At 41.7% G+C, this 254,149-nt stretch overlaps 8 protein-coding genes across 11 annotated transcripts; 5 read left to right on the top strand and 3 right to left on the bottom strand.

The window, feature by feature from the left end:
* The first annotated feature begins 8,505 nt into the window (after positions 1–8,505).
* il17ra1a (interleukin 17 receptor A1a) lies at positions 8,506–18,240 on the top strand. The gene is made up of 11 exons (XM_041964154.1): positions 8,506–8,737; positions 9,598–9,622; positions 10,015–10,161; positions 10,352–10,473; positions 11,159–11,285; positions 11,472–11,519; positions 11,606–11,760; positions 12,871–12,945; positions 13,025–13,094; positions 15,501–15,611; positions 15,703–18,240. The coding sequence occupies exons 1-11, from the start codon at positions 8,642–8,644 to the stop codon at positions 17,160–17,162; spliced, it is 2,436 nt and encodes an 811-aa protein (XP_041820088.1). The 5' UTR covers positions 8,506–8,641; the 3' UTR covers positions 17,163–18,240.
* A 6,369-nt stretch (positions 18,241–24,609) lies between these two features.
* Positions 24,610–25,788, bottom strand: tmem121b (transmembrane protein 121B). Its single transcript, XM_041964416.1, has one exon. The coding sequence runs from the start codon at positions 25,786–25,788 to the stop codon at positions 24,610–24,612; it is 1,179 nt and encodes a 392-aa protein (XP_041820350.1).
* A 794-nt stretch (positions 25,789–26,582) lies between these two features.
* Positions 26,583–43,293, bottom strand: mkrn1 (makorin, ring finger protein, 1). Its single transcript, XM_041964239.1, has 8 exons — positions 43,163–43,293; positions 42,326–42,457; positions 33,586–33,767; positions 33,013–33,236; positions 31,533–31,747; positions 30,122–30,232; positions 29,284–29,428; positions 26,583–28,492 (listed from the first exon to the last, which is right to left on the bottom strand). The coding sequence occupies exons 1-8, from the start codon at positions 43,234–43,236 to the stop codon at positions 28,280–28,282; spliced, it is 1,296 nt and encodes a 431-aa protein (XP_041820173.1). The 5' UTR covers positions 43,237–43,293; the 3' UTR covers positions 26,583–28,279.
* Positions 43,294–56,208: 12,915 nt separating this feature from the next.
* On the top strand, positions 56,209–60,972 carry LOC121625620 (toll-like receptor 1). Of its 2 annotated transcripts, none has more exons than XM_041963777.1 (2): positions 56,209–56,323; positions 56,416–60,972. In XM_041963777.1, the coding sequence occupies exons 1-2, from the start codon at positions 56,310–56,312 to the stop codon at positions 58,883–58,885; spliced, it is 2,484 nt and encodes an 827-aa protein (XP_041819711.1). In that variant the 5' UTR covers positions 56,209–56,309; the 3' UTR covers positions 58,886–60,972. The 2 variants fall into 2 exon arrangements, with proteins under 2 accessions (XP_041819711.1, XP_041819712.1); XM_041963778.1 differs by having other exon boundaries at positions 56,240–56,323; positions 56,471–60,972.
* Positions 60,973–61,442: 470 nt separating this feature from the next.
* cnot4b (CCR4-NOT transcription complex, subunit 4b) lies at positions 61,443–99,368 on the top strand. Of its 2 annotated transcripts, XM_041964256.1 has the most exons (13): positions 61,443–61,618; positions 73,059–73,283; positions 74,436–74,633; positions 75,887–75,973; positions 76,108–76,209; positions 77,262–77,387; positions 78,236–78,360; positions 78,730–78,933; positions 79,610–79,667; positions 79,955–80,210; positions 81,538–82,086; positions 89,953–90,189; positions 96,752–99,368. In XM_041964256.1, exons 2-13 carry the CDS (start codon positions 73,110–73,112, stop codon positions 97,036–97,038), a joined length of 2,403 nt encoding a protein of 800 aa, XP_041820190.1. In that variant the 5' UTR covers positions 61,443–61,618; positions 73,059–73,109; the 3' UTR covers positions 97,039–99,368. The 2 variants fall into 2 exon arrangements, with proteins under 2 accessions (XP_041820190.1, XP_041820191.1); XM_041964257.1 differs by lacking the exon at positions 89,953–90,189.
* Positions 99,369–105,773: 6,405 nt separating this feature from the next.
* tmem178b (transmembrane protein 178B) lies at positions 105,774–209,636 on the bottom strand. Its single transcript, XM_041964295.1, has 4 exons — positions 209,255–209,636; positions 155,288–155,401; positions 109,791–109,928; positions 105,774–106,024 (listed from the first exon to the last, which is right to left on the bottom strand). Exons 1-4 carry the CDS (start codon positions 209,634–209,636, stop codon positions 105,774–105,776), a joined length of 885 nt encoding a protein of 294 aa, XP_041820229.1.
* A 7,672-nt stretch (positions 209,637–217,308) lies between these two features.
* mrps33 (mitochondrial ribosomal protein S33) lies at positions 217,309–220,641 on the top strand. The gene is made up of 3 exons (XM_041964149.1): positions 217,309–217,465; positions 218,922–219,138; positions 219,528–220,641. The coding sequence occupies exons 2-3, from the start codon at positions 218,924–218,926 to the stop codon at positions 219,631–219,633; spliced, it is 321 nt and encodes a 106-aa protein (XP_041820083.1). The 5' UTR covers positions 217,309–217,465; positions 218,922–218,923; the 3' UTR covers positions 219,634–220,641.
* Positions 220,642–221,915: 1,274 nt separating this feature from the next.
* braf (B-Raf proto-oncogene, serine/threonine kinase) lies at positions 221,916–253,480 on the top strand. Of its 2 annotated transcripts, XM_041963531.1 has the most exons (20): positions 221,916–222,071; positions 228,017–228,118; positions 228,220–228,507; positions 230,282–230,385; positions 233,353–233,455; positions 233,565–233,713; positions 234,217–234,336; positions 234,534–234,693; positions 238,020–238,059; positions 238,914–239,033; positions 241,096–241,232; positions 241,315–241,432; positions 243,331–243,415; positions 243,584–243,760; positions 243,841–243,887; positions 244,058–244,176; positions 244,357–244,488; positions 246,421–246,555; positions 247,487–247,640; positions 248,223–253,480. In XM_041963531.1, exons 1-20 carry the CDS (start codon positions 221,916–221,918, stop codon positions 248,243–248,245), a joined length of 2,469 nt encoding a protein of 822 aa, XP_041819465.1. In that variant the 3' UTR covers positions 248,246–253,480. The 2 variants fall into 2 exon arrangements, with proteins under 2 accessions (XP_041819465.1, XP_041819464.1); XM_041963530.1 differs by lacking the exon at positions 238,914–239,033.
* Positions 253,481–254,149: the final 669 nt, after the last annotated feature.

The raw sequence follows: 254,149 nt of genomic DNA, 5'->3' as shown, positions 1-254,149 counted from the left end.
GCTCCTCCACATGTAACTCGGAAAAAAAAAGAACGGCTCCCAGCTGCGACTCGGTTCCCATCGTTCATGTTAACGAGCCGTTCAAAAGAACCAGTTCGTTCGTGAACGTCACAACACTAGTCTGCTTCATTATGTGAAGGAGCTGTGATGGGGATAAGTGTGCCATCTATGCAGCCAATCACACTGGGAAATCCTCAAAGAAATTAAAATTACTAATCCCAGTCTGAGGTTGCAGCACGTCATTAACCAAATATAATTTAAAATTCATTTAATAGATCTCTACATCATTCACCTGCAATTCTGTGGAACTCCTCCTTGATGACTCTGACGGGTTTATGTCCAGGGAAAACAACAAAGATTGGTAAAAGCCGTTTCAGGGCGAGGCACACTTTTCTCACCGCCCTGCATACAGTCCTACTGTGCCTAATGGACTTCCACTGACTGATATTTTTAATGATTTTTTTTTAAATAACAGACGGCAGAACTGCCAAAACTCGTCTGCTGACTGACTGAATGAATGAGGAAATGAAATACGGTGTGTGGTTGAGAGAGGGCGGAGACACAGAGAAACTCGAGTTTCCTTGAGTAAAACCTGGTCCCGACCAGGTTAGGTTCATAGAGTCTGTTACTAAGGTAACTGACCCAGAGTTTAACTTACCCCTGTCTGTGAAACAGGCTTGAGTTACCCCTCTTTCTCTGGTTTGACTTACCTTCCTATGTGAAACAGAAAACTCAGAGTTTCCCTCATTTCAGGGTTAACGTACTCGGAGTTTTCAGTAAACCTGCTTTGTGAAACGGACGTCTGAACCCAGGTTGATACACATCGTACAGATTATGGAATTTTAGGTAACTATGCAGCTGTTTGTAGAAAACATTTTCAAGTATTTTACGGAGAAAAGGGATATCAGAGATTGGTCTGTAGTTGTTTGTAAAAATGGGTCTAAATTGCTCTTCTTCAATATTAGTGGAATAACTGCATGAGCGCTTGAGGCAAGAGGGGAAGAGCCCTGATTGAACTGAAGGATTATTGACAGAACTGTGCAAGGCCAGCCAGATCAAACGCACAGGATATTGCTGCTTATTGTACATACTAACATCTGAAAATCTGGAATTGCTTTTTTCAGCCCCATCACTAGACAAGAACAGTGATATCAGATAATTGTCCAATTTTGGAGCCTCCTGCAATTTCCTACATGACTTTCATGCAGTCTCCTACATGAAAGTCAGACATGCTATCCTGCTACTTTACACCTCACTGCATGAAGGACACACTGCTTCCTACTCTGGCACTGAATGTCGGCATTGGACATAAACCATAATTCCTCGGAATTGTTTGCTGGTTGTTGTTTTTAATAGTGCATATGGGTGTGTTTCATACAAGCACAAAGTCTGTACATGCCCATCCCCATGTGCTTTATCACATGTATCACACTATTATGCCTAATTCACAAGTTACTCTATGTGTGGAGTGAGATGTTGTTTGAAAATGAGGCAAACTGGTGAAACAATGGTATAAAATGTAGCAAAAGTGATATGAAGAAAAACACTCACACAGCAAGATTTCACAGCTCGAGCCACTTCTCCACTCTGAGCTGGGCTATTAAAAGCGAGTGTGATTATGACTTAGACTCTGATGTGGGACTGATATGGAGGATGAATGATTATATTATCCCTGCCATGTATACTGACCATTATACATCTTATCAGGGAATATAAATCAGCAGCATTCTGACATAAATAAGATGAGTTTAAATAGGCTAAAAAAGATATGAAATGTACTTTGGAAGGTCATCCTCTGTCAAAGTAATGTGTTCTGGTCAATGTATGAGATATGCTCATTGCTCCAAAAGACCATTTAAGGGGCAAGATCCCTCTCAAGACTTATGTATAGTGCACTTAGTCATTTTTTCCTTCAGAATACAACCATTCTCTCCTCTCCGTTTCCATGACACTGTTAGATTATATATTATCACAGCAAACATTGTTTCACATGGAGGCGGCAGCTGATGGATTATTTTAACGCTGCCCTCCTCCACCGTGTCCTGGAGCTGAAATAGTAAAACAAACATGCAGTATTTACTGGCATTTAGTGATCTTGCATTCAAGGGAGAGCTGAGATATTTTCCTCAGTGGGTGTATGAGAAAAACAGTAATTATGTAATGGGGACATAAATACCAAAATCAGCTCTCTTCCTCCCAACACTTAAGTTAAGAATGATAAAAACCAGAGTGTGACACACAAGCTAAAGCCCATGTACTTTCTGCTAGCCCCTTCATGACTGTTTAACAACTGCTTAGTTATAAACAACCTGTTCTCATGCTGCATTCAAATGCTCCTTGGATGGTCCCATTTCCCAAGTTTAGAAGCTGTTCTTCTGTGTGTTCCTGAGCTTTTAAGTCGTAACGTGGAAACAAGATGGGCACTATTATGAAGACGTGTTGTAAATAATTTTTCAAACTAATCTAGGTCACTCTATATAGACACAAACTAATAGTTACAACTAATGCAATCTATCTGCTAGCACTGACTTTTTAAAAAATCTTGAGACATTATCATGCTGTTTTGTAACACTTATGGAGGATCCACGGGCATCCATCGTGGTTTTACTGCAGACACAGTCACAGCCTCAGTGTTGGAGCCAGGTGACAGGTTTCTGTGGAATAAAATATGAACAACAACAAAAGAAACAAATAAGTGGTGCTGATGAGCGTGCTCTGCACATGGGTGTCTTTCACTTGCAGCCCCCTCTTTGCACTGAGGACCACTTGAAAATGCATGGATCCATTAGGGGAAAATGCTCGACCACTATTTTCATCCACACTCTAAATCCACTCTTTTCATGTCTGAAAAGAGGGAGCTGTTTTACCCGAAGGAGGACGTCTGTTATAGATGGATCACAATTATCTTCCTTTAGTTCATAGACAAAGGAAAATAAATAGGTCAACAAGCATAGAGAGAGACAGATGAGTCCAAAATAGACGGAAGCAGCGGTTGTAACTGCATCACGGAGTGCACTCCTGTGTGTTTTCTCCTTCACAAGGCTTCAGTTTCATGGAGTGTCAACTTAATACCAAGGAGGACATCAACAACATAAACTGTGAATGCAAATGCCATACATTAAGACTTCATGATTAAAAAAAAAACAGACAAATCAATCAAAACTGTCAACAGAACAAGACAGTTCAGTCATTTATGCAACAGAAGTAGCAGGAAACAGCTTGACCGGGGCTTCAGTTAGAGAGGTTATGTCAGGATCAGACTACACGATTTTCTTGACTTCAACGATGGTCAGCTCTAATCACGGTACCATTAACTTTCGCTGTGTCTTGGTCAGGTGAGTGGCAAGACAACGTGTATGACCACGACTAATCACAGCACGTCTCATTTCACGATCAAGCCCAAGTTCGGATGACATCTGGGAGAAGGGGGAAGCAGCTGTCAATCAAACTGACAGCAGCGTGAGTGACGCTGGCGGTCTTGTGTACGGAAAAAACAAGAAACAAGTCTTCCATCAAGTTTGCAGGAATGTCAGACATGATTTGTGTTGAGAGGCACCAGGCGTCTTACTTGACACCTGGGTTGATAGTGTTTTCGAGGCAGAAAAGGAAATCACAGGGTGCAGGATCTGGGCCAGCAGCTTTACACCTGGTTTGTGGACACACAAGCTCCACACATTGTCTTCACTGGTGTCCCTGCAGTGCCTGTCTTAAATCAAACAAAGAATCTGGGTCAGTGGTTGCAGTCTGGTATGAGCTGGATGCTCTGACATTAGTTTGTTTCCTGCCTGTCGGATCAGCTGACTGCCTGAGTGTCCTGACCTGTACAATGTGACTGACATCATTGTGATCCCAGATCTCAGTAGTTACTTTTAATGAGTACAGTGTAATCAAAACTGATGTTGGCCAAAACTAATCAAATTAAGACTTACTATAAACCAGAACTATCCTTCAACTGTTATTTCTCAGCATTGAATCCTGAGCTTCTGTTTAAAAACCTGTCACATTGCATTGATTTAGAGCAGGCATCTCAAACCGGTTCCATAAAGGGCCGCGTGGCTGCAATTTTTCATTCCAACCAAGGAGGAACACATCAGGCTGGAATCAATTAATCAGCTGATCTCAGTCTTCAGCTGACAACTAAGTGATCCCTTGATGTTGATTGGTTGGCCTGATGTGCTCCTCCTGGGTTGGAATGAAAACCTGCAGCCACGCGGCCCTTTATGGAACCGGTTTGAGATGCCAGATTTAGAGCCACTGAAGCACACACAAGAGCCAAAAATACATTACATGCATTAGCTAGCAACCAGCCCATTCATTCTGAGTATATTCCACTGGCCAGCTTTGTGTACAGTTACGATCTGTTAATGTTCCCATCAGTTGTTGATGGGAACTTATTACATATTAACACCATGGACTGCATCAACAACCACAAAAAAACCCTTAATTTGAAAAAACAACATTGAGACAGTAAACAGTAAAGCGGAGACTGCATTAGCAGCCCATCCCTCTCCATTAGCTGACTGTGGAGGACACATCGTAGGGAGGACAGATGAAGGCAAAGAGCTGCAGATATGGGTCGAGTCTGATGGATGGCAGGCGGACTTCGCTGCTATTAATGGAACGGACTGGATGCCCTACATTTGTCCTGAAAACAATAGTCACCGATTTGAGTGAGAATGAACAGTGATGGAAAGCTCCTGCTTATGCAGCGAGTCCCTGAATAACTTCACATATCAAGCATCAGAATGAACATCTACTGTGAATACAACAGAGGTAAATAAAATTTACCCAATTTCCTTTAATGTAAATGTTGGAAATAAGGAGAAAGAGAGGGTAAATGACCTGCAACAAAGGTCCTTGGTGAAATCAAACCGGAGGTGTTAGGGTTACAGCACACTGTAGGTTTATCTATGTTTGTATGTGTATATATAGAATTGACGACTTCCTCTCTATAAAGCCCTCCTGGCTTTGCTCCATAGCATAACTCTGGCCTGCTTATGCAGAATGAACCTATCAGAGCTCTTGCATTATCTGGCTCTGGACCTTTGTTTGTTTTAAGGGTTAAATCTAAACTTGTGAACAGGATTTTGGTCTTCATGGTCATTGATGGTGAATACTTTACCGGACGTGCTCCAGTGTTCACACTGTGTCAACAGACCAGACAGACGGGATTCATCATGTCTTGTGCATTTGATTATTTTTGCTGTGTTTTTTGTGCTTTGATCTGCATATTATTGTTCTTTTTTAGTGCATTATGTATAGCACAAATGTATACACTGTGTATAACTCTGTAAACCCCATCCGTGATACAGTATATATTCATTTTCCAAAATAAAATCCTCATTGAGACGTCACTTCTAACCACATCAAAGCACAGAAACAAAGACACAAATATGCGTACAGTCTTTTTTGAATGTTTTGATCCCATGTGGACACAGAGGGCTGGTGGCAGTGTGTTGCATTAACAGTCTACAGTTACCTGGTGACCTGTGCTGAAGGATCCTGACAGACAGCTCAGTATGCATCAGCGCTCTCATGTCTTATATGTCTGTCCACATTCTCACCTCTCCTGAAAAGAAGCTTTATCTTACCTTTGGTAGTTCTAATCCCTGCCTGAACAGCTGAAACATCAAAACACACACCTGCGTTCACTGAGGGTAGCCCTCACCAAACACAGCAGGCACGCTAGACCCATTTGATATCAACCATCAGCTTTAGGCAGTCCGGACCCCCATGCAAAGGCCCTTCTCTGCTGCAGCAGCACACTGATCCACGATTTTCATGACTTTCACTCATTGTCTTTGTTTCTGACCGCAGCTGCCAGCGTACAGCGCCGTCTCTGCAGGCGGGGGTGCTTTCATTCAGGTGTGGCAGATTATGCCGTCAGGCCAGGTGTCAGGAAAATGCAGGATGAGATATGAGGGACTGGTTAATGAGGCTGACAGAAGATTTCAAAGAGGATTCTGAAGGATAATTCCAGTTCCTTACACCTTGTCTTATTTACATAGTTGTGTCTATACTTTAATGTGATACACCTGGTTATGGTCCAACAATTGATGATCCTGTAAGTGTATCAAAGACATAAGAACTGATCATAGACTTCACAGCCATTGATGCTGTAGAACAGAAAGAAAACAATTTGTGAATAATCAAATCAATGTCCCAACTTTCTGTCCACTGTTGAGAGAACACTCTTTTGGGAAAAAAGCTCACCTTGTCTCTGACATTTTGAGTCTATCTTAGCTTCTTGTGGTTGGGATCCTAGGAGCAGTAAAGACCCGAAGTTGTTTTTTGGTCAACAACCACTGGATGCTGTGACTGTGTGCAGCACCACAGGTGTCTAAACATTAGGATGGCTTTACGTCTGTCAAATGACATATAATTAGACCGGTTTAGATGTTATTAATTAATAATAATTATCATTATTTGTCTTATCATGTGATTGGTTTGTTCAGCTTGATTAAGTACTCAGACATATCTCACTTTATGTCACAATGACTGCTCATTGGATGTTGACACAAATAAGAAATGATCAGTAGGATCACTCTGTTTAAATGATTTATTCATGCATAGATGATTCAGGCAAATGCAAAAGTCACCACTGAAGAAGTATTCAGACCTTTTATTTAAGTAAGTAAGTATTTAAGTACAAATACAGCTGTGTATGGTCTGTAAAAGTAGAAGTCCTGCATTTACTATTCACATCAGTAATAGTACAGAAGTGTGGATCAGCTTTAAGTATAGAAAGTTAAAAGTGCTCTTGTTCTTCAGAAAAAAAGTGCAGTAATATCAAATATGACATTATTGTTAATGCTTTTGTATCGATGCATAAGCAGAATCTTACTTTTGTTTCTACTCAAGGTGAAGCTAGTTTTAACTTCTTTATATACAGTTAGTTCATTTAGTCCAGTGGTTTCCAATCAAGGGGTCATGGCCCCTCCAACGGTACACAAGATAAATCTCAGATAAATATGTTTGTGTTTTGGGGCTTTTTTTTGTATGTGTGAATTATTGGATTATTTAACAGTTATTGAAATGAAACCAGGTGAGAAGTTTAAAGAAGAAATGACTCTTACTCTCTTACAAACATCACACAAAAATATGTGATATTATATATGAAAATGTTAGGATGACCCGACACAAGTCCAAGACTTACTTCCACTGTGGTTCATAATGTAAACAAAGCAAAGATGCAGGAAACCAGGTGAAAGGGTGACATCATACTACCACACACCTGTATTAGCATCAATAAAATCAACACTAATAATACAATCACAATGATAATCTTACACCAAGTTTCCTGTTAGCCATAATTTGACCTTTTTTTAAAATATAGAAATAGATTTTGCTTATTATTTGAATGTATACTCCAATTCCTGACACCACAGAACACAAAGGAACATAGCTCATGTACTAGCTCTAGTCTGGTGGGACTCAGATTCCCCTGATTCCCCCCAACCAGCTGTCACCAGAAAAAGAAGGTAATGCATCTTTAGCTATGGGTGTAGCAGCACAACAGATCCAGCTGCTGAAGTTCAGTCTTCCTGTGCCATCTAGTGGTGAGTATAACAGAATACACCTGTGCGGCACTAATGACTGAATGCCCCCCTCCCCTGCTGAGACAGTGTTCCTGTCGGAGGCCTCCTAACATGTTTGTTTTAGCTCAGCTGTCTCTGGGTTTCAGCCTGACTAAGTGTGGTCAGTGTGGTCAACACCTGTCTGGGGACAAACCATCAGTCAGAAATGTGTCACTTTGAAGCCGTGTGAAGGGACAGTAAAAGTTCCCCGCAGCCCCCGCAGCCCCCGCAACAAGGAAGAGACCTGAGCTGTTATTCATGCTGCGTTCATGTCTGCAGGAAAAATGGCGTGCCAAAAACTTTCTGGTACAAGCTTCAGCTTTGAGCAGGTGTTCACTTACAGAACATACAGAGAATCTGGTCCTCCTTCTTCATGCTACATACATACAGATTTCTTTTTTTTTTCTTTTCTTGATTGTTTGTATGTGCAATATTAACATGCAAATATTCTACAATGGAGGAAACTGTAGACACTGTGTTTCTAATTCTTTGTTATGTATTGAAAAGGGTTCACACATGTCAGGGGTTTGTTACTCTGTTCTTCCTGACAAACGCACTGTGTGTGTCTTTGTCTGGACAGGCCCGGACAGACAGGAAAGTTGACCTCAGCTCGAAGTGGAGAACAGCGCTTCATAAAGAAATCTGACTTCCGGATATGTAAAGTAGAATACCTGTCATCACCGGCTGCACCTGTTCGCATGGAATTCACAATTCAGTCGAAAACATGAACGAGTGAATTATTTCAATAATGTGTCTTGTAAGAAAAGCTCTGACATTTAAATAGTACGACAGTACAGGATATTTATTCTGATGTAACAGGAGCGGCGAAAGTCACCTGACAGGTGCTGTGTATTCCCAGGCGGCATGAAGGCAGCATGAGGTCACTTACTGTAAACACATGAGAATATTTCCATAGAGAGCAGGAAGCTGATTAATAAGCGGCAGCGTCGCTTTGTCTCTGGCTCTCTTCACGCTGACGCAGGAGTCTCGACATGTTCTCTGACGACAGAACACACACTCTGTCTGGACCGGGACTGCTGCTGTGACCGTGTACCGCCTTCAGGATGACCCCCCATCGCTCTCTGCTGCTGGTACTGTGCGTGTCGCTGTCGTCCGCGGTCAGGATCCTAACAGGGCCTCCTCTCAGCTGCTCCCAGCAGGTAAGCCAGAGTCAGAGCAGGGCTGGAGGACGCTGATGTCGTGTTAGTGTAAAGGCCAAACGCATTTCTGTGCCTGGATAGACAGACTTAACTCACTGTAACAAACTTTATTCAGTATGTGGTGGAGTAGAGACATGACAGTATATTGATGCCAGAATGAATAAATCACTAAAACATACAGTATACCTGCTGGTTTTGAGACTTCACACACAAACCTCCTTCATCTGTGCTTGTAAAAGTCAGTGAGGACAGTGCTGTTAGATTAAAGATTGACACATGTTCAGTTCACCTCTTTCACCCCATCAGCAAACCATTAACAAACTGAGGGAAAAGGATTCAGTTAACTCCCAACCACCAGGAACAAAAATACCCTCAGCTGCTTGTTCTGAGCAGGAAATCTTCTCCAGATCTTTTAGTCATTCTAAGAAGATTTCAAAGAAGTTTTTCTTTTCGTACTGACTCAGCCAGAGGTCAGATTGAAGCTGTTCTGTATTTATTTGTCTACACATATCATACACATCACAATAAACATTACAGCCCCTTTCATACATAACAACAACAACAACAACAACAATAATAATAATAATAATAATAATAATAATAATTGCTATTATTGTTATTATTAATATTATTATTGTTATTATAGTTGTGTTGGCTTCACTGTCAGCTTCTTCTTGCATGTTGCTCATCACAGTGACTCAGTGGTGGCGTTTGGCCTCTAAAGGGCCTCACACAGTTGTTGATGCTTCTGTTTATTGTCTAATGATGAATTTGCTGTCTGTTTGTTTCACTGGTGAAAAGTTGCCACATCAGTAAAGCTGCTCTCACTTCTAATTTTCTCTTGTTTTTTTCTGCCGCAGGGTTTGCGGTGTACAGTCACCAAAAGTGAGTGAATTTTACTCTTCCCGATTCCTGTTATTAGCATTTACTTATTGTCAAATTTTTTGAGAAGCTGAAAAAAAGCAGAGTCTCAGACGCACAGATTTAGAATTGTAATAATCATTAACACATTTAGTCTCCAGCATTAGGTACATGCAGTCTAATATAAGAATGTGTTTCAATAAAATGCCAAAAATTCAGTGTTCCACCCCAGACTGACTCAGTGTTGTGGAACTGTGGAATACTTTCTTGTATTTAAATGAAGAAATAAATGAATAAACAGACAAAGACATCCTGGAAATATGTGAGTGATAAAATGTGGGTGGAAAAGTCAGATGTGATGTCAGGTTTCCCAGCTGTTAACCATTCAGTGTGTGTGTGTTTGTGTGTGTGTGCAGGTAACTGTATGGACAGTAAATGGCTGAATGTTAATGCGTACACTCCCAGCAGTCCAGAAGACCTGCAGGTGTCTGTGGATACCAGGCAAGATGAGACAGGACAGCTGCAGCCTGTGCTCATTGCTAACTGGAAGATACAGGATGACGGTGAGTCAGTCTGCGAGGAAGTGCCGTCCTAGGTGTCACTTAGAAAATATGCAAGACATGAAAGGAGGAGTGGCAGACGAGGATAACTGACATTTAATCGTTTGAAAATTTCACTCGGTGACTTCAGTTTAGCTCCACTTGATGTGATGTGGTGAGGACAGAAAGTGACCTCTGCCGTGTTCCTCCTCAGGCAGTGTTGGGTTTCTGAAAGCCACCGAGATCCATGTTCTGGTGCAGTCCACCAACCAGAACATGTGTGTTCGATATTCTTTTAAAGACCAAGTCCCAATGAGAAGTCCGTCAGGGGAAAAGGTGGGTGGCTCACAACAACTTCCAGATATACATAACATCTGTCATGTCATGGCCATTTTCATGTTTTCCAAATTATACTACTCATATATCATATTACCTTCCTTGTTTTTATCAATATGTCCTTCTGGTGTTTAACGGTTTATATAACGGTTTTACCATAGTTGGATTATTTGGAACTTGTTGTATTGCAGATGTGTTTGCAGCACATTTCTTTATTCAAAGCAATCAGGATATATTCTTCAGTTGCCTGTGTTTTCTTCTGCTCTGTATCCTGATCAAATTCACTGTTTTTCCATTGGGCAGTATTAGCTAGCCTATGCCCTTTGTATGGCAACAGCTACAAACATGATGCTGGTGAGAAATGGATGTCATTTACAGAATGAAACAGTTTGAATGACACTCTGTGAGAACCCAGTGAACACGGCTTAATGCAGACATGTTCAGTTCTCAAGCATACTTCAGCTAAACTGGATGGATCTTGTTGATTTTAATGTGGATGAAATGTGCAGCTGTATTTTAACAGAAAATATAAATGACAGACTTTGAAGCAGATACTCAATATTAAATGCCAAGGTCGGGATTAGAGAGAAACACCTGATTTGGACTGCTGTAGCGTAGCAGCAGTTGGTCAAACTAGTCATCGAAGTTAAAATCCCTGAGAGACGATATTCTTTTGTGTTTTCAGTGGTCGTTCTCTGCTAACATGCTGGTAGTGGACCCTGGTGAGAGATACTGGGTCTCTGTCTTCAACATCCCCAAACCAGAGTTGAACCACAGCAACTACGACGTCAGCACTTATGTCATTGTTCCCGGTGAGTTGTAGTCAACACCAGCGTTTTTGTGGCCGTTTGGTTTTGGAACAAAACTGTACCAGGAAGAGTGTTTCTCTTTCTTCTTTTCTTGTTCCAATCACTGTTTGGTTGCAGTTATGAGTGAATGCATCATTTGTGGAGCTTTGACTTGTCTTTGATGAACTTCTCTGATTCTGGTTTACCCAGATTGTCAAGATGCCACAATGCAGAGGACCCAGTTCTGCGTGGAGAGAGGTGTGTCTTCGACATTGTAAAGTCTAGTAAGAGTGAGAGGATCGTATAAACCATTTCTAACATTTGGTCTTGTTGCTGTGCCGTAGGAAGTCTGTGGCAGCCTAACATTAGTCTGGCTCAGGTCACTGCACTCAGTGGAAGATCTGCACTGACTGTAAGCTTCAGTCCTGACCCACTCTGTGAGGAGTACATAGTCCTTGTTAGGTGCTCCACTACTCAACTTGTAGACCATGCATACAAGGTAAGGTCATCATGCTGGGGATTCAAATGCTTCTGTATTTGAAGAATACTTTTGCAATAGGCTGTCTCACTCAGAAGATGAACGCTTTTTCCTTTCCAGTGATTTGACCCAGAACATTACTGTTTGTGCTCATTACAACATCCTGTGTTTTGTACCTTAGCCTACTTTTTACCCCAGTTTCTTTTTTCAGTGCAGGAAAGTGTTGGCCCTGCCGCTCAGTGCAGTCTTTCTTCTGCTTCTCATTATATCCGCAAACCACTTGAATGTTTGTAACTCCCCCTCGAGTTTGGTTTAAAGTGACACCTGAAAATGCAGCACTCAGTCTCCTCACAGAGAGCTAAGCTGCAGTTCAGAATGAGAGGTCTCCTCTTGCACTACTGCCTGCCTACTGCAGTGACTCACATGCCATTTAAAATATTATAATAATAATAAAATTAGTAGAAGACCAAACACATGAGCATAGAGGAAGCTAAGACAATGAAATGAAGTGAATTAGATCAAATAAATAAGAATAAAAACATTACAAATAAAGCATATACCAAACATTTCCAAAAGCTTTCATAAAAAAAACAACTGTAGCTCCAACTAAATTATTATTTATATTATTATATAAAATCAGAATAAGGGACAGAGTTAATACCCATTAGGGACTGGGTATTGGCTCACTTGCCACACTCTCAGACGCAGTTCTCATGGAAATCTGTGTGCGGCTGTGAGACACCAAGGAGTGCTGGACCTGTGTGCCCTGTGCCAGAGAATCAGGGATGTTCCTTCTGAAGGTTGCAGTTTGTGCTTTATGCTAAACTGAGAGGTGTTTCTGATATATCGTCAAACCCTCCATGAAGCACATGGGGAGGTAGTATCTACAGATGCTACAGATGTGCACACACCAGGTGCAAGAACAGGAAAAAATGTATCTTGAAGAAGAAATTTTGACAACATGCCTTTACATGATCACTTCATCATCTTCTGATTTTCTTAAACAGAAAGGCGTTCATGTTTAAATGTACCAGAATTATAAAAGAAAAAATGAATACGCATTTGAAATTATAATAGCTCTTGCACTGCCTCGATGCTATACCTGTGCAATAAAAAAACTCTCTTCTCCAGGCTAATCACACGACCCTGAATGTAACATTCAGGCTTGATGAATGGCCGAGATCCTGCTGCCTGTTTGATGCTGAGGTAAATCTCCTCAGATCTATTCTGCTCAGTAACCGTTTTTCAGATGGAAACATCTAACATGACTTTACTTTCCCTGCAGATCAAACCTCTTTTCCCACAATGTGGCCAGGACTGTGTCCGCCGAAGGAGAACTCTGGATATTTGTCCTGGTATGTTGGCAGTAACATATCAATATTATGGCTAAGCAGGAGAGGGACCCTGTATACCAGCTAAAGCAGGGAATGATAGTAAGGCGTCTTAATTTATAGAAACACAGGAAGCCACTAAGTGGATGAAAACTTCATTCACTCTCATTTACCAGTGAAATGAACTCAGCACTGAGCACTGTTGAGCAGTTGAGAGCTTTTTAGGAAGCACAAGGAAAAATACCTGAAATAATCAATATTATTACATTCAAAAAAATCAACCTTAGAGTGTTATTGGAGGCCATAGAAAGAGTTTATTTTAGTTGTAACATTTTCAAAAATTTGCAGATACGGACACCTTTCAAAATAAACAGTATAACATTATATGCTGTATAAAACACACAGTATAGCATACACAGTACAGCTTTATGTACTGTGCAACTGTATAACACTGTATCACTTTAGACACCATTCATGTGATCGGTGATGTAGGGTGATCTCTTCTGATTGGCTGAGTGAGGACCACATGGTTTTTGACCTCACTGAGGTACAGGAGGGTGGCCATTTGTAAAGGGTGCGTAATTGCCAAAAATAGTCACTTGGCCTATAAAGGGTTAATTTTTCTTAGCTATCTACAGCATCAACTGCAATATGAGGAGAAAAGTAAAGTTTTCCCGGGCAGAGGTTGGTCTGGAGGATGGAGGAGAAGCAGTGCTGCTTCTTGTGTGGGCCGCTCTCGGCCATTTTTATATGTGCTCAGTCCCACGTAGTGACTCGGCATGAGTCAGCCTGTCTCTCTGTCCAGCAGGCGGGAGCGGGATGGTAACATCTCGGCCTGTTCCCACACTGGGTGCGACGGAGCAGCGGTGGTGTTCGGAGTTTGCCGAACTCACAGTTCATTCCAGCTGTAACAATTGTTGTGTTAAAGCACAGATTCTTTCTGTCAGGGTTGGCACAATGCCTTCAGAGTGGTCTGTAGGCCGGCAGATGAGGCACAAGGCCAAAAGGAAGGGAAGAGTCAGGTAACAAGAGCCAAGAAGTCATGAGAGTGATCTTTGAGCTTCTTCTTGTTTTATGCTGTTGAATGTTGAAGCAAAACATCACATTCAACGTATCAATTAATGTGCAATGGCAAAGTTAATTTCTTTGTTCTCTGTTTCCTGTGTGGATTATTGATCAGAGATCATGGGATATTGGCCCTAATAAGAGTTGGAGTTAGGTTGTTGTTATGCATTAGCTGTGGAAGAAGGTCATACATTAATAAACCGGCTCAGGTTTGTCACCAGTTGGCGCTCATCATTCTGTTGTTCATCTTCGGTAAGTCCTTGCAGGGCCGTTTCTTGACTCCAGGGGTGTTGTAAAGGAGAAGATAATGTAGATTTAAAGGTGAAATCACCACATTTACTGCATAAAGCACAGGTAAATACACAAAACAAAGCAAAAGAAAACATCCTCACCAATCCCACAACACATGCACAATTTCTGGAACTAACAGCAAAGTGAGAAAACACACGTGAATACAGAAAACCAACCTGGTTTTGAATTCAGCATATACTACTGCTTTTTTGTAGCCAGTTAATTGATTTACTAGTACCAAACACTATTTCTGCTTTGCACTGCCACCAGTTTGACAGTAACGTACTGCAGCACAGTTTCAAGCCCACTGACATATGATCCATCAGTCACTTCCATGGTCAGAACGTCCTCAGAACATTAGAATGTCTCCTTTCTAAAAATATGCATTTCCTGAACACCTTCTTCCCTGCACCTCTTTCTTGTATCTTGAATGTGAGGGATGATAGAAGTAAAAGAAATGAGGAAATAATTCGGGGAACTGGGTCAACCAGACAAACTGACAGTGTCTTCCCTCAGCTGGCAGCAGTGCTTTGAGCTAAATGCTACCATGCTTACAATGATGAAGCTAGCATGCTGACGTTTAGCAGGTGATCACGTATGTCACTAACTCATCTGCTAAAGAATTGTGTGATTTTATGAATTATGAATGAATAGGAATAATACTGCATAATATAATAATACTGCAAATAGCACATACTGTAATTATATAGCATCAAGGTCAGGTATTTTTGTAGTTTTGGCACTGTGTACACACAACACCAACTTCAGATAGAACTCATAATTTTATGTTGTTTATTTATATAATAGGCCACATTTTCCATCATGGGCTAAAGTTACAACAAATCAGACAGGCTAAATGTAGCCATGTTGTCAGCATCTGGCCGACAAAAAAGAAAAGAAAAAAAAATATGTGGACTTTGGATGCTAAGTGAAAACTTTGATCACCTGATCAGGGTATGAACAAGTCATTTGGATTCAGCCATGGGGACTTATTCTTTTTTTTTACTCATTATTTCGTATTTTTGTTAAAACAGCAGCACTGCTAATCAATTAACTGTGTTCTGTTCTCCAAAGAAAAGCTAACGGATGTCCGCGATGCCCCTATCGCCACATTCGTCGTCCTAGGAGTGGTGGTCATGTGTGTGGCGATGGCAGTTATTATGTATGTCATCTGCAGGAAGAAAGGTCAGTGACATAAACAAAACATTTTCAGTTATCAGTTGTCTTTTAAGTGGTGGAATGGTGGAATCTTATTTGTGCTCCTGTGCACTTTCAGGCAAACCTGGTGTTGCTGTAGAACCTGTTGGGGGTGAGAAAACACAGCAGCTTAAGCAACCTCCCAAAGTGCTGGTCATCTACTCCCAGGATCACCCCCTCTACAGGGACATAGTGCTAAAGCTCTGCGCCTTCCTCCAGGCCAAGTGTGGCATCAAAGTGCTGATGGACCTGCTGGATTCCACCTCAGTCGGCATGGTGGGTCGCCTACGATGGCTTGAGTGGCAACGGCAACAGCTTAAACATCCCTGTGACAAAATCCTGGTTCTGTGCTCACAAGGCGTCCAGGCAAAGTGGAGGGCCATGTGTGGGCAAGGTCGGGTGACACTGAGGGAAGACGTTCTCTCCCCTACTGATGACATGCTCACGCCCTTTCTCAACCTCTTCCTACCAGATATGCACCAGGCAGGAATGCTGGGCAAGTACATGGTGGCGTACTTCGATGACATCAGTAGTGAAAAAGACGTGCCATCAGTTTTTGACATTGCAGTCAAATACAAGTTGATGAAGCATTTTGAAGAGCTGTACTTCCGCATCGCAGATGTTGAGAAGTATCAGCCACATCAGGTCAACCACATTGAGGGCATCGGTGGGGATGAATATTTCAACTGTGACTCAGGTAGAGCCCTGAAGAATGCCATTGAAACCTTCCAGGCCTACCAGTTGGAAAATCCTGATTGGTTTGAGAAAGAGTGTGTGGATGGTGAGGAGGAGGTCATGGTGGAGGTCAACATGCTCATTGACCAGCTGCAGATCCCTCCAGTCCTAGAGTGTGTTCCTCTAATCAGAGAGGGGCTACCTGTCTACATTCAGGACGTACAAATCAATGACAGTGGCCACAGTGTTAATGTCCTTACACCTGAACTGAACACAGAGCGCGAGCTGTCGTCAGTGGCAGAACTCATACCACTGGTGAACCCTGAGTGTAAACATCAGCATCCTTCAAACCTGGCTGAAGTGTCGGCAGATCATGTGTATCCTCACAGCCCCAGTCCAGAATGTGTCTACATAGTTGAGCCTGCTTTGAAAAAGCCGCCACCACCAAGACAGAACTGGCTCTCTCTTCAAGAACCCCTGGGTCAAACTCCCACTGAGGACGAGTATGAGGATTCCCTACTACCTGTGAGCCGACTCTCCGCTCATTCTTACCAGAGAAGCTCAGCCCTACAGAACTCCCTGGATTTAAACCCTCCAAGTTCCTCATGTGCCAACATGCAGACTGAGTATGTCCCTCCATCCCAAATCAGCCATTGTCAGCCCGTGGAGATGGGTGAGTATGAGGTTCTGGAGCCCAGTGGAAAGGGTGAGAGCAGTGGATCTGATCAAGGCTATAACTCTGAAATGTCCTCCCAGCAAGAACCCCCTTTCAAAGAGGATCCACTTGAGGCTCTGAGAAGGCTGCAGGAGGAGCTTTTTCAGAAGAATCTCATTTATTGTGACCAAAGCCCTGAAGGAAACTGATCACAGTCCGAAGTCCACCCCCAGCAATAAGTACTGAACCTTCCCTGACGTTAACCAGCATCACCTGCAGTGAGGGTGTGAATGTAGGAGGGTGAAGAAATGCAAACCCTCTGTGAGGACAGCCCTCTTGTGAAATCACGTTAGCTGGACAGAGGCATGGCCAGTGGAGTGTGGAGCTTATGTGGTACATATCCAATATTTGCTGATGACTTTCTGAATGTAATAATCCATATTAATAACCCATATATATATGTTGTTTCGTCAAAATCATCATGATCCTACCTTCATAGAACAAAGTGTTGTGAAGTTGTTATGTTTGGTCAAAATACTGTTGGAATGGAACTTGCATGTGGATTTGGAGAGAGAGACTTTGGACTTGACTTGATGGACTCATTTGCTCTCAGTTCATGGAGACAGCTTCTAGTAATAGGATCTGCACAAATGAACTTTTGCTGTTGGTTCACACTCAAACAGGATATCGCAATGCTGGATTACAGACCAGGAAGCAGCAACTGCTCGGGGGCTCCAGATCCTCAGCGGGCCCAAAAGGTTGCAATGAAGTTCATGTATATTGTATTTACATACTGAATACCTTTCTTCTTAATCAAGTAATGATAAACTAATACATACGCAATACACAGGGAATCAGAGAAACAGAGGAGTTGTCATTTTTATCTCAGGACCACGGGCTTATCTGGTTTTGGGCAGTTGTAGCTTAGTATGTAAAAAAATGAAGTTGCCAACCAACCTGTATGATTGTTGAACATTGTTCCATGATATTAAATCTAAAAAGAAGTCCATGTTCTTTGGTTCTGAGGGACTGATAAAATATGAATCTTTACCGTTGAGGTTTTACATTGCTTTTAAATGGAATTGCAGGAAATATTTTGAGATGATGTGTTGTCTTCTACAGGACACCCAGGAATGAGGGTGAATTGCAAATCACGTTCTTATCAGTGTGTTTGTTTAAAGATAAACAATGAAGGTCATTGTAAATAATGGATCTTACAGCTCATGTCTTTGTTTCAGGAGCAGCATTTTCCTCTGAACGCATAATAAAGAATCACTTTGTACAGTACTTTCCTCAGATTTATTTCAGGTTTCAACCACTTAATATTCTGTCTTACATCTACAGTACATATATTGGATTATATCAGTACAGATATACACCACATAACTTAACAGTACAGGTAGAATCCTATCTGTAAACAACAGCAATGTTCTTCCCCTGTGAACATGTTTGAAGGAAAGGAAAGCCCATATAAGACAGGAGAGTGGTCAAATTGCACACATTGTGTTTTTCATTGCATGTAGACCGAAGAAGAAAGAACATTTGAATCTGTGTGGCATGATTAGCTCGTTTTCAATACCCATGTTGATGAAAGCCTTTGGTAGTTTCAGTGTAGTTCAGCACTGTGTTTGTTCATGCACATTAAAGGCCCACTGTACTCCAGTTTAACGATCAATGTAAACAAATGGTCCTGCCTGCCTGTGGTTAAACTGTGTGGTAAGCTTCATGTGCAAATCCAAATAAAGATTGTTAGAGAGCCTTTTCAACAGCCTACAATACATCCTGTATACAAAGGTTTAGTAGATTACTGGCACAAGGAAATAATACAAAATAGTATAAAATATAACATTTTAAATACTTTGGCAAGATATGATAAGCAATAAACAAACAGAAGCCGTTCTCAGTGCAACATGAGAAACAAAGCCGAGAGAACCACTGAAGTAGTCAACATGTCATTTTGTGTGAATAGCAGCACCTCTGTGATCTCTCCTCCAGAGAGATCAAACATCAGGGTCAACTTCTCAACAGCATCCTGATCTGTAGAGTGAATGAACAATTCAAGCAAGATTTTCAATTTGAAAGATGGATTGACTCAAGATTGCATTTCATTTTTGAGAGTGAAAGTTCATTGTGGACCTTGTCAATAGTGCAGAACAGAAATCATTTCAAGGTCCACTTAACAGAGTTTTCAACCACATCTCAAGGTCTACATCAGCAGATAGGGTCTTTGGGTCATCATGTGACATGAGTATGGAACTTCTGTCATGTAGAAACAAGCAGTTTGGATATAGCTGGAAAACTGAGGAGGGCTCGCATCACATGTGAAAGCTGTGGGGACACAACATCAGTGAACCAGCACGGGTACGAGACAAGAGAGTGAATTAACACCAGAAACAGACATCCGCTGTGTGTGAACACCAGACCAAAACCACTCACGGCATCCACTGGAGAGAGGTCAAAGGTCATTGAGCAGGAGCCAGTGGACGACTGGAGAAAGGTCGAGGAAAATATTCACATCTCACACCAGAGAGCATCTCCCCACACAAGTCCCACACTTAGGTCTCATTATGACACATGAGCAAAGTCTGTCCATTGAGGAGGAACATGAAATGTGGTTGAAAGCTTTTATTTATCACTATAATAATATAATAATTATTATTACCATTATTATTATATTACCATTATAATTTGCATTGCCTCCAGCTGAATTGACTGAACTTGAGTCCCACCCCTTTTCCCACAATGCTCTAATCAAAGCTGCCCTACAGATGGCAGCCCGCATGACCTCAGACAGCCTTCTGCAGCGTGCAGACCCAGCCAGATCTATGCTAGCAACATGATCAGCAGTTCATTGAAAGATGTGTCAGCTGGACATAATAAGACCCAACACTGACACCCTGACCAAAAGCAGCAAGACTTGGGATCATTTGTTGGGTGGAGAGCTCTGTAGATCCCATTTAAAATGCTAATTAAACCTAGGTTTAATCCAGTGCCACAGTTTGGCTAACCACCATCTGTGGTACTTTGTGTGGTGTGACTCTAGCCAGCCCTTATAAATGGCAGTTCAGCTGATTCAGCATGAGGCAACACAGCCATTATTTTCTGACAGCACCAATTCATTTTGGTGTGTCAGGACCCTTGAAGGAAAATCAGCAATTCCCTGTTTTTGGCAAGATGTGCAAAAATGGACACAAATCTCCAAATAACAAGTCACTTGTTTGGCAAGTCACACTTTTTTTTGCAGGTTTGACCATTTTTACCCACAAATCTCACATACTTTGCATCAATGCTGGAAATTTTCTAAGCAAACTGTGTGCTTTGAGATTGAGTTCTCCAGTCATTCACCAGAATCAGTTCATTTCAACACAGCATGAAAAAACCTTAAACTTGCATCACATAGGTTGCAGCTCCACACAGGTCACATAAGGCATTGATCCCCAACCCGTGGGCCGCGGCCCACTAGTGGGCTGTGGGTCATTTGGTACTGGGCTGCACAGAAAGAAAAAATAATTTCCATTATTTTGTTTTTTCACATAATTTGAAAAACAGGTGGTGCCTGACCGTGCCAGTCTGCAGCCAGGTCCTCTTGACATGATTAAAAAGTAGATTTACGTTCATTATTATTGTTATTATTATAATAAAAGAGAAAATACCACAGTTTTTAATGCTTAATCTTATCATTTTATTTTGTTTTTATCTGCTACACTTTTAGACTGGGCCGTGAAAATATTGTCAGACATTAAACTGGGCCGTGGTACAGAAAAGGTTGGGGACCACTGACATAAGGTACCTTGAATGTTGCATCTTGTCACAGTTACAGCCTTCTTTCTTGTTTTGTGATTCACTTTTTTTCAGTTCAGTTGGCATTACCACATACAACTAAGTGTGTAGACATACAACCATTTCTGCCAATAACGCTGGTTCATAAGACCTGGCTCATGTCAGATGAGGCTAAGGTCCTGGTTCCGTGTAGGCTAGTCAGGGTCCTCCACACCACACATGGGAAAACCATTCCTTTATGAAGCTCGCTTTGTGCACAGGGCCAATGTGCACAAAGCAGTGCAGCATAGTAACCTTGACCAAATCAGGAAAAACAGAGCCAGAACAACAGTACACAGAAGCGTGTGGATAGTACACATACTACTGGTCATATGAGCTTCAGAGCAGACTTTTCTAATCACAAGCTTAACTCAACTTTGACAAAAATAAGACATGATGTTCACTGCGATGGTTCAGCTGGTGGCAAGTCTGCAAGTTCAGTTTCAATGCTGTATTGAAATGATGAGAAACTACTGGCTGTTCTGAAGGTAGGCAAAAATAAAAACATTACAGCACACTGTGAGAATCTCAGCAATACTGGAAAGTGTTTGTGATTTGTAGTAACAGGGGTCAAACTTGACAAAACAAGGGTATGGATCTTCTTCCTCATCAGTCTTGACCCCTCAGTAGTCCTCCTACACCGCTCACAAGGCACAACCTCTAACCTGCACACACTGATCACTCACAGAGAAGCAAAAAAAGCTGGCAAACTGCACAAATACCCTCACTACGATCAAATTCACCAAATGAACTATGAGTTCATTCAGCCCCAAAATAACAGGCACTAAAATCATTGCAGGCCCCTCTGATCCATATTGCACAATGTCTTCACTATACATCATCCTCAGTCACATATAATTATCTAATATACTTTGATCAGCTCTGGTTGTTAGATACGACATTACTATGGAAGAGCTAATGGTGGAGGACAATGATCGTGCCATGACATACTACACCTACTGTTATTCAAACAAAGCTGTACTGTAGTAAATGTACTGCTGTAAATAATGAGACTGAGCTTGGATCACGTGTGTTGTCCCTAACAGCACCTGGACACAGATTGTCTCAGCTCAGCAGTATGTAAACTTCTACATACGCACACTCTGCAAAAGGTGTATTTTCAACACAACCTTCAATAATGCATTACACATTCCAAAAAGTGGCATCACTGATTCTGTCCCGCCACCTCTCAAAGCACAACACTGACATTTTAGTGCTAGATACAGTTGTTATTGTGACTGTGGTTCCACATTCAGCAGCACTATCATTCAGTTGAAGGAAAATCTTGGTCGAGCTGAGAGGAGCTGCAGAGCTTGGAGTGATTCTTTGTGGGTTCCTCACTATGAGCAGCATTACATTACACACGCCATCCGTTGATCCGTTTTAATATAAAAATACTGGTTAGTGCAGCTTTATGTGACAGTGATGACTTATAGGTCAAGATTGTGACTAACTTCTTTTCACATTTTAATTGACTCTTCCTCTGGAGAGAAATGGGATACCATATATCATAAAGTATTAAGAAAGTAATGCAAATATCAACAGTCCCAGGTTTGACTCACAAGTGTGTTGAAAATGTTGAAAATAAACTTTTTTCTGCAAGTCTGCTGAGTATTTTGTATGCTTGGTATGACCTCATTTAATGAATAAATGGGTGTTTTCTGGAGAAATTAAGAGCTGGGCCCTGAGGTGACCCAGAGAAGTACAGCGCTTAAAATGACAGACGTCGGCGTGAACAGTACCCTTTAAGTGACCTTTTAGAACTCCTGTTCCAAAAAGTGACAGAATTAGTAAAACAGTAGCACAGCCAGCGACACCAACAGAAACTGTTGTTGGGCAGGGGTCCATTTGAAAAGGGCTGTAGAAAACCTGTTTGTCACGGCACTGTTGGATCCTAAGTCATGGCATTAACTTACACACGTGTCTACTCTACTCTCTGTACCAGACACAGCATTTAGAACAGCACAGACCTGCAGACAACACCGTCATCAATAGAAAACACTAATGTACACAGATGGAGCAGAGCCCTGGTGAGTCTAATCAGAGTATTCTTCAAATTGCACTTTATGTCCCAACACTGCTGTCTCTCCGTCATCCGTTCAAGTGCAGCGACGAAACTCACAGAATGAACACGCACAACTCAACAAGGTCCAATGCACGACAGGTCATTCTCCATTTGTTGCAGGCTATTGCAGGTGTTGTGTTTGACTGTAGCACCTGTAGACTGGTCTGAAAAGGGAGCATTGTAAGGCTGGTACAGATGACGTGTTCCAGACATGTCCAAAAATTGGAAAATCCGGTCTCCTGTTGTGTAAAATGCCATCCTTCAAAAGAATTCAAAATAGAAAGCTCAGAAAGATTAGTCAGCTCCAAGGTGTGAGAGATGCAGTTATCTGACGTTATGCCAATGTGGCAGCATACTCCGTTAACACCTACACAGAATCCAACTGCTTTGAAAGAGTTTTTCGCCTATAATAATGAATCTGCAGATTATTTTCTTTTCTTTTTTCCTTTCTTTTCTTTTTGCATCAAATGGTGCTATATTCAACCTTATCCCAATGTGTTTCCTAGTTAAACACATCACGGCTGGATTGCTGAGCAAACAACTGCCCAGGGCCCCAGACACCCAGGGGCCTCAAAGGCCTCACGTTGTATATGTCACAATTATTTTGTGGTTGTGTGACTTATTACAACGCTGTTTGGTAAAATGCACCACTAAATTCAAAGAGCCTTGAGATGGCTCCTGTTTTTTTATCCAGTTGTGGGGCCTTATTTTATAGATTAGACATGTGTCAAAATGTAATATAGGGTTGCAACTACTCGCTCAATAGGGGCCCACATCTAGTTTTTACCTCCTGCCCCATACCCTGTAACTGGTACTTGGCAGCATTTCAAGTACTTGATAATCTGAGCCCATGCATAAAGTTCATGTGTGTAGGATACTGGCATAGAAAGACATATTTGCTCATTTGCACACATTTAAAACAGAGCTGAAAGGCTGTTTAGCTAACGGTGTCATTTTATACCAAAGAGGGAAAGACAAAAAGGCGAGATGCTTTTTGAGGCTTTCGGCCAAGCAACCTGTTTCTTTTTTTAGGCAGGGGATATCTTTGCAAGTTGGCAATGAATCATAGCCAGCCCTTAAAATAACCAAACTACTAAGCAGCTGCCGTGGGGCCCACAGACACCAAGCCACCGATTAGCTAATTACAACTGTGAAGTCTCTTTGAGTTCCTCTCTATTTGTGGTCACTACATAAGTAGACTATCTAATAGTGTGGTTTTGGTGTATTGTTTTATATTTACACTTGACATGAAAGACACATATATTGTTTAAAGGGTCAGTTCAGCAAAACTCAAAAGATTCTCAGTTGCTTTTTTGTCAAATAATTTGTCTAGTTTCTTATATTTCTATCTAGAAGATTTCTGGCTTCATCCCATGGTGGGGTGGACAGGGGTCTATGGACAGTATGCCCATGGGGCCCTGACACTGTGTTGAGGTGGAGGCTGGAGGCCTAATCTTAACTCACCAGGAGATGAATGTTTTTTCAATTTGGGTTTATGTTTAGCCTTTTTTTTTCCAGTTTCCATTTTTCCTTCCAATGTTTATTTACTTTGCAATATAACTGTACAAAGTGAATTAACTTCCCCTGCACTGTTCTGTGGGAGGAACATATAAGCTGATAATACATTGTTGCCTCAGTACCTGACATTTAGGTTTGTTGCGTTGCTTTTCAGAGGCCCGACAAATGGGATTTTCCAATTTCCAGCTGCGTCGGGAACACAGCACGACTTCTCCACTTTCCCGCCATCAGAGGGCAGAGGGCTCTCGCGGGCTCTAGGATTGGGTGACGGCCAGTGTGTTGACGTACCCGTGCGGACACATGTCGTTCTCGGACACGCAGTGAGAGAACTGGGCCGGGTTGCTGCCGCTGGTCAGCCTCCGGACCCCCTGCACCGCCACGCACTGCTCCACCAGCTCTAGAAACTTACACACCAAGAAGAAGATGTTTTTGAACATGAACACCGACACCGGCATCTTGTAGACGTACACCTGGAAACACCTGACCACCAGCAGGGGTGCGTTGACCACCAGGCCCGTGGAGAAGCGGGCCCACAGCCACCGGCAGCGCAGCTCCGACGCCGTCAGCTCGTAGAGCCAGATCACCGGCACCGCCAGGGCTACGAAATACACCGAGATGACGGTGTACTTCAGGTAGACGGTGGGGATCTCGTTCCGTAGCAGCATCTCCACCAGTGTGAAGCTGTCCAGCAGGTCCAGGCAGGTGCTCATGAAGCAGCTCTGGGAGTGGTGCCGTGTGGCCCCGTTTAAATCCTCGATGATGGAGTTGATGAGGCAGAAGAGCAGCGGCGCGGACAGCAGCATGATGATCTTGAAGCCGGTCACTCCGCACGGGACCTTGAGCGCGATCAGGTCCAGGATGGAGGTCTCCAGGATGAGCACCACCTTCGGAGTGCAGGCGATGACATAGATGAGCCAGGCCAGGTAGGCGTAGGTGAACTCCCCGAGGTTGCAGCCGAAGATGGAGCTCTTCTGGTGGAAGCCGCAGGCCCGCTCCCTCTTGCTCCGAGCGTTCTTCATGAAGAAAATCCCCCAGCCCGAGATCACGACAAGGTCGGTGGCTATCCATGAGCACCAGTACAGGTCGGTGAAGATGATGAGGTAGAAGTCCAGTATGCCGCCCTGGAAGATAAGGAGGAGGAAGCAGAGCGCCTTGTACAGCAGGCTCCTCTTGGATTTGTGCGCCAGCAGGGGAGCGGTCTGGATGAACTCCCCCGATGTCATGATGCAGGCGGCGGCCGCGGCTGAGGAGACCAAGGGCTGGATGCTGCCGCTCTCCTCCGGGATGATGCTGCCGCTGGTGGTCTGGGTGTCCCGCCTCCTGCTCAGATGCCCAGATTCCGGAGAAGAGGAGACGGGCGAGTCTGGGCAGTAGTTCACTTCGGATCGGAGATAGTCGGCCTTCGGATTGTCGTTCTCAGTTTCTGAGATCATTGTATTTGTGCGGTCGCCTCTCTCCCTCTGTCGCCTCCCTTTCTTCCCTTTTCCTCCTTCCTGGTGCTTTTAAAGGTGGAGAGGAAGAGACATGCGCAAAGAAAGGCGTGGACTCTGATGGAACGGAGCGGCTCCGAAAACACTCATTTTTTACCTTTTTATTAATTCCATCGTTTTTTGATAAATTACTTAGTCTAAAATAATCAGACAATTCCACTAGCAGCTCCAGGTGATGCCTTCACGCTCGTTATGAATCCCAGTTTCCCCTCAAAGTGATTACATTCTTGCTGTTCTCAGTATCTTAAACAGTATTTAAAATATTCAGACAGTGATGCTTGTTTAGATGAGGCATAATTATGCATGATACAGTATCATCAAAATGACACCTAACAACAAACTGCATGTCAAACTGAGCATGTTGGAACTGTCCCAGTCTCTGGGCAGTACTTTAAGACACCTTAAAGTCCCATCATGTCAGCTGGTGTCACACTTTGACTGTGCATGTCCCTTAATGTTCACTTCAGTTAGTGCAAAGCAGCTGACAGATGATGGGCTGAAAGGCTAAAATGCTCCATAAAGCTGAGGGGAACTGCAGAGTTGGTGATCATTCATTACAGCAACTCTTTTCATATTACACATTTTACTAGTATACTATTATTGACTGATTCAAACTACTGAACAAACCCGAAATAAAGTTTTCAGTATTCACTCAGTTTTCAAGTTGAAATGGTGTCATGTTTTAACTAATTCAAGCCGACAAGACAAGCAAAAAGATTTTGACTCCACACAGTACAGAGATTGGTAATAAACTTTAATTTCAAGTTAAGATGGATGGCTGTGGAACATAGAAAACACACATTTCAGTATAAACATATGCATTCCAATGGAGTTCAACAGGTTGAGACCAGCTATCAGGAGTCTGTGGATGAGCATCTCAGCAGCAAAGCTTAATATGCATCAGTGAAGCCAACACAGAACAGTGAATCTACACCTCACACGGGTTTGGTGGGACATGAAAAGGCTGTACTGCAAGTCTGCTGAAGAGTTTCTGATCACAAGGTTTGACTCTTTAAAGGATAAGTGTGCAGGATTTAGTGGCATCGGGCTGCGAGGTTGCAGATAGCAACCAGCTGAATAACCCTCCCCTGAGCCAGTGTTTGGTTTGTCCCTTATGGCCTACTGTAGAAACATGGCAGGCTCCATGGAAGAGGACCGGGCTCCCTGCGTAGATATGAAGGGCTCAATCTAAGCTAATAACAACACAACGATTGTTAGTTTCAGGTGACTACACACTAATGAAGTATTATAGTATTAGATCCAATTTCTTCCATCAGATCCCCCTAAACCGTACACACTGCTCCTTTAACCTGACTCTGGGGGCCTTGCCATTACCACAGGTGTTTCTGGATGCTGAGATTCAGGATTGGTGGAAGGGTAAAGGTTTAAAATGAAGTTGTCCATCTTTCTTTTTATACATTTGATTGATGTAGCATTTAATCTGAAGCCAGTTAGATTTTGATGCAAAACTAGGTAGTTAGATCACTGACAGACAGAAGAATCTGGAAAACCTCACATCACATTTCACAGCACAGTAAATTCATTCTTCATTCAGAGGCATCGGTTTCCCAGACTACTTCAACGGGTGCACAGGTGTGTGCGTGTATGTGAGAGAGGGGGGTTGAAGAGGAAGGTGGGTGGGTCACTTATCCCATTGCCACTTGGCAGGTTTACCCCTCGCCCCGATCCAGGACCTGTTATACAGTGTAACGCGGGTCTAGATGAAGAATGAGGGCTAGCGGTCACGCTGCTTTAAAAAGCCACAAACGCTACAAGAGTTTCTTTGTTTTGACAGTTTGTGTTTGATTATGATCCAAGTGCCTCATGAAAGGCCTTTTAACCCTGAAGATACCTTTCAGTACAACATGAAAATGATTATGGTAAATGTTTAAACATCAGCACATTATATTGGCTATCAGCAGCTTTAATAAAGAAAACACGAAGTTCCGGCCTTCAAAAACCGTGAGTAAAATCTTACAACATGCCCATCACGATTACAGTAAATGGTGCTGAGTAAGTTGGAGTGCATCCTTAGAGAAGTATGTATTAACACCTGGGTAGATGATAAACAAGTCAAACCCATACCCACAAATAAACTTGACAATGTTTATTAGCAATATTTGAAGAAAGTTATAATTTTTGTTAAATCTTATATTGAGTTCTTTTTGTCATTTTATTATTTTACCTCTTAACATGAACCGCACAAGATAGACCCACGAGGATAGATGTCTAGAAAATGTTTAGCACGAGTGCACTGACTTGTTTGATTTTTTTTTCTTTTTTTAAATCTTTTATAAGTTCATTTATTAATGGCCTGCTTAAAGGCACTGCCACAATACAGGGGGTGGGGGAAAAGCTACTGTCCATCACTCGCACAAGACAGTCCATTCTAGTGTGTAGTATACAGGTTGGGGGGTGTTAGTGGGTGGGGCTGCTATAGGTAAATCTCATAGAAATCGTCCAGCTCCTCATGAAACAAGTCCCATTCATCCTCTGAATCTGTCACCTCGTCGTCGGTTCCTGCGGCGAGCAGCATGAGGAGCATCTCGCTCAGCTCAAACGTCACCATCTCCTCGTCCTCGTTGTCAAAGGAGTCGGTGCTTTCCCGTTCGTCGAAGATGTCCCACAGCGGTGTTCGCCTTGAGTTCTGCAGGGAAAAGAGTGAAGAGTTTTATTTTCAAACCAGAATGTATTCTAGGGAAAATAACCTCATGCATCATACAGCAGCCAGGCTCACAGAGCCTTTATAATGTCTGGTGTAAGATCCATTGGTACAGATAACTGATCCGGCCATTGGTTTCACTATCGGACAGATATCCGATATCAGTGCTGAATCATTCCTAACAGAGAACAGTGCAGTCTGTGGGCTGCTCCGACGCACTCTGCTCTGGTGATGCATGTCAGTGAACCAGATGGTGGTACGACCTCCTCTATGCTGCCCACTGTGATCGACTCTTCAGCTGTCAGCAGCATGACAAGACAGACGCTCTCTTCTAGTGCTTCAGCCTACAGATGTCCTTAAAGCCATTTCACTCATCTGCATGATTAAGGTCCTCCTTAAACCTCAACACAAGCAATTCACTCAGCACACTCTACAAATCCAGAATCTTCTTAACAAGGCAGTGTGTGTATAGTATGAAGATGTCTCTATTTTACTGGCCACCCTACACTTTAAATGTATCTTTCAGCCTCCAGCAGAGGGTGCTACAGTTGAGGTGGTGTTACTGTTGTTAATAGCAGAGTAAAAGCAGATTAGTGGCTTTTAAGAGTGTTCCCCTTTTTTCAGAAAACTGCTGACACTGCTGATATGTCCTGGCACCAACAAAACTTTAACGGCAATACAATCTGCGATACTGTTTGCAGCACTAATGTTCAGTATTCTTAGGAGTACTTTCTGGTGAAATGGCAGTAGTTTGGGAGCATTTACTCTCTGCTTACCCGGTTCCTGCTGTTGGATCCAGCCTGTCTTCGCTGGGGTTGAGCCTCCTCAAGCCGTCCATCAGGAAAGGCGTGTTTGTAGAAGCAATTTGAGCCGAAAGGGCACGTTCCACGACCCTCGTCAAAATACCGACACGGTTTACTCCTGAAGAAGACAAAAGGGTAAGCAGAGAGTACACGCAGCAAGTTAGATTGTCCCAGTGATTCAGAGGACAAAAACACACCAGAGGCATCAGGCAGCATGAATCGATCTAATGTGACTGAGGTTTTCTCAGTGGAGCTGTCCATTAATTATATGAAGAGCACATTGTGGGCTGAAATAAGTGTTTCCAAGTTAAGGTCTGCACTGGACTGTTTTTCAGTCTTGCATCCGCCCGCTCCCTGCAGAGTTTCCCACCATTACCACCTACTCATGCAGATTCACAATTCCACTATTGTGATGATTCTGATCACATCCACCCACAACAGCTTTCTATTCAAAATCTGTCTTCATCCTGCAGGGAAAATAATGGATTTGTAATTGCTGATACTCATCTGTTCATTAAGCCAGCTTTAGAGGACCACATTTTAATAAAGTGGACTGAAAAGAAGCCTCATTAAATGCATTTAAAAAAGAAAGTAAAAATCAGCCTCAGTAAAAAAAGGTGCAGAAAAATCTTACGGACTGTGTCCCTGTTTGTCTGATTTGTTGTTTCCCACAGCAGATACTAACCGTGTGGTAGAAATCTGACCTCAGTGCAGCAGTTATGCTGTTGTTCTGTATTGTTTTAGGGTTGTGTAGTGAGTGTTTTGATGTGTATCCTCTGTGGTGTGTCAGTACAGGAAATGGTCTGTGTACCCCATGCCGTCCTTGTATTTCTGGATGAGTTTCTGCTTGTCGTCCTTATCTTCCACCCAGTACTCGCTTGGGATGACAAAGTTGGATGTGATTCGACACTCTGGGCAAGACCTGCAAGAAAAAAAACAAGTGGTGGAAAGAGTCCTAGAACACTGTAGGCGGTGAAAGTACTGTTAAAGATTAGTGTGTGTCGCTGGGTTTGGGCCAGCGTGGCATCCTGACCATACCATTTCAATAAGAACACAAACCCATCCCCTACACACTGCTGCTTTGCAAAGCACTGCCCATATTTTCTTCAGTACTTGGACACAAAAGCAGCTGTGTTTCTTCCTCTTTGTCTTTGTCTTTGGTTAACCTGTCAGTATCATTTCTGCAGGAGTTTTATTTACACATTCTCAATTTTTCCTTCAGTTACAAACATTTCCAAATTGTGAGTTTTCCAGTTTTACAAAGGCTGGTATACAATGAAGGATTTGAAATTATACCTGAACATCATTTCTCAAACTCAAAGCCTTGTGATCCTTGTTTGAGCCCATGAAAAAGAGCTTAAGTGCAATTTGAAACTGAAAATCCTTGCTAAGAACTAGGCTGCTTTGGAAATGAAAGTATTTAAAGCAGACTGAAAATCAACTCAGCTATTCAGCCATGAAGTGATTTGGAAGAGAAAAGAAGTTTCCCTGAATATGCAGACATAAGTCAAGCTGACCTGAGCGGGACTCACTGAACCTGCCTATCTTTTATAACTGCCATTACTGATTTGCTTATCTTGCATGCAGCACTGTCTGTCACCTCATTTCTGTCACAATGGGACGCCTGGACGTATTTCACTTGTCTTCATTTTGAAACCAGGGTAGACAAGCAGCTTCAGTCTGTCCTCCAGCACACATGAGAAATGACGAAGTCCAGCTCTGTAATTTCCTGCACAGAGGTCTTAGATGACTGGCTTTATAAATAGGAATAAAATAGAAACTAATTCAGAAGACCATAATGGTTTTCATTGTAAGGCTTGCAGATTTAAAAACTAAAATACTATCAGCTCAGTACAAGTGACAAGCTTTACTTTTGGAGCATCTACAGACAACAATATTAAAATGACTTTATGCATCTTGATTCGGTTAATCACAGAGGATTATGAGATTGTTGATTTCTGTTCAAAACATTTATGGAGAACACATATCAGACAGTTGCTGGTTAACTTCACATTAACTGTATATTAAATACCTGTTTTTTTTTCGTCATTAGTTTTAAAGCTCTACATGTTAGACAATCTCATGAGAAACCAGCGATAAAGACAGAAGATAAAGAAGAAAATAATAGCCTTAAAGCCAACAATCAACTGGGAACACAAGGACATTATAACAAACAAGATATACTAGAAAAAAAAATCGTTTTCCAAGTCTCAGTGACTCACTTGATGATTTTACTCTCAAACTGCTTGGCACTCCTCCATTTGCGGATGCACTTTAGACAGTAGCAGTGGCTGCAGTTGGACAGGATGCCAAAACGGCGCTCACTTGGGTTGGCCTTCTCAAACACCACTTCCATACACACACCACACATCATGTCCTTGCTGCGTTGGATGGCAAACGAAATCTCCATGTCTTTCTCATGGGCCTCGATGCATGCCTAAGAGAGGGAACAGTTAAACCAACACACCAAACCTTTTCTCCATTTAACCAGGGTTCCATTCAACTGTATCGCTCACACAAAATATCAGAAGAAATGGAACATCTACCACAAGCTGAGAGAATACAAAGGTTTTCACTTCATGTCCAGTGTTAAATTTGTGTTTCTTTTCATACATTTCTTACAGATGGGTGTTGTTTTTCTTGGGCTGTGTTCAGAAAACAGCAGTCTGCTCATTCATTTCAAATGAGACCACTGCACTGAAGTAGCTCTGGTCAAAAAAGCTACTTTAGCGCAGCGGTCGCAAAAAAATTAAACCTGGCTCATGTTTTGCCCCAACACAATGAAACGTCCTCCAGCCACCCACTGCACTGGCCAATCAAATATGTGTAAGTCCATATTCTGAGTAGATGACTATGTGAACGATATTACTCTAATGCTTACCCATGACTGGAGGATATAATAATAATTCTTGTAAATATATTATAAACTGCTGTGCAGTGTTTTGGCGTTAACACTTTATTTTGTATTTACATTTGAAAGTGCAACAGGGCCTTGTACTCTGGCAGGGGACGTTCCTAAAATGCACTTTGGTCACATACACACTCTGATCAATGGCATTCTCTGTTAGCCCACCAGTAAACTAGGTTACTGACTGGAAACTTGAAGTCACCCGTTAACTGAGAGGCAGCAGGGGCAACATGTCTTGTGTTTAGGCTACATTAGGCAACTCATGTAGAGTTGCGTTAAATTTATTCTGCCTAACACTGGTTGATTTGTTTTGAATTTTGAAAACGTGACAGCTCTAGTAACTGAGAAAGGTAACTCCTAAAAAGCTCCAGCCTGCTCCCTTCAGTGCAATTTAATGGCACATCCACTGATGAGGATGCAAACTCATGCTAATGAAGAGCATCTTCTTCTGTCTGAAGGCAATCATTCGCTCAAAACATCACTAGTGGATGTGCCGTTAAATTGCACTTCAGGAAGCTTCAGTGTGTGGACCCATTCTTCATTTTCTCCCATGTTTTCATTACAGTATTTGGAGTGTGTGGCTATTGTGCATCATTTGCTCTAAGAAATGAAGCAACACCCCACCACCATTGCAGGCCCTCATGTTTTTTTTATTTTTTGAAATGCAACAAATCTGAATTAAGGAGGAAACAGTAGCTATGACATCTAGATATTCTACAGATACCCAAAACCAGAGATGAATACATTAAAAACATCCAACAGGTTCACCAGCAGGTTACTTCTCTAACTGTTACCTTCGTGTGTTCAGAGCGCTGGGCGTTGTCAGTGGGGTGGAGCACCTGGAGGCCGCACATGTCGCACACGTCGCCGTGGAGGTAGGCACAATTGATTCCATAGCGGCACTCTCCAACAGCAGCGTACGGACAGAGCTGCTTCCTCAGTTCTTTGTTGTCTGGTGCTGCATCGCTGTCAAACTCCTCAATGAGAGGGACAGAGCTCTCCACCTTCACCGGCTCAGCTGCACACACACAATTCACCGCAACAGAGAGATTTTTACATTATGTATGTTTATTTTGTGCATTGTTAATAAGAAAACAGTTCTCACATGATGTGAGCTGGTTTTGATAACACACCTCTATTGCATCTCTGTTGTTCTCATATGGAACCATAAAGCTTTTAACGATTAAGAAGCAAAGTTAGTTTTACTGTTATGAGTCTTTTGTTTTTAAACTTAAGGCATTGTCTCATGTGAGGCAGCTGTTTTTGTTTGTATGGAAGTTCTGAACAAAAGAAGAAAATTACCAAAAAATACTCAATATACGGTATAAGTCTTCTACCATATTGCCCACCACCTACTGGTCACTCACCCCGTCCACAGTATGGCTGTCCTGGAACAAACTCAGCTGCATTGACCCAGTCTTGTGCCCCTGGGACAGGCGTTGACCCACTGGGTTCTGGGTCTGACGGGTCGTCCAGCGAGGCGGAGGGCAGCGGCAGCGTCTGGGGGGTCGGCAGCTCCTCATTCTTTGCTGGTTTACAGTGTTCAAACCTGAGCACACAGGAAACACAAATGATCTTCTGTCCTACAGCACTAATGCAAGAAAAATAAACCCAGAGCAATGGCCCCGACAACGTACAGCTGAAAGGAAGGAGCTGAGTCACAAACCAGAGTTGATAACTAAGAATCCAAGAACTCAGCGTTAAGGTGATAAATATGTACAAACCGAAACTGTAAGAAAAGTGACACAACTCCTGAAGTCCTGATTACAAGAGTACCGCACACAAACTACCAGTCCAGCAGTACATCAACTGAGCTCCGGTAGTTGAAGTCACTGAATTCCATCAATCAGCAGTTGGAAATCAAAATGCTGCCATGTCATCAGGAATGCGGAAGCATTGCTGGGCAAATGGCTGCTAGCAGCTAGTCTCTTCACCTGCTGTATTTACTGAACACAGTGGATAGTTGTTGTGTGCTGGGATACCAGACCAATCGGGAACAAGGGAGAGCTTTTTATTAGATTCCAAAACATCGTGAAAGACCACATAAATGGATTACTGTCATAAAATGTGCTGGAAGCAAACAGAAGGAAACTGAGCAATGGGACCACACAAGAAATGGATCCCGCTTGTGTAGTTAACAAAGAATATGTTTCCTAACATTAATATCATTAATATTTCAAATTACTGTAGTTAATTTATCCTATACCATGTGCAATTTTTCAAAATTTTCCAATATACCTTTTAAAGTCCTTCTGTATAAAATGTACATATATATAGTTGACTTTTACGTTGTATTTTTTTATTCTATTATTCCTGCTACTATTGCTTGCCGCTTGTAACACGCTAATTTAACACTCTAATGTCACGCCCTAATTTATTAAGTTATATCTTATCTCTTATTTACCAGACTAACCAACTACCAACTATCAAAGATTTTCAAACACTGTTTTTGTGCAACGTATTATAACCTAGTGCCAAGAATAGTCATGTGGCCTAGTCCATCCATTCTTACCAAGCTGAATTCGAGTCTCGAGTATCACCACAGCTCAAAACATACTAAACCAGATGAGCTACAAGGTCAAATGTATTTGGAAAGAGGAAATGCTCTCCAGTGGAGTTTGGGTGCCCAACAAGCAGTTTTCACAAGACCACATTCTGGCAGAGATAGTGTTCCCTCTCTTTTCAAATATTCCTCATCTGGTTGAACCACTTGCACTTTTTTCATACTACAGCTATCTCTTTCTCTCTTCCATTCTTATGCTGCCATTCCCTGAACAACATGTTTATTTTCAAGGTCAGTGCTGATATCTACTGCCATGTCACTGGCTGACAAAGTCAAACAGTCTGCCAGAGACTCAAGAAAGAATTAGTACTATTGTAACAATTTACTGAGGGACAATATTTCATGATACCTGACAATATGCATTGTGGTGTGGACCATGAGTCCCAAGTTTGTTGCTTTGGGTTTTTTTTGTGTTGTCAGTTTCAACATCTGGCTTGTATTGTCACACACTCATAATGCTTCATTACATGAGAAAAGTCTGGTATGATACCGTGAAGTTAATGTCAGGCGCTGTGGAGAAAAGTGGCATCACAGTGAGCTGTGTGTTTGGGCTCATGCGGTGTGTATTCTAAGGTGTCCCTGTGTATGTGTTCATAAGAAGAGTCGCTGTACCCGTGCTATCAGTGTTGACTGACCTCTCAATCCAAATCCAGGTCAGTTTGAACTCAGAACTTGAATGATTTACAAATTAATTTGATTCCTGTATAACCTACTGACACTGCAGCAACATGACATGAAAAATGTAATAAACACGACTTCTTGATTGTTATAGCTGAATGGACGATTGAAGCTCATTCATATCTGTCCATTTCAAAATGTTCAGCCTCTCTGAACTGTTAATGTATTTTAGTAAAAATGGGTTCAAATTGTAAGTCCTCAGTGTAAAACCATTAAACACGTAAACAGACAAACACCAGTCACTGCTCCTGCATGATGTTTGTCCCAATGACCATGTCCTTTTGTAGTGCAGTGAGACTGACGTCTACGGACACAGAGGACAAAGACAACTCTAAGATACTGAGTTTGACCTTCAGTGTGTTCAATTTGTGCAGACCAGTACAATGTTTTTAGTTTGATAAAGCCTCTGTCAATGCCAACTGTTCATTCTGGTGCCTCCACTTGAAAAGAATATTTTGGTTCTCCTTCTTCCCCTGTAAACAACAAGCATGTAACTGGAATGTAAACTGGCATTTCCCCGGCGGAGCTGTGCAGAGGCATGACAGTTTTACTAGCTGAGAAAAAACCTGAGAGACAGATACAGTATCCTTCAATTGCCATGGCCAAAACATTAAGAATACAGAGTGTGATGTTTCAACAGAAATAAACGGATTCCTGCAAACTGCTGTGATCACATGCTTTATTTTGAATGGCCTTGGCCTGAAAGATAAAGGGTTATGCTATGGGTTATGATGTTCCACGTTGACGATAAGACATTACCAAACAAAAATGTCAAAGTAACATTAATGCTATTAGTGGAAAACATTAATGTTATATGTAAGCATTATAGATCTGTATATTCATTTCTCATATCAAAAGTACATTTTCAATAAGTAACTGTATGGATGATAAACAGACTATTCAAGCAAATTAAACACCTGGCAAATGAGGAAGTGGTGGTGGCCTTAAGGTCACAAAACCAAGTTTGTGACCAGAAGGTCCAGAGTTCAATCCTCCGGACAGCAGGATAAATTTGGGTGGGAAAGTGAGAGAGCAGCCTCCATCATTACGACCACTGAGGTGCCCTTGAGCTAGTGTGACATGGCAGTTATCTCTTGTTGTAACCCCTCTCCCGTTACACTGTTGAATGGTTGCTATTTATACAATTATAAATATTATTGTACTGTATATCTGCATTCTGTGGTATTTATATATACAGTGGCATGTGAATGTTTGGGCACCCCTGCTCAAAATTTGTGTTATTGTGAACAGCTGGGCGTGTAAAAGATGGAAACTGATTTTTCAAAAGGTATCACATTAAAGATAGCACATTTCTGTAATTTTTTTTTTTTTTTTTACCAAGATTACTTTTTTATTTCCATATCTTACAATTTTCAAAATAACAAAAAAAAAAAAGAAAAGGCCTGAAGCAAAAGTTCAGGCACCCTGCATGGCCAACACTTAATAACACCCCCTTTGGCAAGTGTCACAGTTTGAAAATGTTTTTGTAGCCAGCCAAGAGTCTTTCAATTGGGGGATTTTGGTCAATTCTTCCCTGCAAACTTCTACTTCTGAAATATTCTTGAGCCATCTTACACACTTTTGAGGTCTATCCACAGATTTTCGATGATGTTTAGGTCTGGGGACTGAGGACCATGGCAAAACACTCAGCTTGTGCCTCTTGAGAGAGTCCATCATGGATTTTAAGGTGTGTCTACACCGTTATCCTATTGTAGAAGCCATCTTCTTTTCATCTTCAGCTTTTTCTAGAATTTGCTGGTATTTTATTGAATCCATTCTTCACTCGACCAGTAAAATGTTCCCTGTGCCACTGGCTGCAACACAAGCCCAAGGCATTTTGATCCAACTGTGCTAAACAGTTGAAGGTGTCCTTTTCATGAAATCTTGTATATTTTCTTTCTCCAAACATATATTTGCTCATTACAGCTATTGCTTTGCTGCTGCTGAATTCTGTGTGGATGCAGCAAAGGTTTTCTTCCTCAGCTGTACAGTGCGGCTGCACAGATATGTCACACATGCTACATAAAAAAAAAAGAGAGTGATGAATGAGTTTACCACACTAGCACCTGTGCCATAGAGCTTTGTACTGCCTGTGTGCTGAAAGGCTCATCTGGACGGAGATCGTTTTTGTTTTAAAACACCATTTTAAGATGAAGATGTAGCCAGAGCCGCTTGTTTGTGTGGTGAAGGTCTGTGTCTGTGTGTGAGGCGAATCAATGGCGCACTGCAACCCCCCAAAAAGTTGGGAGAATGTGAAAAATCTAAATATAATAGAATGTTTTACCTCATGAACTTCTTTATTTTTTGTAAATATGTAAATATTGCGTATTGTGAATTTGAACCTTTGAAACAACTTGGGACAGGAGCAACAAAAGACTGGGAAAGTTGTGGAACGCTCCAAAAGCACCTGTTTGGAACATTCCACAGGTAAACAGGTTGGTTGGTAACAGGTGATAGTATCATGATTGGGTATGAAAGGAGCATCCTGGAAAGGGTAATTTTTGTCAGTCAATGAAAACTTCAATAAAATAGAAATAATTATGATAAACACTTAAGTTCAAAGATAGCAGAAGTAACTTTCTGTCAGGCTTCACAATGTTCACATTTTGACAATTTCCATTTTAAGTCAGTAAAAACTATATATCCAGTGTGTCAGCAGGGTCGTGCAGATTTGCAGTTTAACAGCTACACCCCTCATCTCACCCTCGCCTACAATGGTTGTGAAAAAGACAAAAGGCTCTCTAGAGCCAGTGCATGGAGGCAGTTTAGTACCTGAAGGTCTTCTGCAGTCAAAACAGAAGTTTTGATTTGCCTTTCTAGTAATCCTACAGGCAGTTCTCTTGGACAGTTTTCCTGGTCTTACTGACCTCAAGGTGACCGCCAATGTTCCAGTCAACTACCATTTCTTAATTACATTTAGAACTGAGGAAACAGCTACCTGAAAATGCTTTACTATCTTCCAACAGACTTCTCCTGCTTTGTAGCCATCAGGTTTTTTAAGTTTCAGAGTACTAGGCAGCTGCTTAGAGGAGCCCACGATGGCTGATTGGGACAACGTTTGCTCATTGTCTACTGCATTTTTACTTCAGACTCCTTTCAGGGCCAATGCAAAACAGGACTCACTTCAAAACTGAAGCCTAAGGATGCATCGATACTTTTATGTTGTCTTACAGATTATTTTGCTGGTTAACCTTTTAGCATTAGCACATTTCATGGCTAATGCGACTAGTGGCATCTATTGTAGACCCATGCACTGGAGCAATGTTGGCATATTTAATATTGAGGGACAGTCAGGAGAAACTGTGTGAGCATTAAGCCTCATTTGAAGCCATTTAAATAATCAGAGTAACAGGCTGATTTTTCATGTTGCTTTTTTGTGTAGTTTCACATAGCCAGGCCTAAAGTTATCTCCACGGCAACACACCCTCAGCTAGTTTTGTTGTTCCATGAAAAGTCCCCTCTTCTACGTGCCATGTGAGTATGTTTGTCTGTTGCTGTCCTGTAAATACACTTGATAGACATTTCCTGTTATACACTGACTGACACTACTTTTAATACACTGATTATTTATAGTGCATAGACACATAGGCTGTTAAGATAAGATGCCTTAACCTGTCTAACTCTGAGGATGAAACACATCACATGTAGTGATTAACCTAGACCATGGGACAGGATACTCCTCCCAAATCACATGTAAGCCTCTACCTCATTTTCAATCCTATTTTGAACCAATAAAACATCGACTTTTTCATCATTTATTCTTCCTTTTTTTAAGATATGTCCTCTTACATTGCCAAATGAGTGAAAAGAGATAGAATGTTTTGAGTGGAGTATCCCTTTTATTGTTGTAATACCATGGGCCGTGATATAAATTTTAGATCATATTACCTGCAGGACAGGGACAAAAACACTCCAAAGTGTGGACTCACTCACAAAATGCAGCTAAATGCAAAATGTAGTAGTAGTAAATGGGATAACACCAGCAACGTCATGAAACAATTACAACTATCGCATTCCATTAATCTGAAGAAGTGAAGCATGCATCTACATCTTCAGCCGGCTCCAATGCTGATGGGATTTGCAAAACTAAAAATGTGACTGTCTCAACCCCGTCAAGTCAAGGTAACACTTGTTATAGTAAGGTCGTGTTTATACAGCCATACAAAAGGAAGCCCTCCTCCAGCCTCCTCCATGATGACGAGCTCCGACCACGCTCTTAACCAGTCTGTTCCCAGACAGCCACTGGAGCACTGGATGAGCGGGGAGGGGAGGGGGGTGGCTGGAGCTATGCATAAATAAAATGAGAGGAGGGTGCTGTAGCAGAGGGAACCTGGAGAACACAGCAACAGCCTAGGAGGAGGGGGGGCAGCTCAGAGAAAGAGAGCAGGATGGGAACAGAGAGTGTTATGCAATTGCCATGCAGGCTGCAGTGCACTCTGTCTGGCCCTGGGGGCTGCAGAGGAGAAAGAGAAAGGCAGCAAGACACAGAGAAAGAGTGAGAGAGCGAGACAGAGCTCATCACAATAGACAGAGCCCAGGGAATTCAACCATAATAAACCCCCCCAGTGAGAGCCTTTCTCTGGACTCTTAATGCAGGGTGCACAGCCCTGCGGGGTCACAGAAATAATGAGGACACCCTCCTTACTGCAGCTCCATCACAAGGATGGAGGAATGTGACTTCACACCACAACAACAACAACAACAACAACAGCTCAGTGCTATATACACTCAAGGCGTCCTACAGGCAAAAGGCTGACTATTCAAGAATAATGATGAAGTACGTGTGTAACTACTAATGTGCTCTGCTGCTGTTGGGGTGGTCCTCCGAGTGCCTCGGTAACTATGGGGATGTTCCTGAAGCCAGACATGGAAGCAGACACCGTCTGTACAGGCTGACTGCTGCTGTCTGAGTACACTCGAGCTTGACAACAGACTGGCAGCCTAATCTGCTTCTCAAAAGGACCATATCATTGCACATTTGAGCCCATTTACTCTGAATTAATACTGCTGACCACATTCAAAGCATTCTGCAGTGTTTGAGATTTTTCTTTCAGTCCAATATGAAAATCAGCTTGCACAGATAAAGTTACTTCTGTTTGGCAATCCATTAATGTGTCTGCTTTGACTTTACTACATGACAATGCAGCTGAGGCGTTTCAAATCAGTATGTAATGATAAAATAACTGATAAAATGAAAATAAAAAGCTTGCTTAAAGATAATTAGACACAGAAATGTTCTAAAACAGGGTGAAATAATGTCAATGCCATATGTGGTGGACAAGATTAATTAAGCTGGAAAAGATGTGCTGAGGAACAAAATGTATTGTGGACCATTTTTGACCTTTGATAGGTTGATGAAATGGACATTCTGTCATTTGAAAACATATGGCAAAGTCAATGCAAAGATGCAAATTCAGACAACGCAAATGATGCAACGTGATTACACAAAATTCACATCATTCACATATTGAAGTAAATTGGAAATATTCAAATTATTTAATTTGTATTATTGAAAAGATTAATATCAGACTAAATGCAGATAGACAGCTGCTGTGCCGGGGGAATCTGGAGGGGGAAGGCGAGGGCAGAGCTGGAGCTTCTGGAACCACACTGGATTCTACTCTGATCTGAAGCCATTTACCAGCAGGAGAAGAGCTCAGAGTTTATAAACTTTTGGGATTAAAAAGTGGATTTATATTCACCCTCGCTTCTCAACCTCTCTGCAGCAGTGAGCCGCCTAGGCGCCGACCTCCACAGTCGGGTGTTTGTAATTACTCTCTCTGTCCATGTTAACTGCTGACGGGAGGAGGAATGTACTTTTTTTTCATGAAGGTACAGACAGAAGAGGAGAAAAGAAGAGGGACCACAGAGAAACTGTGTCTCTGGTAAGCACTGAGTTCAGTCAGAGACTGTACTGAACACAAATACACACACAGTCAGACACAGTCCATGCCTGCCGACGTGTGCTAGCTTACGGCTAATGTACAGGTATTGTGACTATTTGGGGCAAATAAAAAACAAATGCCGAAAATTGGCTTTCTGTTTCGTCTAAACACATCAGAAATAACAAGACGTTAAAATGTTTTACTTGGTATGTTATAATGTGTTATAATAATTGCCATGGTATAATTGTAATAGGCATTATTCTGACACTTAAAATATTTCAATGCAATGAATGAGGACAACATTTGGAGATTAATCAATAATGAAAATAATTTTTGCTGGCAAGCATTTCCATTGATCATATTCAGACACAGATTAGATTCATATATACGTTACTGGCAGAATTTTGAGAAAACACAACAGCAACTTGGCCCATAAGAATACTCATGTTCAACCAGCAGTGCCCATACCTGTCCTAGAATTTTTGTCATTCTCATGTAAACAAAGACCTGTGGTGAGACAGCCTGTTGACCATACACTAATCCCACAAACACTAAAGCCAAAACTTCAAAAATATAGTTTCGAACATACAATTTCATCCAGCAGAGCAATGCTCTAATGCCACAAACAAGGGCCACTAGTTCACTGGACCTAAATGCAGCTGCCACAGACACAGAACAACATGTTGACATTGGAAAGCAGCAGTCTCAGGTGTCAGATCCACTTGAGGAGCAGGCTGTAACACTCCTGAGAAGCCCTACCCACAAAGCTGCTGTGCTGTCACTTGGATAAGAGCATGGTCAGTTTTAGAAAGGAAGTTGTAATGCATCTCAACTGACAACCAGAGCCACATGTCCAGGCTGTGGCAGCTTACTCTGAACATGTCAGTTAAGATCAAACATTCAAACCTTTATAATTACATCTACATTTGACTAATTTTTGTATTTGTATTGAAAATAAGTTTGACTTTAGCAGTGTCTTACCTGCAACGGTCTCCAAACACACAGTTTCCCTTCTGAAAGAACTTGCAAATCATGGCTGCAGGTTTGCTGTTGGTCAGATCATGGGAATATCGACAGTTGTCTCCTTCTTTGCAAAGACCATGCATGAAATATCTGAAAATAGAAAACAAAGATTTCTCTTCAAACAAGTATTGGTTCATTTTCAAATCTGTAAAACTTAAAGCTTAAAGTTTAAGTTTAAAAACGCAATAACCCACTACGTCCAAGTTAGACAACTACGTATGAATGTCATATTCAATTTAAGGTTGGTAACGCCATCAATCTAATGTTAGCACGGTCACAACAAGCAAATTCCCTCATAACGATAGCTAATGTTGTCTGTTTGAGCTATCAAACAAGGGCTATGACTAAACTCACCAACGAGCAACACTCGCTGTTTAAACGCTGGTTAACGTTAGTTAAAAGGTGAAAGTGAAATGAGTGCCTTTGAACAGCCAGTTAACATTAGCTTTTCAGGGTTTTCTCACTTTGTTGTGTAACAGTTATTTTGCGTAGTCTAACATTACCCGTTAAAGCCTGGCATTAATGCAAACCGAGTTACTCGTGGAAACGTAGCTAGCAATCTGGCCGCTAACCCACCACACAGTGCTCAGTGACCGTAACACAGTGAACACAACAACAGAGTAGTCTAACGTTAGTAACGTCCCTGCTAGCTGTTAGCTAGCTAACAGCTGAGGCAAGCCTCAGAAGACGCTGTTGTCAGTCGCTCACCAACCATCGTATCACCGCTATTCTAACGTCAGACGATGTAGGATAAAATCATTTTCAATATTCCAGTCCTCGTTAGTCTTGTCTTACCTGCAGGTTACGTGTTTAGTCCAACCTCCTGTTACTGGTGAAGTCGCCGTAGACGCTACTGCTGCCTCCGCCATTGCTGTTTATGTTGAGAAGCTACAGCCGGATGTTCCGGACAGCTCCGCTTCATTTCGGCTTCTGTCGCATATGTACGGGTCAAGACGGAGTTTGCCGAAGACCTTTCGCCTGGTACTGTCCACACCGGGGCGCCATTGTTATTCTCATGAAATGTCAAGTTGAATTATGCAGAACGGCTCTTTAAAATCAACGTTGTGTCGGGTTGTTTCAGTAACATAAAACACTAAAACATTTGCATTGTGTATCTATACATCCCTCTGCAGTACTGCTGTGGTTAAAACACAAAACAAAACAAGCTTTTTTTTTTCCATCTTGTCTGTTTGAAACATTTAAGCAAGTAGAAAACAGGAACTTGGCTCTGTGCATTATCTGAAAGCTTTAGACACTCAATGAGTCACAGGTAAACAGGCCGAATGAAGTTCCTCAGATTCTCCTCATCTGGAAACTGTCACTCTGAGAATGCTGGCTGAAGCTGCCAGAGGCTTCACTGTGTACCATATTAACAACTCAGTTGGCCTTAACTCAGATAATATGCATAGTGAAAGCAGAATAACTGAAGTATACTGCCCTTCACCCATATCCACAAAGAGCTGCCATTGCCACATAGCAGGTTAACAAGGCTAAATGCATTGTTGAATACACCCTGCAATGGTTAAGTGTTCTATGGAAGAATCAACTGTAGTGGTTGATTCCAGTCTATTTGGCTTGTGAATGCCTTCAAAATGAGGCAATGTCAGAATTACAGAACAAACGTTTGGAATCACCTGCTACAAAAGCTTGATTCAGTAAAGTCAGATAGGATTACTCTACAATTTTTTTAGGTTGTAGAAAATCCTCTCAACAAACACATGTTTTTGTTGCATGAAGGGTTTGCAAAAAAGCAATGTTTCATCCACAACAAAAAAACTGTACAGTGGTTCAACCAGACTGACAATTGACAGAAAGAGATAAAGACCTCTGAGCAGCAGAGTATAAGAAAACACCAGTCATTAATGAAAAAAATAATGATAATAATAAAAACAATTGCCAAAACAAAACAAAACAAAACAAAACAAAAAAATTGGAAGCTTAGTTCAAAATCTGTGCAGCCCTAAAGAGGAACTGGTTCTTGTTTTGGTGTCAGTGCACAATAATGCCTCGAACAGGCTAAAACATGTTGCTTTAGCAAAGCTACTCTTTAAACTTCAAGATAAGATAAGATAAGATAAGATAAGATAAGATAAGATAAGATAAGATAAGATAAGATAAGCTTTATTAGGGGATTAATAAAGTCGGAGAAATTCTGGTATTACAATCAGCAGGTAATGGCAGAAATGTCTCAGAAATAGAGAAATACAAAATAAAAGCTGAGTATTTGTACATTTTATACAAAGGGCTATATAAGAGAATATATATATGTATATATACTTATATATATTGGTTATATTTACTGAATATCAGCTATACACAATGGACGAATAAATCATATTTTAAACCTATTTAATCCAACCACTGAGTAGAGAACCAGGGGCCCAAAGAAAAACAACTTTCCAAAATATTCAGCGCCCAGCTGCCCCCAGAGTCTCCATTGTCATCAGGATGATAACCAAACGATTTCAAGATTGTCACACAGAAGATGTGGGACAGATCAGAGCGTTTAAAACTGACCATCTTACTGGCCAATTTGAATATATGCAGCAACCTGTTCTGGTTACCTTTTGAAAGGCTACAAACCAATAATAATAGAGAGGGCAATGAGTGAGTTTAAAACATGGTTTGGTGTGAGTTTGGTACACACATCAAGCCAGTTGAGCTTCTGGAGGATGTGGGGTTTTTTGTGTTTGTTTGTTTTTGTTCTTAGAGGGTCCCTGAAAAACAGTTTCCTCCTAAAACGTCACAAAACATATGCTTCATCATAGATAAATTGTTTCTGGGAGACAATCCTAACCCCTTGTGAAGGTCTAATTCCTGCAAGTGTATTGCTCCACAAGAGAGAAGATACAGTAACTGTAACTGCATTATGATTATGAGTCATTTAGTGTGATATGACGTAACAGCTTCATCATTAGCCATTGCTCTGCCTTCTTCTTGCCTACTTTACCACCTAACACCACTCTGTTCATGTGCCTGTCACTTCCTCTTTCCTTACTTCCCTCTTTATACATTCGGTTCTGTCAAATGTGTTGTAAATGTCTAGCGGTCAGCTGTGTTGTATTGTTCTACGTAAAGATTTCTGGGTAAATTTGCCAAGGTGCAATCAGAAGATAAACAAAGCCACAAGGTGAGGTTTGAACCACTCTAGTAGAATATGAGGACATTTATTGTTAGTGTGTGGTCACACAGCCTTAATGCAGTTGACGGTTGGTATAGTGATTGTCTTACACTGCATGTTGCCATTAGCCTGTTCAATTCTCTGACCCAGGGCTAACATGAATTCATTCATTAAATTCCAAGCAAACAGATGGACTTTGTATCCCTCCACCACAGTAAGATTCGTGGCAGTGTAGTGAAGGCTCCCTGAAAGGCCTAACAGGGAAATCCTTTTATTGATATTTATTGAAAACTCAGTGTCTCAACTGAATACGTGCAAATCAGTGAAATAAATAACTGGCGGTTTTGCCCTTCCCTTTCAAACCCCACTTCCTCGGTTTGTAAGGGAATCCTTGATCTAGTGCTCCAGTGGAGCTGCTCAGTGTTCATCAGATCAGGGCACTGCTCTATTAAAATTTCCCTGAACAAGAAAATTCCTGGTTGGAAAAACACTCTGAAAGAGTTGACCTTGTGTCCTCGCTGCTAATTTAGTCACAACGTCCAATCGACACATCTCTAAAACGGTTTCTTTTTTGGGGGGTAGTTGCAGTTGTGCAAAGCAAAAAGAATTCCAGCATGCAGGGGTGCTGCACGATGACATATTTTCAAATGAATAAACGGGTGATTTTTCAAGGACTCTTCAACATGGACCTATACCATATCCCAGTATATCCTACCACTCTTCCCATAAGGATCATGTCCTTCTCCCAATCTTTCTTGCCATATATAGAAACCTTTGGGTGATGTAGGATACAATTCAGCTAGGTGCACTCAAAACCAAATCTAAAATCTACAATCAGGTAAACTTTAGATTCAGAACCCTGTGGGATTCAGTAAGCTTTAAAGTGTTGGCAAATATTACAAATTGTATTGTTTTCCGAGCCACTATATATATATATATATATATATATATATATATATATATATATATATATATATGTATATGTATGTATATATATATATATATATATATATATATATATATATATATATATATATATATATATATATATATATATATATATATATATAAGGTGTTGAAAGCTACATAGAGAGTTGTCTCTATTTAATCTTGTAGGACCTGTAGGCCTTTTTGAGGTCTTGCAATCTTATTAATTAAGAGTTCGCTGGGTGCTTTCTGTGCTTCTCCTTTAATTGTTGAATATCGTCTGATACTAAATGTTCCTTCCTGAATCCTGCTTGGTCTGGAATTATCAGACCCCCTACTAATTTGATAACACTGTAATAAGTGAGGCCCATGAAGAAATTATCTCTTTTTTTTTGGAGACGTTGCATTTTCAGAGGGATATATTTCAAAAACATTTTTTTGCATTTTCTTTTTCACTTTACAGTCCCCTAGAATAATGATTTAAATATCTAAAATTCAGAAAATAGGCGCATCATGGACAGATCAGAATACTCTTCCTCATTATGGTTTGAGAAGTCAAAGTACTCTACAGACTCCTGAAGACAAGGAGGAAAACATGGCGACTGCCCAAACCTCGGGCTCAAGACAGATACTGCTGCAGAATTAGCTAACATTGAAAACTGCTTCAAAGCATTCCATCTGATATGAGTGGACTGGAATCTGACGTGGATGCAGTCCAAATTACAAAAGAGAAGCTAGGGACTCAAATTACTGAAGCTGAAACCTTGAAGATTATTCAATTGTTTGTAGGTACAATGATAAAATTACACTAGCTGAGATATCAGTCAATCAACTGTTTATTTGTTCCCCCGGTGCAACACAATACCAACAGGTTAGTTCCTATGTCAGGTATTGGGACCTATCACTATATCCCCCCTTCTAAATAAGATACATTTCTTACTAAGATGTATCAATAACCATACGGAAACAGAAATGAAAAGTTATTCCCTTTTCCTGAACACACAGTAAGAGAGAACTTGTTTTGAAGGGTCAAGTATAATCGAAACAATGACTCTGACTGTAGCAGGATGGCGTCTCTTCACACACTGGAGTCTGTTGACTGGAGTCACACTGGACTTCAGGTGTGACAGGTGTACGGCCTGTATCTGGAGTAGAGTTTTCCAGTGATGTCTCAGGAATATTGGTAGAGACGCAAGAAGTTCGATGAAATTAAACAGCATTGTCTCTGTCAGAATGCGGCCTTGTCAAAGCTGATTGTTGGGCATCCAAGTTCAGCATGAGAGTGTTAAGTTTAGCATGAATGAAACTGTAATGACACTGACTGACACTGATATAAAAACTATATATTGACGTAAAGAAGTCTAAAAGAAATATTGGCATAAAAATATACTGCGAAAAATTGTAGAGAATTTCACAGTTTTAACAGAAATTGCAAATGAATTGAAATTGCACATGGTGGGTATGGATAAAAAAGTACAGCATTTACACTATTGCACAGTAATAAATATATATGTGTCACAGTAGAATACCAATATATATGCATAGGTTGAGTACTTAAGGAGAGTGAAAAAGTAATATTGCACAAGGTACTTTGTGTATGATAAATCACACATCAGTGCAAATACAGTCTGAATATGGGCCCAGTGCTATATTAAACAATGCTGGAGTTGAACACTCTGACAGCTGTTGGTACGAGGGACCTGTGGTAGCATTTCTTGTTACAGAGTGGATCCAGCAGTCTTTTGCTGAAGGAGCTGCTGAGGGCCCCCACTGTGTCATGCAGGGGGTGGAGGGTGTCAATGATAGATGTCATCTTGGCTAACATCCTCCTCTCGTCTATGTGCTCAATGGCGTCCAGAGGACAGTCCAGGACAGAACCAGCTCTCAGGACCAGTTTATTGAGTCTCTTTCTGTCCCTCTCAGAGCTTCCACAGCCCCAGCAGACCACTGCGTAAAAGATGCAGATGCAACCACAGAGTCATAAAAAGTTTTAACATACTCCAAAGGACCTCTCCGGACTCCTTAGCCTTGCTGAAGTTTATGTGCAGGGGGTTTAGTCCACGCCAGTTGACAAAGTTAGTGATGACTTCCCCGTATTCCAGCTTGCTCCCCTGTGATACACATCCAACGATGGCTGTATCATCTGAGAACTTCTGGAAATGGCAGCTGTCAGTGTTGTGTCTGAAGTCTGATGTATATAGTGTGAAGGGAAAAGGAGAGAGCACAGTAAACTGCAAACTGCCACATCCGACACACAGTCTACTCCAGCTCCTTCCAGCTTCCTCCTCAGCAGTGATGGCTGGATCGTGTTGAAAGCACTGGAGAAGTCAAAAAACATGACCCTCACACTGCTCCCAGTGCTCTCCAGGAGGGAAAGAGAGCAACGGAGCAGGGAGATGACTGCATCACCAATGCCAGGTCGATATGCAAACTGTAGGGGGTCCAGCTCACTACTCACCTGGTAGTATAGTATATAGTATAAGTATAATCCTCTCCAGAATCATCATCAGGTAGGAAGTATAATCCTCTCCAGAATCATCATCAGGTAGGAAGTTAATGCTACCGGCTTGAAGTGGTTGGGCTCTCTGGGATGCACAGTCTTTGGCACTGGAACCACAAAGGATGTTTTCCACAGGGCAGGAACTCCCTCCTGTTCCTGCCCTGTGGAAAACAGGGTCATGTTGAAGACGTGCAGAACGACCTTGCAGAATTGATCTGCACAGTCCCTGAGCAGTGTGGAGCTGATGCCATCAGGGCCAGTAGCCCTCCTTGCCTTTATCTTTCTGAGCTCCTTCCTCACCTGATCTGCTGTTACGGAAGGCTGGGTGGGGTGGCTCCTGTTCACTGATGTGGAAGGTGGGGTCAGTGGTCTGTGCTGTGGATTGGAGGGGTGAAAAGTGGTGTGGTGATGAACCAGGTTGTGATCAGATCGGCCCAGTGGGGGTAGGGGTGGAGAGCTGTAAGCATCCTTGGTGTTTGCATACAGTAAGCCCAGTGTTTTAGTGTCTCTGGTGTGGCATTTGACATACAGGGTTGAGAGTTGAGGGCAGTGACACGAAATTGAAATCTCCAGAGATGAGGAGGAGATAGATAATTTTCTGTCCCAGTTGCATCTGCCATCCCTGTCAGAGGAAAAACAAAAAGAGATTGGGTTGATTAAGAGATTTGTTCCCTCTATAGGCATAAAACATTTCCTAGAAAACTCCAGTTAAACACTGCTGCCAGTTCCAGTGGGAATGTGCACTTTCTCAGTCACACACTGACAGTGTGATAATATGTTGCTTGGATCCCAGGAGTCAATATACTGTAAACACAGATTAGCCCATACAGCACAGGACTAATAGGCTAAAGCAGAGCAAACAGAGCAGGCAGCAGGTGTTCTTTTCTCCATCGCTGTCTTTGTCTTTGCCTTCTCTCTGATTTCAATAGTGCTGTTTGAAAGTGTAAGACCATTCATTTTATCACATAGTGTGTTTTGGTGCACAGCACCACAACACTGTCCCTGATATTGTTCAGATTCTCATCACCTGAGTAGACATCCTGTGCTCTAGGTTGGTCTCCATGGGGACAACACATCAGTTACGTCATAGCACAATACGATCTCATGGGAAACACTTAGTACCTCTTTAATCATGCGCCCACAGTGGAGAATATCAGTGATATGTGTGATCACACAATGAAGCTACAACAAAGTTCTCTGTCACTTTATTAATTTGTTTGAGTGCTACCTCCCTGAAAATATGTGCAAGCTCGGGAGTGGTTATTTACAGAGAATACACAAAGAGAATGGAGCAAGACAGAAGCATTTTCCAAGGATACAAAGGAAAACACAAGAGATTTGTTTTAAAGGGAGGATTGAGTTGTATTTATTTAGAGTATATAGGTTAATGACTATGGATGCTACTGATCAAAGGTCTCTGAGGAGCTAGCCTATTTGGACACAAATGCAAGGCAGCTTTATTTGTACAGCCCATTTCATGAGAGTCAATGTATGTGCTAGCACCAACCACCCAGAGACAGCTGTATGTCATCACTTATGAATCATAGTTTCCTTATATTGTTGTCATGCAGGAGCAGGTATAAATCAAAAAGCTGTAGTCCAAGGACTGAGCCAAGGCAGGTCAATGAAACAAGTTTAAAACAGCACATAGCTGAGAAAGAAGAAGAATCAAGACATAAATGGACTACTCCATTTATAGTACAATATGTGCTGTTTTAATATTTTGATCAAACAAGCCAAATCACAAAATAAAGCAGAATTACTATTACTACAACCACATTGTATTTATTTACAGCACTACATTTCAGATGGAATTCCCTTCAGACGTCTGTTGATCTTTCTGCTTACATTGTTGTCATGACGTTTTACTTTCACTTTACTAAGTTCTACATGCAAAATGCTATGCTCATTTTGGGCTCAAAGTCACTTGTGGGATGTAAATAAAGCAATACAGTACAGTACATCAACATCTACTCACAAATACCGATAATATTAATAGAGAACATAACAGAGGAAACTTCAAAATGAAAAGAGTTCATCCTCCGAGGAGCTTGAATGCGCTCATAACGGTCTTTGCAATCTTCTATTAAATATTGCTGCTGGTACAAAGACCACAGTATCGTTACCGAAAGAAAAGAGTCTGGCCACTTGTTATTGAGACATCTTGTCCTGACAAAAACGCTGCCCTTCTCCACTGCAGGAACTAAACAAATGTTTCTTAACCTGCAACCATTGTCACAGGTTCTGGTTAATGTTTCATGTTCCAGGTACATTCAGGACTACTGCAAACATAATAGTGATCACCATTTTATAACTGCATCTTTACTTTAATGTAAAAAAAAATTGAAGGATCACAATTGCAGTGCAGGGACACAGAAGAGCTTGTACCATGGCTTTGTGTCAAAGTCAGCTCTTTTTTTGAATTGTGTTTTCCCAGCACAGCTGAGGTTATCAATCAATAGGTCAACAGACACAACACAACACCAAACCAGTGGTGCCCTGATTCTCCATCTGTGTTTAAAAATGCATCTTATGTTCACATAAATGTGAAAAAAAATTACAATATCAGAACCACTGCTTCTTTTTGCCATCACAAACACGTGTAAACAAGGCTGATCCCCCTGCTGCCCTGTACATGGTGTAATCCATTTATCTGAGATGTGCTGATATGTATAATACAGCAGAAACACTAGAAGGAACCTCATACAAAACATTGTCACATTGTTTTCACAATGTCGTTTGATCCATTGTTATTACGAAATATGGATTAGAAAATGGTTAACTGATGGCTGTAATGCATCATTAACACCATCTCAGGTCTGTCACAAGAGAGTGTCCAAAGTTTTGTAATTTGTGTGAGACCACCAAATGGCAGCACAGGATGTAGTTCTAGTTCCTTCTTGCTTGTTTCGTATCCTGCAGGGATTACCCAACCACAGCAAAAAACTTACTCATGAAAGCAGGAAGCAAGATGGAAAATCATTTGACTGGGCAGAGTGGGAACCAGGCTTTTCTTGGATTCTTTGAAAGAGTTCCCAGGAATTTCCAGAAGGCCTTGAGGAAGGTAACTGAAGGGAACTCAAGGGTGTTTATAAGGGTTCCAATGGAGCTTCTTGGGGCCCCATGGGGTTCCATGAGGGCCTATTCTTAACACTGACCCCTTTAGTTTTACATTAATTAACCACAAATGATAGTAGGTGTAATACAACTTTTAGAAGGATTACCAATTATATTGGATGATTCTGCACCTCACATGTGTCATATATTATCAGATACAACAATGTGTAAGCAGCATTTAATTAGTTTGAAGTACTTTACAGTTTGGTTTTGTCCAGTTGGGGCCCTCCAACAAGCAAGATAGAGAGATGAATGGGAGATGATTAGTGGGAGAAGATAGAGGAAAATGTTCTGATAGACACATCTGTTTTAATTGTTTTGGACATTTCTCTCACCTGGATAATTTAAAGACCTCCTGAAATAAAACCAGCTTTTTTTGTAATTGGTCACAAGGCAAAAAGGTTGAGATTTACTAGTTTAATCACTGATAATGGGTTGTATTTTCTAAGATTAAGATTTGACAAATGTCAATCTCACGAGTAAACTCGAGGGACCTTCGGGGAGCGTAGTCCTCTGCCAAGGCCAAAAGTCCACTCTTCTGTGATATGCAAATCTGCAAGCACAACCACCATATATGCATGTCTGGATTTATTTCCCAAACTATTGGAATTATGTCAAAATATGGGTGTGCCTACCCGAAGCCTTATCATCTCAGCAAAGCTAATTGTGGACGATTGATTGTGGACTCCCCTGGCACAAATGGGATTATCTCCAAATCTCCTCTTCATTTGTTAGGGGAGGAGTAGGGGGACACGATCATCATCACTGGATCGAGCAAGCAATACAGAATGACGTTCTTTTATGCTGGCAGGGCTGACTTGATGATGGATTATACTGCACATGCAGAATTTAGATTCGCTTGAAACATGCTGGTCTGCATATCAAGGTGTGACACACCCTGAGTCACCACAGGACACTTTGGAGCAGGGTGTGGCAGAGGCAGAGTGCTGGAAGGGATATATATGTGATCTCAATGCTGGAGGCTTTGTCTTGGAAACAGCTACTTGTTGAGAATCCAATGGATGTATATTTCCTGCTGATGAAATGCTTGTTTACCATCCACATAGCTTTCCTGCAAATTCCATTTGCAGAGTCAGGTGTGACACTGAGAACAGGATGGCGAAGAGAGGGTTGGACCAGCATCCCTCACCCTCCTCCTCTGACTGCAGACACTGGGAGACAGACGTCCACCCAGCCCGAAGGCAGACGGGAATGCACTTTTGATGATGGAGTAATACAGGGAACAGATATGGGCCCTGTGGCTGGAGATTTTGGAGGATTCAGACGGAGAAAGGGGCATCAAAACATCAAAAGGGGCCGCATGAGGCATTTTGGACAGTTTAACTCAGACACGGTGAGTGCTCATGAATGTTGTATACCAATTTATTAAAAAAAAAACCTCTGTCAATATAGATATTAAAGGTGTCACCCACATGACAAAAAATAGTATGCCAGGGTGCAAGCGGCTGACTCCAATTATTATGATTTCAAAGATTCAGTCACTGACTGTGTAGGTCGTTAAGATAAGTGGTGAAATCACTGCTCAGATACAGATACAGTACAGGTACGTCAGTAACAGTGACTGGATGTTTCACTTTCCAAATGCATTTCAGTACATCAGTAAGTGAATGTAACACCATTCAAATGCCTCTCAGTACCTACATCAGTGAGTGAATAATGTTCAGCATGGATTCAGGCTGTCTTCAGTTCAGCACTGTACATAAGGTTAACAGCCCAGCAGCCTATTATTTGTGACAGAAAACCAGATTCTGATGCTTCTGTGGCTTTCACAGTCTGTCCTGACAGTGATGCTGTGACTGAGCATAGTCAGATTGCTTTGAAGATTTGTCAAGAAAGACTAGTTTTTAGTAGTTAGTGACATTCAAAGAATCTAGATTTGAGATTTCTGCCGTCAACCCAATACAATCAAGATGAATGGAATTCATTTCATTCTACCCTCTGAGCAGTCATTGGTTTTTATTTGGTGCAACATGTAGAGATGTTTATTTAAATCTTTTTTAAGATAAATCCTCTTTCTTCTGGTGAGTCAGTTTGCAGCCATTTCCCTAAAATTCAGTCTGACATACTTGGTATTCTTGGGAACTCCACCAGACTTTAGTATAACATTCTGTGAGTTTAAACAAAGGTTGACAGCAAGGCATAATGCTGTCAAGCTTTATGTCAAGCCTGCTGCTATTATTTGGGAACTGTATGCCTCTGTAAAATTTCATTTCAGCATTTCTAAACACAGAAGAGCCTTTACATTAGGTTACTGCTCTTCCTCTTTCTCGGACTGTTTTACATGACCATATCATAGCAATACTTCTTCTTCAGCATGGCTGCAGTGGAATCCAAACAAGGAGCTGCAGCTCTTCTCCACAGTGCACAGGATGCTTCGGACTGTACACCTGTAACATGACCCTGGGAAAGTGCCAACTGAAGGGCCTGTCGCTGCAAACAGGTACATGTCTCTATGGCCCCTGGATCACTTCACCTAATATACTGTAATGATGATGAACCTGTCTTATTACTATTGCCAACCTATGACCAGGGTTTCCTGAACTGATCTATTGCAGCCAATGTGAAACAAACACATCTGTTATTTATTTATTTATTTATTTTATTTAAAATACATTTGGAATTTTATGTAAAAGTTTTTAAAGTAAAAATATTGTGAAATATTTGTACTTATTTCTACAAAAAATATATATATGCCATCATTTTATTTTTATAAATACAAAAACTTTGGTTAGTGAAACCTAACCGAAAATATTTAGGCAAATGATTGTCTATTAACTACTGAAAAATTGACTGTATACAGTAAATATACATATGGACATGCTTTATATTTCAAGGCTCAAAGGGAGTTGATGAAAGACAGGGAAAGGAGAGAAGTCAGTAAAGTCCTACACTGAAGCCTCTGCAGCCACAACCCAGGAAAGTGAAATGAAAAAGTCGACTCGGTGTTGTTGTTGTGAAGGTTTTTCCTTTGCCTTTGCAGGTAAATTCCTCCAGAGCCTGAAGGATTTCTAATCGCCACCCTGCACTTCAATGTACAGTTTACACAGTCAGTTATATTGGATGTTATAGTGAAGTTAGTATTATTGAAACAGATGCAGTTAGTATAGTCGGTTTACCCGTATTGTATCAAACTCATCTTCATATTGTTATTATCATTGGTTTAAATTCTATTAACTAATTCTTGTTTGTTGTTAATATGTCCTCTCAGTAGTATTTTGCAGTGTCTATCTGAGAGTTTGATTTAGTTTGACATCTATGAGTGTTAGTTTTACATTATATATGCCTATCATTTTATCATTTATGGACACACAAAGAACACCCAAGAACAACTTAGCAGAACAACCGCTGATGAGTGATTATGAACTCTTATGAGGTTTGACCTCGTCAAGTATTATCATGTACTTAGAATACAATATGGCTGCTGTAAGACAGTGTAATGCATTATGCAGGCTTGTTGCAACAAATGCATCATGCATGTGTCAGATTGTATTATGTAGGTATTAGTAATAAACCTAAAGGATAGGTGGACATTTTTCTCAAGGCCCTTGAATTGTCTTACTCAGACTGCTGAATGCTCATATTAGCTTCAGCTAACCTTTGGAATATATTTTTACACACAGCAAGGACTGAGCAATTTGTCCCCCATCACTTATACTGACCAATAACTCTTTCAATGAACATATTGAACACGTATTGCTTTAAGATAGACTTGAAAAATGCAAACCTATCCTTTAGTACAAAAAGGTGACCTAATCTGCTTGTATTACATTTTCACAACAGAACATCAAAGTAAATACTTAAAGTGAGGTATGAAAAAATGTATGTATGATGCTATCGTTGAATTTTGAATCCTCATCATTTTTCTCATTTTTGTCTCGGGTGAATAAAAATGGAGCTGAACAAATAAATACAGGATTGTTCTGCTTTTAAGTGTGTAACTGTCATATACGTCTCCGCTGAACAAAATGGACAGAGGTGTTTCAGGTATTCAGATCCATCCAAATGCTTACACCTTATGCACAAAATGATATGTGGTCCTAAACCTCAATCACAACTTACCCTTTCAGAATGTCCAGTCATGTGAAAGCAAAGAAAAAAAGAGAAAAAGAGGAATGTACAGGAGCAAAAAGAGGAAGACAGCTTTAGTCCGTAATAGATTACTCTTCTGAACACAGAGAATAAAAGTCAGAGCTGAAAGCAGCAAGTGCACAAGTGAGCTCCAGACACCCCGACTGCTGGAAACGACTGCTGAAGCCATGGCCACACACAGGTAATTCCCTCGGAACTTTTCTCCATTTTGCAGGTCTACAAGCATCTGTTTCACTAATTTTGGCTCTTATTTTGTTGATCTTGGTGTTTCAGCACAAACAGAGCATTTCTGATTGGGACCATTGCCATCATGTCTCTCCTGAAACAGAACTGCATGGCTGGAAAGGAAGATGAAAAGGGATTTAAAATGTGTGTCACGTCCAGCCGAGGAATGAAAGACCTCTCCCATCACAATCTAACAAAGATTCCTTCAAATCTTCCCAACACCACGCAGTATTTGGATGTTTCTCACAACTCCATCCGAAGACTGGACGGAGCTCAGATTTCCGGACTGTCCCAGCTCTGCTGCCTGAAGGTAACTCACTGTGGCCTGCAGGAGATTTCTCCCAGTGTGTTCAGTCACACACCAGCACTCAAAGTTCTCAACATATCGTACAATGACTTAGCTTTCATCCCTGACATTTCAGCGAAACAGCTGAAAATCCTTGATCTGGCTAACAATCTGTACAACAGCTATCGAATTCCAGCAGGATTTCAAAACCTGACGAATCTGGAGGTGCTGTCAGTAGGTAGTACAGCAGCTCTGTCAGTCAACTACGATGACTTTGACCCGCTGATGAATGTTTCTCTGCATCATCTGGTTTTGGGAGCAGGAATTCCCTGGCAAAAGTATGACTCTGGTGCTCTTGCAAAAATTAAATTGGTCCAAAAACTTTCCCTTTTTGCATCTTTCTGTGAGGCTTTCGACATGTTTGAGAACCTCCTCGTGGACTTGAATGTGACAGGAACAACATCACTGAGATTCATCAATATATTCCCAGACAACTGCGCAGTGAGTGGCAACATTTTTAAGAACCTGAGAACAATGCCATTTATAAAGAATCTCACTGTAGAAAACATCTGGACAAACAGCTCATTCATGGAGGGGTTTCTGAAGAATGTGTGGCTCTCCTCCCTTTATGACCTCTCATTCATCAACATCACTTATAATGAAGATACATCAGACGGGTTTCAGTTTCGCACCATTAATCACACAATCAATCTTTGCTCAATTACATTCAACGGTGTGAATCATTATCAATACAGATACCCCATAATAAACATGAGCTTTGAGGCCATCTCAAATCTGACCTATTTAAAGTTCTCTGGGACGGGAATGAACATTTTACCCTGCAAACTTCTGTCTGCCCTGCCGGCACTGGAGACTCTAGATCTGTCAGATAACCTCTTAACAGATTCTGGCTTCTGGTGGTTTCAGTGTTCGTACACCTCTGTCTTCCCCAAACTCAGGAAACTGTCTTTAAGTAAGAACCGCTTCATCAGTCTTTCCTTTATCTCTAAGAAGACGCATCAGATGAAGACATTAGAGTCTCTGGACCTCAGCTTCAACTCCATCAAGTTGGACGGGGACTGCTTTTGGCCTGCTCATCTGACTGAGCTCAACTTGGGAAATAACAACCTGGGAAACAGCGTCTTCAAGTTCCTGTCATCAAACTTTGAAAGGATTGACTTGTCAAAGACAGGAATAACAGCCATAACACATGAGGATCTCTCTCAGTTTCCAAAACTGACACACCTCCAACTCAGTTCCAACAGCATCCAGTTCATCCCTGCAGATCTCATGGCCCCAGCTCTGCTCAGTCTCTACGTAGATCACAACACCTTCTCATCTATATCCCAGGAGGTCTTGGCAGGACTTCCCAGTCTTCAGACCCTTAAAGCTGGAAGCAATCCATTTGCCTGCTCATGTGACTCCTATTGGTTCATCACTGTGCTCAACAAGTCTTTGCTCCAGGACTGGCCCTTAGATTATACCTGCAGCACCCCGCCATTGTCGTCAGGCTTGTCACTCTCTGAGTACAAAACCAGTGAGCTGTCATGTGAGACGTGGCTTCAAGTTGCAGTTTCTTTGCCTGTAATAGTAGCTGTATCTGCAGCTATAGCTCTGGTTTTCTATAAATGTGATGGAGTGTGGTATACTAAGATGCTATGGGTGTGGATCAGGGTGAAGAGGAGAGGCAATAAACGCTCAAACATGCTGAAGAATGCATCATTTAATTATCACGCGTTCATCTCCTACAGTCATCAGGACTGTGACTGGGTGGATGACCAGCTGGTGCCCTCTCTGGAAGGCTCCGGGATCTCACTCTGCGTTCACGAGCGCGACTTCGTCCCTGGTGACTGGATAATAGATAACATTATCAACTGTGTGGAGTCCAGCTACAAGACGCTGTTTGTCCTCTCCAAACATTTCGTCCAGAGTGAATGGTGCAACTACGAGCTTTTCTTCGCCCAGCAAAGAGCCATCAGCGTCCAGCAGGACTCTTTAGTCTTCATATTACTAGAGCCCATTCCGGCTGACTCTCTGCCCAAGAGGTTCTTGAGACTTAGAAGTTTACTGAGGCAGCAGACGTACCTTGAGTGGCCGAAGGATGAGCGGAAGCAGCAGGTTTTCTGGGCGAGTCTTAAATCCATGCTGCATTTGGCAGACAAATCTATGGTTCTTAAGGATGTGGCTGAGGCCATTTCAGATACAGTGCCTCTGCTTATAGACGAAGTGTAAGAGCTGAAAGGACAGGGTCACATTTTTTCAAATCTGAAAGCAATGCACACATCATTTTTGGTCGATGTGCTTGTTTTTCCCACAGTTCACAGTAGCCCTGAAGAGTTCTCTTCCTAAGTGAGGGGGGACAAAGACCAGAGTGCTTGTACTGTGCAAAAATGCATTCCCAAATTGAGCTGAAGATAAACTGAAGCCAGTTAGATAATCATTTTGGATTTTTTACTGTCTTTTAGTATGAAAATGCCTTTTTTGTGAGTGCTTCTTTGCTGAGCCGTGCCAGAGAACTAAAATTAGGTACTAAATTACTGCAACTTTGGAAGATATCTACTTGACTTGTCTAATTCAGACTACTAAAGCCTCACAATAACTTCAGATGAACTTTGAAAGGAATTTGAATGGATTTTGCATTCAAATTATTGTAAGAGGGACAATCAGACAATCAGTTATGTTTTCAATGTACAATGTACAACCTAACACGTGTGATGAACATTGTAACAATAAAGACTTAAAAAGCGAACCAATCCTTTAACCGCAAAATGAGGAGAACACAATGGGTTCTGCTATCTATTACTGTACACACTGCACATCCACAGAGTTGTAATGACAATCCTCAATAAAAAAAACAATAGAGCCAGTACCAATGATGACTTAACTTAAAACAACAAGTTCCAGTTGTGTAAACACAAGTAGCTGTTCCTGAACCATGCTTCAATAAAAAAGTCAGAAATTGGCAACACACTTCAACTAGTCAGATGCATTTACCGAAGATTGACCACAAAACAAGATCTGTCTGGACAAAGTCCCGTGAGGATACCAACAACTTCTCTATAGATGTTTCAAAAAGGAAATAGAATGTATTTGGTAAGCTGTAACTCACATTCAAGATATCTCTACAGTAACTCTGCCAAGTCATAACTCGATGACTCATAACTTGAAGATGGCAAAAGAGGAACTGTGAGATAAAAAACATCTAATCCTTTACTTATTCCCGGGAGGCAATTATATAATTTACCATTAATTTAATAGTATTCAACTGATAATTTTAATTGAGATATATGAAATTAATATTTTAACATTTTTAAAACTGAATTGTAGGTATGTTCAATTAGAGGTTACATATCAGCAAAAGTAACAAGTTAAAGATGTACAAATGATTTTCATAGTCATAAATTGATTACAGGTGTCTGTCATGTACTCTCATCAAGCTAATCAGAGTTCAAATATTTTGGTATTGAGCTTATACGAGAAAAAATCAGTCTGTGAAGACAATACTTTTATGACTGCCACAAATATAAGAAATAAATTAAAGTAGAAATATGCAGATTTCCGTGTCAAATATTTCAAAACTCAATGTCTTTTCCCAGCAGAGAGATGCATATGTAATGAGTTCTGTGTAATGGCTGTGTGTTTGTGTTCTCTGTTTAGAGCCTCTTTTCATTTTAGCAAATGTCTCCATCTACTGTTTGCAATGACACACACCACACACCAGTTTGAAGGAATGGATTAGAATGATGCTGTACAACACAGAGAGCAAATTTGTCTTTTTTTTTTTTTTTTTTACATTTTTTTTACCCAGTATTACTTCATAAAATCAGTGATAGATGTACCTGTACTACTCTACTCTAATAAAAACAATATTCATTTGTACTTATATAGGTATTCTAATTTAATTGTTTTCCCCTTGCACATGGCTGCTAATGTAAATTGTATGGCAACTTTTATCCTTATGTATTATATAAATCTGTGAAATGTTATTGCTGTCAGCTCTATATCACAGTCAGCCAGTGTCACGGCTCTCTAAATTTTTAATATTAATATACAAGGGTGTAGCACAAGATTCTATATGTGGGCATTCTCTGTGGGCCCCTCTGCACACCCATGGCTATTCATTCTAGTAACCTCCTATAATGGGGACCCTTTATAATCACCCCCCCTAGTCCTAATATGTGGTCTTATATGGTACCACTTTGTATAAAGCACTCTTTGAGGGATTTATAAACTGTAACTAAAGTCTATATAATTGTTAACAACCTATTTATTGATACTTTATTGATGTGTTTTAAACCATTTTAACATCTGCATTGCGAAAATCCCTTTTGCTGATTTTTGTCCCTAAATAAATTAATAAATTATCAAATTTCCCCACAACCGCAAAACACAAAATCTCTCATTTTTTTTTAAATAAAGCAGTGATAAATAATCACTCATAAAGACATTATTTACAACTAACTCACGAATGGCACTAGATGTTTTTTTTAAATCAGAAACCAGTACAAATATATTATAATTTCAAATTGTTGTTTTTTTTAAGTTATTTTATTATTATAGTAACATTTTTTTTTTTTTGCACAATTCAAAGCAACTCTACTTGCAAAAATTTCGACAGATTTTAGCCAAACTAATCAACAATGTTTGTACATATTCGGTGTGTGTTCGTTCGTAGAGACTACACTACCCACAATCCCATGCGCGCAGCATCAGGATGATTTGCGCCGACTCACTGAGTTGTGTAGTTGCCCCTGTTCTCTCCTCCTTTCAATGTAAGATGGTGGTTTGTGGTGTATGTAGGTAGCCAGTACCTTTATAAGCTGAGAGAAAAGGCCGGTTGTTTCCAGAAGACAACTGCTACCGTGTCCCAAGGACGGCAGCTCTCTGGAGCGGAGTTCCTGTCCCGAACAGGCAGACTTCTCCTTCAACATCCTGGAGAGGAGTCTCCAATAACACATAGGCAGGGTGAGTATCCACACTCACAGTTATCCCACTTATACCAACACCAGAAACTAGGCTCTCCACTGAATCATCATTTCCAGTGGAAGACATGAGTGACACAGTTAAGCCGAAGCCTGACCTGGTTGTCAGATGACTGTTGGTGTGTGAGAGGCGCCGCTGCGTGAGGGGAGCCGAGGCAGCTTCACTCACGTTGGGTTGGAAACGTTATTTCGGATACGTCGGGCTCTGCCGGCGGAGGGAGGCCGCGTAAACTCCTCTTCCTGACAGACATTCGTGAGGAACACAACTTATAAACAACACGGTGCTGTGCGAGGAAGTGCCAGTGTATTTTCCAAACTTTGGCGGGGGGGGGGGTTATCACACAGTGAGCGTTGTATTCCACGCTACAGCACAGCATAGAAAAGGCTGTCTGCCCTTAGCCTACGTCATACGCGACAGACAGTAGCTAGCAGCATTCCAGGCAGGCAGCCAAGCCGGTTAGCATAGCTGCTAGCTTAGCTTAGCTTAGCCTGGCAGCGCCCCGTTTAAGTGTCACTTCAGCCGGCACATGACTGGCAACAAAACTGGCTCTAACCCTCTAACCAATGCTGCGTGTCATTTCACGCTTTATTATAAGTGTGCGACAAGCAGATAAGTACATTACTTGTCTATTTATATATTAGCTAATCGGGCACGAAACACATCTTACAAACTTTGCATACTACGCGTTAAGGTTACCCACAGCTTGTCTGGCGCATTCAGTCCGGTTACGCCGTTTCACATCTTCTCTGATCATGTGATGAAGCACACTTAGCTTTGCACCAAAGAAAAGAAGACCAATCGAAAAGCTGTGACATGGTATGATGTGGTCAAAATCGGTTCACAAACCGCTTCTGAATGAGTGAACAAATGAAGTGGCAAAGGTCAGCCAGATTTATCAGGTGGGAAGAGTGTTTGTCTGCAGCAGCTCAGTGTTGACACCTGACACTCTCCTCATTGGACTCACTCTCCTCCTAAACACTCATGTTAGTTTTCCACAAGCCTCAGAGACACACTGATGTGGCTTTACACCTCTTCATATGCTCTCCTCATTGGTAGTTATACATTTTCTGCTGCACTGGAAAACACTTTTATATTATCAATGGATCAAATGATGATGATGTGAGGTGTAGTGGTGAACCCACAGACAATTATCACCAACTCTGCTGTTTCTCTAGATTCCATGACGCTTTTAACCTCATTTAAGCTCATTTTTTTGGTTTTACCTGTCCGCACATTGCACTCTTGCACTCTCCTGAAGTCGTTTCCAGCAGCAGGAGGCAGCTGTGTGAGGTGAAAAGGCTCTGATAAAGCCTCTGTGCACTGCCATCGCAGCAGACAGACTGAGTTAGAGACTTGCTGGTGAACATGGACAGCTGGAGATTTTTCTAAAGAATTGGTGACAACCAAATTCCCATGAAAGTGAGCATGAAGTTATTGGTGTGGTACCTGTCCGTAGCACAGCTGGGACTTAGTGTCTCGTTTTTGTGTTCAGGCAAAGTTCTTGTACTGCTGCTTTTGTTAAGCCAACATGTAAGATTCGACTTCGAAGATAAGTAAATATTGTTTCAGTATTGTCACTGAAAGTCCCATATTGTATACTACTATTGAGAATTTTCAAACAATATTCAGGCCTTGATTGCAGGTGTGCTTATTATGTACCTATGATAGTGTTATTCATTTAACTTTTCCTAACACACTTCCTGCTCTTGACTAGTGTGGTCATGTTTTTAAATAAATGAGTGCTCATGGGATAGTCCGGTTTGAAGTCACAAACAGCTCCATATGTTGGAGGTTTCCCACTTTTATTGCTGTCTCAGTGTCTGAAAAGTCCTCTTCTATGGAGCTGTGTGTCTATGTTTCTTTATGAGCATGCAGTCAATACAATTCAGTTAATCTTTAATCAGCATCAGTCATAACTGCATTATGAGCAAAAGTCAGTGTGACCTTCCTTGTTTGTGCTTTACTGTATCCGTGTATTTTTGCATGTGTTGCCACGTTGTCTCTGGTCAGTGATGGCTCCAGCCTGGTTTATTCTCAGTCAACAGAACCTGTGTGGGGAACGTCTGGTCATGTTGTTGAAGGTAATAGACATGGTCAGTAGATATAGGGAGCAGGAACAGCTCTTCTATCACAGACTGGAGGAAAATTCAGTTTACTACTTCAGAATCATGAAGGAAAGCAGAGTAAATGAAGAACTGTCACAACAATACAGTTTCCCCTTCTGCTAAAACCGTATTTGCACAGGACTGATATTACTGGTATTTGGAGACCTTCTGTCCTTTGGAGTAATTGCAGAGGTTGTCGGTGTTAATCCTTTGAACCCAACTGATACCATTTGAATCACAACTTCTTGGAAGAGTCATAACTTAATCAAAGTGTACGGCATCAAACACATGCTGTTGGAATCAGCAGGACGTGCTCTCTCCAGTGGTGGAGGTATCAGTGATTAGAGGTTTTCCTTGATATCAAAGTAATCCAGGTGCTTACTCTCTCTACATCTATGGTAACAGTGCAAACAGGACAGTTTAATGCAGCATGGTTCTTCAGTGTGCAAATTCAGCAACATGTAAAGAAATAAAGGCTAAAAATAAACACCAACCCACAGTTAACCCACTGTCTCCATGGCAACATCACAGTTACTGTTTACATCACCCAAAGCGAACCATCCGTCATTCACATAATTGACAGCACTTTTAATATTAAGATCACCTGACCTCCCCCTGAGATTAAAAACAAATGATGAGGCAGAGATAAGGGTCTAATCTGATATTTGTATTCCCATCAGCCTCAGCTGCATTTTGTGTTCAATGCTAATTAGCAAATGTTAGCGTGCTAACATGCTAAACTATGATGGTGGACATTATACCTGTTAATAGAAGGTACAAGGCAGCTGCTCTTTTCACTGTCAGAGTCAGAGATGTCCAGTTCTTTGGTTGACCCTCACTGTCCATTGTCACCACAGTTATCTAGCAGCTGGCTCAGTGTTTACTGGTAACATTTATCTGTGGTAAGCAGTGTTTCACACAGCTCTGCTGTCTGCTGTGCCTGAACATGGACTTTTTATTTCTCTTCTGTGACAGCAAACACAGTAACACAGCCTTTCCGTTACTGTTATGCTTCTCTAGCCATGTTATATCTGACTAAAGTAACTTAGGTACGCCTTAAAGCATCCACTTCACTGTGACTGCAGCAATTTGCTGCCACCAGGAGAGACTTACTTCCAACAACAAACCCATTAGTCTAGATCGCAGATACGGGTTGATATTAGAGATTTATATATACAAGATTCTCAGTGCATGGATATTTGTCAGTGCACACAAAATGAGTATCCTTGTATATAAGTGAAAACAAATCCACATATTAAAAAAATGTAGGTTCACAGATATACTCAGAGGCACACGGAAATATTGCTTGTTTTAAGTAAATGTAATGGAAGTCAAAGTATTTGTAGTTTTCATCAAAAACACATTTGGATGTTGTTCCATATATGTGCAGACTGTTGAACCTGCATTTACAAACTGCTTGTCATGTGCTCTTCAGTGATCTTAACCTTGAAGCAGTGGAATTTGTAGCTTCTGTGCCGCAACATCCATATTAGAAGCATTGTAGTCCACCACAAGCTCGCTGGTTTAGCTGATATTGAACTTCAGGTGATTGTTGGTGCACCATGTGATGAAGCTCTATCAGTCCTCTGTGCTACTCAGTAAAAATAGTCTCTAAGTAAAGACAAGGTTCCCACTATGAAGCATGGAGGAGGAGGTGTGATGGTGTGGGGGTGCTTGGCTGGTGACACTGCTGGTGATTTATTCAAAATTCAAACACTTAGCCAGCATGGCGACCACAGCACTCTGCAGACATGCCTTCCCGTCTGGTTTGTTCTTTGTGCGACCATCGTTTGATTTTCAACAGGGCAAACTGCACCTCCAGGATGAGGGAGGGCTATTTGATGGAGACTGGTGGAGTGCTGCATCAGATGACCTGGTCTCCACAGTTCCCCAACCCAAACCCAACTCAGATGGTTTTGGATGAGTTGTGCCGCTGAGTGAAGGGATAACAGCACAAATGCTCAGAATTTGGAAATCCTTTCAGGCTGTTTGACGACCTCATGAAGCTGGTTGAGAGAAGGCCGACAGGGATCAGTGATTGATTTTTGTCAGATTCACTTGTATTTTTTCCCAAATTCAGTTTTGTTCTTTTTCTTGTTTTAATGTTTTTGAATTCTGTATTTTACAATTTCAGCACATTTTGTTATCAAAACGAACGTCGAATCACGTGGTGGATGAATTAAAATTTCAGCAATTTAATAGACAATATTTTTGAATTTAATGAATATCAATTCAATATTAATCTGTTCATGTTTTCCTACATAGTCTACAATAGTGTGCAAAGCTGACATCAAATTAAAAGGTGGCTACTTTGGACAATCAAAATACACTTACACTTTTTTTGCTCAATATTAGTATACCATATAGAAAATATTAAAAATAAAGAAAAATCATCGACAGGTTTGAAGGTTTGTCCACTCTTTTGACTGGGACTTTTATTTCAGTAAACATCCTTGAATTCTACTTCTCTAACACAGTTAAAGTTGTTAAGTTTTACCCATCAAACTTTAGCTGCAGCTAAAACATCAGAGTTCCTTCTCTTAGCATATCAATAAATATTATAATAATTAGATATGTATTTAAGCAACCCAGGGCCCTGGGTTACAACTGTGTTTTCATAGTATTTAAAAGACTCTTCTCTGACTAGTTGTTTTATTTTTAAATACTCATTAAAATACCTGATTATCAAACTAATGTATAGTCAGAGCCACAGATGAGAAATGACAAATGTTGTCCTGCTGCTGTTGCTCTTGATTTTTTGTATTGATTGAGGTCGTTGTTGTCATCACGTTGTCTAACTGATAGCAGATTTATTCAGAAAGGGTCGAGTTTTGCCAAATATGTTTCATAATGTTTCTGATGAATTGTCACCATCTTGTCTTGCCTTGTTATAATAGGTAGTCCTGTGGCATTACAGACTAACACAGGCAATGTTGGCTGTCCTGTCAGGCTGCTGGTGCCAGGTGACAGGATTTCAGCAGATGGTGATGTAGGGATGATGTGTACTGAGCTAAAGGTCCCTGCATTAACAGGTGGATGCAAACGATGTGGAGGAAACAGGAGTGAGAGAGTGCAGGATCCCCTCAGGAAAGTGCTTAGCAGAGGTGCTTATCATCTGCTCTTTAATGTGAACGCCTCTTAAGGTTTCATTTTGTAACCAAACTGAACCCTTAGAAAAATATCTGAATTTCTGGGCTTTCAGGGCTGTACGTTCACTTTGTTGCACATAGCACTGGTGCAGCAGAGGTCGAACATTTTGGAGCACAGGCAACAAAATTATAGGATGAGCATAAAGCATTTGTTAATCTCTAAAAACCACCACTTGCAGTGCAGTCCATCACTTAAACAGACATGTGGCTGCAGAGGATATGAATATTGCATATCATCATCACAACCACCATCCAAACCTTAACAAGACATGTTTCCAGACATGCATTTTCTTTGTTTGCCCATTAATTGCAGGGATGTAACACCTCTCGCTATGCAAAACAACTATATATATTACATTTCAAGTGAGCAATACAAATCTCAGTTAATTTATATGATCATATGAACGTTAGCGTTGATATTACATTCAAAATGATCATACAGTAGAAATCTGTAAAGTATTTTAATTTTCTTTTTAGTGATTGATACACGTCCCAACTTTTTTTTTATAATCAGGGTTGCAATGCGCCATCGATCTGCCTCACACACTGGCTACGTCAACATTAAAAAAAAAAAAAACACTATTTTTAAGACAAAAACAATCTCCGTCCACAGCGTTTAAGCATCCTTCGAGACTGTCTCACGCAAACGCATTTCAAAGCTGTATCGCATTACCACCACCATACCCACAAAAACGTTCAAAAAATATCCAAACTCTAGACCCTGGATCACCTCCCACATCAAGTGCAGCCTCAGAGAAAACCCGAACAGACTGGACTGTCCTTAAAGCTCACCGATAAAGAATCATCATTAAGGCCAAACTGGAGCAGGAGCTCAGAAACATGAACGTAAAACAAGCCTTTCATAAAGTAAAAGCCTTAAAGGGTTTTGAATCAATTAGATTTTCCTTTTGTAATAATCATGACCCATAGCCTATTTAATAGCATTTACTTTCCCCCCAGTTTCTTTACCATGTTAAATATCTCTAACTAAAACCAACTTACTGGCATCACACAAATTGCCTCCAGAATCATCTGCCTTACCACACCCAGTCCTTCAGCCATGAATCACAGAGTGATCCCATGCCTAGCACTCACTGTAGCAACTCATCACCCCCCGATTTACATTGCCTCCATTTGGTTGAAGATGGAATACTTTAACGTGGAGAAGAGCTCGCTTCAGCCAACGCTTGTCCTTTCTGCCAGAGCAGCCATGAACGAACTGCCTCGCTGACGCTGCAGTGAGCTGGGAATATGACGAGTTTACGTGTTGTCTGTCTGTATGTTCCTTTGTGTGTGTTTCTGTGTTCTACTGGTTGTGAAAACAAACCTCTGGAACAATACACCTGAATCTTATATGAAGTCTTTAGTGTCTCCAGAGGGGAGCTGAGAGAAGTCTGAGAAATGTCCTCAAGTGATGTCACTAGAGTCAGCGTCAGTTGGATCTGAAGAGTACAAGTTTGAAAATGAAAAAAGTTGAAGTTAGAAAGAAGTGATCTTCATTAGACCCCACTGCTCATCTCTGTTTGAGACTAGAGGCTCCAGGCTGCACTAACATAACACACCAGGATCTCAGCAGTCGAGCTGCAAATAGGGATTCTCATATTTTAGTTGAACATTAATTGTCATACACATAATTGCTTTTAACAATTTAACTTTATTTTTCTGTTCATTTTGTACCGCTGTTTTTTGTAGTCAGGGGTAAACATAACTGGGGGCTGCTCTTTGATGGATCGGAGGACATCAAAGAGCAGGACATCTTACAACCTGACGAGACTCCACACTGAGAGAATGGATGCACTTTAAGCAAGCAGGAAACCGCTCGGCAGCGTCCTCTGTGTGTGACGTGGTCCAGGTAGTAAATACAAGCTTTCCAGATTGTCAACAAGTGGTGGTTCATTTGTCTCTGATGCTGCCTTTTAGCAGTGCAGCGTGTGTGTGTGGGGGATTCTCATATATGGATGTAATAAAAAACAGGTACAGATGTCGTCTCTAAGCCCTGATGTCAAAGTTGTGAAGATGATCTTCCATGCAGGAAGCTGAAGCAGAGGACAGTGAGGGAGATTGTGTTTCTCATGAGCAGACTGAGGGTGAGCATCCAACACCACCTCCTGAGTACCTAGCTAAAAAGTAACGTGCGCCCCTGATTATAGTATAAACCTAATAATAGTTTAATACATATGCACCTTATGAAGAATAATAGCCCTTTATTGGCATTGAACAGTTGAACACATTAATAAAATTACATTTCTGTTTGCCTTTTAGGCTTCAAACAGTTTATTTGCTTCAACCAGCTGATGGCAACACACCTAATTCAATTAGTGTTTGTTGCAGCATGTAACCAGGTTTCCATCCATATGTAGCGAAAAATTTAAACCAAATTTACAGAAAATTGGTAAAAGAAAAATCCCAAAACAATTATGGGAAATGATCATGGTCAACTCAAATAATTGCGATCAGATGCTCATGTAATAATTTGAACTGGTCTGGTTGCATTGTGGGTAATGTAGGAGCCAGGAAGAAAGAACGTGTGGAATTTAAAAAAAAAAGACGATATCTGGCTCCATTTTAATTCTCTTTTTGAACTGCCCATCTGGAGTCTGACAGTGATATTGAAGTGCAATGCTAAGTCAGTGGAGTATTCCTCAAGCCTGTCATGCACGTGGGAATGTGTTTTCAGTGGAGGGGGGTACATCCTTGTGCGCAACTGCATATGTGCACATGTGTCTCACTGTAATACACAACAATACATGACAAGTGCAGTATATTTCCTACAGATAAATCTGAAACTTGATTGAAAATAACATTACAGCAGGATAAACCATGTGATCTGTATGACTGAAGCGATTTTGGCAAAGTTAATTACTTTTGTTCTAATAATTTAAATTATGTTGTATAATGCATCTTGAGGGTGGTGATGTGGTGAAATATGTTTGCTGTATTCCTGCTGTTGGCTGTTACAGTCTTCTTTCCCTTCTGACACATGACCGTGGTTTGTTGCACAGCTGATCTTTTTGTAACCAAAGCACTTCCACGCTGCTGTAGTTTTATAACTATTTTTAGGTTTTTAGTTTTGCGCTCGTAAATGAAGGGGCACCACCCTGGTGTGATGGAAAGAACATTGACAAATGAGTTCAATTCTCTCCATCTTCTGCTACAGAAACACACAGACAACTTTTTACTGATAAATGGAGATATTTATTTTTAGATAAATACCTAATAAAGATTAACAAGAGATATATGATAAAGAAAATACCAAACAGATGATTAGAAGACAGTGAAACTTTGACTCTTTGGACACACACTGAGGCTAAAGTGTGTGACTTGCGGTGTTGGCATTTATGGCTATCCTGTGAAAAGAGACTCAGGCGAGCAGATGAGGCTTGTTGGTCAGATGTATGCAGAGGTGTCGCAGCCTCACTTCAAGGGCTGAAGGACAAGGTTTCTTGGATGAAGCTTTAGTGGTTCAGTTCTCAGAAGAAACCAGCATTGACTGGCAAAACGGCTCCAGTTGAATCTTTGTGATATTGTGGTTGAATGTTGGATAAAATTAATCTGGCTGCTCTACCTATTTTGCTTAATTCCCTTGGCTCGAGTAAAATTTCAGAAAGAAAACAGTGTGATTTGAAAAGGCTTTGTGGTATGAAAATATAAAAGTAAAAAAGAAACAATTCCTCAGTTGTTACTGAGGTATGTACGTGTGTAGTTTTTGGCAAATCACAGAGCCACCTGAACACCTCTCATGATCTGAATGTTGACTGGCTGACTGGGAGTTTTGGTAGATGTTGAAGTGAACATTTCTCTCTCTTGTCAGCTGAGATGAGGATCTCGTGGGTATGGATATATGAGCTTAGCACCTGTGGCAATGCTGACCTTACTAAAAATGCTGCTACTAATTTCATGCAGTGCGCTATCCAGACTCATTTCGTGTAGCAGCAGCAGCCAGCCTGCAGAGCCGCTCCCTGTGCTGAGCTGCTGGAGGAATCACTGATGACCATACATGTCCAGCAGGGAGAAGAGGGGAGGCTGGAGGAGCATCGCTGCTGCCCATCTAGACTTCCCCTTAAAAGAGAGAAGACTCGGCTGACTCCGCCCCCCCGCGCTCAGGACAGGCAGGGTATTTTTAGCCGTCGTCCACTCACTCCCTGCCCTGCTGCCTGGGCAGACCCACATGGAAATCCTAGGTACTTCATCAGTGAGAGAGCAGAGATACAGAGAGCACTGACATGTTTTCCTGCTGGTATCGTTCAGGATCTTGTGGGTTTTATGGACAAGTCTAGCTGTCTGTCTTAAATCACAGTCAGGCTTCAGTTGTCCACTGCCTCAGCAAGTAGCCGGTCTGTCACTTCTCAAGCTGCCAGGTTGCCTGTTTTGTCTGAGTGTTGGGATTTGGCTGTCCATCACACAAGGACATAGCATCTGGGACGTGAAGAAGCTTGGATTTGGGAATACCACTCGTGATCTCGAATAATTTGAGTAATAAACAACCTGATCGAGGTGATCATCAAATTAATATTAGCCTTAGCTTTTGGCCATGGTGGTGGTTGCTTGGACTCACCAAGGGCTCACCAAGTATGAGATTTTGTTGTGAATCTATTGTTGGGGAAACCCACACACACACACAGTGTGCACTGTAGATGTCTCTAACACAGCATATAATAATGTTGTGGTACCAACAGACTAGCTGGAGATGTCTGTTTCTGCCACTTAGGATTTTTGTAGAGCACTGAGGTCTAACTTGAACTCTATCAAAATCTGCAGCTTTAAACTACTACAGTAGATTAAGTAGTTGTAATGAGTTACTCTCCTCTGCCACACAGGATTTTGAAGGCCTTTGGGGAAAAAACCCTCAGATTTATATGTGTCCTGCTTGTTTGCAGTCCATCTGTTCAACTACACTTTATTTCAGGTTGTGCGTTCATATTAGAAATAAACTGAGTAATCAAACTTCACAATGACACAATGTTTTACACAATAGACTTCACATACAGACATTGTCACAAAAAGGTCCAGTTGTGCATATTGATTCATGTACAGACTCTATGCACTTCAGTTGACTCTGTGGAAAGCAGACTGCCTCCCTGACTATAGATATGAAGGGCTCATTCCAAGGTGAAGAAAACACAACAATTCTATTTTCCAGGTGATTATACACGAATGAAAACATGATTTTGAATATATTATCCCTTTCTGCCAACAGATCCCCTAAATCCTCACACTGGGCCTTTACGTAGGATGGACAGTGCCATTACTGTAAATAGTATTAAATCAGTTTCAGAAGCTTGCAGAAAGCCTTTCTAAACTCCAATCTAAAATCCTGCCAACATATAAAGAAAGACAAAGTGCTTCTTACAGCAAGTGTTAAATGTCACATGTTTTGGTTGCCGTTTTGTTCATTGCCTGTCCATTAGCTTAATGCCCACCCATGCATGAAAGTAAATCATGTGTTGTGAAATGACCCAATTTCTTGCCAATTAACCAGCAGCGTCTGCCTGCAGAGGTTTTTAGAACAATTTAATTGGCCACTTAGGCTGACCTAAACAAAGTTTAACATCTTCTCTCCAGCCGTCTGTGACACAGCTACATAATGACAGCTTCATTAACTCTCATGGTTGTGACTCACACTGAATGCACACATCATTGGTTGGAAAGCAGCACGTTCAGCACCCTTTCAAGTCACTGTTTAACCTTTTTAACCGCTTTAGATGACTTTGTGTGATGGGCCCTAACAAGCATATTCCATAACAAATGTACTAGTCTTATATCTCACCATATGAAGCCACATTTATTTATTTGACACTTATCAACTGTGTCTCAGTTCAGGATCTGGAGTGCAACCTCATTCAACTTTCACTCAAAGTCTGAGTTTGTTGGCTGTGAGTTTAGTGTTGGGCAGCTGCTCTGTGGAGTGATTTGGTAGTGGCCATGAATAATATAGTATTTCTCAGAATTATAGGTCATGTGTTAATGAAGATGTTTCAGTTGTTAAGTATTTAAGAACAAGCAGGCACCACATGTTACTTAAGCCCTAATGAAAAGTACAGAAATATCATCAGAAATGCAAAAGAGTAATAGCAATTCAGCTGTCAGACGTACACTGTGTAAAAGAAATGATAAATCTGGTTGATTTCTCTGCAGAATCAGCTAAACTTCAGTTTATCTCTGTTGCAGTGTCTGCAGCTCCTCCTGTCCCCGTCCTGTCCAGTAGTGTGAAATCGCAGGATGTCCCGGAACCCCGAGGTGAAGGATAGCCCGATGGAGTGCCCGCTGTGTATGGAACCACTGGAGATCGATGACGTCAACTTCTTCCCCTGCACCTGTGGGTACCAGATCTGCCGCTTCTGCTGGCATCGAATCAGGACAGATGAGAACGGTCTCTGTCCCGCCTGCAGAAAGGTAGACCTCCGTCTTCTCTGAAGACCATTCAGCCTGGCACAGTGGGGGATTTCCTTACAATAACTGACACTAGTACAGCTGAAAAGATTAATTCATCTCATTCATGCAAGCTATAATGCTCACTTATGATTTACTGCTCATTTAAATCATCTACTGCAGTCAGGGTACTTTCAGGATAAGACTGCTGTTTACATTAATGGCAAACAAAAAAGCAGTAAAGCTGTGTTGTTTGTTTTTACTAGATCACATACTTTAATGATTAATTAAGAATTGAATTAAATCAAAACTGATAATTATTTTAACATTTTTATTTGACGTAACAGCTGCAGCAGCTCATAGCTGCGCTCATCGTGTCCTGTAGTGTGGCCTGCCTCCTTTGACTTGTTATCTAGTCTGCTTTTTGCTTTAAGTAGTTTCCTGATTCATAGAACTTGGCTCTTATTGCCATCACTTTGTCCATCTTTTGTAGCACTGCTGATTTTTCTCACCAAATTGATAGCCGAGATCTGGAAACACAGTGACATCACCAAAAAGAAGTCTGACAGATCAAGAAGCATGAGCAGTCTATCAATCAGGCACCTCCAAATCAACTTATTTTGAAGAGAAAAGTAAGCTAAACAGTAAAATAAATAAAACAGTTACGACAAACATTTCTGGTGCACTCACTTTGACTCCATACCTTTACCTCCATATAAATGGATAATTGTTTCCAAACTGTCTGACCGCTGACTGCTCATTTTTATTGATGTCACAGTCTTCCCAGAGCTCAGAAATAAACTTGAATGAATACAGTATTATTGGGAATAATGGTCCAAACTACAAAAACTTCAGCCATTGCTCTCTTACTCTTTCCCTCCAGCTGTTTTTATGTCATTTCAAACACACACTATTTCAGGTTTCATGCTGTATGCTGAATCACATGTGGCAGGAAATCACATATTGGACACATTCACCTGCAGCCTGAATGTGGCCTCTGACACATCTGGGCTAGGATCAACAGCAGACTTCAGAAGTCTAAAATCACAATGAAACTTCTCATTCTGCCTTCAGTTGTCACTTCATGCTCATCAAACAGATGACTTGCACACGTGTTATGAACTGAACAGAACAGTGGCAGTGCGTCTGATTGGGGATGTTTTCTTTGTTCTGCAGCCGTACCCAGAAGACCCGGCAGTGTACAAGCCGCTGTCACAGGAGGAGCTGCAGAGGATAAAGAACGAGAAGAAGCAGAAGCAGAACGAGAAGAAGCAGAAGATCACAGAGAACAGAAAACATCTGGCCAGCGTCCGAGTGGTCCAGAGAAACCTGGTGTTTGTAGTGGGGCTGTCTCAAAGGCTGGCTGACCCTGAGGTGCGACCACACACACACACGCAATAAAAGGACGTATAACACTAGTTTGATGTTGACTCTTGATTTTTGCTAAAACTGCAGTAAAGCTCTGTCATAGCTAGAATAAGCATTAAATGACTGATATGTAATTCTGCAGCAGCAGTTCAGACTGCCAACATCTCCCACACTCAGCAGTCCTTGAAAACAACAGCAGCAGCAGCATGGTGACAGTGTCTAATGGCGTCTGTAATGATGTTACATGCCATAAATATCCTTGATATTTAAATATCCATCTTCCTAGCAGCAGAGGACAGTGTCAGGCTCTCTGGAGGTACCATAAAAAATAAATACTAGTGACAACGACTTGTGTACTGGGTAAATGCTGGTCACACCAACAAGTTCAAATGACTTCACTCCTTAAATGATTTTTCCACTCTGGCAGAATGATTCACCGTAGGTATAAACACAAAATAGACCTTTATGGTTTGTAGTAGAAAAGCTGTTTTTCTACACTTATACTTAACATTGAGGTGACGATACTGATGGGATAATAATAATGTTGGTGACTTATTTCGATTAATTTCAGATTCCATACATGCTTTAATGTTCAAACAACAGTATTTTTTATCATATTGTATATTGCTGCGGCACCTTTATTCACCCTCTGTCTGAAACATTCCATTTTAGCTGCTGTCTCTTTAAGGGCCCCCGTCTGATAAGCCCTGTCTACTCTGATTGGTCAGCTCCTACAGGCCTGAGCAGGCACCACCCACCATGTTTCCACTTTTGTAACCAGGGAAGCACTATGCCTGAGTCTAGCTGCACTTCTATCTTGAATATCACCACATCAACCCCTTCTAAACCAAAAACGTCATTGCAGGAATAGAGTAGGGTCCAGCAGGAATCTTATCCGTACTACCACACACACCCACAACCACCACACCCAGAGTACTACCATTCAGCTTAGAGTACTGACATCAACAAAAACACTTCCTCTGTAGTTAAACTGTTTGTAGATGAGTCATTTTTAGAATAATGTAAACTCCAGTTTCTCAAATTTTGTAGCCTTGCTAGAAAATAAATGACCGTATTATATTGACATTTTTTTTTCTCTTACAGTAGATATTACATATTTGTGTGTGTGTGTATGTGTATATATGTACACACACACACACACACACACACACATACTCAGAGTAATGTATACATAATGACGATGATGGATCAAGATAAATTATTATTGTATTGGAAAATGTATCTTCTATGTGTAACAGGTTCTAAAGAGGCCAGAATATTTTGGGAAGTTTGGGAAGATACACAAAGTGGTGATCAACAACAGCACATCATACGCTGGTTCACAGGTGAGGCCCTCCACAGCAAACAGCAGGTCACAGTCAAGTCAGAAGGGGACCTCTGTCAGGCAGCCACATGATAAAACTAGTTTTTAATGTCAAGTGTTTAATGCTTTGTTTCTGTTGTCTGTCTTTTTTCCCAGGGGCCCAGTGCCAGTGCCTATGTCACATATATTCGGTCTGAAGACGCTCTCAGAGCAATCCAGTGTGTCAACAATGTAGTTGTTGATGGCAGAACACTTAAGGTAATTTTGAAGGATAAAAGTTGTACCTTTAGATCAGGGTTGTGGAACCTTTTTCCTGTTAAAGGCCATTTCAGTTTTCATAACATCCTTCAAGGGCCATGCTAAATAATACTGAACACATACTTTGCATCACAATAACCATTAATGCAATGGCTGGAGCTGCTTTTCTTTGGTGAGGCATCTGATTTCAGATGGTAGTGATGATGATGATGCTACTTGCAGCTGGTTTTGCAGGTTTGGATCAGTCAGACAGGGCCGAGTCTTTGCAAGAGTCAGTTTTGAAAAGAGCTGCTGAGCCGGTTCCACGTTGAGCTGTATAGCAAATATGTTCAGTTGCTTTCGTTTACTTTTTATGCCCTGAAACCTCTGACCAAATGCCTGAAGGAGTTTTCACTCAGCAGCATATTCAGATTTAACAACAGGCTTTTGTTCATACAGAGTGGGAAATGCACAGTGTTATCTATTTCCAGCTGCATTTGCCACAGCTTTAATTTCCCTTCAAATGATTTCACATTTCAAAGCAGAGAGCTGAGACGCTGCTGGAGCTTGAGGTCCAGCTCTGAGAGCTACTTGGTAATGTCCACCATGAAAGTAAAACCGCACAGAAACTTCATGTCACTCACGTCAGGTTTTCCTTCATCTCCATGAATTATTCCAGACAAACTGACACTTTACAACAAATTCACTTTATCCAGTGCTCGCAGCTCCGCAGCAGCAACAAGCCACTCCTTCCCAAATTCTACTTCTGAATGAGGTTTCAGATTCTTTGCTATTGGCTCACTTATCACAAAACTTGTGCACATAACACTGTCTCTATCAGAATGTTGTCTTGTGAAAGCTAATTGTTGGGCACCCAAACCCCACAGAAGAGTGCTAAGCGCATTTGTTCTTGCAGCTCATCCAGTTTAGGATGTTTAGAACGGTTAATGGTACTCGAGGTTGGCCTTCAGGCATTCCCCACCCCTGATTAAGATAAAGGAGAGAGCATTTGAATATATAGAAGTTTCAGCAGTTCAGTATAGAGTTATTGTTGAATATCTTGTGTGTTGCAGGCTTCTTTAGGAACCACAAAATACTGCAGCTACTTTTTAAAGAGCATGCAGTGTCCCAAACCAGACTGCATGTATCTACATGAGCTGGGGGATGAAGCAGCCAGTTTCACAAAAGAGGAGATGCAGGTAAGCTGAGGGTTGTTGTTTATGTCATACACTTCCTGCTGCAATCAGCAGTAACTCAAATGTCTGTTTTAGATGATTGCTCATAAAATAATATAATAGTAATGGGACACTCCTTAACAACTTAAGAACTTCTTATACTTCTCATAATCAACATTTCAGACATTTTCTTCAGTATCAAAGCAATGCATATGACAGTAACAATGCAAACAGGAACTGGGTTATAGTTAATTCACTGTTTCCATGGCAGTATACTTTTGGTTTACATCACTTAAAGAATGATGGAGACCCTGTTTGACCCTGTGTCAATCCACAGAACAGAAAACAACAACAGGAGTGACAACATGAGTATAAGTGCTGTTTTTGTTTGTTTTATTGTACATTTTTTGACAGAGGTAAAGCTCAGAATGTCCCATGAATATGGTTTTAATATCCCTGGAATGCCAACACTCTCTTCCAACCGGTCATATACAGATACAGTATGTAGTGGTTATTGAAATCCAAAACATTTCCAGTTGCAATTAACTATCCCAACCAATCACATTTCTAGGCAGCCTAACTTATTCCAGCAGTACTGTAATATATGACTATATGTCTAGCTACGGCATGTAGAGTAAACCATATGCCTGTAAATAAAGAGAGTGAAACCTGAACAAAAACAACCAAGGGTTCAAGCCAAGTAGCCATTTACAGTACAACTATATATCTCTTTAAGTTGTTTAAGTTTCCTCTTTCATTCCTCACAGTATACCATTACAGTGCTATCATAACAAAACCATGTGTGGAATTTAATATTTTTATGTTACGTTTACATTAAAGCATAGCTCTCTAATCTGTCCTTTTACTTCCAGGCAGGAAAACATCAAGAGTATGAGCAGAAACTACTACAAGACCTCTACAAATTGAACCCGACCTTCTTGCAGACCTCAGTTGTGTCAGGGGACAAACCAAAGAGCAAAGCCAGCTCTCTGCAGAGGTATTCTAACACCGCTGTGTCTCTGTGTTTTAATCTTTGTGTGTCCTAGTAGTCATTTGACATACCCTTCTTCATCCCCTCTTTGTACTTGGTAACATTACACATTATCTCATGAGAGTGTTTTTTGTTCTAGTTTTTATCATTAATTAAAAAAATAATCTGATTTGATGCCTTTTTAATGTTCATATAGATACATTTCTGGTTGTTTTGAAAGTAAAGCTAATGAGCTACAATCACTGCAAGGACTTTGTGCATCAATGCAACTTAAATTGTAAATAAAGACATGTACTGTATGCTCAGCTTTACCCATTCAGTTAGTTCTGACTTTGTGTGATTCCTCTTTGCTTTTCTGTGTGTGTGCTGTCACAGGTCTAACAGCTCCAGTAAAGATGGCTGGCTGTCATTACAGCCGTCAGAGAGGACAACCAATGGTCTGTCATCAGACCACAGAAAGAGTCCGCCATTAGATGGCTCTGACTCTGAACACTTGACCCCTGAGGGGCCCGAACCTGACCTCAGCCTTGGCCCTGTACCGGCCCTCTCCCCTTTCTCTTCAAACTGTGACCTTGCTAGGTAAACTGGAATGGTTCTAAAAATGTACAACTCCTCACAAGTTGTTTGCTTTTCTCTTGATACACAGGCTGCATTAACTAAGTATATACTGGATATTTTCCATTTTTTTAAAGGTTTTGAGGTCACTTGTAGCACTTTAAATTGACTTGTTGGCCCTCAGTAAAATAGCTTTCAGCCAGTCAGAATATAAGGAACTAAGTGGATTTAAATGACATATTATCGTAAATCCTCTACACTTACCCCAGTTGCAGCGAGAACTAGGTTTGCCTGTTGTCTTGTCAGTGTAGTGTGTTTCCACAGCACTAATTCCATCAGTACAACAACAGTCACATCATATTCTTCTGTGAAAAAGAGAAAGAGAGGGCAGCAGAGTGATTAGTGTGACATGACTAGTGCTGTGAAACTATGCATTTTGCTGAATTTACCATATAAAAACAGTTGTTAAAGGCTACAGGTGCTTTTACCCCAAACAATGTATTTTTTACCTCTTACCTTACCTTTAGCAACTGGCCTTTGTTTGTTTGTGCTGGCCATGCAAACAGCTTTTTCTTTAGACTTCACAACTGACTGTTATATAACAATTTACAGTCACTGTGTATTGACGTTGACTCTGTCAGATGTGGTTGGAACAGTCTAATGGTGGATGAATACAAATATTATATTTTTGTTCTTACAGCCCCAGCAACAAACTGCCAGAAATCATCAGTATAGGCAACGGTGAAACCTCACAACTGGTAAGAAGAGAACTCATTTGAATTGCAGAAACAGAAATTTCCAAGACTTTGTTGTTGTACATTCTGATTTTATATATGAAGCTGACTTAAAAACACTGAATGTTAGGATGTTTCGTCCCTGTCAATAATCTTAGAACGCTGATATCCCATCCTCTATGTCTGTGATAATTGTGTATTATACCTTGTATTTTTTATCTACTTTTTGTATGTTTTGTTCATATATATGTTAAATTAGAATCTCGAAAGGATTAAAGTAGCGTGACGCTCTCTTGTCTTGTGTCTTCTAGCTCCTGGGCAGTGACTCTCCATCGCCCCCCCCTGGCCTCAGTAAGCCCAGTCTGGTGGTTCCCATCAGTGTCACAGGCCACACAGTTCACTCCCCGTTTGAGGCAGCTGCAGCAGAGTCCCAGTCACTGTTCTCAGACAACAGTAACTTCAGGCATCCCAACCCGCTTCCCAGCGGACTGAGCGGCTTCCCCAGCTCCCCACACAACAATGCTGACTGGCCCACTGCACCAGAGCCACAGAGCCTCTTCAGCTCAGGTGGGCCTGATGGAGAAATAACCAACTTGTTGAGTGGAAAGAAGCAGTCTGCCATTGGGTCAAGCAATGGTTGCAGCCGTTTCATCTTTCTGTTCTGTTGTAGCAGGGGAACTTAGAAAGTCTCAGATTGTCTTTAAAAAGTGCACAATATAAAAACTGTTTAACAGTTCAAACAAATCTTCTAGGTATATGCTTTTATCATAATAAGTGTATCATACTAAAGGCAGCTCTCATTTATTATGACAGATGATTAACAGTTCAATACACTGAAGATATTTTGGACAAACTTGGAATGACGTGTTAATGTACAAAAACATTGATTCTCCTTAGATTTAAGATGTCCAAACTGTTTTCCAGTATAAAAAAATACAATCTCTCAAATGATAAAACAAGCAGTTTTTTACATGTAGATCTTTATTGAAATTAGACTAAAAACTGAATAAAATATCTAGATGTCCACAAAAGATGAAAAGTTAGTGTCCGCACTTAGGTGCAGTATTTTCTATTTGGCATTCAGATAGTAGAATGAAGTTATCTTAATGTTGTTAGCTTATCTTCCTCTGATAGTTTAATGACAGTTTTTCTTACACATAGAGTTGCGTGCTAGTGAGTTTTGGGGATTGCACTGAAGAGGCTGTATCAGCACTTTCCTATTTTAACTATACATGTCTCTTTCAGTGCTGATTAAACGAATGACAAACAACCAAATAATTAGTGAGCTTAAGATGTGTTGGTAGGAGTGCTTTTGAACTTTGGATAGAGGCAGGCTTCCTTTTTCACCCTGCTTCTAGATAGATAGATAGATAGATAGGTACTTTATTCATCTCCAAAGAGAAATTTGCAGTTTTGCATCAGTTTACCTGATTTTCAAAATGGAAATGCAGCTAGTTGTCTCCCTGTATGGACAGCAACTAACCAGTTTAGAAAGAAGTACTAATATTAGTTCAGTTATTCCTCCAGGGTGTTTGCATAGAAATTATAATTAAGGTGAGTTTTGGAATAAATTCAGTAAATCAGATTTAATTAGTTTCTCCAGTCATCCAAACTCACAGAAATAGTATTCACATGGACTAGAACAAAATATACAATATTTCTATGTGTTATATATCACAGTTGTAATATAATTTAGGTCTGCTGGACCTCTGTTTCCCACAGAATGTGACTTCTTTCTGTAGTTGGCCACAGAGATGCAAGTAATTAGCCATTTATCCAGCAGGCAGAGCCTGAGGAACCCTCTGAATTGGGGAGTTCAGTGTACCATTGATGAGTTTTATAGCTTGACTGTGTCTTTGTGCAGCCTGCTCACAGCTCATCTTTGTGTGTGCAGATACCATCCCGGTGTCATCGTCCACAGACTGGCAGGCAGCATTTGGCTTCGGCTCATCCAAACAGCAGCAGGAGGACGACCTGGGCTTTGACCCCTTTGATATCACTCGCAGGGCTCTGGCTGACCTCATAGAGAAGGAGCTCTCTGTTGAAGACAGCTTCAGCAACTCCCTGCCTCCCGGCTCCTTCCCCCACAGAACTCATGGACCCCTGCTAAACAAAGGCCTTGGGCCCCCAGGAGGGCTTCGACTCCCCAACCACCTCCCACCCTCTCATCACTTCTCCCAGCATCAGCACCCTCACAGGGGAGGGTACGGTTCCTACAGCTTCCCTACTCACCCTTCATCGTCATCTTCATCCTCCTGCTCCTCCACCTCCTCCTCCTCAGCATCTTGTGGTTCCTGGATGGGTCCCCCCTCCTCGCGCAATAACTTTTTGCATTTGAACCACAGAGTCAGTCCAACAGCCTCCACCTCACACAGCAGCTTCTTGGACTTGACAGTGCTGCCAAGACATCACAATACCGGGCTTGGAGGAATCCCCATCTCAGGTAAGACTGGATCAGAGGTGGTCTGGGAGATCTGGCCTGTGCAAATATAAGGGTAGTTCTTGCTTAGTGTCATTTGTGTGCTTCTAATCATTGTAGCGTGCATACATGCATTAGTATAGATGAGTAGTCATGTAAAATGGATATAAATAGATATAATATAACATAATAAGTTGGGGTTAAAATGTTAAAAGGGTTTTAAAAAAAAGGAGTATTTTTGACCTTTGCAGTGACTTTGGACTTCATCTTTTCAAGAATTTATTTTTGGTGGGGATATTTTTGGTGTGCAATGACAATATATATATCGTTATGACAGAAAAACATCTGTTTTTCCATATTATGCTCTTTAGTTTATTTCGTGTCACAAATCCTACTATTTACTGCGATATTTTTTGTCATTTGGGTGGCACTTTGGGTTGGATGCAGGCAGGAAATTTGCTTCAAGGCAACACAAACAAACATGGAGGAGACTAAACATGCCACAGACTTGGGTAACCCCAAACAGCAGAAGGACTCGGACCAGTCCTGACAAAACAAGGAGCTTGTACCTAAAAAAGGGGCTACCTCTGTCACATAGATGTGGTTTGAGTCTGAGGAGTCTGACACAGACCAGAAAACTCAGTACTCAGCAGTGTAGAACTCAAAATGTAACATGGTCATTTTATATAAACTGTTTATTTATTGAATTTACAGGAAATTAAGTATTTATCTTTATTTGGATACAAATTGACCTATATCAGGATATGAGATTTTGGTCATATACCACATCCGTAATTGTTGGACCTATAATACTGCTTTGACGATAGGGAGACCGTATTCTCAGCCTTGAGGAATATTCATTCATTAACACACCCACATCAGGATCGCCACACCCAGCCCAGTGATTGTGTCAGTGTTTCTGGCTCTCGGCTGCAGGACAGTTGGTTAATAAATATGTAGCCTCTGATTTTGTGAGTGCCACATCAGAGTGCAATCAGTAAGGTCTGTTATCAGACCTTACTGCATGTTTACCACAATGTAACTACAGATCTCAAGAATGTTTTGTCAATGCATCTCCAGAGTGCTGCTTTTGAAACTACTACTATATACTAGGTCGTATGCATCAACGTGGCACCAAACTTACACAGTTTGCATCTGTCTCGCCTGTCTGCCTTTATGGAGCATTTCCATAAGCACCTCATCAGAATTAGAAGATAAAAAAAACAAAAAACAAAATGCAATGTATTTTTTTGTAGGGTATTCAGGTCTCTAAAGTGACTCTCTGCAGAACAAGTAAAGAACTGGGAGCTTAAAGAAACAGCTAGTACATGACTAAGACATCATTATTGTGCATATTGCCATGTAGGTGAACATGCTCATTTATTGACCACTTGGTGGCAGCACATCATTTACTTTAGCATTATTCTAACAGTAAACAGGATTTGCTCAAGTAGATATTGAGAAAGCAGCCTCTCATCACAGCTATTATTCCAGTCTGTTTCTGAGCATCTTTTCATATCACCAAACAAGGGCCTCTACTGTTTTATGTTAACTGTCACTCAACACCTGCTCGAGGAGAAAAATACTCTCCAAAGAGCACTTCAAGTACTGAAATAATCTTGTTGTAAATGCCATCACAAGAAATGATTTTGCTTCAAGCCCACGTTTACAAGTTGGGAAGTGTTTGTGATTAGAAAAGAGTGCTGAGTGTTTAATGGAGGTATGCAGCGGCTGGGGAGTGTATATACAGTATATGTATAATGTAGTGTGTGTATATATATGTAGATATACGTGAGAGAGCTACCCATAAATCATTCCTCATAGCAGTCCAGACAGATCACCTGCTAACTCTTCTTTGAAATAAACCTGAAACTCCTCTCCTTCAAACCTTAGTCTTGCATATGGTTTTGCACAGGTGGGAGGAGAGGTGCAAACAGAGGGAAATTCATTTGGATTAGGCAAGACAAGAGTTGTTGGTATTGTGGTGGAGGCTGGGTCTTAGACTTTGCACTGAGAATAGATGTCTCAGAACCATGTCTGTTTCTGGCTCTCGGCTGCAGGACAGTTGGTTAATAAATATGTAGCCTCTGATTTTGTGAGCGCCACATCAGAGTGCAATCAGTGCCTTTATGCATGGCAGCAGCTCCTTTCTCCTCTAGTATCTTTTACATTTTTTTGTACTTCGCATGTGAAATGACTCCTTTTAACTTGTCTGTGCACTATGGACAGTAAAATTGTGCTTGAGTTTGCCCTGTTTTTTTTTACTGGTTTTTACATTTGGGGAGCCCAACTGCAGCCATGGGCCCATTGTCTACACCAGGGATCAGCTAATAGTGCTCCATAACATAGTGGTGCTTCCCAGGGAGAGATCCCCTGTGATCTGAGGAGGAAAAGACAGGGGATGAGCGCTGCGCTACATCTAGATGCAACAAACCAGTCCTCCCCTTGATCATCATGCAGAATGTGAGATATCTGATGCAGTGATGGACAAGCTAGAAGTATTGACTCGCTACCAGAGGGAATACTGGGAGTGTAGTATTATGCTCTTCCTGGAGACATGGCTAACCGTGCTAATTATCACTGATAGATGGTGTAACTCTGAGCACATCATAATTGAGCTGTTAGCCGTCAGCATTAGGTCATCCTACCTACTAAGGGAATTCTTATGTGTTATCGCGATAGTAGTGTATCCCCCCCCTTTGCAAATGCTGACATGGTCTGTGACATCCACAAGTAGGGTGTAGACTCAACACCTGCATGCCCTCCTTCTTACTTCTGGTGACTTTAATTAAGCCTCTCTGTTCTCCACTCTGCCCATATTCATTCTATTTGTTATGTGCAACACCAGAGACAATAAGATGCTTCTTCCACTTCTCCTTGCACTGGGAAGATCTGATCACCACCTGTGGTACCTCATACCTGTGTACAAACCTTGTATACAGGCAGTGGGCTTTCATTCTCTCATTGAAAAGCTTGTTCAATGAGGATTGACTGTTTTGATAGCAATGTGTGGAAAATACTTTGTGAAGCTCGTGGGGAGGACATTCAGAATCAGGAAGGGAAAAAACGCTACAGGAGGAAGATGGAAGATCATTTGGAGCAGAACAAATCAGTGGAGTCTGGAGGAGCCTCAAAATCTTCTCCGACAAAAAGGAACTTAACTCTCGACTGTGGCTCAGGAGGTAGAGCGGTCGTCCACTTATCAGAAGGAAGATGGTCGGTGGTTAGATCCCTGGCCTCTGCAGTCTACATGTTGAAGGAAGATACTGTGTTTATGCTTGTAAGAGCAGGCCTAGCTACCATATGTGAATTTCTTCAATAGGTTTGATCAGTCAACTTCCCCCTCACATTGTCCCATCCCCCCGTCGTCTGCATACTGCCCCGTCCCCACCTATACACAGCCCTTTCCATACATCCATTGCATTTCCTTTCCAATGCCCTACCCACAAGCACCCTGCACCCCCCTGCACCAATTTGTCTCTCACAACATACCAAGAACTCGGGCTGCAGGTCTGGAGCAAGGCTCACAAGTCCTGTGTGGGATAGTTGAGCACATCTTCAACCTGAGGCTGAGGAGAGGGCCACAGCAGTGCCAAAGACTCTGACATCACACCTGATGAAGACCCTGGAGAGTTCACCTATCAACCTGGCACTTTGAGAATCATGTTTTGTTTTTTTTCTCCAGTGCCCTCAATACCATATAGCCCTAATAGGCACTAATTCTAAGGGACAAGTAGGAGCACACAGGGGTGGACCACCACTTCACACCATGGATCATGGGACTGTCTCACCAACTTCCTCTTCACCCTCTACACTGCAGACTTCAGACTCAAATCCACTAACTGCCACCTGCAAAAGTTCTGTGACAACCTTGCAGTTGTCTGCCTCATCACAGATGGTGATGTGTGGCTGAACAGAGAACTGACCCAGGAATTTGTGTATTGATGCCAGCAGAACTGCCTCCAGATCAGTGAAGGAAAAAAACAAAGATGGTTGTGGACCACAGATGCAAACACCCACCACCTACACCAGTGAACATCTAGGAAATGGACATTGCATCGGTGGAATCCTGCAAGTATCTGATTGTTCACCTGAAAAATAAACAGCACTGCTCTCAGTAGACTGCGCACACCGAAACTGACAAATTAATTCACGTGCAATATCAGTGTATACTAAATTGGCCAATATTTTTGCAATAATGTGAATTCAGCCACTGTTTTACTTATTTGTCACGTCTTGTTTTTTTTACTGATGCTTCTTACTATTACACTATCCCCTTTACTGCTGCAACACTGCAAGGAAATAAATGGATTGATAAATTAATAAAATATCTTATCTGATTACAGCAGCTAATCAATCATGTGTGCCTCCTTCTCAACTTTGATTTAAGCAAAAGTGGCATGTCATGTTTTATTCTTGAAAAGGGTTATTGTGCAAATGCTTGGAGACACCCTTACAGTCCAGTCACCTGAGATTTACTGCTTGTGTTTGTTGTTGCCTTTGTGCGATTAAAGTTAAGCATGAAAGTTGAGCATGAGGGTTTGGTTAAAAACAACAAAACAATGTTAACTAAAGATACAGTGCGATGACTTTCTGGAGAGACAAGAAGGACCACTATGTGCTGTGTGCTATTATATAATTAGAATGTAATTGTAGCCCTTTGCTAAGCCCCGTCCCTCTTATGCCGCGTTCAGACTACTCAATATTTCTGTCTGTTATGATTTTTAGAATCAGAAATTCTTGCCTTGACTTGACTGAGACACATGAAAGACTGCATGTTGGTCCCCGACCGTTCTTAGCTTGCTGTCTTTCATGATGTGTGCGATGTCACAGGGGACCGACTGCTGGTGTGTTCGGAAAGGCCTATAAAAGAATGTTAATGTGAAGGTGACCTTTCCTCTGTTTCATAGTTACCCCTCGCAGCATCGACGCCATCATTTGTCTTTTGTTTCACCACATTTATGGAACTCTGCCAGTTGTCATCCATTACGATGCACTATACAAGATAGTACGATCAATTGTCTTACACAACACCTATTTTTGTTTCATACTATCAAAAGTCATAGTCGTCGTTGGTTTTGAGACGATGGATTTTTGATTTCAGACAGCTTCTCATTTTTAACCGCGAACTGAGGATTTTTCTTGCTAAAATAGCAGCTGTCACTAGCAGATTTTGTCTAGCTTGCTAATAAACAGTAACTTTGGGATTTTGTCAAAAACGTCTTACAGAAAACAAAAGCTCTCTATAGTGCTAGGAGTGAGGGTAAATGATCATTTTATATAATTTTATATTTCTATTGCTTTATGAGTCACAAGGAAATATGTAAGATCACCGCTATTTTGTTCTAACAAAACACTGTTTAGATGCTTACAACAGAAAAATACTGTATACTTGTACAAGCAACATAGATGTTTAGGTTCATGGTTCAATAATTCAAATTTTCAAATAGTATGTGACACTTTGAGGATGAGGGCTAACTAATCAAACATAAACATAATGCTACATCTGTAACAAGTTAAGATGTGGTGTCTTGGGTGTAAACTTTCCCAAGTCCAATAAAGAGCAGTGTAGAGCTACAAATGTTAGCCTGAATTCTGACATCGTAGCATCGAGTGCTAGCTGCTAAACATTTGGGGAATACCTACAAAGTGAATGTTGTGTGCCAGTCAGACCAGGCTTTTTAAAAAACTTACCCCACGAAATAATGTAATTAGTTAATGCTTCGCTCCTGAAGCAGCATTGTTTTACTACTTTAGGTCATAATCTACATAGCCAGGCATGCTAATAAAGACAGCCCCAGACCAAAAGTACAAAGTTGAGTGGACAAGGGTGTCTGCATCCTTTTGACCATGTAGTGTGCCTGCACAGAAATAGGCCACTCCAACCAAACAGTGTTTTTTCTCCTCGGTTTTAACTGTCCATTTCTGAGCTGCAATAATCTCATTAACAATTTATCACTAAGTTACCAATATCTAAATATACGATAATGGTTGTTAAATTAAACTAGTTGAAGAAGATGTTGCATTGGCTTTCAACCTTCCTGAGAGCAGTTATAAAAGACATCAGCTAATTCAGTGGTAAATAATTCCTCTCTGTTAAAGGAGTGGCATTGGATAACTTGGTTAAAATTGATTTTGAAGGCAGCGCTCAGCCTCATGAATTAAACATGGAGGCACTTATTTATCTGGGGATGCAAATGGCAACATAGGTGATGATGTTAATGCCAGCCATGCTTCCCTGCCTGACAGCCTGATTAAAATGAGAAAAGGGGCTTGGTGAGGGTGAAGCAAGGATCACAAGGGAATACTGAAGTTGTTTTGTTTCTTCTTAATCACTCATGTTTTGGGGGTTAGCGTTTGACAGTATTTAATCTAAAAGCTTCATATAATTGAAGGAATATTTCTTACACTTAATACTTTGAAATAATGCCTATGGTAACAACATCTCAAAACATGTTGTAATAAATATTAATTAATGGCAAATCCATAGTCTTCTCTATGCCTTGGCAATCTTGCAGGAAGTGAGACGTGGGGGTTAATGACTAAGTGGATAACAATCACCCTGTCGATTAGTATTTATTATTCATAGGCTATGGTAACTGGAAGGGCTGTTGTCCTCGTGAGGCCTGCTGTCTGCAGTGTCTCATTAGACAGAGCTCTAAATGATTCCAGCTCCCAACCACAGCACCACCATGTAGCTTCTGGTCTGTAGGACAAAACATAGCAGCTGAGGAGTGGTAGAAAGCATCCTGACTGGAGACATTGTGAATTGACATGGGATGTGCACAGCCCAGGACAGGAAGGCTCTGCAGTGGGTGAATTAATCCACCCAGAAAATCATTGATACCTGTGTGTTAACAGTAGTGATATCAGTGTGGTGAGGTTCCTGCACAGAGCCCAAAGGATACTTAAAGATGGTACCCACCACAGCCACAGCCTGTTCACTCTGCTGTCATCTGACAAGCATTACAGAAGTATTCACTGCAGTACCACCATGCTACAGAGCATCTTTCCTCACACTGTGAGACTCCTCAACTCATCTTCCACAGTCAAATAGTTTTTCATGTGTGGCACAAAGGGAGACTAAGATTGCTCAACAAGACATTTTGTCACTTATCTTGGTTGCATGATTGTAATATAGAGACACGACTGTTTAAACAAATCAGGGTCTGTATAAGTTGTTCTGAAGTCATCTACCAATGGTCATCTACAATGGTCAGTAAGTTCTGCCTGCCTACTGCAGATGGACCATTTACCGTCACAGCTCCCACTGCTCCCAGGTACATCATGCTCTCTGTCTGCATGTTGTACCTGGCTAACGCCTCCCATCCACCTGGGCTCCTTGCCCCTCTTTTCACCTTTCATTCTTAACTGAACCATCCCTGCAGCCCATCAAGTCATGGGTTTCAAAACACCGTGCCGAAGGACTGCAGCGGAAAACTAGCCGGCTGGCTAACACCGGCCAATTCATGTCCACTGTCCTTATAACAGATACATGAAATGAAAAGAAAAGAAACATAATCTCATAATTAAGCCCTACATCTGAATTATAGGAAGAGACATAATGGACTTTCAAACTATTCAGCTATTCATTCATTTATTAATCAGTTTCTCCCCCTACTGGTGTACTTTAAAACAAGGGAAATAATGCAGTTTTTCTTTTAATACTCAATCTCAACCCATATATTAAATTACAATATTTCAGCACATAGTTCATAATAAGCCCTTGGTTATTAACCGACCCTTGATTGAGGAGCCAAAAAGAAAATTTTACGGCAGTGCTTAATAGAGCCTTACAGAATTTTTTTCGTTTGTTTGTTTTTTTAAGGCTGATACTGTTATCCATGTGTTGCTGGTGGTAGAGCTTCCTTTCTCCCTGTTTCCATGCAGAAAACAGCAGTTGTGTAGAGAGTATAAGTGTGAAAGAGTGGCAGGACGGCCTCAGAGCGCTGTTACCCAACATCAACATCAACTTTGGAGGACTGCCCAACTCCTTGTCTTCCTCATCGTCATCCTCCTCCTCATCTAGCATCAACCACACGGGGGCACCAGGAGTTTCTGGGAGTGTTTCTCATAGCCTCTGCTGGGACGACACAGCCAGCTGGATGGACCCAGCCATCATTAGAGGTAGGAGTCAGATCCTGCTCAGGGGTAATATATTCATCTAAAAATATGATAATGAGGTTTTAAAAAGCTACTACTATGATTCCAGAGAGTATCTTAATCAAGATGGAGCTAGTAAGGTATTCAAAACACCTCGCCTTTAACACTAATATAGAAGATCAAAGTTAACACAACTCCACTCTAGCAGGATTATCCATCAAACCGTAAATACCACCTACAGAGCCTGCATTGTTTCATTGTTCCCATAGCCAAATACCTAAGACAGAGAGAGTGAAACTTAATTTTTTAGATCTTTTTTGCAAAAATCTTGATCTTTGGGAACTTTTGGACATGTTATGGGCCTAACTATGAAATTGACCAAATATTCTGCAATTTGAATAATAATCACAATTAATAGTTACTTGCAGCCCCTCTTACCATAGAATAAATGTTTGTCTAGTTAGCAAGGCCATAGAAAAGTAACTTATCGAAGTCATAGACTGGCTTTGTTTATCACAGGGCCATTGCAAAGGTCCCTCAAGGGTGTCCAGCACCACTTCTATCCATGAGAATGACCTTCTTGAGTTTTGTGATGGTGAGACTACTATCTACCACAGTCCTACAACAAAACACACTGTGCCACATGCAGATTTGCATGGACAGTAAACAGAGGATTTCTACAGCTCTGTTGCTGAGAGGCACCAGCCACTAGTGTCTGAAATTAGAACTGACCCAAAATCAGCAAGTACAAAAATATTTTTAGTTAGATAATTTCACAGTCAGATCTGTGACAAAACTTTCCCATGACCCCAGTCCTCATGTGGTTCTGTAGACAGAGTGCTGAAAAAGTGGAAAGGTTGCCTTAATTAGTCTACTTTATGAAGCTCTGGTTTTAGCAGTTACCATCCCTTGTGCTCTTGCATTAGACATCCAAACATTACTCATAGGCGTGGTTCTGTAGGCCAATAAAGCACAATAGACAATAAGCGGCAGACTCCTTCATTTCATGTCCAGAGAGTTGTGGGCCATTGTCATTTATTAGTGTCTTTGGGATGTTGTGCAAACATTGACTTCAAATGAATAATCACATCTGTGGACCTTGTTCGGCTGAGTTGTGCTATCTCTACATATCTAGAGAAACAATCACCACTAGCAAATAGGTACTGTCTCTTAAAATGAAGAGATGCACACCTATTTTATGCCAGGACCTGTCTGGAAGTCTGGTTGGCGTCAGAGGTCCTTTGCATTTACCCTTTCTTTGCGTTCTCTGCATTTAAGGACTATCTTCCTAATCTGGCTGCTTAGTCCAGGCCACCACAGTCTGACTAGCTGCATTTTACCATTCCCTTGTGAGCCTTGTGTGTTTCCTCAAGAACATAATTTGTCATGTTTGCAGAGTTAAGTAACATCCACACAGGAGAAGTCCATCATGCACACTTCTAACTGCTCTCCAGTGCCAGGAATGTTTGACTGGTCCGTGTAAGTGATTTCTGTCAGGCCAACCCTCCACACAGTTTTGTTCGCGAAGCTCTGTCAAGTATCTATCACTTGTCGGGAGATTGTCCAGCACAGACATACATAGGTATGTATAACATAGGTATTAGTGTCTTCCAGGTCACAGTCAGGTCACTGTCAGCTCGTGTAGTCCCATCTTTGAGCTAGGAGCGAGAGAGTGTGTCAGCTGCTGTGAGGCGCATCCTGAATCTCTGTATCTGTGGTGCCAGCAAGTCCAGAGCCTGCCTACCTAGTCGCTCACTAGAAGTTTGTGGTCATTTTTTTGCCCGAAATGTAGTCCAAGGATTTAATCACCTAACCTCTCATTAGCCCGAATCAGTGCAAGTATCTGTATTTCCTGTTTGACATATCGTTGCTTCGTGTCTGTCAGCAACCTGGAGGCATAAGTGACCGGTGACCAAATGACTCCATGCTTTTGTGGCATCAATGCCCCTAGTCCGTAGGATGAGGACTCAGCAGATATTTTCGGTTGCATATTTGGGTCATACAGGACAGGCTCACAGTGGAGACTGCAAAATGCCCTCTGTTGCTTGTGACCTCAGAACCACTTGTTATTTTTGGACAGCTCTTCATGGTTTGTCTTTTTCAACCACATTGGGTGTGAACTTTCCCTAACTGCTTCACCATACCAAGGAACCTGAGTTCACTTACATTCATTGCTTCTTTCATGCCCTGCATAGCTCTTGTTTTGTCTGGATCTGGACTCATGCCATCAACTGACATCAACATCATGTGACAGAGAAACGTTACCTCTCCTTTCCCAAACTCGCACTTTGACATATTGAATGTGACACCTGTTTTTCCTGCTTGCTCCAGGACTGCTCCTAGCATCATGCCGCTCCTTTGTAGTCCACCAGATGCCAATATTGTCCATGTGGTAGACACCTTCTAGCCCCACGGCAACCTCTGTCACTCCTGTTCTGGAAACGTTCTGGGGCAGAGGTGACACCAAGAGGCAGGCGGTTAAAGTGGTAATGCCAAAAACCATGAAGAAGGTGGTAAAGAGAGCTGAATCTTTGGGGGATTTGCTAGAAGCGCATGTTGGCATCCAGCTTGGTGAGACATTGTGCAACCTTGAGCGTGCCTAAAAATTGGTTTACAGAAAGGAAGATGAACTTTTCCTGGCTCACTAACTCATTTAAGGATGTCATGTCTACAAAAATGGGGACGTCTTCTGCGGCCGTTCTTTTTAGGGGCTACCACCATGCTACTACACCAGTCTGCTGGCTCTGCCACGTGGCTGATTTTCCATCCTCCTCAACTCCTTCTTCACTTTGCCCATGAGTGTAATGAGACATAATGAACTCAGCCCTGTCTCATAAGACCTTCTACACCGTGTACAGAAACAAGTTGCAATACTTAATCTACCCACAAGGAGGAGCAGTGATTATGGAAACTCCAACAATTTACTGCTATCAGACTGCTGTAGTTTGCCCATTTTACTTTAAGTTCTTCTTTAAATTGAGAGTGATGTGTACATTCATGCATGTGGCAGAACAGCCGTAATTTTGGCCAAGTATTGCATTATTCAACATAAATGCGTGAAAAATAAAAAGCGGGTGGGAAATGAATGATATTCAGTCAGAAATATCAGTGTGCACAGAAAATCAGCTGCAATCATCTGTGCAGTCATCAGTCAATTTAAACAGACAGTGTGTTCACAAATCGCCAGCTATTCTTTGCAGGTAAGACAGCCCAAACAAATCATTAGCGTGAAAATGCACCTTTTTGTTTGTACTTAATGGGTGAGTGTGCCACCCAACAGGTCTCTCAGCCCCCACATTGTCTACCATAACTTAGTTAGCACTACAGATTAGGTGTTATTTGTTGTTAACTATTTTGTTTTGTTTGTTAGGGTTAGGGGTTAACCATGCCAAATATGTTATAAGACCATGAGAAGCTAATGATAAACAAATTATTTCCCAAAATTACTGTATTTTTGTCCATGATAAATTGAGCAGTTATTGTTTGTGAACATCTGTTGTGTTATAGGTTCAGAATGGCACCATACTTTTCTATGAAAAAACAAGTTCATTTAATTCCCACAAAGTACACTTTATTTTGGTCAATCACACAACACGACTCAACATTATGAAAAAGTGTCATCTCACTGAACATACACTGACATGAAGACTCACTTCTATGCAGACACTGTCGTCTAGTTGCATTCATGTAAACTGGCGTTTTTTTTGTGTTGCAGACCACATTCTTTTGAATCTTGGGCCTAACCTTGCTGAATATAACATCTTCTTTCACAAAACATTGCAAAAACTGCATTGCAGTAAGAAAAAAATAATCTGAAAAACCCAAAAAAGTCTTTCAGAGGGATGCAGCACTCTTGAAATTGCTGAGATATTGGGGTGTGATCACAGAACCATGAAATGTTTTGTTGCAAATACTCAACATAGTTGCAAGAAAGATGAGAAGAAAGATGCAAATTAACTGCCAAGGATTTTGATAAGAATCAAACGTGAAGCTACCAGAAACCCATTTTCCTGCAGTGCTATCATATTCCTAAACTGCAACCTACCTGGAATGCCCAGAAGTACAAGGTGTTCAGTGCTCAGAGACATGGCCGAGGTAAGGAAGGCTGAAACCTGACCACCACTGAACAAGACACATTAGTTGAAACTTCAAGACTGGGCCAAGAAATATGTGAAGACAGATTTTCAAAGGTTTTATGGACTGATGAGATGTGAGTGACTCTTGACAGCCCAGATGGATGGGCCCGTGGCTGGATCAGTGACGGGCACAGAGCTCCACAGCGAGGTGGAGGTGGGGTACTGGTATGGGCTGATATTATTTAAGATGAGCTAGTAAGACCTTTTCAGATTGAAGATGGACTCCAAATCAACTCCCGAACCTGCTGCCAGTTTTTAGAAGACTCTTTCTTCAAGCAGTGGTACAGGAAAAGTCTGCATCTTTCTAGAAGACCATGATTTTTATGCAGGACAGTGCTCCATCGCATGCATCGAAGTACTTCACTGTGTGACTAGCCAGTAAAGGCCTTAAAGATGAAAGAATAATAAAATGGCCCCCTTCCTCACCCGAGTCCCTATTGAGAACTTGTGGGCAATTCTTAAATGTGAGATTTACGGTGAAGGAAAACATAACACGTCTCTGAACAGTGTCTGGGAGGCTGTGGTTGCTGCTACACAGAAAGTTGATCATCAACAGATCCAGAAACTGACAGACTCCATGAATTGAGGCTTATGACTGTTACTGAAAAGAAGGGTGGTCACTGATTCTCTCTTTTTTTTTCTTTTTTTTTTTTTTGAAATGTCAGAAATGTTTATTTGTAAATTTTGAGTTTTGATTATTCTCACTTTAGATGAAAAGTGAGATGGGAAAATTTTCATTTTTCATTTAGTTGCCCAAAAATTGTGCACACAAAGATATTCTCCCAAAACCTTACTTTTACTTTCTTAAATATTCAGGTTTGAGGTTTATTAACAGTTTGGATTGACTGAGAGCAATGTAGTATTATTTTATTACTTTATTGATTCCAAACTGGGAAATTGCTTCTCTGCATTTAACCCATCACTGTTGAAACACACACACATGCAACATGCAGTGAAACACACAGGAGCAGTGAGCTGCAATCAAGCGCCCGGGGAGCATATTGGGGGGGTTAAGTGCCTTCGCTTGCCACCCCAAGCAAAAGTGGAGGGACTCCCAGTGGCTGGGGGCTGCCAGCCGGCTGGGAACTGGCTCCCAACCGGCTCTTCTGGATCTCCAGAAGGGGGCAGCAATTCTGAGTGTCTGGTACTGTAATCTTTTTTGGTACCGTCATTAAACTACCACTGAATTATTCTGTGCCAACAGGTTGTGGCTTTGCTTCATGTGTGAGTGTGCAACTCCTTAACTGTATATGTAGATGGGATTGGTCTGATCTGGAATGGTGAACCTTTGTTTGTAGGGGGTGGCACCAGAATACACAAGTATTTGTTTTGGATGAGTAGTATTTGTCTTGCCGTTGAGTGAATGTACTGTATACTTTTACCCCTCCATTTCTGTAAGAGGCACATTGTATTCTGTAGATAGCAGCACAGTCTGTTATTCCCTCCAATCCCGACTGGCCTGAGGCACAGCAACTCCCACTGGGAAGGAATTATATCATTATCATACCACCTGCCCTCAGGCCAGTCAGGCTCAGGGTGACAATCTCATCCTACTCTGAAATGTATGTGTTTATAGTATAAATCTTGAAGTTGAAGGTGAGGTTATAGGGCCCATTTTGCATCCCAATTCTAGAAGATATTCAAATTTGTATGATTATTGATATTCCAAACCAGGCGCTACAACTTGCATTAGAGATTTAGGAGGTGTAAGACACATTGTTTGAATAAACCCATCGCCAAGCTCTGATAAACCCACTGTACACTACCTGCCCAGCCCCCAACAGCAGAGGCACAGTGAAAGATTAAGTGGTATTGTTGAAGTTGTTTGGCATCTCCAGAGGGAGATCCGTGAAGTCTGTGACATGTCCTATAGTGATGTTACTTGAGTGTTGAGGGGGGGGACTTGGACTATGAAGTTAGAAAGGGTGGCCGTGGCTCAGAAGGTAGAGTGGTTGGCCACCTATCAGAAGGTCAGGGGTTTGCACTTGAAGTGGTTGTCGGAGTAGAAAAGTGCTATATAAATACAGTCATTCACCATTTACCAGACCTCTGTAGCCCTCATCTGTGCTTGAGGATAGAGTCCAAGGCTACATTAGCCACAACTAACATAACACACCTGAATCTCTGACTGAACTCCCAGCAGTCGAGTTGCTTTGTGAGGGTTTGACAAGAAAGAAGAAAAGGTGGATTAAAAAGAACATCATCCCTGGTTCTGCTGCAGCCATGTGGATCTTCTTTTTTAATGCCAACTGTGAGTGAGGTACTCTTTCAGCATCAACATTGCTGACTTGTTTAATTTTTTTGTGAGGAATATCAGATTAGTGAATCCCAAAACAAATCATCAGATTTGAAGAGCTGGGTAAATAGAACATTTAGCCATGAAAACAGACTCTCATTTATTTATGAGTATTACTTGATTTATTTTAAAATGATCGTCTTGTTCTCTGCAGGTATCCCAGCGCCCAGTAGCAACAGTCTGGACTCTCTTCAAGATGACAATCCTCCGCACTGGCTGAAGTCCTTGCAGACGCTCACAGAAATGGACGCCCCACCCAGCTCCGCCTCACAAAACGGTCCCTTTGGGAGCCAGCCACCACCCCACAGAGCTGGTTGGGCACACTACCCGACTCCCACCAACCAGTTCCACTCCCCACCACCAGGCTTCCAGACAGCCTTTAGAACCACAACACAGACCAAGACAGAGCTGCTACAGAGCGCCACTGTCGACCGTCACTAGGGACTGTCAGTACGCACATACACACACACACCACCCCAGACCAAATCAGCAGATACACAGTGCAAAACTATTAACAACTAATAAGATAATATAATATTTTAATTTCTTCCTCCTGCAGATCTTCTGAGCTCTTGTGTTTCTTGTCGTGGTTTCTGATTGGTTGGTCTGGGCAAGCTATCCCAGACACAGCTCCCAGAGAGTGTATGTGAGAGTTGCTTTGGAAAAACAGTCAGTGGTTCATTACAGAAACTGTTTCCACGAACCTGTAAGGGAAGTAATTTAGAGACAACAAGCTGCATCTGAGAATCAGACCCTTGATTCTTTGATCGGGCAGAAATTGAAGGTTTAGGTATCGTAGGGTGTAAGGGGCTGCACAGCTATGGAAGTATATTGATGACAAAAGTTTTGAGAGAGCACAAAACTGTTTTGAGCGCTACTCAGTCCGCAAGTCAACCTGATCCCTTGATGGAAGATAAACCTAAGTCTGCAGGTGGGCGACACAGCCAGAGACTCATCAAAGTGTTGAGAATGGTTTGGAAACCCAGAAGCACAAATCAAAGACTTCATGCTGGGATGTTTTGATCCTGCAGCTCATGATCCTGTGTCATGCAAAGAAAATCAAGTGACACATTTTAGAACACACTGCGGTGAAATTGTGTCGCTCAAAGCCTTTGCTTGTGACATGTTTGAGCATGTTTGGGTCTTAATCAAACTAAAAAGTGGTACAGCAAAATTCATAAAACATGAGGGAACAACAACACAGAGTCTCATCTCTTTATTAACTGTATGTTTGTGGCACCCAGGATTTGGTTAGTGTGTGAATGGAGTTGTACACCTGTTGTGAGTTTTATGTTTGACCAATCGGCAAACTCTGCTCCAGTAGTTCCTGGGCCATTGACAGAGGAGTTAGTTCCCTGTGCCCACACGTTCCTACACCGGTGCCCGGGCCTTTGTAAAAGTTCCTGCGGTGGGTGAATGTTAATCGAAGTTAAACTCTGCAAAGATTCCATTGATATAATTAATTTTAATTAGAAATCTATTTTAAATTCTCTCTCCAGCTCCAGGCTACTTTAGCCGGCGACTAGCATGACACACCTGAATCTCTCTCTGAGTTTTGTTCCCTTTTTTTAAACTGTCCACCACGAGTCTGACAGTGTTATAGGAGGGCGATGCAAGATCAGTGGAATACTCTTTTAATTTACACAATTGTGTCGAGAAAAGACAAAGGGAAGAGATGCAATACTTGTATTGACAGGGAAGCAGTGTTCCCCTCTGGACAGGCGATGCTTGTTCTGTTTATTCCACGGTAGTGGTCTGCATACATGGATGTTTTCACATCTGTTGGCATGTATGGTCCACACATCTTCATGTTTTGGGCTTAACGTCCCTCAGCGACATACACTTGCAAACAGAACAATAATTTGTGCAAAGGAATGCAATGCTTTTCACTGATCAGTAAATGCATTTGGATCTGTGCCACAGGCTGAAAGCCTTCCAAGTTAAAAGTGTGTCTGCGTGGACCTCTTTTAAGCTGCTCAGTGAGTTTTCACCTTGTGCCCCTGGAGATCTGTTGGCCAAACCTCTGTATCAGAGGGTTGAAGGAAGACAAACAGCAGCAGGATGTGAAGGATCTCAGCTCAGATCAGGTGCAGTGCAGTCAGTGCCACTGTGTGGCGCTCACTGTCAGCCGTCTTCTGAGACCTCGCCCATTGTCCCAGATTTCTATGACAGCTTAAAACCTCAAATACATGAGTGATGATGACATGTGGGGTTGGCTCTGTTGTTCTGTGGTCATGTAATTTGTATTTACTCAGACAGGAAGTGTTTTGTTCAGTCAGTCATTTGTCATTTGTTGAATGTTTCGCATGTCAGCTTTTAGATATTTAAATCAAAGAGTTCTATTTAGAACATTTGAGAAGAGGATTTGTTTGTAAAAAGAGTGTTTTTAATGTAACCGGGCTGAAGCAGGACGCTCTTTTGAATGAAACACGTAACCTCACAGGAATTTTACTGTGTCTTTATCATATCAGAAGATGAGTTGACTCTCGAGGCGCTGTGTGCTGGGATAGAAGCTTCAGACCAACTCAAACCATCAGTAACATGAGGTGTACATCATGTACCCCTTCTCATCCTAAAGCTTCAGTTTTTCATTGTCCTACATTGTGTCTTTTTTCCATCAGGTCCTGACATCTTTCGTAATTCAACAGTATTCTTGAGGATTAGGACACTGATGCAATCTAACATGTCACAATGTTCAAACATGTGTGAAATGAAGAGCTGAGGGGGATCCCATCTCTCTGCGTCTGGAACATTAAACAAATAATCAAATAAAAGAGAAAATATGAAGTGTGTCGTGTTTCGTCCTTGTTTCTCCTCCTTTTCTACCCTCAAATGAAGCTTCAGGTTACACAGAGATTTCTATTTCCACCAGTCCGTGGAGGCGAGGCTTTCATATGAAATGCATGGAGTTCTCTTCATCCATGTGGGATCTGGTTTTGAGCTCATTTGTCTCATATTCTCTGTCAGAACCAACTAGTGAGACGCTCCCATGGTTTCCGCTGAGGCTTCACCAGCCACGTTTCCTGTCACAGCCGCTGAAAGGACAGACCTCAAATACTTTCAGCGTGTGCCAGTTACAATTATCTTGCTGAGGAGGCAGCAGCTTGCAAATAACGTCAAGGGCAAATTAAGCGCTTACAGTATGCCTGGCAATCCTTATATTTACTAGTGACACTGTCAAGCTTTCAACAACATTTGGCCGAGCAAGCTGACAGCATTAAGCAGAGTTTAGAGAGGACATTTCAATTCATTAGGCAGGCTCTGGTTCTGACACATTAATTGGCGTGTAGACATTTGTTTGTTTCGTTAGTTGATTGAAGATTTTATTCATATCACAGGCCATCTGAAGGCAAACATCCACATCTCTGCCTATGTTGATGGAGGGAAACTCATCTTGTTGCCATGTAAAATACATTTTTGAATGATTTTTGGTTTGCCTCGAAGAGTTTGTCCACTCACGGTGAAAAATTGTCACTTTACAGACCATTTGCCCAATCCTCTGTGTATCCCTTACACATCCTGTTCTCGTTCTCACTCCACAGTCTATTCACCAACATGCACAACAACCAACAGCATTAGTAAACACACCAACGAGATTTATTTTGTTGTGATTTTACATTCCACACTTGAACATTTCCTTTTTTTTCTCCTATGTTATGTTTACTCAATAGACACATTACTGATGTTAAAGGTTGAAAGATCAGTTCTGTTTTTAACATCTGTCCACAGTGGAAGTCGCAGTTTCTCCATCCTGTGTTTCTTCATCGGTTAGCTCAGAAATGATGAGGCCGTCACTTAGCTCTGACCGAGCTGTGGGCCTGATGAGTTGTTATGCAGCTGGAAGTGAGTCCTGCTCTTTGGGTGAGTCATGGTTCAATCTCATGGTTCAGTCAGTCTCAGCTATTTCTGAAATGTCCGTATTCTGACATACAGCCAGTCCATGCCCGCGTGCTTCCTCTGACTTTCAATTTGATTACATACGTAACAGAAAAATCTTCAAATTTGTCTGTGAACAAGGTAATGTTGCTGATATTTGCTCAAAAAGTTTTATTTATTTTTTTTAAACCTCTGACAGATTGCAGTATGGTGACGGGGGACTAAAGGAGTCAAAAACTGAGGAATATGGAATAGTTATGCTACCCTACCCAAGCCCAGTGCATCCCTGCAAAATATCCAGTACCCAGATTTCCAGTCAGCCGCATTGTTGCGTAAAGCTCCAGTCTTCAGCCAGGCTTGGTTATGTTCAAACATGATTTATGAGGACATGTCTGTCACTGTCACTGAGCCAATAGTCTGTGTCTCATGTGTCTCACGTGGTACAGATACATGCAATGCCCAATGAGAATAGCTGAATTGAGTGAGGCCAATCTGTTGCATAAGCCTGGAGAGCCAATTTATGGGGCCCAGTGTTAAGTTTTCAATGTTAAATAAATAAGTAATAATTAAATGTTCATATTAAACAAAACATAAAATATATTACTGCAGCAATAATTCAAGAAATGCTTAAACTGCATTCAAATTATCATTATTATTGTTATTATGTGCACACATACTTGGCCAGTAAATTCTGATAACTAATTATTATGAGTGTTGTGTCATTATTCATTTTCATACTAGTTAATAATCTAGTTTTATTGGACTTCATTTTCATAATAGACATTTCACCAATATTTCTAAATGCTCTTTCTCAAAAATCAGTTTTTATTTCATTATGGCATTTTTCCAATGACACTTTGATTTCATGTCACGTTTCATAACAGTGGTGTTATCACCCCTCTCACCTTTCGGCCAATCACATGTCCCCTGACTCTTTAGCAAGCAAGTTGCTACACAGCTGCTACAAAATGTAGCAAGTTCTGTCATCAGCAACATCAATGCCAAAGTAATTCTGAATCAACCGACTAGAGGCTGCTGTAAATAAACACAGACACACTGACTTTTGCTGGAGCAACACCTTCTTTTATTCACTTAGCTTAAAAAGCTGCACATGCTACCTAGATGGCTAATTAGCCATTAACACTGGCTCATCACTCCAATGCTGTGTAATGGACCAAGCTCACAACCATGCCTCTCTTGTTAGCCGGCTAGATACGTAGCATGTACAGCCTCAATAAGCTAAGGCTAAAAAGACAATCGACATTATGAAATAAAATTTGTAATGAACAAGTCTCACTTAGAAAAATGCCAAAATGAAATCCAAATCAACTTTTGAAATTTCTACAGCTGTGATGCATGTAAAGGACTAGAAATGGTCAGCACAGTTTAGTTCCTTTGCTCCTGTTATAAACGTCCACATTGGAATAAAAAAAATCAAAATCCACAAACATCCATAAATCATTTTCACTACTTCATGTGGATTAATTCCTTTTACTACACCTCAAACCAGACTCTTCCTATTAGTTTCCTGGTTGAACCTCCTCTTGGACCATGGACAATTTGACACTTTCCAGTCTGGAGGTCAGATACAATTTGGCAGCACCAGTCAGGCTGACCCCTGTCAAACTGTATGTTAAAGTATGATCAGAAACACCATCTTAGTCGATAATGCCTCTAGTGCTGCTCGTGCCCTGGACTCCTCATATTGTTATTCTGTGTCTTTGTGTGTGTGTGTGTGTCCAGTCCAGTAGAGTTTAAGTAATTTTATGCTCCATTCTAATATCAGTTTGTGTCTAAGGGAACATCTTTTACAGAGACTGTGATTGCAAAGAAAAACGGCCCTCCTTGAACTTGAATAGTTAAGATGACCCGTGGTTTGTATGGACTGCTTTAATAAATGCACTGTAACAGAATTGTATTTTGGAATTTGGAATTAACAACCAGCCATGGTTGCTGATCATTTTTGGCCCATTATGTAGAGGCAGCAATTTAATTATTTAATTTTCTTGAGATTCATCTTTGTTTTTCTAGACCATTATTGAGATAATGGTTTCAGATCTCATTATCTCAGGAAAGGCTTTTTAAACAGATATTTATGTTGAGGACTTCATTATGTCGTTACCGTATATACGATTATCTTATTATAAGATTATGTGTTGGCCTACCTACGCAGTTAATGATGTGTCACATGCTCTGGTCTCATCTGAGAAGCCTCTGAAGGCTCAGGGGAACGACCCCATGATGAAACAGCCTCAGATGAAACATGATTATCCCAAGATAGTGAAAAATTGAAGATCTGATCATCAGAAAACCATGTTTCATATCTACAGATAGCATTATAATTACATTATTATAAAAACACATCGTATCTCATTCCCCTGCTGCGAGGGCTTAGCGGGGTTCTGAAGGTTGAGTGGTTGTCACTGAATCCTTTGAAGGAATAATCATGAACTGAAGAAGCTGTGACAAGGATGTTAAGCCATGTGGCAACTTTTGCTGTGCTCTAATCTCCTTCCTTCTAGAGTTTTCTTTAGGCCGCACAAACACTGTTCACTTTGGAGACAAACCTTTTTTTTTTTTTTTGTCTATGACATTACTGATCAAATTTACAACCACAGGAGTCCTGCCTTTATCCTGCCGCTGAAATATCTGTGCATTATGTGCATACAGCCAATTCTACAGCGAGCCGCTATTACACATGGAGACGTTGGTTGATATGTATGACATGGAATGTAACTGCAACCCATGAAGGGCACTGAAATGTGTTGCATGAGAGCAGCTAATAGATCACAGAGTTTCTGTTTTTAAAGCTTAATTCCGGTTTATTACAACTTGGGTCTTATTTTTGTAGTTTTTGCCATCATGATGACTGATTTGATGATTAAAGAGGAAACAGAGGATGAACAGTCGGATCATCAGACAGGTTACAAAGAAGCCAATAGTTAATGTGGATGATCTCAACCAGTGTCAGTCCAAGCTGGGCTGCTGGGCCACAAGATGTTATCTGACAAGAACACACAAATCTGCAGTTGTACTGCAAAACATTAAGTGTTTACTTTTGAAGTATGTATTTTATTGGTTTTTGTTGGACAGATACAGAGCACATTAGAAACTAGCTGTTAATGTGGCAGAAGAAGAAAGTCCATATTTCATCTGTAGTCCCTGGAGTACATCATGTTTGACTTTATTTCTGTTTTGATTTGGTTTTCAGTTCAGATGAAGCATGCTGGCAGCTTAAGCCTTGTTCACTGGACTGAGGCTTGGCAGAATATCATTCATCTCTTTAGATTAAAGGCAGTGTCTGACAGTAGTTGCTTAACACATAAAACATAGGTAAAGCTAGGTTAATCACACCTCCCACCCCTGCACCCCACTCATCTGCAAGACTGATGCTGACTAGCTCGCCAGTCCCAGACCCAAAACTGTTGACGCTCCCTGATCTAACTGGGATAAGGGCTTATTAAACAAGACCCAAGTAGTAATTCACTGGAATTATTCTTGAACAGATCCTGGTTCAGGTTTTGTTTCTGGGCTTGCTAAACTGTGGTTTTCAATAGATGGTTCCCATCGAGGCTCATGTTGACTGTGGTCTCGCTGCCTTTCAATGTCTGCTTTTTGTATTGGATTACTGGAGTTCAAAGCTCAGCTCTGGATGACTGGATGTCCATGTCTGCGCCTTCTCTCGCGGCCTACACAACTAACTGCTGTATTTGGTCCTGCTGAGGGTTCAGATGGCCTATTTATTGCATTATGATCATCCTCCCTAAGGTGCATAGAAGTATTCGAGCCCATGAAGTGTGTACTTTGATTTCTGACTTGTGATTGGTGGCAGAGGCCTTGAGGAGCTTTTCTTCTTTAGTCTAGACATCTTTTGACTGAGTACGGAGACACCTTTTTAACGTTGTGCTTTGACACTACTGTTCACAAAGAACGCCCTGCCACATCTTGACTGTTGGTGAAAGAAAATAAGAACTGGATGAAAACCTGCGTGCTCTGAGAAACAGTAGATCTTCACAGATGGAAGAAAAGCCGGAGCACGTGCTCATCAAATGCAGTAATTTAAGCCTTCCATAGACGCTCAGGGCAGCAGAGCACAAAGTTGAACATGCCGACTCCTTTAAAACGACTCTTCTTTATCTGTCACGTCTGCTGGGAATCCCCAGAAAAGATGACAAGGTAGAAGTCAGTTGGGTTAAACAGGATACTACGTCTCTCCACTCTGTCTTTCTGTTCGTCAAAGCTCCTGCCTTTATACATCCCGAGGCAGGGCTCCGTTTTGTCATTATGATAACTTTGTACAACTTTTTTTCTGCAGACACTGCAGTGCCTCCCCACACATACACACTCTCTCTCACACACACACATCTACCTCTATGACTAGAATGGAAAAAAATCAAACAAGCACGACACATTTGCTCTGAAAGTACACTCAGTCAACAGTTCGTTCACAACATGATGGGTTCAGTAAAAAGGAAAATACACTTTGAATAAAAGAGGAATGCATGTATAAAATGCTAAATGGCATATGGGATCATCAGACAGAATGGAATGCACCTACACGACAATGAAAATGGTCCAACATGACAGCTCCTGGTTGTCTCTTCTCTGTAATATTCTGTACAACAATATACAACAGTGGAGGTCCTGGATCTCCTTGCTGCCCACACATCCCAAGTAACCGGAGGGACCTCAGAAACTGGAACGCTGAAAGTTAACTGGTGGCCGCTAAACATGATCCCAGCCCAGTCAAGTCACATGGTTTCATGTCTGGTCCATTTCCCTTGTGAATTATCCCACAGGAGACCCCAAGAGGCCAACTCCAGGAGAAACTTCCGTAAGACCTTTACTTGATCTTAATAATCTGACCGTTTCCCTCCATTCCTGCTGATTCAGTGAGTTCTCCACAATCACAGTAGACCAGTTAATAGAAGCAGTTCCCATGTTGAGTTCTCCCTCTTTAACTATAACCACTCACTATCCAAATTTAGTCTTTCAGTGTCTCCACGAATTTCCTTTTCAACCTTTCAAGGTCATAGTCCATTTCAGCGTCTGCCCCACAACAACAAAACAAGCACGACTTCAAATTTTTGATAATATTTCTTTAGTTCTTCAGGTTTTTTCTGTTATTTTCAAGATAGCAGATCATCAAGACACCCATTTTTAAATGCACACACACACAAAAAAAAAAATCTGTAACCAGGAGAGACTGGAGATGAGTGACAGATGAAGATATGGAACAGTTTTTCTGTGTGTTTGTTGTCAATCTGTGGGTTCAGTTGGTCTTCTCACGGCTGCCAGCTTTAGCAGACGGTGCCATTCTCCTGTCTGGACTTGGGGCAGGTGGATCGGGGTATCGGCTGAACGGAGGGAGCCAGGGTGCAGAAGAAGCCGGCGATAAGGGTGAGGCCGAGGCCTCCCCAGGCGCAGAACATGGACCAGCCGTAGCCGTGGCCGATGTCATCAGGCAGGCCATACAGGTACCGCGGGACACGGGAAAGCTCGAAGTTGATGCCGGCAACACAGGTGCAGAGAGAGATAATGCAGAAGGTTCCTGAAATGATAGAAGAAGATACTGAAGCATAAAAATACATCAGATCTTTGCCACAGTGAAAGCGACCAAACCCCAACTCCAAATCTGTGAAAACCCTGACATCTACTGGTGAAAAGCAGGTACTGAAATTACCATCTGCTTTTTAGCTGGTCAAATCTCATCAATATGTTATCTGTCTTCTACAAAATGTGTCTATGTCCTACTCATTTGAATTTCCACTTATTTTTTTGTACGTTGTTTGCAGCTGTTCCAAATGGCCACTCTTGAGGGCGAGGTGAAAAGCCTGCTGTCACAGAAACGTGACGAATCGTACAAACCGATCGTGCTTTCAGACAGCCTCTCCTTGAAGGTATTCATGATGTTGCACCAGGCTGTTCACATGAAGCAGTTGTGTGTAAAATTTCAAGACTTAACTTGAGGGGGAAGTTCAAACCCAGCCTATTGTCTCACCTCCACACACCTGACCAACCAGTGTGTAAAGTCAGCTGCAAGTTGGATTCTCAGATTTTGGAAGTTACAAAAAAGCAACCCTTTTTTGTTGGCAGTAACCAGTTTGCAGATGCGTTAAGTATAAACAGTTCCTCATTACATTGGTAAAAATATATACACTGCTCAAAAAAATAAAGGTAACACTAAAATACCACATCCTAGATCTGAATGAATGTAATATTCTTATTAAATACTTTGTTCTTTACGCCGTTGAATGTGCTGACAACAAAATCACACAAGAATTATCAATGGAAATCAAATTCATTAATCCTAGAGGTCTGGATTTGGAGTCACATTCAAAAATAAAGTGGAAAAACACACTACAGGCTGATCCAACTTTGATGTAATGTCCTTAAAACAGGTCAGAATGAGGCTCTGTAGAGTGTGTGGCCTCCACGTGCCTGTATGACCTCCCTACAACGCCTGGGCATGCTCCTGATGAGGTGGAGGTTGATCTCCTGAGGGATCTCCTCCCAGACCTGGACTAAAGCATCCACCAACTCCTGGACAGTCTGTGGTGCAACGTGGCGTTGGTGGATGGAGCGAGACATGATGTCCCAGACGTGCTCAGTTGGATTCAGGTCTGGGGAACGGGTGGGCCAGTCCATAGCATCAGTGCCTTCGTCTTGCAGGAACTGCTGACACACTCCAGCCACATGAGGTGTAGCATTGTCTTGCATTAGGAGGAACCCAGGGCCACCCGCACCAGCATATGGTCTCACAGGGGGTCTGAGGATCTCATCTCAGTACCTAATGGCAGTCAGGCTACCTCTGGCGAGCACATGGAGGGCTTTGCGGCCCCCCAAAGAAATGCCACCCCACACCATTACTGACCCACTGCCAAACCGGTCATGCTGGAGGATGTTGCAGGCAGCAACGTTCTCCACGGAGTCTCCAGACTCTTCACTTCTGTCACATGTGCTCAGTGTGAACCTGCTTTCATCTGTGAAGAGCACAGGGCGCCAGTGGAGAATTTGCCAATCTTGGTGTTCTCTGGCAAATGCCAAACGTCCTGCACAGTGTTGGGCTGTAAGCACAACCCCCACCTGTGGACGTCGGGCCCTCATACCACCCTCATGTTTCTGACCATTTGAGCAGACATATGCACATTTGTGGCCTGCTGGAGGTAATTTTGCAGGGTTCTGGCAGTGCTCCTCCTCTTCCTCCTTGCACAAAGGCAGAGGTAGTGGTCCCGCTGCTGGGTTGTTGCCCTCCTACAGCTTCCTCCACGTCTCTTGATGTACTGGCCTGTCTCCTGGTAGCCCCTCTATGCTCTGGACACTGCGCTGACAGACACAGCAAACCTTCTTGCCACAGCTCGCATTGATGTGCCATCCTGGATGAGCTGCACTACCTGAGCCACTCGTGTGGGTTGTGGACTCCGTCTCATGCTACCACTAGAGTGAAAGCAGCACCAGCATCCAAAAGTGACCATAACATCAGCCAGAAAGTATAGGAACTGATAAGTGGTCTGTGGTCACCACCTACAGAACCACTCCTTTATTGGGGGTTATTGCTAATTGCATATAATTTCTACCTGTTGTCTATTCCATTTGCACAACAGCATGTGAAATTTATTGTCAATCAGTGTTGCCTCCTAAGTGGACAGTTTGATTTCACAGAAGTATGATTGACTTGGAGCTACATTGTGTTGTTTAAGTGTTCCCTTTGTTTTTTGAGCAGTGTATAATTCTAGTGGCATTACATTCCATACAAAATGTGTGCTTGTATTGATGATTCAACCCTTTAAATCTCAAGGCCATCCAGTGTTGGAAATGCTTCAGTAGACTGTCACCGGTACCATCTCTGCAGTAAGTGAAGTGCCTGATGTAACTCCAGCCTCATTACTCTACTGCGTCTGCATTGCATTTGGTTCATTGTTAGTTTAGAAATTTCTCTCTTTCCTTCCTCTCTGCTAAATCTTTACCTGGACGAACCTTAAATGAAAGATATTTGTATCAACTATTGGCAAAAACCCACCAGATCACAAGGAGCACATATAATCTGTGTGCAGTATCTCATCTGAATGAAACCTTTATTTTAGACTAGGTTTAGTAGACGCAGTTGGAAATGCAGCCTCTAAATCTGGCCTCATTTCGGGAGCTCTTTGACCCTGTGGGCTGCTCTGCTGTGATTTGGCCACTGCAGACTGACCCAGCCTATTTCTTATGCCTTTATTGCCAAGCAACATAATTGACTTTTTAATTGCCTGTTCATTATACAACTGTAGGGCACAGCACTAATCCAAGACTCATCATAATTGAGTGTGCAGTTGCCTCCTGCCAAGCTAGAGCTGTGCAGCACACAGCATATCAGTGCGTGTGTGTGTGTGTGTGTCAGTTACTACTGACTGTTCACTGCCAGAAAGTGGGACACACAGAGTTGTGTGTGTGTGTGTGCTCGGGGGGTGCAGGGTCTGGATATGCACTCTCATGTTCAAATGGATTGCTTAGCAAAACAGCTGGCCTGGCTCTATCAGACATACAGCTAGCAGCACCGCAGAGGTGAAGCTTCTGACCATGAACTGCTTTCAATCCAGCCTTTGCTGCATCTCTGTCTCTCTCATTTCCTGTCCTCTCTCTACTGCCGCTACCTAATAAAATATTATTACAAAAATAATCATAAAAAAGAACAATTAGTATGTATTGTGGAAAGCTAAGGACTGAAGTCTTGTCACTCCATTGAGATGGTCAGATTTGGCAGATCATGACTGTGCTCACTGACTGGATCTGGCAGCCCATGCTAAAGCCAGAGTATTTGGTAAGTGGATAACTGCTTCTTTAGATTTCTGTTTGTGTGTGCATTAAATAAATCAGATACAACGTCTTCATCAGTGAGCTTCACAGCTGCTATGCGGTGTATTCTTTAACTATGGCGACAGCCAGACTGTTTCTCTCTGCTTCCACTCTTTTTGCTAAGCTAGGCTAACCGTGACTCCTGCTCTGCACTAAATGCACAGACATGAGATTAATATGAATCTACTCATCTCAATCTCAGAAAAAAAGCAGAAGATGCACTGAACGATTCCTTTTAAACAATTTCACTGAAAACTGTTGAAATTATTTCTACCATAGCTGAAATGTGTCCACGTGTAAAGAAGTGAAAGGCTGACTTACACTACATTGCCCATTACCACCAGGGGAATGACTGAATACATCCAAAGTAACGGCAGATGATAGAAACATAATTAAAATGCTTGTTCCTTCTGAATCTTCTCACTTTGTTACAGTGTTAGGATGACGGATACTAAAATCAGATTTCACTGAGTGAGACTTACCTCCCATGAGGAAGAGGAGGCCGGCCACATATTGCATGAGGCCTCTGTCCCAGCAGCAGCCGAGCACGCCAATGATCCAACCGAACAGGATGATGGCCACCGCCATGCCCATGAAACCTGCCGTCATTCGCCGCAAGTCTGGGAAAACACAAAGGGAGCGAGGTTAAACATCACTAGAACAAGTCGATGGTGTAGCTGTGAAGAGAGGAAACATGAACCACACATGTTCGTTCTGTCGGAAAAGCTCTGAAAAGTTCTCATTTCAAACATAATAGCTAGGTGCTGCTTCTGTTTTGGGTTGACAACCAGCCCTGCTGAACTACACATGATTGTACTTTCTGTCAGGGTAAGTACATTACAGCAGGGTAAGACCACCAGACACACTGGTCCAGTTCTAATGTACTGTACTGTACAGACGATGCATTTTGACACAGTGATCTGGCATGTTAAAAACTCCCACACCCTAAGTCCAACTGACACCAAACCAGCCACACAGATCCAGCTGTCCTTACGAGTGAGGAAGACTGTGAAAACTGGTGTTTCACTAAGTCCCAGTTCTTAAAGGACCAGTGTGTAGGTCGTACAGGCTGGCCTCCAAATCTAGCAGAGAGATTGCAGATTGCAGCCAACAGAATTTCTAGAGCCAGTGTTTGGTTTGTCCGCCTTCTGTAGGTGTAAAGAGCTCATTCTAAGGTAGCAGACCCATGATTCTTGTTTTCTGGTGATTCTACACTAATGAAAACATGCTTACGAATATTATATTCTATTTCTGCCATATTCTGCCAATATTCATGCCGTAATCTTACACACTGGTCCTTTAAATGGTACGTGTAGGCTACGTGTTCTGCTTTTTCTCAGTATGGACATTATGACTGAAGTCCACATTTTAAAGCTGTATTAATTGAACTGCTGTCCTTTGATAGACAGGCTCATTGGTGGCAGGTAACTCGTGGACCAAAATGCTTCTCTATGTTTGGTTCATATGACCTGCTGGTTGTGCAGTAGTAGTAATAGTAAACACTTTTGTCTTAAGAGCAAACTGCAGGGTTTTGGTTTTGGAGTCTAACTGTCGGTAATATGCTTACCTGAGTTTTGTAAGAAAAACTGCTCAATGATGGAGGGCAGCAGAAGGCAGATACTACTTAAATGTGTATTGAAGGGCAGTTTTATAAAGAGACAGAGTATGAATAAGGCCACAAGGACATCAGTGTGCTCTGCAGGAGGGTAATGACATTGACAGCGATGGGCTGCAGAGAGGGGCTGAAATATAAAGAGGACGATAAAGGAGAAAGGAAGAGCTCCAAGCAAAACCCCGACTCCCCTCTCCTAAGTATATTATAATGTCATGGATGAACTGCTCTGCTGGGGGGAGAATGGGGGAGGGGGAGAGGAGGCAGGGGGCTGGCACAGGGCTTGGGTAGCGGACACCATGTGGTGGGGCGAGAAAGGTCAAAACATTTGGCCCGAGAGCATAACTGTAGAGCAAGAAGACAAGCCTCCTCTCATGTTGTACATGCTGCACGTGTTCCACCAGCTTTACTACGAAGCTCTTAACTCGTTCACACCCAGCAGCCTCTGTAAATATTTACTGACCTCAGGCAGCGAAAATTCACTGTTTTAATATCCTCTAATGAACCAACGTATGTCATGACACCGGACCAGCACGCTGACAGACATAACAGAACAGGCGCAAGAAACCATTCAGCTTTTTAACATCAATTTAAAAAATTCAACATATTAACAGTTCATTTCAGATTTATAAAGTTTCAAGAATGAATTAGTTTTTCCTAATTAATGTCCACCCCAATAAACATCAAGTCTGGAGTAATATACATGCTGTGGATGTCTGATGATATTAATCTGATGTACGTCTTTTTAAATTATATAATGTTCAATATTAAAGTGAACAGCAACAGAGGTTATTGAGCATCTTCCTCTGCAGGTGGGGTGACAGTCCCAGCTCACGTTTCAGAATCCTGCTGTCCCCTTCACTGTTACAGTGTCAGAATGATTCATTTACTACACTAAACGGTGCTCTCTTACAGTCCAACCACAACAAACCCAAATGGGAGAAGCTCTGAGTTGATCAAAATGTAAAATGCTCATCTGAGAAGCCTTCAGTTATTACTGTGTGCTCACAGTGCTTACGCTTCACAAGCAGTAGCAAGTGATTGGAGAGCCCACCCCATCCCCCCACCCTCACCTCCAACCGACCCTTGATTTTGCCTCTTGGCAACACACAGTACCAGCTGGCCCTCCTTCTTGATGGAGGTGGTTGGGGCTGAGTGCAGCTTGTGAGGAAGCTTCCAGACACTACTCAGGTCCCCAAACTCAACTCAAACGCAATTTCAGGGGGAAAAAAAGAAAAAAAAAACTATTTAGCCGCTTTAATTTACAGACAATTCTCCAGGAAGGATGCAGAAAACTGATATAACATAATAACAATACCTGGTCTCTGTCTGCATTGAGGATATTACAGGTATTGTATCATCAAATGATTATTGTACATGATAATGTATGTCTTTTCTGGTATACTAACATTACAAAGGAAAGTGTGATAACCAGTTTCATCGTAATTTATTATTATTGCTAGATGATAGAAATTCACTGAAGAACTTCTGACTCCCCCAGCTAGTGACACTAAACTTGAACGCTTGTGTTAGGGAAACACATACTTTAGTACAATATGCTGCATTTAAAACTTCATTCATCTGTTTTTTGCCACTTGGGGGCAGTGCAACAAGCAATAATCATAATTCTGATATATTAAGGGTGTTCATCAGGTGACCTCTTTTATTTTGCACATAGTCATTTCATTGATTAAAAAACATTAAAACATTAATTAGAGCTGCTTTGATATCAAATGTACCGTAATAAAATATATCGCCATTTACAACCCTTTATACTACATCTGCCAAAACCCAGATTAGCGTCATGCTATGTGTCAGTGACCAACATTTGAGCCCCTTGTGTCAAAAAATGACCATTTAGAGCAAACGGTCAAACAGCTAGACCGTACTCTTTGAGGGAGCTCTCAAAGAATTAGAGAGCAAACAAGGGTCCTGCTGGGAGAACTAATCCCCTTAATAAGCACATACATGAACAGCCCCTCGTAGGTAAAAATCAGCCATAAAGCTTAACACATAAGGAGGAGGTTGGGGTGATGGAGGAGCTGCACGGCAGCAAGCAGAGTTGGCATGAGTGTGTGAGCTGAGTAATAGTGACAAGCAATGCAAGGGAGACTTCAGCGCTCTGTCTGAACTAACAATATGTTCCATATCTGAGCTGTGCTATGAGGCAGTCCGCTTGGACGCCATCAGACCTCTAAATGACTATAAAATCATATACAATTATAGAGATAACTTCTCTGATTTTCCTGTATTTTAAAAGAACAAAAGCAGAGTAAAGGAACACAATATAGGCCTACCTCACATGTTTAATATTAACCTTAATGTGAAAGACCGTTTCACACTGTCTTAGTCAAAATGTCCGTTATCGTGGACATGAATGAACTGCGATTAAGTAAATCTAATTTATTTTGATTTAGGATTAAAGTTTTGTTCATTCATATGTCTGAAAAATCAGCCTTTGTGTTTTACTAAAATCATTCAATTCAAAATGTAGATTTGTTTTACAGCACTGTGCTGATGTTCCTTAACAGCATCTGAACATTATATAAAACCCTTAAATTTACTTGAGAGTCAGTGCACGTCAGAATCTTTAGTTTACATTTGACTTTCTTTCTTTCTCTTTCTTTCTTTCTTTCTTTCTTTCTTTCTTTCTTTCTTTCTTTCTTTCTTTCTTTCTCTCTCTCTCTCTCTCTCTTTCTTTCTTTCTTTCTTTCTTTTCATTTTTTCATTTACTCAGTTTACTGTTCATAAGTACACTTGAGTGTAGTTGAGTATTTCCTTTTCTTCTTCTTCTTCTTTTTTTGCTACTTTATACTTCTACACCACACTTTTCTTGATGAGTAGCTTTACAATAAATCTATCTATTTGTGTTAGAGAAGGCACTTCTTGCCGTTTCTCCAAAGAAAAGAACAGTTAACAGTTAAGTTGTGATTTGAATTTGCAAACAACTGAAAAACTGAACTGAAATGCACATTTAGTGAGAAGATAGAGAGACGCTGGAGAAATGTACCTTTAGTTCTGCGAGGTGGGTGGGGGTGTCAGCGGAGGGGTGGGAGGCTTGGGTGCTCTGAATTAGAACACTTTTTTGCATGTGTTGGGGGGGTGTTCTGAAGTAAAGATAAAGTGTTATTTTGCTTTTTAAAGAACAATCTGAATGCAGGACTTTTGCATGTAAAGGAGTGTTGTGGTATTTACTAAAGATCAGAGCACTGTTTCCCCTGCTGGACCCGACAGAACACACCCGCTTTGAAATCTCTGCCTGTGTGGAACATACAGAACGTTTCAGCCAATCAAAGCTGCTGTAGCATGAGCTTTCTGCCTTCTGTGACTTAGAGCCAAAGTACCCTTTAACCAAAACTGATTTAGTTGCCCAAAATGAACCACGGCTGAAATATTTCACTTGACAAACAGGTGCTAGTGCTGCTTAATGCATTCTCACTCAATCCTATGACGCTGAAGAAATATGATATCTACATGATCCATGTGCACATACAACGTACAGGTAAACAGCTTTTCAGAGGCTGAAGCGTTTTTCAGGCTGACTGACAGAGTTATTTCGGTCACCTGCAGATGCTGACGTCTGTGCACGACTTCACGAGGAAGGAGCCCATGTGAAAGTCCCTGTCAGGAGGCCTGTCAGTCACACACTGTAACCGTGGTGACCCCTGACCTTTACAGTGAGGCATGAATATGAACTTGGTGGAGGCAGTGTGACATTCGGTGACACTGTGGAAATCATGATTCATCTTGCTGAGCATCCACGCTGTCACACTCTCTTTCACATGTCACAGGGTTTTGCTACAGATTCAGCTCTCCTCTCGCTGCCACCATTCTTCAGTTACATAGAAGAAGATATTCTGTGCTTCCTCAATAAATCAAGCTGTTTCAGACTTCATGTTCCTACATGTGTGATCCATACACTGGCCGGATTGATGAAATTCGTTGAGCACATTCATGCTCCCCTGAGGTTGAACCTTTTTATTTTTTCTTTCATTCATTCTACTTGTTTAATAAAAGCCTAACAGCTAGCTGGCGCTGATATAAGTCAGTATGAGTTGTTGCTCTCTCTTATAGCAATGCTTTCCCCTCACGCTGCAGTCTGAAAGTCCTCCTGTCACATCAGATTAACCCTTAGCATGTTCTCTGTCAAGACCCACATTCTGCGGGTCACTGTGGGACTCGAGTTTAAGCATCCAGGAAAACAAATATGGGGCGAAATCCCTTGTGGCCTACTCTAGAGGAAGTTCCCCCTGGGTACCAACGTCCTGCAATTCCACAGCACCGCTACCGCTCTCCTGCATGAACACTGTGCTGAACCACATGTGTCATCCTATCTGCCTGCAGCCAGGACCAACGGACAGATGTGGGCACATGTGATGACAAGGAGACAGAGGAGAAGACAGTTGGCTGTAATCATTGAAGAGCATCAGCATCCTAGCACACTGTGTCTCAGAATGATAAACTTGATTCAATAACCAGAGTAAACCACAGGTAGCATAATGTCACCAACACTGGTGTGTTCATAGAAATGTAAGAATTACCTCACAGTGTTTTTAAACAACTAAATGAATGAAAATGCAACATAGAACATGTAAGTCAGACAGCTTTGGAGCATGTTAGCATGCTCAACATGATAATGCTCACATCCTAATATAATGTTTGTCACGTTTATCCTTTTAGTTTGGTGCATTAGCATGTCAACATTTGCTGGTTATCGGTTTATACAAAGTACAGCTAAGGCTGATGAAAAAAGTCAGTTTAGCAGGAAAATGGTGACCAGAAATTAAAATTTGAACCTGCTGGTAGTGCAGAGCTTCACCAAATAAATACATATATAAAATGAATGTGTGCACCAAACCATCAATTCGTTATTAAGACATTTAAACTTGAAACAAAAATGGCACCGGAGAGCTGAACAGTTACACCTGATACATGTAAACATTCAGTGGAGGCTAGCAGCTTCTCCCTGCTTACAGTCTTTGCACTAGCATGGCCATATTTCAGTATTGTGCACACAGAGATGACATTGATGCTGATCTGACTGTGGGCAAGATGGCAAAAGACACATCGCCTGCAGCACGTTCAGTCAATTTGCTATAAATGTGTGATGCCTCGAGTTTTCCAATCACTCATTCAGCATCAGCATCACATACTGTAGCTCAACACTGCATACAATGTGTGCAGGGAGTGGCTGCAGGTATACACAGAGGATAAGAATGGAGGGATTTTAGGGCTAAGGGTTTCTAAGGACTGATGTCAGCACTTCTCTGACATGCAGACTAACAGTAACACACAGGGAGGAAAGACAGGATGACAGGCACACCGACCGGGCTGTCAGTCAGCGGCTGGGAGGAAAGCCAGCAGAGGACTTTAACTGAATGTGCTTTTTCTGGCCAAATTCAGTGATGACACAAAGTCTGTGGATGCATATGCTTTGTGACAGCCAATTATCTTAAACGTATAATCACAATTTTGGCATGGACTCAATGACTTGGATAGAATTTCTACACAAAAGTGAATTTGCTTCTTATGGAGAATTGACTGTAAAGCATGTCATATCATTAGAACAGAAGGGATGTTGGTGATAGCCTACCTTTCATATACAGATCAAATTATGCTGGTACAATCAGTCAGGGTCAAAGCAGATATGTGGAGCTATTGAACTTTTCCACAAAATTGGAAGTTCGACACAACTAATGCCACACACCCAGCATACGAGGCACAATCTAGTTCCCTCCTTAACTGCACAGTTCAATTTTTAGGAGGCAAAGAAGGTAATTCTGTCTATCGCTTGAGCTCGTCATCAACATTGCCTACTTGCTGTGGCACCATGAACGGTCCATTCCACTTGGTGAGAAATTTAGACCGCAGAGTGGGATTTAATGCGAGCACTCTCCCTACTGATGCAAACTCTTTCAGTTCCTCCGATATCTGACCAAGTGAGTTAATCTGGCAGTACTGAATTCCCTGTTTGGTCTGTCCTCTGAGCACAGTGCTGCTCAGCAGACAGAAACTCCCTCACAACATTCAACAAAGGATTCAAATTTGTTATCCTTGTGCCTTGTGCAGTTTAATGTACGTTAACTGGAAGAAGGGCAGTCAATTAGCTGTTGCAACAACCCCCCAGACTTTTATTTCTGGAACAAGGCATGCATTTCAAGACAAAGGCAAAAAGCCACCTCAAAGTGCACCACTGTCAGGTCTAACCCCTATGTTACAATTGGCATTATGGCAAATGCATGAGCTGCCTTCGACATAGCAGGATTCGTAATTTAGCGACTAGCTAATTTTCATTTTCCCTGTCTATACGTCAACACTGCAAACAGAGTTTTTGAATATTGTCACCCTGGAAGGAGCCTTCCAAAAGCTCAGTTTTCAGTGATCTAACACTGCCTTTGTGTGCCAAAACACATAGAAAAAGCTACATTTTGACAAACTATCGTGTCTCATGTGTGTGGATTAGGCATAAGAGTTTCACTCCCCCAATTCCACAGGGAAGAGCTCTGCGAGCCTAGAAATAAAGTAGAGGAGGAGTATTGTTACAAACTGGCTCAGGGAACGTGACAAAGACGGAGTCCACACAAGAGATTCACTTGAATTCAATTTGTTAAAACTGAAGTTAACACAAAGGAATGCGTGCTGTGAGGCTGCTGAAGACACAAAGCAAACGAAGAGGCCGTCAGCTGGGAGTCAGGTGTAGAAACAGAGGGAGCACATGAAGGTCCAGTTTAAGTTCAGTCAGTCAGTCATTTGCATGCTTGGCCTGTAGCTTATTTCTCGTCCCATCCTGCATTCACTCCTCTCATGCATGCTCATTCTAATTTCTTTGTCTGGGGCTGTCAGTTGAGACATCAGACGGTGACATCTATCCAATAGCACAGCGACACACCCTCACCATTAGCCTATCATCTCACTGCTGTCTTTTTTATCCTCGTCAGCCACCACCACCAGTGTCTGGACTGAATGGGGGCATTCATCTTGCTGCTGCTCAGGGTGATGCCCCTCGATTACAAAATCTCCCTGTAGAGTCGAGAGTAGTGTAAAGTGCCAGAGACTTTCTGATATGACTCAGTTATCACATATCATCTGTCTTCTACTCAACCTCTACTGGTTAGTCTGTATAAACAGTGTCTACACTCTTTTTCAAGGTGGACACCCAAGATTAGTGTCACCAATTCAGCATCTGACCAAATGTGAATTATGGTCACAATCTCCCCTTCTGTTCCTGAGTTATGGCGTTGAATTACACAGTGAAGCTGACCTTTGACCCTTTGAGTACTAAATGTCATCATCTCATCATTTTATCCAGTTAGACATTTGTGTGAAATTTTGTCCGAATTAGCGTATAAATTGTTGAGTTATGGCCGAATCCACATTTTGTGAGACCGTCTTGACCGTTGACCAGCAAATTCTAATCAGTTCATCGAGTCCAAGTTGACGTTTGTGCCAGCTGCAATGAAATCCCCTCCAGGCATCCTGAGATACAGCTGGTGACAGCTGACTTGAATGCATCAGCTGACCTGTTGCATCTACATACAGGTTATCTCCTGTTTACGGGTGACTGGGCATTGTCAGGTTTGATGTGGATACCACACTGAGAGACCTGTTTAAACCCTGATGCACAGTTTGATGCATGTCTCTGCCGCTGTCAGCTTGTCTGTCTTGCTCTGTGGATCCCAGATAGGTCCTTGCAGCAGTCAGAATTCAGTCCAGGCTCACAGGCCTGTGTGTTGGCTGGAGCTGGGAGCTGTCAGACGTCATCCATGCCACTGCATTTGACTACATTTCACCTCCCCTGGTTTGAAAAGCATGAGTGATGGACACACTCCGGGTGATACTGTGCATCCACCTATGTGTTTTGCTAGTATTCTGTATGAAGAGAATACAGGGAAAGAAACAAAGCAGTCGGTATCTAGCGTCTACTGAACCTCCCCATATCATTAATATTATTATCATTATTAGCCTTTGTGGGATGACGACTGTATGTGATATACATTTTTGTAGAAAATATGTGTACATGGGTACATGTACATACAGTATATATTCTTCAAGATGAGTTTATGTGGAAGGAATTGTTTTTTTCATAATCAAACGCAGTATATTTTCCTCACACTTGAAACTTATACTTATAGGGGTAGCTGAGGCTGTATGAGGTACTTATATATGTATTTTACATACAGTATGATAACACCTTCGCAGCCGAACGCCTCCAAAGTCTGGGAGCATTTCACTCTTAACTTGGCCAAAAATGTTGTGAAGTGCAATTTGCAAAGCTGACCTTGCTGGGCATGGGAGCACGTCAGTTATGCTTGAGCATCTGAAGAGGATGCACACTGGCTGTGTGGATGATGAAGATCTGTCTCTGTCAGATAGTTAACTAGTTAGCAAGGGAAAGAGATAGATAGATAGATAGATAGATAGATAGATAGATAGATAGATAGATAGATAGATAGATAGATAGATAGATAGATCGATAGATAGATAGATAGATCGATAGATAGATAGATAGATAGATCGATAGATCGATAGAGAGAGAGAGAGAGAGAGAGAGAGAGAGAGAGAGAGTTGAAGGGGCAACAAGAATACAACAGAGGAAGGGATGAGGCCATGAAAATAGATGTTATCATATAGAGAGAGCACAGAATCCACTGATCACAATGTGTTCAGTAATAAATAACAATAGAAAGCTGATTGATGTACATCCCACACATCCAAACCACTGAATAGATCAACTGCCAGTGACTCCCAAAATGACATATATCAACGCTGGACAGTGCCAGCGACAAGCCGCTACAATGAAGGCAGGAAAAACTTTTATTTGCTAATTGTTCTACAGAATTTACTGAAACTATTTGAAGAATTGTAAATTTTAGTGAAACTTCATGGCAGACTGGAGTCTCTGCCAACAATTAAAGATTATCCTGTGTGAAAGGGATGTTAGTGTTCCCTATGAAAACGTGACCTGCATCTGTCCCTTTCGGGCGACTATTAATGTTGCCACAGATTAGTTAGACTGGTTACTGGCACCTTGGTTACTGATAGTTAATGGTCCTTTACTGAAACTGGCTGTCATTGTTCTTTTGTGGTGGAAGTTGTTGCCATTCTGTGCTTCAAAGAAAGACAGTGGAAGAAGACATAAATGACTGAAATAATGAAATGTTCAGTAAAACAATAAACGTCCTCACTGTGCCTGATAATAAGAGGCACAGATGATCAGAACAACCACTGCCTTCAAAGACAAAAGCTCACATTGAATCCTCCTGATTACTGATGCTGCTCTGGAAATAACTGTGGATAATAACTGTGCTCGTTTTGTTTACTGTATCAGCATACAACAGGCTGCTGTCTGTCTGCCTTTCTCCACTGCTTAATAGCGTCCATTGTTCAGTTCTGTACTGCAATTCCCTTTTAATTACATTCTCTGCTCCAGGACCAATGGCCCAATGAAATGTTATTTCATAAAAGGGAAATGGCTTTTGGTTCCTGTGAGGAAATGTTATTTTCTCAGTTAGATAGATGGAGAGGAAAATGTCCTTTCTGTAACAGCTCAAAGATTGCCTGTTAATCAGCAGTTTGCTGGCTTGGATAGTCTTCCACACTGTTAGAATACACAGCACAGGAGCACAGTGTTGTAGCTCCGGGGCAGATTTTCAGTAAAACAGTGAATTGTTGTGAATTGGGGACCTTCAGTCTGTGACCTGGGGCAATTTACTTTTTGCCATTTCCACATCTGCCTCATCTACTCCTACTTTAATTAGTAAAAACTGGTGAGAACTGACTTCTCTTCCTCAGGAAAAAGAGGCCTTATTTGTTGTTAATCTGAGGGGCAGACACACTTCTGGAAATATCAGGATGTGTGACAACAGGAGAAAGAATTGTATATATTATATTATATAAAGATACTGTTTATCTTTGTATAGTGTCCTTGAGTGTTTTGAAAGGCGCTTATAAATAAAATTGATTATTATGATTATTATGATTATTATTATTATTATTATTATTATTAAAGAGGATAAGCCAACAAAAAACAAAACTGGGCTCAAGACTCACAACACAATACTAAGGCTAGATCTGTAGATAAGTCCAGTATGCGGATGGCATCAGCTCCAGATTGCTCAGGGACTGTGGAGATCAGCTCTGCGAGGTTGTTCTGGAGAAAGTTCCAGGAGATGGTGATTGACTTCCACAGGAAGGTGTCACAGATCACACCTGTGAGCATCCAGGATTTGGAGATTGAGATCGTGAGGCAGTACAAGTACCTGGGTGTGCACCTCAACAATAATCTGGACTGGACCACCAACACAGACGCCCTGTACAGAAAAGGCCAAAGTCCTTTGGAGTATGTAGAACACTGTTAAAAACTTCTAACGACTCTGTGGTCGCTTCTACGCAGTGGTCTGCTGGGGCTGTGGGAGCTCCGAGAGCTGGCTCTGTCCTGGACTGCCCTCTGGACACCATTGAGGACATAGGTGACAGGAGGATGTTAGCCAAGCTGACATCGATCATTGACAACTCCTCCCACCCCCTGTGTTACCCATGGGGGCCCTCAGTAGCTCCTTCAGTAACACACTGCTGCATCCACTGCATCCAACAGCTGTCAGATTATTCAATTCAGGGTTTGTATAATGTTGCACTGTGTCCACACACATACTGTTTTTTGCACTACTGTTGTTTAACATCATTCTATCTCATACATGCTATACCCTGTGCAATACTACATTCCTTTATTTTCTTTAAGCACTACACCTATGCATATATGTTTTTATTCCTACTGTGACACATATATAACTATTACTGTGCAAAACAGTAAACACTGCACTTAACTTATCCGAACCCACCATGTGCAATGTGCAATTTTTTAAATCCTTGTGCAATTTTTCACTATTTTTTTTTAACATTTCCCTTGGTGATATATATATATATTTATTGTCTTTTGTATGAAATGTACATACACTGTGTATAGTGAACTTCTTTTTTTTCATTTTCTATTGCCTTTGCTCTTGTTATTTCTATTGCTGCTGACTGTAACACCCAAAATTCCCCATCTGGGGATTAATAAAGTATATATATTTTTATCTTAATTCCAGTGTATCACAATGTGGGTCAATTTGGAACTTATTTTTGCAGTTCATTTCTATCTGTCATGTACTCAACAAAGTAAGTTGTGAGATGTGGAACCATGGTGGCGTCACTAAAAATGGGTCAGAGGGTCAAGAAACATGAGCAATCAGATGATCAGGCAGATTGGAAACACACCAACAGATTACCTGATCCTCCAAATCATTTTCTTTGGAGGTAAATGTGAAATGATTACCAGTATGATATGTACAGAGGTTGTCACCATGTTCCCAGAACTAAGCAATCTAAGTGGTGAGTAGTGAAATAGACTTTGCCAGCCTAACCTCTAAGTCAAGGCTTCAGATCTGATATTACACTAACCACAATACAATCCGCTGCAGTGTCAGGGGTGACATCTGTGCAAATAGTTTTTGGGATCAGAAAGTGAGTGAGCACTTCTGATGAGAGGTGTTGGTTTCAGTGAGTTTTTGCTGAGGTTTTGCTGCTGTAAGCATGTGGTTCTGTCACAGAGGCTGCCTGCAGCCACAGCTCATTGGGGAGGAGGAATAGAGCTTAATTTCATTACGCCATGTCAACTGCCACTGGGGAGAAAACAATGGAGTGGGAAAATCAAATTATGCAAGATAGCAGGGAGGAGGGAGAAGGTGGGTGTGATGAGGATGAGTTGGCAGTGGCGAGAGCAGAGTGATGTCTTTAAACATATGTGCTATTTGCTGAGGAAGCCCTCAACACGCCCTGTGGCTTTTGTGGCACCGCAGCAAAGCCTTGTTCTTTCCTTTGGGGTGGGGGCCATATGGATGATTTCATGGCGTGTCAGTCAGCGGCTGTTTGAGCACCCCTGCAGGTTGAGTCAGGGGCTCGGGGGAGCTGGCTGAGCACATACAGAGGGAGGGGGAGAGTGAGAATGGACAGGGAATTATCACTGACAGCTATCTCCTGGAGAACATCGGACACATGGGTCCCCGCGGAGCTGCTGGTTGGATGGCTGGCATATCGGAGTATAGTGGAATGTTCTTATCAGCCATCCATCGCTGTCTCCATGGCAAAAGGAGATGGACCTTTGACTCATAAACATTAAAACATGGCCATGATCATGATAAATCCTCATTATCACAATAATAATAAAAGCTTAGATACTGGGCCAGAGGCTTTTTCACCACACCTCATGTATCCAAGGCTGAAAAGGATGAACGTGTCTTTGCTGGTCGACAGTAAAGTGGAAAAAATTGGCAGCTCAGTGCCATAGGAATTAGGACGTTAAAGAAAGTTTATCCCCTTACGTTTAGCAAACCTCAGAAGTGTGCTGATTAGATTATGTGAGGATGAGAGGAAAGTTCACTAGCTTTGTTTCTTGCTGGTGGTTTTTATGAATATACTTTTTAACATTGCTGTAGCACCCTAAGATGTTATGAAATGCCTCTGGTGCCATTGTACTAGAAAACCCAAAAAGTCATGAAAAAGAGGAGCGGGGGTGCCCGGGCTGTACCTGACTGCCTCCACTTTGAGTGCGGATGAAAGTTCACGACAACCCCCTATTTTATCATCACAGCCTGTCATGGTTAAGGCGCACAATGCTTCAAAGAAAGTGTTTGTCAGATCATCGAAAAAGGTCTGAAACCGCCGACCAAACAGCTTTCTGTTGTTGTGTGTGGGGTTGAAATTGTAAGCAGGGTTCTCTCAAGCTCTATTTCATTTGTCAGAATTTTCATGTCTACAAGCAAGGGCAACACTGAGCATCTCTGTGGACAGACTGTCCAAAAGTGTGCACCATTATATCCATTTGAACGATGGTCTGACCCTTCTCTGTGACATCATGGTTTTCACCCTGGCTTTGAGTGTGGCTATCAGAATAGTTACAAACACTTCAGTCTTAAGCATTTTTCGGATGTTTCAAGCATACCAAGGCCTTAACACGTGCCTAGCCTTGCCTGAGACCCAAACTCTCTTTCTTCCTTTCTCTAGGCCCTGTGTTCATCATGGAACTTGCCAGTCGTTGTTATTCCATGTCTGTCCATTACGGTCCACCTTGAAACACCCTTGCTCCCTCAAACCCCCGCCGCTGCTCCCTTGTTCCTGTTCCCGGTTCTTGTCTGTATCTGGTTCCTGCTTGTCTTCCTGATCCATGTCCCTGTTCTGCTAACCTGCCTGTTGCCCAGAGGTTTTTGACCTACTGCCAATTTTGACCTAAGGCGGGGCCTTCTGTTGAATTCGTTTGCCTCTGGAAGAGTCCCTTAAATTCAATCTGCTCTGCCCCCATGTGTTTGCATCTGGATCCTCTAGCTTGTTGTCTGTATCTTGAGCTGTGACATTGTGACTGATAAAAACACCACAATGTACAGGTTGATCAAAAGAGAAGGGTTCAGTCATTAAAAACACGAATGTCCTGCCAAACACAAATGTAGGTATAAGCAGCTGCAGGATGAAATGTCATTACTGATCAGAGTTACAGCTGCTGTATGAATTATGTAACCTTTCACATCCTTTTGAACATGTTTTCATGAAGGCAATGATGGTGGTAACACACAATGATTCACAGTTTGTGACTGAAATTTCAGAAATTTGCCCAATATTTGAAAAGGAAATAATTCCTTTGGGGAGCATAATTGCATACAATAGACTGAATGCCAATCTGACCGGTTGTGCAGAGATCTGTCTCTGTACTAAAGTGGAGGAATGACAGACAAACAGACCAGCGCTGTCACCCATAGTCCCTACTAACCATGGTGAATATGCTTGGGATCAGGACCCGGATCTTTATCAGTCAGCCAGAACTTCTAAGTTATTTTACCAGCTTTAATGGGTGACAAAATGAGCGGGGTAATGATTTTTATTAATCAAGGTCAGAGGCTACAATCAAAGGATAAAGAGATAAAAATCAGAAGCTTCTGCTAAATTAATTCATATCCCAAAGCTTTTGATGATCATAAAAACAGAGAGAGAAACCTGCTGGCAAACAGAAAAAGGAAATTGTCCAATCTGGTGCCTCAGGAAGCCGGATCCAGTCTGTATGATATATTCCTCCGCTAATATACAACATGATTCTCTTTCTGAAAGGCTGTGAAGCTCGGAGAGGAGCAGAGGCGCTGACAACCAATCACTGCACAGCATCATTAGCATCGGTTTTGCATGGCACTGTGTTAATGGCTGTTATGTGCTCCTTTGATGGGCCACTCCACTGGCAGTGCTGATAAAACAGGACTTGTGTGACTCAGCATTTTTTGAAAGAAGATTTTCTTAATCTTTCCAGGACCGATGCCAAGTTGTGGAGTGAGTGATGCTCTAGCGTGGACCCTGAAAGCTGCTTGAATGATTCAAAGGCAGTCCAGGAAGCAGGAATGAGGGAAGAGGCAGTGAAAACAGTGAAAGGCAGAGCTGGAGGAGAGGCAGAGATGCTAAAAGCTCTTAGCCATTAATATCTGCAGTTCTAGATGCTCAGAGCATAGAAATGAGACTCGCTCATTTAGAAGAGATGTGCAAGCTTAAGCAGACATAGAAACAGAAAGACAGAGTCCGACTATCCCTGTTTGCAACAATGTCATTGAAGTATCAAGAGATAAGCCCACACGGCAGAATGATTTGACCAAAACAGCAAACTGAATAGAACATAGGCCTTAATAGAACATGAATACACAAAAAAATGTTTTTTTTTTTGGTCTGAATTCACTATGAATGTACACAGGAAATCTTAATGAAATCATTAGTTTTGGAAATCTTTGTCATACTCCCTGAAAATTTGGTATGTCACCTGGATGGGCGTGGTTTTGCAGGACGCAGCAGCGCACAGTTCAGTGAGAGTTTTCCATGATGGAGGATGAATTAGTTCTGCACAAATACTTTAGATTGCTACTTTTAATTTGTCTAATCCAGTTATGCTAACATTTGAATCTCAAAACATGTTCTCCAAATCATGTGCCATGAAAACATTAGATCAAATTTACTGGCTAGCGCAGAGATGATGTATGAATGCAGAACAGAAATCATGAATTATTCTGGCTTGATGAAATGAGAATATGGGCAAGTGTTATTTCTGAAGCATGAACTGCCTTGAACTCTAGGCAACCTGGACTGACTAAAACAGGCACAATATGGCATAATAATAATATTTCAGTATGAGATCAATTGATGATTGATTGATGCATGTCAAGTGAAGGCACACAAATTTGTATATTTGTGTTTTTGTGCATGGGAACTGATAGTCTCCCTTTGCAAGGGTATCATTTGAGGCAAGACACCACATTAATATCAGAGTACAGAACCCCCACTTACTATATTTTTGTTGTTGGACATAATTTAGTCCATCTAAATGTCAAATGACCCAACGTGACCTAACGAGAATGTATCAGGCACACAATAATTTGTGTGACGCAGGACATAAGACCCTGCCCCCAGGTGAATTGCAAAGTTTTTAGGGAGTCCCCCTCACAATCATTATGTTGGCCAAGAGGAACTTTTGGTCGGATGGTGGGATACGGGACAGGGCTCATCCTGATCATTATAATTCATCCTCTGGGGATGATAAACATCCATACCAAATCTCATGGCAGTCTGGCGAGTAGTTTCTCTTACGCTGGACCAAAGTGTTGGATGTAGGTCAGTTGATGCCTGTAGCTTGGTGATCTGGGGACAGACTGCGAAAAACTGCTGCATTTCTGGACAGTTGATGTGAGTCAATGCCAGAAAATAGTACAGTGATGTATCCTGACAATTTTACGTGCATAAACCATGATGATGTGCCTCAAGACACTGCTGTTGTGTGGGTTTAGCAGGAATTTGGACCACGTGCAGTACTGCGACAAACAATGAAGGGGGCTGCATTGGTGCGGCCTTCAGTAAGTGTTACATGGGTGACAGGGGAGTCCGTGTGAGACTGCAACTCATAAGGTCACGTTGGATCATTGTTGCCATGGTGAGTGTGGCCAGACTCTGAACATGCACTGAATTTTTTTGGGTGGCCTACCCAGAACAAACAAGGTTCTTTTTGGAAATGTTGAAGGTGTGTGCTGCAAGAGTGGTGCATTCACGTGGAGATGTACAGATTTAAGTTGATGCTATGCACTGCTCGAGAGTACAATACTGTGTTACAGCTGTTCATTCGCCTTAGACAAAGTGTTATGTTCTGTTACGGGGCTTTAAGTTGAGAGGTGGTGTTGGGGGGCTAAGCTGCTGAAATTTGACATTTACTTTTTGTTCACATCCCTGTTAGTTTTGTACGTATTTGGCCATTGGAGAAATTGAAATTTTTACCTGATGATGGTGATGATCTAATTGTGACAACAAAGTGATGTGTACCAAAGTTCATGTCAGTCCATCGGATCAAAACCACAAATATGAATCTCATGGTGGCATTCAAGAAAAGTCATTAGGATTCATTTTCTGGGCACGATGTCGGGGCAATCCCTCCAACACTGAGATATTTCATTCTGGACCAAAACGGTGGACCAACTGACAGACCAACACCCCGAACTAGCATGGCTAAAATGCAACTGGGACAACATATACTGTATGCAAAACATTTTTACCATTAAAAATAATGATATATACACTTTACCCTTAGGAGGCCACAGGGTTCACTATGGGCATGGGTACATGCTCCAGCACACTAAGAAGAAAAAGTGGTTTAGAAAATAGATGCATGGTCTCGGTGTCTGTTAATAGTGTCAATCACAAGAATACCTAAACACTTACTGTATGACACTGATGGATTGTTTGTATGTATCTGTTCAGCAGAAACAAAGTCTCTCTGTGAGACTTTCATTCATGTTCTAGATAGAAAGGAGCTCTCACTACAAAGTCTCCACACATTTTGAACTATATGATCACTGAGTGATTTCACTGTTGCCATGAAGGCTGCTTTTACATACACCAATATTTCAGATATCTTGTTGTCTAATGTCACAGCCCGGCAGCAGTCTGGTTTTTAATGTCAATCAACACACCTGGTCAAAGCAGAAGGATTTTGCACAGTGTGTATCAGGTTTAACCCAGATCCGAGCTTTCCACCGGGCAGGTGTCTGTGATGTGACATGTATTTGCTCTGTCCTTCACGTGTCTCGAATCCACACTGGTTTTCAGAAGCAGAGCATTTTACCTGCCAAGATTTGTTTCTGTCTCTCAGACTGGAGTTTATTTGGCCATTTTCCCTTGATTTTTGTGCTTCTAGACTTCTACCATGGCTAAGTATGTTTTTTTTTTTTTTTTTTTTTTAATTGTTGAACAATAGGGAGCACAGGGTATTTGATTTTCAAAATGTACCGGATTCTCTACACCTTTCCTGTGTGATGCTTCTGATACGGCGACACTACATGCCTGGTGGAAATGCCTTCATTGAGTAGAATAGCAGCGATCAGCTGCGTCATACACATCGCAGACAGAACGCAGAAAGAAATCCTATCCTGAACCTGAAAGCCTGAAGTGCCTCCACTTCCGCCGCTCGTTCTGTCACTGAAGGACGTCTGGAATACTTTGTGATAATATCTTAATAGATGGCCAGAGCTAACGGGAGTGAGGAGAGGAGAGGAACAGTGGCAGGAGGAGAGCGGCAGTGGAAGACGGTGAAAGTAATTATTACTTAAGTTGCGAGAGATATATTGAGGAGACAGGGGGCAAAGAAATAATACCTCTCATGTGTGATGTGACAGATGTACTGTAACTGGGTGTCACCATCACACTGCCTCTGGTGGGATATATGTACGCCAGTATGACTAAATATCACTAAATATCACTGATTAGTATTAGTCATGAAATCATGACAGAATAAGATATGAAAACATCACTTGCCAGCATGATAAGTAGGCTACTGATGAAATGTGTTTTTGGCATGATGATTTAGCTAATGCTTTCGAAACTGAAAAGCAGCTGTATGATAATGATTTTTGTCACCATAGATATTATGAATAATTTGAACATACTGGAAAGGCTGGATTAGCAAGCAGGGAAAGTGGGCTGCCCTGGGGCCTCAGACCTGTGGGGGGCCTGGGCACTCCTGGTTCACTGTTGGCAATTAGTCTGTGGTAATATGACTCATTGCAAATATCTTCAGTAATATGCTCCTCTGAAGGCCATTATAAACTGAAATGACAAAGGCCTTTAAAGCATGGACAAACAAAGGAGAACTGGACGCCACATTCGTTCACATGAGAGCTTGTCACTGATTACACACTCTGAAAACATCTCTGCGCACTTCCTCATGCTTTTGTGTCCTTATCACAGAGCACGCTCAGTACTGTCCTCCTGCAGAGGCAGTGGCGAGCATGCACCTTTGACCACATTCTCATCATACATGTTTGTATCCGCTGCCTTACAGCCACTCTTTGTCTCATGACTGTGTTTGGGGAAAGACTTTTTGGACCAGCGTGCATCATGTGACCCTGCACTATTGATCCTACAACCACCAAGTCAAAATCATCCTACAGCCCGGCCCCACAATGCTCAAGATGGTTTACAAGCATAAAAACCCACTGAAACACAGAATATGTTAGTTTACTAATGAAAAGTAATCAGTGTGTTTTGGCTTCTGAATAAAAGCAAACATCCTTCCATCTGTTTTGCAGTCAGGTAGTCTGATCATGTGTGGGGCCATTATTAAGTTGTGTAAGAGATATATGTGCCGATAACTGTAGAGCTAAGGTTAACACCTCTCAATTAAGGTCTTTCATAATGGAAATAAACCAAAAGTAAAGAAAAACCGACAGTAAAATGCTCTCAATAGAAGATGTATGAAACATTGTCTAAAGAATATGCTTCAGAGGTCATTCCTTAGCCACCTTTTAGCCAACATGGATGAAGAAAGGCGCTCAAAAAAATGAACCATTTAATGATTACAATTCCCTGACAACTGGAGGAAGCCGTTCTGCTGAGGATGTGAGCTACTGAATAGACCTTGAGATAGTGTATATAGACAATCCAGACACTGCCAAGACTTTTTTACAATGGCATCTATATGGTCAATAAATCTGAGTCTGACATTAAATACGGTCCTTAAGCATCTGATGGTCTGAATGATTTCTGCTGTCCCTCTGTAAAAGCACATGTCAGAGCTACTCAAAGTGAACAGGCCTGCTGGGTTTTCTCCAGGACTTTGTGTCTGAAGACTTCAATCTCCACCTCTGGCTGTAACTGCTGCTTCCATCTGTGAAGAGGAAGTTGTCTCTTTCCAAAAGCCGAGAGACAGAAGCACAGAGGGAGTGAGTAAAACTGTAGGAGGAGAAGGCAGACGGAGAGAGCTGATATGAGTGGGATGGACGAACAAACAGAATGAGGAAAAGATTCTGCTTCTGACGGAGAGACTCCCACCCATTTGACAGTTCCTGTTTGAAGTCAATTCAACAGACTTACTGAGAATTTATTCTCCTCTTTCTACAGCAGTTCTATCTCGTTACGCTGAAAGAACTTGTGATTTGATTTATTAGCAAAAAAGTATGTTGCAAAACTAACTTTTGTATCTTATACTGCAGCTCATTCACCTTGTGATGGAGCTGTACAGCAGACGGCGGAGAGGCTGAGGCTGATGGAGTAGCCGCAGGGTGACAGACAGCTGAGAAACAGACACACCATGTGTTAAGTGTCTGTTGTTCCTCACATTCTCTTGCTGCCATGCCAATGACTGCCTGGTGATCAGGTGACCTGCAGCCCATGCTTAATGGATGGACGGCAACATTCATTGTGTTCGACACCTGCTGCTCTGTGTAGCAGGCGAGGTGACGGTGGTGGTGAGATGCAGCGTTTGGAAGGAGCATAGATTAAAAAAAAAAAAAGCATTTACCAAAATGCTATCTGTATAACAATATATAACAAATTCGTATAACAATTTGTATATTTGTATATGCAAAAAAAAACATTTTTCAACGTTTAGACCAAACCATGTGATCACTTTTGCAGGTCTAACGATTGATGAAATAGATGAAATATAAACAAACTACAAGTTGCCACTGTGCAACCAAAACAAGGAGCTGACAGCCATTGAAACTGGAGATGATTCTCTATAATTTGTCACTACAAGCACCAGCTCTAATAATACACATAGCTATTTAACCCATTCTTAATATAAGAATACTGATGAGTTTCTATGGTCCATATTCTTTAATGATGATGCGTTTACTCACATTCCCTCAAACTAAATGATGGATTATTTCAGCACATGAGCGCTGGTCTGTTGAGCTGCCCTGAACTGTGGCCTTGATGAACTTGGAGGTGATACAGAAATCACTGAGGCCCAGTAGGTGCCCAACTGCAATCTTTTACACTGGGGCCCCTGAAATCCTCTCATGTGTTAAGTAAGGTGTTGATGTGGTAAAAAAGACTGAAATATTATTGCTTATTGCGTGTTCTGGCTCTCACTGTGAGGCGTGCCACAGAGGGCTAATGTGAAGAATAATATCATCAGCATATAAAATAACGAAAATTAATGTAAAATAGGTTTGGCTACGAATGTTGACTTTTCCACGATGGATAAAGATTGAACCCGTTCCTCTCTATATGTAAATCAAACACATGCTGAGAGAACCAAGGTAAAGAGTGAAGCCTTGACATGTCTGACAACACCAACACCAACAACACGACTGTCTTTTCTCTCTCAGCATCCAGCAGCTTGTCCTTTGTCAGCACATGCTTCACTCTCTGATAGGGACTGTGTTTCTATTCTCACAAGCTAAAGAGAGAGAGAGTGAGAGAGATGACCTTGGTTTCTCAGACTGTGCAGCAGTCCCACTGCCCACGTGCACTGAGGAGATAAGCAGCAGTGCTGAGAAGCCAACTTAACAAACCCCGACTCCACACAACTCTAAAGCTGGACACAGTCTTTCCGCTGCACTGAGATAGGCTGTCCATATACGGAAACACTATGGGACTGGCTTACGTGATGCTTCCATTCAACATCTGTCCACCCACACACAGCCCCCTCTTATCTGCCCTATATACTGACTCATTTTACACCAACTTTAATTACAGTCGCATGGTAGTGAATAATGGAGCTTAAAAAGAAGTAGTGACAGCAAATGTGCTGGAGCTATTTTAGCCTGCCTGGGCATTGTTTCATTGTTTGTGCATCCGACTGACATGGCCCTCGTTGGAATATGCAGGTAAATAAACAAACAGTTTTCAGGGCACAATGTAAAGCTTAGAGTGGATGTGTTTACCAGCAGGGGAGCTCGCTTCTCAAAGCTCCAGCTTAAAAGAAAGGAGCAGGCAATCTGTTGTGGTGTCAGGTCTTTCTGTTTCACTTAGTGCTCCACTCAGATGGATTTATGACACCATGGTCTTTGGTAAATCTGGATACCTAAATGAGGATGCTGAAATTTGTAATTCCTCTTTGCCATCCTGCTTTGCCTGTGAGTAACAATGCCAAGGCTGTACACAGTAGCAACCATATCTATAACCATACCATGTATGAATATTCTCATGGCATTTGGTAATCCTTTGCTGTGTATGCATGCATACACGTGTTTGTACAAAGAACATTAAAAAAAGCATGTCAGGGCCTCACCCAGAGGTCCAGCAGAAGCAGACGGCATCAGGTCTGAATAAAATAAATCCAGTGTGACTGAACAGGAAATCTATGAGAATCTGACCTGTAGGCCCTATACATAAAGAATATATACTCACCACAAGGTTGGGAGTAGAGCACAGTGCAGAGGACAATGTATCATTGGATTATGTCACTGATGTGTGCCAGGTAGCAGGACAGCACAGGAAAATCTGTAACACATGTCGATCCTAGCAAGGACTGTTGTGAATGATGTATTTCAGTTCAGAATAAATATCCTCTTTCAGAGAAGAAGACAGGTAAGACCCTGATGATCCAGATTACTGAGGCCTGAGAACATGGTGCTACTGGCAGTCAGTTGATCAGACCGGTCACTAAACAAACCAGCCGTTTATCTAAATGATCTAAACCACTTTATTTGGAGGTCACACTCAAAGCTAGTGCATCTGGAAAGTTGCTAAAAATCCCTCATAGGGCACCTCCTTCTCTCTTGGTTTGCCTGGGGGATTGGTTAAAGCTGTACTGCTTTCTGACTGCTTGTGTTTCCAACAAGTACTCCAACTAAATGACAAAATAATGTATTGTCCATTGTCTTTAACAATTGCTGTGTTTCCATCAATATATTTTTATGTGTATTTTGGAGTGTCGAATTAGAAAAGGTTAGCAAAATTTGAATCTCGTAATTTTACGGTCACATGAGGCAGTTTTTGCCTTTTTCTATAGAGTTAATGCACTTAACGGGAGATGGAAACACCTTTTTACAATAAGTTCAGTTGTAACAAACATTTAACGCACAAGGCTGATCATCTGTTTCTGCTCTGAGAGAAGAAGAAGAAGAAGAAGAAGAAGAAGAAGAAGAAGAAAAGAAGCTGTTTCCACAGATTAAAAAGACTTCTTATTACTCCAAAAAGATCTGCAGTAACAGTCCTCACATTAATACGTGAAACAAAGACAAATGTCATATGTCAGCTGGTGCTCTTTTAATTACGTCATCATGTTGCACCCTCTTCTTCTCCAGTGGTATAATGGTTTTGGTGGCTACATCTTATTTCATGATCCAACCCCTAACAATCGTGTAACTGTAGTGGCTAAAACAAGCATTCATTTTCTTTTTCTTTTTGCTGATTTTCCCAACATAATAAAACTCATTGGATTATGTCACTGACGTGTGCCAGGTAGCAGGACATTAGCCCAGCTAATAACCCACTTAAGCTTTCTGATCTGACCTCACACAGGATGACACTATTTGTCTGTGTCTTCCAAAACTGCTACAAATCAACATTTTCTTTTAGAAGTTCACCATTTCCTGCTGAAGTTTGTTTCGGCACAAAAACTGATGGCCACCGAAACTGGGTACTTGTATCCAGTGCCAAGTCTTTACACTAAAACATATGTATGAAGTACAAAAATGTACAAGTGTTTTCTATGATGCTTCATATTCCAGATTTCCTTTTCCCCTGCAATGTCATCAGGGAGCTAATCCCCCGAGTGCTGCCCTGGAAAGAGACTACTCGACAAAATAGTGACTTTAACAGAGAGTAAATGCATTCTGTCTGGCACATACTGTATCGTGTGATGGAGGGAGAGAGGAGAGCAGTTCTTTAGGTGGCTAACTTTGAGCTAATTACAGTAAACTAGGAAGATAGCAGTGCATGGCGAAATCTTAAGTGGCAGTTGGTCAAAGTAAGCTTAGCTCTCTCTCTCTCTTCTTTTTCTTCTTTTTTTCCGGCAGGGTAAATGACTTTAGGATTTCTGAGCTGGTGGATACAGAAGCTCTATGATGTGACTAACCGGATTAACGGTTAGCTAGGACTTCATGGGAGAGAAATGCACTGCGAACTCATCACCATCCTCTGCCGCAATGGCAACACATGCAGCATTAAATGTATGGAGGATACACTCACACTGAAGCTATACGCAACTTTACTGTGTATGACAAACAGAGTGAGTACTGTATTATCCTGCAACTGAACTGATCACTTAACCACAAACTGTGTTTATGCAACCCAGTAACAATTCAGCTTCTCTCATGTGACCATTGTTGCAGAATAGCTAAAACCATTCAAATGCTGTCCAAAATGGTACGTACCTTCTACAAATCACTGACAGTTCTGACAATGTATGCTTGCTTCTTATCAGTGTGTCTTGTACAACAAGTATCTGTTGTTTCTTTTCACCTTTACAGAACAACTCGTTGCATATTCCTGCCCATTCTGGCAGGATAATTTGTCAGTACCTTCCAAAAAGTTCTATTGATTCATATGATTTACCCCCCAATTTATTAAGGTTATAGACTATGTTGTCAGGTTAAGGTCAGGCAATGATGGAAAACCAATGTTGACTGGTAGGAAACAGGAAACGGGCATCGATCTCCTGTGTCAAAGTTCAACTCTACATCATCAGTAGGGCAAAGACATTGCCAATAAATATTAGCACAGTGGTCATTTCATAATGCAGTAGCACTTGCATGAAAAAGTGAGTGTTTCCTTTGTAAACCCAGGCTTCACAGATTAATGACTTACTCAGTGAATGGTATGTTAGATCCTTCTGACTGTGGGAATTTTGGGGACCAGAAGAACAGGAAAAGCAAATAAGCATTGCTGAAGCATCGTATCATGTTCTGATTGAGCTACCTATAAGTCTCTGAGAATACGCAGTACTTTACATGCTTAGTGCTCATGATCATCAGTTCAGTAGATTTGTATGTATCCTTTTCCTCCTAACAAACTAAGGTGCACTATTGTACACAGCTGCCGCCACCAGAGTGTCCTACTTAAAAAAAAAAAATCACTGAAATTTACAGAAGCATTTAATGCCAATTTTATGGCTCTGTTTACTGTTTTGTGAGCTTCTGCTTGACTGTTGGACTCTTATCCTGCAGACTCTCCAACACACCCACACAAATGCTCCTAGCATAAAAGGGAAGACAGATGATGTGACGGATTGCAATGTTTAGCCTATCACTTGATCATAAATACGCAGCTTTGTGCGGTACAGTCAATGGGGGTGGAGGAGGATGTTTTCTGTCCCAGAGAGGAGAGGAGCTGCTGAGCGGAGACAGGGAGGAGGGATGTCTCCGTGAGGAGATTTGGTGAGGTGTAGCCTGGCACTGCTTTGAAGTCTGTGAAGTGCTGCTGCAGACAACCATGAGATGGGACTTTCAGTTTCCAATTACTCACGGCTCTGTGCAAATATGAGGGAGCTAAATTCACTCAGCTGGCAAGTTATGTCAGTCCCATGCTGCAAATAAGAAGCTGCCTGCCAATTTTCTTTGCATTTTGCATGGCGTGTTATGTAACACATGTTACATGTAAGATTTTGCATGTTGTATTTCTGTGTGCTCTGTGACAAGAGAGTCTGTAGTCTGCCTCGGTGGCATTTCTACCATGAATGAAAAACACAAATCAATGTTCCTATCAATGGTGAAAGGTAGGCTTTGCCTCGTGCCCCAGCAGCCAGAGGGAAGCCTATCAAAATAATATCATGTAATATATGCTTTTTCTATGAGCTTTTAGACATTTAGACATCTCTGTTTACTGACCAGCAGCGCTTTGCCCCATGAAAACATACTGAACATCCAGAAAAGCAGTAAGGTTATATTTGAACTCCTTCAGTTCTGGCTCAAACACTGCACATGGTTATTTTGTTCAGCTCATGAAGAATCAGGGTTTGGGAGTCACATGTAACCTGTAGGTTCATCACTGAAGATAAACAAACCAGGATCACATGTAGAGAAGGAACCTGCCTGCACACTGCTGGTTTCTACAGCAGCTGCACACACTGAGTATCTGCTCACCTGTTTACATTTGATTAACCAGGCTGCTACTGAAGTTAGATTACAGCGTTTATCACGCTGAGCTGTGCACATGCGTCACCATGACACACATACGTCTATTTTGCCGAAGGGATTAAGCCGTCCTCGTATGATGCTTCGCAGATGAACTGCCAAGTTTCTGTACAACTGAGAAATAGCTAATATTACACACTGATCAAATTTAAATCTCTCTGGAAGACTGTTTTCTCAATCCTGTGCCTGAGTAAAAGAGTATCTGGAGCTGAACACTACAGTGCAGCACGGTGCACCGAACAGCAGAGCTGTCAATACACTGTATATCTACTCATCCTGTCTCTAGAGACAAGAAATATGAGCCAAGGCTGGCTCTGTTCCAGCCCTCCTACACTACTGCTGATGCTAACAGACATCTCTACTATACTATATTGCAGTGTTTTTTAACTATTAATTATCTATGAAGAATCAAATGAGCTACACTTTGTCATTTGTCAGTCATTTCAATTGAAAGAGCAGTCGTATGAAAGATAGAGAGGTAAAAAACTAGTCCACCAAACTGACCCAGTTTAATCCTCATATTGTCTTCCCATCTACTATATGATATGCAAACACTTGAAAACGGGTCAAAATTGACCCGAAGACAATAGGAGGATTAAACATAGAAGACTAGCTGTACTTTGAGCTCCAAATCAACTAATCATGTATGTAAGTATGCCCAATGAGAAGCTTTATATCCTAAATTCTCAGACAACAAACAAAAGACAGGCAGCATTCCCTAATCACTTCTTCTTTGATCTTCCTTTTGACAGATTCAGTTAAAACAGATGACGTTGACAGTTCGGTGAACCTCAAAGCAGTCAGCAGGCCTACCTTCTAGCACCCCTGAATCACAGACTCTGATCATGGTTGTGCATGTGCAGAATGTGCAAATCCAGTGTCAGTACTAGAATAAATGTCCAAGGAGGGTACAAGTGGGTACAAATTATTGCCTATTGGTAAAGTTGTCATGCTTAGTGACGGGGGATAGGGGCTGGTGTCCCCTCGTGGAGCAGACGCTGTGTAAATCTTGCTGCATACGATGGTCTGATTTAGAAGCCTGTCTGATCCCCAAACACATCTCTGACTCCCAGACCTGCTGTCTGCCTGTGATGACCCCCAGGACGGCAGTAATTGTCCACACTCAACCCTGTCTCCATACTAAAAATAACACAGAGCTGCTGACTGCAGCACGAACCATCATGAGTCTGCCACAGGAAGCTTTTGCCTCCACAATCCTTCAGCAGCAAAGTAAGACTGTGTTTTCACCTGAGTTTTAGCCAAAATCTGTCAAAGGACTAACTGTCCGTCTGTCTGTGTGCGTCTGTCCATGCTGCTTCTCTCAAAAACAAAGTCACAAAGTGCTGCAGGATAAAAACACAATAAAATAAAATGAGATCAAAATATAAAATATAAAACAAGATCAAATCACGTAAATAAACAAACACCATCAGTTTTCACTTTCACTTTCACTCTCTCTCCAGGGACAAACATGTTGAATCCCTCACCCACAGAACTCAACATGGTTCATCATTTTAAACTCCAACTTGAAACTGTTTAAAGAGAAATCAGTTAAGTAGCTATGGATGATCATGTAGCTTCTACTAATTATTTGATGGTATTATAAATTCATCACCATAACTGCTGTGGTGTGTGGTATTGGCCGATTCTGTGAATTTGCCCTTATAAAAGCACATTTTAATTCCAGGAAGCAATTTCCATTATTACAAAGCATACTTGGCACAGAACATTGGTAGTATATAACCTATTTTGTAGTTTCAGTGAAATTAAATCAGTCGTTATAGTCAGTTATGCATGCAGAGGCAGTACAGAAAACTGACTTCATGCATCTCCATGGAAGCCCTCTTTCGTCCCCCTCCTCATGTTGACTGATCTAACGAAGCGGGTGAGGTTATCAAAGAGTAAGGGTGCCTTTAACAGACAAATCCTCTCACCCAAAGCTGTGCCAGACTGATCCACGAGCTACCGTAGCTCACGCACTCGACTGCGTGTGTTGGATGCGGCACAGTCCCTCCACCATCCATTTTGAATGGAAGTGGGGAGAAAGGGATGCGAGTGCTATTTTCAGCAGCTCAGGCAAAAAGCTCACATGCAGAAAAGGATTATCTACATGGACAAATATAGAGCAGCAAAGAGTGGATTAACACAACCATTACAGTAAATTCTAACTGCACCACCTAAGACACAAACCAAATGACATTTTTTTAAATGTAAAAACCTTTTCTAACCTGCTCAGTTAATATTATCATCTCAGTTGTCCTTATATACCATTCTTGCTCATTACCAAGGAGACCTGCACTAGTAATTTTGTTTAACCAATTACTTCAAGCAAGTTAAAGTTGCTATTTGAAAATCATATTCCCAAGAGGCCATATTCTGCTTTTTGGGATTTGGGATTTTTTGTGTGTTATGTAGCATTTGTTGCGCATGTTTCCCACAGAAAACACAGCTCCTGAACTGCCTGATGAGCCTCGTCAGTAGGTGTCTGTGGTTGTTTGACGCCTTGTCCGGCTTTTCTTCCACACCACTCTGTAAGACAGCGCCACCTGCAGCTCAGTGACCACGCTCCACCTAGGTGACCGTCCTGCCCCCCTCGTCGTCTGCCGTAGCTCTACAAAGATGTGAAAGGTAACATTATGAGGAAGAGCAGCAACAACTCTGTTGTTGGCTGCAAGAATCAACACAAGTATTCATCTCCTCCCACCATCTGAGGACAGATCCATTGGATTAACTTTAGTACAAAGTTACGAGCTAAGCATGGGAACTGCTGTACTGTTGGCTTCAAGAACCAACAAAAACTTCTTCATCTGCTTCCATCATCTGAGGATGTCAAGACCCAGTGGCTATAATGGTGACTTTCATGGTAGAAGGGCTGGAAACACTGTGAGAGGTGTTGTTTTTCCAACCCAGTTTATATGAAACCACTTCTGTATGACGAAAGCTTCAACCCTGCCGTGATGGGAAAAGTTTGTCAAGCATAGGCTATGTTAGATAAGACAATCATTATATATCTCCATGTGCACTTCTTCGCCTCATTCTCTGATGGGCTGGACCCAGATCCAGCTCAGGGCCCGGACTGACACCTGGCCCGTTTGCTTGGCCACTCAGTGGACCTGGAGTCACCATCTACCCTGGTCTGCTCTCAAAATAAACCACGGTGAAACCACGTAACCTGAGAACTTTAGATATGTTGTTAGGTCTCAGCTACTAAAGGTTTGGAAAACATTGTGTCACATCATCATAGTCCTTTTAAGTATTTAACCACGAACACCCCAAAACCTTCACCAAGTGTTGCCTAAAGAGAACCATCAAAACATTCATAAATGTTCAGTTTGCCAAGAGGGAATATCGTAAGAAAACAAGCAAAACATTCATTTAAAACAACCTTGTTACAGCAAGAAAACTATAAAAGAAGCAAGGTTCAGTACGTCCTAATGGCCAGATTATGTTACCAGTTCTATTGAAGTGTATGGAAGATGCATGGAGAAGCACACTAAAACCAGCATGTGTCTCGACCTAGTGAAAGTCTTTCAGAGTGACTTTATCACAGCGTAGCTAAATTACCAATGTCAACCTATTAGTAACCTCAATCACACATCACATCTAGCGTAAGAATAACGCAACTTGCATGCAAACAAATGATTGAAGCAACATACAAATCAAACCAAATGTACCTTGAAAACACATGAAACATGACCTAAATAACAACATCATAATACCTGAGCCTTCATCATCCAGATTACTGACCTGTGAAACTGAGGGGGGAGAGATGAAGGGGTTGGCAGCAATATGCTACACAATGACACGGTGACTCTTCCCTCTTGAATAGTGTCTTTGGTTATGGTTTGTATTTGGATTTGTGCTCAGTGTGAATAAAGTTCTCAGTGAAGGTGTAGCTAGAAAATACTAACCACTAGGGGTGGGGATTAAAATCAATTAACTGAAGTAAAGCACTGAATTGTTCTCATAGTATAGAAATGCAGTATGCAGTGTCCCAATGATGCTGCTGAAAAACAACTCACAAAGACTGCCTGTGCTTTGTTTTGGGAAATATCAGATTTGTGATTTACAGTCTGTAGAAGCGTATGATTCAACTTTTCTCCATGGTCCAGTGTGGAAAAAGCAAACACCACACAAAGATTGAATCACAGCACTTGTAGAATCGCAGCACGTATCGAATCTGATCCCAAGTATCGAGAGAAAAGATAGAAAGAGCGTATCATCCCAACCTTACTAACCGGCCAGACCTAATTTGCAACAGTCCTTGCAGAATGGAGATATGATGGAGGCATTAATACAGGTGTAAATACAAGGGGCCCAAATCAGATATCCAGACACAGATCACATGTTAATAGCAGGTGGAGACAGAGCCTAACTGTTTGGAAGATGGCTGAGTTGGAATAGAGGCCACACTGCGCTGTGTTGGGTGACTCTACATTTTAATAGTTTCAAAGTTTTTGTTGTAACTGACAATCCAATTTCTCGGTCACTCGGTCATTTCTCATTAAGAACTGAGTTATACACTTTTTTTAAGGCTGATTTTCTTCTTTTTTTTATTATCACAAAGTGTGAACATGCTTGAGAAGTTTCTTTAGTTCTTGTTTCCTTCAAGATGAATCCATCAGAGCTATAGAACAGACAACTATCACCCCCCACTGGAGCGCTAAATGAACTTGGAAAGCTAAGGCTGCAGAAGAGCAAGTTCCATAATCCACAGCTGTCTTAAAGGATGTGGTTGCTGCTGGCAACCGGACCTTTTCTCTCCTGTGATAGGTCTGACGTCAGCATTACGCCCTCATCACGTCCAGGTCCGGGGAGGGCTGGCCAGAGGTGGAGAAAGCTGGAGGATTCTTCCATATGATTGTGTCTGTGTATAAAGAATCCACATGCGTGCCACTTAAACCATCTCCTGCACTGATCACAGCGCTGCTGTCTTGGTCCAAAGACAGCTGTTTTTTAAGGCTCAACCTGTCCAGACTTTATTTCTTTCACATCGTACAAGAATATTGAATGAATGAATGAATGAATGAGCAATAACTCAGGCGGGCTTCGGTCTCTCATTTCCTCCTTCAGTCCCCGTCCTCAGGGCTCGTGATGGAGGCGAACCTTTGCACACAACCTGTCAGAGCTGATTTACCACAGAGACATTTAAATCTCCATCCGCAGCATGAGTCTGTGTTATATCACGCACTAATGTAGTGCTCATCAGGCAAGAACAAACAAAATAAAAGTCTGATAAATCTTAGAATATAAAAATGCCATCATTTGGACACTATTTATTTATTTCTTTTATTCAGATTTACTTAATTACCAGTGGAACACCACTTAGTCTGTGACAACACTTGTATAATTTCTTCTGTACAAAGTGTTCATTGTAATGTCATCAGGGATCAGCAGCGGGTCTATTTTTTTTGCTCTCTGCTCGGCTACGCGGCCCTCCGACAGGTAAAAATGACGAGAACTGTGCAAAAAAAACCGAGTGCAATCTGCTTAAATATGATTAAAGCTAATACCTCGCTGCACAAGAGGCAGCAGAGCAACCTTGTGGGTGTTTTTACAATTCACATTAAAATAAATCAAATCAATGTGCATCCATGATCGTGCAGTTAAAACGAACCGATTCATTAATTTAGTACCAGTTAATATGGCCTACGCTCCCAAAGCCTACACAACCAACTGCGTTACTTCTTGGCAAAACTCAATATGCAAACACTGAAGCTAAAAGTTAATCTCTTCAAACATTTCACACAACAGATACAGAACAATTTGAGGCTGGCCTACACATTGATTTCACTCTAGGCCTACATTAACTATACATTGTTCATACTTGTGACCTCTGATGTTTGAATTATAGGTTTAAATTCCTGGGAACTGGAAGACTCAGTGCACTTCACTTGCAGCATCACCAGCTCAGCCAGACTCGGGTGAATACACATCAGCTTAACCATCTAAAACTCTTGCGTGAGAGGGAAATCAATCATGATGTAGTCAATCAACTGCTGAAAACCTGCATTGTTAACAACACATCATGGCTTAGTCTGCACCATAAACTGCAGACACCATGGAGCGAGGAGCAGTGCAGCAGCTGACCGGGCTGTGAGAAAGGCTGAGCTGCCAGTCAGGACCACAGCAGCTGTTCTGCACGAACAGAATGAACACCGTGAAGAGACGGTAGAGCGGGAGACGGGAAAGATGCCTCGACCCACTGGTAGACAAATGTGCAGCAGGGATGTAATTTTGCTCATGCAAATGATACAGAGATCTCAGAGAAAATCAATAGTGTTCACGGGACCCAATGTGACCTTCCAGAGAAAGGTTGTTTGTCTCCTTACTGTATCTGCAGGAAAGAGATTAATGTCTTATGGCACACACACTCACACACACAAACGCACAGGGCCTACACCAGTGTCAGGGATATTGCATTAAAAAAGTAATGCATTATAGAAATGCATTACTTTTGACAATAATGAAGGAACATAACGGATTACTAATAAGATTTCAGTAATATTATTACAATTATTATATCACATAATGTAGTGTGAGTCTGCATGCAGCTGGTGCAGACGGCTGCATACATCAAGACGAGAGTGTGTGTGTCACGTGAGACATGCAGAGGGAAAAACGCTTCTGATAAAGCTCCGATGATATTGGACAGCAGGTGTTACGAACTATTCAGATCAAGTATAAACTGACCCTTGCAGTGACCTTTCTAAAACACTGTTAATAAAGATATAATCCTTTATTGATACCCCAGAGGGGAAATTCAGGTGCTACAGTAAATCCAAGACAGAAATAAGCACAAATAAACAGAGAAACTTCAAGAAATATATACTTATACAACACCAATTCCAAAAAAGTTGGGACATTGTGCTAAGAATAAAGTGAAACACAATGCAATCATTTGGAAAGGAGGTGTGTTCACCGACAACAACTGTTCCCGAGCCCATCTAGTGATATTCTTCATACTCTTTGTCAATCATGTGTTCACGCAGTGGTGAACCTGCCTCCATCCTTGCTTGTGAATGACTGAGTCTTTCCAGGATGCTCCTTTCACACCCAATCACTATCACCTGTTACTACTCAACATGTTTACCTGCCATTTCCAAGGCCATTCACGATTGTTTTTCTTTTTGAAGACCAGCATTGAATGCCATTGGGTGTCCATGACATGCTTTTAAGAAAACTTCTAAACTCCAACGGATCTTCAGAATAGTGTCAAAATTTAGAATTCTGGTCAAAACCACTTTTTCATTATTGTCCAGTATTGAGAAAATAGCTTTAGGGCATTCAATCGTTCGCAACTGGACCTCATCAGTTTGTCTTAGAAGACGTTTCGCTTTTCGTTTCATCCGAGCAGGCTTCATCAGTTCATGCGCACCAAACTAGATAGGACAGCTCTAGTCCAATGCAATGGTGTTAGGTTCAAGTATTTATCCCCTGAGTGAGGCCAACCCCCAAAACCAAGGATGGTATCACTCCATTGTGAGGCCAACGATCCCCCATTAAGGCGGGGTAGGGTGCAACCTTTGGGTGTCAACGACAGTCGTCTGCCTCGTTAACGACAGTCAATGACCTGGATTACAATGACCTGGATGAATGAGAATATTCACAGGCATGTAATGAGAAAATAAATAATTTGTGAAGCAGGTTATTTGTGCTGACTCAGAGGCATGTCTACCGGTCAACAATCTATTCAAGCTGGCTGGATTAGAGACAGTGGTTGTCCTGCTGGACAGACATTTCACGGCTCTTCCCTCTGGACCAAAGCTTCATATGGATGAGCAGTGATGAATCACTGGGCCTGTAAGCACTGCGGTCACGTGGCTGGACACAACTGATTTCCTCTAATTTGGAGTGCCTGAAACACATGAGCGTAATGAGGTGCATCCAGGACTTCTAGCTATGTGTTTCTGCAGCGTTTCCACCCCGTTAATTATGCTTAATTGCACTTCCCATCAATTTTTCACAACAAGGGGGAGTGAATCTATAGCAATGCCTGCTGCTCCGTCATCCATATATCTTCACATCAACTTCGTATTTATGTGTGAGAGATGGTAAGAAAGTGTCTGAGACTGTGTGTTTGTGAGTTATGCTTGTCATGCCAATCAGCAGCCCCTCCACCATGTCTAAATATGGAAACAAACTGATTTCTCCACTAATTATTATCACCATAATTGCCTGCTGTTTAGCATAATTCCTTTAACTCGACATCAGACAGCAGGAGAACGTGTAGGAAACTTTTTGAAGTTTTAACACCCATCACTGTCAATAATAAAAAAAACAAGGTGATTAGTGACGTTGAGTATGATGAGGCTAGAATAAAATCATGCTGGTTAGAAAAGACTAACTGTGATGATGCAGACGAGCAGAATGTTTCCCACAGACATGTGATGCAGGATGTTCCTCACAGCAGCTCAGTGACTCTTCTGCCTCATAAATAATTGCATGTTTTGACCTTTCTCTCCTCGCATCTGAACATATTGTACATAGTTTGCAAATGGAGGTTTTCCGTGGGAGGACCTTACACAATGCAGGTGGCGAGGTTGACTGTATAGAACTCAACTGATACATCAGCTGATTTATCTCAGATATAGTCCACATTGAAATTGGCGTATATGTCAAGCGCTAAGAGACAGAAATTGTGGGACAGAAATGATAAACGACAACAGCAGGTTTTCTGGCTATGGAAGATATATGCATCTGAATGCACGGGGTGACCACATCATATTCAGAGTCATGCAGTTTATGATCAAAAATGAGAGACAGGCAGGCAGTAGGCCCAGTTTTTACTTATCATTAGCAAGTTCCTGCCTCGTTCCTTTCACTCTTTTTCCCCTTGGTCTATGGTAGAGTAGGACATACTGAAAATAATCTTGTATATGTATAATGAACCTAATGCTGGGCAGAGCCTTTTTGGGGCCCTAGGCAAGACTTTTCATGTTCATTAGTGCAAAACAAGAGCAAAAAAAAACATCTTTTCTACTATGTTTTTTCCTAGTTCAGTATGTACTTCTTCTGCACTGCTTTATATAAGCTGTGATATATTACTGTCACTTATCAGTGTAGACACACTACAATCTTAAATAGTGTTACCACGGTGGCAAACTGCACCTTACTTTAAACAGCGTGGGTGGTGACTGACACGTTTTCTCCTTGGGACCAACCCCAGCTGTACAAACCCCCTGAGCTCGCTCAGTGCCAGCTTAGTTCAGGCTACCCCAAACAATGATATCCATTACACCTACTGAACTGATCAACACATCCTCATACCTAAACAACTGAACAGGTTGTCGTACCAGACCTTCATCCTCATTAATGTTTGCTAAAGTTCAGGCACCAAAATGACTTGGTTAGTTTTAGCAAAGGATCATGAGTTAAAATAAGTACCTCACTATTGCGTATGTGATCTAACGTGTAAAATGGGTCAACGATGACTTTCGGCTTCACATGGGACACAAACATCGGCCTCTGGATGAAAGTCCTGTGTTTGTTTGACCCATCAATCCACCCCACCTTCACTCAAATGCAGACTTTCCTTGCCTGGTGAACAGCCATGTCTTTGAAACTCCAGCTCACTGTAACCACGATGGCATCACTCTGATATCATTTGGGTTATCTTCTCTGACTTGATATTACACAACTGGTGACGGGCCAATTAGTATTCCCCATGACAAGCAAACTGATCTCGATGTTTAAAATGGGTGGAGTGCCCCTTTAAATATTTAATAAAGGTACTCACTCTGTATTGGCTGTGCATCAAAAACTGGAGAGTGCAAATGCAACAAACATCCCTGCTCCTGGCTACAGATAACTGAAAAAGAACTGTAGACATTCTGCAAACAGCATGTGTGTACTGTAAGCTTATCAAAGTCAATGTGGCAAATTAGAGTTGTATTTTGTATTTGGAGAGGTCTTGGTGTGCTCCACAGCTATTAAAAATAGCTGCTAGGCAGAATGAGCAAACAGAAATGCAACTGGACATGCTCGGCTAACAAGACACAGAGGGCACATTTGACTCTACAATCTGCGCAAAACGCTGACTTTGTTTTATCCTTCTCTCTCTTTGTGTGTACGTCAGAAGAAAATCCTCTTGTTTGCCATCTAACCGAGAGATAGATGTGTTAGATCAATATCAATCTGATCTTTATGTTTCCAGTATGGGCGTGCCAATGGTCCGGGATGCGTTTCCTCGGCTCGTCTCAAAGGCTGGAAGCAGAGGAAACTGCTAGCCTCTGTCAAAAGTGCAACAATATGCTTCCAACAATTCTAAAGCTGTTTACACTGTACTCACTCTGATGAGCATTCGATCTGCCTCACATCAAAGTGGTGCCCTCAGGCAAGACATTTGAAGATTTCTTTACAGAACTGCAGAAACGAACCAACCATCTCCATCTCATACTCACGCACACACACACGCACACACATGCACACACTGGATAATACAGAGGACGAGCACATACACATACATTAACAATTCCAATGCATAATGAGCATTGTGTTGTGGAACACTTTTTGCTAAGAAGTGACGGTGACAAACACGTGATGACGATGACATGATGATGTGGTGCCAGTATAGGCGTTTTGCCTCTGCTTCTCTCTGCCTGACGTCTATTCAGGTAGGGGGCTGGGTGGGTTTGGGGTTTGTTTTTAATAAAGAAAACTGAAAAGGACTCTGGGGGGCGTCCTTGAACGGATTCTTCGGATGTGACATAAGGTAGGGTGTGGTGAAAGCTGATGAGCTGATCTCCACCCACAGCTCCGTGGGGGATATCATGGTTCCACATTCTAAGCTGCCTAGCGACCACTGAGACGTTTTTGTGTTGCCTGCAGTCTCCTCCACACCACCATCATTATTACTGCACTGTTTCACTTCGCATACAGTGCACATGTCGCTGTCACAACACTCACAGGTGTTGCCTGGGCTCAAAGCTATCTCTCTCAATCGTTTCTTATTAAACCTGAAAAATCTCTGAGTGAAAACATCTCTGGGAGGAAACATGAACTGTGTGAAATTGCAAATTTGCCTTTTACTGAGTCTTTGTTGATTAGGGCTGAACAAGCCTCCATGTGGCCAAAAGCAGAAGCTATACTGTTCAACCTGATGTATAGAGTGCATATACAGCTCTATGCTATTTTTTGCAAAAGTTGCTAACATCACCGAAGTGCCTGATAAGACTGCTCGTGAATGAAGGATATCCAGAACTTGGAAATGCTTGTTCAATGAGGACATCCTGTCGCCCACACAAATAAATGGGCTCCTCCCTTAGACAAAAACATATGTCATATGGCATTGTGATGCCTTAGAGAAGTAGCACAGTACATAACATGATCATATTTTGACTGACTGATTTGATCTGAACATTTTCAGGTAAGCTGTCAAAATCATTCCGTCAGCAGACAGAGAATGTTTGATTTTTGACACTGAAGCTACACTCAGCTATTTTGTTACCATTAGAGGGCCATTCCACTGAGTTTGTATTGCACTGCTATAAAGCTGAATTAGTCAAAACTGAAGCAGCAGATTTCCCATAATGCAAAGCAATAATGTCTCTTTGTTAGGCCTTCTGAGTCTGGTAAATGCCTGCAGGCTTCTCAGACTTGACGAAGCTCCTCCAGATCCACAGAGGACATTATGAAACTGTTTCCAAAGGCTCTGTAGGGCCATGATGAGTAAACAGACCTTTGTTTGTAAAATCAGTGGTGTGCGTCTTTACAGCTGCCTGTTCAAAAGCACTGTTCATCTTAGATGACAAGCTGATTGGGGCTTTAATATCGAAATCCAATGATTCTGCTCCCCCGTGTCTATAAAGTTAAAAAGGATCTACTTCCACCTTTGACATCCACATTTCTTGCCAAGTCCAGTTTATCTAATATTTTGCTGTTTCAAGCAGAAGCCTCAGATAAAGTGTGTAGCACTCCTGAGCTCCGGCTGCATTCTCCCTCCTCACACCTTCGTGCTCTTTGCTTAGTGGGGACCCCCCAGTGGTTGAGTGTACTTTCCGCTGCACAGGCAAACCTTTCTGGGAGATACTCTTTGATATGAGCAAACTCCCCAGACAGACAGACCGACAGACCGACCGACAGATCACTCTCTGTTTGTTTGTGCTGATTGTTTGTGCGGGAGTGTGAAAGAGACTGTGTTGGGGTGGAGGTTGGAGGGTGGAGGTTCTACCTTACCAGTTTAACACGATGAAAGCACCAACCCTACAAGGCTTTTAAATAGCAGCGAATCGATGCTTCTCAATGAGTTAAATCCCTGTCATCTCCGCGCGGGCCTGCTCGCTGCATAATCTACCAACTGCAGCAGCCACATCAGCGTGATGAGATTGAGTGGGAGTGGCTGTCTGCTGAACAATTAGCCCCAGCCACAACCTTCATCTGCTGCCTTGGATTATACACTGTCACTCATTGACAGCTTTCCCCAGCTAACAACTTATGCGTCCTTTTGAAGTAACAAAATCCCTAAGCTGCAGCATGAGAAAACCTCCTTCCATCCTGTCCTCTCTAAAAGCCAGCGTCAAATGTATGCTGTCTGCATCTGTGAAAGACAGTGGGGGTGGGAGAAGGGATATTGTGTACTCTCTGCTGTTGCTTTGATGTTCAGCAGTAATAGAAAAAGGGGTTTTGGTTCCCGGCTGCGCGGGTGCCGCTGCGAGTCGCTGCAGATTTTTGACTGACAGAAACAAATGAGTATCATGTTCATCTCTGAGTCTTTGAAGCCGTGTCAGTGTCACCACACTGTTTCCTCAAATCTATGTAATGGGAGTGGGAGAAATTGTCAGGCCTGCCTGAGCTCAATTTCACACACTTCATGAAAGCCAAGACTAGGTTGTCATTCTTACTTAATCCATACAAGGCTCGAGGCACTGTGGGTGGATTCGGTCCACGACATCTCTGAAGTTGAACAGCAAACTATTAAACTCTGCCTGCTGACCAAACAGCCTAAAAGGGCTGAGTTGAAGTGGAGTTACTCATCCGTAAAAAGCAGTAGTTGGTCTTCCACTTCCAGGGGATGGCTGCACGAAGATATGTTGGAATGGCTGAAAATGGTAGGCCTTTCTTTGTTTCAACACTTGTCTAATGTCTAATGAGGCTGAAAAGGTGTCAATGCATCCGTCTCTCCAAGACACACTCGTATTCTTTACTGCTACCAAGTGTAACTATGTCACCGTGGAAATGGCCTCGGGGATTGTCAGCTGTGATAACGGCAGCTGAGGTTCTCGCTCTCCCCGTCTCATTGAAGCATCAGGAAAAAAACAACAAAAACGTCTCGAGCGATATCAGCACATATGATCGTGCAGAAGGTGCACCAAGCTGTCAAGTTTGTCTGATCCTTGATAAGTTCAACCACTGAATGATCAGTGTTGGTGAGAGAGCATTGGTTTGTATGGGTGAGGGAGCGCTGACAGCCTGTAGTGTGGCATGTCATTGATACGTCTGTGTTCGTTCATTGACAGTTGTTAGCTAGCTAATGCTAGCAGCTAATTCCCATTGAAGGCATAATTCTTTAGGCTTTTAATCAACAGAGAGAACAGCAAATTCAAACATGCATTTTTAGGAGGCTGAACTCGGCAAGTTGAGCTCCGGAGTCCAAACTTTGGAGAATGGGATGACGCTATAAACTCAATTTGCAATGTTAGTCCAACAGGCAATTTTTGCAAAGGTGTATGCAAAATGTAAATGGTAATGGTAATAATGCACGTATTTAACATTTGTCCTCATCATTGTTCAAGAATACTCACCACTAGAGGGATGCTATTTTTAATTGCTATTAGCTTCTTCAAAGTTAATACAAATTTGCCAATACTGAATTGGAACAAAACATTAATAAACAATACTTTATTTGGATCAAAGGCCAGCGGGACGATATAAGCATGACCACAGAGTCTCACCTGTGTGCTTAATGATGCCCTCTGCTTGTATCAAGGGTGATCAGCCCCTGTGTTGTAGGTCACCTGTTTTGTGCACACCTTGCTGTGAATAACCCACTGCATGGACAAAAATGTCTCGAGCGGAAATAAATTAAAGTTAGCTTCCACACCCCACGGCTCTTTCACAAAAGAAGGTTTATCCACAGTTCACTCAGGACGACTATTCCTTTTGCATGCTTCGGCTTGTAGTTTATTTCTCATTCCATCCTGCTACTCTCTCCTCTCTTATTTCATCAACCTCATCAGTCAGCAGAGCCATCAGCCACCACCACCCGTGTCTGGACTCCATGGGAGGATTTATCAAGATGCAGCTCAGGGCGATGCCCCTCGATTACTAATGTCCCTGTAGAGTCTAAGTGCCAGAGACTTTCTCCAGGACTTAATTACCATATACAGTCGATTATAATAAACAATTATCTTTTCTTCATTTTCACTTGTCTTCATTCACTACTATTCCTCCACTACATAATAGCTTGGTCTGTGACTAGTAAATAGAGATGTCAGACCAGCATTACCGTTTTACATCATCACTGGCAGGTAGGACTCTAATTTACACATACATAAAATGTGATGCATTGCGTTTGGGGGGTGTTGGCAGAAAGTAATGTCCAAGCATTGGACATGTGGATAGATCTCACGCAGACAGTAAATATAGTGCACTGCAGTGCCTGCTGGGATTGGAGAGTGCCATGAATGTCAAATTCCTCCGAGTCAGTTAGCTGGGAGGATTTATTTGGGGATTCGGGGCCATAAACAAATTCATCTTTCTCTTGTGTGTTTTGTCATTTATTTATTCAGTTATTTCTGTATTGAACATCTTTGACACTTGTGTTGATAAAACATATGAACAGTTACTGGTATTTTTAACTGTTGTCATTTGCTCATATTGCTTGTAATAAGCAACCTGCAACTTGTGATTCAACTCTTCCAGAAAGCAAGTTTTCTTCTGAGTGAGCAGAGCTGAGCAGCTTACAGAGGTTATTGTCCACTGTAGTGTGTCAGAGCTGTTGGTGAAGATTCTAACAAAAAGAGTCAAGAATCAGCTTGATGGTGCTGATGAACTTAAAAAGTCTGCCCGTGTTAGATCTGAGCTGGTCAGTCTATCTGCACTCACACCCAGAGCTCATTAGAAGCTGACAGTCCCCTAAGACTCCAGCTCAAGGCCTACATGTAATTTTTTATTAGTAGGTCATTCAGTGTTGTGATTTAATCCGGCACCTGTTATTGATTTGGCAGCGAGTGCAGATGCTCACTCAGTGGACAGGGCTTTGTTTATTCACTATTTTGCCGTTTCTAGTTTTCATACCCACGTCAGAGTGACAGGCCATCGGTTAGAGGAGTGGAGTTATCTCACACTCAGATGGTGTGTGGATAGGCCCAGTAATAAGGACATTAAACATCTCTGACTGGAGAGGGGTGACCTTCCTGCCATAAGTATGAGCTATGTGTATTCCTGAGCCTCGCCAAGATAGTGAAGATGAAACACATCCTTCTCATTCCTATGCATATGAGCCAAAACTAAAATAGAAAATGGCAGTAACTGAACCAAATATTTTCAGAGCATTTGCATACGCAGCAGCAGCACTCTTATTTAGCCCAATAAATGTGATGTCTCTTGTCCTTGGTTGGAACTAAAATGCCTATACACAGGAGATTATTTGGGGTCGATGAGCTCCTGGTGGGAACTGTACATTTGTCTGGAGCTGAATACTCTGAACATAATGCTGTAAACTGTTAAAGAGAGAGATGCAATTCACTGATTTACCAAGATTAGACAGTGTAAGATGCCACAGGTCTGCATTTGACTGCTAAAAGCAGACTGTGTGATTCAACACAGTCATGCAACAGTGATTTTTGCTCAGATATGTGTGTTTCACAGGAGCATAAATAAAATATATATACTGTAAGCCATTAGGAGAAGAACAAGAGGGGCAATTTGCAGTACAAGCGTGGAAAAATTATGTAGAATATGTTGTAGCTAGCAATTAGCCTGGGCAGAAGGCATGGTGCTATCCTGTAGAAAGCACAAAAAGACCCCAAATCTAACCCTGACATGACCCATACAGCATACACGCCTTCCCCTAACACCACAGGGTTGTGATTAGGTGTTTTATGTAGTTTTATATCACACAAAATTAATATGACTAGGAAGTACTTTTCCATGTGTGACTGTGGCTAAAAATAACATACAAACACTGGATGACATTAGCCATGACAGCACCAAGGCTGCCTGGATTGTAGTGTTGGCCTGTTGGTTGCAAGGCTGGGTTGTCTTTGACTGATGTATAATTATGTAATAATATATATATTTGCAGCACCTTTTTCAGCCCTGAGTAGTGTCTGCAGTTATTCCATACAGCCCCAACAATCTTTACCAATAAGGTAGGGCCGTCTGTATGCATTTGAGAGGCAAAACCCGAGGCAAGAAAGCTTCTGAAGCACTCCCTGCTCCACATTGTTAAGTTTACTCCTCTCAAGAACCTCACACACTCACCAAGAGTCTTCCGTCTTGCCTTCAACAATGAGAGGAGCTCTGTGACATATTTCATTTTGATGGACCTGGACTGCCCCTCGCCGTCTGAGCATTCTCAAGGTAAGAAATAATCATTTTTGTACATGTGATTGAGCCACAGTATGTAGTTTTAATCCGACTGACTGTAGCCACTCACTATTTCATTGCATAAAAGACAAAAAATTGTAAAATTTGGGGATTAAATAATCAAACTTTAGGTAATAATACATAGATAATATCATCTGCTGCCCTGGATGTTCTATGGAATGGCCTTTAAATAGAAACTTTTTCTCTTCTGCTTTGTAGGACAGAGCTGTGTAGTGCGAAGGAGGCGGAAGAAAACAGACGGCGGAGCAGTCCTCTGTGGTTTGGAGCAGAGAGGAGCCTTTCCCAACCCCGTCACCTGACAGCTGAGGACTAGTCAGACTGAGACAGTGACAGTTTGAGGTCAGAGCGTGCTTCCACTTGGCTCAGTGGCCAGGCGACTGGAGAACTACAACATGCCCACAGGAGCAGCTCATGAATGGCAGGTATCCTAAAAGTAGATAGACTCCCTCTAGATCCCTCTGAGCGCTTGTACACATGCTGATATAATCTAACAGGCAAGTGCTGTAGAGAGGTAGCCCTCCAGCTACTCTGTGTATTTTCTACAGGTCCAGGATTACTGGACAAATAAAACTCAAACATATAATTAGTATGGCTTAAACTGGATAACAAGTGAAAATAGAGAATTAAGTGTTCATTATGCCCAAGACAATGTTGGGCAAGAACAAACAAGAACAAACAACATATGGTTTGGCTATCATCACAGCCCTCAGTAGTGGATTCATCCTCATGGATTTATTCAGAAAAATTCATGTTCAGTTCTGACATTTCTACAGTACAGCCTGATATTGGTTCTAATAGAGAGATCACCAAAAACAGCTGGGCCTATGGGATGAAGATAGGTAGCAGGAAGAGAAGAACAGAGAAGAGTATGTACAGTAGATTTTATGGAATTTAAACTTCCTGATTAGTGTTTAAGATATCTTGTCTTTGAGCAAAATGTCACTGATAAATGTCTTTGGCTCTGTTGGATAGATGACTAGATGGATGGACTGACCAACACGACACCACAATTCTACATAAGACACCATCAAAGATTATTGATTTTTGTGCAGAAATGGCTCAGTGGTTAAATTGATTGCACAATCCTGGAAATGTTGTTGGTTTGTTTCCTGCAAAAACCACATGCACGGAGACCTAAAATGTGAAGTTTACCCTGAGGGGGGCACTAAAGGAAAAGCCAAGGAGTCATCAGAATCCCCTGGAAACCGTGAAGGGGTCAGCACATGTCATGACAATCTCCCCCGTTATACTGTCAGATATTTTACATACAGAATGACATGTGACATGTGAGAGAGGGCAGTCGTGGTGACTGAGAGCAGCATGGCGACAGAGTGGTGTGCACAGAGTTTGTGTGTGTGTGTGTGTGTGTGTGTCTCAGCCCTGTGATAGGCAGCAACGGGCAACCTGCCCAGGGTGTACCCCACCACTGGTCCAATGCGAGCTGGGATAAACTCCAGCTTCCTGCTGGATGAGCAGGTATACATAATGGAAGGATGAATGGAAGTGGTAACCTGATCGTGGCTCTTAAAGACCAAATTCCTCAGATATACACCGCAAATCACTTGGATTTATGGAATCAAGGCATCATTTGGGACCCAATGAAGACAGCATATATCATTTAATTTCAAATTAGTGTTGCAGCCATCGTTATGCTGATAACAGGTACATTTTGATCTGGTAATGGTGCAACACAGAAGGCGAAGGGGAGCATAAACGAGGGTTGGCAATTATCCTCTGTGAACCATGACTTTCACCATGACACACTGCATTTCACGGCTATCTGGTCAGAAGTGGCTTGAAATATTATGCTCCGGAAGAAAGTGTTGGACAGATGAATCGACAAATGCTGTTCCACAGTTTCACTTAATAACGCCATCAAATAGCATTAATCAAGGCCTGCAGAGTGGCCTAATGCTTAAAGTGATTGCAAGTGTTTGATTCCTGTAACAACGCCATTCCCTGTCCTGCAGCAACACACTGAACCGGCTCAAGAGCACACTTTGCTAGTTTTAGTCAACGCCGAGCGAGCAGTGGAAAGAAGATGGTCCACCTTTCTGCCAGTGAAAACAAATCTAATGAAATGCAGGCTGGGGTGTACTGCAGCCCGCATGTTAAATGACAATGAAATTCTCCTGCTTTTTAATACCTTTGCTCTTGAATATAAGTAGATTAATAGCTGGCACTGTTAGCTCAAGGGACGAAAGTCAATTAAATATAAAGATAGAGAAGCACATTGAATAGCTCTCTGGCTAATTTGTTGTATTTCTATTTATCTTCCTCTGTTCATTAAAATATGTATATTACAATATAAGCACATTACAGAGTGAAATGAAATTTACTCAGCCTAAAGCATATCCATGTGCAAATAAAATGGTATGTTGTCACAGAATAAAGGTTCAAGCAGACTTACGAAGGGAGTGCCACTCGTCCTGCCTTATTGTCTTGGTGATGTTGTAGGAGAGGTTTTTGGGTATCGTAGCCGAGGAGTAGTGATACTTAATGTAGGAGCACCTTGCGATGGAACCTGCAGAGAAAAGAAGAGAAAGGATTGACTCATGGGTCGTTACATAAGAGCCGCACTGATGACACGTGAAGCAGGACTGAATGGAACGTTAAGATAACATTGTTTCGCCGTGTGATGATTCAGCTGGAGAGGCTATGTCTGCAGTTATTAATTAAATACCCAGACACTGGCAAATCACTCATATTTCCTAAAACAATAGCAATCTGCTGTTGTATGAGACACTATTGTGTCAACGCTGAAGAACCTTTTCAACATGCATTTCCATTACCTACAACTCTGACACAATGGCTGTCAGAAAACTGATGTGTTCCTCAAAAGCTATTAAATAATCAGTCAAGGGAGCCATTCATGGTATAATTATAAATGTCTCTGAGAGTCCCCTGGCCTGGTGATGTGTGTGGGATTTCTCCATGAAGTGTTTCACTGACAATGTAGACCTGAGTTAAACTGACAGTCAGAAAGATGTCTGAATTAATGGAGATACGCCGAGCTGTACAAATACTGAACCACAATGGTGGAAGATAGAAAGATAATATTGCTTGATTGGCCGCCACCAGTTCCCTGACAAGCACCCCCTTGTGATCCTTTCAATAATGACTCCTCTCTCTCACTGGCAACGGTGGAAGTATCATGACATGTTTAAACCTCTGTAAAATCTCAGGATGGATGGTTGGGTGTACAAAGCATCTGACTTTTACAAGATCACTGTTTGTACTCTGTCTCCTACCAATACTGAAATCAAGCATAACTACAAGTTTACACTAACTGCAACCCCGTACAGTTTCATTTGTTTAAACGTCAGCAAACCTAGTAGCAAATCAGAAAAGGGTCATATGAAATGTGTTGATAAACCACAAAAACTACAGAAGATTAGGACACAAACAGATGATGTGATTAAAAGAGCCACAATGAAAAAAATGTGGAGACATACTGGAAATATGCCATTTCTGCTTGTTTCTTGTATTAATTTAAAGTTAAGATGTCCTCATTGAGCAACACAGACCACTTTTTTCATCTATTTAGTGGAACAGAAGCTTAAGTGGAAGCAACATGTTTCATGCATGTCATGATTTATTTGCTAAATGTATAGCCAATGCACTTTTTTGTTGTTTTGTTGTTGTTAACCACGCACAATTTTCCACCTCAACTGTAAATCGGCATGGTGATATTTGCACTTTATGTCATATGTGCTGTTCATGTCTGCTGTTTCCTGTTGCTACACTGTCAATTATCTGATCTAGTTTACTGTTGCCTCTTCAACAATGTGTGTTTGGTGTGGCTCTGTGCCAGGGGCAGCAATGGACCTGTGCCAGTATTAACACAATGTGAAAATGGTGGCTGAAATACTGTATGTTCAGAGCAAGACTGTAATTTTCTGGCTGGTGGAGAAAGAGCTGCTTCTGTTTGACACCATTTCTGCATATCTGCTCTAATTATCTCTGGCAAGACTGGATGGCTTACTGAAAATTGCATTATTGGAGTCCTGGGAGATCTGAACTGCAAAAACAGACAACACACACATACATGCACGCACGCACACACACAACTCACACATAAACCCACACATACACACAACCATCTCTTCTCTGTCCTGCAGCCATGCACATGCGCACACACGGCATAAACAAGCAAATCAAGGTGTCCACATCTCTTTATCTGGGGTGCAGTCGTAGCCCCAACCCTTACACAGACAGACTAGATGTGTTTGATGAAGCCATGGTGCACAAGCTGGTACAGTATACACCCTGAAATACCACTACTATGAATAATAATACACTTCAACCTCCTAATACTTAAACAAGCTCAAAATTATTACTTATTGCACAGAGTTTTATACTGTCGTATAAATTACAGAACAGGTTATCACTGATGCAGTACCACGCCAGGAGCATTTTAATGTTGTAGGTGGTCAAGATGGAGAATTGCAACTACTCACTACACACTTCAGTAGTTGATTCTATAGCACTTTATTTTATTCTAAAAGCTGATAAAATGAAAAAAACAAAAAAACAAACAAAAAAAATCCCTGAAAAGTCAAACATCTATAATGGTTCCTATGCCCATGCTTTTGTATAACCACAGTAGGACTGATACTAGATGGCGAACAGTCAGGTTTCTCCGGCCTCTAAATGTCATCCCATTCACATCTCCATGAAGGTGCTTCTGCTCAGGAGTGAAATCCAATAAATGCTCTAAGCTTACACCCTCGTCTCTCGTGTCTGGCATCATAATGCAACACTGATTAATCAATGATGTTCATATGTGATCCATGTGCTCTGTGAAGGCTTGCCTGAAGGCTCGCACATCTCCTGAGTTGCTTCCCCTGTGTAGTGTTTGAAGATCTTAACTCTAACTCTGTGCAATCCCACTGGCTTTAAGACACAGACTTCTGCTGATGTTACGGCATGAACAGAAAGGTTTCTAGCAGTGATCTCTCTTGCGTGGTAGAGTCATGGGGCTAATATGGATTTTTCTGATGTTTGAGGAAGCCTCTGAGCGATTGGTGGCAGGAAGGATTTCAAATAGGCCAATAAACTGATGTCCCTGACAAGAGGCTCATCAGAACTACCTGGGAATACCCAGCCAGCACTTATTTGAACAGGGCTCACCACTGTTCAATAAGCCCCCACTCCATACTGTTCACACACAGATACTACATCAAGGAAGCCACTACAGAGCACAGTCTACAGTAAAACATATGTGCACTGACATTGTAGGATTTTAAAAGGCTGTTCTTCTGCTGCAATGTGGACAAGTAGGAATGAGCTGTACGTAATTGGTGTTTGTTCACATGAACATTTACCATTCAGGTGATCAATATTTCTCTGCCAAGTGTTCTGCTGGAACCCTTGTCTTATTATATTGGTAGGGCTGGATGTGTTGCTGAAGAACACTTGGGTTTAAAAAGTGGGAACTGGAAGATGAGGGCCCTGTCCTGACAAGTGGCGAGAGCCCATTAAGTTAAGAGATTTTGAGCGAAGAAGGGAGGAAACAAGCCTTTTCTCATGTCAGTGGCACCACAAGAGGTGCAAGAAGTGCTCTTGCTCATCTCTCATCCTCCAAAAGAAAAAATGGAAAGTGTTTGCCCCTCAAACTGGTAACCAAAGAAACTCTGTCTTGTAGGAATCTGAAGTCCTCAGAATTTCTCTCTGTAGTGGTCAAATAGTGAAAGACTAAGCATTATAATAGCAACAAATCGAACACTGGTAGCTTCACTTCCCCCCTGACATCTATGAGGCAGCAGATTTACAAATTTTCTTTCACCTCTGCCATGAACGGCCTTTCAATGCCAAAATAGCTTCAATGCATTGACCCATCGAGTGCTCACATCTATATGACAAAGTAGGTTGTTTGCCTTTATAAGCTTTTCTAAGGAGCAGACAATCAGCATGTGTTCAGTGATTTCATGGTGATCTGACCAATGCATTTTGACAGGCTTGGCCAACATGGGGATTCTAATGGTGGTGCTTTACGAAAAGCTCAGGGGGTCACCAAATTCACTGGGACCATGAATATCTATAACAGATTTCATGATATTCTTTCTTAGCTTTCAAGCTTTCTCATTGTGGACCAAAGTTTGAGATGAACAGATTAATCACCACTGCTATGACAGCTCTTTTCAATTGTCATGGACTATAAATACAAAACATTAAAACTGCATTGACAACAGCTACACACCATTAACATGTTATTCTGAGTCAAAATGTCTTGCACTGCAGTGTGATGTGAAATCACCTTCACATACTGTAGTTCAGGGATGAATGAGTAAGCAGAAAGCTTGACAGTGGGCTGCAGACTCCTTCATCACAAGGGCATTACTCCTGTCTTTTTGTCTAGGAATTTACAGCAACACTTCTTCAAAGATATCCACTGCAGCTCTGCTGAAGTCCAAAATAAACCTTACGTTTGCCACACTTTCACTTGCACTCCCCATATAACAATGCCACCTTGAAAAAGTGACAATGCTATAGTGCACTGTTGCAGAACTAATTAACCAGGCGTCTCTTCATTCCTCTGCAGAGCGATGATGTGCTTAAAGTGACTTGCTGTTTCCCCCATGACAGTTTTTAAAGTTCCAGCTTGTCTCCAGGCATTGATTAAACCCCTAAAAACTCATTTCTGTTCATCAGAATTACATATTTTAAAGGCTTCCTTTCCATGAAAGCACTACCTTCATGCCATACATCGGCTTACTCTACACCTTTGCCTTCCTGTACAGAAGTTTGCGTTGATCTAAGTAGTCCCCGCCTCTATCTCCACCCACCCCTCCGCTGCTCGCCTGCAGCTTTGACTCTGCTCATCAAACACACAAACCTCATCGGGAGCTTAACTATCTGACAAAACTGTTTTGAGCAACGTTTGCTGTAACTTTCTTCTTCACCACCCCCAAGCCACATAGAATGTCCTGTCAGCATTTGACGTGAATCATGGTGTAACTTGGCAGGCTAACGCTGGCTAACGTTATCTAGCACACTGCAGATTTGTTTGGGCACAGTCAACGGATAAAACAGGTTGGCTCATGCTCGCTGCGTCCCCAGGATAAAACAGGCTCAGGCTTCAGTACAGGTTTAATGGCAAAACCCTCGCTTCACCCTAGCCCCACCCCACAAGTTGACGGGATTGGTTCTTTAGATTTATTACATATGAAACCTTGGCTGTCGGAATCTGTGATTGTAAGACTATCATTGTTACACTGCAGTTCCAAGGTGAAATGATCAGCCATGGTATTGAGTGCTTAGGATTTGTCTTGCAACATATAAAAAACACCATATGGACATGTTTAAATCGTGATTTTCATTGGAAAATCAAAGACTAAAGTCACCACACAGCCAGCTGAGCTCTTAGCTCTCTGGATCTGGGCTAACGCTGGTCTTATCCCCCCCCAACTCTCCCACAGAAAACACTGAGCTACAGCAGAGATACATGAGCGTGCACTGTGCAGAGAAGAAGGTCTCTCAATAGCTTGTCTGGCAGCAGACTATCTCAGATGAGCCTGGAGTAGACATCTGATAAGTGACTTCAGAACTGATCAGCTCAATCTGGATAACTGTAGAGCACCTATTTAAAATGGTAGAGATCTATGACCAAGGTTGTGTATCCTAACACCAAACTAATCTTGTTAACGTTTAGATCATTACTGCATCACGCCACAATTTTTACAGTATTAATCGCTTTCAGCACTAACCGTTCAGAGTATTCAAACTCTGTAAGTGAATCTCTATGTGGTTATATTTCATTTTTAGAGTCTGCCTTTCCCACACTGTAATCAACTTTCATAACCATGCCTGAGGGGTTCACAAGACACAAATACATATACATATAAATACTTTATTTGCCTCAACTGCAGAGAGAACAAGGCCTCTATTTGAGACTGGCTTATGAAAGAGATTTAAGTATGCTTCACCATATTTTTTCTAAGAAGCCTCCCTATTTTCTGATCTGCCCTTGATTTAATTTGCTCCATGCTGTATTGATACATTCAGCATTATGTACTGTACTGTAATATACAATGGTTTAGCTGAAAGGATTATAACTTTAACAATGCACACTTTCAACAAAATGTAGACTTTCACTTAGATGAGCAATCATGATGTTCATGCTTTGACCATCAAGGCGCTACAACTTGGGAGCAGTCCTCCTCATGATCTCATGCCACGCTCACGTCATGTCAGGTTTACTGTAATTACCAGTTTCTTACTTGTAACTAGTATTCACATCAACATCCAAGTTGTAGCTATGACTGGGAAACACATTTATCTGATCGCTCAGATATATCCGACATGCTGCTTAATAAAGCAGTAAATGCCTGGAAATCAAACATACAGTACATGGACGCATCGCACGAGCCAAAGTGCTTCATTTAAGCTTATTAAATTCAAACTTTAAAGATATTGTGTTATATTATTAATGTATTTTTATTAGAGGTTGTCAGGGGTAGACCCAAACCTTAGGTTCCGAGACCCGACCCAGGACTTGTTCACGTTTGGATCCATGTCTTATGTGGTCAGTCAGGTCCAGGTTGGTCCTGTTCTGTTTAACATTATGTGTAATACCTGCATGGATCCGAGAAGACCCTGCTGTGATCAGACAGTGCTGATCATGATGAAGGTGCAGTGTGAGTGTGTGTTTTTTATTATGGCAATATTAGCACGAGAAAGTGTGGGCCAGGAAATAAGGTGAAAAACCAAAAGAGCCACAACAGACTTGTCTCTGAGAGCACAGATGATAGCAAATTAGCAATGCTGATGTTAGCAGCCGTGGCAACAAATGAGAAATCATTATTATAGTTCAAAAGGGCAAACAGTCAAAGGCATCTTTATTTTGGTAGATGCAACAAGACTGCAAAGCTGATTCTGGTCATGTTTGTCATCTGTCATCATGACAGCAAGTGACTTTCAATTGGCAAGAGAGGAGTAGCAGAAACCTGGATTTCATCAACTTTCTTGGCAAGAAGGATAGATTATGCATCATGGCAAGACACAGGGGAGAAGGCTACTAATGCTGCACAAAGGAAAGGTCCAAAGTATTTACTGTAAATTAACATTACCTTATTAATATAATACTAATTAATGCCTATCGGGCCTATATCTCCTGTCCAGTTCAGGTCTGGCATTTCGTTTTGCGACGGTCTGAGTCCTAGCTTTCAAATAATAGACTCCACTTTGGTTCCAGGCAGTACTTTTCAGAGTCTTTTTTGGTTCTTACTCAAATCTTTGGACTCCTAAAAAACCTCTAGTCACATGGCCAACTCGGCCAACTTCAAATCAGTGGAATTTTTAAAAATCCTATTATCTTTTCTGGTTTCTCTGTGTCTATGTTTTATATATCATCTAGTTATTTTGTTTCATTGTGCACAACCAAACACCAAAAAGCCAAGCGAAACTTTTTACCCAGAAAATGATCAAGATCCTCTCAATTTTAAAGCAGTAACTAACATGATGTAGACTGGAGAGTGGGGACAAAAACACATCCTGTGAACCCACTGAGTCTGCTTTTAGAGTGCATTTCCTAAAATGTATTCATGCCCCAGGTAATCCGGTATTCCAATTTAAATATTTATAAAGGGAAAAGGCACCGCACAATGCCTTTTAAAAAATCCTAAAATGTTTAAAATGCAGCAATCAGCAGCCCAGTCTCGACCATTTCCAAATATTTACCTGTGGAGGAGCAATTATGTATTCACTCCAAAACAAAGTCATTTGGTCTGGGTCACTTAAGATCTGAACTAACATGAGTCAACAGCTTTTTGCAGCATTCAGCAGCCGTTCCTACAGTGGCAGCCGCGTGACTCAGTCCTGGGCCTGGCAAGCACACAGGAACATGTTGAGAGTGGAAGAAACAGCACAAGAGAACCATGAAGGAAAATCTGTTTTTTATATATGTATATACAACAAGATTTCATAGTGTAACCCAACTGGACATGTTCATAACCTTCATTGCAAAGCTGCATCTATCAGTGTTTTTTGTCCATTTGGGGGCAGGGAAAATGCAGCCGATAAATAATAAATAAGTTCTTACTTCAAATAGTTTGGTCACAGAGCAACATTGGCATTCATGGGGAGTCGCCTTTGTGTCAACCTGATGAATCGAAGTCCAATATTATTTCACTTTCAGAAGAGGGGGGACACAAGGAAGTCTTGTGGGAGTTTTTCACAACCAAAAAAAGGGTGGGTGGAAGATTTTAATTATTGCTATTACATTGATACTACATTGACATTAACCTCTCAAATTCTTAAATGACACACTATAATAAAAGTGGTCTTGGATTTCATACATCTAACTAAAGAAAATTTCTTTATCTTTAACCAACAAATCCTGAAAATGAGATTTAGTTTCTTTGACTGATGAATGAATGAATGGAGTATGAACACTGTAACTGAACAATGAACAAAGAGAGCTTTACATACTTCATATAGCTGAGGGAACTATGATAATTCTGTGTGAGCTTTGCTTCTTGAGCAACTTTTCACACTACACATAGTCATTTAAGCTATTGTGAATATTAGATAAACCAGATCCTGATAACTAAATACTACAGGCCCTTGATTTGCTACAGTTTGAAAGATGTAGCACACACAATGTCTACTTATGAAGCACAAAATCATTTTGAGACAATAAGGTTTTGTGAAATCAACATATTATATATTATTTATATTATCTACATAATATACAGTGGTTATTCCATCCTAAGTGGAGCATCCACACCCACAGGTTTGTAAAAAAATGTATATAACGTGTCTTTGCGCACCCTGAAAGCCCTCTATAAATAAAATGTATTATTATCATTATTATTATTAGTAGTGGTGGTATTATTATCAGTATCATTATCATCAAAGTCAAGATGAATGGAGAGCATCACACACTGTAAGGATGTAGTTGTGCATGAAGATGGAGTAGAGAATGAGAATGAGGAGTAATCTGATGCCAGGCTTGTGTGATACATTCAATATCCTTCTACATCAATCACCATCTGCTCCCTCGGCCTGAAGCCGCGCTGCACTTTCACCATTTGATTTCCTGACTAGCGAGCGCTACATTAACGCCTCTGCTGCTAGTCTCTGCAGACGACGACACCCGAGGAAGCTTCATCCAGGACCTCGGGCATTTGCGCACATTACACAACATTACACCCCTTCACCGAGAAGCACTCCTTCCAGCGCTGAGGCGGGGGCATATTGCTCCCGCTCTCCCAAATGGATTTCTAACTCAGTCATTTTAGCCAAATTGCCCTTCAGCCTTCTGCAAACATCTCTGAGCCAGACAACATTTCCTATCTGTTACTGATGGTGACTGGAAGTGAACTAAAGGAGTGGGGCTGTGTGTGTGTGTGTGTGTGTGTGTGTGTGTGTGTTTGTATGCACACCTGCCTATGTGTACTGTCTGGATCTATGCATAATGGTTATTTTTTCAGGGGCAGTATTTTTGGACTCAGAGGCAGTAGGGAGGGAGGGACTCTGTTTTCATCCTCGGGCGGTGATGCTTGACCTTTGGTTAGAGGTTAATTATAAATGTGTCTTCAGCCCTCTGCTGTCTTGATGATGAAGATGAAGGATTGTGATGACAATGAGTATCCTCTAATGACTGTTAAATTTGGCCCAAGGATCTGAAGAGGCTAATGCCGAAAGAAAGCATCATAAATGGCTGCAAACAGAATGGTATCAGTTTCATTTCTGTGTATTCAGTGCAGAGACCTGCATCTATTAAAATACACCTTCGATCAACTCATCGATTGTGTTCTCTGAAAATCTGCTGGAGGGTCCTAGCAAACAAAATACACAGCCCAGCATACCCTGGACTTGTGCTTGTATCGGATGATTCTGCAGTGCACAATTTACACCCAGTGCCAACGTTCAGTACCAAGGATGTCCCCATCAAGATTTGGGCCTGTTCACAATCACAGTCCTTTAATGTTGGGTATCTGCCAGTAATGAATCCAAGTTTCCAGATCTTATTTTTCACGATCTTGATCTAACCTTGATGAGTTTGGTTCAAAATGACTAAGTTTCTTGACATGAAGACATGAATGGAAGTTTAATGGGAAAATGCAACTCGTTGGAAGAAAAAAACAAACAAAGTGCTTGTGATTGTAGAGTGGTTTTACACAGTGGAGCTAAAGGCCAAGTTACATTTTCATCAATTATCAACTACTGATAACCTGACACCAATGTTTGTCATTGTAACCGGTGAAAGGGATGGTCAATGCTGGCTAAAAATGACAAGCTGCTAGCTGATTTTTTTTTTTTACACTGCCCTTTGCTAGCAAGAAATATAGAGGAGACATATCAGATTTGTTAGCTTTGCAATTTAGTAAATCAGATCTGCCAAGCTGGGTGTCTGAACTCAGAGTCACTCTTTGATGCGGCCAAATAATTTTTCACATTCAGACGCTAATTTTCACTTGCATGTGCAGTGAAGTGCTCACGCCAGCTATTGAAAAAGCGAGCAGTGCTGCAACACAAGCATGCAAAAAACAAAGGAGAACATTAAAGAAAGGATCTGCGTTTAATCGTGTTTACTTTAACGGATCCGCCCTGTTACTGATCCTTCTGATCAGTTTGGGAAATCTCTGTTCAGTGCTAATGTAGGAAGTCTGTGGAAAATAAGGGTGTGGCGGTTGGGAGGATACATGGGGGTTTAGTTTATCTGCATTTCATGCATGAGGCTGGAATTCATATCATGTCATGTTATTCAACAATATTTGCTGATTCCTAACCAGGACCACAATATTTCCCTGACTTTAATCAAGTGTTCTTTACCACACCTTCATCATGGTTCAGTACGTTTTAACGGTGAAAGTCCATTCACCTTGACTTAACTGTAGTTGCTGAACAGATCATGTTGAAAATATTGGCACTGGTTATTAAAAAATGTTGTCATTGAATGTAATCTGGACTTTTGGACTGGACTTTTTCTGAAACAGTGAATATCAGCAGCTGCTTTGTGGAGCAACATTTCAATAACTTCTTTCTGTTTTCCTCTTCAAGAGAAAATATAATATACTGAAACATGTTATAGATCCCAGATGAAACTGACGGAAGAGTGAAGAGCAAGAAAAAGGCACAATTACAAACCTGTCTGCTACTTCAGCACCACGGACAGCACCATTGATTTATCAATCCACAGCACAGTTAGGCTACTGATACTTCAGAGCCATGGTCGGGGCCAGAGATTCGAACTTGCACAAAGATTAGTCAGATGAAGGATCAATGAGTCAGGCAGACCAGACTAACATGTTCGACTAATCAACCTCCCCTGCCCCTGCACTCTCACTGCTGTGAGGGGAAAGAGAGGGGGGATGGCAGGTTAACAAGGGGCGTGCAACTTGTTCATTTTCATAACAAGGAAAATGCCTTTTTTTTTTAACCAGAGGAACAGATTTTTTTTTTTTTTTTTTTTTTGGTGTTGAGGGATTTTAGGGCCCAGGGAACATTGTAACATTACCCCTCCACCAGGCAGACAGAAACAGATATTGATCTATTGATCTGCTGCTCTGGCTCTGGGTAAGACAGCAGGCCAAAGGATTTCCCAATGATTTCCCCCTAACCCAAATTAGTAAGAAAAACCCTTTCACAAACAATTGCAACTCTGTTGTCTTTTATTCATTATAAATGTATTTCCTCCCTGTATCACATTTTGAATCATATATAATCATCATTTTTTGAAAACCCCTCTAAAATGTCTTTTTCCCAGATATTTATTCAAGTATATCTTGAATTTTTCATTAATTTCACAATAACTATACATATATAAATTATATAAATTCCTTGGAATAACAGTACTGTCAACCTGCTTAATAATTCTACAATTAAATCAGGTGATTAAAAGTATTTAGTGTTTAATTTATTTCTACGTTCCCCTTAAATGCAAACTTGTTGCCCTCTTATTCCCTGTACTTATTCCCCTGTACCTACTAATAGGTACCAGTTGTAAGTCTTCAGTTTCTCAACATTACCAAACATTAGACACCACAAGCTAGCAGTCATACCAAAAAAAAAACAAACAAAAAAAAAAAGACTGCAGCAACAAAACCACCATAATAATTGTACTTCTCTGCACTCTTTCAGCTCAAGATTATGATGAGCTTAGTGGGACCAGAGGGGTTGAGTGGACAGGTTATATTATGTGTTGCATGAATGAACTGAATAAGCAGAGAAGTTGAAGTTAGGGCAGCTTGAGGACGATGTCCAAGACTCACAGAAGATGTAGCTCCCTCTACAGATTAACAACAACGTATTTCAGAGATTGTCATCAGCACATGAACATAAGGAAGCACCGAACTTTTCAAGTCAAAATATATAAAACAAGGTACATTCAGGTACATTCACTGGGATAGATTACTCAAACAGTTTCAATTCTCTTGACTGAAGAAGTTCAGGAAAACAAACCTTTCTATAAAAATCATCCTTTGCGCCTGAGTGAACGCTGCACTCAGACTGGGGAACTGAGAGCCAGCTGTCTTGACCTGTTTCATCCGTGCCCATGGCAGACAGGACGGACAGCTCTCTGCCAGATGGGTGGTCCTGCTGCAGTTCAAGCCCTGCGCGACCTCATTTTTGTGTGACCCACTTCATCTCTCCCTCCGTCCCTCATCCCTGCTCCCACACCCAGACTCATGGGATTAGAATGGAGAGCAGGCGGGGAGGCATCACAGCCATGCTGATGCTGCATCCTCCCAGCTAGGAGGATGCACAGGGGCAGATGGGAGGCTTTATCAGGTTGAAGGCAGGGGGGGTCGGACTACAGCCTGACCACACTGTATCCACAAACACCAGCTGTCTGTTATTTTACCTCTATCAATATCCTCACACAATGAAGCACATCTACTGCTGGATCATAGCAACTGTGAGTGGGATGCCAGTTGTGTGTGTGTGTGTGGGTGAGTGGGTTTGTGTTGCTGTGACTCCTCACAGTGGATTTACGTAGCTGTGAACAGGGTATTACCACCATTTAGAGAATGTCAAATTGATGCACGTCACACACCTAACACTTTAAAAACTGCACTGCCAACCTGTTGAGGTGCCATGAACCTACTGTGGGAGGATGAATGAAATACGTATAATCACACACACACAAACACACACACACACACACAGTTGGTGCTGCATAAAAAATTCTAGTATAGTCCTATATGGATATGGCCATAATATAGTCTAAAATGGACGGATGTATAGTACAACGCAGGATTAACAAACAAATGTTTCTTTAATTGTTTCTTTGTTGTTGTCGTTGTTGTTTGGCTGGTTGATTGGGTGATTTGCCTCGACTTGCCAAGGGTATAATTTTGAGACCTATTCATTAAGTAGCAACCACTCACCATGTGCATGTGTGCTGGTAGACCATTCACTGCCTGTCTCACTGACTGACAAACACTAATGTGACAGAATCAACGTTTTGTTTTCATAAAAACTCAGTCATTGACGTTGTCTTGGGGAGTTTCTTGGGTTCTCATAGATGGTATTAGCTTGAAATGACTTGAAGGTAGATGAGGCTGTCAGCATGGTCCCATCCACATTTAACTGGCCTCACACTGGCCTGTCAGACCCGTTTGTTCAATAATAACCAATTAAAGAAAAGAAAAGAAAACTGCTTTCTCGTGTGAGCTAAGTGAGATCCCATTAGACTTGCTTTGTGTGAGCAGCCACTTGTCCAGCACGTTCACGACAACCAGACTGTAGACACATAGGAGCAGCAATAGCATTTCCTTTTGCCAATAGGAATGTGAATGAGCAGGAGGGTGTAACACAGGATGAATCAGGCTGTCCCAAAAAGGATACCGAAGCTAGTTGTTTTGATTTGGCCGGACAGTAATGGGTTAAAACAAGTCCTCCATCCTAAAAGACCCAACAGGTCAAATGGGGGTGGGGTTACAATGGTAGTTAAAAGGAACATAAGAGGCACATCACCTCATCTTTGAAGGAGAAATAACACAAATATAACCTCTTGTTTCAGTTTTAGTTCAGGTCTCAGATATTGTAGAAGAGGGCAGGCTCAGTTGGGTCCAGTCTTTATTCAGGTCTCAGTTTTAGGCCTGTGCAGTACTCTACTTCAGAGCAGAACTTGCATCCTTGCATCAAGTACGCTGTGTATCAAGGATTACCAAAGAGAAGACAGTGCCAGGAGATCTCTTTAGAGAGAATGAGGCTGCCTGTGGCTGGCTGCTGTTGAGGAGACAGGTATTTCACTCTTGCTCATTGTAGAGACAATTTGGCAGTACCTCAGCAGAATTTAATTTGGATTAATAGAATGAATCTATGGTGTGACAGTCAGCGGGGACAGGTTGCTCCTCTACGTTCCAGCCACAGAAAGCTGGAAGGATTCTAACAGAAAAATCTTGCCTACTTCAGCTTTAAAGTTTAGTCAGTTATTTTCCCGGAGAGGCTGAAATTCTTCAGTCTTCAGGTTCATTTTGATTCGTGGTCCTTGAGGAGCTGCAAGGTTGTGACAGATGTTTTAAGCCTTTTGTGAAATATCTGAGGCCCAAGGGACCTTTGTCCAATCCTCTGTTGTGACTGGCACCTCTGTTACTGTCAGCAACTTCCTCTCAGAGTCTGCAGCGAGTCGGTCTTGCTGTTAACACAGTAGCTGTTATTTTAATTTGAGCACTATTTTATTTCATCTCAATGTGAGTTGACAGCAAGGCCTGCTGCTTTTATGGAAACAAATTACTCATTGAACACAGCATGTTTCAATAACCTTGGAGGAGTGGAGATGCTGGTGAAAAGGCAAATCTCCCCACTGCTGCAGATCTAACAGAAAGAATTTGCTCTTAAAGATTTATTCTGACTTTATGCCCCCATTAACAAACATAGCTATTTTCCAAAGAATGTGCTTATTGTTCATGATCTGTCTGATGATGTACAGTCAAAAACATTCGGCAGAGAAATATAAAACACAGGATCACAAGTCAAAGACAATTCTGAGAGAAGCCTCCATGCAGGTGCTGTGTGCAGCTGGAGTAGAAAACCAGCCCTCACCCCTTTTAGATCGAACCTGCTTTTATACAATTTGAGGCTTTCAAGATGAAATGTCAGGGGTAGCCCTCAGGTATGGCTAACCTTTACTTTTTTGGCAAGCATGAAGCAAATACAAATGCCCACAAAGTCAACAAAGCATGTTGTGTTATTGACAAAGGCAAGACCGTTGTTGCTTTAGATGAATAACACTTCCAACTATTCCATTCTGCAAGTAGAGGTAACAAAATAGGAAAATACAGCAAAGGTTCAAATATAAGTTTGATTTTAAGGCAAAGCCCTTTTCCACAAACTGTTTTCAGACTTTTTGAAGACAAGAAACTCATCAGACTAGTCCTGGGAAAAGGTTTCCTGAGATATTATTAGTCCAATGAGAAGACAGTCCTCAGCCATGAAGCCTCTCACTCCACAAAAATGAAGAATAAAGGTACACACTACAGACAGACATGACAGCTGTCAAGCTTAGCAGCATTAAAGGACCAGTGTGTCGGATTTAGTGACATCTAGCGGTGAGGTTGCATATTGCAACCAACTGAATACCCCTCACCTCACCCCTCCCTGTGTGTAAGAGAACCTACAGTTGTTCAAAAAGCTGAAAGGTTCTCTTTAGAACCAGTGTTTGGTTTGTCTGTTCTTTGCTGCGGTAGAAAGAGGACAATGCACCATGGCAGAGGACCCACTCCCTCTGTGACATCAGGAGGTCATTTTAAGGAAATGAAAACACAGCAATTCTCATTCTCAGGTGATTATACACCAATGAAAACATAATTATGAATATTATATTCCATGTCTGCCAATATCTCCCCCTAATGCTAACACACTGGTCCTTTAAGTCTACAAATGACGCATAATGTAAAACTCAGTAACTAATGTACATCCAAATTTGCTGAGGTAAACTGATGTTTTTCCATTCACTTTTATTCATTTTGCCTGGCTTTTCTACTGTAACTACTTCTACTGTAAGAACTTAAGCTCTGAACTCTCTCATATTAGATAGCTGCCATCTCCATGACTCATACAGATAATATAGTCATTAAAGACTGCTGTTGCTTCTGGTTTGAGTTGTGCTAATTTTGCAAAATTACAAATTAAGAGATCATACAGCGTTTTCTTTGCAAGGAATATTAGATACTTATAGCATGGAAACAATTTGTAGCCTCATCCTGACTCCTCACTACCTTCATCACTGTTGTTCTAAGTTATAATGTAAGTCTTCCAAGTGTATCTTTGACTGAGGAGTCATATTGTAAACACAGGGGTGACAATATTTAGCAACACCTATACCTCAAAAAACATTCTAGTGTTTCACAAGTTCAGAATGGTTTGTATTGAAGCCCATTTCCACAACTGTTTTTTACAACTGGCTTTGATTATGTGTCAACATTAAGAGCATTATATTTATACATTGGTATATAATTTAAACATTCAAGCATGCTAGTGCCAAGCTACAGATTTCAAATCCCTATGTGTGAGATACATTTCCACACATTCCTCTGGCCAGTTTCCTGAATGTGTGTCATGCCATGTCTGCACAGTGCGAGACAGCTGGAGCCGAGCTAAGACAGCTCTGAGCAGTGTGCTAACCCAGAACTACATCACAGAGCTGACCCACATGCAGACTGCCTACGGTTCATTTTACACTCTGCACTTTGATAATGGAGAGCAGAGATGCTACCTTCGCACAACCTCAGATCTTAGACTGCCCATGTTAATGTAGACAGTGTGACCAGACCACTGTGTGCTTAAGTTCTTATTGAGGTTAATTGGTTTCCTTGATCTGCCCTCTCTCTCTTTGAACAACTGCTCACTCTTAATACAGAGGAAACAAATCATGACTGCTGTCTCGCTGCTCGTCACAGTATTTCTGGATGAATTTAGAATACCTATGACGCTATGACTTCGGGTAACGTTGCTCTTAAATCAAAAGTGAAAACAGAACGTTGTCAGCCACAGCAGCTCGTTTCATCAGTAAATCTGACACACTAGCCTTAATTTTGGTGACACCTTTGGTGTTAAGGGCACTTCATCACATTTCACATGCAGCACTTGTGTGAAACAAATTGTTCCTTTCCCCCGCATCACCTTTTCTCAGAAAACTGTAAAAATCAACACATTTCAAAGATTCTGTTTTATATCGTATGAGCTTGTTTTAGGTAGAATCATGTTGTTATTTGACATTCATGTGTGTTGGGTGAAACCAAGCCACTGGTTTGACTGGTTATATACCAACATTTGCAGAGCTTAGAGATGTATCTGCTGAGTGACTCTGTTATAACTTGTATTTATATAGTTATACGCTGTAACTGTTGGAGTTTATTTCATATTGTTTAATAATAGCAGAGTAGTGCTAGTGAATGAACGCTTGGGAGGACACCAAGAAGGGACACTAAAGTGACCCCTGCAGCCCATAATGATAAACAAAACTGACATTTTTACTGTTCTCAAGAATCAGAGTCTATTACCATGCTAGCAGCTCTGTGAGGTTGTGCTTTCGGCTAAATGCTAACCACAGCATGGTAACATGCTCACAATGACAATGTTAACATGCTGATGTATAGCAGGCATCATCCATTTGCTTTTCCCACGTAGCATCTGCTAATTAGCGCTAAACGAAAAGTACAGCTGAGGCTGATGAGAATGTCATTTTTTTTATATCGGACAAATCATATACGGACATATCGGATAAAAATTTTGATGTAATGAGAGCACCACTTGAAAAATGCAGGTGTTGGAATGGATTGCAATTTAGGAAACATTAATGTCTGGAAGTTTTATAACAATCCAATCAATAGCTGTTGAGACATTTCACTCAAAACTACAAATGTGAACCAGAGTCAGAGGGTCACTAAAGTCAGTAGGAGTCATGCTCTGGCGATAAACGTCTGTACAAAATGTCATGACACTGCAGCCAATGGGACATTTCAGCCAACCAAACAACAAGCATGGCTAAAACTAACAAGACGTTAACTCTCAAATGATTCCTGAAATCTTAATTACAGCCCATAATTTATGTAAAAAAATGAAGGACTCTGCAATGCCTTGAGCCATACCAGGAGGATAAACAAATGTCATCCTGTTACAAGAATGGTGTTTCATTTTCTAAAAATGGAAAAGTTTGTTCTTCAGGCGAACGTGAATGGTTTGAGTACAGCTGGCCATCTTGATGTTGTCAGGAAAAAAAAAATTGGCCTAATTAGAAATCATCCACTGGAGACCAGGAATAACTGCAACAAATGATCGTCAAATCTTTCATCATTGTGGAGATATCTTGCTCTTGACTGACAGATGGACAAAGCAGCACTATCAGGGTAAAGTAAATACTGATAAACATTACCACCATAGATTAACTGCACTTGTTTGAAGCTCAGCAGGACAAAGTAATGTGATGAAGCTTAGTTATGACATGAATGTTGCACAGAGGATTAACAGTACATACAAAAAAGCGTCTAGTTACCTACTTGATGTCCCTGCGTGATGGTGTGCAAATCTGGCTTCGCTTCGCTGGATTCTGACAGCACAGCAGTATAAAACAGTGGAGTGATGCTGGATAATCTAAACCCCAGAGAGAAGTTGCAAGGCTTATTTCACATATTGATGGAATTGATTTTCAGGCCTGAATGGCCAAGCCCAATTATAGTGGCCTTCGGCACGGGGAATCGACATTGCATGAGAAGAGAATGATGGGAATTGGAAGTAAAAGTGAATTTGTCAGCGAGAAAGGTTTTGGCCGTGTTTCTAAGATAATGTGTCATTGGCACTGTTTTGATTGGATTCATCCTCTTTTGATGTTTTTTTTTTTTTTTGCTTATTCCCCCTCCCCCACATCGTCCCTGCCTTGATTTGATCCAGCAAAATGTGGAATCAGTTGGAAGTATGAAATTTGCATCACATTTGAATAATGATGACAGCATTCCCCACACATTGCTGCAGGCTGTGCTCTCCCCTCTGCTCCTTTCTCCTTCTGTCAAGCCTCCCCTGTTTCACTAGCTCTGTGTTCTTTGTCTCTCGTCTCGTCTTTGTGCCCCTCCTGTTTGACTTGTAAAATGAGTGATGGGTCTGGACCAGCCTCGAGTCTCAGCCTGGCTCTAATATAAGCGCTGTAATCCCAGCATGCACCGTTCCAAATGCAGACGGAGGATGAGATCCTGGAGGCTGCTGGCAGATTGTGACACGTCGTCACTCTCGCAGGGCTGACGGTGGTTTGAACATTTGAGTGAGCATATGTTCACATGTTCTTCCTGTCAACATATATGTGTGTGACTGTGCGTCTTCTATGACCTGAAGCTATCATTGTGTAATATTGGTGATATTGCTCATGTATTAATGTAGCACATGGTTCTATTCGTTGGTTGACCATTGTGAAAAGGAAGTTCAATGGGTGACATCTTGGGTATTTTCCACTGTCCTTAAAGGTTAATCCTTATGAAATTTCTTAACTGAAAGTATTTGTAAAGACTGGGGAGTTGATGTTTTAGAGTAAACTGCTGGAAGGATGTAAAAATCCCATCACTAGAACAATGTTCCAAGCAAGTGACACCCTTTTGTGTCATCTATCCTGATACATACAGGAATAAGCCTGTTTTCTCACAAGAGAGTCTTGGGAAAGAGAAAACCTTTTAAACATTTTACATGTGTATTTTGGAACAACTTTGGACTCAGTGAACAATGAAGGGATATAAGGTGATTGTTCTGACTTTCCATCCCATTTAAATACATTAACAATACATAAAAATATTATTCAGTCTCAACCGTCTTCATGTGAAATCTAGGATCAGTTTGTCTGAAGTGACCCTTTGGGCTTTACCTCACCAAATAAACCTTCTGGTCAGTTTGTCCAGTGGAGAAAGAAACACAAAGCACAGGGCGCATGAACATTCATCTGAAACATTCACTTTTATAAAATCAGTTCGGCCTGATAAAGTAAGGGGGAGGTTCATCCACTTATTGAAATCATCCTCCAACAACTCTTCAACATATCCACTAAATGGGAGAGTGAGCGCTCAGCGATTGTCAAAAAAAAGAATATTGTCGGCAAAAAAGTGATATTTTGTGTGTAAAAGGTCTGATTTCAAAATTGCATAAAATAGAGTCTGGTTCCATGGAAAGGTGCAAACAGGCCACTTTAACAGCTTCAGTTCATTCAGATATAATATATGGTTTACTCATGAATTCTCTGTCTTTGTCAGGAAAACATGGAAGATTAAGTGGGGAGAGAAAACAATTTGCTGACATATCACCACTTAGCTGAGCAGTTTACAAGTCACTCTAATATTTCTTCACAGCTCCATTCATTTCAGTGGGGTTATTAGAGATTCTAACTCCATTAACTGCCCAATTACTTTCTCCTGCACATAATTGCCATGCTGACACGTACTACTATCTTTTTCTCTTTAGCTCATATTATCTTTGTCTTGACCAAATGATGAATTTCTACTTGATGTGAGTTCAAGTTATTTTCTTTGATTTTTTTGTTTACCAAAGTTCTATACAAGTCTTTACTTATGTATGTGTTTGTTTTAATCTTTTTAAATGCTTAAATTTCAAACTCAAGAGAGTCGAGTTCAGCACAGTATTTCTTTTTTAATCCTTTCATGTAAGAGCTAATTTTCCCCCTTAAGTAGCAAAGTAATTAATAGCACATCCCAGAAAATGTATGTGTCAAAGTGAGACTTTGCACGAGACTAGCACGTCCAACCATGCAGGATTTGTGGCAGTAACATCCAGCTGCCTTTGCTCCTGAGAATGAACATTATTGGCTCAACAACAAGAGGTCCTTGTCAGTAAAATGGGAACATAGGCTGAGCGTCGGCCACATTCAGAAGTCACTAGTGACTGGTGATGGGAATTCAAATGTTCTCCCAAGGAAAAGGTTTTAACAAACTGTGAGCATTGGATGTTTTTATCGGAGGATTCAGCTTCCGTCTTAAGTCAGGACGTGAGTTTAGCACGTGTGCTTGCTCCTTCTCTGACATTTCATTTCATTTCTACCTGACATAATGGGCTCATGTTTGTCACAGCAGGCCATCCGAGAGAGGAGCTCGAGGCAGCCTGTGGTCCCCTGGGGACTCACAGACAGACAGCAGCTCTGTGAGGGAGACGTGCAGGAAGTGGTGGGTGTGACAGACAGGTGGACCATATTTAATTAGTTACATTACCCTGTTAGTCATAGGTCTCTGGAGCCAACTAGTTAGAGGAGCTTCCTCCTCTGAGACACACACATGCAGACAAGCTGGGCCTGACAACAACATAATAATAGGCAATAATATTAAGGCCAACAGAACATGGTTGACAGAGCAGGCTTTTACACTCTTGGCTAAGGATACTTTGACACTAAACCTGTTTGGTTTGGTTCATCTCTGGAATGTTTGCCTAATGTGGAAGCTGTAGTCAAACTCTGGTGCAGACAAAGACTGTCTGCCCACCTCCAGGCAGATCCTGTTTATGAAAGCAATCTGACCAACCACAAGATTTTCTGATACTAGATATCTGATTTTAGCAAGATTTCAAAATTTACTCCATCCCACACACACAAAGACATCCGTCATCAATGCTTGTCTACCTCTCTTGACCAACTTTTCTCGTGTTCCAGCTCAAAACAGGCTCTCAGTGCATTTAATTAACACCACCACCAACCCTGTTACTGCGCTTCCATCTGTACAGCTTCTCTAGGGTGTGGAGGGATGGAGGGCAAATGTGTGTGTTGTTTTTCAAATGATACACTTTCTTACACTTTTCTGGAGCGTGACGTTTTCATTAGTCAAGTCACCGTGGCCTCAATTTGTGCCTTTGTTTCCATCAGCGCTGGGCTTTAAAAAAGGGAAAGGGACATGAGGCTGCCAGGCATCAGAATGATGATCCAAGCCCACAGCGGCAGTCATACATCTCCTGCCATGCACTGTGATGCCAGCTGCAGTGATACAGGGAGGGCTTCTAAAATGGCAGATCACAGCAAACCACAGAGGGCTGTCTGGCAGCGTGGACTGTTCTACAAAACCACAAACTGATGTCAGGACCAGATAGCACGAAACCTGCGATGGATTGTATCGCTAGAAATGTCCCTGGACCTCTCCAGTCATGCTACAATCAAATATGAATGCCCTGACATGTACTGGTTTGCATTTCAACAAAGATTATGAGGAAGGTCTGCAGGGTAACATCCAAGACTCAGTGAAAACATGAGATGCTAGAATTACTCACTTTTCTTGCTCTCTTTCTGCAGTCTTAAAATGCCTGCTACCTTGCTGAACAAAAGTGTGGCACTTTTTTCACTGCCTCAAGGAACACTGCTGTATGATGCACAGCTACAAGCACGTCCACATCCAGGCATGCCCAAAATGAATGTGTTGTTTGTGTTTTGCTCCATATATCACCAACTGTGTAAAGGTATCCAGAAATATTTGTAAACCCCATACAAGTCAGTTTCCATTCTACTAACTATACTAATAGCCAATTTAATGATAATGTATTACATGTATTACCACAGCATACCAGTATGTACTGTATATGTGTATCAATTTACATGCTGCATGTGTGCATGGTATAAATCATGTGATGACCTGAGCCATTGCCATTAGCTGGATAAGAATGAAAGCTCAGAAAAAGCTAATTTGTAGATTCTGAGTTGAGATTATTTTTGTCACACAGTGTAAATACAGCATGCAGTACACTGAGTGCTTTCAACCATCCAGTTGACCAGTTGACCAGAAGGTGTCCGTACACATTTTCTCAAATAAAAGCTGGTCGTCAAATAAAAGCCAGGTCTCAAATAATGGCCAGGGAGTAGTTGCCAAGAATAAATAAGGCCCGGCCTCAAATACAGGGTGGATACACTGCCTGTAAATAATTTGCATGCCAACTAAGCATAATGTACATTTCCATTGCTTTAAGTTAATAAATTCCACCAAGATGGCAGCATGGCAGTAGCTAGACATAGTACCGCAATGGAACAATGCAAATTGAATGATTTTTTTACAGCACATTTCTGCTAATATTTCAAAATTAAAGCCTCGTTCACTGAAACACTAGTGGACTTTTACTTTGAAATGGACACTCAAAGTGCTGGGCTTGTATTAACAGTATACTGCAGTAACAAATATTTGACAGAGCAAAGAGAGCCAGAATCAGAAAACAAGGATCCTTGGTACTAAAATATGACCAACTCTACTTATCAAACATAGGGATATTCAAAATAAAGACTTGTCTTTTATAGAAGACTGCTCCAAAGTGTCGATACTCACATTCTTATTGACGTTTGAGCAGGCCTTGGGTGTTTGCACTGACCTCTCTTACAATGGATATGATACAGCTTGATTACATTTTATTTAAAATTGCTACACGGACTGCCTATGAAATGCCTTTAACAGACTATGTCCCTTAGACAGAAGGTCTTACTTGTATTTGTATTTGTATTTGTATTCACACTGTTTTGTGGGTTAATGTTCACAATATCACCACAAAACATTATGACTGACCTTCACAATCCCACCTCAGTCAACAGAGGCTAAGCTGAAACACTGTAGATGGTGCAAATATCAGACAGTGTCCACATCTAACGCAGGATCTAGATAAACCTGTAGATAAATCCTGCTAAGGCTTGCTTGCCGTCCTGATACCAGACCAGACTGTGTTATTGATCTATATTTGTGAAACTGAGGCCCATGCACCTGGCTGGGCTCAGTGTGACGTCAATGAAATGCAGCTGCTCTTATGTGCCTGTTTCTTCCCTCCTGTTTGATATTCCTGTCCATGCCTCTTCCAGGGAGCCGCTGACAAAGAGATCCTCATACTGAGGCGAGGTGGAGAACCACCGCATATCACCCACAGTATAATTACCCCGTATCTCCGCGCAACTTTGGAATAATAAATGACTAATCTGTTATGTGTTTGCAAAGGGTTGGGAAGAGTCAGACAACAATAACAACCATGAACAGGAAGATGGAAATATTCACACCAAATTTCCACTCTGATCCCAAAGAGGCTGCTGCAGTGCTGGCTCACTGAATTAGAGAAGAAATGTTCTTTCTGGCTCAGCCATGCCCAGGGGAACAAGTTTAAAAGATACCTCCAGCAACTTCATTTTCCAGCACATGAAGCTATAGAAATTGTGATTACATCAATTCCTGCAGTTTGGTGTGGAGGTCCCCCTTCTCTCTCTAAAACTTGCCGGTCACATCTACATCTCCAGAGGTCGATTTCAGTATTACACAAGGATTCAGCTATCAGAGTAATAGAACTGGCTTACATTTACATAAAGAAACCCGATTCTGTCCAAAGTCCTATCAGAGCCTCTAAAGTTCACTAACACATTATATCTTGTTTGTTTAATCTCTATTGAAGCAGAACATTGCATTGCATTGCATTTTATGTTGTATAAGACACACATTTGTCTACTGTAGGGGACCCTATGCCAGAATGATTTAAAATGCATAAAGCACAACAACAAAAAGCAACAGTAAGTTTGAAAAATCATTTTTATTTGCTTGGCTTTCCTAGAAGGATTAAACTAATTTTCCTGACGTGCTAGCCTCATCTCCACCTTTTGACACTTTGAATTTATCAAGTGATATAGTAAGATAAGATCATAATGAGCAGAAAAGAATCAGGGGAACTAAACCCATGGTGGTGCAGATGCTACCTCAATCTGTCTCTCTCGACTCAATCTTGAATGTGGTGCAGTGTTGCAGGTCAGGGGTTGCAAATCTATTGTCATTATGACTGGAAAATAAATATTTAGAGCAAATGTCAGCTAAGGAGACATTTTACTCTCAGTTTTCTTAATTTTAATATACAAAAAACATACCAATGCAATCACTACTGAACTAATATTTTTGTTAACAGAGTCCAAAATTGTGCATAACTCTCTTTTCCCCCCCACAGGTGTTGTCCATAAACAGTGATAATGCCAATTTGGGGGAGCTGTGAGTCAGTAAGGGCTGTATTCATACAACACTTGTGCTGCGTGCAGGGAATTCTTTCTAAAGGCAGCCTCAATGCCTGGACCTCATTTGAGCTCCTCATGCCACATTAACACAATCTCATGCCCACTGCCAGGAAACAGAATTCAATTAGTGCAGCAGCATGGTGGAGCTGGCCGCACCAAATGGCACCCTGACCAACAGTTCAGGTGAGAGGAATTAATGAGGGGAAGCGGGCGTTTGGGAAATTGAGTTTTGGACCTTCAGACAACCAATTCAGGAGGTTTAAAATAGAGAGCAAGGCTTTTAGCCAAGAGTAAAGCAAGTAACTCTGCATATGTAAATGAAACATGTGAAGAGGAACACTTAAGAAGCTTATATTACTGCAAAATGATGTTTTTTTTTTGTGGAATGTGTCTCGTTTTGCATAGTTTTGATTACTGCTCGCCAATAATGAGGAAATCTGTATAAACTTGCTCAAAAAGTGGCAATTCACTGGTAATTCTTATCAGTTTTTATGCAGAAAATTTCATTTTAGTCATTGGAAGCCTGTGGAGATAACTACCCAAGAAGCTGAGTTAGGGGACCGAGGACATGATCCCTCACCGGCTTCTCACCAGCAAATCCTCAGTTGTATTGACACTACACAATACAGGCAAGAAGTTTGCTGGTGCACTAACCTGCCCCTGCCCCTCAGAAGCAGAAATTTATTATTCCTCCCCAGATATGAAATTTGATTGCATTTTTATGAACCTCAGACAATACTGAGAAAACGATTAACTAAAATAACCAAGTTGAATTTCATTTAAACTACATTATCAACTGCATGTTTTGGAATATTTCTGTTGTGCAAATGAGAAATGCAACTTAAAGGAATAGTTCGACATATTGGTTAGAGACACAAAGTGAAACCAGAACTTTTGCGTTTGGTTACGAGTTAAGAAAACCTCATTACAAATCCCATTTACTTTGGTAATAATGGCAGACTACAACTATTAAAGATCCTGCCTTGAACACAGCATTCCTCTCAATATTTTACTTCATATGTTTGATAAGGGCAGTCATCTTTTCACAATATAGATCCAATATCATTTTTTATTCTATATTTATTTTGTCTGTCTCCATGGTTCGCCTCTTTAGCCACATTTCTGTTTTTTTTACCGCCCATTCAGTGCTATTCTCTACTTATTCACCAGATGCCCTCAGACTTTCTCTCCTTCCACCATGACCTGACTGCTCCACCCAACCACACACCTGTTCTCACTTCCCTCATCTGCTCTGCAGTTGTCTGGACTTCCCAGCCCACTTTCTCACCTGCATTTCATTCCATCATCAGCCATTCACTATATGTACTTGTCTACTTCCTTTGTGCCTTTGTCAGATTGTTAATTCATTCTATGTGCTTCTGTTACCTGATTACCTCAATCTGTTTTGCCTGACTTTCATGTTTGACTTTTGCCTGTGTTCAACTGCTACTTTTTGGTTATGATCCTTGCCTGTTTCACTATCCTCTGAAGCCTGTATTCAGGTCCTATCCCTTGTTTTTCTGTACCTTGCCTGGACAAGCCATGACACATGGACCATCCAAGTCCATGGGCGTGTCAAGTGTCTGTGGTTACTGTCTGTAATAACAGCAGAACAAAACAGTGCAGAAGTTTTACATTGGAAATCATGAAGGTTGGTAAGTGGCATGACGGGTGCTGATTTGTCTTAGAATATGGGAAGCCGAATGAGAGAAAGTGTTCAGGCAGACAGCAAATCTGCCAACCTCCAGTTTTCCTGGGATTCTCCCGTGTTTTACTCTTCTCGTCCGCTGTCCTCACAATTATATATTTTCCTATAAGTGTCCCGAGTTTTTGACCTTTCTAAACAGAAAAAAGGGTGGCTGTAAAATCTGCCAAGTGTAAGTGCGCCCAAGTGGCACAGAAACATGCTCCACTGATGACTGTATTTATACTATTTCTGCTTCCATTTTCAAAATCACGACTGAATCATAATGTGTAGGTGACGTGTACATATTCTTCAAGTAATACATATTTAAACTAAGTGCTGGATTTATCTGCCCTTTTGTGTTTTCTTTTATGTAATGCAAGGGTGTTCACCGCATTTCACTTTCAGCCAGGCATCTGGTTATGACCACCTCACTGCAGTCACTGAGGTGTGCGGACAGTGGTAAGGGTGGTGGGACAGCCCAGGGTGGGGCGCCAAAAATGTTTCTTATTTTCAAATCTCAGTGTTGACAGATATGCATAAGGCTACAGCCAGCAGCTGATTAGCTTAGCTTAGCACAGCTTAAAACAGTTTGCCTGGCTGCCTAACCTCACCTTCACTAATTAACATATTTCTTGGCTGGGATCAGTAATGTAACCTCTGCCTGGAGACTGCTCAGAGATACACACTTACACACCAAAGGCTCTCCTGATCAATTTGTCTTTTCTTTCCTGTCTGAAATCTGTCCATCTTGTACTCACGCTAACCAGAATCTAAGTAGCTTGCCAGCATCAGAGCGCTATTGGGTCTCTATTGATCCCAGATGAAGAGATCACTGCTATCATTTTGACTTGTCATGTCAGGAAAAGCTAAGGTGTAACTAACACTAGCTAATATTGACAATGGCTCTATTCCAGCAGTTATTACAATGCAATGCAGCAGTTATGTTACTAGCGACACCAGTGTTTAACAAGTCAAATATTAGCTGTGAAGAGGGACTGTTCAACTTTCATGTGCACAAGCCACAAAGAGAAATAGGAGTAGCTGTCTAATAATTTTGCCTGGCAAGTTTTGTTACTTTTTCTAGCAACCCCTGTCTGCACCTGTGTTCTGGCACCACAGCTACAGCTACAGCTCTATTCGGTTACATCACTGGCTGTACTACACAGTGTTGCAGGGAGGTCACTGTGTGTTCCCATCTGTCTCATGTTGTCACGGCAGTGGGAGACGGCAACACGGTGAGGAAGCAGCCCCGAGTGCTGCAGGCCAGGCTAGGTGTTTGTAACGGGACCCATGAGCCGACCTGACACGGAGACACTGACACCACTTGACACAAGTCAAATTCCCAGCGACTCCCACACTCACACTGCAGTCCACTGCAGCACACCGACACACATATCTGTGGGTTCACTCCTGAGTGCTGGTATCAGCTTCTCCACTAGGGCAGCACATCTCCCTGTGCAGCCCCTCCTCTCTGGTTAAACATGTAATAAGCCTCTGCAGAGTTGGATGCTTATGGGAAATATTTTGTTATCTACATGTTAAAGTTGGCTGCATTTTTTTTATTCTAGAATGAGCTCTTAAAAAAATCTCATCACGTAAATAGCTTTTGAAAGCACCAAGTCAGGACCAACAGCAGCTCATTTGACCTCGTATTGATTTTCGATCAAGGCCAACAGAGTAATGGAGAGAGCTTCTTCCTCTGAGGACGCTATCATACCTTAAACACTCGGATCATTGGGAGACACAGTGATTCTGACCTTGACCTTTCCACTTAACTACATACATGTGCCCCATGTTGAAGTACAGCATGTAGACAAGGTCTGTTCTCCACAATGAGACAGTCCTGAACGGGGCCAGTGTAAGACTAGAATTCATCAGTTTGGCCATGAATACAGCAGCAATACAATTAATTTTAGTGCCTCTACTACAGTCATTAAATCCTTCTGTAACAAAGTTCTGCAGTGTGTGCTGATTACACAGACACAACACTTTGGCAACTTTGGTTGGTTCGCATATTAGAATTTCTGATGAAAACTGGGCAAAATAAAAAGATTCTTCAAACTAAACCCAGACTAGCTTATCCCTTTTGCCATCTGAGTCGGCTCCTTTTGTTCTACAAAATTAGCCTCACAAAGCCAGACTAAATCTGATCAATTCAGAACTCAAAATAGTGGAACAATGTTGAATGTGTTAACTAAAAGAGGTGATGCATAAATGAATGAAAATACTATTCAATACTTCTGGAACAATACAGTTCACAACAAATGTGGGAGATTCTAATCAAGATGGCACTGCAGATGGTTGCCTCGGTGTGTTGGTGCGCACTGTTTTGTCTCTTAAATTAGTATTTTGCTGTAGTATCCAAAGCTCTTTTTCCAGAGCAGAGCTCATGAACATCAGGGAAAAAAACTTTTCTTGCCAAATACATGGAATTATTGGACACCTCATCAAAGGTGAAGGCAGCTTTGATATACTGTATGGTCAAAGGTTATGAATATATACATACATCTTTACATAGACATCCAATTTTTCACATGCTATAATACGTAATATTAGGCAACAGTTAAATAGGTGCAGGCTGTAAGAAGATGTATAGGTGATCTGTGCAAGCAGCTTATTATGTCCATATTTGCATTGATTGTTAGGCAGTGACTTCAAGTGACCATTTGGCGACGTAGAAGACTGTCTCCTTGCGTAAGCATTCTAAGTCACAAGTTTCCTGCAACCTCTAAGATCCACCAACTCATTACTGTCTTCAAGAAATCACAACCTGGCGTGCTGACCTGTAGCCAGTCATCTGTAAACTGTCAGACTTTAAATGTGTTCTCTCTCTGCTGTCATCCAGCTGCATGTCAGCACTGTGGAGATTTTCACCTTTCATCTTTTCTTATGCTGCTGCATATCTGCTACATGCTAGAAGTATCTCAGTCCTCCTGCTAGAAGTAGCTCGGCCTCCTGTAGTTCAACGGAAAAGTGTCATTACATCCACCAAATTTGTTCTAGCTCAGACTAATAACTCAGAGTTATTAACTTGCAGGTTAGGGCCCAAGGCGTTCCTCAAGCCCCTGGTGTCCAGCTGTCTCCAGCTGTCTCAGCTTCACGCGCTGACAAACCTAACCACAGTCACCCGTCACTCCTTCGCCTCCTGCAGAAGAGTATCAGTATCCACAAATGAACCAGGAAATATGCTGCACCTCTACTAGGTAGACCTTACATTCCCTCAGCAGTAAACATCCCTCCCATGTTCAGTTCAAAGCCTAGTCAGTCTCATTCTTTCCAGAACATGATAAAAAGGTTTCCAACAGTGAGAACATCACAGCTGTTATTAAATCTGCCAACCCTTGCCAATTGGGGAATTCTTGGTTACATCCTTGGTTACATCCTGAAAGGAAATCAAAACTAGACGCTTATGTAGCACTGATCAGTGACCTTAATCTCAGATATGGGAGCAACATTTTTTTTAGCAATATCACCGGCTTTTTCCAGCAAGGTGGCTCTTTACATTTCTCAATACAACATCCATCTTTAAATTGGACAGTTTTTTGGACTCTAAAATTCTCATCATGCTTGCCAGGGATTCCTAAGCAGTTCCTTGCTCAGCCTGAAGTGATGTAGGTCATTCCGACCCCTTCTGCCCTCAGCTGCCTTTTTTTTACCACCAGCACCACGCCCAGAGAAGCCAGCATTTTTGCCAGCTCACTTCCCCCCCCCTGCTCATTCCATGACCTACAGCCATGGTCAAGAGCATTTGCAAGGAAGCTCATCCAAGATCAGTCTGCCCCGCCAGCTGAATCCTCCCTGCCTAACATGCAGAGCGGATGAAACTCAAAAACTTCCTAAAAGTTAATCCTTCCACTCTAATAAATGTCCAAGCTCTGGATGCAGAACCGTTAGCTCATCCAGATTCGGATCTCGGAGCTCATCACGGATCACCTGCTCACTGGTTTCTCAGGGTTTATGGTGGGAAATCTTTCATCCCCAGAGTCTGCATATGTTGCAAATAGGAAAAAAAAAAGAAAAGAAAAGAAAAAAACCCTCTTTTCAGCTATTAAAGGTCCAGAGCCTGTGCCTCAGTTACTGGGAGAAGAGCTAAATAAGAGCTACCTAATTGGCCTCTTTGACTCATCTCCTTTTCCAGCGTTTTTTATTTACCTATTTATTTTCTTTACTAGTCCTGTAAGAACTGGTAGGAAATATACAGTAGCATGCAAAAGTTTGGGCAAAATTTCTACTATGGTGAATATCTAAGTTACTAAAGGCATAAAGTGAAGATGACACATGTCTTTTTTAAGATTAGGATAATTTTCTTTAGTTCCATCTTTTATAGTTTAAAATAACAAAACAGGAAAAGTGCCAAAAGCATAAAAAAGCTAAAAGCCTAAAAGTATCACAGCTTGTAAATGTAAAAAGAATTAATCATCTTAGAGTCTTTTAAGGCTTGTTTGGGGGATTTTTGCCCACTCCTTCTTGCAATAGGCTTCTAGCTTTGTGAGATTCTCAGACTGTCTTTCATGCACTGCTCTTCTGAGATCTATTCTCAGATTTTCAGGGGACTATGAGGGCCATGGCAAAACATTCACCTTGGTCCTCTTGAGGTAGTCCATTGTGGATTTTGAGGTGTGTTTAGGATCGTTATGCTGTTGTAGTAGCCATCCTCTTTTCAGCTTCAGCTTTTTTGCACAGTGTGATGCTTGTTTGCAGAATTTGCTGGTATTTAATTGAATCCATTCTTCCCTCGACCAGTGAAACGTTCCCTGTGTCAAAGCATGATCGATCCATTGCCTAACAGTTAACAGATGTTGCTTTTCATAAAATTCTTTATCCTTTGTTCTTCAAACATAACTTTGGTCACTGGGGTCAGAAAATTCTATCTGAACTTCATAAGTTCACAGGACTTGTTTCCAAAATACATCAAGCTTGTTTAAATCCTCCTTTTTCAAACTTCTTAGGTTGAATTTTGTGGTGAGGACACAGAAAAGGTTTTCTTCTGATGACTCTTCGGTGAAGGTCATGATTGTGCAGGTGTCACTGCACAGGAGAGCAGTGTACCACCGAGTCTGCTAAAGTCTGTGATCTACTTCCTGCCAGGGTCAAAGCACCAAGTTTATTCCCTCTGCTCACGATAAATTTAATCTTGCTTCAAATTTTCTCATTCTCTTTTCTTCATCTGTAGGTTTCTCCTGATTTAAATGAAGTTTAGCAAAAGTTTAGACTACATATCTCCCTGCCTATGCCATCTAAGCCACAAGCACAGTTTCCTGCTATCTCTCAACTCCACCAGCTCATTATCTCAATTATTCTTCATCCAAACACAACCTGACACACTCACCTGCAGCCAATCATCTGTAAGCTGTCAAACGTTAAATGTGCTGTCTCTCTCTGCTGTCTCTCAGCAACCTGTCAGCATCATGAAGATTTTTTGACCTCTACTCCTTCACCACCTCAACTGTGGATCTCATTGAATCTCACACTCCATTTCTCATCATCACCACCAATGTTTTGACACAGTCCTTTTGGGAGTCATTGGTGTTAGCAGTAACACATGACAACAATAATGCATTATAATAAAACATTACTTTTGGCAATAAAGAAGTAATACAATGCATTATTAATAAGACTTCACTCATAGTTTTTACAGCCGTTACATGAGGTAATGCACCACTGCCACCAATTACACATTCAGCAGCTCTCAACAGCATCAACCCTGTAATGATATTTATTGCAGGACATCCTGCAATTAAATAGAGCCAACAGCCACCTAATGGTTACAACTATAAACCAGGAAAAAAATGACAATTACCACCATAAACCACCATGTTCAATACACACACACATTACAAACACTGTTGTACAAACACTTATGCATTTTTAAATATAAGACAGAAGACTTAACAAATTACTCAGTCTAGCATGGCATGATGGGACATGTGGGCATCGCTATAGCTCCAGTATTCAGTGTGTGTGTGTGTAGGTGGGTAGGTGGCTGGCTCTGTATAGACAGCAGCACACTCTGCTCCCTTTAGGTTACAGAATGTAGATAAATATATTCATTCATTTAGTGCCTTTTCATCGGGCATCAACCTTGCATTTATGCATGTACTGTATTGTCTAAAAACATAGACTGAAGTCTAAATAAACGCTTTAGGTCACAGTTACGCCCATGAGACACAGATGAATCACGCTGCCTGCACGGAGCCGGTGCAGACAGCTGCATAGATTCAAATGAGAGTGTGTGTTGCTAAGGCTGCACGTCTTAGCAACATAATTGGTAGGTAAAACATGGCTGAAAAAGCTTGCTAGCAAAATTTCTGTGAAAACCCTAAAATCATAAATCGTCATCATATGAATCATCATAAATTGAGCTAACATTGCCATAGAGACCAGGTTATGCTGAGGCCTGAATGTAATGCTAGTCATACTTCTGCAGTTATTGTGGCGAACACATTTCTTTCCGGGGTTACGTTGATCAGCGCCTGCCAGTTTGAAAATCAAATGTTTATTTCACATTCCATGTGTTTTATTAATTATTAATATTATGGTACCTTTAAAGTTTGTGTATGTCCCTGAGCAGCCTTTGTTTGGCAGGGTTTGCAGTTTTTATTCTAAATGTGTCAACAGCATGTAAAGTTAAATTTCAGTTTGATTAAAGGACTTAAATGTAACATGGACAGACTTCCACAGAAGGTGACCTCAAGCTTTCTGTAACTATTTGTAACTTTTGGTTGGAGGTGAAAGAAAGAACTATGAAAGCCTTTCCTATAGACCTGTAGTTTTATATTATGAACATCAATGGAAATAACTAACTTAAGCTGATTCAGCTGATTCTACTGCTTGCGAGTTTAAATAGGTCTCATGTTTAGTGTAATTGCCTTGATCCTTGATATTCCCCAAGTTGTTTTCTTTGCTTGGATCACCTTGATGTTTGGTTTTCTATCTTGAAAAAGTGGGAAGCAATCTCCGCTCCCTTTATCTCACCCTACACACCTGACTGCATCGCCCCGAGCCGCAGCCATCTGCAGCGATAAAAAGATTATAAAAGACAGAGCAACCGAGACGGCCGAATTTCCTCACTGCCTTGATTGTATAGCTTTCATAATCTATTCTGACAATAAAGAGGCTGCATATGGAGCTGAGTCTACAGAGACAGGGAGACAGAGGGGAGGGGGAACAGGGGAGAGCTGAGGCCAAACAAAATGGATCAAGTCATTTTATTCAGTGTTCTGGGTAGTTTTTCAGGCTTGAATGAGCTGAATGATGTCGGAGGTGTTCAAGGCCCTCAAAGACACATAACATGACAAGTTCTATACCACATAACACAATGTGATGACGACTGAGGAAGTTCCATTCACTGATGAAAACCACAAGACAATGTGGGAAGGGTGCTAAGATTCAAACTACTACTCGAGGTTGTTCAGCTTTAGTTAGCAGTAATAACATTAGCAATAGTTGTTGACAGACAGCCAGGCTTCTAAGACAGGCCTCCTTTCTTACCTTGGTGATCTATACATGTAGTTGTGACATACATATCTGCCATTAGTTATTCTGCAGGTTGTGTGTTGATTGGCCAGTCAGTGCTGCCATCCTTACTCTTTCCTATTTCATCAACGTGAATGAGTATTTAAATTTATACTGTCTCTGCTGGAAGCCTCAGCTCTCCTCAGGGAGGAAGCAGGAGGTGCTGCAGCAGTAATGAAGACAGCAGCATGTTAGCGTTAGTAACAGGCGTTGACACCAAATGTGCATGAAAAGCATTAGAATAGCACTAAAGCAAAGTCAGGGGGTTCACTGGAAATCACTGGGGTTCATCCTCTGAGGGACATGAATGTTCACAGAAATCTGGTCAATAGTTTGTTGTCTAGAGGGTGCATCCTTTGGTAAGAAAACAAAAGAATGAGAATTACTGAAGAACAACCACAGTAAATTGCTTGGGCCCTAGCTGTCAGTATTAAGGTTGAAAAATACTTTCCTGAAATCATGATTTTTAGCAAATGTACTTAGGTTCTGAGGGCTATTATACTGTATGTACTGCAAAAGGAAACCGTCTCTAGACCTTGCACTGTTGTTGACATGTTGCTATTGCATTTATAGCTGTTTCTGCAGCAATTTTCATGACAAAGCAGCCTTGACACAATTGGAAGTTATTTGGATTTACTTGAGCATTTTCCACAGATTTTCACCACTGGTTCACTTGCTAGCGTCTTTGGGAGCTATTACCTCCTGGTCGAAGACAGATCACCTAAAACCGCATATACCATTTACAGCTTCCATCAAAATGCATCTCTACACAGCTGCTGCACAATGAAAACATGTTGCTCATGACTAAACACCTCTGCTGTATATTTCCATCCACCTACTGCCAAACTGAACCTTTGAAATTTGTTGACTGTTTTCTGCTCAGAAAGGCAGCATGGCAGAGTTAAGTCCAGGAACTTTTTCATGTGAGATGACAGTGAGCCGCTGAGCCAACACAATGCCCTCCATTATCACATTTTCTCAGAATTTTCAAGCTCACTGCTCCTTGAAATTACATTATCTTAAGCTTACAAATGAAATCATTTGGTGGTCCTACACCTGGACACGAACTTCACTTGAAGTGCAGTTAATGGCTATGGGGATATTATTGCTTGGGTAACACAGTAAAACATTTTCAGAATTGAACAGCAGCTCCAGCAGCCTTTGACTTAGTGTTTCTACATATCATCACCTGCATGACAGAGAATGAAGGGAAAGAAGAAGGGAAAATGTGACTATCCTACTGCTTTAGCTGTATATCATACACATCTGATGCACTGAAACCAAAATCTTTACTCAGATATCATTATCTCCAATGTCCATTTAGGAAAATCATCTGCATCATCATATATCTATTCAGAAATCATTGGAAAAAGCATTTTGTGTGACTTCAGATCTTGCCTCAAAATCATTATATCAAAGTGATCGACATGATTGTGCTCGTAGTTCCTTAAGCCTGCATGTTAATGGTGTGGATGTGCCAAAATGTAAACACGTACAGGCACAGTTTTAAAAGATATGTAGACAGTTTTAAGTCCAGTATTACAACAAGCAAGGTGCATCCTCACTGACTTTAAAATAAGATAATCAGTTTCCACCAGCTGTGTGGTGAAATGCAAAATAAAGCGAGGTTGATGTTCCTCGGGTATCGAAGCCTGGCAGAAAATGATTACTCAAAGTTAGCCACCATCTTCATGAAAAATGGCCTGCAGAAGTTGTCAGATTTTTGTCAATAGCTCTCTCCTTTTTTTCATAGACACCTAAAACCAACTTTAGTTTCATCTGGACCTCCACTTATGAAATAAGAAAAAAAAATGTAAAGCACCATGAAATATGTGCCAATCCAATTTGTTTTTTACAGTGTTGAAATGCCCCGTTCTATTTCCACTATTAATTTCCACCTCAATCATCAAGGACAGCTTTTGTTTACTCAGTTTAGACCAGCAGGCTGTGGGGTAAAGTAGTAGGCTTTACAAAGGAAACCATGTAGCAGCTGGTTAACATCTGTCCCCTGGTGCGCTGTTGAACTCCTCTGGGTTGGGACTTAAGTTTCAAATTCATCACAGTATCTTCCCTTTCTCAACTACTCTTCTAAGTTGTTCTAAAACTAAAGCAGTTTAGGCTTTAGGAAACTGCAAGATTACAGTGGCTTAAAGAGATACACCATGTCTCTGTCTGTTAATGTATAATTGCCTGAATAAACAAAAGACAAATGGAAGCAACAAAGGCAGCAAAAGCAATTGCAGAATCAAATAATGGAGCGAAGAAGATAAGGGAAACAAAGCAGCATGTCTGAGCTGGGCAAGCAGGCATTCACTATCTGCTGTGGAAAAGCTTTACTGTCAGTGCTGTGTGTGTGTGTGTGTGTGTGTGTGTGTGTGGGCCTGTGTCTGCATTTAGTGCCCGTATCTTCTGAGAAGATCCCGGTGAGAAGAGGCAGCTTTCTGGAGCTCAACACCTATCTCAGCCTGCCAGCGAACAGGACTCCGCCAATTATTCGGAGAGAAATGGATGTCATTCAAATGTCAAACCCATTCCAGTGGCCTGATGAGCCTCAGCCACATGTCGGGGCTGCTAATTAACTGCATCTCAGAGGCTGCATGAATCAAGGCCCGCCGCCCCTGGGCATGCCGCGGTTTATGTTTACCACCTGTGCATGCTTCACAGCAGGCTGTGTGAGGCCATACTGCGACACCCCAACCTCCACAGGCAATGCTGAAAACATCAGGAAAAAGAAAAACATATATTAACTGTTATGTTTATGTTAATTATTTTTTAATGCTCACTTCATGCAACTGTTATTTACTGACTGTATTTATTATTTTTTTCCTTCTTCACTTTAATGGCACACATGACCAGAGTCAGTGGGATTTGCTTTCTCTCAGTACTCGGTGTCAGCAGCACAACATATAGGCAGATATAGGCAATTTATTGTGTTAAATAAAAAAATGGGATGTCCACATGTTTCCCTGAGGTCTTAAATGTTTTTTAATGACTTAAAGGATAGGTGCACATTATTTTTTTAAGTTTTCCTAAAAACAACAGTAAGATGCATATATGAACAGTGAAAGAGTTTCTGCTTCCTTTTCCCTCCTGTTCACACCTGCCATTAAGAGATCTCGTCATAATGTGCTTCCACTGTAAGAGTCTTGGGACAAGATCCACAAATATACACATATACAAATATATGTTCCAGTTAATATGAAGCTTCATCAGTCTGAGGTCCAAAGTGACAGTCATCTTTGTGTTTCCCTGAAAAGTGTTGGCATGATGAAACACTCGTGGGGGGAAAGGACATTTTCTCATGCTGCTTTAATGTAGACTTCAACTTTAGTCGACTTTGACTGCCATTGATTAACTGCAAATCATCTTAACAGTGCTGGTGTTTGAGTGCGTGGAGACCAAAATGACAATTATATTAGCTGAGCCATCCAATTAGCAACAGCAACAGCTCTTCTCATTATATTCACATTGTCATGAACAAAACTAGTCACAAGCAACAGAAGCCAATGCAGGACGCCACAAATCACCCAAGCTAACAAATCAGTTTTGAAGCAGATGACCTTACGTATTGAAAAAATTTTCCAACAGCCTGACACGCCATCTTTGCGTCCCATAGAGCAGCCTCGTGTCTGCCTTTTGAAAACCGTGGCACCTGAGGTCATCATCCTGCAGTCTGCTTCTGCACTAACTGCAGTCAAATGAAATCCTCCACCTACACTCATATCATCTCAGCCTCTGTTCGTCTCCCATCATTCTGCATGTTGTAATTATGAACTCAGCTCAAATTAGAAGGTAAAAGGAGATGAAAGAGGTAGGACAGAAACCGAGGGCTTGATGATTATGCGAGGAGATGAGCTGTTAAGCAGAATGAGATAAAGCCCTTATGCAGCTTTAAGCAGTGCAAGCGAGGGCCAAGGTGTTTCTGTACTTCTTTCTGTAGTGATGAGAAGCAAACACTAAATCCCCTATGTCCCCTAGGTGGAGGGTGAGGCTGAGGATGCGCTAATATCTGACATACATATATGTATATAAGTTACGTGCATAGGCAGATCAGAAAATTGGGCTGGCATTAAGTGGATACAAATTGAGTTTCTGACATTTAAATGCAACTCTTGGTCATGCTGTTGCTGTTTTGGATTATTCAGTTTTATTCTAGTTTCTATTGCAAAAGTGTCATATTTGGTACACACATACGTATGTTAGCATTGTCATTGACAAGATGTTAACATTTAGCTCAAACCACTGCTGTGTGAAGTGCAAACAAAGAAAAATATGGTTTTTAATAAACATGCAAGAAAGAAAAGAATGTTCCAGCTATAGCAATCAATGATAAACAAGAAAGATGTGGCTGTGACTCAATAAAAGCCTGATGTATTTCATGTCACCAGGAATTCTCATTTGGCCATGGCATGAGAATGAGCTAACGCAGCATGCTTCCACAGAAATCCACAAGACGCCACACTAGCTAAAGTTGCAAGCAATATTGACGTATTTTTCATGAAAATGACCAAATAGTGAAGCCTCGTACGTGTTCCATGCTGTTTAACACGGAAGCAGCAACAACACAACCGACTGTCTTGCTAAGCGACGGTGCTTTGTGCACTGCGCTTTGTTTCAAGACTCAGATGCTGTGGAGAAGATGCAGTTGGGAAGATCGAAAGCTGAGATGCTCAGAACACCTGCAAGCACGCCTGCGATCAGCTGTCAGTGGATGTTGAGTCAGTTGTTTTAAAGATCTCCAGCTGCTTCTCAGTATCTGCGTCCCAAAGAGCGGAGCTGCGTGTGTTTTTTTTTTAACTCGCCGACAACGAGTGGCGTGAAATTCTGCATCAGTGCTCGCGCATGATGGCTCTCTCTTCATCCAGCTGTCGAACTCCTCCTGCAGATCTGGCCGGTTCCTACTTCAGGTCCCTTGGGGAAACTTGTCCTGTGGCAAGGAAGAGGATTTTTGAGGATGAAGAAAAAGCTGCAGCTGCTGAGATCCGTCTGTGCATTTTCCACAACGTGGGGTGTGTTTTTGACCACACTCATAAAAAAGCTGGAGGAAACAAAGCTCTGTATTATGAGGACGTCAGAAAGTTCAAAATGAAGAAACTGGCCAGCTTTCTTAGATACCAGACCGATGGACAAACAAGTGTCAACACAGCAACCGCACTTGGTGAAGTTCTGTGACTCTGTCATTACATACATTGACAAATGGTTTGATTTCTCACCAGAAAATGTAATGTGAGTCTGGAATCGATCAGCCTCTATGAGGAGCTCTCCTTCACTGACATGGAGCAGGTGGTGGCTGCCCTCAGAAAGACAGAGGCAGTCAGTATGGAACAACTCTATGAAGGGCTTTGTGATAGCTGGGAGGAAATACACAAAGTATTAAGTTTTATTAGTATAAATGTTCTTCAGACATGGGGAAAGCCAGCTTGGTCAACATGTTTGGGATTGCCTCGCTTGCTTTGTAGAGAGGATTTTCTCCCTGGTGACCATTAAATGGACAGACTCAAAGAAACAGATGCAGCACAGAGCTGATTAAAACTGAACTTCACATATCTGTGAACTGTGACTGGTCATGCAAGGTCTTCTGTTCGCCTGTGCAAAGGGACAAAGGACTGCTTGAATCTGTCAAGGCCAGCAAAACATATGCATGGAACATGACTTGGTGAGTCATGCAGCTCTTTTCCTCTTTTGCATTTGAAATATTTCTTTGTTGTTTGTTTTAATTTGAGGTTTATTCATGTAAGCTTACATATTGATACAAATTTAGTCACAAGAGAAGGGTTGTAAATGAAGATGTATTAGGCTAATGGCTGTGTTTAAGGTACCTGCAGTAAAGCAACACAAACTGCATGTAAATGAGTCAGAGCAAACACTGTATATTCACACAACATCATGTCTCCTACTCGGTCATGACAAAGGCAACCCTAGATTGAACTCTCCATCAGAGCGATGAAAGCAACAGCTCAAGTAGCTAAGATCACACTAAATAAATGAAAAATAAAATAATAAAAATAAAATTCATTGGATGATTTTGTTTCATTCACACATTTTGTGTCCAGCATCCTCTGTGACATCCTCCCTTCTTCTCTCCTCTCTGACAACAGGCTTAGCAAACACACCCAGATAGCAGTGAAGGTGCAGCTGGTTGGAAACAGTGTGTGGGGTCACCGTGGGAACGTGGCCTCGGCTGTTGTCATCCAACGCAGGAAGCTTTGCCGTCTAACGTTCTGACGTTCAGAGAAACCCTTGTCCTGATCCCCTCTCGCCTCGCCTTCAGCTGAGCTGCCGGCGCAATCTGTCCAATCATCATCCGTCAAACAGCCATCACGTGCTACCATGGCAACGCAAACCAGGGGATGAGCTGGGTGTCTCCTCATTGTCAGGAAGCAGATGATGATGATGTTCTCATTCAGTCTCTCGAGTGTTAATCAGTGGTTGCAAATTAGCAGTCTCTGGTTTGAAGTAAGTGTGAGATGATGTTATGAGCAAAGACAGCACAAAGCTAAGATAACTGCCGCCTTTCACTTAACACGCAGCTCGGGGGCTTCACTTGCAGAATAATGGTCCCTTTATAGCACATAATTCTTGTATTGTCCAGCAATCCAGAGCAGTAAAAAAGCCTTTCTTGTGAGGGAGGCAGCTGTGGCCACAGAGCTCCCTTCATCTGCTCTCCCTCCTCACAGGCAGCCAGTCTTTGGGCAGGCAGAATAAGGATCTGATTGATGCAGTCTCTTCCTACAGGCCCACAGCGCTCTCTTGACTTGATAAGCCATTGATTAAACGGGGGCTGGAGAGGCGCCGCAGGATAGAGAGAGCTGCCTCCTGAAGAATGGAATTGCCCACTGATGTGAAATCAAACATGGTTTTCATCCCAAATGCTTCAGGTCTCAGCAGTATTTCAGACCTGTCTGTTGTATGAGCTGCACCGCACCCTTTGAACTGTGCGCTACTATGCTATGTCTCGTTTCTCCAGTGTGGTTAGACACAAGCAGAAGAGGATTGAGAGCGGTGCTTTTCGGTGATGAAAAACTGCTGCACATTTCTCTTCTTGTGCGCCTGAGTCATCTCGCAGGTGACTTTGCACGGCAGCAGCAGCACCGGTAACAATGCTCAGACCTGGAGCTCGCTGCACCCTGTGGCTGTGGGACGTTGATCGAGAAATATATTATGGCAAAAGTAGGACTTGTTAGGAAAGAATAGGTCAACATTTCAGATATAATGCCACAGACAGAAAACGTGAATGTGTAGTGAAAGAGAGTACATAAAGCTGGCAGAACCTGAATATACTGCTCACAGACACTGGGATAATGTGAACAATATGATGTTTAATAAAGTTACGTTTGTACGTTTATATTAAATCTACAAATAGCTGACAAACTTTAAGACCTCACCTCAGACTACAGCTTTAACTCTCTGTTGCTTTAGGTTACTGTATATGGCCTGAGATTCCTCCAGCTAATAAAATGTAATTTCCATCTTGCGTCTTTAAACTAAGGCAAAAATGTCAAAGAGCAGCAGATGAACTTACATCTCATTGTGGGTTAAGATCTCACTGAGCTCATTTTCTCTGATTCAATGTTGAATGGCATTTCCTAACAAATGAGTTGCACATGCTGTGGCTAATTCTGCATATGAATAATTTCCATGTTCTACACCCCCAAAAAATAATTCAACTTATGATTTGCAAGCAAAAAATGGAGGAGAGGTGATGTTTGTGACCATTAAAGCCACAAAAGTTAATGATGTCATTGAGTTGATGATAATTTTTCCAAACTATGATTAAAGGTAGTTCTTAGTTTATTAAATCCCACATTTTTGGCCACAATTATAAAGCTGATTGATGTTAAAGAGACAGCTTAGTTAATGCATTACACCTAAACTTTAATTTGAACTTTAAACTCTGATTGTTGTCAGATAAAGAGTCATAATGGCCTTTTTTTAATGTAACCTTCAATGTAAGTTAGCAAATTTAAATTTCATTACACAAGCTGATCCTTATTGACCTGTTGTTGACATCCACTCATGTTCCCCAGAACACATCATGGTATAGGTAAGGCAAAAGCACCACTTGACCAATGGAAAGCCTCCAAATAAAAAAAATCTGGGGCCTTTGTGTCTGTGACCAGTGGCGATAAACAAGATGCTCTTCAGTTAAACTATAATCTGTAGGTGCAGAGTGAGTAATTGTATGTGTGCAGTCTGAATGTTACAGGAAAAACTATTTCATCTTCCAAATAGTGAGTTGGTGGGTTCATTCCTCCTGCTTGTGTCAGATATATGCCTTCTGTTCCAGCCCACTCATCTCCATAAAGCCTCTGACTGCCAATCACAAGCCCAGGACACCTTTGTTTCCATGGAGATGTCACGCTGCCATGACACTGCCTGGCAGTGTGGGTTAAATGTACTGAGTGGAGTCACTAAAGCTACGGGGTTGATGTGTGCGTCTGAGTATGCTATGTGTCACCAGTGTGTGACATTTCTGTGGACCAGATTCATTAAAATGGATTCTTACACGTAAGCCACATTACTCAGAAATATTCACCTGCCAACACATTGAGACAGCACTCACATCCTTACATTTTTCTTTTTGTCTCCATTTGTTATCATATTAAAGTTTGAGTTAGTGTATGTATGAGTTACTTATATCTGTTCTTAACTGTAAAAATACCCATTTCCTTTATGAAATTGAACTAAAGTCACACTTCCTGCATGACAGAGGGCGTTCAGACCTGCTTTTTCATCTGAAAAGTTTGGAATGATAATTAGGTTGTTGTAATGCTGCAATTATACACATTCATTTAGCTGAAAATGTCATGTTACTGGCATTTGTATTGCAAATGGTTGAGGAGCTGTTTTTATTAACGTCATGGATTCATGGACACAGGAAGTAGGTGTGCTGAGGGGGCTGCAGCACCCGCTAAAACCAGGCTTTGTAAAAACCATGAACTGACAAAAAAGTGATGCAAGCTTGCAGCAAAGACAGAGAGAGAGAGAGAGAGAGCTTCTGTCCATATTCTCAAGGACAGAGGTGTCAATTGTTACTTTACAGTTCAGACTGGAGTCAGATCTGTGTTCTAAACATCTGTATCCTCACTGTGCTGCATCATTATAAACTATGATGACCTGCTTGTGGGTCACACCTCTGTCCTGTGTCCAGGAGCTATCTCCACCTCTTCAGTTCCTCGCAGTTCTTCTGCATTAGTTCCATCTTGTTGACTGTGGCTGCTTTGACAGACAGTGTGTTGGTGTTTCTATCTGCTGTAGTGTAAAATGTTCTCATAAAGCACCCGCAACTGTGAGTGACTTCCAGCACTGATTCCTGCATTGATTGAAGATACAGCCCACTGTATGTCAGTTTAAGAGCTGTTGTTTCTGTAAGTTGACATACAACAACATGAGAAGTACAGAAGCATGTCTTTATTTTGTTTTGAATAGATTCTCGCTCTGGCTCAGGACAATGGCACGTCCATTCTTTACGCTGCAGCAGCAGCAATGAGCACAACGCCTACTATTTGAAATACTGAAATTATTGGATGCGTGTGTAGCAATTCGTAGGTGTGGAACCAGGCTAAGGATCAATTACAATAGTAAAATCCATCGAAATCTGGCCACCAATCATAAAGAAATGTTGTGTCCAATGGGCTCACAGTTGTGTTGTTTTGTCTGTGTTGTTGTTGCTTTTTATTAATTTTGGAGACAAAACAGGATTATCATACCAGTTTAAGATCAGTTTACATATAGCTTTCATTATAACAAGCCTAGCGTTAAAGTTTATACTTTTAATGCAAAGCTTCATCCTCCTGAGGCAACAAGGAAAGAGCAGCATCCTATTCATGTACTGGATGTGTATCATATCCATGCACAAGATACAATGTCGAGGAAGAGTGCACTGAGTGCATCATTTATTATTTATGTTGGATAAATAATGTGCTTTGTACATGTGTGCTGTGTGCAGTATGTACAATATACCCATGTATGTGGGTATTATGTGTCTTGTGTGTGTCAGTGTGCACATGCATCAGCTATAAATGGTGGTTGTCCCGGGGCTGTGTGTGTGTGTGTGTGTGTGTGTGTGTGTGTGTGTGTGTGTGTGTGTGTGTGTGTGTGTACTGCCATGGCTGGTCTGTGGGAGAGAGCATGAGGTCATCAAACATTTATATTGGCTGCGTGGCTGTGTGGAAGCAAACTACATCATGCGTCTTCCTCCTCATCCCTCTCTTTCTCTCTGACTTTCTCCATCTACTCTGCCTGTGGTCATAGGAGTCAGACCGGCTTCACGATGAGTAAGTCTCCGAGCCAGAGCTGCTCTCTGGCCTTTTCAAACAGACAGACCCACAGCTAAGCTGCTGTCATCATATGCATGTTAAAACATTTCCCTTCTGCTTTGAAAGACTTACTCATATTACTAAATGACCACAATATACTTTATGCACTTTCTTTTGGAACAACAACAAAAAAAGATAGAGATGACAAAAGGCCACATAATGCAAATGTGCTGGACTGAAAGAACAGCGTACTTGGCTACACTCAGGAAAGATTTTGCCATTCTTGGAGCTATTAATGATGTTTAAAAAACAAACATTCATATATTGATCCATTCGACGTAAATTGGCTGAATCTGACATCAGTTGGTGAGCTGTTGGCTCCCAATATGACAAAACAACAGCTTTTTAGCAAAGAAATGAGATTTTACTCCACAACACACAGACCAACCTGATTTACAAATGATACAGCCAGCGATGTTGGACAGCACAACAGCTTCATATTAGTATTCTCATACAGGCAGAAGACTAACATGCTTCTAAAATAATGCAGTTAAATTTTTTCAAAGAAAAAGCTCCACGCTCTCACACGTTTCTCTGCTTTTTCCTGTTCGCCAGATATTGAGTTAAATCCAAACCAGTTAGCTTCACTCTCAGTTATGTTTCATATTGCAAGTCAGTGGAATAAATGCATTAGTGAATAGTTAATCACACAGTGGAATAAGAGCCTGAACATCGTCCTCCCCTTTTCTATTTATTGATTCAGAATCGATTGAATCATGAAAGCAGGATCTCTCAGATGAGAAACCCTGGTTTAGTCACACCTTGTTGGGAACTGACAGGACTTAAGCTTCTATGAGGAGTTAGCATGTCCTCCAACATCTGCTTATTCCAGTCGAAGGAAAACCTCCAGCAGCTTGCAGGCATACATTATACTAACAGTGATGCAGCCTGGGCTGGGTTGTGTCTGTGTTTCATTAGTCTGGGGTGTAAATGGCTGCACTAGCTAGCAGACAGTCAGTCAGTCTCCTCAGCTGGGCTGCAGACTGCAGGATCACTAATGAGCAAGGAGTGCTGCCACATGTGTCTGAATAATTTAACTGTTTCCAGGAAGACAAGTGAACCCCTGTGCCGGCTGCTGTGGCACAGCGAACCATGTTACACGTAAGTAACCTCACGATAATTCCTCTGCCTTACAACTTGGCTGCGGATCCAGAGATTAAAGGATAGAGTTCATCTTAATACGACACAAACATGCCCCATGTGTGTTTGTGGGTCACTGCGATCATTCCTCCTTTCCATATTCACTGTGAAGTGATACCCCCATAGAGCAACTGCCCAGTAAGAGATGGACACAAGTGGACACCATCCACAGTCCTCGTTTTGTTCCGGCAAAAAAAACCCCATCCCTCCACCACAGGTTAGCAAGGAAACTCCATCAGCGAACACACAAAGAGGGAATTTCATATATGTACAAGACCGTAACTATGGAAATAAGAAACCATGCGTGTTCCAACCTCGATTGTCAGTTATCTGAAAAAGATCCGCTTCAGTTTGAATCACTATGGCTGACTACAACATTTGCATAAAGGCTTGTGCTTTACTCATTTAAGTGTGGCCCAAAATGTCCTTTAAGGCGTCACCCTGCTTCAAACAAAGCGCTCGTCCATCACCAAACAGTGTCTGAGAGCCGCTCCCTTACACACCTCTCACATGTCGGATCTGGGGGAGACGCTGTAAAACGGATACACAGTTGCACACTTTACAGTGTTGTGCATACAAAAAGTGGCCAATCACAGAGCCCAACTGCATGAATTCGTTCAAGCAAAGACTGTCCAGGAGTGTTGGCCGTCTTGACACATCATGTCTAACCTCTCTATAGCAGCAGTGAGTGTAGCTGTTCAGAGCAGCTTCTTTCAAGCATACCCCCGCCTTAACTGTCCTCTGGCTGTCTTGAAAAGTAACTTTCAGACAAACATTAAGTGCCCTTGGTTAACTTTAATAAGAGAAAATAATTATATCACTGCATGTCTGCTTATATTGGGATAAAAATCCATACACATATTTGTTTTAAAGTCATATTGACTCTCTCTAATATCGACAGACTGTTCACTGACCACTGGATGAGAAACAGTGACATGATCGCAGCATCTCCAGACAAGTCCAAAAAGCGACATCCGTACTTACTGAATTTATGACCTTTGACGTGCCAAATGTTTGCCATGGGGCAGGCATTATAACATATACTTAATGCTACACAAAATCTTCCAAAAACACCCGATGGCCTATAAAATGTCTGCATCGCTACATTAGATGCCTACATCACAAAACAGACAAGTAGTGGCCAAGTTGAAAATTTCATTGCCACTCTGATGAAACCCCGAAGGCCTCGAATCATCCACTAGCCAGTCAAACCAGAAGCCCGCCCTCCACTGCTTCCATGTGTCTATTAGATGAGCAGCTTTGCCAGCGGGCTCATTGGCAGGGAACCTATGAGGCACCTTTAGCCTCCCGTAGTGTCTAATTTAGCCCTCCCCATGATACGGGCCCCTGGGGAGCGAGGTAATACAATCTGGGGCCTCTCTCCCTGCTCTTTCTGCTTGGACGGGACTGTGAATGTCTTGATCAGGACCTGAAAAGCCTTTTCCTCACAGAGCGACAACAGATGGCGCAAGATGAGGAGGGCTCACCTCCCCAGCCGCCCCACCCCCACTCCTCTCTATGTAATCCGCTCCTCTCTGACATCCTTGTCTCCACAGCCATCCTTGGCTTTCCCCCCTCTTTATTCTCTTTCCTCTCCCAAACCACTTTGTACCTGATGTCTCTCTGCTGCTGTTTCATCCTTCCCTTTCTCTCTCCAGGAGGTTTTCCTCGTGACAAACAGAGTAAGAATCAGTTAGCTGCCCCTGCAGCAGGAGGTCGCATACCGTGCCCAGTCACGGAATCAGAAACCAACAGAGCATATGCCAACTGTCTGGATTATCAACATGGGCTGTATAATGAATGAACACCAGCAATTAGACGCTGGTATGGCAGGGACCTATTTCTCAAGGAGAGGGTGGCCACATTAAAAACCAGAACACCTGCGTCTCTGCAAGTGCTCAGTCAAAGGTAGAGTTCTTTCAATCTCACATTTTTTAATGATAAAACATTTAAATATGTCTCATCTGACATACATAATACAGCTGCACATGCATACTTAAGATACTGAGTGTTAATTAAAATGGGAACGCAATTCAAAAATGTTTGATGTTCTACGACGTTGTGGACAGCAGATCTGCATCACAGGTTTGAGCCAGCAATTCTCTACATATGTATTTATATATATATATAGTGCCATACTGTATTTTGTATAATATTTGTGTGGTTGGAAGCTTTGGGGTTAAGTTCAGAGTCAGACAACTTGTCTTCATCTCAACAGTGGCCAAAATACTTCAGTTCAAATGCAAATTAGATCCAGAGGAGCCTATGCCCAGGGCCCCATTATCTCATAATCTGAGCACGAATGAACTAAAATGTACTTTTTAACTGTGACTGATGTAATTGATTTGAGACTGCCACCACCAGGTGGTGTATGTACAGCATATTTATAGGATAAGACTGTGATATTCTACGTCCTTCTTCTTGTCACATCTCTCATTACAAGAGCCGAACCAACCATGTGTTAGTCTGTCTCCCAGTACTTTCTAACTGTCTGACCCTGTCTGTGGCTTTCAGCTCCAAACCCACTGCTTCCTACTGAAAATCACATCTGACAATCTCACAACACAAAAATATAGTTTCTTTTTTTAAAAAAGCTCAGTCATTTCCAGTTGTCAACTGTAGTTTTCTTCCTCACAAGAGGAAACAGTGCGTTTGTTGGGGGCTGTTTTCAGCAGCAGATTAATTTGGTGATCTCCTGAGTATTTGGGCCAGCAAGACAGTGTAAAATAAACTAAAGTACAGTGTGTGCATGCCTGTACACTGTGATAAAGGAACATGTCACCCAGTGCAACAGTGTGGTTCACTGGTCTGTTCTTGGACAACAATGGAGTTCTATAGTGCAGAGGAAGAAGATATATCAGGCCTGGATACACACTGTACTTGTTAGCAGGACACAATCATTGTTAGGTCCTGTCATTGGATATGTTGACAGTAAGCATTGGTCATCATCCCTCTGACACTGTTCGAATAACCCACGCTCTCCCACTCCATATACACAAACACACTCCACTGCTCTCATACTATAACTGGCAAACTGAAAATGAAGAGTTTAGTGTTTTGTGTTGACCTGCTACCACCTGCTTCCATAAATCTACATACTGATGCAGCTCGTGGTTACAGAAGATGCCTTGCAGATGAGGTGATGAATGGATTTCGCTGATCCGGCCACACACTGACAGCTGAAGTTTCTTTCGTGGCCATGCCAGAGAGACAGAGATATGATACATGCTTATGGATTATGATTCATTCGCAAAAAATCATGTATCAAGTATGTTTTTTATATAAAAACAGCATTGCCTTATTCAAATTGACATGAAGTGACTCATCAGGGTTTAGATATGTGGCTAATAACTGAAGGAATGTTACTGTTATTTCACAAGGTTAATAATAATAATAGTAAACTTTATTTTTATAGCACCTTTCATATAAGAAATGCAGCTGAAAGTGCTTCACAACAAAAAAAATCATATGCATCAAGTGCTTCACAAAAGGAAGAAAATGAAAAGATGTATGTAAAATAATATGGCGAACATTAGATGGAAAATATAACCTACTGATTAATGAAAATAAAATAAAAATAATGCATAGAATGAAACTTCAACAATTTAAAAGAAGAGGAGCGGTGCAGACAGGCCTGTATCAGGAAGTCATAGCTTTCATAGTCATAGTTTTTAGCTTTCTTTTCAAATATTTAGAGAGCTGGCTTCCCTGACATCTGTAGGTAGTGTTTTGGGGTGTAATTGACAAAGGCTGCATCCTTGATTTTCTTTCAGCTGTTGCTGGGAACGACCACACACCAGCAGCAGATGATCGCAGTGTTCTTGAATGCAAATAGTGAACAAGATATTTAGGAATGTAATTTGTTCCAAGCTCATTAAGGGTTTTATATACAAGGAGGAGGACCTTAAAATCAATTCTAAATGTTACAGGAAGCCAGCGCAGAGCAGCTAAAACTGGACTAATGTGCCCCCTCCTCTTGGTTCTGGTTAACAGCCGAGCTGCAGAGCTTTCAATGAGCTGAAGTCTCTCAGTGTTATTTTTGGGGGGCCAGTAAATAGTGCGTTACGGGTGGAGTCATTATGAAAGAGCAGCGCGAGGCCAGTTAGTGGATGCAGATAGAGGTCATTCACCATCTACCTGCGATTTGACTCTGGAGCTTGAAATGGATTGAGAATCAAGCAGCATGTGGAGGGCAGGCTTTGTGGTGCTTTGCTCTGATCTTTGACCTCCTGAAATCCCTCAAAAATTAAAATTATGTTCTCTCTACGATGCATGTTAACAGCAGACAGGACACAGAGCTTTACACTGTAAATGCAAAGGAGTTCTGTTCTGTTAAACTGTCAATAGTGTGAATACATACACTGAATTTACATTAAACCTGGCGACTAGCAGGGCTGTAGCCAAGATTTTAAAAATACTGAGGTATTCAGTCCAAGGCCCCCCAGTGCCTCCCCGGTGTCACAAAAGTCTGACTCGACACAAAAAGCAACTAGCAGTAGGACTAGAATTAGTAACGTAGTAGTAGCCAGAGCAGTAGTAAACATATCAGCAGTAGTAGTATTAGTAGTAGTCATAATAGGAGGAGGAGCACTCACAGTGGCAGTAGCAGTAGTGGTAGTAGTGATGGCGGTATCAGTGGTAGTGGCTGCGGTAGTTTTAGTAGTGACAGAAGCCTTTACAGTAGTTGTAGCAGTGAAGGTGGCACAAGAGAGTAGTAGAATCAATAGTACGTAGCAGCACTATTGGAAGTAGCAGTAGCTATAGTATAAGTAGCACGAGCGGCAACAGTAGCAGAAGAAGTAGTACTAGAACGGTAGTAGTAGTGCCATAGCAGTTGCAGCAGTAGCAATAGATGCTGAAGTAGTAAGCGTAGTCACGGCATTAGCAGCAGTAGTAGCATTAGCAGCAGTAGTAGTTGCGATAGCAGAAGCAGCAGTGGTAGTGGTGGTAGTAATAGGCTACTTGTTGTTGTTCTCATAGCCGTAGTGGTTCTCAGAGCTGGTTGCAGCTAAGTATTGTAGTTCTCTGCTGGATCACGGTCATTGTATCACGATCCAGCAACTGAATGTGAGCTGGAAGTGCTGTTAGTGGAAGAGACTACCATTCCCAGGCTGTCAAATGCCCATGCTCTGTCATAACAAGTGTTGCCAGATGGGAAATGTTAAACTATGGTACGAGTGGTTTAAAATGATTGTATTTCAACCGTGAGAACTAAGAGGCAAATGTTTAATTTTACAAAACACATTATTTCATTGACTTTTTGACTCTTTGCAAATCTACTCATATCTGGATCTGCACGCCGATGAGGCTATGATGCATGGAAGGCAGTATATGTGTCCATGAGTCCATCAGTGGCACTGCATGGATGTAGTGTTATTATGGATTCCACTGCTTTGCTAGCAAAGACCCGCCCCACTCTGCCTCTGATTGGTTGCCTTGGTTGGTGAGCTGGAAATTAATTAAAATGAGTCAGTGTAGACCAGGTGTGGAACCAATGGCATAATGCAGAGGGGGAGAAGACCTATTGTGGGCCCTTAAACAGCCTATAGGCTGTATGGAGATGCCAGACAGATCCAAGGGGAAACTAATAGAGATGGAAGAGCGTAGCGGAGAGAAATGCTGATTATAGTGATGTGTGCTATTTCAGCACCATGGACAGCACCATGGGTTTATCATTAACAAGCTATCTGCTGATATTTAAGCAGAACAGCTGTTGATAGGCTATTTCAGAACAATGGTCGGCATCATGGATTTGGATTTTTGCTCAAACCTCAATCAGATAAAGTATAAAAAGCAAGCAGACTAAACTCACAGGGCAGGCAAGCAAAGATAGGATGCAAATGAATACACAGTTTCACATTCAGTGTTGTTGGATGCCCATACAGCCACACAGCTATATGGCCTATATAATCACGCCACATAATCAACCCACACGACAACAACCTAGTTTGCAAGCAATGTGTGGTCTGCTGTTACTACACTAACCAAGAAGACACAGCAGTCTGCAGCACCTGCACTTCACAGTCAGTGGTCCTCGTTCCATCTAATGAAGCACATACACATACACGGGCAGAGAGAGAGCTTCATCACCTCTAAACTGATTTTTAAAATGCTATTATCTGGACGTTCTTTTATACTTAAGCAGCGAGAGAAACAGAAAAACAGCAGATAGTGCTTAGGGGATGAAATCAGTGACAGTACAAACAGGCCACAGTGCCCCCGCTGGCGCTGTTCGCAGCATGAGAACCCCTCGGTAGTGGCGGGGGCTCGTCTCTGATCTGCAGAAGACACAGACTTGGTCTGAGTCAGACTTTTTTTTCCCCAAACTTTATTTAAATAAACAACAAAAATGCATGTGCACTCATGCCGATTGGGTCAAAGATGGTGATTGTACAGAGGGCAAAATTATCATACAAATACAATAATTATCGTACATCTGGCAACGCTGTTCACGCCCCTCTGCATCTCACAGAGGTGCACAGAATATCCTTGTGCATGTGTATGAGATGCTGAGGGGCGTGACAAAGCATCTGTATTTGACGATCTGGGCATGAGACTGCACATGTAGAGCACACAAGACATAAATAGTGTTAATCTCCACAGTTCCATCCTTATTGACCCATCAGTGTGGAGTTATTGTCAGATGCATCATGATGACAAACCACGCTGTACTTTTCCATGCTGATGGAGCTGAGAGCTGGAATAGATCAGACCCCTCTATGGAGGCATTCATCTGATCACTGAGCACACTGACTGTGGGCTGCCCATTACTGCAGATGGTAGGCCATCAAGGCCATTGAGGCGTCCTCAAAGGAAGGCACAGCTGCTGCAGCGCGCGCACACACACACGCACACACATGCACACACACGCGCAAGCATTCAGAAAGCATACACACCATCTCCTCTTCCAGCTTGGACTAAGACCAGTAACCTCCACCAGAAACCTCAGCTGCCCTGTCTTTTTAACACATAACAAGTGTAACATTATGAACTACAGGGGCACAAGTGGAACCTCTCGATTAAACGTTTATTATAAAATGTGAACAAAAAAAAATTTGCTTTGTGTTCAACTTGCTTATTGTGTTGGACCAACTTACAGTAAGCGATGGTGAACTAGGTTTGAGGTCATTTAGAAACAGTGTTTCCACTACAGAGTTTGTACACCAGACCACTGACAAGCTGACAAGTTTACTCTGTTCAGTATGTATTTGCTCAGTGTGTACAACCCTGATTCCAAAAAAGCTGGGAAACTGTAAAATGTAAATAAAAACAATGCAATTATTTACGAACAAACTGTGTTTTTGAGAAATGATCCTCAATCCATGTATTAATGTCCTTTATCCAACCATGTGTTCACAAAGAGGTGAACCTCCCTCCATCCTTGCTTGTGAACCACTGAGCCTTTCCAGGATGCTCCTTTCATACCCAATCATGATACTATCACCTGTTACCAATCAGCCTGTTTACCTGTGGATTGTCTTTGTACTGTTTCAGTTAACTATATGTGAAAAAGTATTAGAAAGTCATGGTATTCTGTTTTATTTATGTTTTCAACAGCGTCTCATTTTTGGGTGGGAATCTTGCTTGTATCTTGTCACAATAAAAGATAATTATAATAAAAAACCTCAGAGGTTCATAATAAGATCATTTGTTCATATTATGTGTTTGTGTTTAAAAAACTATTACTATTGGACACAATATTGTTAATGGATTTTTTTAAACTCTTAAATATGTCTGCCACAAAATACAGCACAATAATAATAATAAAATAAAGCAAAATTAAATCAAACACCAAAAAGCATCAAGTCTTTAAATTTTGTGAACCTGCAACCTGCAACGTTATATAATGTTATGTGTAGTTTGTTCTTTATAGTCCTATTTCACAAATTTTCACTTCTATCTATCTATCTATCTGACCTGCAAATGTGGAGGATTTTACCTGACAAAACACTTGACTGCACACCCCACCTGAGGGTGACCACCCATCCAAGGTGGGTACTGTCCTGAAAGTGAGCCAAAGCCTTAGCCCATTCCAGCATACAGAACACTACACATGTCCAGGATGGAGAAAGAATGGGGGGTTAGCGGGGGTCCTCCAGCTCAGTTTTGCCCAGGGTCACCCAGGCACGTGAAGCCAGTCATGCATATGCCTGTAAAGCCTGTAAAGGTCTAAAGCTAAGTGATGGGTCTCTGCTGAACAAAGCAAAACATTTGCAGAATGCTGAACTTGACCTTAAAGCAGAAAAGAAACAGTTCTTAATGCCACCACCCCACCCCAACACCACCAGCACCACCCACCCATCTCTTCCTGCCTCATGCTGAGTGGCTACTGGCGAGCCCATACACCCTTAAATGATTATGTCATTATTGGCAGCTGCAAGGTCAGGCGAGCAGCACTTAAACTAACAGAGAGCCACGATCAGATCCGATAACAGGGACGGCGCGTACGTGCTGATGCTCGGCGTCATAATTAACATGCGCCCCTCTTCTGCAAAATAGCATGACAACAAGCAGTCTGCAGCCACAGGCCAGTCATACCCACTCACGCACCGAGCCAGCGACCCTCTGCATGCCTCTGGACAAACATTTGCTTTCGTAATAGCAATACAATAGCTCAATGCCCTTGTTCGCCCTTTGGTCAAGTGAATAATCACCCCAGAAGGCTGATTGATTATCTGATGATGAACGTCACAGCGCACCCGCGTCGTGTCGGTGTCTGAAGCGCACATTGCCGTTTCTGCAACAACTTCAGCCTGTCTCAGTTGTTTATTTCATTCTTACCTTTCTGGACGAGGGCTTCGATTTCCTGATCGAAGTCCAGCCGATGGCATTTCCTCCACAGCCCCATGTTGGTTGAGTTATACTGCCTGCTGCACTCATCCGCGGCGCTCATGGCGAACAGCTGCCGCCGGTTCCGGGCCAGCAGCAGCTTCTCCTCCCAGCGGGGCAGGCTGCTCCGGCTGGCCCGCAGCGGCAGGCTGTTGTTGGGGATGTAGATGAAGCCCGGGTCCTTGCGGCGGCTGGAAAAGCTCCGGCACCGGTCCCTGTACCTCCTCGCGTCGGTCTCGTACCAGTGGTCGGAGCACATCGCCACGGCCAGCATGCCCAGGGCGCAGAGAGACAGAGAGAGCCCGGCGTAGAGCAGTAACTTCCCGGCGGCCATGCTCGCTTCTGTCACAGCCGCATCAGCACCTCGACAGACGGACAGCTCCTCTGCGGCTTCCCCGCAAGTTCAGCTCACATCACCTCTGGAGCGCAGCGTCAGGATCATTATCGAGGCGGCAAACGGAAGGCAAACCTTTGAGGGGACACAGCTCGCTGGCCGGATCAAACGCTGAATCCCTGGATTCGGCTGTGTTTTTTGGCTATGTCCGCGTCTTTCCTGCGTGCTCGGCGCTGCAGCAGCTCGGCGGAGACAGAGGACGCTTATCTCATCTCAGCCCCGGATCTTCAGCATCCATCCGTCTGAGCGGGGCGACACCAACATGCACAAAACACATCAGCACAGTATTCAGGTCTTTAGTGAAGCACACAGCAGGCTATATTTCACACAGAGAATAGGCTCCCTGCATAACCCACCCTCTAGACTGAACGACGGACTACGGGCAGCCGAGTTCAGCCGAAACCTTTTTAACAAACACGAAGCCAGACTCCACCAAGACCATTACGCTCTGCAAATGACGGGCTTCGTGCAGATGGTGCAACTGTACCTGATGTCTCCGAACACAGCCCGGGCAGACCGCAGTCCATCAGAGGGGCAGAGCAGAGGGAGCAGCGAGCAGAGTCAGCATCCCCGGCACGTTTGATAGGATGACGGCAGCTGCTCTCCAGCAGGCCTGAGCGTGGACCAATCAACAGCAGCCTGTGTGTTAGCATCCAGGCTACATGAGATGTGACTGAGCAGTCATCAACTACCTGCTCATGTTACTACTGCTGTTCACAAAGCCACTGCTGTCTGTCCCACCCGGCGCCCGGATCCCGTGCGTCCGTACACTGAATGACAAGTAACAGTATGAAATGACAAACATTGTAGGTCAAATGTACTTAAGCAGGGCCGAGGCTGGATTACAAGGCTAAGCGTGTACTTGTCCCGGGGCCCCAGCCTCAGGGGTCTGAATTTATCATGTGGCTCAGTTTGTGGTCATTTAAATATTTACATTTCATTTGTTAATACTGCTTGATCCACTAAAGCACATTAAACTAAACTGAAATGATGAGAGCCTTAAGGTCCTGTCTTTTAGAGTCCTGAATTAAAATCTAGCCTCAAGGCTTCTATCATGTTAGCAGGTTATACATCAGGCTTGGTGTATCCTTGTATTTATTATATGTGGTGTATTTCAGTGAATACATTTGTGCTTCATCACATTTCCATGAATTACTAATAATTAACTAAAGCAGTTAATCTATAGAAATGTGGGGGAAGTGGTGGGGTCAATATGGGCCCCAGGGCCTACTAGGCCAGTCCTGGCCCTATGCAGATGATTATTTTTCCTACTGTCTTCTGATTTACAGTCTACTGCTGTTTACTTTATTATGACTAAAATTAATATGCTTCATTGTATCTCTTATAGTAATATTTCTACATGTTATGCTGCTTCTACTAACACTACAGTCTTCCAGTGCTTCCAGTGAGGCCTGCAGTTTAAAAGCTCCTGAAAACTTAATTCAAATCTTGTGAGTGTCTTTAGAGCATTAAATATTAGTGACTAAATGAGAAACAATCAAGGTTAAAAACATCATTTAAGAGTTATTTATCAAGATTTTAACACTTAAAAACCAATTAAAACAGTTTGGGTGTGGTTGGATCAGATTTGATTGTCAGTAACAAAACAACCCATCACCTCTCTTTAGATTCAATTTGATTCAAATTTTTGTAAAACTCAAACCAAAAAATTCTGATATACAAATACATAAATCTGTAATGTGAAAAAACAAAACTGTTTTAACTTTGGAAGACTATTACATGTTGTACCCCATCACTCAGAAAAACTGACTGAAAAATATGCTACAAGGTTTTTAAGGTTATTTCTAGTATTTTACCATATCAGTAAACCCACATTCCAACAAAGTTGAGACCCAACCATGATACTATCACCTAATAAACCTGTTTACCTGTGGAATGATCCAAACAGGTGTTTTTGGAGCGTTCCACATCTTTCCCAGTCTTTTGTTGCTCCTGGCCCAACTTGTTTGAAACGTGTTGCTGCATCAAATTCAGAATAAGCAGATATTTACAAAAATCAATGAAACTGATGAGATCAGACTTTAAAGATATTGTTAATATACATTGTCCCACCTTTTTTGGAATTTGGGTTGTGTTACTACACCGTAACTCTTTCTTTCACTATTGAAATAACTCCTACTCCTTAGATGGGTGAGAAAATGCAAAGAATATAATGTAGATAGAAGTATTGCTGCAATTTTGTCAGAAATAACTATACAGCACACTTTATTTACTGTCTAGCATTCTGTTTCGGTGTGTAAATGTATTCACTATATACACTAAAGGGTCCTCAAAATTCCAACAAGAAAAGTAGTGTCCATGGCATGCACAATCCCACAATGCAATGCTTCACAATCAATCATTTTCAGCTAATGTATTCTATTTATTTTTATTTATGTAACATTAATTAAATAATTAGTTAGCAGAGGCAGAATAGAGTGAATATTGGACTAGTGTTTATGAGGGAGACAGAAACATGACTACAAATCATCATACATGATCATTGATAATTCCACCATAATAAGGTGATATTATATTAGCATTGTGTTTACTTTGTTTTCCGTTGACCCAGAGTGCCCCCCTCCCAAACAACAAACCTTGCACTTTTACTCCACTACTCTAAGACCAGAAAATTCAGTCATCTATATGCTGTCCCTTCTGCCTGATGCTTTTGTATTGTGGGTACAATAAACACTGGCAAGGATAGCTGTGAAGTGTCTCCACAGCAATGAAATGCTGTTTACAAATGAAATCACATACGGAGGCTTGTTCACTTATCGGCTGCTCTGGTAAAACCCAAGGGCAGGATCACACCTGAACTCCCACCGTGCTCATGGCAGAGGTGCCTGTGCTCTAAGCCTGTGTTTATGGCCCATTTATTTCCTGCGTTTCCTGTCAGACAGTGTCACTCTGCTGAGCAGGCCAGGCTTTGAAAATGTCCAGAAGAATCTGTGGCTGCAGTTTTCTTTTTCTTCATATTTGGCGCCCTCTCCTGTCAATAAACTGTAAAGACACAAGACAAGTGGTGTGAGATATTCACAAAATCACAGTCAACAAAACAAAGCAGAATAGTAGACATAAAGCAAACTTCTATAATACAACAATATACATTCAGGGCTGCACTTTTTCACACAGGGAGTTCTAATGTTCCTTTTTTAACATAGAAAGTTCCAGGTACATTTAAAGATGTACTCGGATATCATTAAAGAGGTTGGGGATGGAAAAGCTTTGATGAACAACAGTAACAGTAGAGCAACAGCAGCAGTAACAATTCAGTAACTTACATTTAGTTGTTACCTAATGTTGATATATACAGTATTAAAAGAGCATTTGGAGAATTTGGGAGTCGTTGCAGGTTTAATGCCTCTTGAACAGGTGGGGTGAGACCTGAGGGGAAAACTAGCCTCCCTTGACTTTGCTGACCACTCAGTGTCTCATTCCAAGGTTCAAGATGAATTGATGAATTCATCGTTCTACAGCGCAGATTTGTGCAATGAAAAGCATGTTTCACACAAAACAAACAAACAAAAAAAGCAAACTACTGTGTAAGTGTGGAGGATAAACTGAGCAGTCTTACAGCCTGAGGACAGAAGCTGCTCCATAATCTGCTGCTACGATAACAGATACTTCTGTATTGCCTGTGAGAGGACAGCAGGGTGAGCAGGCTGTTGTTGGGGTGGATATCGTGTTGTATTGGAGCAGTTCTGTTTCCAGTTGAGTGAGATCAATCTTTTTTCATCTTTATCAATGCTACATTGATCCATGGACTGCAGCTTTTGATAAAATATAAATCAAATATAATAAAATATATAAAATGTCTAATCTTTAAATACGTATGATATTATGAAGAAATGCTTATATGTATGGCAGTCCTATCTGCCATAAACTTTGCTATACACAAAGGGGGGGGGGGGGTTGCTCTACCAGGTCATCTGTATTATAGGTGGACTTGCCTTGCTAAAACAATTTCTAATACATGATTTCTTAGAAGTCAAAAAAACACATTGGATGTATGTAATTGTGTTCAATACATTAAAACACATTCTTATCTTGCCTGAAGAGAAGAGAAACACACCTGTCACATCCTGTACGGTGTTCAGACAGTTTGCTACCCAACAGCCGCATGTACTGATAGAACCTGGCTGCCTGTTCAGTATATGCAAACTTATGCTGAGCTCAAACAAGGGATGACAGGCATTCCATCAGGCTTCTGTGAAATGATACCATTTCAGATACGCAGTGCCAAATGGACTACTGAAGGCTTTGTTTCAAGGAAGTACTTTGCATATAAATTCAGGCTCAAGTTCTAAGACACTGGGCTTAGATTTGTTCATTTTTTTGTCAGATCCAATTTGTATCTGCTCACCCAATTCTCTGCTCATGGGGATATTTAGTGACCCAGGACCACAGTTTTTGATTAGCAGCTAATATAAACACTGTTATACACTGCTATTCTACAATGCTAACATATTCTTTCTTTCGTCCTGTCCCTTGAAATACCCATCCAGTAACACTGAGTTATTTGGGAAACTTTCTCTTTATCCTTAGGAACGTAACTAAAAATAAAACTATGGCTTATTGATTGGATCTATTTGACATATCTAGTAAGTATACATCATTGTTAGTCCTCTGATTGGCACAGAAATGACTGTTAATGATGGTGAAGTAGGTACAAAGCATGTAAGAGTTTGGTCAATAAAAGTCTCTAATATAAACTTTGTGAAGGAGAAAGGAGATCAGTGGCTGGCATGGCAACACCTGGTGTGGCAGAGTTACCATTGGATAGCCTGAATAGCCCTAAATATCCTGGATTCCCTAAAACCAAGACAAGATAGTATTACCAAAATGTAGACTGAGGAAATCATATTTAGAATATCACTGCCATTATTCCTGAACTGCCACATCTTCCTCAGACGTCTCTGGGGACAAGAGAAATAATTTGAAATGACTTTACTGCAGTATCACTCACTTGTAAGGCCAGCCAAATCAGAAAAAAAAACCTCAAGTACAGTACTGGCTGTGTTGTTGGATGCTGCATGATCTAGAGAGGATTTCACAATGTTCCATTTAGGAGCAACATTTCCTTTGCCTATTTGTGGGCCCGTAAAGCCCTTTGTGTTTTGTACAATGGACCCAAATGCTAACCTCAGACAAGGAGCAGTCTGCTCAGGAGTAGTGTAAGAAAAAGTAAATGGTTTAACGACTACTTAAAAAAATGTGCAATAGACAAGTGTAGGAGATTCACACAGAAGGCTGATGAGGCAACTGAGGGTGAACAGGAGGGTGTGTCCAAATCCAAATAACTCATGAGACTCACAGTGACAGGGCGTAGACTGGAGCACACCTGAACACAACAAACAGGAGTCAGGAAGGCAGACAAGGAAAAAGGTATCAAAATATTAAAGTGTTCTTCTCAGTCGTCACCACAAGGATGGGGAACGGAAACAGGAGAACACAGTTGGAAGAGATGGGGAAACTGCAAATCCCAACACTTTGAGACAACATAATTGTGATTTGTAACTCAAAATAAACTTGAATTTGAACACAAGCAATTAAACCCATTGGATTATCATACAGCAGACAAAAAATATATGGGGAAAAATCTGTAGAAGGTTTAATACAAGATTACATGAATAAATTTAGTCAATAAAATGACTAAAGAACACATTTCACACAGTCTAAGAAAACACAATGTGAACAAAATATGTTGGCACATGGAAGACAAGGACAGAACATATTTATGGGCTAACTTAAAAATCTCTGTAGTTGAATCTGTACTGTGTGTTACACCTGTAACACCTAAACTTTTTCAATACAAATGTGTAACCTGTCAAATAAGGCTTGGCAGACTTAAAGTTAATCTCTGATTAGTTTTAGTTGCAATATTTTCATAGGCCATCAACGCCACTGAATATCACCATGTTATAAACAGGGTTTCATTAAAAAGGTTGCATGGTCAGCTTCTCAGGACCCATCCTCCTCACCCCAGACTTAGAGGGGGCAGGTTTGTTCCGCAGGTCTAACATGCTGCCCAGAGACATCATTCGGCAGATCTATATTCTGCAGTGCATTTATGAAGGTCTTCTCTAAGGTCATAATCTAGGTCTTAATCTACATTGCAAAAGCAATGTAGATGAAGGAAATGTTAACACACACCCTCAACTAATGCAACCCATTTCCTCAGCAGGTGCTATTCTTTTCTGATATCACTGTGAATCATTGACATACTATATCAGCTGACAACACGCCGTACATTAATAGCAAGGTTACCATTAAAGTCATTTCTTGTGGAACTAAAAATCTTCCAAACAGGAGATGTGAGCTACAGAGAGGAAGCTGTAAACGTAATACTCTAGAAGTGGTTCAAACTGAAAGAAGTGGGACCTTTTCATTGAAAAAAAAAAAAAAATTACTTTATTCTAAACAAATTCAATTATCACTGTGGTTGCGAGGTATGAAGTTTATGTCAAGTTGATTTCAAATATGATAGAGAGCATGTGTGAGGAAGAATTATAGAATAGTAGCAAATCAGTTGTATTTGTCATTTGACCACAACTCAGCTCGTCATGGATGTATGAATGTTACACTATTTTGACAGAGATGATTTCTTATACCAAGGTAACAGCAAAAAGTCAATTGTAACTGCCTGGACAGTGCCCATAATGACATATACCTTGCTAAACTTTGTGCAAACCACAGTATAAGTTGGCCAAAAATGAATCTCAGAAAGAAGCCTGGGTTGTTTTAGCTCGCCTCTCCCTGACTTTGAGCACCACAGAATGGACAGACGGTGAGATCCTCCACTGACAGGTAGTGGAGAGACGCCGCCCTCAGCTCGCTGTCAAACAGGACGGGGCCAAATTTCTGTGCATGGTTTGTTGTCAGGATGGGTCACCAGCAATCAATCTGTTATACTTTTTTGTTCTTCATTCCTTTAATGCAATTATTTCTGACAAAGAGTGAATAATTCCATAAAAAGGAACAAAAATAAAATTCTTTTTATGATTCAAACCTTTTTCCATCATTTTCAGCATTTAAATGATTTTATGGCTTAAAGTTCTGCATAACTATGGGCACGGTTCATTCTGCTGGTCTCAGCCCCGCCCACCTCTGTGCTCATTTATAGACTAACCGGAAGTTTTGCAGAGTGAGACTGCCAAGATGGCGACTGACGGAGCTACTGTCACTGAGGCTCGCACTGGCTTTTCATTAATCTGTGGGTGATGTCTCGGAGACTACGTCCATGGTTTATACTGTATGTCACAAAAAAACAGTTGCATTCAGCCTACTTAGGTTCGCGCGACAACGTTGAAGTTAGAACTAGAAACTCACTGATAACCGGAACCTTGTGCAAACCTGTCAACCACACAGACCTTTTAAGAGCGACGGACTTCCTGCCAGCTCTGGGTTAAATAAAATATCCATTCCACAACATCAAAAAGGACAGACTATCTGCGCCAATTTAATGACGACTAAGTGATACATTTATGTGTAATTTATAAAACATTTAACCCGTGTGAAATAAAATATCACTTTACGACGAACTAGGAAGTGGACCAAAGTAACCAATCAGCTTCAAGGAATATTGTGTCATGCGCAATAGAGTCTGTGATGGCAGTACGGCGTGTGAAGGTGAACGGTGGCCCAAACATTAGTGCAATGAATTGAAGTATAATAATAATTTAACTAGAGTTGAGTACTATTTTCCATCGTTTATACTGAGTTTTACGAAGTACCGGTGCGTACTTCCTCACAGACTACAGACTCAGGTAAGAGACCATGTTATCACTGCTAAGACGGCTAAGTGACTCCAAGTGCTGTCATTCATTATGTTGTTACATGAGGTATTTTTAACGAGCTTTTATGGAAGTAAAACCCCTTAATTTAACACCTAGCTTCAAAATTACGGCTAAAGTATTAAGAATGTATCCATTGAAATAAAGATGATATTGCTTTTATACAGTAACGGGAAGTCCCCCTAAAATAGGGCACAGGCAATCAAATATTTGTCCTGTTTCATTGTTTTTCTTTTACAGCTGTGAGTTACAGTAGCACATCATACTGAGACTCCGGTAACAAATGCAAATACAGTAACAGTAGAAAAGCTAATTAAATGTTTTAAAAAGCTGATAATGAGCCTCTGCATTTAGAACCAGTGTTCTGTGTCTGTTTCAGTTGATGGTTTCAGTAATTGTTTATAATACAGTATTCTGTATTTTTTAGTATTTGAGCAGAGGGGTGCCAGTATGGAGTTGCTGTGGCTGGAAGGGTTGGACAGGAGTATAACTGCTGCTTTTCATCTCAGAATAAATCGAACAATGACGTTCAGGTGTAATTTTAAACCAGCAGCACATTAGAGTTTTGCTTCACCAGTACAAAATGTTGCTAAAAGAGACACAAAACAACTAGAAATGACCCAAACATATTGAGCCTACAGTGATGTATGAGAAAAAAAACATTTGACATTGCATTTTTGCTTGAAATATGTCTAAAATTATTATTGTTGCCAATTAGTTCATTGAATCATGATCACTGAATTGATGAATCAACTATTCTCTCACCTTTTGCAAGCATATTCGTTTCCTGTGCAGTTTCCAGACAACAGTTTAGTTGTAGAGTATTACTGGAAGATCAGCTGGGTCAGTTTTATCAGCTGATTTTATGTGGTGATAGTCATATCGTAGTGACGTATTTGTTGACAGGTAAGTATGAAGAAATGTTTGTCCAGGAATGTCTAAGATGCGTTTGAGGTCATTTAGAAACAGTGAGAGCACACAAAGTTTATTTAAACACTGTGAAATGTCTCACTTACTGCATGTCATGATTCTTCAATAAACAGTTCAATGTATTATTATTATTAGTAGTAGTGTTAATTGTGTGTTTATTTTAAATAATCAAATGTTGTCCAATATATCACTATAATATTTTTTTAAACTCTCTAGTTATCAATGTCCTATTAACATTAAAAAATCCTGTATGGCTCGTGCCCTGCTTATTTATTTCCCACATTTTCATTCTAGTATTAAAGCAACCCTCAATGTTTCCTTAAATTCTCAGAAAGAGCAAAACTAATGTTAAAGCTAGCTCGGTGCCTCATGACGTTAATTGTGCACTTGTGTACAATAGAAGAGAGCGAGCCCTCAGACCCAAATGCCTGTGATTGGTTAACCAACACACCTGTCAATAAGGAATGCTTGATGTGATTGTCTTGGCTCTGTTCGGCAGTCATGGCCGGTCTGTCCAGCTATGCCACGCGCATGGCCAGGCTGAGTGCCCAGATCTTTGGGGAGATTGTGCGTCCGACGGACACCAGATCTATGAAGGTGGTCCAACTGTTCCAGGAGCCTCCCATGGCCAAGAGGAAGGAGGTGTATGACTGGTATCCACAGCACAAGGTTTACTACGCCATGACTCAGAAGCTCAGGTTCATGGGACTATTCAGGTACTCTAGAAACTATTAAATACACCTCCCACACTGAAACAAACCTGGTAAACACAGTGTAACTTACATTTGCACTGCACTTATTCTCTTCTTTGTCAGCTTTGTCAGTTGCTTTAAACAACTGTTAAATTAAACTCAACGCTTCCTGCAAGTGTTTGACATTACAAGCCTACCAGGACAAGTAGGTGCTGAAAGGATTTAAATGGGAAACGTCTCTTAAGGAAGTGTTGAGTTTCATTAGCAGAAGCGTAACAGCAATCAAACAATGACAAAGTAGAATGGAGCAGTGAGTGAAAATGGTATTTCAGTTACAAAGAGAAATTCAGAGCATTAGTGTGGACCTAACCAGTAAACATGGTGAAAGTTCAATAAATTCTTTTCCTTCTCAGAGACGAGCACGAAGACTTCAAGGAGGAGATGCTTCGCCTGAGGAAACTGAGAGGAAAAGGGAAACCAAAGAAAGGAGAGGGGAAGAGAGCAAGCAAGAAAAAATGAGCTGCAACATTTCTACTGCATGGGACTGTGTACAGTATGACTGTGGGGGGATGCTAATCCCAAAAGAATCCATTGGTCTGGTCAGGGTTGCCCAGTTACTTTGTCTGAAGCTTTTCTATGTTGGCATGAATAACACCGTTAGTCAACATTATATATGAATCATTCTCATGTACAGTATGTTGGTTGTATTGAAGTGAATTCTATCCTTTTCTTGTTTAAGTCTTTTGCAAAGGGTAAAACAGTATGGAGCCACAAACAGCTAACATGTAGCTTTCAGTTGGCCCCTACTTAAACAAGATGTTAATTAGGACTGTCTGAGAGCACATCCAACAATAAGAAGCCAGAATTTGTGGATTAATAAAACATTTTGGTCTATAGCAGCTATATTGTACCTCATGTCAAGTGTTAGCTAGTGTTTTCCTAACTGTTGGGATGGGATGGTTTGAAAAGGATGTAAAGGAACTGACATCTTTCATGTTTTCAAAATAAAAGTAATATAAGCAATGTGGAGTGCTACAAAGCTCTTTCTGCCTGCTGTTCAAAAACACTGCAGTAAAACTACATATTATACATAGTATATAAATGTTGGTACTGACTTGTATATTTCATGTGGTTTTACCTGCTCCAGTTAACATGTGGGTGTTTCGAACACTAGACCAGATATCATTGCCGTGGGGGTCACTGCAGCCATGTAAATGACAAAAAATAAGTAATAATAATAGCGATGTAGAAAAAACTGGGCTGTCAATGGTCCAATTTCACATTTACAGATGTGGCTTCAAGGCTGGATGACCACCTGCCTGTGGATCCCACTCTACCGGAGCCCCCTGAAGTCCCAGTGCATGTCAGTTACTTCTGGTAATTCATTCAATGTAAATCTCTTAAGTAAGATGGGTCATGCATTATCACTTTGTCTCATGATTAACACAATATTGATAAGGCCATTCGAATGAGCAGGATGAAATTCTAGTAATTGATCAAGCACTCGCTCCAGCCACAAGATGTTAGATTACGCAATAAATGTCTCCAGAAAGTTTGTGTGCTTTGAGTACTGTTAATTGATCTTCCCAATAGAAGACCGTCAAATACTAGTGATGGCCAGTATGACAGAGATGTGTTTTTTTTTTTCTTTTCAATGAAGTCATATCGTTTTCTGTGCTATAGGTAGTGGATTAGGTAGAAATTAATGTGGGTTTATATTTTGAGACTGTGAGCTTGCTGAGGTGTCCAATAAGGCACAGTTGGGTCAAGGGGAACACTACAGCCAGTAATGGCAGATAAAGTAATCCCTGTCAAGACTGTGACAGTTGAATAGGGTGTGGATATAACTGACAGGTCTTTGCATGTTAGCAGTTTTGAGTGTGTCAACACCATGGAATTGATCTGCACTGATTATAGTACAGTCTTTGCAACATTTGAGCAGACATAGAGGACTGAAGACAAGAGAATACTCTTCATGATGAAGCTCTGTAGAGTGGATGGGCTCTGCTCAGGCCCTGAGAGGAAATCTTTTTAAGTCGAGTTTATGTTGTGCTCACATTGCAAATATTCTGAACATCAAGTTGTGATGAATCAAATTACCAACAACAAACTGATGTCCAAAGCTGGAGCCTGGCACTGTTTTTCCAGGACTGGAGAAACTGGTTGGTTTCTGGATATCTGGCCCAAAAAAAAAAAAAAAAAAAAATGTAGCTGCCATGAGTAGCCTGTGTTCACTGAACTCAGTGGAAGCTTTATACTTTACACAGATAGCCCGAGGGTGGGGGCTCAGCAGAAAGCTGTTATATATTATGTTCAAGCCCCCTTTTTAAGATGGGCTCTTAAAATTAAAAATAATAATAATAATAATCAAAATGATCTATTGGGAGCTGTAGAGAGGGACTAAACTTGTAAACCTATAACTAAGCAGGGTAATAGCAATAATACCAACAACAACAGCTGAATAATAATAATAATAATAGCAATAATAATAATAATAATAATATTAATAATAATAATAATAATAATAATAATAATAATAATGCGAGTACAAACAATACTTATTTATTATTATTAATGTTGTTGTTGTAGTTGTTATTATTATTATTATTCTAAGAAGAAGAAGAAGAAGAAGAAGAAGAAGAGTCGGGTTTTTGGTCGTGTTAGCAGTCAGGAGCGCGTCTGTGCTCCCATCCAGCGCAGAGGCTCGCAGCTCCGTCCTGCGCCTCTGTCTCCCCCTCCTGTCCTCATCGACAGCCTGCGTTTCCCTCTATTATTTTCCACTCAGTTTCTCGCAGTTTAAAATGGCGGCGTTGAGCAGCGCCGAGTCCCCACCGCCCGTCTTTAACGGAGACACCGCGGAGCGGGAGCCGGGCAGGGAGCGGGGCCTGGAGGAGCTGGGCGCCGGCCTGGACTCCTCCTGCACGTCGGGGATCCCCGGAGGTCCGCAGGATGAGGAGGTAAGCGCCGCGGCGGCGGGGTAGCGGCTCTCGGCCGGGCAGGGGACACGGGCTCTGAGCGGAGGTAATTGGATGTAAATGTTCAGGAAACGCCGGCTGTAACATGGATCGCGGGGGGATGCGGTGCAGGGGGCACGGCGATGCACTAAATGGGAAGGATTGGTGTGAGCGCAGGGCTCTCGCAGCCCCTCGGCGTCCGCCGAACAGAAAAATGCGACAGACTTACGCGAGCAGGAGGGGAAGCTTTTACACGGCGGAGCCCGTGTTTATTTCGGGCCTGCTTTATTCCAGTCGCTCCTGGCTTCGTTTTCCAGGCTCACTGCAGCTGCAGCCTGGTGCGCCAGCAGAGCGCACACACACATACACACACACACACACATACACACGCACACACACCGCTGTTGACGCAACAAAGACACGCAATTACACCGCTTTCTGCGCTGTGGCGGACTCTGATGTGGCCAAAGTTTCATTTTCACCAACCCGCTCCGGCTCTTCGCCTCGAAGGGCTGACGATGATGATGGAGGTGGAGGCTAACTCAAGTCGTGCTTGGGTTTTTTTTTTTTTTTTTTTTTTTTTTTGGATGTGTAATTTAGCAACACAGGCTACTTTTATTTCTATCAACTTACAGGCGTTACAATCACCGCCCCCACGTCCACACACACACACACACGCACACACACACAGAGGAGGAAGCATCAGTCAGGCTGCGTCCTCATCATTACATTCACAGTGGCCATGTAGCCTAGCCTGGACATCAGTCTTCAGTGTGCAGGTCAGAGGCCTCACTGCTGGACCGTGACAGCAGGCTCCATCACACCAGCAGGATGTTTACAGTCAGAGCAACATCATTTCTCAAAGTTCCTAACATGTGTTATCACTACTAATATCAGCTGTCCCAGCCCTGCCTTCAAACAGGCGAACCAGTCATTGATTCCATACATAAAACGACAAGTCTCTCATTATGTTGCCTGTCCCTCACAGACTTGTGGGGCCCCTGACCCCATTTTAAGGTTCACACATTCTCATCACCTCAGCAGTTAGTTTTCTTCCTCGCATGTCATGTATGTGTTGTTATCAGGAGCATGACACCTCCAGAGGGATTGTAGTGCTGATTGCACTTTGTAATTGTACCTCTGTGATGATGGGGGGCTCACAAGAGATGGAGCAAACCTGTGCTGAGATATCCAAACTTAGTTAACCTAATATGCTGCAAGAGCACTGGCTCCTACAGTTCTCATAATCCACCCAGTGCTACTTTTTCACCAGTTTGTGACCCCGGCTTCTCTTAGAAATGTCTACTTTCCAACCTGAGATCCCCCTGATGACATCACTGTGACCTCATCAGTGTTATTTTCTCAGCTCCTTCAGAGCCTCAGCAGACAATGTGTTACTGTTTCCACAGGCCGAAGAGTGCCGTCCATGAGGAGGAGGCTCGTTTGTGTGTCAGATGTTTGGGTTTCCCCTTAAATTTGGTTTTCAGTGAAATCAATTTAATGAAACGTGTCAGTTGTAGAACTCTAATGTGGCCGCATCGGCAGAGCTCATGACCTCATAGAATTATTGTCCTAGTTATGAGTTTTGTTTTCGGGGAGGTCCAGTGTTCCACGTCTGCCCTTCATCCTCAATGCTCAATTATTCAATTAAATCAAAACCGGTTATCTATAGGGTCTGCATTTTATATATCCTTTACAGTAGGTGAAACACGGTCAAACCCCAGGAGGCAGCATTGTCAGCTAGGATGACTGATGTCTGCTGGAGGTTGTATGTTTGATGTACATGTTGCTTTGCTCTGTAACATAAAATATTAAAGTTATAGCCGTCGCTTTGCATGTTTGAAAGGATAGTTATGTTGTCATATTCAGTTCTAGTCACTACTTTTCCAAAGCAGCATTTTAACTTGATTTCCTACCTTCCAGAAAGACGTCATCTTCAGTTCATTTGAGTTTGACATGAAGATCTCAAAACTTGCTACTGATGGATAGTCCATCATACTGAAATATTTATAGCCATTTTCCTACAACTATTTTCTTGAAGTTTTAATCCCAGGAACTAAACACCAGTAAATTCTGCAATATAATGATAGAATATCATTTTCCAGAAACCCACTGTGGTGTCTTCAGATGTCAACAGTTCAAAGCCCAAAGATCTTCAGTTCACTATGATATGAAATGGAGAAAAGCTTTGAGTCTCACACCTGAGACGCTGGAACCAGAGAATGTTGAGTTTTTTTGTAGAAGAAGATTGAGCAGTGTAGCTGCTGATTCATTTTCTCTACTTAAAGTCTACTAAAGTCCAGAAACTATTACAATATCTAAAAAGTTCCTTTCAGCACATTGCTTTTTTTAGAGCCCTGTGAGTATTAGCCAGTCAGTCCATACACCTCGTTTGCTGTTGCAGGTTTTTAAAAATGTCAGGTGTTAAAATCTGTTCAACTCCTTCAGCAGTGACTTTTTGGGGACATGGACTACATTTTGAACCTGCATGCAGCTGAATTCAGGTTAAGTTCCTGAGCTACTGGAAAAAGTTTCTGGAAAATACCTCAACTGAGCGCAGGGACATTGTAACAGTACTTGGTGTTGCATTCTTGAATGCTTCAACACCCAAAAGTTGAGTGTCAGCTGTCAAAGCTGTCAGTCCAGTGATGTTTAGGATTACAAAATTCTGGGAATATTCAAGGTGGAAACTTTCCATGCAAATTGATGAGAATTAACAGGAAATAATGGGAATGAAATGGAAGTACAGGGGTTATTTGCCCAAGCTGTATTTACCATGTCACATGCAGATAGAAAGAAGCCTTGTATGTAAGCCTTCTAAAAGAATAAAAAAAGCAACAATGTAGTTGAGTTGAACTTTCATTAAATGAGTCGTCTTAATTAACATTGTATCGAACTTTCATTGAACAAGAAAATAACGTTGCGTCTGACCTCTGTAACCTCTCCATGGACTTCCTCAATGCCAGACACTGATGTCTCAGCTTCACTAGCCGAGCTTGTTGACGACGGCTGTCTGTCAGGCTCAGAGAGCTTCGCCCTTTTGCATTTCTTGGTGTCAGTGGTCCCAAACATGGACCATTTTCAGTCGGAGGTGGCTGATGTTGGTGGGATCTGGATGGTGATGGAGGCAAAGGGGAAGCAGGGGACCTTAAAATTACTTCCACAGAGTGGCTGAAGATGCATGTTGGCACAACTTGTACAGAATTTCGTACAATTTTTATTTTTGAAATTGCGCAATGATCCTCAGATTCCCGGGCTTAACTTCCCTTGGAAAATTTCTGGAAACTTTCTGACCATTTGCTACCCTAGTTGTCAGTCAATCAAATCGTGAGCACAGTAGAAAGGAAAAAGGAAGCAGTTTCTAACATCAAGGTGGTTGTTCAGCATATTCCATCGTTGGATCATCCATTAACGTATCAACGAAGAGTTTTTGGAGAGGTTTCTGCTCACGACAGAATGGCAACATAACTGACAGGAAAAATAAACGCTGACCATGATGGATTATCTATTGATTGATTTTAACAAAGGCCTGTCAAGCACTAAATCCATTGTCCAGTTCCATTCATTTATTTAATTATGGATCCAATGAGTCAAATTCTTATTGCTAGAGCGTAATGGAGTCGAGTTGAAGACAGACAGGTTATACGATGCATTTAAAAAATCTTGAGGAAGTTTTGTGTTTTCTCTGACTGTCCATCTCTGGATTAGATTTGACTCATAATTTTGGATTGTGATTACAGCTTTCCCTTATTATTAGGCAAATATTGTTTTTTACTCTATCATGTCTGTAATGTGCTTGATTCTGTGAGCTCTTCTCAGATCTAGTCATACAGATGATTGGAATTGAGACCTCATACAGCAATGACCCCTCCGGCAGGTGTGTGGACATGGTTACATATAAAAAAACAGAACAAAACATGAAAGTAGGTGGACAGTCAGCAAAACCCAGAAACGAAACGATACATCAAAGAGACTGATGAAAAAAACAGCAAATAAATAACCGATACTTTAACAAGCTGGCTACTATAAAAAATGACACTTCCTGCCCACATGTGTCCCATGATGAGTTTTCCAAGAACTCAACAGGTGTAATCCCTCACACTACAGGAAGTAGTTTTACTGAAGGTATCGTAACAGCAAACAGAGGAACAACAAATCGGAAAAATGAATTAGGTTCCATTAAAAAGTGAAATTCAGAGCGGCAGATAGATGAATATTATATGATCCAGGTACAACGGGAGCCATTAAGGTGACTCCACCCCTCCTCGGTGGTTTTTCCTGGGAAGTGTTAGTTGTTGTTGAGAATTTAGAATCGAGTGATGGTTTTTTGATTTGGAGAACAACTAAAAGTAAATAGTTTTTCTGTGGTTCCTGTTTCTGAAGCTGCAGTGTGTTTGATGTTTTAGTAACACACAGCTACACAGGTGTTTCTGTCACATGCATTCAGAATTATTGCTGCTGCTTCACAATTTCCTGGAATGTGATGAAGTTGCAATTGATTGAATGGATTTAGCTAGCTAACGTTAAGTTCATGTGTCCGTCTTAGCAGTTTCTGACCAATCGGCAGCAACTAATGCATCCAGCCTGTCAGCGTCAATTTTCGGCTGATAAAGAAGTTGTGGTAACCTTTGCTAGGGCAAGTTAACTTGTCGATTTTTCAAAGATATGTTGGTTTAGAGGTTAAATCTGTCAGTCGGTATCTAACAAGCTGTCCAGCTCCATCACCCTCATCCACACTCCGTGCCACATTTGTTTGAATATGTTCTGGTCCTGCCATGTAATTCTTTGTCCCACTTGCAAAGATCTAATTCACTCAAAGGAATTTCCAGCACAGCCATCAGTGAGCACAATTCCAGACCTGCTTGAACCACTTCCAAAATCAAAAGTGTGAGCAGGGAATACGAGGTGTGGACCCAGGGGAGGGCTAAGCATGCCCATTGCTCGCTGTCTGTAAATGAGAAGATCAGAGTGAAAAGTTCTGAAGCTTCCTGCTGACACTTCCTAGGGGATGTTGTAGCACACTTGCCCCTTCTTACTAAGGCAGGCATGTCCAAACTATTCTACAAAGGGCTGTGTGGCTGCAGGTTTTTGTTCCAACCAAGAAGGAGCACACCAGGCCAACCAATCAACATCAAGGGATCACACAGTTATCAGCTGAAGACTGAGATCAGCTGATCAAACTGGTCCAGCCTGGTGTGCTCCTCCTTGGTTGGAACAAAAACCTGCAACCACACAACCCTGTGTACTAAGGCAAACTACATGAAATCAGCCTGATTATGGACAGTTTTGGGGTGAAGGGAACTAAACCGGCTGCATTCCTCTGTTCTTTCACCTGTTTTGTTTTAAAATTGTATTCCTCAAGATTTCAACCTGACTGCTTTGCTGACTGCCTGGTGCAGCGAGCATGCAGCAAGCAGGCTGCAAATGACTGCAATGCACTTTAGATGAACGATTGCGATCAGTGCTAATGCCACTGACGAACACATTGCACTTACTGCGACTGCTTCATGATAAAAGAAACTCCTGTCTCCACCAGTTAAATGCTTTTAATGTGAAGCTGCAGCCGCAGGAAATGTTCAGTTTGCATTAGTGGTAACTGGCGTTTTTTTTTAGTTGTTGCCCACGACTCCATCAGTAGGCCATAGACTCAATCTCCAATGCATTGCCTCGTTTGGTGATAGATCATGACTCAACACACATTTATTTAAATGATGATCTTGGAGATTCTAACCTTAAATAAAGGTTCGTACCAACCTCACGGTCAAACTACAGCCAATGATCTATGAGATAACACTGTAATGCTCACACAGCCAACAGTGCTAAACTGGCAGTGCCTGTGGCAACAGATCAGCTCACTACCTGTGGAGCCACATCGGCTACCCGTGTTTGTGGTTGTTCATGTAATGGAAAACATACATTTGCTAACATTGTTGCTGTTTTCCCCACAGATCTGGAATATCAAACAGATGATAAAGTTGACACAAGAACACTTAGAGGCTCTTCTGGACAAGTTTGGAGGAGAACACAATCCTCCTTCCATATATCTAGAGGTAAGATAGGTTTGGTTTTAAAGAATGTAGTTGCTGGAAAATAAATCTTGTGAATGTCACTTGAAGTGTTGAAGCCGCTGAGTCTGTGCCGTCTCTGTCAGGCCTATGAGGAGTACACCAGTAAACTGGACGCCCTGCAGCAGAGGGAGCAGCAGCTGCTAGAGGCTATGGGCAACGGTACAGACTTCTCCTGCTCTCCTTCTCCCATGCCAGCCCTTCTGGAGGTCAAGATGGGAGGCTGTGGGGTTGGAGGGGGGGCTCAGGCCTTTCCCTCAGCCCCCAACACCTTGGCTGTCCTGCAGACCCCCACCGATGCCAGCCGAGCCAATCCTCGCTCCCCTCAGAAGCCCATCGTCAGGGTCTTCCTGCCCAACAAACAGAGGACAGTGGTATGTCTGAAGGTCTCTCTGAGGCTATATAATAGACATGATTTTAAGGTTTTGGATTTTGATTGTGAAAGATTCTAAGAAACCAAACCCTAATTTATTTTAATTTGCAATAGATACAAGTACAGTATGACGCCTTGGCATGGCATGACAGGCACGTCCATACTATCCCATGAAGGGCCGTGTGGCAGCAGGTTTTCATTCCAACCAAGGAGGAGCACACCAGGCTGGACTCATTTCATCAGCTCATCTCAGTCTTCAGCTGATAATTAGCTGACCTCTTGATTGGTTGTAACAGATACCTGCAGCCACATGGCCCTTTATGGAATAGTTTGGATATGCCTGCCTTAAGACAAGACAAATAAATGGCCATTTCTGTTGGAAATGAGGCGAGCTGCAGAAATAACAACATCAACTGTGTTGAAAGGAGTTTGTCTGAATTGTAGAGAGCTGACGTCACGTCCCGGCCAGTCTCTGTCCCACTAGCTTCTGTAACTCAGTACAATCTCGAATTCAGCATTTCTTTCATCAGTCTTTCTGACAAAATGAAGCATGTTCCTGAGGTTTACTTTCCATAGTCTGAGACATATCAGCATCGTCAACAGCAGGTGCTACAAGAAACTGAAACCTCTGTAATTTTAACAAAGCTAAACAGCATTACTTTGAGCACAGAAAACAACAACTGGGCGGGTTCTTACATCATTGGAACTTGGTTGTGTCCCTATTCATAAAATTCTCCAAACTTTCCAGTTGTTATCCACAAAACTGGCAGACATCCGTGATACTATCTGTGATAAGATAATATTGGCCAGTATATTAGTCTAACTCTTCAGGAGACAACTTGTTCCTCTTATATGTATGGTTTCTTTTTGGTTCTTGACTTATGAAAACCACATAGCTACAAAAGGCAAATAATGGCCCAGAGAGCAAACAGATCTATCATGCTAGAGGCCTGTACCAAATGAAAATTGACATTTGTGAGAAACGTTGTAAAAATTTGGTCATTACTCCAAAGCAGTGGTCATAGTTCTCCCTGTGAGGAACGTCCACTGACAGTCAGTTCAGGACTTTGGCGACCAAAGCTCAGAAATTCAGGATGAAATTCTCACAATGTGACACGGGGCCTCTGCGAACCAGCCAGTCAGAATATGGCATGGAATCACAACAGAGGTAGCTAATGCAAAGTCAGCACAAACCATAGAGTCACAAACGGTGCATTTATGGGACATACACCAGGTTAAAATGGACATCAGAGTCATTGCTGATCTCCGTGAAGCAATTTCATATAGAACACAGCCCAGGTGTAATGGTATGTGGCAGTTAGAATCTAAACCAAATCATTACAAAAGAGTTTTTGTGGTTCAGACTGAGGAAGATGGAGTGTTAACATCTGTAAAGTCAGTGGGCCACTGAGTTTAGATGCTGACATCTTGGAGCTGAGCAGCCTGAGCTGCACAGGTTGACATTAGTTTAACTCTTTTTACAGGAAGGTTGTTTCAGTGTTTTGGCTCTCAGCAGGTTCATGTTCAGTGTGAGGCCCAGGGAAATGAGTGAATGTTCAGTAGGAGACCCCTTTCACTTTGAAGAGATGAAAAGCCCTGCCACCAGCACACCTGAACCATGTTCACTCTCACAGACTAACATTCTCACTCCAACTTTGCAGTTGAAAGTTTCAACATCCAAACTTGCTGTGGTTGTGTCAGCTCATTTCCTCTCTGATGTCAGCCTACTCGGCTCCACCGTGTCAGGACAGTGAGTGTTGTTGTGCTGCGTTCAGGTCCCGGCCCGCTGCGGGATGACTGTGAGAGACTCACTGAAGAAAGCTCTGATGATGCGAGGCCTCATTCCAGAATGCTGTGCAGTCTACAGGATACAGGACGGGTAAGGACCAGAGACCACTAACTAACAATAGACATATGGATGGGATGGAGAGAGCTTTAGAATATTGTAATCAAGCAAAAGTACTGTTACTTTAAACAAATTTTAGTCAAATAAAAATAAAAGTACTTAGGGAAAATTAAAAAGTGATTCAGATAAAATGTACTCTTGAGTACTGTGTATGTTATTGCATTGAATTTTGAGAAGAGAAAGAAGAGTAGAGAGTAGGGTTGTATATCTCCACTACTGAGGCCGATTCGGTATGCATCTCGATGCGCTGACACCGATACGATACAGTTACGATACACTGAAGCTCCCATCGATACAATGCGATACGATTCACTCCTGCTCACGATACGATGCGATTCACGATAACGATTCAACGATATGACTTAACTATAAAAGGATGTTTCGATATGATGTGATCATTCAATACAGTTAGTTGCAGTATGAGAGAGTAATAGTAACATCAGGTTTTTTACCTCAATAGTACAATTCTGCTTTACCCTCTGTATCAATTTGAGGGATGTATTTAATATTTGTTTTTTTATGGAGTAACCAATAAATCATATTTTAAAAAAGACATATTTCAGTAGACAGAGCATTCAATTGTATTTAAAATTAGCACTCCTAACTCCCAATTATGTTCTCTGTCTCTATAATTATACAAAATGTATAAAACTTCACAGTTAAACAGTTTCAGAAAGCACAGTATTAACAATGTGAATAGTGCAAATAACATGACCAGCAACACATACTACTGTCTGCCAGAATGATGTGCTTGTTTCAGTAAGTTGACTGATTTCTTACAAAGAATGAAAATCAAATAACAATGTTTTACAGAATCAAGTGTAAAACAAATAAAACTATAACTGGCAGCCAGTAACAGCTGCTGTACAATACTCTCACCAAGGGGCTCAAATAGAGGTATTTCTTTCCATAGTGCTCCTGTGTATTAGGAGGAAAACGTATTGGTGTAATTTCAATAAGAAATTGAACATGTAAATAAATAACATTTCCTAACAAGCCTTTCTTAACTGCTCACAATGTAAGCAAAAAACATCAACTACTGGCAATCAAACAATGCCATTTACTGCAAACACCTCACTGATTTACCTCATATGGCTTAGTTTCAGGTTTTCCTTTAGAAATATTAACTGGTCTACATGTTCTGGGAATAGCAAACTGCGCTGAGCAGTCACTATTTTTTTTTTATTCTGCTTGTATTTATCTTGTGTTATTTGTGTTTTACCCGCTCTGTAAAGTGTCCTTGAGTGTTCTGAAAGGTGCTTCCAAATAAAATGTATTATTATTATTATTATTATTACTATGTCACCAGCGGTACTGAACACTCGTTCAGAGGGAACGCTTGTTGCGTCGTGCTGCCGACGTACTTGATAGCCGCACGGCATTGTTTGCAAATTGCGCGCGTCTTGTCTAGCTGACCCCCTCGCTTAAAAAAACCCAAATTATTGCCACACGTTTGATTAATGTGTCTTTTTTGGTGCATTAAATATCTCGTTGCGGCTACGGTCTTTCTCGTTTGCCTCGTTTGTCTGTTGTGCACAACACCTGCTTGCGTCACTGCCTGGGGACGCGATGGTGCATTCAGGTTGCCTTGAAAATACTAGAACATAGATAGAAATAGTCGATTTAACAATGGGATTTGCCGGTGTAGACAGGCTAGAAGAGATGCACTGCGAATTCACCCGTAAATTACATCCGATGCACGTTCATTCTAACGGTGCAGTCACATCGCAAACGTTTATATCGGACCACCGATATGAATCGGTGAATCTCCACATCCCTAGTAGAGAGAGAATAATGTGATGAAATATAATGTTGTTTGATTAAAGAACATCTATAGGCTGCAAATTAAATTGGGTTAAATGTCAGCGTATACACTAGTGGAACAACATCACACCAACCAGCCCTAATGTCCAAACCAACAGTAAATTCCATGTGTGTAGATGGCACTTTGCAGCCTGGTTTTCAATTACACGAGCACCTTCCTGCTGTAGGCTCACTACAACTGACCAGAAAGGAGGACAAAAGTCCAACAGTTAAACAAAAATGACTGACAGTAAACAAAGAGTGTACAGACGCTGCAGAGGGTGTAACAAGCGTTATGAGGCCACATGACACTTCTTGTAGAATCAACAGTGGAATAAAACACCACCAAAGCAGACGGCACAGAGATGCATAGACAATATAAACACAGTGACTGCAGCCACAAGCACACACACACTAAAGCAAGAAGAGATGGACAGTTTTTCACCTTGTAGCACACACACACACGCACACACACACACACACACACACTTGCTACTTTGCATGGCAATGCCGTGGTTGTTGACGCTGTCCTCTGGAGAGCGGGTTCAGTGAGTGCGTTGTTGTACTCATCCATCTGAACGCCATTCTGCAAGTCCTAAGCACCGCAAAGTCTTCCACACTTCATGTTCATTGTCAAAGCGTGATACGAGCAGACCTCTCAGCCCCTCTGCTGTCATGTCAGAGAAACATGAACGGCCTCATTCACTTTGCTGGAGGTAAAAGTTCCTCTGTCCCTGCTGGAGGATCTGCCACCAGCAGAGCCAGCATGCACCTGTTGGTCACATCGTGGTTTTGTTTCGGTGAATAAGCACTCTTGCTTGCTGTTCCTTTAAATCAGTGATGCAGATGACGCAACCTTTTCTTCACTGTCTCTGCTTTCATTCTCACACAGTTTATCAGGACCATGTCATGTGACTGGGGTCTTCACTCCGTCACAGATGTGACCTGAATTGTACTGAAGTACGATACTGTACCTCTCTGTATTGGTCAATGAAAGCTGACATTGTAGCTGCAGCGTGTGCTGATGCTCTGCTGGAAACCGCCATGGTTATGATTGCACAACTTTTGATATGATGGTTGAACCAACAGCAGTGTGAATTGTAGCCAATTCCCCTAACCCTCCGCTTCCTGTTCCAGAGAAAAGAAGCCGATTGGCTGGGATACAGACATCTCCTGGCTGACAGGAGAGGAGCTACATGTAGAAGTGTTGGAGAATGTGCCGCTCACCACACACAACTTTGTAAGTACAATTACACAGAAGCTCCCTTTGAGAGTCCAGTGACAGACCAGAAACATTACTGCTCAGCCTTCCTTGGTCCTGATTGTGTGTTTGTGTGTTTGATTGACAGGTGAGGAAGACCTTCTTCACACTGGCCTTCTGCGACTTCTGCAGAAAGCTGCTGTTCCAGGGTTTCCGCTGTCAGACCTGTGGCTACAAGTTCCACCAGCGCTGCAGCACAGAGGTTCCCCTCATGTGTGTCAACTACGACCAGCTAGAGTAAGTCCCACGCTGATGATGGTGTGATGGCCTGCTGTGTCCTCGTGTTAGCTCAGTCCAAAATCTGCAGGACGAGAGCTTGTCTGTGTGTTCCAGTGGGTGGGTCTATTTGCTGCCATATGACAGTGAAGTGTATTCACGCTGCAAGCTTTTTTGGATGGTGATGCCACCAGTTTTTCTGCAGAGTCAACAACACACCTCACCTATCTGACCCTTTTGGAACAGTCTCTTCCCCTGTGTGGCCGAATGACATCTCATGACCTCACTTATCCACGTCTTTAAGTTTAAAGGGGACCTCCACAGATTTTACACACAGCTGAAGACTACAAGTTTAAAATGAAAAGAACGTGGTGGTCTGTAGCCCGCTCCTCATCTCTGCTTGTTAGTCCCTCACTCTGTCACGTGGCGTGAGTTCTCAGCACGTTAGGCTCCACCCACAAGACAAGTTGTGTTGAGAACTGACACATTAAATAAAATCAGTAACCTTGATGTGTGTTCTGCAGCTTGTTGCTAGTGTCCAAGTTCTTCGAGCATCACCCATTCACCAAGGAGGAGGTCTCCTCAGAGGGAACCACCCCCGTGTCTGAGGCATGTCCGTCACTCCCCCCATCCGACTCCACCGGGTGAGTCCTCCACATTCACACTCCTCTTAATGCACTTTTTCAACAACCCAATGAGGATGGTCTGGGGTCTTTTCACTCCAACCACACATCACAGTAGCTGGTGTTTGTTTTTTCTCTCTGCTAGTTAAAGCAAAGAGAGTAAAAGTGCACAAACATGAGTAGAGACTCATTTTTACTGACAGATTTCTTCCTTCCAGGTCTATATGCCATACCACTGTGTCCCCGTCCAAGTCCATACCCATCCCGCCCAGTTTCCGGCCCAACGAGGAGGACCACCGCAACCAGTTTGGCCAGCGAGACCGTTCGTCCTCCGCCCCCAATGTCCATATCAATACCATTGAGCCTGTCAACATCGATGTGAGTCTTTAATCTGTCCATTATTTTCTTGATAAGTGGATTTGTTGTTTGGTCTATAAAATGTCAGAAAATGGTGAAAAATGTCGATCAATGTTTCCCAAAGACCAACAGAACGTCCTTGGATGTCTTTTTTTTGGCCACAACCCAAAGATATTCAGTTTGCTCGCATCGAGGAGTGAAAATACAGAAAGTATTCACATTTAAAGAATAACTTTCGTTTTTTACAACCTGGACCTTGTTTGTAGCATTAAATATGACCATTTACTCACCCAGACAACTTTGGTGGCATTTGGAGTCGTTTTGAAGAAATTAGCCCAAGAGGAGCGGCGCGTATATCCGTATAATGCGAGTACTCGGGGCATCCATGTGCAGCCTCTATATAACGCATAATCTGCGGCGAAACTCGTTCATATTCCAATATTTTGTTCTGATATGCTGGCTCGGCTAGTTTAGCTGTAGTTTGGCACAGCTATGGTTCGTAATTGCGTATTCGTATTCGTCCGCTGCAGAGTTAGCCGTGTTGTGGCTGGCCGTGTTGTGGCTGGCCGCTCGCAGCGCCTGGCGTTCGGTAATGACATCATCCACATCAGAGGTAGTTGTCTAGAGACGCCGGATGTTGATAACATGCCACCACGGGCTCAGAGGGGAATAGCACCAGCATATCATAACAAAATATTGGAATATGAACGAGTTTTGCCGCAGATTATGCGTTATATAGAGGCTGCGCACGGGTGCCCCGATTACTCGCATTATACGGATATACGTGCCGCTCCTCTGGGGCTAATTTCTTCAAAACGACTCCAAATGCCACCAAAGTTGTCTGGGTGAGTAAATGGGCATATTTAATGCTACAAATAAAGTCCAGGTTGTAAAAAACAAAAGTTATCCTTTTAGAAGGTGAAATCAGAGACTAATTTAATAGTTGACAAATGGATTAATTGTTGCAACTCTACACTGTTTAACCAGAGAGGAGGAGCTAACCAACAAAAAGCTGCAGTTATATTTGGCTGCACATAAACGGTGTGCAGGTTAGAAATGCGTAACGTCCACTTACTTCAAAACATGTCTTTACATATCAGGCAGCAGCTGGATTGGGTCTGGGTTATATAGTGGTCTGTCTGAATGGGATCTGTCTGGATCCACATGTGGTTGGAGAGTTTGTAGGAGAAGAACGATCAGGATTACAGGAAGTGCGATGCTTATCAATGAAAGCATCAGAGAGAGAGGAAGGAGTTGCCGGAGAGAGCGTACCTTGAGTGTGTGTGTTACAGGTGAGGCCGCCTGAGAGAGCTCCTCTCAGATGTTTCAGTGTCAGGAATCTGGACGTGTTGCTGCAGCGTGTAGAGGAGAGGGGAGAAATCACCATGCGGGGTCAGCAACGTGTCCACAAAGAGTTAAAGAAGTAAAAGTGAAGATCAGAGCAGAAGAGGATTGGTCACATGCTGAAGATCAGAGAATGGAGAGAAATGACAAAATGGTGGCGGTGCAAAAGGAACTGGAGCAGGAATGAAATGAAGCTGATCAGAATATCTCCATGGAAAAGAAAGGATTCCTGGTGTTTATTGCCATGGTTTTTAATTGTGCTGCTGAAACAGAGGGAGAATCAGAAAGCATTAAGATGCTGCTGGATGCTGTGCCAGGAGATTATTGAAAGTTGGGGACATATCTGGAGAAGATTTAGATGCTTCACTGAGGGAAGGATTTACAGCAACTCAGACAGTGGGTCTGGCTTGTAGGATGGACAGTGCTGTGAATGGGTCCACTTTGGGTGGACACTGTAAATAGTTTGAACTGTGAAGCTGTTACAGTCTAGTAGGTGGCAGTGATGCAACTCCTGTGGAAGCCAACCGCCGTAAAACTCGAGAGAAGAAGACGACGGCAGCTGTCATTGGCCACCAATACACCTTTCTCACCTACACATGCTTTTTGTCAGCATGTTTGACTCAGTGCTGTCACCTGCTGTGAGACATGTCGAAACAACAGACATTAATCCAGTGATGAGCGCACCAGAACGCGGTGAGAGATATGTCGTTCATGTTGACATCCAGCAGACAAAACAGGTGTGTTTTATACAGGCTGAAAGAATTTCTCTGATCACACACTTCCTGTGTCTTCCTAAGCTGAGGATGTTGCTTTATTGAAGTTTATTGGAGGCGAGCAGTGAGTGTCGGAGGTGTATATTGATGTGAAGGGGGAACACTGATAATGAAGAGCATTGATAATGAAGAGCATTACACAAACTCAGTTGGGAGTTAACAGCAGAGTGGCAGTGCACTGAATTTTGGGCTCTGCCGACATTCAGAGGCGTCTGGGACCTTGGTTGGTACCGATCTTCAGCCCAGATTATCTGGTAATAGGATGCGTTTACAGATGAAGTGTTAAACCTGCTGAACTGCTCACAGACTCATCAGGGCATCCCGGATAATTTCAAGCATGTTTGATATTTAGGAGTTAAAATCTGGAAGATTACGTCAGCACTTTCCAAGCGGGACTACAATACCAATGAGAGACGACTGTTTGCTAGTCCTGTAGCAGCTGACGGTGTTGCCAAGCAACAGTAAACAGAATAGAAGAATAGACAACCTGTGTTGACAAACACATGGCAAATTATTACTACAGCCAGTTGTTGCACCGCGTCAGTCATTTTGTGTGGCAGAGAACATGTGAGGTGGTGCGCTGCTCCCTCTGGCACAGTAATCCTGATAACATCCTGTTGAGCGTAATGCGCCAGTATTTTCTAATCTTGCAGTGTGTGCATGTTTGAAACTGGAGAGAAGAGCATCTGTGAAGTTTGCTCTTGGTGTATGTGCGTCGTACAACCCCATGTCTACATCGGTTGAGATGTAAAACTCCTGAAGTCTGTTCGACAAATTTGTAAAATTTACTTACAGTAGCATCATCATCATAACAACAAGTCTGTTTGTTTGTGACTGTCAGCAAACATCAGCAACATCAGTTCTCCAACATAGTTTAGAATTGCCGTACATATGATACATTTACAAAAAGTGATTGAGTTGAAACTCAATTCACCTGCATCTCCAGCTTCTGCTGGTACTTTTCTCCACAACTCTTTTTTTCCTTCTGTCTCTGGATGTTCCTGAAGTGGACTCATAAAGATGTTTTCAGCTCCCCTCAGAGCGTTCACATTTTTCACTGTTTTCCCTCCGTCTGAAACCCCCTCCAGAGCTTTTATTGGTTCCAAAAACATGGATGCACTTTGTGTGAGAGTGCTGCAACAGTAAACTCTATGGTAAACGGTGCAGTGTATTAAATAGTGTTTGTGGAAAGTGTTCATATTATTAATTTCCCTTCTCCTTTCATTTCAGGACCTGATTCGAGATCAGGGCTTAGCGAGGTCAGATGGAGGTAAGCAGCAAAGTAGATTTCTGCTTCATTCTATGGTTTTTTTCCCACCATCCCGCGTCTGCGTGCTCTTGGTCTTCTGTGTGTGTGTGCGTATGTGTGTGTGAGTGTGTGTGTGTGCGTGCGTGTGTGTATGTGTGTGTGTGTGTGAAGTTCAGTTCAGAGTCAGTTATCTTGAGTCCTGCACCCTAGCAGTCACTGAGAGCAGTAGCTGAGGGCACATTTTTAGATCTGTGGGTCAGGGTGTCTTCAGCAGACCTCGTTTTCTTTTTTGCAGTCTTGGTTTGAGCTGCTCTGCCAGGCCAAGCTCCTCCTCAGGACTGTTAGAAGGAAGACATTTAGCTAATGCATTGTACCAAAGTTAAGCAAAAATAAAATGACCAAGAGGCTTGTCAGTAAATCAGAAGCCTGTGGTCTTCATGAGCTAATTGAAGTTCAGAAAAAGGGTATCAGCTGGTACTTCGAAGACTTGAGGTGTAATAAATAAAACTAAAACAGGGAGTGTGACAGGAGGTAGAGGTGTTAGGCTGTGTCGTTTGAACTATGGACAGAGCTTTTTATTCCCCTGCAGATCGATATCGATCTTCTCACCTTGCTTTTGGAAGGAAAGCAAATGAGACTGTTTCCCAAAATCTTTACACTGAAATTTATCATGTGCATATCCTAAAGTTGCACTCAGCAGTGTGAAACCCGCAGATACCCTGACAAACAGAGCTAAGCTAACATGCTCAGAATGAAGTGTGGTACCAGGACTCTCCATCAGAAGCTCAGCTGTAGCCATGGACAGTAGTTAGATAGAGGTGAGAGGGGCAGGGTGAGTAGCAGTGATGGTCTGTCTGTTTCTCTTTGCCCTGCAGCCCCCCCGACCCACCCCGCCCGCTGCTTGAGGAAGCACCGAACACGGACCTCAAGCCCCCTCCTATACTCCTACCCCAATGACATAGTGTTTGATTTTGAGCCCGAGCCTGTTTTCCGAGGTAGTTAGGCCTCTGTGTGTTCCTGTGTCCTTCACCATCCAACACCCCCCCCCCCACTCCCCACACACCAACCCCAGCCCTGTGTCACATCCACTGTGCGTCTCCCTCTTTCTCTTCCCCTTTATGTCTTCACATGCTCACTCTACCACACACCTCACAGGGTCCACAAAGACCTCACAGCGACTCTGATCAGACGCTGCTCTTTGCACGTGTGCTGCTCTAATTGCTGAAAGTCTTCTTGTGATCAAGCAAAGTTAACTCCAGTGAATAAGTGATCACTTATTGTGGTGAGCACTTGTCCTGACTCCAGGCTTTAGCCACATACAGATTGCATTCAAATGAAATATCTACAGCAGTGTGAAAGCATACACATACTGTATCTGCATTTGTTTAGATGACTGATTTTAAAATAGAGGAGTGTACTAAATGTGACTTCAAGTATTTAAAAGGTAAGTTCACCAAAAAAAAAAAACATTTTTTTTCCCGAAAGTCGTAGACCTAGGACCTACTATTGAAGGTAGGTTAGAGATTGACAGGTCCAAAGTTTAATGAGAGGCATCTAAGGCAGTTTGACAAAGGTTTTTAAAGCTATTGACTAAATCATTGGGTTGAGGTACTTTTAGATGGAGTATGATTTAGTAGGCAGAGGCCTGCAGAGGGGGGTCTGGACAGTGTCTGAAAGGCCAATTATTATTTTTATTATTATTATTGAACAGGAATATTAGAAGTGCATGAAGAAGTACAAGGATGGGATGGAGTTCTAGGGCCTGAGACAGTTTGTGCTGGACAGGGAATAAAAATCCGATTTGTGTGGCTTGCTGTGAGGATTGATACCACACTCTGTTTGGTCTTCCACTCTCTTTCATGACGTCTAAGGCAGCGTTTCTAAATAGTGACTATGTGACAGGCCATTAAGCTAAACATTGTGTCCTGGCTTGATGAAGGAGAAGTCACAGCGGGGAACCGGTGAGTCTGTGCCTGGATGGGAGGATGCCAGAGATGCAGGAGGAGAATGGAGGCCGGCAGTGACCTTTGTCAAGCCTTCTTGGCTATATGGAAAATAGCGACTCACAGAGCGTTAGGGACAGTTTAAAACAAAGAGTCACTCTGGAACTATTTGCATATCTCTAAATATTACTAATTTAAAAGACTGAAAACATTCTTACAAAATGAAGTCTAAATAAATTGACTCCAACTATCTTCTAATTAGCTTCATTAACTTCATTATCTCTTATTATTTTAGATGGTATAATTTCATCAGCTGTATATCCATTTAAATCTACCTGTAATTTCACAAATGTTTTATGGAGACTGTTGTATCAAATACAGGAATAAACTTAAATTAGATACTAAAATCAGGTGAAAAAATCAAACAAAGAAAAATTATTTCATTAAAAGATCTCCCAAATGATGCTGGGGGGGGCAAGAGGCAACAAGATGACAGCTTCTTTTTGTTGTTTCACCAACTGACCAGGTTAATGTCTAACTAGCTGAGTAAATTTGCATGTGATGCTTAGCTGGAAAAATATGACCACAGAAGCAAATTTTCACCGTGATGGTTAAATGTTGCATGAGCCAAAACTGAACTGCAAATTTGAGTTAATACATTAAAATAATTTCTAAATATTGTCTGTCTATTAACTTCAATATGTCCTAAACCAAGCGAAACATGTCCTGGAGGTGAGGCTGAACCTGTAAACAGTTTGACATCGTTGTTGGAAAATTGGATTAAAGAAGCAACAGTTTAAAATCAGGTTCCTTTTTTAACAGCAGTATTAAGTCCTGAGATCCTGACATAATTAGTTAATAATTAACAGTAATGGGAAGTCTAGAATATTAAACCATTAACTGCCATCCAACCAAACACCCCCTCACTTTTCCTCTGCATGTGACCGAACACACACACTGATACAGAAGCCTCAATCCCTGTCCTCGCCCAAACTTCTCTTTCTTTACTCTTCTGCTTTCTCTCACCTTCTTTTCTGTCCACCAGTGTTTCCTCTCCACCTCACCTCTCTTCTTTTATTGTTTCCCTTCTCTTCATCCCTGATTCCCCCTGCAGGCTCCACCACAGGGCTGTCGGCCACACCTCCTGCCTCTTTACCTGGCTCTCTGACCAATGTCAAGGTTCCGCAGAAGTCGCCATGCCAACAGAGGGAGCGCAAGTCGTCGTCCTCGTCCGAGGACCGCAATAAAATGGTGGGACGTTGTTTCGGAGATTAGTATTGTTATGGGGTCTATTGTCTGTGTGCTTGTGCTGACCGAGTGTTCTGTGGAACAGAAAACCCTGGGGAGAAGGGACTCCAGTGACGACTGGGAAATCCCTGAGGGTCAGATCACTCTGGGTCAGAGGATAGGTTCTGGATCCTTTGGAACTGTCTTCAAGGGAAAGTGGCACGGTAAGACCATTACTGTACTCTGTTGTCATTATTATTAAAATTAGTAAATGAGCCTGTTGCACTGGGACATGTTCCCTCCTTACCATGATCACACACACACACACACACACACACACACACACACACTCAATCCCACTGCCAGAAATACTCACCAGAACACCTTGTGGATTCATCCGCTTCTGAAAATAGTCCTCAACAAATGCACTATTTCCTCCTGTTTGAGTAACGTTTGCTAAAACCTGCAGTGACCACATGTATTTTAGGAAATTAGCTTTTTTTTTTCTTTTTTTTTTTTAATGAAGCTTTATATTTGTGAGCTGTTTTTTAGATTCAACCCGTGAGCTTGGTGCTGAGAGCCACGTACAGGGTATTAAGTGAAGGACTGACGCATTGTTGGTTTTGAGTGTTAAAGCCTTTATCCTTTAAAGGATAACTTTCGTTTTTTACAACCTGGACCTTATTTGTAACATTAAATACGCCCATTTACTCACCCAGACAACTTTGGTGGCATTTGGAGTCGTTTTGAAGAAATTAGCCCCAGAGGAGCGGCGCATATATCTGTATAATGCGAGTACTCGGGGCATCCATGCGCAGCCTCTATATAACGCATAATCTGCCGCGAAGCTCGTTCATATTTCAATATTTTGTTATGATATGCTGGTGTTATTCCCCTCTGAGCCCGTGGTGGCATGTTATCAACATCCGGCGTCTCTAGACAACTACCTCTGACGTGGATGATGTCATTACTGAACGCCAGGCGCTGCGAGCAGCCAGCCACAACACGGCTGACTCTGCGGCAGTCGGCTACGAATACGCAATTACGAACCATAGCTGTGCCAAAATACAGCTAAACTAGCCGACCGCCGGCTCAGAGGGGAATAGCACCAGCATATCATAACTAAATATTGGAATATGATCGAGTTTCGCTGCAGATTATGAGTTATATAGAGGCTGCGCATGGATGCCCTGAGTACTCACATTATACGGATATACGCGCCGCTCCTCTGGGGCTAATTTCTTCAAAACGACTCCAAATGCCACCAAAGTTGTCTGGGTGAGTAAATGGTCGTATTTAATGCTACAAATAAGGTCCAGGTTAAAAAAAAAACGAAAAAGTTATCCTTTAAGACACTCCAATATGAGGAATCCTCCCAGCTCACTGTCTGTTCTACTTCCAACTAGCACGTCAGTATATTTGCTGGGACGTGTGTTAATAAAACATTCGTGCTGTACCATCTGTAACCATTGGTGTGTCCAAATCAAGCAACACTGAAATCTAAAATATTCTGACTGTAAAGCAATATTTTGTCACTACTTTCCGTATTGGTCTGAATATAGTACAATAGCTTTTTTTCTCACAGAACCTCTTTGACAGTGTAGATGTGTTGACATTTGTTTGTGTTGTGTTTGTGTTTGCTCATTTCCAGTAATAATTTGATATGACTTTACCGGAAATGTGAAATATGACTAAACTGTGATGTGAAGGTGGCCTTGTCTTACAGTCATCCTTCTTATATTTGGGCCAGTGTAGTATGTTGACATCCAGTCAGTAATCTGTGTCTGTAGTCAGAAGTGAAGTATAGATTGACAGGGGTCAGAGCCTGTCCTCACAGTCTCCCCCCACACCAGTATTCAGTGTATGCAGTGTTGTCATTGGTGAAATGTGATGTGGTTCCCATGGAAACACTTTCTAAACTGTTCTGGGGTGTTTTGTTTTTGACATGTGTAAAATGTCCAGAAACAAGCGATACAAAGTGAGTTTTTCATTTTACCCTCCTCACAGTCAGTAAGCCTGTAGGGCACTCCGTGGAGGGCTGTGGAAGTTTGCAGGTGTGTTCTGAGACACATTTTCTCCAAACTAAAGCATGTTTTTTGATGTGTTCTTCGTCTCCTCCCAGGTGATGTGGCAGTGAAGATGTTGAACGTCACTGCTCCCACACCACAACAGCTTCAGGCCTTCAAGAATGAAGTGGGAGTCCTCAGGTAATGCCTGCCACCGGCTCTTTAATTAGGGAAATACACATATGCACTTTGCACCTTTTATAATGCACTACAGATTAGCATCATATTACTTAAGTATCCTCCTTTAACAAGGATATACAAAATAGCTGCAGTCCTGTAGTTTCATCAACCGACCTGTGTTTGCACCAGGAAAACGCGTCATGTGAACATCCTGCTGTTCATGGGCTACACCACCAAGCCTCAGCTGGCCATTGTGACCCAGTGGTGTGAAGGTTCCAGTCTGTACCACCACCTCCACATCATCGAGACTAAGTTTGAGATGATCAAGCTGATCGACATCGCCCGGCAGACGGCTCAGGGCATGGAGTGAGTTCCCCTGCAAATACGCAAGCAGTCAGATCTGGTGTGTGAAGTTGGACTGCTAACTGTTCTCTTTTCCTCCTCAGTTACTTGCATGCCAAATCAATCATTCACAGAGATCTGAAGAGCAACAGTATCCTTCTGAAACTTGTATGAAACTGAATCTGTTGATGATGTTGAGATTTATGTTGTTATCAGACAAGCAGGGATGAGAATATAACTGCCACCCCTAGAACGCAGAACTCTTACATGGTTAAGAGTTTAGAAGTAGAAGAGTGCTTCCTTCACCTCATTTCCTCCCAGATATTTTCCTCCACGAGGATCTGACAGTGAAGATTGGTGACTTTGGTCTGGCAACTGTCAAGTCCCGCTGGAGTGGCTCCCACCAGTTTGAACAGCTCTCTGGCTCTATACTATGGATGGTCAGTGTTCATCTCCAACCAGTGATCCTTCACTCAGTCTTCATTTTACCAGTTCTACATTTATTCTGTCGTCAAGTGCAAAAACACAAACTTACAACAGTATTTACAAAACCAATAGAGAACAAGGTGTGAGCTACTATTGTGTAGTTGTCTTTGTTAGTGTAACCTGTTCTCTGTCAGGCACCAGAGGTGATCCGGCTGCAGGACAAGAATCCCTACAGCTTCCAGTCAGACGTCTACGCCTTCGGCATCGTGTTGTACGAGCTCATGTCAGGAGCGCTGCCCTATTCCAACATCAACAACAGGGACCAGGTGAGAGGACTCATTCAGTCACACTGACACCTGACTTAGCTGCTTTAATAAAGTAAAATGCACCCTACTGTTTTTTAATTTTCCATAGTCCTCAGACCACAGCTCAGTAGATCTCTGATTAGACAAGTTCCAAAACCCCTCCACACCTGGTTAACTGTATCGTGTGATGTCTCAACCAAAATAACCACAGTGAGCAGAAAAATAGGAACCCTTCCCTGGTGGCTCATACCATTCCATTTGCATATGTGTTGCCACACAGACACCGGCATGCACCAGTGATTCCTAAATATAGAAATAAATTTCCCCCACCCAGTAAGATTTTTTTTAATTTATTTGCATTTTGAGTGGATACATCATGCATTGTCAAAACAGATCAGACATCTTGCAACTTAAATTATATTCTTTGAGGAAATAGTTCAACATTTGGGAAGTGGACCTATTCACCTTCTTCCTGAGAGTGGGCTGTTCAGATGGATATCAATCCCCTGTCAGGATGTTGTTAGCCTAGCTTAGCATAAAGACTGAAGCTAACGTGACCCTGTCCAAAGTCAAAAAATACACCTACTGTACCAACACCTCTAAAGCTTAGCAAAAATGTCTTTTTATATGTACAGAAACACATCTGTGACTAAGTAGAAATAAATGTTATGCTTGTAATTCAGTTTAAAGCGTTTTCTAAGAAACAGTTTGAGTAAAGATACATTTGTTGATTTCTAAGCACTTGTTGATGTACAACCTTTCAATGTATTCTTATTTTCACTAATCATTTAAACAGTGATAGATAAAATTGGTGTTGCTTTGTGGGTTTTGATCTTTACATTATTAAATAGGCTGCACAAGCTAGACAAGAGCAAATTGCCTCAGTAAATCTTCCTATACAGGCTAAATATTTAGGGCCAGTCGAAGGCAAACCACAGGAGGACTGTAGAGCTGTAGGCTACTGGTGTGCTGTCAGCATGCCTTTAAATCGAGTAAACAGCGTGGGCTTATCTGCCTCCAATTCCTCCAATATTACTCTAATTTCATTTAGCTGGAATACCCTTTTCCTGTTCTTTTAAGTGTTTCCACATCACTTTGTTTTATGCTAAATGTAAAGAACTACATGTTAAATTCATGGTGTCACCTGCATGAGTGAACCAGTCCTTCGGGAGTCTTAATAATCATCTGTAGCTGCTGCTGTTGTTAATTATTGTCCTGAATTTTGATGAACTGATCCCCCATTTGGTTGTCTGATTTAACTACATTAATTGCAAAAAAAGGTGAAACATGTCCCTGAGGCAAAGGTAATAACCAACAGTACAAAACTCAGAGGTTCAGTAGTAATACAATGGAATGACATACAAAGATGTAATCCAGAGAAAAGCAGCAAATCCTCATAACTGTGGAGCTGAAACAAGATACAAAGTGTGAAATCATGAAATGACTTTCATGATTAATCAATTATGTCAAAGTGTCTGACTGATTATTAGATTATTCCTTTGAGCTCTATAGTCATCATTTAGATTTTGCTGTTGCGTGAGGCACACATTACCTTTAAGAACTAGCCTTAAATCAAAGTATTCAGCAAATAGAACAACAAAAGATATCATTTAAAAGCCTTTTCTAATTCCTTTTTAAAATATAATTGTTACTTCATCATAGGGAAGCTATTATTAATAGACAAATTATACGATCTTTATCTGTGTATCACTGTACTTAATTCAAGTTAAATACACCTAACTGTTATGATGCAATTTAATTTGTCAATTTATAATACATTTTTCACTTTATAATAATAAAAATCAACACAGTAAAAAATGTATCAGTGGCACAGTCCAGTCCAATTTTCCTAACATTAACATTTGAGCTCTGTAGGAAGCTACAGCTCTACAAAATGTTAATAGCCTGTTAACCCTGCAGCCAAATATTGTAATGACACATCTTTTCCCATAGATCATATTCATGGTGGGTCGAGGTTACCTGTCTCCTGACCTCAGCAAGGTCCGCAGCAACTGTCCGAAGGCCATGAAGAGACTGATGGCCGACTGCCTGAAGAAGAAGAGAGAGGAGCGACCCCTCTTTCCTCAGGTGAGATAATAGGCTAATGCTTTAATTTTCACTGGGAGACAATGGATGCATATCATTTATACAGTAAAGACAGAATGAAAATGTAAAATGGTCTTTTTTACCTCAATTGCAAATATAACTAGATGTTTACTTCTTCTGTTAGAGACAGGCCTTTATTTCTAACCATCTCTGTTGTTACAGATATATTTTATCATATGTGAGAATGACATGTTGCCTTTAGTGCAGACTCAACACAGCACGTATTCCATCTACACAGCAACACGGTCATACCATCTCACCACTTGTTTTCTCTCATTTTTTTCTTTTTAACACAAATACTGTTTTCGCTTATTAATTAAATTGATTTCCAGTCATTCCCACTCCATTTTCTCAATCAGTGTAAAGCTTCTGTCCACGAAACACAACACTTCCTCCACAGATACTTCACATTAAAAGCCCTCTAAAGGGCATAATCCCTCCATGTCCTGGGAGGCTTTGTATGTGAAACATCAACCAGAGGTGTTAACTTTAATTGGTGGTAGCTAACCCTGATCAGAAAATCTGCAGGGTACAAGCTTGTAGTTAATTAGAGAATAATATTTCTGAATCTATCATGCAGGCTTGTATTAGCAACTGATCTTTACTTGTACATACCGATTATACAGATACTCTTTTATTTTAGGATTTACAGTGTACAGTAGTAGAAACATTGGTATTTTAATCATTCAGTGACTATTGGAGACTGTGTATGTGCAGCTCCAGAATGTGACGTAGGCCCAGAAGATAGGTGCTAGCTTTCTTTTATCTGCTCTCTGTGAATTTTACATTAGATTTCATATACTCAATTTAATGATGACAACATTGTCAACATTTTCAACACACAGCATTGCTAATGGTTTTGTTTGGCCATCCTGATTCTGACTGGTGATCCTGTGGCTGTTTATTCTGTTAGATCTTGGCGTCCATCGAGCTGCTGGCTCGCTCATTACCCAAAATCCACCGCAGCGCCTCAGAGCCTTCGTTAAATCGAGCGGGCTTTCAGACGGAGGACTTCAGCTTGTACGCCTGCGCCTCACCCAAAACCCCCATCCAGGCCGGTGGCTATGGTGAGCTCATACACACATACATGAAAACAATAGTTGCCTCATCACACAAATGAGTTGTTTCATGAAAATTATAAAACTCAAAATACAAGGATAAAAGTAAATGCACACACACACACATACTTACCTTTGCTACATAAATCCTCTAATAAACAAGGGTCAGAGTGATATAATGCTGAGTAGATCATTTGACCACTCGATTAGTAATTGAATTGAATCTGAGGAATTTTTACGCTAATGGAATCAAATGCAGTAGCCCAGAAATCTATATTAGCTTTGTGAAATGGATAGTGGTGATGTTTTATATGAGTGCAGTTAGAGATTTTGTCATTGATGTCATTCCATAGGCGCAGACATGCGGAGAGCTGTATTTGAAGACATTTCTGCTCAAATCTTTGTCTTCTCTCCAGCATCCAAACCAGTTAGCTCAAAAAAATGTCCGCTCTCAACACTGGTCTAATTTGAATCCGTTGAGTTTAAACATAGTGATAAGATACCAGCTGCGAATCCTGATAATTGTCATTACTAATGCTGCTGCAAGAGTGCTTACTACTATTAATGCTCTGTACCTTTATTACTTTTCAGGGGAGTTTTCGGCATTTAAGTAAGTGCTGCAGATCCCACCAGTCCATCCCTCGTCACTTCTCAAAAGTCTCGTGTCCATGCGGTGGATTCATTCATTCCTGAAAAACAAATAGTCTCAAAGAATGTGCTTTTTTCTTCGTCTGTCAATCTGAAGAAGGCAGCCTCATTGGAGTCCATCCAACATAAAGCTGTCCAGCAGGCAAACAGTGACAGACAAAACTGAATTAGGGAAAAATTAAAAAAAAAAAAAAACTTGAATGACACAAAAGGAAAAAAAAAAAAAGAAAACTCCAAGACATCCATACCAAAAGAGGTTTAGCAGGAGACCACAAGCGTCACAGACCGACTTGCCTGCTGGAGAGAACGGATGAAGGTAAAAGGAAGGAGAGACAGAGAGGTGAAGCGTCTTTGGGTGCGGCTCATCCATTCATTGCGTGTGCAGGTGAGGAGGGGGGGCTGGTTTATCAGCCGGGCCGCTGGACTGCACTTTGAGTGATGGCAGAACGGGCCAGTGGAAGGAGGAGAGGCCTCCCGTCCTTCAGTTGAGATGGAATGCCAGGCGTTAGTCCGTTCCCGAGATGAGCAGGAGGCCACTCAGCAGAGTTTAACCCCGAAGGAAGATGACTTGAAAGACAGATCTATTTCTATTTTTTCATTTATTTCTCATGTTTTAGATTTTAACTAGCACTTGCTAGGAATGCTGAGCTTTTCTGTCATTTGTTTCTTTTCTAGCACAGGCCTTTACTTTTTTGGTTTTTGTTTTTGCCTTCTTGTTTGCCCCCAACAATTTCGACAGACACCTGTGATGAAATGGCAACAGCTATTAATCTACTGAAAGATTTTGCTCTATTATTTCCAAAATGTCTGACCCTTCACACAAAAGCAGGAGAAGCGGTTCCTTCTGTAGATTTCCTGTAGAAACGTCTGCAGCCTGCACTGCTCCACCAGCTGCAGGAGCTGTTCTTTGGGAGGAAAAATGCTTATTTGTTAGGTGATGGAAGTTGCATGAGATTGTTTTTTTTTTCCACTTAAAAGGCCTGGTCTAAGCCAACAAATGAGATGTGTGTTAATTAGCGAGCTTTATATAGGTGATGGAAAGATTTTGCTCCTGAGACGCTCTGCCTTTTCAAAGGATTTCATGCCTGTGTGAAAGCAGCAGAAGCGGTTTTGTCTGTAGGTTTCCGGTAGAAAAGTCCAGAGCCTGACATGTCCTGCCGGCCACAGGGGTCATTCACAGGGAGGAAGAAATGCAGATTTGTTTGGAGGTGAAAGCTAAACAACAGAGGTTTGTTCTTCTGTTTAAAGAGCCTGGTCTAAGCCAAGCTGCTGCCCAGCATTTACACTGAGCTAAGCAGTGTGTACAGTACTTGTGGCTCAAAGCTTCAAAGTTGTTACACAGCATCTTTGCAACAAAGCTTTTCCAAGTGCATGTCGTGTCGTTTTTTTAATTTTTATTTGTATTTTTTTTGATCATGTGGCTTTCATATTGCACTCGGCATAAAATAGGACCTTACTTGTTGCAGCTGCTGACTAATGGGCTGCAGCGTTACCTGCTGAAAGGACCGGCGATCCTCTGGTTCTGCATTCTGTTAGTCTTGAAAATGTTCTTTCAATCACACCTTTTACTTTCTCTACACACATGCACCTGAACTTTTTTCATTCCAGTGTGTGTTAAGGGTTGTAGGTGTTATTACAGGTTATTTTTGTTTTATCGTCAATGTTTGCCTTTTTCTGTACAGGCAGGCCTGCAGATATTTACTTATTTATGTGATCTTCTTGTTTTGTTTTATGGATTTATTTCCAGAACCGCTATATTTGAAGCTATCGGTCTTTCTTTTGACACTTAGTCATTTTAGTCTTTGTGACTCGTGTACTTGCACTTTGTAGAGATGAAGAATAAATTGTGACATACAGAGCTGATGACCTAAAATTCAGTTTCCAATGTATGAGTCATCTGCAGGGGCTGAACTGTGAATATTTTGCTGGGAAGGCTCAGTTGTCATCTAAGGACTGTCTTTGATGAACCCCCCAGCAGCCAGGTGTCACGATACCTACAGTGATGAGAGCTGAGCGAATGAGACTGCCGGCCTTATAGATGGATATTGTGGAGGTAGAACAACAGTTGAAACGTCCTTCCAAACACTGACAGACTGGTTCTTCATACTCATCAAGGATCATGTACGTCTTTCCATCATTAACTAACCCCCCAGCAACCCCCTACCCACAGCAATGTTATTCTGAAGTTTGTTGCCTACCTTTTATCAAACTATGTCTGTGTTAGGAATTACACTTCCTTGGCATCTGACCCATCAGTCCCATCTTTGTGCATCCAGGGCAGAGAGAGGGGATGTAGTTTTGCCTAGCTTAGCATTAAGACTGGTAGCATGGCGCACTGCTCGCCCTGACCCAGGACAGCCTTACTATTCACCGTGGTCTGTAGTTTGGACATTTGAGTCACAGTGCAGAGCTCATAAAATGTGTAACAATAAGCATATTGAACATATAAACTCGTAAGAAGTATTTGTCACCACTGACAAGTGAGCAAGAATTCCTGCTCCATCTTTGAAAGAGCATTATTTGTAGCTAATTTTTTGTGTTTCTTTTTACCCACCTGGCTTTTTTCCCCCCACCTCAAAAATGGCTAAGAAGCTTGCCTCCCATCTAGTCAATTGGCATTTTTAACATTCTTCCCCTGACAATTTGTATGAGCCGTTGAATAATCATCTGTAATGTCTTGAGACAGTACCAAACCCTTGGTCGGGGCTAATTTCTTACTCCAGCTCCATCAAAACTGAAAAGATACACCTTCAAACATTCAGAAATATTACATCTAAAGTAACTCTGGACTAGATGCACAAAGATGTGTTTCGTTAACATCACATTACCCAGGTTAAGACTGCAGACGAAAACTGTGTGTGATTAATATCTGAAGAGTAACCAAACCCAATTCTGTGTGAAGCCTGATTCCTGCTGGTGAAAGCGAGGCAGGTTACGTGAACTTCATTTGGCCTCGTGGTGTGCTGTATGCCGCATGGTGGAGCAAACCTTTTTATTGCAACTTGGCTGTTATTTTTTGGTCAATATTCCCGTCATTGCAGTCGTCAGTTTGATTGCTGAGATTCGGGAGCAGGGCTGTCATTTTATATTTTGAAAGCTCTAAACACCATTCTAACACTCCTGATTAATATTCAGAGTGTAGAAGCACAATGCGCTGCTCCTTGCGCTCCAGCAGAGTTCATAAAATGTGCTGTTCATCTGGCCATTGGTAGAAACACAAGCAGTCAGCTGATCAGACAGGCTGGAAGCAAACCCTCAGGTTATCTGGAAGAAAAAAGAAAGCAGAACAAAAACAACAGATTATAGCCTCTTCAAAGAGTTTTTCTTTTACCTAAACTGTCATTGTTTTGTAGCGTTGCCAGTGTTGGCTATGATGTGTTCTTGCAACACGCTGTGGGTCCACTTGTTGAGCACAAACTGGTGTATGTTGGATTTTTGAATGCACTCTCACAGAAACAGCTGGTATCACCTGGCAGTAAAGGCCAGCCAATAGCAGACAGCCACCTCACGTGGTTTCACCTGTACGTTTAAAGGGAGGGGGCTCCACAGAGTTTGGTTTGTACTACTCCACTTTCATCTGTCCTAATACCTGTACTTGAGTCCTACATAGTATGCAGGTTAAGGTTAGACTGGTGGATAAGAGACACTTTGGCCTTTTATTAAACATTGCATATCACTCAGTCATGTAACCCAGCTGATGTGAGGTTCTGCTCTGTCCATAACTTCCCAAATATCTGAAGAAACCTGAGCTGACATGTTATTGGCCTTTTTGAGAAGAGATTTGAGCTTGTTTGGTTGGACTAGTCACTGAACTATAACTGCCGTGAACTTCTTGATGTCTTGAAATTCTAAAGTTAAAAAGGTAATGAAGACACTCCGTCACAAGTACAAAATACTAGTTCATAACAGTATAGGTACCTACAGAAGAGGATTATGTCCAGTGGGATTCTGAGATTAAAATTCAATTTGAGTTTTAATACTTTTATTCTACAAACAAACCCAAATTCTGACAAGATTTCTGGAATTCTGATTAAATTTTCTTAATGTCCTCCTTTTGTTTTTGAGAATTCTGACACAAGGCTAGGATCATACCTAGAATTTAAAGTCAGACTTTGTTCCAAATGCTCTGAGATTAGCAACTTTATTCTGAGAATGAAGTCAGAGTTTTGACTTTATTTTTTGCCTTTACAAAACATCTTAAACCACCGGACCACCAGGGGTCAGTGATTACATGCTTGCCCACTTAGATGCTTTGGAACATTGGAAGTGTGGATGTTGAAACTTTCCAACTACCAACTCAAGGTTTAGCTAATTACCAGTTCTAGAGCTTTTGATCGAGTTAACTGCTGTTTCCAAGGTGAAGAATGAAGTGTCAAGGTCAACGTTTAGCCCACACAGACTCACAGCCCCCGAGGTGCTCAGATCATGGCTAGTTTACGGCAAAGGAATTTAAATTGTTTTATCTACTATTTCCCAGGTCAAGAATGAACTGTCAGCTTCACTAGAAGTAGCACATGTCCTTAGTCCTCTGACACAGGCGTCAGTGTCATCCTTCAGTGAGCAGTGGCTGTAGTCTGCTGTACTGGGATCTGCTGTTACACATTCTAATTGCTTACTGAACACATAACGGGACCTGAGTAAACAGTAATGTCTTTCATAGCGCTGTATTTTTTTTCCTTCGAGATCTTTATTTTCTATGAGAATATTATCACAGATGTATATCTGGCAGACCTTCATAGAATCCACAGGAGTAATCACTGAGCTCCACCTCTAAGGATCTCCACCACCCACCTCTAACCTCACTACACATTCTCTGTCTTTGTTCCTCTCGCTCATTCGCCTTTTTCTTCTTTAACATTCCCTCCCTCTCCTTCTTGCCTGCACCTTAAACCTAGCAATTCGTTTCAACTGAGAACTATCATGAAAAAAATTTATGGAGATTTGTTTTGTTTTGTTTTTCACCTGTAAATAGTTGTACAAAGGAAATACTGTCAGTTTGCTAGGAGGCATGGAGACTACAAATGTAACAAATTATAAAACGTTCAAAATAAAGAGACAAAGATTAAAATACATTTTGATAGGGAGACTTCTGAGAAAAACAGTTGAGTGTAAAAATATTTATGGCTGTATCATAAGGAGAAAGAGCTTAATGTATTTGTTGTGAATATGAAAAACTGATATATTAAATAAGTGCATGAAAACTGTAGTTTGGTTCATGTGTCATTTGTATGGGGTTGTGTTGGAAGCCAGTGGACCATCCACTGATGTGGAAAGACTTTAAGACCACATGGTGGCAGCATCTACCTGTGATGTGTCAAGAATCATCTGCTGCTGAAAGGAGATGTGGAGCACAAAGCAACAGCAACTGGGAGAATTTCTGTGTTGGGAAGTTTCCTAACACTGAGGCACCGTCACATTGTTTAGATTAAACACATACATGATCAGTTCATAAAGGTGATGTATCATTCCACAAGGACCTTTTATTCACAAAATATCCTAATAATTCTTATTTAGTTAATAACCTTTTTGTACCTTTGGACCCCCACCACCAAACATTTTTATCAACTATAGAAACAATACTGGAGACACTAGTAACAAAAGCAGAGAAGTTGAAAGGTTTCTTCTAAAATAAAGCCAAAAACTTTGCACACGTACTTCAGGGCTGCAGGTGCTGACAACTGCATCAGCACATAATCAGAAAAAACTACTCACATCAGTGTGTTTGTGGTAGAGACATTCAACCCACAAAAATCAAGCATCATGAACGCTCATGAAAATGTGCACTAGGCAATCCCAGTTTGTATGGTCATCATCAATGGCACACAGGTGTGCAAATAGACTTGACCATCTCACACAGTTGCAAATGCCAT

This window comes from Chelmon rostratus, chromosome 22, assembly GCF_017976325.1.
Source record: "Chelmon rostratus isolate fCheRos1 chromosome 22, fCheRos1.pri, whole genome shotgun sequence".
NCBI lineage: Eukaryota > Metazoa > Chordata > Actinopteri > Chaetodontiformes > Chaetodontidae > Chelmon > Chelmon rostratus.
The sequence above is the reverse complement of the archived record's forward strand: the minus strand, read 5'-3'. Positions and strand labels throughout refer to the sequence as shown.

What these genes read in the sequence shown, in the direction of transcription:
- il17ra1a (XM_041964154.1), top strand. Translation starts at nt 8,642, where the DNA reads ATGACCCCCCATCGCTCTCTGCTGCTGGTACTGTGCGTGTCGCTGTCG. An exon ending in CCAGTTCTGCGTGGAGAGAG is followed by an intron (nt 11,520 to 11,605) that starts GTGTGTCTTCGA and finishes GCTGTGCCGTAG; the next exon opens with GAAGTCTGTGGCAGCCTAAC. An exon ending in TGTCATCTGCAGGAAGAAAG is followed by an intron (nt 15,612 to 15,702) that starts GTCAGTGACATA and finishes GTGCACTTTCAG; the next exon opens with GCAAACCTGGTGTTGCTGTA.
- tmem121b (XM_041964416.1), bottom strand. Translation starts at nt 25,788, where the DNA reads ATGATCTCAGAAACTGAGAACGACAATCCGAAGGCCGACTATCTCCGA.
- mkrn1 (XM_041964239.1), bottom strand. Translation starts at nt 43,236, where the DNA reads ATGGCGGAGGCAGCAGTAGCGTCTACGGCGACTTCACCAGTAACAGGA. An exon ending in ACTAAACACGTAACCTGCAG is followed by an intron (nt 42,458 to 43,162) that starts GTAAGACAAGAC and finishes TTCTATTTTCAG; the next exon opens with ATATTTCATGCATGGTCTTT. An exon ending in GTGTTTGGAGACCGTTGCAG is followed by an intron (nt 33,768 to 42,325) that starts GTAAGACACTGC and finishes CTGTGTGCTCAG; the next exon opens with GTTTGAACACTGTAAACCAG.
- cnot4b (XM_041964256.1), top strand. Translation starts at nt 73,110, where the DNA reads ATGTCCCGGAACCCCGAGGTGAAGGATAGCCCGATGGAGTGCCCGCTG. An exon ending in TCAAACTGTGACCTTGCTAG is followed by an intron (nt 78,934 to 79,609) that starts GTAAACTGGAAT and finishes TTGTTCTTACAG; the next exon opens with CCCCAGCAACAAACTGCCAG. An exon ending in GGACCCAGCCATCATTAGAG is followed by an intron (nt 90,190 to 96,751) that starts GTAGGAGTCAGA and finishes TGTTCTCTGCAG; the next exon opens with GTATCCCAGCGCCCAGTAGC.
- tmem178b (XM_041964295.1), bottom strand. Translation starts at nt 209,636, where the DNA reads ATGGCCGCCGGGAAGTTACTGCTCTACGCCGGGCTCTCTCTGTCTCTC. An exon ending in GGACGAGTGGCACTCCCTTC is followed by an intron (nt 109,929 to 155,287) that starts GTAAGTCTGCTT and finishes GTGTTTTCCCAG; the next exon opens with ACTTGCGGCGAATGACGGCA. An exon ending in CCTCCTCTTCCTCATGGGAG is followed by an intron (nt 106,025 to 109,790) that starts GTAAGTCTCACT and finishes CTATCATTTCAG; the next exon opens with GAACCTTCTGCATTATCTCT.
- mrps33 (XM_041964149.1), top strand. Translation starts at nt 218,924, where the DNA reads ATGGCCGGTCTGTCCAGCTATGCCACGCGCATGGCCAGGCTGAGTGCC. An exon ending in AGGTTCATGGGACTATTCAG is followed by an intron (nt 219,139 to 219,527) that starts GTACTCTAGAAA and finishes TTTCCTTCTCAG; the next exon opens with AGACGAGCACGAAGACTTCA.
- braf (XM_041963531.1), top strand. Translation starts at nt 221,916, where the DNA reads ATGGCGGCGTTGAGCAGCGCCGAGTCCCCACCGCCCGTCTTTAACGGA. An exon ending in GCCCGAGCCTGTTTTCCGAG is followed by an intron (nt 239,034 to 241,095) that starts GTAGTTAGGCCT and finishes TTCCCCCTGCAG; the next exon opens with GCTCCACCACAGGGCTGTCG. An exon ending in CAGAGATCTGAAGAGCAACA is followed by an intron (nt 243,888 to 244,057) that starts GTATCCTTCTGA and finishes ATTTCCTCCCAG; the next exon opens with ATATTTTCCTCCACGAGGAT.